The sequence below is a fragment of the Carettochelys insculpta genome, chromosome 16, assembly GCF_033958435.1.
Source record: "Carettochelys insculpta isolate YL-2023 chromosome 16, ASM3395843v1, whole genome shotgun sequence".
In the NCBI taxonomy this organism is placed as follows: Eukaryota; Metazoa; Chordata; order Testudines; family Carettochelyidae; genus Carettochelys; species Carettochelys insculpta.
In genome coordinates, this window is record NC_134152.1 from 28,700,384 (window position 1) to 28,946,919 (window position 246,536).

At 43.5% G+C, this 246,536-nt stretch overlaps 4 protein-coding genes across 15 annotated transcripts; 2 read left to right on the forward strand and 2 right to left on the reverse strand.

The window, feature by feature from the left end:
* Positions 1-13,527: 13,527 nt before the first annotated feature.
* Positions 13,528-56,484, reverse strand: IQCE (IQ motif containing E). The gene is made up of 21 exons (XM_075011038.1): positions 56,263-56,484; positions 52,766-52,813; positions 51,932-51,971; positions 49,211-49,351; positions 48,662-48,796; positions 47,888-47,958; positions 47,009-47,122; positions 46,182-46,229; positions 43,502-43,572; positions 43,204-43,276; positions 42,685-42,734; positions 36,980-37,143; positions 35,590-35,645; positions 34,995-35,203; positions 34,056-34,160; positions 33,063-33,165; positions 29,162-29,185; positions 24,048-24,178; positions 20,855-20,976; positions 19,734-19,841; positions 13,528-16,410 (listed from the first exon to the last, which is right to left on the reverse strand). The coding sequence occupies exons 1-21, from the start codon at positions 56,302-56,304 to the stop codon at positions 16,283-16,285; spliced, it is 1,983 nt and encodes a 660-aa protein (XP_074867139.1). The 5' UTR covers positions 56,305-56,484; the 3' UTR covers positions 13,528-16,282.
* A 3,648-nt stretch (positions 56,485-60,132) lies between these two features.
* Positions 60,133-75,167, forward strand: BRAT1 (BRCA1 associated ATM activator 1). 8 transcript variants are annotated; one of them, XM_075010908.1, is made up of 14 exons: positions 60,133-60,210; positions 61,330-61,474; positions 61,922-62,076; positions 65,602-65,749; positions 67,182-67,554; positions 67,668-67,787; positions 68,624-68,715; positions 69,065-69,186; positions 69,830-70,016; positions 70,442-70,515; positions 71,043-71,145; positions 71,631-71,729; positions 72,300-72,496; positions 72,721-75,167. In XM_075010908.1, the coding sequence occupies exons 2-14, from the start codon at positions 61,348-61,350 to the stop codon at positions 73,456-73,458; spliced, it is 2,535 nt and encodes an 844-aa protein (XP_074867009.1). In that variant the 5' UTR covers positions 60,133-60,210; positions 61,330-61,347; the 3' UTR covers positions 73,459-75,167. The 8 variants fall into 8 exon arrangements, with proteins under 8 accessions (XP_074867009.1, XP_074867010.1, XP_074867017.1 ...); XM_075010909.1 differs by having other exon boundaries at positions 60,138-60,154; XM_075010910.1 differs by lacking the exon at positions 60,133-60,210 and adding an exon at positions 60,465-60,718.
* On the reverse strand, positions 69,058-214,895 carry GNA12 (G protein subunit alpha 12). 5 transcript variants are annotated; one of them, XR_012647775.1, is made up of 11 exons: positions 214,292-214,894; positions 194,829-195,044; positions 133,566-133,616; positions 131,098-131,548; positions 92,881-92,953; positions 92,522-92,585; positions 91,730-91,865; positions 91,365-91,635; positions 90,150-90,738; positions 87,330-87,418; positions 69,058-69,191 (listed from the first exon to the last, which is right to left on the reverse strand). XR_012647775.1 is itself a non-coding variant. In XM_075010918.1 (4 exons), the coding sequence occupies exons 1-4, from the start codon at positions 214,604-214,606 to the stop codon at positions 130,979-130,981; spliced, it is 1,152 nt and encodes a 383-aa protein (XP_074867019.1). In that variant the 5' UTR covers positions 214,607-214,892; the 3' UTR covers positions 123,618-130,978. The 5 variants fall into 5 exon arrangements, 2 of the variants coding, with proteins under 2 accessions (XP_074867019.1, XP_074867020.1); XR_012647773.1 differs by lacking the exon at positions 69,058-69,191 and adding an exon at positions 86,212-86,759; XR_012647774.1 differs by lacking the exon at positions 69,058-69,191 and adding an exon at positions 86,646-86,759 and having other exon boundaries at positions 91,730-91,790.
* Positions 90,131-121,024, forward strand: AMZ1 (archaelysin family metallopeptidase 1). Its single transcript, XM_075010917.1, has 7 exons — positions 90,131-90,215; positions 105,855-106,188; positions 107,275-107,442; positions 109,545-109,673; positions 110,037-110,200; positions 112,493-112,669; positions 118,649-121,024. Exons 2-7 carry the CDS (start codon positions 105,885-105,887, stop codon positions 119,213-119,215), a joined length of 1,509 nt encoding a protein of 502 aa, XP_074867018.1. The 5' UTR covers positions 90,131-90,215; positions 105,855-105,884; the 3' UTR covers positions 119,216-121,024.
* Positions 214,896-246,536: the final 31,641 nt, after the last annotated feature.

The window sequence follows — 246,536 nt, forward strand, 5'->3', positions numbered from 1 at the left end:
TGTGTGGTATTACTGAATATGCTGACATATCTTTGACCTCAAGCGTAGCAATATATATTGGGGGGAAAACAAACTCAAACAAAGAACAATGTAAAACACTACCCAGCAAGTTACTCCAGTGCATAAGTTTCTGCCCAAGGGAAGAGGATGAAAGCAAACAATATGCGACAGATGTATAGTTACATTGCTTAATGCCCTACTGAATGGCACTCTGATAGTACAGTAGTGAGGAAAGCATAAGGAGCCATGTAGAACTTGGGTTGCTATGAATCACCATAAGGCACTATCGTACATTATGGAGAGCAATTGTACCAGTGAGAAACATTAAGCAATTTCCATTTCCAGGATTATGACATACTTTCCACACTTATTCCAGAATTTTACTTTCATCCCTAACCCTTCATCTAAAACAAATAAAATAAAATAAAATAAAGCTATTTCTAAACTCTTGGGATGGTCTACATTACGTAATGTAAAGTTAGATTTTCAGACACATTTATGGACCTAAATGTACCTAGCTGCATCTTTAAAGAGCCCACAAAATGCCTTTCTGCATTTTTAGGCATATAATACCTTTAGTCCCACACATTTCAGCATGGAGGCTGTGATGTAGGACCCAACTTAGTTGACACCGAGTTGTTTGGTAAATGCTAGGTAAATATTGGTATAATAATATCATCTAGTTATAGCTAAATCCCTGGTCAGCATATCATCAGATAATTTGGATTTTTGCAATGATATTTGTACTCAATAACCTTTTACAGGCAAAAAGGCAAATAGGATGTTAGGTATTAAAAAAGCAATAGAAAATAAGACAAGGAGTATCTTACTGCCCCTATATAAATCTATGGTACACCCACCTCTTGAATACTGTGTACAGATGTGGTCTCCTCACCTAAAAAAAGATATCCTGGCACTTGAAAAGGTTCAGAAAAGGGCAACTAGAATGATTAGGGGCTTGAAACAGGTCCCATATGAGGAGAGCCTAAAAAGATTGGGATGTTCAGTTTAGAATAGAGGAGGATGGGGGGACGTGATAGAGATATATAAAATTATGACAGGTGTGGAGAGGGTGAATAAGGAGAAGTTATTTACTTGTGCCCATAATACAAGAACTAGGTGCCACCAAATGCAATTAATGGGTAGCAGGTTTAAAACTAATAAAAGAAAGTCCTTCTTCACTCAGCGCATAGTTAATCTGTGGACCTCCTTGCCAGAGGAGACTGTGAAGCCTAGGGCTATAATAGAATTTAAGAGAGAGACAAATAAATTCATGGAGGTTAGGTCCCTAAAAGGCTATTAGCCAAGGGTAAGAATGGTGTCCCTGGCCTCTGATTGTCAGAGGCTGGAGATGGATGGCAGGAGACAAATCGCTTGATCATTGTCTTTGGTTGCCCCCCCACCCCCATCCCCGGGGCACCTGGCAGTGGCCACTGTCGGCAGACAGGCTACTGGGCTGGATGAACCTTTGGTGTGACCCAGTATGGCCATTCTTATCTTCTTACGTACAGTATGAACAGATCTAAAATCAATTGCTTAAGAGGAAGAGTCAGGGAGGGAAACAACACCATTTCCAGAAATGTGTGGAATAATCCTACAAAGAAGCAGAGGGGAAAAAAAATTAACTCCTTTCTTTTAGAGTGGACATTACAAATCTATCTCTTGGCTAGCAGGTTAATCGGTAGCCAGCTGTCTCAAAATATAAATAATAGCCAGATATATAAAAGCTATTTCTGTGCATCCTTTGTGTCTCTTCCCACCTTTACTCCTACTCCCAATCTCCCTTCAAACCCCATCAAACCCGCAGAGTGCAGTTGATGCCTACATCCACCTCATTTTACATCCATCTGGAGCTGAGCTCTCTGCACAGAGGGAAAATAAAGGACTCCTAGTCAGTTTAATTTTCTGTTCAAGAAGAGCTGTTCTGAAAAATCAACAGGAGCTGAAGTTGAACTGACTGTGCGCCTATCATGTTGTAACAGAAGAAGCAACACCAAAGTGCTCAGTCCTCCCATCTTTCCCGGGCAAGGAACAAAAACACAATCAGAAGTGGATGTATTGATTTCTCACCTGCAGTGTTGGAATTTATAGGTTGGTTTTTTTTTCCGCAAAAATAATCAATTTGAATGCAGGTCAAAATTAGGACAAACCTCTGACAGAGTCTCCAAACAGACCACTTGTATGTCAAATTCTTTGCTGAATGTATGAAGTTATAGATCCTCTGCCTGTCTCCATTTCACTACTCACTAGGAAAACAATATAAGAATAAAGATGGTCCTCAAAACACAGAAAACCTACTTGTGAAATAGCTCAGAAATTGGATTCATGCCCAGTATCTAAATCTATGTTGTTCAAGGAAAATGGGAAAAATGGGTAAATTGTTGATGAAGTTCATTGACAAAACTATTTATTTTAGGAAAAACTAAGGAGACTCATGAGTAACTTCAAATTGATGTAAGTAAAAATGGAATGGAGCAGCACTGTGAAAGAGCCTGGCCATAACTGTAATATAATTAATATTGGGCCAAATAATCTAAATTGGTGTGCTGAGGGATTCTAAATCTGCAGTAGTGCCTAAGGAAAGAGAATTAGGAACACATGAGAAATTCAAAAGTAAAGTAGATAGAATAATTGTGAGCTTTAAGAACAAGCTTACTAAGCTTGTTAGGCTGCGTCTACACGTGCACGCTACTTCGAAGTAGCGGCAGTAACTTCGAAATAGCGCCCGTCACGTCTACACGTGTTGGGCGCTATTTCGAAGTTGAAATCGACGTTAGGCGGCGAGACGTCGAAGTCGCTAACCCCATGAGGGGATGGGAATAGCGCCCTACTTCGACGTTCAACATCGAAGTAGGGACGTGTAGACGATCCGCGTCCCGCAACATCGAAATAGCGGGGTCCTCCATGGCGGCCATCAGCTGGGGGGTTGAGAGATACTCTCTCTCCAGCCCTTGCGGGGCTCTGTGGTCACCGTGGGCAGCAGCCCTTAGCCCAGGGCTTCTGGCTGCTGCTGCTGCAGCTGGGGGTCCATGCTGCATATACAGGGTCTGCAACTAGTTGTTGGCTCTGTGTATCTTGCACTGTTTAATGAAAGTGTGTCTGGGAGGGGCCCTTTAAGGGAGCGACTTGCTGTTGAGTCCGCCCCGTGACCCTGTCTGCAGCTGTGCCTGGCTCCCTTATTTCGATGTGTGCTACTTTGACGTGTAGACGTTCCCTCGCTGTGCCTATTTCGATGTTGGGCTGAGCAACGTCGAAGTTGAACATCGACGTTGCCAGCCCTGGAGGACGTGTAGACGTTATTCATCGAAATAGCCTATTTCGATGTCGCAACATCGAAATAAGCTATTTCGAAGTTGGGTGCACGTGTAGACGTAGCCTTAAAGGGTAACCAAATCTCATGCTTTAGGGCAAACATTAATTGCTTGTGAGGATCAATATAGAATCTCCTCCTCCTTTAAACACACATGTTGTTCAGCATTCCACATTCCTGTTGGTATATCAGCTATTCTAGAGGAGAATGTACTTACTTACTCTCTTCTGAAGCACCGAGACCTTGAATTAGGCAATGAGAGAAGCAGAACATGGACCTTGATGGAGTATATATTCAATATTTATATTTTTTAAATTTAATACTGAGCATTTGGTGAGCAGCAGGTAAAGTCTGTCAAATATAAGACAGACAAATAAGTAAGTCAGCAGTTTTAATTGTTTATTCCAAGTTGAACAAGAAGTTCATAGCTCATGGTGTGCAGAAATGCACTGATATGGAACAATAAAGATAAGAACTCCAAGGGTGCAATCCCAAAGTCCCCATTAACATCAATGTCAAAACACTCTTTGACTTTAATGGTGGTAGGAGAGTCAGATTTACAACCCAATGTTGCCCGCCTCCTGGCTCCCCTCCCCCCAGCTGTCCCCCCTTGGAGCCTGCTCCTGCCCCCCCACTAAGCCCCTTCATTGTCCTGCTATGGACCCCCGCACCTGGGAAGGCAGGGGATTCTGGGGCTGATGGGGCTCACGGCCCACCACTCCAGCCCTGGAATGAGCCCCCCGCCCACCTCCATTTTAGGTGCCCCCCCCCGTTCTCCTCCACACAACATTGCGGGTGTGGTTGAGGTGCTGGTTGAATGCCTTGCAGGTGGATTCAAGCTATCCCATGTATGGCCGCAGAAGACATGGCTGGAAGGGGTAGGCTGCGTCTGCTACCATGCAAAGTGGCATGGTGACGTCCCTGCCCAATGGGATCTCCCGCTGGAAGACGAATGGGCTGGCCCCCATGCGTTGGCAGATCCTGGAGTTCTGGAAGACCTGGGTGTCATGAGTGCAGCCAGCCCAGTCCACATAGATGTCCGTGAACCGGCCCCTAGCGTCCACCAGGATCTGGAGGACCACTGAATGGTAGCTGTTTCTGTTGACATACTGGCTGGAGCTGTGTGCTGGGGCGTGGATGCGGATGTGTGTGCCATGCAATGCGCCAAAGCAGTTCAGGAATCCCAGATCCTTGACGCCTGCAATGGTGGCATCCAGATCCCCCAGCAGATGACCCTGTGCAGCAGTATCGCGTTGATGGCTCTGATGACCTGCATGGGGCGGTAGTGGGATGTGTGCTCCCACGAGGGCATGAGGGGGCTGTCCCACCCACCCCAGCCCACACCATCTTCCCCACTGCTCCTGGCCCCGGCCTGCCCCCTGCCGGCCTGCCCCCTGCCTGCCTAGCCCCTGTATGTGGGGGTCCCCCTCACTCCAGACCCACCACCTGCCCATAGGGGGCATGTGACCCGAGCCTGCCTTACCTCCATCAGTACGGCCCTGATGGTGGCTTTGCCCACCCTGAACTGTTGTCCCATGGAGCAGCAGGAGTCCAGGGTGGCCAGTCTCCAGATGGCAATTGGGACCTGCTTCTCCACGGTGAGAGTGGACTGCATGCAGGTGTCCTGGTGCCAGTGTGGGGGTGAGCCAGTGCCAGATCACATTGAAGGTCTACCTCGACATGCAGCAGTTCTGCAGCCACCTCGCATCATTCCAATCCTCCAGCACCAGGTGCTCCCACCAGTTGGTGCTGCTGGGGTGGATCCAGACGCACCAGGGCACCTGGTGGGGTAACTCAGTGGTATCCTGGGCAGTGGGGCCCACAGACCCAGGGGGACTGGTCAACTACCTAAGTAGATGGGGGGACAGCTACAGCGACTGTGCAGAGCACTGTGAGAATGGTCTCCATAATGACGGTGTCCTCAGCAAGGAGCAGCTGCTGGGACTCCATTCTGGGGCACCAATAAGCTCTGCTGGACTAGCACTCAGTTCATGCAGGGTTGAGGGGGAGTGGCTGGCTGTAGCCCCGGTAGGGCTTGTCAGCCATGGGACCCTGTCCGTGGCATTTCTTGCCTCCCTTCTTTCAGAGGAGGGCTTGGATCCATGTCGATGCTCCCTTTTGAAAGACCACAACAGCCCTTTGAAAGGGTGGATCGACCCGTCGATCCACTATTAGCGTGCAGTCGCTCCCTTTCAACGGCTGCTATTTTGACCTCCACATGTCAATTTTCGCCCTTTTGAAGGAGTGCTCATGTGCAGACCCAGCTTAACAGGACATGCTCTAGATCAAAAAGAATTAGTCTGAGGAAACTCTATGGCCTGTGTTTTACAGCAAGCCACACTAGATGAATACAATGATCTCTTTTAGCCTTGAAATCTATGAATCCAACAAACTTCTGGTATTCTTCCTGATCCAAAGCCCACTGAAGCTAATTAAAAGATTCAAATTAAATGGGATTTGGACTGGAACCTTAATTTGGCTTGGTGGACACTGACTACATAAATCATACCCTTGTATTAAATAAACCCCTAAATATTTAAGTACAAATGAACTCTATCATGCATAGCACAACAAAACGTACTGTATTCTTAACAGAGCTATTCACACATTGTGACTTACCTATGGTCTGCAAACTGATTAAGCTGTAGGTTCCTTTCATATTCTCTAACAAATAAAAATTAAAGTATACTAGTCTTACTTTTTGAAACTGAAAAGTGGAGTGTATCCTCTTAGGAAATGTACTTAAAACTAAATAAATTATCTAACTAGCTTCAAGAACTTGCTGATGATAAATAATAAGCAAACAGTGTGCTCAAGCAGGAAAAATGGAAATCACAACTTCACTGGCCTCATTACAAAGACTGCATTGTTTTCTGTAGAGATTAAAACCTGTAAAAAATGTTTGCTGTTTTTCGTTATAAAGGAATATTCCCATACGTCAGTGAATTCTTACTGCACATGATATATTATTAATGCAGGAGCTCTCAAACTTCTCTACAGCACAGCCCAAAGTTTAATAAAGAGATCATCTCAGGGACCACCTACCTCCCATTTGTAATTTTATGAACCATGCAGTCTCAGCTGTGACTGTAGAACATCTTTGTGGCAACACACACATGAACTGATTGCACAAAAAAGGGAAAGGTATCATGTGTTAAGTATAATTCATTACAATTTAGCAGCTGAAATTAATAAAACCCCCATCACTGAGGCTATGTCTACCCAGCTCCCGAAACTCAAAATAAGATATGCAAATTGTGTATCTTATTTCGAGTTTATTTCGAAATAGGCTATTTCAGCATTTGGTGCTGTCTAAACACTGCCAAATGTTGAAATAATGCACTGTTTTGAAGCATCCCCTACTCCTCCTGGAACGAGTAAAAGGAGGACAAAATTGTGTGCCCATGATTGCAGAAAAATATTTCAACATAACTGGCATGTTTCAAAGACATGGAGTAGCTATTTCCAGATATTGAGGTATCCTGAAATAGCTCTGCCATGTAGACATAGCCGAACTGATCAGCCAGTTTTTCATGCGCCACTGGATCACAGACCGGCAATCAGCGATGTATTTGAATAATTTTAGAATTAGCAGCCATTGTGACAGGTCAAGCTACAAAATCTCTAAATACCTTAGTTTCTCTATTTGAAAACAGGTCTAATACCTGCAACTTTATCTTCTAAATACTAGCACATGAGCATGGACCATGAATGCCTTTATTTTCAGGGAAAGATTTTAGCATGTTATCCAAAGCAATTTAGGATTTTACAGGATCTACACCAACATGGCTTATAGAGAGATATGAGCTGTGTCTACACGTGCACGCTACTTCGAAGTAGCGGCACTAACTTCGAAATAGCGCCCGTCGCGGCTACACGCGTCGGGCGCTCTTTCGAAGTTAACTTCGACGTTAGGCGGCGAGACGTCGAAGTCGCTAACCTCATGAGGGGATCGGAATAGCGCCCTACTTCGACGTTCAACGTCGAAGTAGGGACCGTGTAGACGATCTGCGTCCTGCAACGTCGAAATTGCCGGGTCCTCCATGGCAGCCATCAGCTGGGGGGTTGAGAGATGCTCTCTCTCCAGCCCCTGCGGGGCTCTATGGTCACCGTGGGCAGCAGCCCTTAGCCCAGGGCTTCTGGCTGCTGCTGCGGCAGCTGGGGATCCATGCTGCAGGCACGGGGTCTGCAACCAGTTGTCGGCTCTGTGTATCTTGTGTTGTTTAGTGCAACTGTGTCTGGAAGGGGCCCTTTAAGGGAGCGGCTTGCTGTTGAGTCTGCCCTGTGACCTTGTCTGCAGCTGTGCCTGGCACCCTTATTTCGATGTGTGCTACTTTGGCGTGTAGACGTTCCCTCGCAGCGCCTATTTCGATGTGGTGCCGCGCAACATTGAAGTTGAACATCGACGTTGCCAGCCCTGGAGGACGTGTAGACGTTATTCATCGAAATAGCCTATTTCGATGTTGCTATGTCGAAATAAGCTATTTCGATGTTGGCTTCACGTGTAGATGTAGCCTTGGAAAGCAAAAGACTAAAATGGGCTATTTGAAAAACTGGGATAAATATGAGCTTCTGCAAATGTTTTCAAATAGATAGTTGATTCTAAACGGCTTTTCACTCAGGAGGGGCATTCTGCATAGATAACAGTTTAAAGGAATTCTTATAATAAACAATAAGTACATTTTAAAATTCAAAGGCTTTGGGGCTAGGCATATAGGAATGTTGCTAAAAGGGAGCAACTTTGACATATAAAAGCCCAGATCCTTCAGCCATTGTGTAAGAAAAGCTCCAATTATCCTGCATAAAGATTGCAAGGTTGTGGTAAAAGAGTTCAGGGGTTTGTTTGTTTGTTTGTTTGTTTTGGGGGGTTGTTTCAAGGAGAGGGCAGGTATTAGTTTGCATTCACATGTGTAAGATTTTTCATTTTCAGTTCAACAAGCTGTAATTGACAATCCTAGGATAAAAAGTTGCTCATTTTTGAGAACTGGAAATATCCTCGTGAATGTGATCCGTGATGAGGTGTTAATGTCTCATAATTATAAGCCAAAATGCTCTTGGCTGGAATCCATCTTACAGATGTTCCTGCTGCAACAAGCCCATGGACAGAAAAAGAAATCATGAATGCATGCACTGAGATCTTGGTTTTTCTCTTAGAGATAAGTTGAACATGGAGTGGAGACAGTTGCAGTGAGCCCTCAAAATAACATTGAGACAGTATGACAGCACTGATGTAAATCATACCAAAAGGTTTCAGTTTGTCTGAATTTCAACAAGTTGAATACAAATAAGTAAGAGTACAAATGACAGAATAATAATAGTATCATTTTGGAGCACCCCATGAGGATCAATGCAATCGAAGTCTTTCCTCATCTCAGAGGGCCACAAGATTGTCCTTAACCAAAACAATCTCCAGGGATAAGGTAGTTCTGCTAAATGTGCTTGCATATCTAGAAATTGCAGGGTGTACCAACTGAATTTGTAACAGCACTTTGATTGGATGCAGAGGAAGCAGGTGGCTCTCACAGTCAATGTTATAGGGCATTAACTTTCGTGGGCTTCCCTAATAAATTCGTTTAAGGTGCCACAGGACTCTCTGTTGTTCTTGCTGAAACAGACTAACATGGCTACCTCTTTGAAACTTACAGGATTTCACTAACCAAGCTTCCTCTGCAATTTTCTGTTGAGAGGAAAAACAAACCCACCAACTACCACCCCAGATACTGGCCCCAAACCCCACAGATCACCCTGTCCTTCCATATTAGCTTTGGGTCCCCAGTCCCTACTCCTTTGTATGAAGCCACACTGACAGGGCTTTCCCCCACTGGTGACTACCCTTCTGCCCATCCTCCCTTAAATGGAGTTCCCCAGCATGGAGAAGGGGAGGGCTGAAGTAATACATGGCTATGGAGCTTTCCACACTTAACTGAAGTTACCGTGGTCTTCTCACCTTCTGGCACTGGTTGATTTTCCCTCTTCATACAGTGGCATCTAGGCTCCCCCTATTTTCCAAGGGAATCTCCACCAAGTCTCTCTCTTCAGCAAATAACAGAGGGGCCCACAGCCCAATGCCTTTTCTTTCAGCTCCTAACACATCTTAAACATCTAGGAATGATGGGGATGAAGACGGATTAACCATAAATCTTTGAAATCCTAGCACAAGGGTCAGCAACCCCTGGCACAAATGCCATGGCTGGCACACGAGCTGCTTTTCAGCAGCATGCGGCGGGAACTCAGTCCCACTCCTCCTCTCCTCATGCAGCGGTGGAGCAGAGAGGAACAGGCAAGCCAGCCAGCCAGCGGTGAGGCACACTTCATGCCTCCTCCACATGGAGCAGTCTAGCTCCCGCCTATTCTCTGCACAGCCTGGGAAGCAGCAGCCTGGTAAATCACAGGGCACATGGCGGTGGGAATGAGAGATTAGCAAAGTGGGACCCTGGTGGGGAAGGGGGGACAGCAGAGGCTTGTGTGCTGCTTAAACTACAAACCCAAGATTGGAGAATTCACCAAGGCAAAGCAAGGCCGAGGATCACGTCAACTAGTAAGGCTCTGCACCTTAATTTACTTATTAACAAAGCTGTTGGAAGTAGGACTATTAGCAACTTTAAAAAGTATCACTGGCACTTGGATCACACATAGAGGTCAAAAGGGCAAATTTTGGCACTCTACCTGAGAGTGGTTGCTGACCCATGCCCTAGGATTCTTATTCCTGCCTTTGCTCACCTTGACTATCTTTTTCTGATTTGTCCTCCTTGCTTACTGTTTTTGGTTCTCTGTGTCTTAAATATTGAGTCTGTTCTGGTCTGGCTATGGTCTGAAGAAGTGGGTCTGTCCCACGAAAGCTCACCTAATAAACTATTTTGCTAGTCTTTAAAGTGCTACTTGACTGCTTTTTGTTTTGATAGGGCATAGGCTAGCATGGCTTCCTCTCTGTTACTATTCCTGCCTGCTTTCTAGCAGAATGCAGTCGCCTGAATTTCTGTGCATTTCCATCATTGCCTGGTCTTAAAGCAGAGAGCTCCATGGTTCTGGTGAATTCAGTCCCAGGTTAGTCTTAAATTGACCCATAATGGTAGGAAAGGAGACTTCTCATTCCACTTCTGTCAACATCAAGAAACCATGTAGACTGTACACTTCATCCTTCTCTGCCTCCAGTAAGTGCTTCATGAAGTTGGCATGCAATTTGTTTTGAGTCTTACACTTGAGTTTCATCCCACAATACAAAGAGAACCACAGATGAACTATCTTGTTGGCTACACAAAGCAGGAAAATCTGAGGCAATGGCAACTGTAGTTCTTAAAGTAGATTTTTCAGGATTCTTCTTTTCAAAAGAATACCAGAAACAAATACATGAATTCCATTGTGACTCCATTGTCTCTGGCAATTCCACTTGTGCTTTCATCCTTAATTCCCCTCTTCTCCCTACTTCTTTAGATAAGGACATTAGAAGCAGAGTTAACACAAACTCTACTCAAAATCTTCAATTTTCTACTATTTCATTTCCTCATTTGTTTATTGGAACATAAAAAGAGAGACAAGGCACACATGGTGCAGCAAGACAAGTTGTGGCAAAACGTTGAACAATGACCCAGCTCAAAATATAGTGACCACATCTTTAATGCAGTTTGAGTCAGGGCAGTAGCACAATCAGAGGCAGTTACTGAGGCACTTAAGCATGAATAATTAATTTACAAACATAAACTTTATTTATCAAGTCCAATAGTCAAAGGACAATATAACAATTGCTTTTAAATTGAAAATATCTCAGTATAAATTATGTACAACATCTGCAAAGTTCTAAATAAAATATTAAAAAAGATCATAAAAATACTGGCTTTTCCTAGTGTTCCATGGTTAATACATTTACATTTCATCTACATTAAAATCTGGTTTTTGTCTGGAATTCTTTTTTTTTTCTAAATTCTATGTAGAATTCAATAAACATACCAGGCCTGGTTGCCACATTTAAAACATATTTATGAGCATAGGCACTTCATAACCAAGATGACAATAGAGGAGATGTAATCTCAAGAAAGCTGAATTCACATTAAACACCATGGCTACGTCTGCACTACAGCAACTTTTGAAAAAAGTTCTTCTGGAAGATCTCTTCCAAAAAAACATCCTTTCGAAAAGCGCATCCCCACACAAAAAAGTGGACTAAAAGATTGATTGACTCTTTTGATAGAGAGCACCAACACAGCTCCTGCTTTTTTGAAAGAATCGGCTTAGGATTGAAAAATCTGGCACCATGACAATTCCTCTTTCAAAAGAGGGGCCTACAGAGCATCTACACAAACTTTTTGTCAAAAGAAGCTTGCAAAAGAAGGTGCTCTTCCTGATCTGGGAGTGGAAGATGGCTTCCAGAAGAAGAGCCACCTTCTTTCAATTTTGGATTGAAAGACCGCATTTTGTGTGTGGACACACTGTGAGTTCTTTCAAAAACGAGCTGGATTTCCTGAAAGGACTTGCTAGTGTAGATGCAGCCCATATGCACCCACACACTAATATCCACTTTGTTTTCCAATAGATTTAAAATGGGCATCACTGGCACAGAGAGCACTTCTACAAAAAACAGAATGGAAATTGTGCGAATAGATGAGATAGCTTTTAAAAGAGTTTAATTTTCATTCAAGCCTTTAAGCCCTTATGAGGTTATCAGTGCCTTCTGCAGTGAACATTTATTTCTCAGCAACTGAACAAGTTTGTATAGGAACTGTGTCTTGACAGATCTGAGCTATGCCGATTTTCATTTCCTGAACGCCATGATGGGTTTGGGGGAAGAAAGAAAATGCAGGATTGTGATTTACGTGGAGAGTAGTTCTTCCTTCCAATAAGCCTCTTCTCAGCTTTTTGTTACTGACAGTCAGACACAGACAGGAAGAAAATAAAGCATGCAGTGCGAGTCAGTTTTAGACACTGCTTTCAATGAATTATCTTAATAAATAAAATAAAGCAAGATTAAAAGCTACTAATATTTCAGGTCTTTCCCTTCAGCCCATGTGAGGGCAGAGCTCTGACATGCACAGAGAGCAGTGAGAAGAGGTGAGCAGGAGTGCAGTACTCGAGGGAACGTCAATTTTTTCACAACTCACATTTCAAATTTTAAATTAATTTTCCTCCAGACACATTGGTTACGATTACACTAGAGGGTTTTGTTGATAAAACAGGGTTTTTGTCAACAAAACACGCCGTGGGTTTAGACACAAAGTGCCTTTTGTCAACAGGGTATGGACAAAACCCAGCACTGTACCTGACAGGGTTCTGCCTTTCCCTTACAAGGCATAATGCCTTTGTCCTCAGATTTCTGTTGACAGAACAGCTGTGCAAAGGCACCCAAGGGGCCCTGTTGACAGACAAGGCATCTACAACAGCGGGCAGCCCTGTCTGCTGTGCTTCCAGATGCCTGTTTTGTTGAGAGAGCAACTGGGCAGACTGGCCACTCTGTCAACAGAGCTGAGCGCTCTCCTGATCAGTTGTGTGTGGCTGCACTCTGTCAATAGAAGTTTTGTTGGGAAACTCTCTCGACAGTAACTTCTGTTGACGGAGCGGTGTAGTGTAAGCGTAGCCATTCTGAATTGTTCCACACCATATAAAGTTGTGTCCCCTCTACCCTGAACTCAGCCTGTGCTTCCAAGAGATACTCCTTCCACTCTATCCTGGAATTTGTTTGCTGACTCTATTAATGACTAGAAATCTCTTTTAAAAAGGATTCACTGCTTAGCGAAAAGGAGAGCTTCTCTGCTCTGTATCTGGTTCCTAATGCGTTGTTAATAGCTCTTTATTACTACCTACTATTTTAAGAGAGAATTCTATCCACTATGTTTGCCATCCAAATATCTCCCCACAGGCTATGTCTACACTAGCCCCAAACTTCGAAATGGCCATGCAAATGGCCATTTCGAAGTTTACTAATGAAATGCTGAAATACATATTCAGTGCCTCATTAGCATGCGGGCGGCCGCGGCACTTCAAAATTGACACGGCTCGTCCAGACGGGGCTCCTTTTCGAAAGGACTCCACCAACTTCTAAGTCCCCTTATTCCTATGAGCAGATGGGAATAAGGGGACTTGGAAGTAGGTGGGGTCCTTTCGAAAAGGAGCCCTGTTTGGATGAGCCGCGCGGCAGCGAGCTGCATCAATTTCAAACTGCCGCGGCCACCTGCATGCTAATGAGGCGCTGAATATGTATTTCAGCGCTTCATTAGTAAACTTCGAAATGGTCATTTGCATGGCCATTTTGAAGTTTGGGGCTAGTGTAAACATAGCCACAGAGTCAAGGTCTGGGAAGCCATTTTGCTCCATTCTTGGCCCTAGCGTATGCCATGTACCGCAGACAATCCGTCAGAGCCCTGACCTCTTCTGCAGGAATATCCAGCACAGTTTAAGACCTAAAATTTTAGAAATTAAGAGCTTTTACAGACCTATCACCATTTTAACTAACTGGCAATCTCTCTCCTAGTCTAGTGGACTGTTTCAGAAAAGGAGGACAGCATCGTCCTTCAGTTTCTGCCAAGAGAACTGGTTTTCTCTCCCCTCTCCTCCCTGTATGACAACCACATGACTGCAGTAACAGCAGGAATGCCCTGTCCAAAGGGAGTGTAAATGACATTCTACAGACTGCATTGGGTATGAAGAGCTCCCTACAACTGCCTCTGGAAATAGTGCACACAGCATTTCCACAGATGGAATTAAATGAAATCAGCTGCATTGTGCTGCAGACGTCCAGTTTCCTCTTTGGCTGCAAGTACTGGCATGAACTATGATAAACCTCAGATAATGCCGCCTCAGTCTGCTGATTTCAATGAAGAACTGACTTATTAGTATTCAGTGTAACAATGCTGACTGACTTTTAATTTAAAAAGGGAGGGAGAGAATGTGATAAAAATCTGATACCTAGAAGTGAGGTTTGGGCTTCCAATGGACTCAAATATTCCTTGATTACCTCTTTAGCAAGCAGCTACTACATGCACTGCTAGTCCAATACTCAGGAGAATGGGTGGATTCCCTTAAAACCCTATGAGTTACTGAACATATTTACAGAATAGAAACACGCTATTGCTTTCTAATGTACGCAACATCGCTTTGCGCTCCAGCTCAAACAACACAGAATGATGGAGCATTTAAAAGTACATTTTCATTAGTTACAATCAGCATTAGAATGCAAAATTCCTTTTCATTCCCCACAAATTGCTCTTGTGTTTAAGCAATCGTAACAGCTCACTTGTCTGCCACTCGGAGGTGAAAGTAAGCGGGTGCGTCCTGGTGAGAAGCTCCAGCAAGAGGTGGCTGAGCTGCGGCAAAAGCCAGCAGGGAGCTATTTAAAGAGCTGGCAGGGACCTGGGTTGCAGTAGGACAGTATCTGTAAGAAATTTTAAGTTGCTTTCACCCCTGCTGCCACCATGCAGGAAAGAGGGGATAAGGTTAGCTAGAGGACTGGAAATTAAAAGAGCAACATATTTCCTGTGTGGCCATGGGAAGATCCACTTAACTACTTTACGCTACAGTTTCTCAATAATAATTTTTACCTCCTTCATAGGGGTGCAAAATCATTAGCGTTTATAAATCATATTGTGAACCTCAGATAGAAGATGAAATAGAGGGACAAATTAATATCAGATGTCAAAATACAGAAGTGTTCAGCTTATGATCCATTGGTATAGATCACATTTCAGACATTTAAAAGTTCAGCAAACTAAAACAGAACTCATAAAAGTATATTTCTTCTGTGAAATATTTTCACATGTTAAAGATAACCCAATCTGCTTGTGGTTCTGCTTTGCTCCACTTAAAAAGGAGGGCATCACTCACATGACACTGCCTACCATTATGCATTCTCTCCATGCTTGCTGCTTTAGTAAATGTAATGGAGTACATGGTTACATATTTCACATACAATATTGTACACAATATGCACCATAAAATACATCATTGGGAAATGCAATAACTTAATTCAAATGCAAACACACAGGCACAGAACACTTCTGGCAGAGGTAGCTTTCTAACAGCCTTAAATTGAAGTCTGCACATAATGGATATACTTAGTACAGATTGAACCTCCAGCACCCTCAAGACCTGACTGATACTGAACCAGAGAATTTACCAAACCACAGGAGGTCAATATTGTCTAGCAGCATTACCAACACTTCCACTGCTTACTGGGCTCTCAGAAGACATTTAGGGGTAAATTAGAGAAAATAACAGCACACAACACTGAGAGCTAGGACGAGTGGCTGTAAACAATCTTTATGGGATCGTGGGAAACTTGGCCACACCCATGATAAGTAGACATACAGTACAGTTAACTAAAATCGTGCCAGACCATGGATGTTACCAGACCAGAGCATGTTGGACCAGAGAGGTTCAACCTGTACAAAAATTAAAATTAAGTTCATATTAAATAAATAGAATGGACCTTATTGCATGCTTTTAACTTAGCACACCTACGATAACAGTCACAAGCATGCATTCAAAAATACTGTGTGCACACCCTCTTGTCCAATGTATGCAGTTCCTTCCTATAACCATCTTCATCTCTTGTATCCACCTCCATTCTACACTGAAGCCAATGGGACTACTCACATGAGTAAAAAGTGGACAAATAAAAGTTGCAGGACTGGGCCTCTAGAGAGTAAACTCTTCAGGGAAGAGATCCTTTCTTCTTTCCTGACCCAGAAGTGTTGTGCACCTCAACAGCACTGTAAGGATTCTTCTGATGTACAATTATTAAACATCATAACTCCCCCTCTCAGTATAAGGAGGACAGGAAAGAGATACAGCAATAAGATTAGAGAGGTACAGTCAGTAGATAGATCATATAAAATTGAATGATCTTTCATGGCTGAAATAACAATGTCTTTCACTTGCAGGCATTGCCCCTTTTAGCCCTCTACTTTCTTTATCTTGCCAAAAAAAATGTTTTCATTGGTTTGTGATCCATGACCGCAAGAGGGAATGAGAAGAACCTCCCCGAATCTAAAAATGGGAGTAACTTCTCTTCACCATCAGTGATGGAGAGACTATGCTATCATCTGAATCGTCTGAGTGAGCCTCTTCCAAAGGCAGAGAGAGTGTGGGCTGCAACCGGTCCTGGGAGGACATGACTGAAATAACCACAAAAAAAAGAGGAGGATCAGTAAACATCATTGACAAAACCAGGCTCTTGTGGGAAGCATAATATTCTCTGGGCCTTTGGGTTACCACAATAACCTACTGTTATGAATATTTCTCTCTAATATTTTTATTCTTTTCCTGCATATAGCTAATATCTCTCCCTTTCCTGCAAAAGAATGGGAGCATTAAACTGACACACTGACCATGCTTGATTCGTTTGATTTTCATGAAATCTTCTCAAATGGTTACACATTGCAAAATAAAGCAGTTTGAAATTAAAGTCACCTCATATAATAAAAACAGGTATTTATTAGCAGGCTAATAGAAAAAAGGAAAAAATGACCCAAGCAAGACCACGTTAAATGGAAATGTCATGGCGAGGCCTTCAGAAAGTCACACATAAATAAATGGGACACAGATGGCTGTGGACAGTGATTGCTGACTCTCACAATGCACTATAAAGTACCATATATAATATGTTGGTACCACATGTAAATATTAAAAATAAAAATGTGACCAACTTATGTTTTATCTTTTTTCAAAACTAATTTTTGGATGTATGGAGAAAGGTCCTTCATGGCACTTGCTGGCATTCTTCTATTGATTCCCAGAACGAAAGAAAAGTACAAAGAATGTTGATTGGGGTGGGGCAACGTGTGTGCACACAGAGCCTGTGGAACAAGATACTCTGGCATGGGGAGAAGACACACTGAGGTCCTGCAAGAGGAGGTTGGGGGATCAAACAATTCCTGGAAATAGAGGGGGATAGGAGGATGGCCCACAGGGTCTTTGGAGTGGGTGGGGAACTGGAAGAAAGCAAGGATCCTCTGATGTGTAAAACATGCTCATCCTACAGAAACCAGGAAGTGTACAACTCTCTCCCCACACACTTAAATGTACCTATGTACATTCCATGAGGACTGCTGCTGGGAAGACAAAGGAACATTTTCAGAAAAATTATTTTTGAATGAAGAGGAGTACTGAGGACAGAAACAACAAAGGGAACTCCTAGAAACTGACATAGTAATAAAAAGATGCAACTTCCACAATTAATTGCTTGTTTCTTAAAGGTCTGTCTTTGTCTCTCTAATAAAATATGCCTCTTACTAACTTAATCACTTTGCTCTCTGGGGCAAGAACTCTATGTCTCTGTTTGCACAGAGCTTAGCCTAATAGGGTCCTTATTCTGACTGAGGTTTTTGGGCAGTATTGGATACAAATAGTACTATATATTTTAGAAACATGAACCTGTCTGTCTGTCCGTTCATGAGTCCATTTGGGATGCAGCTTTCTCTTATCATAACTTCAAATAAGGCCAGGGTCTGGTTGTGCCAGGACAATTGGATATGCTTGGAATCTGATTCTCATTAAGCAGAAAGGGGGAGGTCTGACAGCAGGGACAGTTATGATCTGCAATGACCACAGGGGAGCAGCATGTGCAGGGGACAGTCATAACGCATTATGACCACAGGGGTGTGGCACCTGTAAGACAGCAGTCAGCTGGGGCCAGAGCTCTGCATGTTGCAGACCACTGGCCAGGGTTAAGTGGCCCCCGGCACCAAAGTCTCAGCTCAAACCACTCCCCAGCACCAGATGTGGTGGTGGGGAGCCCCACCAACACATCGCTCCCAGGGAGCAGTCACCAGACAGGGCCTGGTAGCCTGAGGAGGAGCCACTGGATGGGGCAGCACTGCCCTCTCTGGGCTGGGAGTAGTTGCTGGGTGGGGCCAGGCAGTGCAGCCCCTGCCACTGTGGCCCTTGTAGGGAGCATTGTCAGCAGTGCAGCACAGTGCCAGGCCCCAGGGAGGAGATACGAGTCAAGGCCCAGCAATGCAGCATCCACTACCACTGCAGCCCACCCCCAGGAGGAGCTGTCACCAGTGCAATGCAGCCCTAGCCCCCTGGGAGGAGGCACTTGTCAGGGCTAGGTAGAGCAGTCCCCACTGAGGCAGCTCCCTGACCAGGAGGAGCCATCGGCCAAGCAGCATTGCCCTGGCCAGTCTTAGGGCTCCCCAATCCTTCCCCCACCCTCCTGCCCTGAGTCACCAGCTCCTGCCTTGTGCCCACCCCAGCTCCCAAAACCCCTGCCCTGAGGCACCCCCCGCCCCCCGCATGCAACCCCCACACACCCTTGGCCAGCCCCAGACCTGGGCAATGCCAAGTAAGTTTTCTAGTAAATAATAATCACCAGTAAGCACCCTGAATTAGCTGAGTGGTGTTCAAACAGTGCATTGCATACTACTGAAGAAGTGTGAAAAGATATCACTGCAGTTAAATCATGCAGTCGGAAATGTAGAGCTCCAACCTGAGATGAAGAAGGAAACTATAAACCACTGAGTTTCACGTATTGTGGTTGTCACCCCATCTGGCCAATTCTATGGGAAGTAACAAATGTGACTGAACAAGCAAGATCTCATTAAACATTCAAAAGTTAGTCTCCAAAGACTCTGCTTATCTTAAGAAGGTTTTGGTCTTGAAATAGTTACAGAACTCACATGAAGTGAAGGCCTTCAACAAAATACCACTTATTTTAGCATTTTCCACATAGTGGAGTTTTACTTTTCTATTTATACCTCAGTCTAGTTTCACAAAGAGAAGGTTAAGCTGTGACTTCATTGAAGTTAATAAACTAAACACTTATACAGGAATAAAATTTTGATAATGGTCTCTTTAGGCTAACAGACAAAGGTAAAACAGGATTCAGTGCTTGGAAGGTAAAGCTAAAAAAATCTATTTCTACAGAGCACTTATAGCTGATCAAAAATCTACATGTCACCAAATGCAACTTTGAGGTTAGAAGGCATGAGGTGAACAACTTATTCAGCTGCAGAAAAATATATAGCTATCAAGTCCTTTCATAGCTGTGAGATGACCAGGGAAGATCATTACTGCACTGTTGGCATATTTCACTAGCAGTTTGTTAGATCAAACATAAGCTAAGAGTTAGGAAAGTTGGACTTCTAGTGAATGGAATGGATCAAATGGTTAACAAATTATAACTAACCGTAGAGTAGTCAGATGGTATTTATTGCACAGCATTCTCCTTCCTTCAGTAGTTAGCTGCATTTGCCTTTTGGGAGGATTTGGTTACGATATCTATAAATGTCCATGCGTAAGAGAAAAGGGTCCAAAGAGATATGCAGTATCAAACCAAAAGACAACACTAGTCAGATTCTTATTCACGTGTTTGCTTGCTCTCTCTGCAGTAGTAAACTAAATATTTTCTAACCAGGAGGGCTTTGAAAAATCTGCCTTTTTTAGGGGTAAATAACAAATTCCTCTTTACCTCCAGCTTCTTTCTTCCAATACTCACCAGAAGAGGGCTTCAAGGAAGAAAGTTTGTGTTCCCTTGCTCTCTCTCTCTCTTCAGCAGCAAGTTCCTCTACGACTTCGTCTCTGGTTAGCACGCTGTCTTCATCATCTGAAATAATTCAGCTGTCAAAAACTTATGATTGCACAGTGATAGTGCTCTCTTATAATCACTAGCAGGGCCCACCCCTCTATAGTGGTTACAAAGCCAGGAGCTCGCTGTCAGCTCCAGCCCTGTGGACTTGGCTAGGGTTGGAGGAACCCTGGCAGCAACACGGCTGGGAGCTGCCTGGGGCATGGAGATCCAGCAGCAGCTCCAGCCCTGGGGACATGGCCAGGACCAGTGGAACCCCAGCAGCCCTGGGGCAGGGAGCCAGCCAGGGTGTGGAGCCCTGCCAGCAGCTCCAGCCAGAGGGACTGAGCAAGGGGGAGTGTGGCAGCTGCAGCCCTGGAGTCCCAACAGGTGGAACCCCAGCAGTCCTAGGGCTGGGAGCAGACAAGGGCGTGGTGCTCTGCTGGAACCTCCAGCCCTGGGGACCTGGCCAGGGTGGGAGAGATGGACAGATGGATGGATGGAGACCTCTCCTTTTATAACACTATAGGTTTGTATTACAATTGTACTAGTTAGCCAGATTTTCTAGAGCTCATTTTTATTTACGAGGTCTCCCTTGAACTTGGAGACAATTAAAAAGATATTAGCACTTTTATTTAGCTGACTGGAGTTACTTCTTTATTAGCAGATAAATATATTTTTTCTACCCAAGAAAAGTGAAATCCTCCCATCTGTTCTATATTTGATGCCTGAAGTGCCATGGAAACTTCCAATGTGCAGCTACATGGTGAGAATGAGCTGGAAGCAGACAGGCTGCACAGAGGAACATCACATCCTCTGGGATACTACCCTTTTACCCCTAGAAATGTCCTCTCTAATTCAAGGCCGTGACAAACAGGCAGGGCAGTATGCAGGGAATTTGCACTCACACTCTCTGGCTACTTATTTTGTGGCTCCAGGATTTCAATCTCCAAGACTACCAGTCTTTCACTAGAACTAAAGCTCTCTGTAAAATTGTGAGCATGCCCGTTCGTAGCCTACATCCTTCTGAACACAGAGGGAAATCAGATTACCAGGAGAGGTTGATGTGAAGGCTGAAGTGAAAGGTTTCCTGAGTGCTGGGGAGATTGGTTTCTTCTTCCTATTGCAAACAGCAGGGCATGTTCTTTCACTTGAAGCACTGGAGATAGAGGGCCTGCAAAAGATGCACTACATTAGTGTGAAGCAGGGATTGCTAATCCACCTGCAAAGATGAAGGCAGGAAAACTGAGACACATACAGTTCAAGAAACGGAAAAAGGAGAAGAAAAGGACTACTACATTTTTCTCCTTCCCCTCAGTCTTTTGTGTACTTGAAAACTATTACTATGTTCCCTCTCTATCTTCTCTTCTATAGACTAAACAGACCCATTTTTTTTCCTTTTCAATTGTTCCTCAGACCTTTTATCATTTTTGTTTCTCTCCTCTGGATTTTGTCCAATTTGTCCACATCTTTCCTGAAATGTGGTGCCCATAAATGGACACAGAAATCCAGTTTAGGCCACATAATTGAGAATGAGAGCAGGAGAAGTACTTCTCGTGTCTTGCTTACAACACTCCTGCTAATATATGCCAGAATGACGTCTGTTCTTTTTCCAAGTGTTACATTGTTGGCTCATATTTAGTGTGACCTCCAGATCCTTTTCTGCAGTATTCCTTCCTAGGCAGTCCTTCAGATTTTAGATATGTACAACTGATTGCTCCTTCCTTAAGTGAAGTACTTTGCATGCTTTGTTATCAAATTTCATTGTTTACTTCACACCACTTCTTCACATCATTTTGAATTTTAGTCCATTTCTCCAAAACACTGGCAACCGCTCCCTGCCTGACACTGTCAGCAAACTTTATAACTGTATTTTCTATGGCATTATCTAAACGATGGATGAAGATCCTGGACAAAAGTGGACCACTTTACATGTGGTCAGAGGTGCTTACTTTGTGATTTCCAGGGATGGTGGACCTGAGTTCTGCTGCAGACCCCACTTCTCCTAAGGCCCTCCCTCCATCCCACCTATTCCTGCCTTTTCCACTCTCTCCCGGAGTTATTTTTTATCCCGTTCCTCCTTTTCCCACTCCCCAGTGCCTCCTGCACACTGCTATCACTGTCAGACAGGAGGCCCTAGATGCAGGGGAAAAATTCCATCTGCAGGGCTGCCAGTGGATGCCGAACACTAATATTTTTGCATGGGCGCTAACGACGCAAAGCACTCATGGGCCTGGCAACTATTCCTGTGGGACCCCACTTGATACGCTTTCCAGCTTGACTGTGAACTCTGGGAATGGTTTTCCAAACACTTATGCACCACCTTATAGAAGCTCATCTACATCTGTCTTTCCCTAGTTTGTTTATGAGATCATATGGGACAGTAAATAAAGCCTTTTTAGGCTCAAGATATAACCACATCTACCACTTCCCCACTATCCACAAGGCTTGTTACTCTGTCAAAAAAAAAGCTATTAGGTTGGTTTGCACAATGCATATAGATTGTTTATTGTTTAAAATACTTGTTCTCTTGCTTTATGCACTATTCCATTAAAAATACACCTGGTGGAATTTATAAAAGGCTGTCTGGTCACACTGCATAGACCATGTTACACCCCCCAGAGGGCAAATGTGGGGTGGCTAAAACTATGCTGGCCCTGCTGAGATATTCAGGGTTAGTACTAGGGATGTAAAATCACATTTAATTAGTTACCAGTTAAACACTAGGTTTAATCAGTTAAACGGGTGGATGTGGTGCGGGGGTGTGGCTAGGGAGGCCATTCTCGGCACAATGGGGACTGAGGCTGCTCCCGCCCATCTGAATTGTCCCTCCCCACAGTGCCATCACAGGGCAGGGGCCTTCTAGCTGAAAAGAAGCAGCCCCTGCCCTAGCTGAAAAGAAGCACCCCCTGCCCATGGCAGTCTGAGGTGGGAGCAGCTGGGATGGTGGGGAGAGGCCTCCCCAGCAGCCTCTTCCCCCTATCCCAGCAATGCCCCTTCCTGTGCAGACACAGGGCTGTTCCAGCCTCTACCAGTTAACTGTAACCAATAAGCCCCATGTGTTTAGGGTGAGGCTTATCAGTCAACTGGTTAAACAGTAACATCCCTAGTTAGTACACAGGGATCTGAGTGAGAGAGTATAACATGACTCTATCCTGAGACTGGCAAAATATTGCGCTTGTTGCCTGAGGGGTGAGCATTGATAGCAGAGTAACCATGACAGTATCTAAAGCTTGGGGGACAATAAGCCAGGGAAAGAGAGAAAATGTTTTTTGATAGTCACTGTAAACCTGAAAAATTAACAAATCAGTGTGCTCCCACCAAGGAAAGCCAGTTGGCTACAAAGGAGATTCCATTCTAGCCTTTTGCCTTTGAGATTAGGGCTTCACTCTCCTCTACACTGGCTTACTACAATAGCACTGATTGTTACATATGTGAAAAGTTATAGTAACCATTTTTTCCCCACCTCTAAAGGACAAAACCAATGAGAATACATGTAGAGATTATAATGGCAACTAGAACCTTTACAGAAACAGAAGGATGGCGAATTTTTGTTACAGGCCCCTCCTATACCTCTTACTTGTGAACTGTTCATATCAAACACATCTATTACTCTAATGGGCTCTTTTTTGCTGCCTTGGAATCATAGACTACTAGAACTGAAAGGGACCTCAAGAGGTCATCAAGTCCAGTCCCCCGCCCTCAGAGCAGGACCAAGCACCATCTATATAATTCCTGTTAGATATTTATCCAACTAGTTCTTAAATATCTTCAAAGACGAAGATTCTACCACCATCCTCAGCAATTTACTCCAGTACTCAACCACCCTGACAGTTAGACAATTTTTCCTAATGTCCAACCTAAACCTCCCTTGCTGGAATGGAAGCCCACTGCTTCTTGTCCTATCATCAGGGGCTAAGGAGAAGAATTTTTCTCCCCCCTCCTTGTAACACTCTTTTAGGTACTAGAAAGCTGCTATTATGTCTCCTCTCAGCCTTCTCTTTTCCAAACTAATCTTCTCTCATATGCCATATTTTCTAGAACTTTAATCATTTTAGTTGCTATTCTCAAGACACTCTCAAATTTCTCTATATCTTTCCTATAATGCTATGCCCAGAACTGGACACAGTACTCCCAATTATGGCCTAATTAGAGCTTAGAACTGCTAATTTATTTTTACATTTATATAACAATGCAAATAAACATAAATAATGTGTCCTGGAGGGATAACCATTTCTCACTTACCTTTCCTCATGCTGCCCCTTACGTGCTAAGTGAGCCCTGAACACTGACTGGATGAAAGTCACAACCTCTTCTTCCTCCTTGAAGTCAGAAGACACGCTCAAAGAGCTGGACCCATCAGACACTTTGAAGCCCTGCAGTATATAAAGACCAAAGGAAAAAAAAAATGGCCTTTTTACTAATTCCTTACCAACATATCAGCACCATTGACATTTTTATTTTTGACCGTGAATGTGCTGTCACCTGGTTATGAGCAAGCATTCACTTCTTCTTGGCTTGCAGCCCTCTGGGGTTTTGCTAGACTTCTATTGATCAAATGATAATCTGTCATCATATGCACTAAAAGGTAGGCAGCTGAAATGAATGTTAAATTATTTCATCCGTATTGTGGGCAGGACTCCCCCTCAGCTTTAGAGAGTTAGGGCAGCCTCCAAAATGGGTCAAACCTCTGTATAAAGAAGAAGTTGCCTGTGCTGCAAAACTGAGCAAAAGCTGTGCTTAAATGGGTAGTGATACAGAATTATAATGTGTAGTGATACAGAAGGCCTGGCTAGAGAATTCTTCATAAATTTAAGACTGCCCTAGATCCAAATGGCTACTCAAGAAACCAGTATATTTACAGCATCTAAAATGAGTAATCAGTAAGTAAGTCCTTTTATATTCAGAGCCTGGCAATCAGGGCCAAGTGTGACATGATTTAAGAAACATACTAGAAATTTTTAGCTGGATCCGCTCCAAGCCAACCATCACTTTCACCTTCTTGTTTCTAAAGCATGATGAGTAATATTTGCCGAGCACTATGACTCCACAAGCGCCTGAGTGAAGGCAGTGTTTGAAAAGACTGTCACTTTTTACTTTTACTTGATGTCAGAACCAGCTACAGAAAGCAAGCAGCTTCAACATAGGTTGCAGTCTACTGCACAGATGTACTACGGCTTTATTTCTGAGGAGGACTGTGAAGTAGATGGTAAAAAGGAAAGTCAACAAATGGGCTTGACCACCTCTTGGAATTTAAATGACAGCATAGGACAAAGTATGAAAAAAGCACACTAGATAAATTACCAAACTAAGCCTGCAGGGCTTGGAAACCCACTACAGTAAAAGCCCAGTTATCTGTCATTCGGATACTCGTCACATTTACTTAAGTGACATACCCAGCTGGGGCCGGCTGCCACAGGCCTTGTGTCCTGCTGCGGTGGGGCCAGCTCCCTGTTGCCTGGCTGGGAGTTGGGGGAAGAGCAGTGCCAGCTGCTGAAACCAGCTCTACTAACCAGCACATTTTATTATCCGGCATCCCTGGTTCCCTGGGGATGCAGGATAATAAAGCTTTTACTGTACTTTGCACTGTAAACTGACTGTAAAAATGAAGAAGCACATTTTGTCTATGCCCCTAACAGCTACCTTATTTCCAAGGCTATGCATAGTGATAGATTTTTGACTGAGTGTGTTACCCAATAACAAGTTCTGCCAAACTAAATGTCCCCTGAAAGCTGTCTGAATCACAACAGCTGCCTAGGAGGGAGAGAGATAAATGGATGTTAACTCCCTTGAAAGATGGCAGCTACAAATTAAAGTTGAGTCCAGAGGGAAAAAGGTATTGCAGGAGAGTGAACTATTTTTTCCTATGCAATGACAACAGTTTGATGTACAGGCATTTCCCCTGTAATCAAGAGGCACCTTTAACCACTTCATATGCACTCGTCTGCAATTCACAAGGTTTCCAGCCTATAAATAATAAAAGAACTGCACAGACACACCAGTGCACCATAAAGTTAACCTGGAAATCTGCATATTGAGGAGCCTGTCAAATGCAATTAAATTTAAGCTGCCAACGTTCGTCCACATTTCGCAGATACAGCAGTGCAATCAAATTTCTATCATAGATCCCAGCTACACAGCAAGGTTTGCTGCTCGATAACATCAGCAGAAACCAAGTGCAGTCTGGCAAATATTCTGGTAATTATATTAAACAAACAAACACTCTTCCTTTCTGCTAAGTGATTTTAATTCTGACCTATGTCCTCAGATAACAGACGGTATCAAAGGTGTAAAACGAAATTTTAAAATCATCATTCTGATCGACATTAAATATAGTTTCACATTATAAGAGAATGGAAAGAGCTTTGGCACTTCTCATCCTTCTCTTTACTGGCCTGATTTTCTAAGGTTAAAGAAGAGAATGCATAGGTTATTATGTTGTGCTAGCCGAGAAACAGTAGTATACAATCGTGCAATAAAGAACTCTGTCATGGTGAGGGGCTGGTCATTAGTTTTGCCAACTGTCTAATCACACAAACCCAAATACTCTTGCCCTTCTCCTGCCTTGTGCCCATGCCTCTGCCTCAGCCCTTTGCTGTGGCCCTGCCCCAACTCATTCCATTTCCCCTCCCCTCTGTGGCTTCCTCTCCCTCAGCCTCACTCACTTTCATCAAGATGCGGCAGACAGTTGGGGGAAGGATGGAGTGCAGACTCTGGGCTGGGGCTGAGGGATTTGGTGCTTGGGTGGGAGGGTTCGGGCTGAGCGTGGGGCACAGGTTATGGTGCAGGAAGGGATCAACGCTCTGGGAGTTTGGGTGCAGCAGAAGATTCAGGGCTGGGCAATGGTGTAGGAGGAAGTGAGAGGTGCAGGCTCTGGAGCTTGGAGTGTGTCTGGAGGGGCTCAGGACTGGGGCAGAGCTGCAGAAGGGGGTGCAAGCTCTAGGAGGGAGTTTGGTGCAGGAGGGAGCTCAGGGCTGGACCAGGGAATTGGGATGCAGGAGGGAGTGTGAGCTGTAGAAGGGAGTTTGGGTGCAAAAGGAGGCCCAGGGTTGGGGAATGGGGTGTAAGAGGGGATTGGGATGTGGGTTCCAGCTGGGCAGTGCTTACCTTGGGCCTGGAGGTGATGCAATGAGGTTACGGCAGGCTCCCTGCCTCCCTTGAACCTGTGCCACTCCCAGAAGTGACCAGAATGTCCCTGCAGTCCTGAGGTGGGAGGAGGGAGGGAGGCAGGTGGCTCCATGCACTGCCTCTGCCTGCAGGCATTGCCCCTGCAGTTGCCACCAATGGGTGTTGTGGGGTCATTGCTTGGCTTGGGGGTCAGTATGTAGAGACCCCTCTCCCCCTTGCTGAGGGGCTGCACAAAGGGACATGCTGGCCACTTCTAGGAGCAGCATGGGGTCGGGGCAGGCAGGGAGCCTGTCTTACCCCTGCTGCTCCACCAGATTTTTAGTGGTTAATCCCCTGGTTTAGCTTCAGAAGATTCCAAGAGAATGAACCCAATTCCAGGATACTCCAAGAGCAAAACTTGGGAGTTTTCAGAGAAGCTTACAAAACCTGCAGTGATCCTCTCTTGTTCTTTCATAATTTACCAAGTTTGCTGGGTCAGATCTTCTGGACAAGCCCATGTATGCTCTTAGTAAACATTTCACTATGCAATTAAAGAGAATCATGTCAGCTCCCCTCACTTGCATGGAGATTCTCTGATTTAACAAGGCTCCATGCAAGTACCAGGCCGCACTCTCACTGGCTATGTCTACACTATAGTGATCTTTCGAAGGAAGTCCTTCCAGAAAGTTCTTTTGAACTTCTTTCAAATGAGTGCATCCACACACAAAAAAGCGGACTGAAAGAGTGATCTGCTCTTTCAAAAGACAGCATCCACACAGCCCCCACTCTTTCGAAAGAATGGGCCAGGGATTGAAAAATCAGGCCCCGTGAGGACTGCTCTTATGGAAAAAAGGGCCTGTGGAATGTCTACACACATTTTCTTTCGAAAGAAGGCACGCGTCCTGAAATGGGAGAGGAAGAGCACTTTCAAAAGGAGTGCCGTGTTCTTTCGATTTAATTTTGAAAGAATGTTTTTTGTGTGTAGACTCACTGCTGGATATTTTGAAAGAGCCCTTTCTTTTGGAAGAACTTGCTAGTGTAGATGCAGCCACTGTGATCCACATGGCATCAGGGCCTAGATTAGCGATGTTTCGAGCATAACCTTTCTTAGGCAGGGTCAACTTTATGAGCTTAATGAAAAACCTTGTAAAAAATGTAACACAGGTACAGGTATCAAAGGGTTATAACTTGAGCAAATTACAGCCATTTCACTGGAACAATCAAAGGCACTTCTTAATGAAAGCTGCGCCCATGTTAAATGTCTACATCCAGGTTTTACGAAGATAGGACTCTTCAGAGAAAGAATGATTTATTCCTAGAAGATTTATCCAGCACTATTCAGGTCCTTAACGCACACAAGTTTTGTTCTTTTTAATTTAAATCACTGTTCTGTGGTGGGACTGGGGGAAGGGTTCGGTATGCAGGCTGCCACAGGGAAAGCACAACTCTCCCACTCTCTGCCCAGCTTGCTGCCAAGTGAGGAGCACCTGTCCATGGCTGTGGCAGCTGCAGCAAGCACAGGCAGGACAGGACTCATGTTCCCTGGTTAGGAGACAGACACATAGACACACACAAACAGACTAGCTCTCTGGAATATATAGTAGATATCTGTTCCTTTCTCCAGCCCTGCTCCTTGATGGACCAATGAGGTTATAGCTGTCTCAGTCCCCATCTCTGGCCCCTTATTGACTCCCTGTGGTCATTCCATGCTAAAACTGTCCCTCCTACCAGATCCTTCCCTCTCCATTTTATGAGAAACAATTGAATTTTAGGCACAGCCCGTGGTACAGGCACAACCACACTCTTACCTTACATTACATTATGGTAAGAGAAAACAGCATACCAAATTTGGTGGGCCTAGCTCCGAATGTTTAGGAGGAGTTCTTGAACAAGCGGACAGACAGACACAGTTTCTACATGGTTTCTAAAATATACAGTAGATTCTGGGTAAACTTTTCTCCATCCCACTTGCAGCTCTGTATACTCAAAAATACCAGAACCATTTTTGCTCCTATTTTTCAGAAAGATGCATCTTTTGGCAGAGCATACATATAAAAATTGTACTCAAAAGGAGAAAGTTTTGTTAAGCCATGAACAACTGAAAACAAAATGTCAACAGGTAAAAGTGCTCCTGCTAGAATACTGACTCATAATAAAAATCTCTTTCAAATTAAATAACCACTAGTTTATACTTTTTTTTTTTTTACAAAGTGAATATGAATTATTATATTATTGGTATGATATACACTCACATGATCCAGAGCCATTTCTTCTTTCTGAAATGGAGAAAATGTCTAAATAAACATCATAAGAATATATGGCTTTTATTTAATGAAGATTACTCCCAAAGGTTCCATATTTTCTTACAACTACTGAAAAGGCACCCCAAAACAACTGAAAAAGTTCACTTTTTCTTCCCTGAGGCAGCTTTCTGGAAATGAAATTTATTTGTTAGCTTGAGAGTGGATTTTTTATGTTCTCCTATCTCTGAAATCACGGACATAGAGAAACATCATTTATTTTGTTTGTTCAGAAAACAAAATTTAATAGAAGCTATTATTTCAATTTGTTCACCTCAGATGAAGCTCTGGCTAAGGAAATTACAGGTTTGCTTTGACGATTCAAGTTATACAGAACCATCCCTCTAAGCCATACCATGGATTTAGCTCCACATATTTCTACAGTACTATCCTACATGAACCTGGATTGGCCACATCATTTACTTGTTCAATTTACGGATCTCAGATACAGTAAATTATGGAATGGATTTCCCCAAAAGTTTTATATTACCTTTCAAAAGAATTTAAAGCCTCTTTATTTCATGCACCTTAATTTATTATTTTTATTACATCATTTGTTTGGTTCTGTCTCACATATTGTAAATGTTAGGTTCTCACATTTGGGCCCTGACTGGTTGTGCTACGGAAAGACTCTCTCAATTCCATTTCTTTCGCTGGCCTCAATATCTGAGCATTGGGTTTCCAATTCTGGCACTTAAATACGAGTTCAAAAATCTGTAATGTCTTGGTTTCTGTTTTACCTCATTTATGGTACTCAGAGTTGGCTGCAAAATAGGCTTTTTTCTCAGAAAGATTTTGATGAAAATGAAAAAAAATTAAAGTTACCCATTGAAAAATTGAAATTTTCAGTGAAAAATCAGCATCTTATATATTTTAATTCTGAAATGCCACCATGGTGCCCCATAGGAGATGTAATTCAGGTTTTAATGTTCACTTTCTCCTCTACAGGTTGGGATCTCTGGTCAGACTACATCTGCCACGAAAAACCTATTGCGAAGAAAGCCACATCCCAGAGAAATCATCTTTCTGTGATTAGTCATGGGAGAAGTCAAGCTGGAGAGCCCAGCCCAGAGGTGGATAGGAACATGAGGTACCTTAACTGCAACTCCCTAGGAATAGTGTAGCAACATTTTAGAATCAAAATAGTATAGTTTTCAGATTTCAAAAAAACAGTTTCTGTATGTTTTTTTTTTTTTGGCAAAACTACCAACATTTTCCACAGAAAGCAAAAACTCAATTTTCATTCAAGTACAGTTTCAATGGAAATTTTTTGAGCAGCTCTAGTACTCAGTACTCCTTTATCATAGTCTTGGCAACTACCATTGCTGTTCCCATTAATTTAGTCAAGTCATGCCTACTCCTAGCAAAATTCATATTCATTGTTAGAATGTCAGCAGAGCTTCCAGCATACACGATGCCAAAAGTGAAAAGAACCATCCTTAGCTAGTGGCCCTGGAAAAACAAAGAGAACTATGCAAGGGATGAAGAAAAATTAGATATTTAGTTATGATTGCATCAGTGCTCTGATTCCTGAGGCTCATCAGCACATTTCTTAATACCCTGAAATGAAGGTAAGGCAACAGGATATTAAAAAATAAATCTCGCTGTCCACATGTAGGAATTTCACCTTGTTTCTGTATGCTCTCCAATGGCTCTGGATAAGTTTGACTGCTTGTTCCTTTCTATGGTCATCTTTGCCCTCACAAAAGCAGGCAGATGAAGACTGTGAAGGCAAAACACTTGAATGTGGTGTACATACTAAATGGGATTCCTGATTGCAGATATGTGATTCCTTCTGCAGCTGTAGACAACTAGGTCTAAGACAACTAGGTCACAGGTGACTGGAAAGAGGGGAGATCAACAGCAGAAGAAATCATTTCCTCCACTTATAGAGGCAAGTTAGAGAAAATCGTCTTTTAAAAGATATCTGCATTTGTTACTATCAGCTCATCATTTGAAAATACACTCCCCACTTTGTATTAACTGTGAACTGGATGTGTTCACATCAAGAATTAGAGTGTTCTTTATTTAAATATCTAAAGGTGTATTACAGTATGTATTTCTTCAGTATCCATTCCTGTAGTGGCAGTTATCTTGTTGAAAAATATATACAAAATAATCAAGAGTCATTGCGCTTGGCTCTCCAGGGACATACATGCAATACGAAACAAAGAAAAAACACCAACATACTTATGTTAGGTTTATTTAGGAAATCTTTGCACATGTGTGCAAACTGCGCAATTATAAAATTTAGCAATAATACAGAAACAAAAGCTGTCAAAACACAAACCTTCTAATGAATACTATTATCAGTATTGGTAATTTGGTTGTTTCCATTCATGTGCCCAAGGATTTTATTTTTAAATTTCTTGAGTATCATTAAAAATGCAGATGAGTGGAAGAGAATCATGACAGGCTCTTCTACATATTTCTCTCTGATGGTGTGAAACTATATCCAATGAAAACTGGATGTACTCCTCTGCATTTTTAACCTAAAAGTATCTGCTAATCCTGCTAAAGAATCCAACACTTCTTTTTTCTTTTTATAAAAATTCTTTCAAACCTGTGAGCTCTTAGAGGACTGCACTGAGCAAACAAGGACCTGATTTATATTATAGGTAGACAATCAACTTGAAACCTAGGGATGAATTTTTGGGTAATTAATCACTGGAACAATTTACAAATGTATTGCATTATCTATCTTTAAATAGGAGATTTAAAATATTCCCTAACCTTTAATCAAAATTTCATGTCTTTCTACAACATACACCCAGAAACTATGGACTTCATGTGTGAAATTCCACAGCCAAGCATTACAACTTATGACTGTATGAAAATTAAACTCAGTAATCACACATCCAGCAAGACACAAACTGATATCCTTACTCCAGCAAAACACAATGGCTGCGTCTATACTACAGCAACCCTTTGAAAGAGGTTCTTCCAGAAGAGATCTTCTGAAAAAACTTCTTTCGAAAGATCACGTACACACACAAAAAAGCAGATCAAAAGATTGATCCTCTCTTTTGATAGAGAGCGTCCACACAGCCCCTGTTCTTTTGAAAGAACAGGCTAAGGATTGAAAAATCTGATGCCATGAGGACTGCTCTTTTGAAAGAAGAGCCCATGGAGCATTTACATATGCTTTTATCAAAAGAATCTTTTGGAAAAAGGTGCTCTTCCTCATTTGGGAGACGAAGAGGGCCACTGGAAAAAGGGCTGTATTCTTTGGATTTCAGATCAAAATAGTGCATTTTGGGTACAGATGCTCCAGGGTTTTTTTCTAAAAAGGCCCAGCTTTTCCAAAAAATAAAAAACTTGCTAGTGTAGATGCAGACAATGAATTCAATGAGAATATTTCCTACATAAGGAGCTGAGACCCAATGGACAAGGGTATTTAAGCACCTAAAAATGCAGATGGATCCCTTAGTGAACAAACAGAAATGTCTAAGTGGGTTAGCTGCCTCACTCAGGCGCTTTTGTAAACTTCAGTAAGTGCCTACCTGCATCTTTAAGTGCTTAAATACCTTTGTCAGTTTGGTCCTCAGTGAATACTGCAGTATTTGGCCCATAAATTAGAACTGTTTTGAACAGGATTAGCCACAAAAGTGACTACCTGCTAATACTCCTCTCTTGACGATACATGTGAAAATAAAAGGCACATTTAGGGAAATTATAAGTTATACATGAAATTGGTTTAAACAAGCAACAAACTTTCTTGGTTACAGTTTAAGTTAGTATATGTAGAGTTCTGAAGAAATCACTGTTGCATTATGGACCTGAATATCTAAAAGATTTCAATTGCCCAAACTGTCAGGGTACCAATGGGATGTAAGGAAACATAAGGTTATACCTTGTTTGGTATTTCCATTGTATCATCCGTAGTTTGTCTCTTGTATTCATGCAGTTCCACCTCCAGATCTCTTACTTTGTGCATAAGGCTTTGGATTTCCTCCCTAAAGTTATAAATGCACAGTTATTTGTAACCAGAATTTTTCTGCTTTACAGCACACAATGCTTGTCTCCATTGTGGCAGATATGGAAAATGAAATCACAGAGAAGTCACAGAACTAAGTTAAAAATAACAGTGATCAAGATCATAGTGATACTTTCAAAGCCATTACTTATGCCTCTGGACCTGATCAGCAGATATGAGATTACGGCAAAATTGTGTGTTTTACTTGGCTTGATGCTAGTTTCTGATTGATGTAACAGGAACACACTTTTAGCATGATTGTCTCTCTTACGATTGCTGCTCAGTCAAAATAACAGCTCTAGTACAGTAAAAGTCCACTTATCCAGCATTCGGATTATTGGCACATTTAGTTAACTGGCAAACCCAGCTGGGGCTTCCGGCCACGGGCCAATGTCCTGTCTGGGGCCAGCTATCACAGGGCCAGTGTCCCACTGATGCAGGGCCAGCTGCCCACTGCCTGGCCAGAGGTGCAGGGTAGAACGGGGCCTGCTGCGGGCCCCAACTTTACCAACCAACATATTTTATTATTCGGCATCCCCGGACAAGGTTAGGTTCATCCAGCCTAACACACCAGGCATGGTATTCTTTAATACTATATTTCAGCAGTTCCACCATACTCCTCAGTCCTCCCTTCCTCCAGGATACAAAGATGTCACGCATACTCTGCTTCAAATCACCTTGTCCCAAAACATATTCCAAGATTACTGTCATTTAGCCAAAACGATCCAACCCAGATACCTCATTTACTCACTGTTCCCCCCTTCACATTTCATATGACAGTCTACTTATTTTGAACCACTTAGTATGAGAACTGTGTCATATTCAACTTTATCATGCCCTTTCAAAATTGGAAAATGTCTATCAAGGTACCTCAGAGACTCCTCTTTTTCACTTTTTTCTTTCTCCATCTCCTGCAACTTTTGCAGCTCCCTCTCCAAGTCAGTGTTCACTTGCTGTAATTGCTTTACCTCTGCACTGTATGAGAATAGAAAATTAAGCTCTAAGGCAGTGTTTATATAATTTGTATTTCAATGAACTAGAGGAATTATTTGTCACTTACACATCTACTATTATTGAATAACATCTTTGTTTAAAACTTGAACAGTAATTTTGTATTTTAAATAAGCACATATTTGTCCTTATAATACCATATACTATGTTATACAAGGTTTAGATGGAAAAGGACTTCTTGCATAGTACTGATACAATGCCTTTGTCCATGTGCACCTTTGCACTGAAGGATCACATTACAATGCAGGCTGCTCTGTGCACACATCTCAGCTTCTGATTAGCTTAAGTTGTCCCTCCAAGCAGCGACAAACACAATTAATGTAAGCAACTGCAAACGAATTGGGCTGCCCAGTTGTAGGGCAAATGCCATAATATAGCAGAAAATGAGAGATGCATTTCACAGGAGAAAATGATGGTTAGGTAACAAGTTATTTGCAAAATTCTTACAGCAAAACTGAAGAAAAGTTTGGAAAATGTTTTAAGGAAGTAACTAAGATTTTAGTGTTCTTCAAACGTCATCTTGCCAAAAATTTCATCAGCCTTTAAATTTCCTTCAGAAACATCCATTTTTGATGGTCTACTGTGTCATTCCTTAATAGCAATCTTTTAAAACACTGATGTGACAAAGTGTGGGTTTTTAAATCTTTTTTGCAAATCCAGCGTATACACCCTTCCAAAAAGTCCTTAAATGTTGCAGTTTTGTTTAAAATGTGAGAAACTTCTCACTTGGCTCCCCTTATGATACACTTCACACGTACGAAAAGACCGTACAACATCCCAGGCTATAGCCAGACTTACCATTTACCAGCCAGTTCATTATGAAGGGCACTCCTAACACCTTTCAGTTTCTTCACCAGCCCTCTGAGATGCTCACATTCCTCAAGGGGGTCACGTTCTTGAGGAGCTGGCTGTTCCAGCTGTACAGAAGCTGAAAGTGGCAGAGCAAGCAATGGTGATGTGTCATTAGTTGATGACTGCTGTCTGCTGTTCTCCATCTCAGGCACTTCCTGGAGGTTCAGAGGGAAAAAAATGAAATTTTTCTCTTTCTGATTCCATAAGATGTGCTGGGGATTGAGGGAGAAAGATCCTTATCTGGCGTGAACAAACTTAAATGGAGCCATGTTGATTTACACCTGCTGAGAATCTGGCCCCAGCTGGGAAAGAAGAAAGGAAAGCAGAATCAAAGAGACATACATTTTAAAACTTTAGTGATAACATGATGAGCATGACACAGCAGAAAAAGGAACAGAATAAATACCTGTTCATATATATATAAAAGAGAAATGAACCAAGCTCATACTACGAAGCGTAAGGCACCAGGAACATAGATCAATGACTTTATGTTTCCTGTTCTACCAGTGATAAGACAGGATATACAATTGCTGTCACTCACTTTTTCCAGTTCTGAGATCCGTCTCACCAGCCTCTGTTTGCTCCACTCATTGTAATCTAAAGAAGGTTAAAAAAAAAAAAGGTACTAAAATGAGAAGCTGGACTAGTGACACACAAATCCCTAGAAAAGGGAAGCTTGTATTCATTCAGAATGCCTATTTCATTGTACAAGACTGCAAATCAACTTTAGAGAGGCTGTGTTGAAAGTTAGACTGGTCTAGGACTGTTTGACATCCTACTCAAATGATTTCAAATTAAATCATTTAAACCAGTTCAAGATACTTCTGAATGAAGGAAAACAGTGCTTTATGAGGAATGTCTTGTGCTCCAGACTCTCTAGATGGATAAAAGCATGGATGTTAAACACATGGCCCCAAGACTCTTCCCTTCAGTCTCAGATTCCCTCTGAATTAACAAAGGGGTCTGACTATAGCTGCCTGCTGTAGCTCAAAGAAACCCTGCTGCAGCTCAGAGAAACTGGAAAGGAGCCAGAACATCAGGAATTGAGGAGGGAACTCATTTCTGTTTGGGTACTTCTCTACCACACATCAGAGCACAGGGTTCTCCTCTTCCCTGACTCCTGCTGCCACATAGCCCACTGCCTTGTCAGAGAACAGCACCAAAAGAGAAATGCCACAATGGGTGGGAAGAGGGAAAAGAGAATGAGGAAGAATCATCAAAGGCAGTGGAGGATGGGGCTGTGAGTAAGCAAGAGAAAGAAAATTGACAAATAGGAGTTGGGGGATATGAACCAGTTGTGGCAGGAATGCACACAAGGATAAATTATGGTAGCCTTAATACTCAGTGAATATTCCACCTATGCCAACAAGAAAGCTTCTCCCACTGGTGTAGGCACTTCACCTCCCAAGAGGAGGTAGCTGTGTCAATGGGAGAAGCTCTTGTGTCAATATAGTGCTGTCTCCACTCGGATTAGCTCACTATAACTGTGTCACTCAGGTGTGGAAAACCCATGTGGATTTTCCATACTCCAAAGCAACAAAGGCATACCAACATAAGTCTGTAGTGTACCCCAAGCCTTAGTGACCAGAATAAGGAGGGTTTCACAAAGGCATTTACTTTTTTCAAAACAGAATGTCTTCCAGTGTGATCTGTAAATTTGCCAGCTACAAAGACAAAACTTGCCCTTACTAGTGACTGCTGGCCCTCAGAGCCTAAGTGAAAAGGCAGTTTGGTCCACTCAGGGAGACAGTTTAATGCCCTTGGAATGATGATTACAGACTGATTGTTGCCCGTTTTCAGATAACACATTTTAAATGCTTCTATGAGCTATACCTATATTGCCATGCAGTTGATGAACAATACCTCTCCCCCCAGCCTCTTTCCTGTGTACTTGAAGCCTAGTTCTCTAACCTTAACTTTTCAACACATACTTTTTGTTTTGCTGGAAGCAGGGGAATTGCTCAGCACTCGGTCTAAATCTGCTTTCAGGCTCTTATTTTCATCCTGCAGCTCCTTAATGTTCTTGGATAATCGCAGGACAGAGGAATTCAGCACCTTCAGACGCTTCCGGGATTCTCTGCTCTCTGAAGGAGATCTGTGCTTGGAAAAGTAGACACGAGTAGGGGTTTAATCACACCACAAAGAGTCAATAATTACAAACCAACAGGAAACCCCTCCAAACTCATCAAACCAACAGACTGGATTTAGGGGAGGGAAAGGTGCATATAGGAAGGAGGAATGAATTACAAGTAATTTCTACGTAAGAAGATATATTTTCAGTCATGTTATAGTGCAGCATTCAGTAATCAAATGCTCTTTCCCCTTTGAAGGAAGTCCCCTACCAAGTTTCTCTCTCCAGTTATAAAGATACACTGGAATCAACATAAGAAACAGACTTTGAGAATTCAGACAACACTAGTGTGGTGGGAACACCAGGGAACAAATAAGACAGAAACTACAAGGTGTCCAAAGCCTGCAGAACTAGATGATGTTGCTGAAGTTTGGCTTTTAAATTATTCTGCTCAAAGTACTGAGGGTAACTCAGCTTCCTTTAGAAGTGGTCGTAAAGTTTGTTCCTGTTAGAGAATTTCTGATGACCTGGAACAACTGCTCTGTACTGCTGTGGAAGAGACAGAGATTATAGAGCAAGCTCCCCCAGCAGACAATGCTGAGAGGCTTAATGAACCGACAAGGTCCTGCTGTGGCCAACTGCTAGTCACAATGGCCAATAGATAAAACAGCTTGTGAAGAAGCCACACATCTCTCTGAAATGGAACACAGTCATAATGGCACCCTACTGGAGAAGGGGAAGATAGTAATGGATACTGCACACCTAGTATGAAAAGCTGAGCTACTACGAGGAAAAACAAAAACAAAAGACACCAAGCAAACAAGAAAGGGTTTTTTCACAGGTTTGGTCCCAGAGAAAAAAATGGGGAGATCACAGAAATGGTATCTACCTCCCTCAATGCCCATTATTTCAGGTAGCTGTCTAGTTAAAAATGTTCAGATAAAATAAACAACCACAGAGTGGCAGATTGCGTGGAATGGCCCATACCGAGGAGCAGAAGGTTTTTTAACTTTGGCAGCAAAAGGATATCACACCTTCTGATGAGGAGGAATTCAGTTATTTCTGGAGTGGAGGGATGACACGATAACTGCCCAGTTCTTTTTAATGCATCCTGCTTGACAGAGAATCAAAATGTCCCTAAAGGTTTATATTGTGTACATGTAGTTCTAAAAGACAAGGGTACTGAGAATTGGGAAAGGAGAGACTAACACACTAACTTGAGCCCAGAATGATCTGGGCATGCACCTTGCATCATAGTTCTGACTTTCAGCACCTTTTGCTATTCCAGTCCTTGGTCCTGAGTAAAGGCTGCCCATCATGCAACTGGCAGAGACTGTCCTGACCATTGTCTTTTTGCAGCTATGTATAAATGAGAACTAGGAGGAAATCTGATGAGTCATTTTCACCTGTAACTTAAATTGAATCTGATAGTCTTAGACACTGAAGGACTAACTTCACTAACTCATTGTATGCCAGAGCTTAAAAAAAATTATTTTTAATAGTGTCAAACTAAATTCCAGTTTTTATCAACCACAAACGACAGAACAGGGGAACAAAAGGAATTTACCATAATACCCATAAATAATTCTAGTGGAATTGCATTGATTTTAACATAGTTATGCCAGGGATTAAAATGGCCTATTGGGTTCCAGACAAGGAAGCACAAGTATGAAATACTGATAGGTCATCTTCCATGCTCAGCAGAACATCATCCTTACTGGTTAGTACTCCACCTTCATGTTTCAGGTAGCTGGATTAACAGTACCTTCTGCAGCTGCAGTTATTTTGTTTTCTGAATTTAATTTTGCTCTTATGTTACTCACATTCGTGATAAAATGCCATTAAAACAATTTTACACTAAATATGTTGAAAGCAACCTTGAGCCCCACAATATTCCCATATTCATCCTATGGGACAGACCTTTATCATTTTCATGGTCGCTTCTACCACTGCTTCATAATTTTTATCGTCGTGTCTATACCCTCCTGAGATATCATCTGGACTGTTTTTAATTTACAGATTAGAACTACTCTATGAATACAGATTTCTCCAGAATATCTCCTTCATTCCTCTCCAATATGCTCATGTTGGGGAAACGCTCCTGTCAGCCAAGAAGGAGTGGACATCACTTTGTAGTGAGATCAGAAGGGTAGGAGGTGTTCACATTCTCCACTTCCAAGCTAATTTGCTTTCTTGATGTTTTTTTCCTTTTAATTTTTAATAATGAGATTAACAGCACTATCTATATTTGGGTAAAGTGGAAGCATTCATTACACAAGCGTCCTCCATACCATTTAACAACTAGCCTCAAGCATGACCTACACCCTCCCCATGCTATGCTAATCCTAATTTCATAACCCAGCTATTATAATCCTGATGATTACATGATTATAATCCAGTTCTGATGATTCTTAGTTTAAAGAACAGTTATATCATACTGGTATTTTTAATAGTAATTAGAGATGTGCCTGAGCTGCACAGTTGGGATTTGGATCTGAATTTTCCACAAATCGTTGGCCCAGAACTTTGGTTCAGGGTCAATGTTTAACTTTAATTATGTAATATTTATCTACTTAGATATGTTAGAGAGTTTGTCTGTTTGATCACAAACTCCTTGTAAACGGTAAGAACTAAGACCAACAAATTCAAGATATAGCTTCCTGTAATCACAACATACAGCAAGGTCAGGGTTTGTTTGTGTCAGGAAAATGGGATGTGCCTGGAATGGGATTGCTTCTCATAAAAACATACAGAAAAACACATAGAATTAACAAACCTAGTATAATTCTCAAAACTGATATAATTGAGCTAATATTGAAAAAGACTGAACCAAGATGAGTCAGAAAAATATGATTGCTTAAAGAAAAGAGATAAAATGGACAAATTTGGAATACTGTCATTTTGGCACAGCTAAGCCCATGCTTAAGATTTGAAAACCAGACGAAATTGTTATTGGGAATCAAATTGACTAAAGCCCTTTTTTGTTAAAGCACCGCAAATGATAAGAATTTATAGGGATGTAGAAAAAAATTAACTTTATGAAGTTTCCATTTGAAAAAATTTACTAAAAAAATTAAAAACAGAAAAAAATTAACACTCATTTTTTTAGAAATAAAAAAAAACCACAATAAAAATAACACTATATTTTTGAAAAATACAATAATGTAAATAAAGCATGTGCATTTGCCTTTTGTTTAAAAAACAAAACAAAATCAAAAACAACAGTACAAATCAAGGATGGCCTGATCAGTACCACAATGTACCGGAAACCCACTGATCGCTATATATACCTCCACCCTTCTAGTTTCCATCCTGCACACATAACTAGATCCATCGTTTACAGTCAAGCACTTAGGTACAATCGCATTTGCTCTGATCCAACTGACAGAGACCAAAAACTACAAGATCTCTACCAAATATTCATAAACGTGAATTACCCACCAGGAGAAATAAAAAAAACAAATCGACAGGGCCAGATGAATACCCAGAGACCAGCTACTCCAAGATAGGCCCAAAAAAGCCAAGAACAGAACACCACTGGTCATCACCTACAGCCCCCAACTCAACCCACTGCAACACATTATGGAAGACCTACAACGTATCCTGAATCAGGATGTCACACTCCAGAAGGCCCTAGGTGACAGGCCTGTTCTCTCCTATAGACAGCCTCCCAACCTTATGAGGATTCTCACCAATAGCCACAGTCTATACCACAGGAATACCAGTCCTGGGACTTTTCCTTGAAACAAAGCCTGCTGCCAGCTTTGTCCACATATCTATTTTGGTGATACCATCACTGGACCTAATCAGGTTATTCACAGAATCACGGGCACATTCTCATGTTCCTCAACTAACATCATATATGCCATCATGTGCCAACGATGCCCAGATGCTTTGTATATTGGACAGACTTCAAACTCTCTCAGACAAAGTTAATGGCACAAAACAGACATGAAAACATTCCTGATCCACAAACCAGTTAGTCTACATTTTAATGGAGTGGGCCATTCTGTTAATGACTTACGAGTTTGCATCTTATTGAAGAAGAATTTTCAGTCTGCTTTGGAAAGAGAAACTGATGAACTCTCTTTCATATTCAAATTTGACACATTAACACGTGGTTTGAACCAGGATGCAAATTTTCTCGGACATTATAGGGGCTCTTTTGCATACTTGGCTTAATCTAATTCTTGAGTTCTCCCTTCCACCCCGCTCCTCTGCCCTCTGATTTGCTCACCTTGATAATTTTTTTCTGATTTGTCAACCTTGATTACTGTTTTTGGTGCTCTGTGCCTTAAACATTGAGTCTGTTCTGGTATAGCTATGGTCTGAAGAAATGGGTCTGTCCCACGAAAGTTCACCTAATAGATTATTTTCTTAGACTTTAAAGTGCTACTTGACTGCTTTTTTGTTGTGATAGTATACAGACTAGCACAGCTCCCTCTTTGTTACAACTCTTCACTTATTTACAGACCCAAGCAATGCAGGGTAAATCTGCTAGTATTTTGTCTTTGTGTGTTTAGACTCACTACAGCATGCCTCTCCTTTTGATCCTTAGTCCAACAGAGACAAGCATTAGCAAACTGGCCTAAGGGTATGTCTGCATGGACTCAGGAGATGGGCCTGTAGATCATGTGGGCATATCTGATCCACCTTTGATCTACATACCTGTCCTAGATCAAAGCTAGTTTGAGTAACAATAATACTGTACCGCAGCAGCAGCAGCAGCTGCACAAACTAGCTCCCAGAGTGCAACCTTGTCCAGGATCCTGGTACATACTTGAGTAGCTAGACCTTGCTCATGCCTAAACTAGCTTGTGCTCATGCTGCTGCTACTTCACAGGTATTATTGCTCAAGCTACCTTGGATCCAGCTAACAAAAAGTGAGCTTGGAGGGGGTCTGCCTATGTGAGCAGCAATCACACAACCAGATATACCTGCAGAGACACCTCCTAACTGCTACCATTATTCAGTCTCATCACGTATTCTAGAGCAGTCTACAAAAGTGACTTAAAGGTGCAATAATGAAATAGCCAACAATTTTTATATATGTGATATTGCTGGGAGAAGCAGTTCAATTTTTTGGGTAAGGAAATGGATTCTCTTTTATGGGGAATACATGCCAGGAATTCTTTTAGGAGCTTTCACTTGCTTTGCTTTAAGATGTTTTGCTTTGTTTTCAAACAGCTGTAATATTTGGTTTCTCTGTAAATTAAAATGTCTTTCTTTGTTCCCTTTGACAATCAGAGTGTTCTTTTAATTTAGTGCCTCTTCAGGTGGATCCTGTTTTGGTGATACAGAATGGAAATTTAAAACTCTAACTGAGGTAGACGCCTTTTGTTTTCCTCATTAAAAGCTCATCATGATCTACCATGGAAGCAACATAGGTGTGACATAAGCTCTGTAAGGCAACAGATGTAGCCTTGAAAAGCAAATCCAACAGTAGTAAAGTTATGAGACCAGCAATGATTTACATGCAATTGCTCTCCACCAGTTAGGACAGTATACACACTATATACCAAAAACATATAAAACATGCACATGCCCCAAAAGAGATAAACATACTTTTTCCCCACAGCCTCAGATTTTGCCAGCAGAGTTTGGAGACGATGAATCTGAAGTATAAAAATAGATTGCATTAATGGGCACACGGAGCTGGCACTGAAAAGATTTAACTGTTGGAGAGCTCAGATGCTAACCTATCTATATAGTGAAAATAAAAATAAGATCCTTGTGGCATTAGCACATGTAACAATGTCATGGCCAAAACAAGAGTATGGTCCTACCGACATTAATATAGATGCTGTGCTCAAAGCTGTGCACTGTATTAATTTCATTACTTGTCTTGTTTAATTAAAATTGGTTTTCCTGCTTTACACCAAGACTTTTACAAGTACATGTAATTGGTGATTTTATATATATAGCTACACACAGACAAAATACATGTATACTGGATAGTCACATACAGACAGATGCAGCTGGGCTCTAAGACACAAGCATAAAATTGTTCAAGGTTTCTACCTAGATTCTATAATTGAACCTCTCCTCCCTGTTTACACCAGCCAGGGGCCTCACCAGATGTACCTCCTCATAGTAGGTCTCCATAGCAATCCTCATCTCCTCCATATTAGTGGTCTTCACATCTATCTGTAATTTGCTGAAAATGGAACAAAACAACAGTAAACTCAGAAGATTTGGAAAGCAAGAAATGACCCTTCATGATTTAAAACATCAGAAAAGAGTGTGGCTAGAGTCACATGTGCTTATGATTTAATTTATCTTTCTCAAGGAGTTGGAGATTCTAGCTCCATATGAAAATGGATGTCCAATCCCCTTCCTGATCTTGTCTAATATATTTCTTTGACCCAAAAAACAGCTATACTTGATAGTGTTGTCTTTCTCTTTGCATTGCTGTTCCAGCTTGAGAATCTTTTGCTTCAGTCCATTGATTACCTACCAAAAGAAAGAACACAACTCATCAGTTCTGGAAAAATCTCTGAATCTCCCATCAGAAGTTCTGTTTCTCAGGAATCTCACTTCATCTTTCTGAACTCATCTAATCAGAAGCATTTAACCATATGTATAACATCACAAAACAAATGGTAAGCATTAATGCTCACCTTCCATGGAGCAAATTAAACCCAATGCCTAATAAACATGTAGGTTAAATATAACCACATTAAGAGCTGTGTACAAACACTACTAAGGCATACACATACACAGAAATGTAGGTCTGGAAAGGACCTCAGGAGGTCACCTAGTCCATCCCCACTGCTGAGGCAGGACCAAGCACACCTAGACCTTCCCTGACAGCTGTTCTTATCTGTTCTTAAAAACCTCCAATGATTGGAATTCCACAACTTCCCTTGGTAACATATACCAGTGCTTAACTATCTTTATAGTTAGGAATTTTTACCTACTATCCAACCTAAATCTCCCTTGCTGCAGATTAAGCACATTAGTTCTTGGAGATTGCATCACAGTGTTGGCACATCTTTAGTTTGTGATCTCTCCTGCAGTACTACAGCATTGTTTGCCAATGGAAGTTGAGAGATTTTGTTGGGATTGGGGAGGGAGGGCAGTGCGTGAAGCCTGGCGTCCAGAGCAGAGAACCACATGGACCTGGCAGCAGCTTTGAGCTATCTGGGGCTACAGCTGGCAGGGAGTCTGCCTCAGGAGCCTGCAGGGCTGCTGGCCCTCAGCCACCTAGGTACGTGCCTGCCAGCCAGAGTCTGACTCTAGCACTTCAGCCTGTCCCTTCTTTCAACTCCCTGATGCAGGTCACCACGCAAGTGTGCTGCACCACCCTCAGGTCACAACGCCCTCCCAGGCCCTATGCTGCCTCAAACACTCCTGCCCCTCAGGCCAGAATCCTCTTCTGTACCCATACCTCCTATTAAACCCAGCCTCCTCAGCTCCTTCCCCAGATCACAATCCTGTCCTTCATCAAAACTGCTTCTCAGACCCTGCACCCTCACCCTCTCCTGCACCCTATATCCCCAACCTGAGCTCCCTTCTGCACCCAGCCCCCATAACCCCTCTATAGAAAAGTGGGGTCCTTGAGCATTTTCCAAAACCTCTGCACGCCCCCTCATCAAAAATTATTGCCCACCCCGATCTTGACAAACTACAGGAATTGTCTAAGGTAAATTGGATAAAATTCAATAAGGACAAATACAAAGTACTTCACTTATGAAAGAACAATCACTTTTACACATACAAAATGGGAAATGACTGCCTTGGAAGGAGTACAGCAGAAAGGGATATAGGTGTTATCGAGCACCACAAGCTAAATGAGAGTCAACCGTGTGACACTGTTGCAAAAAAATCAAATACCATTCTGGGATGCATTGGCAAGAGTGTTGCAAGCAAAACAAGGGAAATAATTTTTCTGTTCTGTTCCACACTGATTAGGTCTCAACTGGAGTACTGTGTCCGGTTCTGAGTGCCACATTTCAGGAAGAATGTGAAAAACTGGAAAGGGTCCAGTGAAGAGCTATAAAAATTATTAAAGGTCTAGAAAACATGAGCTATGAGAGAAGATTGAAAGAACTGGATTTGTTTAGTCTGGAAAAGAGAAGACAGAGGGGATATGGTAATTGTTTTCAAGAACCTAAAATGTTGTTACATGGAGGAGGAGGAAAAAATATTCTCCTTAATCTCTGACGACAGCACAAGAAGCAATGGGCTTATGTTAAAGCAAGGGAGGTTTAGATTGGACATTAGGAAAAACTTCCTGTCAGGGTAGTTAACCGCTGAAATAAATTGCCTAAAGAGCTTGTGCAATCTCCATCATTGGAGATTTTTAAGAGCAGTTTTTAAGAGCAGGGTTGGCCTAGATAGTCCTTGTTCCTGCCATGAGTGCATGAGAATGGACTTGATGAACTTGCAAAGTTCCTTCAAGTCCTATGATCAATAATGAAGATATCACTTATATGACTGTCTAATTAAACTGAATGTTTCTTCCTCTGTCTTGGATATTCAGAAGCATGTCCAGTTCTCGGTTCCACATTTTAGGAAAGACGTGGAGAAACTGGAGAGGGTTCAGAGAAGATCAACTAGAAAGATTAAAGGTCTGTAAAATATGACCTGTGAGAAAAGATTAAGGGAACTGGGTTTGTTTACTTTGGAAAAGGAAAGGCTGAGAGGGGACATGATAGCAGCTTTCAAGTACCTAAAGGAGTATTACAAGGAGGGGGTAGAAAAATTATTCTCCTTAGCCTCTGATGATAGCACAAGAAGCAATGGGTTTAAATTGCAGCAAGGGAGGTTTAGGTTGGACATTACAGAAAAAATACTAACGGTCAGTGTGGTTAAGTACCGAAATAAATTGCCTTAGCTGGATGTAGAATCTCCATAATTGGAAATACTTAAGAACAGGTTGGATAAATATCTAACAGGGAAGATACAGATGGTGCTTAGTCCCCCGTGAGAGCAGGGGACTGGACTGAGGTCCCTTCCAGTTCAAGTATTCTGTGGTTCTATGAATCTATTCTGTCAGTAAGGGCTCAGCTGGAAAGAAGAAAAATCATAATTGAAGGTGTAGGTGAAGAAGCAATTACCCATCTAGTATCATTCTTCTCTATCAAAGCCTGGGGAAAATCAGAGCCCTGAAACAGAAGACAACAAAATCAACTTAGTTGTGTTAAGTTCTTCTTTAGTTTTCTCAGTGCAGATCTGCCTCCCTGCCTCTAGCCCAGGAACATATTCTTGCACTTATTAAAGGATTTTCTATGCCACCCACCAGAATAGTGACTAAATATTTCTCTTCCAGATTCATGGGTCTTCCTTCTGCTCTACAGGTGAGGAGTCTGGACCATACCTGCAACTCGCTGTGCACAGAGGTGAGCTCCCCACCATCAGGTAAATAACTCACTAAATGGGCTTAAATTTATCATTAGAAACGACGATTGTCTTCTCCTGAATAAACCCCATCTATAAAATATAACAAATAAGTTGTTCTTAAATTGAATTTTGTGCTTCTAGTTAATGGACAGGTTGGAATGGCAAACTTGGATACACAGAACAGGAATCATCTGGTATCACTGTATTTCTGTTTCAGGCATGCGTACCATTACAACTGAGATATTCAGAATAGAGAAATGATGGGCCCAGGGACAGGACTGATTTGGTATTACCTCCTGTGCTCCCCATTATCACACTTACCTTGAAAATTCTTAGAAACTATATTTAGTTTGTAGCCATCATGTTACAGATTTTCCATGTCTGAGACAGGGAAAAGAGTGACTAGAACTGAGTTTTGCTTACTTTCTCTGAACAAGCTTTCCTTTCAGCTTGTTACTAAAAATTCAAAACCACCAGTTTCACCAATATTGGAAACTAACATCCTGCTATCAGCTATGCCACTGGGAAAGGTTAAAGGACTCACCCTGGAAGGATCCAACAGCTGCTCAATTTGTCGATCCTTTCGGGTGTTCTCCTCCTCTAGTCGACGGACCTTTGTTTTCATCCGATCCCCCTCGCTTTTCTGAGCCTGTATTGTCTAAAATGGGGAAAAAAATAAAATAATGGGTTCCCCTACAGATTCTCCCCAAGTTCTCCCGGCAGGAGAAGATAAGGGTACATTGTTAGTTTTTACAATTAACTCACTCTTAGACACCAAGAGCAACCCAATTAAAATAGCCAGCACTAATGATGAATGAAAAGCAAGTGGAGGACCATCCTTTTGGATTAGGACTGATGAAGAGTCAACATTATAGATTATAGAGAATCGTGGGGAGTGTGGGGAAGAGACTTCAGTGGCAGGGTAACTTTACTAGAGCCACTGGAACAGCCAAGACAATTGCCTACTGGTATCTCCAGCTCAGCTGCTCCTCCTAAACAAAAGCCTGACTCAGCTTTGCCCAGGAGTCAAACCCAACACCCATATTTACGTACACACAGACCCAGCTGGCTGACTTTTAATCATTATAAGAATAATCAGGAGCTACTACGGAAATTCAAATGGCAAAGGACCCAACCTCAATCACTCTTTCTAAAGTCAAGGTCAGGGCTTGTTCAGACTTTTGGGTATATTTACTTGATGGCCTTCCACATCCAGAAGAACTGACTGTCACATCATCAGCAAAATGCCATCTCTTTAGGTAAGCATGGTTCCAGTTCAGTCCTTACATTATTGAAGTAAAGCAGCTAAGTAGCTCTTCCAGGTATAGGCACCAGACCCTAATGATGTGATCAGGGCCTGGTACCCACAGATGGATGAGACAGCACACAGGAGTTTTCTATTCAAGGAGCAACACAACTGTACCTTCTTCAGTTCAATAATCTCATCATACATATCTTCCTTTTCTTTGTAGTCAGGTGTTCCAGGGATGTAGCCTAAGAAAGAAAGATAAAAACTAAGGAAGAGCCTTGGAAATTTGAAACAGTCTTTTTTTTTCTGAATGACAATTTCATAGATACATAGACCATTTCATAAATAATGCTTGAAGAGCATGAATTTGAAATTAGTCAATTAAGAATAAACTGAAAACAGAAAGAGTATCAGCTGCTGCAGCAGAACCTAAAATCCCTGCCAGATGTGGGTGGAGGGGCAATTTTTTCTTTAAAAAACAAAACAACAACTCTCCTCTCCAGTTGCTGTATGCAATAATCACACAAAAACAAGCATACAACAACTGGAGAGGAGAGCTGTTGAGGGAAAATACTGAAACCAACTACTTACAAATTTATCTCGAAAGTCAAACACTGTGGGGAAAAATATTTTAAAGGGAGAAAAAGTGTGTGTTCCTCTTGATCTCCTCATACAATGCAACTGATTTGTACATAATAACATAATGTACCACAAACACTTTGTAGAGAGAAGTAACAAAGGGAGTGAATGGTTTCCACAGAATTTCAAACAGGAAGATATCTTACGTGATTAAGCAGCAGAGAAAAAGAGCCAGCACTATGTGACCAGCCAGATCACAGAAAAAAACATTTTGAGAGTTTGTTCTACAGGTTGGAATGAGAGAAGCTGCAGCCTTACCAAAAGCAAGGACCTTAAATAAAACACGGTTGCCCTAGTTTCTAAGCTCACCGTTGCTAGAAGAACGACCATGCTTTGGCTTTTTCATGCCTAGAGCTTCCTTTAGATAGTCGGGAGTGCTGCTGAAAAGATTAGTGCGTGCATGCCCCACATCAAAATCTGATTTTAGGGGCTGGCTCGTACGTGCTAATAGTGAGAAAAAGAAAAAACAATAATAATTACACATCCAATGCACTCTGAGTGAACAGAACAGTACAACTCTACTATTACTCACTAGAAACAAGTAATGCAAAAACAGTCAAGAATTAGGTAAATCAAATTCATTCCTAACAAACAAAACAGACACCAGCAAAGTAAATTCCAACTAACAATCAAGGACAAATTTCTGCTTGGAGCCTGTAGGTACTGAAGAGAAGATTATGCAAATGCTGATCAACTAACAAAAACTGTCTTAAACAAACTTAACCAAACCTAACCCTGGAGTAATCAAGATTACTTTATATTGGACTGACTGGAATCTGCACCCACTTAGCACAGGACTGCATTATTCAACTTATGAAATTTCACTTGAAAATCTGATTGGAATTTCTATACTGATACCTTGTCTCAGAGATCCTAGCCACATCTGCCTGGGTGTTTTAGCCATTGGGTTTTCACCGTGTATGGTCCCTGTTCCCTTCAAGGACCTCCAAACTGCAGCCTTTTTAGGGTACACATTTGTGCTAGACAGGTATGGAGATTCTAAGTGAAGAGAAAATATTTCAGTGATACAAAATCCCACTGTAGCATTATTACAGTTGATGTCAAAGAATTGTCTCCTTGAACATAATCCCTAGTACTGTACAGTCTTCCAAATTATCAAAATACAGTTTATAACATCTAAAATGCGTAGCAACTACAAACAACAAAAGAGGTAAGTGGAACATAGTCACATTAAATTAAGAAATGCTATGTCCCAGAAATAGTTGTTACAAAGATGAGTAAATTTAGAAAAAGACTATTATGATTTAATAAATACAAACATATTTGTGCATATACTTTGAACACATCCACGTACCCCTAAGCAATACACACACACCTAAACGATCTATTAAAGAGAGTCTACATATATATACTACCTACACAAAAGATACTGCATGGCCGAATGGAAGAGAGGACTTCTATGTGTGCAAATTTGTCACAGGCTTTATGACATCAACAAAATCATAGTCACAAGTGACAGCAAAAAGTACATGACAGAAATAAGAATAGTAACAGAGAGGGAGCCATACTAGTCTATGTACTATCAAAACAAAAAAGCAGTCAAGTAGCACTTAAAAGACTAACAAAATAATTTATTAGGTGAGCTTTCATGGGACAGCCCCACTTCTTCAGACCATAGCCAGACCAGAACAGACTCAATATTTAAGGCACAGAGAACCAAAAACAGTAATCAAGTTGGACAAATCAGCAAAAAATGATCAAGGTGAGCAAATCAGAGAGTGGGGGTGGGGGGAGGTCAAGAATTAGATTAAGCCAAGTATGCAAACGAGTCCCTACAGTGACTCAGAAAATTCCCATCCTGGTTCAAACCACGTGTTAATGTGCCGAATTTGAATATAAAAGATAATTCGGCTGATTTTGCTCTCTGATTTGCTCACCTTGATCATTTTTTTCTGATTTGTCCACCTTCATTACTGTTTTTGGTTCTCTGTGCCTTAAATATTGAGTCTGTTCTGGTATGGCTATGGTCTGAAGAAGTGGGTCTGTCCCACAAAAGCTCACCTAATAAATTATTTTGTTAGTCTTTAAAGTGCTACTTGACTGCTTTTTTGTTTTGATAGAAACAAGAATGTTATTTTAAAGGCAAATTGATAATATAATCATAGATAGAAAGAGGAGAGGGTGTGGATGTACAAAGAAAGGGATTCACTGAATCAAAAGCTAGTAAGTTATAAACAGTATATAATTTAACAGCGGACTTTTTCTAAAACACAAACATCCAGTATGAAAATACAGCTTTCAGGAAGATAAATTGAGTAGTAGACATTTTATTGTGAATGGACTTAACAATAAAGAGAAGGTCTTATCTGCAATCTACAGACATTTAAGGACTACAAGACAAAAGAAGGCAACTTCCTTAACCACAGAATTATTGTGCTAACTGAAAAACTGAATGCATTAAACCCTTCTGCAGCCTCCATGACTAACGATATGTCTACACAGCAAAGCTATTTCAAAATAGTGGATGGCTTATTTCGAAATAGGTAAACCTCATGGCTATGTCCACATTACAGAGATCTTTCAACAGAAGCTCTTCCGGAAGATCTCTTGCAAAAGAGCTTCTTTCGAAAGAGTGTGTCCACACAGCCCCCACTCTTTTGAAAGAACAGGCCAGGGATCAAAAATCAAGACTGTTGTTTCGAAAGAAGGGCACTGCAGAGCGTCTACACACCTTTTCTTTTGAAAGAAGCTTTTGAAAGGGGCACTCTTTCTGAAACAGGAAAGTAAGAGTGATTTTGAAAGGAGCACCACATTCTTTCAATTTAGTTTGAAAATAATGCTTTTTGTGTGTAGATACTCCATGGGCTCCTTCGAAAGAGCCCCCTTCCTTCGAAAAGTCTCACAAAAGAACTTGCTAGTGTAGATGCAGCCCATTGCATGAGGAATAGTGCCTTTTTCAAAACAGCTAATTCAAAATAGGGGCTATGTAGACAGGGAATAGAGCCTATTTCAAAATAAGCCATAATGCGTTAAATGGCTTTGTTTCAAAATAGGCTTTACTGTGGGCAGACACTGCATTTTGAAATAGCTAAGTGCTATTTTGAAATGCACTGGAAGGTTGGAATAACTCTTCCTGAAAAGCTTATTTTGGAATAATGTTGCTGTGCAGACAAACCCTCAGACACTCTCCCACCCACTAGATCCACTGCATGTTGTCGAAGCAGTGCATCCTACACCTAGACCTCAAAACTTTGGATCTCTTTCCGACCAGGAACAGCAAAGGACATGGTATTTCTCAAAAATAAATACATACATAAATAAAAAAGGCAAACAGTGATTTTTATCTGCAAACTGCTTGCCATCACAAGGTAAGAATATATTACTGCTCAGCTAGTGCCCAGCACAAGAATTTCTGGAAAACTACAAACTCCAACCCAATTTCTTGAAAAATCAAATATCTCTTGTTATAAGCTATGACATTCAAATATGAAAGTTTCACATTCCATAGAGAATCACAAAATATTCTTATTCTGAGCCACTCTTCATGGTAGTATATACCACAGAGATCAATCTCATTCAGGATATTGATGATATAAGAAAACATTTGATAACACTTACTTGGTGACTTTGGGGGTTTATGAGTTTTCTTCTTCAGTTTCTGGAAGAAAAGTTAAATAAAAAACAGCTTTCTGTATTCACACTCTCCAATTCCTAAAACATCTCAGCAAATAAGATGAACAACAGAACCTAAAGCCATTTCTAACGGGGAAACAGAAGAGGTCTAGTAAAACAATATTAACTCTTCTAAGAAATGGGACTCTAATGCCTCACTACGTATAGAACAAAAGGGACTCAATAACACTATGCCAACTGGTCCAGTTTTACCAAAGTTCAAAAGCCAATGGAGCAGATTATAGCAAATGAATGAAATAAGTGTGTGCCAAAACAAAATAACCTGCCACAATTGGTGCTGCCCCACAATGGCGTATGCTACAAAGCCAAAACTAACCTATTCTTGCTCATTTATTGAATAACTTAATAAGGTTTACTTGGACATTTTAAATATGGGAATTAGCAAGTCTTACATGCTACTACTAGGCAGAGCATGGGAGTTACATTTCCTTAAAAGATGGCAGAATTCTTAATTGTTCAATTCAACTCAAGTGTACTAGACAGACAACTTAGGGTCCCTTAAACTTGATAATATTGAGAAATTCACAGAATGTAATTTGCCAAATGTTTCAGACTAAATATGAGAATTTTGAAAGCCCAGTAATGTTTGGAATTATTGGGGCCCCCATATATCAATTTTTTTATTGGCATAGTACAGTCAGATCTCCTTTTTAAAGTATCTATCCGTCATCAGTAGATATAACTCGGATATGTTTTGTGCAAGCAGATTCTGACCTTTTTCAAGTGTTTGCCAAAAAACATATTGCTGATAAAACTCACCATATCTGTGTCAGATTCGAAGGTTTCAGCAGACAAACTGTCATCTCCCTGGGAAGTAGATATATACATTATAACGTTTGCTACACTGTAGATGGTAAGTTAATATATATAAACCAGAACTTCAATAACACCCCACTAAGCAATAACAATTGCAGCAGAACATTCAAGTATGTACTCTGCCATTGTGTTGGGAAGAGACAATATTCAGCAGTTGGGAAAATAGCCTCTGCAAGATCTGATCCTAAAATGTTGAAAACCTGGACTACAACAAAACTGCTTAATCATGTATCTGACACTATCAGTACGTGTACAATGAAAAATCACTACAGCGTGCTAGCTCAGTTTCAGAAAAGGTAGTAACACAAGAATTAAATGTACAGCAAAATTACAAATATACATCGAAACCCTAACATTTTCCTAAGGTTGTAATAAAAAGCTTACTTCTTATTTAATGACATTTCCATTAGTATTTTTAAACTATCACTATCTTTTGACTGCTAGTGACAACACTAGGTAGGAATGGCAGGGAAGTCTGCAGGAAAGTCAGCTTCCCATTTCCTCTTCAGTCCCTTTAGTCAAGATAGTAGTACAACATATCTGAAAGCCTCTCTTGCAAGTAACTTTACATTTCATTGATAACTATTTTACAGGTTTCTTTAATATTCTAGACGCAGTATGACCTGAGATGCTTGTACTTTTCTTAACATTTGCTCACTTACAGACCCTCCAAAAATAGTGGTTGGCTAATTAGTTCTACATTAATACCTTGGTATTTATACATCTAAATGCTTTATATTTTCAGTAGCACCATTAAGGAGCCCTCACAACAGTCCTGAGAAACAAGTATCACCATCCTCATTTTAAAGAAAAGGAACCAGGAATATAGAAAGATTCATTGATTTGACAAGGGTTAAACAGTGAGTCAGCGAAAAAATCAGCATTAGAATTCAAAGGGAAAGGACAGTCCAGTGATTAGGGCACTTATGAGATGTATGTTCAATTCCCTATTCTGTCACAGACTTCCCTTGTGACCTCAGGCAAGTCATTTAGCCTCTGTGCCTGAGTTTCCCAATAGCACTTCCCTACCTTGCTGAAGTGTTCTGATGGTAAACACATTAAATACTGTGAGAAACTAGTGATGAAGCCATAAAAATATATAAAAGAAGTAGATGATTAAGTTTCCCATTTTTATTCCTTTATATTACAGTTCCTGAAAATAGCTATTGGATAAAGAAAATAAAGAAGAACATTAACTCTTCATATTGAGCCAATGGATGATCTTTGCCAACTGGTCAGACAAGAGCATATTTAGGACAGAAGGTGGAAAATTTCCACTTTATATGATTTTTTGTTATGTTGCCCGTGCAGAAAGGCCCATGCAATTCACTTCTGCTTACTGATGGTTTCACTAGTGCAGATGCAGCTCTGTTCCCAAGCAAGATCCAGATCTAGCTCATTGTGAAAAGCAGGAGGGAGATAGAACATTTTAAAGTGCTAGCTGTCAGAAAAGAAGATAGCATTGAAAATATTAAGAACAGGTAAAGCAGTTTTTCAGCCTGGTTGATATTAAGTAGGCTTACATTTCACACAGTACACTATGCCATGAGTTTTAATTTCCTGGGTCATTGTTCCTTGAATCCTACTGACAGGTCATTTTTGTTATTCTTAGAGCATTTTATCACACTGCTGGATACAACACTATGCAACTCCATTGGCTATGTTAGAAATTAGCTAGGGAACAGAAGACACGAAGATGGATAAAGAACAGAGAATGAGAAGCAAAACTAACTAGTGTGTTTATAAATCTTCAATGGATAGAATCACCCACTCCTGAAAATCTGCACCATCTTCTCTCTTTGAAAAAGTTAAAAAGGGAGAGATAGGAAGACTATGACAGACAACAATAGCGCAAGTTTGGCTTTCAATACAGAACTCAAAGGCTGTGTCTACACTCGGGCAAAATTTCAAAAGGGCCATGCTAATGGCCAAATCGGAAAATACTGATGAGGCACTGAAATGAATATTCAGTACCCCATTAGCATGCTGCCGACTGCAGCACATCGAAAGTCCCATGCTTAGATCATGCGTGGCTCGTCTACATGGGGCCCTATTGGAAAGGACCCCACAAACACTGAAATCTCCTTATTCCTGTTCAAGGTTTGCGGGCTCCTTTTGAAAAGAGCCTCGTGTGATCAAAATGAGGCACTTTCAAAGTTCTGTGGCCAGCAGCATGCTAACGAGGCACCAAATATTCATTTCAGCGCCTCGTTAGTATTTTCCGATTTGGCCATTAGCATGGCCCTTTCGAAATTTTCGCCAAGTGTAGACACAGCCAAAGAGTATAGCGTAATGAAGGGGACAGGGAAGTAATTTTACAGATGAGGAAAGGATGGAGAGGTGAAGAGTCCTTCCCCAGGTCAAAAAGCGAGCTGGTGGTGAGGAGAGCATTAGCACCCATGAGCCCTCACACCTAGTCCTAAAAGGATTTTTACCAGGCAGCTGTGCATGCAACACTTCTTACATACCACATTTTGAGGGAACTGCCACAGGTTTCAAAATCTCTTTACACGGTACCTTGACAATGTGGGCAAACCTAAGTACAACGTGAGGAAGCATTGACACTGGACTGCTCAGGAAGATTGCATCCAGAGAAAAAAACAAAACAGCAGTCATGTAGCACTTTAAAAGCTAACAAAAATAATTTATTAGGTGATGAGCTTTCTTGGGACAGACCCACTTCTTCAGATCTATTTGTATCCAGAAAACACAAACCAGTGGGTCTCATAAGTACCTCTGTACGTTGTTATCACATCCATTTTGGAAAAAAAAAAATCTAACCGCCTCTCTTGTCAGCAGGGAGCAAGAAAACAGTATCACTGAAGTCTGCTCAGGAAATGCTCAGAAAATATGATGCTGGGTGCCCATACAGGAACTGAGCTAGACAGCTCTTCATCACACTCTATAAAGCCCCTAGGTGTCACCACGGCACGCACAACCCCAGGCACATTATATTAAGAATGCATAGTGATGTGTCATCACCGCAGAGTCCTTATTGCCCTGTCACATGATGCCCCACTGTACGTACTACGCGAGACAAGGTTTTATTTGCTCGATGAACCCAAGAGTGATGAGCATCCCAGTGCTGCCCTTCAACTCCCACAGCCTGACATCCGCCCCAGTCCCACCGACCCCATCTGCCCCAGTCCCAAAGCCCCCTCTCCATCTGCCCTGATTCCCGTCCCAGTGTCCCCTACCCTGATCGTTTTACCTCCCCACGTCCCCAGCCTCGGTCCTACTGTCTCTCAATCCCCTCTGCCAGGAGACCATCATCCTCTGATCTGGTCCCCCTGCTGCCCCCCCCCCCCCACATCTTCCCCAGTCCCGTAGTTTCCAGTTCCCATCTCCTCCCGTGCCGGTCCCCCCACCCCATCACCATCTCCCCGGCCACGCTTCTAGTCGCACCCGCTCAACTCCCTCGGCCCCCTTCCCGAGCTCACCAGCTCCCTGTCCGTGGCCGCCTCGCTGGTCGCTAGGGACATGGTACGAGCGGAGCTCAGGGAGCTGCTGGATCACAAGGCGCCGCCTCGGGGGCGCGGGCTCGGCAGGCGCACATCCACGCGGGAAGCAGGAGAGGGGGACCATGAAGGGAAGCCCCCGCGTCCCAGCCTGGATCGAGCCCCCTCCCCTCAGAACTTCCGGGTTTCCGAGACCATGGCAACCAGCCGCGGCAGCCGTCCCAGGACCCGGATGAACAGGGTACGGAAAGCCTGGGCCAAGCGTCTCTGTACCCGGCGTTTGGAGAAGAGGCTTCGCTACGAGGCTGGGACAACAAAGTGTATGCTCTGAGTTGGTAGAACACAGCGGAGGAGCAAGGAGCTCAGCTGGCGAGCCCGCAGTAAGGGACTGGGGAAGGTCTACTGATGGGGGTTACCCAGGCGAGGGCCAGGCATCCACTATCGTGGCCAACCCTCCAGGATAATCCTGGTGTCTCCAGGAATTAATCTGTATCTAAAGATTATGGAGTTTGCTGAAACCTCTAGGAATAGAGGCCAGCCAAAATTGGCCCCATAACACTTACCCAAGAGTCCCACATACAGAGTCTGACCTGGCACTTAACATGAGATGACATCTTCTAGAACTGGAAGGGACCTCTGGACTTTATCTAGTCCAGTCCTGGGCCTGCTCAGCAGGGCCAAGCACCATCCCTGCTATCTATTTGCCCCAGTCCTTAAATGGCCTTCTCAAAGATTGAGCTCTCAACCCTGGGTTTAGCAGGCTAATAATGCTCAAGCCATTGAGCTATCCCTCCTGCTTAACTCAGAGTAATCAAGATGGAGACACTTGTAGCTGGTCTGTGGCAAAGACAACCTAGATAGGGGCTGGGAAGTTAATGTTGTGATATTCCTGGTTTTTAAAACAGGTGAGGCTTCTGCCCAGGCCCTACTGAGATTTGAACTCATGACTTGTGGTTTGTAAGGCCAGTACTCTAATCCCTAAACTATGGAGCCAGGTGGTAAATAAATAAGTGAAGATGCACATCTGAAACAGACCTCAGGAGGCCATCTAGTTCAATCCCCACCCCTCTTAGCATGGCCAAACCCCATCCCTGGCATCTATTTGCCTTAATCCCAGATGGCCTTGTAAGGCTTGAGCTTGCAACCCTAGGTTTAGGGGAACAATGCTCAAACCACTGAACTATCCCTCCTCCTGAAGTTGCATGAGGATTTGGGTCCCCAACTGCCTGGGTAAATTATCAGAGAATGGCAGAAGAGGGGCTTGTCTGGGACTGGAACTGAGAACTTCTCCCACCCTAAACAAGGCTCATACCCCCAGACCAACAAGCCAGCCTGATGTCGTTGTGAAGTCTGGCCAGTGGCATAAAGTCTGGTCGTTTTCTTATAGCCCCACATCCATAAGGATAAAATGAAAATCTTAGCCCCACCACCAATCCCCAACCCCCAGTGTGTCCTTGAACAAGTTAAATAGTGACAGAGAGATAGCTGTGTGAGTCTGTATTCTGTCAAATCAAAGCAGCAGTCATGTAGGTCTGTCCCACGAAAGCTCATCACCTAATAAATTATGCTGTTAGTCTTTAAAGTGCTACGACTGCTTTTTTGTTTTGCTTGAACAAGTCAGTCAGTGGTCTCTATACCTCATTTCTCTATCTGTAAAAGGAGTTAATACCCCATTTTTGGCATGTAAAACCTTTCAGTTCGGATTCTCTGGCGGAAGGCACCAGAAGTGTGAAAAGTATTATGTTTCCTAGTTTCTATTATTCACCATTATATGTTTCTTCTTTCAAAGACTGCATCTTGTTGCAGTTGACACACACTGGCTATGACTACACTAGCTCCTTCCTTTCAGAAGGGGCATGGTAATGAGCGAGTTGGGAAGATGCTATTGAGGAATATGCAGCACCTCATAAGTATAATACGGGCACAGGTAATTTGAAAGCCAAATAGGAAGAAGGGGCTTTTGGAGTCCGGGGGGTCCTTTTGAAAGGCCCCTGTCTACACGCACGGCTGCCATTATGCTAATGAGGTGCTGCAGATTCATGACAGCACCTCATTAGCATCTTCCCAACTCGCTCATTACCATGCCCCTTCGGAAAGGAGGGGGCTAGTGCAGACTCAGCCGCTGTGTTTTCGCTTCAGAATTTCCCAATTATTACCTAACACCACTTCTACCATGGTAGTGGTAGTCTGGACTGCACTCCTGCAGTTATCAATGTGTATTTTACTACCTTGTTGGCTAGCTCTACCCAGAGAAATTCCAAATGACCTGTGATTAAAAGAAAAACCAGCACTGTTACTGATTTGTGCAGGTGCATTGATACCAGTGGTAGAACTGAACTAGTAGTATTAACAGTGGGATGTTAATTTGCCAAAGCCCAACCACAGGACCCATTCTAGGACAATGGCAATGATAAGGGATACAAGAAAGCTAGCCTGACTATATTTACAATATTTAAATTACACTTCTATAACTGGTTTCCAGGTTCCACATTTCTGGTGTTGATAATTTACATGTCCACCTTGCATGGGGATAGCATTCTTTCTTATCTCATGAGGGATAGCTGAAAAAATGTGATTCCATGCAATGGCCTCAAGAGGGGGGATGCTATTCCATTTATTAAGGCAAGAATAATAAAATGGAAACCAGCAAAGCCTATCCGCAATAAAAAGAATATTAACACTTACCTGCGGTTACTAAAAATAGTACTGGGATAACAGAAACCAAAGGGGTGCTTTATGTATTTATGTGGAGCAATAGTGCCATCAAGTGTTCCTTCAGCAAGCAGGAATCCCCAGAGGTTGTCCGAATCTTGGTATCAGAAACCGAGGGACTTCCGAATTCAGATCAAGTGGGAACTGTCCCTCTAGGTCACCGCTCACAGAGTAAGCCTAAGCATTTTTAGGTAGGCCTATAGTTTTCCATTCTCCAAATATAAGTGCCTTGTGAGCACCAGGGCCAGCCTGGTGAGCTTAACTAGATGATTCTTTGAGGTGGACCCCAAATTTAACTGATTTCTCCTCCATAAAGCATTGTCTACGATCGTTATGTTCCCCTCTAACTCTGGAGCCTCCTGCTGCATAAGTGGAGTTTGATTGTGAAGATATGTCTATGTATAGCTGTCAACATGGAGGCTGAGGGGCTACACAGTTTTCAACTATTTCACGGAGAAGCGTGATAGTCTAACAATATAGTTAAATGGATACAATCCTAGTGTGTACAGGGTTATATCAGGATCAGATGCCTCAGACTAGTATAGTTTATACCCTTACGAGATATCCTTACAGTCTACTTGGGACTTGTTTTGACTAGGGCCATAAAGGTAAGAACTTGCCACCTTGTCTCCTCTAGGATTTTACTATGTAATAGAAACTGGAAATAGCTGTTGCAGTAGACTCCCCACCCCCCGTCCCAACTTTTATGTAGTGAAGTCAATGTTAAAACGGCAGCATATGGCCAATCTGACACCGACACCTGCCATAGCTTGCTGGTAGTGATGCAAGGGCTACGCTCACTCTCAAAGCAGCAGACACGTGTGCACACAGGGGTCTCTGCCTGCACCGCTTGAGCTAATACCAGCGCACTTTTGCCCATACAAACACTCCCAGCCCAGCCCAGCCCCTGCTCCCCACCCTCCAGGATTGGCCTGGAGTCTCCAAAAATGTATTAAAAAGTGTCTTTAATTAAAGATCATGCCACGTGGTGAAACCTCCAGACTTACACCCAACCACCCCATCGCTCAAACCTTATCCCATCGCCTCACTAATACCCGACCGTCCCGCCCCCCACCCAGAGCCCCGCCCCTCGACACCCGTAGCTCCGCCCCTCGCGCTGGTTTACGGCTGTCGGTTGGCGCGGCTGCCGGCGCTGTCTGCGGTGAGGCGGGTGCCGCGGACTGGCTCTGGAATCCCTTAGCAACGCTTCCCTGCTGGGTGCGCCGGGGAGAGGTTACCCCCTCCCCCCCCGCCCCGTCTCACCTCTCCCTCAGTGCTGCTGGGGGAGAGCGGCTGGAGCGGGCCCGGATTCACATCCCCCCCACCCTCGACCGTTGACGCGCGATTGGCTGCGGGCCTCGGGCTGAGGCAAGGGTGGGGGCGGGGCTGGCCGCCCGCCCCTTAGACGTGAAGGGAGCCTGGGGCGGCGGTTTGCCTCGCTCCGTACTTGGAACGAGGACCCGGCCGCGGGGCGGGTTGTTGGAGCGCGGACAGCTGCGCACGGAGCTTGGGGGCTGGAGCGGGGGCGACGGCTCAGACCGCTCCCTGAGCGCCACTAGGGGCCCGGATCTCGGTGGCTTTGGGGGTTCCTTTGGGGCCGTGTCCGCCCATCCCCCTGGCCCTGAAGTAGCACGTCACGCAGGCAGCTCGGTTTAATGCTTGTGACGTACCCTGTGGTGGAAAGCGGCTGCGTCAGTTCTGCGGGCTCGCAGATTGAGGCTTGTCCGTGCGTCTGGGAGGGTTGAGGCTCCGGGAAGTTGATCTTTCCCCAGACCTGCAGAAGTGGGGACGGTTGGCCCAGTCGTAGTGTTTCAGGCCCTTTTAGGGTGCCATGGCAGCGCTGCTGCAGTTGGCTTTGAGGGAGTAGGGGGTGGTCAGCAGCACAGGCCTGGTGGTGCAGAGGGCTGAATGCCCGAAGCCCTGCCCCCGTCCCTTCTGGGTGCAGAGCCTGGTCCCCTCCTGCCTTGTCCCAGGGTCAGTGGCAGCTGTTGGACTTGCTGTTTTCTGGGGTTCAATTTAGCAGGTCTTGTAAAGACACTTACTCAAATGCTGGGGGAGCCATCAATCGTGGTAGTCCTCACAGTCATGAGGAGCAAGGAAAGTTGACAGATTTGCTGTGGTGCTGCTGCCACAGCAAATGGATATACTGTAGCTCAGCTCTAGTTATGCAATTCATGTCACTGAAGTTGTGTATCTTAGGTCAGTTTTCTCCACTAGTGTAGACCTGGCCTGAGGACCAGGCATTCAGCTGGAAATCACCCTATCTCTGACTTCCAGTGTTTGTCTTGTTATACAGCTGCACATCCACTGAGTTTGTCTCTCATATTCTTTTATCAGAAGACTACCAGACACACTATGGACGAGGAGTGTTCTCAGCTCCTGCCTTCTGTTTGTGTAGTTCTAGCAGATTCAAGGCAACCTGTGGCAGATGACACCTTTCTAGAGAAATTTCTGGACTGGTTTCATACTCTGACTAAAACAGGTAATTTTGCCTCTTGGCTGATGGAGGGATCATCACCAATGTGTATAGGGAGAATTAATACTGCACATACCACTTGGCTGTACCTGTAAGTTTAAAATAAAACATAAGAGGTTGTGTGAGGGTGATAGATGCTTCTCTCAATTTTAAGGGTGCGTTCTCGACACTTACATGCTGTAACTAGAACACAAAGCTTTGCATGGGGAGTTTCATTTCCCTCCCTTGAAGTGGCTGAGATTCTTAATCTAATAAAATATTATGTAACATTTATGAAAGAGCTCTGTTTTAAAGTTTAAATATTTCTGAATAATTATCCAGCTGACAACTAATTGCATACTTTTCGCTCTGGTTGGCTTTTAGGTGAACATGCTATAATTGCAATACAAAATAAAAAGATGTCTTAGAAATTAGTCAATTGTTACTCCATCTTCCATGATGTTTCTTCTCCAGAATCTAGCCTGCTGCTGTTACAGAAGAACCCATGCTTGACAGAGCTCATCACTTGTGTGTTGAAACTGAAAGATCCAAGTTCTAGCACTCTTTCCTTTATTCTGAGATTAACAGGGATGTTTGCAGCTTCTGAAAGCTGCTTCCAGTATTTACAGGTAAGCAGCTAATCACAGACACACTTTCGCTGCCCAGCTTTTGTCAACCTCGTCTAAATAAAATACAATCATAGTTATGTAGCATTATTTTCTAGTAAGAACATTCCAATTCTGAAGTTGTCTGGACATTTATTCCTGTTGCTAGTTTTGTTCTATGGCCTTGTTGGAGCAGAGAGAAGGCTGTAAAGCCGCTACTTATCCTTGCATGCAACAGGGTATGCATGCAGAACATAGTTGCCAAGTGCTTGGGAGAGGGTACAAGACATGACATGTCAGCCCCAAAACTGAATATAGAATGACTGCTTGTATGACTCTTATCACATTTGTTAATCTCTTTTGAGGCATATAACAATATGTAACTGTTTTCCAAGAGTTTTGTGTTCGTGCTTATATGCAGGTACTATTGTCAGTGGGTTTTAATTTTGCGTTTCCTGAATTCTGGTTATACAGCATCATTCAGAATAATCAGTTAATTTACATGGCTTAGTGTCACAACTCTGCTTTACACTGTGCTACCAAAACACATTTATAAAAATTATGCATGTCCTTTTAGCACAAAGTATTGCATTCCATGTGAGCTCACTATTTCAGATCTCAGGGTGATAGATAAAAATGGATCCATCACTCCATGAACGTTAGTGGTTGCAGACAGCGATCGTGGCCTTCTTGCCAGCAGTATAGGCAAACAGAAGACAGCCTTCACCAATAATATATGTATGTGATGCCTCAAAAGAACTAATTTTCCAAAGCACAGAAAAATTGACCAAAAATGACTGGGAGAAGAACTTAGAAGAATGCAAATGAAATTTGGGAACTTTTAAAAAGAGGAGTTTAAGGTGGCTAGAAAGCTATGATTCCTCATATAAGAAAGAGGACAACTTTCACTAAAAGCCTAGGCTGCTTTAGTGGCAAAATAAAGGCAGCAATTAAAAATAAAGCAGCAATACATTAAATAGCAATCAATATAAATTAAAAAGTGGTGAAGTGTAGGAAATTGATAAGAAATGCTAAAGACATCATAGTAAACTTCATGGCTGGCAGGGCTAAGAACAACTAGGCGGAAGTAATATATACATATTAGGAACAAAAGACAAAGCAATTATAATAGGCCTATTGGTAGAAGAAGATGGTAATATTTTTAATGATGAACAAAAGAGAAGTTTCAAAAAACATTTCTGTTCTTACTTGGAAAGAAGCAGCACTACGTTCTGTTGTCATATAAAGGTGAAGTGCATTTTGGTCCAGTACAAAGTGGGGAGGATGTTAGACAACATTTATGATATATATATATATATATATATATATATATATTTTAAATTAGCAAGTCTAGATCCCTTGCATGCAGAGTCCTAAAAGTGGTGGTTGAGCAGATCTATGACTTGCTCTTAGTGATTTTAATGAATCTTGGACTAGTGGGGAAATTCAGAAGAGTGAAAGAGCGCTAGCATTATCCTAATAGTTTAACAAAAAAAGGGGGTGGGAGGCATTAGGATGACCTGTGTAGCAATAGGCTAGTTAGGCTGCCACTAACTTCATGCAAAATGGAAGGGCTAATAATAAAATTCAGTTGATAAAAATAAAAAGGTAGGAATATAACTAAGGTAAATAAACCTGCTTTATGGGAAACAGGTCTTGTTAAATTAACCAGATATTCTGCAATTAAAAATCTGGTTGATAACCGTGTATATGTAACATACTTAGACTAGGGCGTTTCACTTCTGTCACGACATTGTTAAGAAAAATTAGCACTATACGTTATAGAAGGAGCACACTAAGGCTATGTCTACATAAGAAGCATCGGTCTTCAGAAGTGAGTGTCAGAAGGTGTTTCCCAGCAAAACTTTTGTTGACAGACTGCATCTACACATAAAAGCAGCTCAAAAGACAAATCTGCTCTGTCAACAGAGAGCAGCCAGACTGCCCATCCCTCTCTCGATAGAACAGCTGTCTGGTGAACTGGAAGCCCAGTCTGTTGACAAAAGGGCCACGGCGTTTTGTTGACAGAAAACTGTCAAGGTAGGTATTATACCTGAATGTGGAGAGGTATAATGCTGCTGGAGGATGTGCTGAGGTGTGCGGACAGACTATCAGCAAAGCACGTTTTGCATGTAGACACTCCACAGGTTTTTCTGACAAAAGCCCAGTTTTGCCAGAAAAGCCTTCTTGTGTAGATGTAGCCTAAATTAATTTATTGGCTGACAGATCTTAAAATGTGGTTTTCAATGGAGCATGATAGCATCAAAGTCTGGACTAGGTGTGATCCTGTTCAGTGTTTTAAGTGTTCTGGAAGTAAATATAAAAAATTGCTTGTCAAATGTAGATGATCAGGATAGGCGGGGTGATTAAAAAACACTGACTGGCAGCCATTCAGTGTAATCTGGAGTACATAGTAACCTGACCCATTCAAACAAAGTAAAGTCAAAGGCAAAGTTATACAACTGCAGACAAGGAATGCTAGTTGTATTTATTGAACAGACTGCTGAATCTTGGAAAGCAGTGATTCTGAAAAGGATTTAGGACTCAAAGGATGTAGGCAACTGAACATGAGCTCCCAATATGATGATGTAGAAGAGTAGGGAGATGATTTTTACCTCTTTACACAGTCTTAATGAGACCAATATTAGAATACTGCATCTAGTTCTGATGTCCACATTTTAAAAGAGGGGCTTAAAAATTAAAGAGGGCATAGAAGAGAACCGCAAAAATGATTCAAAGGACCGCAGGAAATGCCTTATTGTTAGAATTCAGTTTGTTTAGTTTATCAAAAAGAGGACTAAGATGTGACTTCATTGCAACATTCAAGTACTATCATTGGAAGAAAGCCCTGTGTACTTCAGGGATCTTTAATCTAGCAGAAAAATACATAGAGGAACCCGTGGCTGAAAACTGAAGCTAGACAGATGATACTAGAAATTAGCCACAAATTTAAGAGTGTAATGCCAGAAAGATCTTTAAATTTAGATTGTTCCATTACTGCATAATTATTCCTTTGACTAAATTAAGATGAGGACTTGTCAGTGTCACTGTGCCTCAAATATGAGAGAAACGTGGGTCTGTCCCACGAAAGCTCAGCTAATAAATTATTTTGCTAGTCTTTAAAGTGCTACTTGACTGCTTTTTGTTTTGATAGTATATAGACTAACACGGCTTTCTCTCTGTTACTGCTGACAATGGGCCATTTCCACCCTGACTGGATAGACCTTGTCAGCTCTGGCCCTCCCTTTTACTGGGATTCCACTCTTTAAATACTCCACTGACACCCTGCCCACCACTCATTCATGTGATGAAGCAGGTCTTTGCCCATGAAAGCTTATGCTCCAAAATATCTGTTAGTCTATGAGGTGCCACATGACAACTTCTTCTTGTTGATACAGACTAACATGGCTACCTCTCTTATATGTGACAAGTAGTTTCCCTAGATATGCATAGCACATTTTGTTGTTTTAATTAGGTAGAGTAGCTATTATTGGTTTGATTTCCACAACCAGTTATGTTGTTTACGTGTGTTCTCTTCTCTTGGCTCAGCAGAGGGAGTTGTTGAACAGTCTCTTTGGAGAGGCGGGGCCTCTCAGCAGTGCTCTGTGGGAAGAGGCATCTGTGCGCAGCGGCTGGGTCCAGGGTGTTCACAGCATGGTGCAGCACCAGAGTGCAATACATTTTTTGTGCAACTGTGGTGAGCACTGTGTTTCTTGCCCATGTATTCTTTAACTTCTTATATCCTTAGTGCGCCTTGGCTATTCTAATCAGTCACTTGATTATTAAGAGAATAGTATAGGATGGGATGTTTAAATGTTATTTTACTCTGAAAAAAGCAAAACAAGGAAACAATTGAAAGCTGTCGTTAAAGTTAATTGTATTGCTTTATTTTTGTTAGATGTGCGTGTAAAAAGGGTTGTCGATTTAAAAAAAAAATAGCATCTATGTAGGAGGGAGAAACACACTTACCTGACAGAGCAAAGTGAAAATAGTACATCAGAAAGCCACCAGAATTTTTATTTGCAGTCTGTTAGAAGTAGTTCAGGACTATCCTACTTCAGGGAAATTACCCCAGGTCTCATTCCCATAAACTTTTAATCAGGCTTGTAGATTACTCAATGTGAGCGCAGTCCTATCTGTGTTTTATATTCAATTAGTCCACTAGTCTTAACAATTAATGGCTAGTATTTTAAGTGTTACTAGATACCTAGGTAACATATACAAAGCAGCTTAGGTCAATCTATCAATCTGACTGAAACCAACAGTTTCCTCTGGCTGTCAGCTCCCACCCCCGGAAGATTCTGTTCATTCATTTTAAATCACAGTAATACATCCTGAGCTGTTTGGCTGGCATAAGTAGGTCTGTGCACAGGACTACAGCTGTGTGAGAGCATAAGCGGTGTATTGCAACCCCTCTAACGTTATAGTTGGGAAAATAAAATTTTTACAAGGACATCTGCCAGCCACTGTGCCATTTTTATTTCTGTTTTCTCCTCCTGTGGTTTGAATGATGGATAGACTGACTTTTCTCACTGATCATTCGTAGCATTTTAAGTTGGGATGCTAATGTTTAATTGGTAAGCCTCCCCCTAAATGGATGAAGCTGTTCATGATTAATTGGTTGGGGATGGAGCAGCCCTTCGCCTGCTGTGGGCAAGGGATTACTCCAACCCCACATGGCACACTGTGGGCAGGGGTGCTCCAGTTCACCATGGGCAGGTTTGGCCTGGGCCTGTTGTGGGCACTGTAGTCCAAGTGGAGCAGCCCCGGTCTGTGGCATGCCCTGGGCTGCTGTTTGGGGGGCGGGGGGGGCGGCTCTCCATCCCAACCAGAACAGCCCCCATTTGTATTCTCCTTGGCCATCCCTTTTCTCCTCCTCCCTGCAACCCCCCCCCCCCATTAAATCTTTTAACCATTTAATTTAACCAGGTAACTAACTAAACAGGATTGCACATACCTAATTTTAAGATTTGTGTTTTCATTTTAACTTTACATTTTAAATTTGTGTGAAGTATATCAAGTATACGTCAGAAGTATGGTGGCACATAATTGGATTACATTGAAGCCTTCAGGTTACAACAAAACCTGTTTCTTTCAATGTCATGGGTTTCTTTTTCCCTTTGATGCAGGAGCCATAGATGTGATCTTCACTCTCCAGGGGGACCTCAGCCTGTTTGTGGCTTCGGCTGCCAATCAGCTTTTAGTGCACGTGCTCACTTTCTCTCTACAGTCATTCCAGATTAAACAGATAAATATAAAGGACTGTGACTGGCCAATATGTGCTCAGAAGCTCATAGTACACCTTGAAGAGTCCCTTAAATCCAACTCTATTTCTCGTATCAAGCAGTCCGTGAAGCTGCTAACGAGTGTGTTTGGATGTTGTCATGATCTGTGGACTGAAGTACTTTGGTCTCAGTTATCAGAAACAATTGTATATCTCTTGGAGAAGGAGCCAGTCCACACAGGGCACTCACTAGTGGACCTTTTCCTTAGTATGGCAAGGTAAGGATTTCTTTGGAATTTGGGTTTATGCAGTAGTGTCCAAAATGTTACAAGAAATATGATAGTGTTTTTCCAAGGGGTATACACAATATACTAATGCTTCTGTGTCTTAGGTCTCCTGTATTCAGCTGCCCTGAATGTAGTCTGTGGGCATCAGTGCTACGTGCTTTGGAGCACTTAAACCCAGCTCAAGCTGGTTGTTTGGCAGTGGGAGTACTGAAGCTTCAGGAATGGTATGAATTGTTGGTATCAGACTTTAAAAAGCTTTCTTACATTATTGGACTATTATTCTGCAAATCTAGCTGGTTGAGTTCCTTTCTGATTGTCAGTTCTCTTGCGTATGAGGAGGGAAATTTTGTGGTGCAACTCACTGCTTGTGTAAGGTTGGTAAAGTCACTGCAGATGCTGATGGTTTGACAGCCCAGTTCCAAACACGAGGAATAGGAGTAGGAAATTCCCTGTATAGTCTCTCAAGACTCACCTACAGCTAGCCAACCTCTAGGGTGGGAATGGCAAACTTTTTGATCTCTAGTGCCAAAGTTTATGTTCAGAGTAGGCATTATCCTGAGTGCAAGTCAAACACTCTCCTCTATTTCCTCCTCCTTTGTCTATGGTGTTTAACTGAAGTAGTGTTATTGTGTACCAACAGAAGTCACCACCATTGCTCTACGGTGAGCAGTTGATTTAGTTTCTGGTAAATAAGAAAGAATTACTGGATGCACTTGGTGTAGGTTAAGTTATCCTGCACTCTAATTATATGACATGTTTTGATGGAATCCTGGGTAACCTTTCCATACCTTTATGGTCCACTTCTCTTGGAAACCTTCACACCAAAAACAGTCAGCTCAGCTGTGCTGGTTGTTCAATGACATTGCTTCTCCTTCCTCTTTTGGCTTAGCACAGGAAGCTTGGGACAGAGCTTCAACCCCCCAAAAAGCAACATGTTTCTCTCTCATCAGCCTCAGCTTGATTTATGGAAGAAATATCTATTTTTATGAATTAATCATAATTTGGGGCAGATATTTGGGGAGAATGAAGTGTTTGTTCACAGCTACTTCTTGCTTTGAAGCCCACAGGCAGTAAGGATCCAAGCTCTGAGTGTTCTGCTTCAGCCAATGGACTGTGTTCTGAAAGCAGCCTCCCAGCCCTTGGAATATCCAGGTAAATTAGCAATAAACAGTTGGAAGATAAGTAGTGTGTTCATAAAGGACAAGACTGTATCCTGCGCAGAAACAATGTGGGTCTGAGAGGTATCTTTAATGAATGGGATGGGGACAGTGAACAACTGAAGTAAGAATGGTTTTGTAGAAGTGAGATTAAAGAAGCAGAGTTTGTGAGATAGCTGCAGGAATGTACAGTATCCTGCAGGGGGACAGGCCTACTTTTTCAATGAAGGATGGCACTAAAGTCATTCCTTCCTTCACTGAAGTTGCTGTCTCTGTTTTAAATCCATTGCTTTCTTTTGGGCTTACTCTACTTACCTCAGTTCTCTTCTCCCTTCCTTCTCCAGGTTTGCTGGATAAGTCTGTGAATGATTCTTCCACTGTTGAAGCTCTCCTGTCCTGCAAGTCATCTTGTGCTAGTCTCCTGTGTCAGACATTGGCTCATCTGGAGGAGCTGCTGTACCTGGTAGCAGTCTGGGGAGAGGGATAACAGGGGAAGAAATGATTGAAAGATTTCATTTAAGATAGGCCTTATTGTGAAAGTCTGTAACCAGACAGAATGTGGAGAAGGGCAGACTTCCCATTGGTGTCATGTCTCATTAAAGAATAACTTTAATGCCCTCTTTCCCATCTTGCCTCTACCCATTTGCAGAACAGAGGCGTATTTAAACATTAAAGAAGGCTGCAGTTGGCTTGTGTCACAAACATAACAGTAGATTTGAGGCTTCTGTGCACCATGTCAGTGATGACAGAGAGATGATGGGGGTGGGTGAAGGAGGAAAGATGATCATCTAGCACTGCAGAAATTTCTGTTAAGTTTCTTGGCAGATTCGTTGACGTCTCATCTATTGTTTGTCCTGTTACACAACCTTTATTAGTCCTAACTATAACCCTCCTGCTCCCTCATTTGTGCAGTAGATTTTTGGGGTGGTGGAGAAACCCTGTTCATAACTGTCAAACTTGTGATACCACAGGGATGATACTATATTAAAATGAAATAGGTTTCTGTGTATCCTCTTCCATTTCTCTTGTAATATAAAAATATGTACACTGTGTACAGAAATACATGAATGAGGCATTTGCTAGAAACTTTTATCTGCTTTCTCCCTCAGACCTGCTTGCCAGTGGATTTGCCGTGTATATCTTTGCTAAAGTCTGTAGTGACAATACTGCAATTCTGTATTGGCCGTGCAACTCCAGCATCCTCTCTGGGACACAAGATCAGTAGAAATCTGATTGGTTGTTTCAGAATTCAGATGTCAACACTTGACCTCCTAGGAGCATTCTCTGACAGGAAAAGTGAGTGTTTTCCACTCTTTATATTTCAGTATATTTCCTTATTTCTGGAAGTCATAGCCATTCTGGATTTGCAGGAGTGCAAAGTGACCTTTACCAATTTCTTCTGTCAGCCTCTGGGTCTGGGATCACCATTTTATGTTATAAGAAAAATCCAGTTCCCAAGTTAGTTAAATTTTGAACTTCTCAAACCATATTGTACATCAGTTTAACAATGGTAATGAAGAGGCATTGGTAAAGTTGAAGCTATTAGTGATGAAAGCAGTTTTGAGAGGTAGGCCATTTCTCTTCTCTTCTGCTTTCAGATACAATTATTTTGCCGTTTAATAGAATTACAGTTGGTTTCCCCCTACACATAGTTCTACAATAAATGTATTGGTATTTCAAGAATTACTAAAATGTTGATAATTTTGCATCCTATGTTTCAGATCACAGTTTGTTTATGGGAAGTGTGTCTGACATTCTCCTTGCATACCTGAAGAGTCCAGATACCAGCCCTACCGTAAGTACAGAAAATAGATGCCAGATGCAATACAATGGACTAAAACAGTGATTCTAGTCTCATTAGGATATGGTTTTGAGTAACTGTTTGAAACCATAAACAACTTTTTCTGGAACATCTATGAGGCTTGTGTTTTAGCCCTGAGTGACAGGAAGTACCTTTTAAGAAATGAGATTAAGCGATTATACAACTATGATTGAATTCAGTATCCTTGAAAGGAAAAAGGCAGTATTATACCCAAAAGTAATACTGTCACACTGCTCTGGAAAATCAGCAGGCATTAAGAGTAGACAGTTTCAGGAGCATTCTAGAAAAACAAGCAGACACCATCAGATTCTTGGCCAAGGTAACATTGAGTTTCCTAGTCCTCGATATCAAATGATGCTGGGCTGTTATCTTTAGTAGTCTGACTGCAATTAAGACTAAGCAAATATTATCCAGTGTAAGCATAAAAAAAGTCTTATGAAACAAATATTAGAAGGGCAGCTTCCCTCTGGTTTCTCTAACCCTGATTTGTTGTGTTGTAGGTTCTGAAGAAGTCATTTCAAACTACACTCAACTGGCTAGTGAGTTTGTCAGAAACAGCCAGCTCCAAGGATCACTGGCAGCAGACTCAGCAGTTTTTCCCAGGTGAGGAAACTAGGGGTAAAGTAAAACTAATGACCAAATATTACTGCAATAACTGGCAAATAGTTCCAACAGAGAAGTCTAGAACCACTACTTGCATAGTACTCCCTATCCTTCTGTGCCTGTCTTTCACAACCTCTATATTAGGTGCACGTACACTTGCATACAATGCTTTATTTGTATTTAAAAAAAAAAAAAAAGAGCCAGTACTCAGTCAGCTCTCCACCCTTACCTGCCCGCAGCCAATCCCACAGCTGGGGCTGCTGAGGTGCTGGTACTCAGTACAGGCACAAAAAAAGCACTGCTTACTTAAAGCACAACTGTTTGAACAAAGTCCACTGATATGTGCTAGGCTTCTCTGAAAGTAGTATGCAACAACTGTAAAAGATATCACATATGGTGATTTAAATAAGACTAAAGTTTTATAAATTGCTACTGCTGACTTGTACCCTTCCTGTTGTTCCAAACCTATTGCTTGCCATGTACAGATCTGTTTCTGGTGCTGCAGAAACGTTTGTGCAGTCCTTGTTGGGAAGTACGGGACTCCACCCTGGAGTTTCTCACCTTCCTGGTTAAACACCTGAGAGGTAAGTGCAAAGAAAGAAAACTTTACATTTGAGACATATCATATCAAAGCATTTAATACTAAAAAAAATCTTGGCCTGCAAACTCCTGAGTAACCTAAGCCATGATAAATCATCGAGTAGCTTTATCCTAATTTCCCACTGTGTTTCAAGTGCTGAGTCCTCCTCAAGTTCCAGACAATGGCTGTTTTAAGGAAACTGACTAGGATGCAGTAAGACAGTCCCACAGATACGTTCAGCAGCAGTTCAGACCTGTTTCAGGCAAATAATCTTGTCCCCCTCTTCCACCAATGTCTCAAAGCAGAGTGGATAACATTTCAGAGTGGACAGAAAGGCAGGATTTGTGGAGCTTAACCAAGAACACCCCCTACTCCCCCATCCCAAAGTGCAGATCCCAGCACTGCAGGGGCTTTCTGCCCACTGTATATTCATCATCCATCCACATCAGCAGTTGCCTGCTCTCCATAGCAACTCAACTTATTCTTCAGGCAGTAGGCATCCTAATAAGATGTGAGGGGTTATTTGCACTGGAAACAGTTGGATTGGATAGAAGAATTAAGCCTCTTTCTTTAGATTGCAGCATATTTACAGAGGAGGAGCAGTTCAGACAAGTACTCTTCTCCTCGGAGGTGCCCAAGCTCACAGAGGCTCTTCTTGAGGACCCAGAGAGTTACGTGCGAGCAAGTGCCGTGATGGCTATGGGACAGCTGTCCTTCCTCCCTCATCTCATCTCAAATATGCCTGGCACAGAAAATGGAAATGACAAAGAGGTAAGGGAGGGGAAAGATCATCTAGAAGCACTTCCCACCACTAATTGTTGCCATATAAAAGTGCTCACTCTTTAGACATAACTCACTGGCAGCACGAGCAAATAGATTTTGCAGCCATTAACTATGATGCTAAAGCACTAGAGAGAAACTAGAACATTATGAACTCCTTAACCACCAGTTCCCATTTTTTTAGATGTGTTCCTGCCCTATTTTCTCATTCTTAGAAAAGCATTGTAGCACAACTTCAAGACATCTTAGCAACAGACTCGGAGTGCTTCCCTAGAAGAGCTGTGATCAGTGTTTTCATTGACTGGTTGAGAGACGGCCACCCAGAGGTACTGAAAGACAGTGAGCAGTTTGTCTCCAGTGTGCTCCAAGCTGTGAACTGCGACCTAGACTGGGAAGTCAAAGCTGGTGGTTTGGAACTGGCTGAAGTTTTCTGTGCCCAGACACTTGGATGGCTTAGCCTTGCTGGATGCCCATATGCTTCTGTCTTATCTGCTGCCACCCGCTCTGCTCATCTGAGTAAATCACTGCAGACATTTTACCGGGTGAAACTCTTTGAATTCCTGTTTGGTGCTTTGTGTGACTGTGACAGACCAGTGGCTCAGAAAGCCTGCAATATCCTCATTGCCTTGAGAGCTGAGCTCTGTGATGAGAACAGCATGAAGGAGGGACCAAGGACAGACTTGTCTAGAGAATCCCATGGCATTGCTTGGTTAGAAAAGACTCTGAGGAGATGGATTTCATGTGCTGAACCCTGTCCAAGACGTGGTGCTGATAAGGCTGGCCCTCGAGACCCAAATAATTTGCTGATGATTTTAGGAACAATAGACTTGGAAGGGTTGCATAGATCTTTGAACCGAAGTAGTGACCACATTGAGAAAAGCCCTCAGTCTCTCCTCCAGGACATCCTGGCCACTGTGGGGACCTTTGAAGAGAATGAAGCTGATTGCTATTAAAATCAGTGGCAGTTATGTTGCTCAGAGAGGAAGCCACTCTGCATAGTTATCTGACTGCAGGAGAAGTTATTTGCTACTCGAGTAGAACCAGGCCCCTGTAGTCCCTTGCAGAAGAGGAAATTGTTATACAAAGGCCCAGGAGTCAGACTGTCTTGGACTGGTCTGAACTGTGAGGATGGAAACCTGGCTGGCTGTGAAATGGGTTAGAAATTATCTAGTGATATTGTTGTCCTTGCTAACTGTGACCCAGAATGCAAGGATTGTAAGTGAGCTAGTATTTAAGAGCTACGTCAAGGAACCAGATTAAAATATATTTTAACAAGTGCTTGTTAATACGTGGTTCTTAGAACTTCAGCCTATACTCTACAATCACTGCCCAGTCACTCTTTTTAAAGTTGAAAGAAGCATCTGTTTAATTTTAATATACCCTCACGTAAAGCCATAGGGGAAAATTACAAAAACAAAATCATACTTTTAAAAACAGATTTGAATTTCCCACGTAAACAAGGTAAAGAAATTGATAAACCCTTTTTGATAGCTTACTTGGTTAAACTTGCTCAATGGTGGTTCTCAAATAGATTTCAAAAGGGATCTATCCATTGTTGCTATCTGCACTACCACTGTAAAATCAGCATCCCTTCTATAGCAAAGAGGCTAGAGGCAGAGGAAAACACTTAGGGAAGAGGCATGACCTCAGTGTTTTGAATGCTTCCAGTAACTATGGCTGATGATCAATTAAAAATTATACTGGTAAATTGTTTTCTGACTACTTCTTCCACAAGTTCCTAGGGAGCAGAAAGGCTGGGCATAGCACGTTGGCATTGCAGTTGCTAAGTCTTCAAAGTGCTCAAGTGCCCATTTCAGAAAAAGCTGCAATGACGCCTAGTTCCTAGTGGGAGGAGACTGTTTTGGCAGTTGGGACTGGTAGATGAAATATCAGTATCAGACTTTGGCTTATCTCAGCCAAGTCAACAAACCTCCTTAATTAGAAAACTAGCAGCAGTACCCAAAGTGGCAGAGCTATTTTCTGAGGACAGTTTGACAGCTTTTAGAAAGAAGGTTGGGGGAGACATGTAGTTTACAACTTCAGCAGCCTTAAAATGACGCTACATTAAAATCTTTTCTATATAGAGAAATAGCACAGCTATGGCAACAGTGTCAAACTGTACATGAGTTCTTTGAGCGCTGATGTGATATTTTATTATGACTGGCTGGCAAGGTAAGAACACAGAACTCATTTAAGCCTAATGGAGGGTACTGAGGTTCCCATTCAGCTGTTGTGTCTCGAGAGGAAGGTGTCAATTCAAGTAACATCTCATTCATTCCCTTCTACGGACAGCTGTGCTAACCAGTGAAGAAGCATCCTAAAGTCTGCTGACTGGCAGCAAAGCAGCAGGATGATGCATAGGTTTGAATACTTAACTGCTGAGGTTGGAAGTTTACACCATACCCTTTAATGAATTCAGATAATAAGCTTATCTGCCATGCTGCACACAGGCCTCTACATAACAGCTCTGGCTCTCTAAGGGCAACAGGAAGAAGCATCCTTTGATGTATTACAGCCTAAGGCCAGGCAGATTTGTATGTATCTAACTGAAGAAATAAAAGTATAAAAATAAGACCAAGGTGCCCATACGCTTATGCTACCTGTCAGTTGCAAAAGCTACGAGGGTTAGTGAAGAGGAATCTGGCTCACTTAGGCTGCGTCTACACGTGCACGCTACTTCGAAGTAGCGGCAGTAACTTCGAAATAGCGCCCGTCACGTCTACACGTGTTGGGCTCTATTTCGAAGTTGAAATCGACGTTAGGCGGCGAGACGTCGAAGTCGCTAACCCCATGAGCGGATGGGAATAGCGCCCTACTTCGACGTTCAACATCGAAGTAGGGACGTGTAGACGATCCGCGTCCCGCAACATCGAAATAGCGGGGTCCTCCATGGCGGCCATCAGCTGGGGGGTTGAGAGATACTCTCTCTCCAGCCCTTGCGGGGCTCTGTGGTCACCGTGGGCAGCAGCCCTTAGCCCAGGGCTTCTGGCTGCTGCTGCTGCAGCTGGGGGGTCCGTGCTGCATATACAGGGTCTGCAACTAGTTGTTGGCTCTGTGTATCTTGCACTGTTTAATGAAAGTGTGTCTGGGAGGGGCCCTTTAAGGGAGCGGCTTGCTGTTGAGTCCGCCCCGTGACCCTGTCTGCAGCTGTGCCTGGCTCCCTTATTTCGATGTGTGCTACTTTGCCGTGTAGACGTTCCCTCGCTGTGCCTATTTCGATGTTGGGCTGAGCAACGTCGAAGTTGAACATCGACGTTGCCAGCCCTGGAGGACGTGTAGACGTTATTCATCGAAATAGACTATTTCGATGTCGCAACATCGAAATAAGCTATTTCGAAGTTGGGTGCACGTGTAGACGTAGCCTAAAAGAAGCATAGATTGTTTTACCCAACTGCTGCAGCCATATCTATTAGCTGAAAGCTAGCACCACTCATTTGAAACAGGTTTGAGAATGCTCTGGAAAGGGGAAGAGAGCAGGTTTACTAGATCACAATTAATGACACTTTTAGTAATTCCTTTCATTAAAGGAGTCCAAACAGCTACCCAAAAAAGACAAGTATAATTACCCCCTTTTCCTAATGGTGAAGGCTAAGAACTATTACTAGGGTCTCTTGCCTCGCAGGTCCCTGGACTCTACCCTTGCTTCCTTACCATATCACCTTTAGCTGGAAGTGATAGGTATGCTAACTTCAGGGCCCAAACTGTTTGTAGTTGAAAGCTACTTTATCCATTGTATGGCATATATGCCACCAGAGAAAGACACCTACACTGTTTGATGGGAGGGTGAGGACTACTTCCATTTGTAGGGGGAAAATAGTATTTTGTTTATCCTCCTGAATAAAAAGAGGATTAATTTTGCAACTTTCATAAACAGGTAAAGAGAAGTTCTCATACATCAACAATTAGACTTCCGTTTTCTCTAGCTTTCTGTTTTGCCCTTTGCTATTGTTTCTTTCACTTGTTTGTTCACTGCACTCTGTTCTTCAAGACTTGCATTAGTGCTGGTAAGTGGAGACTGGACTCATGTATCCACCAAGAAGGGAAAGAGCTGAGATGAGAGAACGACAGCAAAAGGATGGGCGGGGAGTGGGGCGGGGAAGAGTGAGAGGAACAAAAAAGCCTGTTTTTTCTGAAGGAGAAAAATTCATCTAGTGCTTAGGGATTTTACAAATCTTGTTTAAAACAACCTGACTTGTTTCCCTAGTCAATAGCGTCCAACCAGTTTTAAAGAGAACTTGCCACATTGTTCTGAAAATATATGTATTGTTCAAACCAACTAGCCATACTCAACTGCCCAAGTAGCCACATGTGGCTAGCATGTTGGCTACCACAGTACTAGGCAGTGTTTCCTGTAAGTTGAGCTCTTGGGTGGTCAGCCAGAAGAGATTCAGGTGGTGCCCAGCTGATTAACAGAGGGCCTAGAGCTGGCAAAGTGTGTTTCTATTAGTGGTGCACATAACAAAATTATTCTGCACTTGGATGGAAAAAGCTAGAGAACACGGATCCTAGAGACAGAGAACCAGCTCAGAGGAAGTGAAACTTGAGTTGTGACCTAACAACTTCAAGCGCTGGGCTTTTTCCTTTCTTTTTCAGGTGTCCGGTTTTTAGAGCTGTACCTTTGAAAAGCCTAGTTTATGCTGTGTCTTGGCCTCCAAAGTGGTGTAACCTAGGTTTGCCCTGGCCTCCTTAAGTGTTCTGCCTTTGCTGGTGGAAAAACACCCTCCTGCCAACCACATTCCAATAGGCATATTTTAAAAGGAGCCTCCCACCTTGGGCAGCTAGTGCTGTTTTATCAAGCAAGAGATCAGTGCCCAAGTCCTGCTCTGCGTGTTGGCAATGTTGCCCTTCCCCTATACAGGGATGTCTTCCCCAGGACACCTTGATCTCTTTGCGGCAGGACTGTAAACCCAAATCCTTCTGGCAAGACCGCCAACTTATAAAGCACATGAAAGTTAAAGAACTATTCTGCAGCAAGAGCATCATTCCAGTGCAGTCTGCCACAGTGTTGAGCATTTAAGCAGCTTGCCTAAGATGCCCTTCTCTCCAGAGCAGTCAGTCACCACAGCACCTCTTGAGGTGGGTTTATCTCAAGGAGGTTGCCTTGCTAGGTGCACAACAGACCCATAAACTCAATGCCAATGCAGAGACCAGGGTTCTGCTCAGATAGAACCTCGAGCAGGGCCTACAGAGCACTGTAATATGTGCACTGAACAAAGCAAAACCTGCAATTTTGTGATGTTATGTGGGACTTCATTTTCTAGGTTGAAGTGGTTTCCATAAACTGTGGCAATTACCATCATTCATGCTGGGCAACAGAGGAAGGGATTGTTGTGGGTATGTGAAAGGAATGTGGTCATCAGTGTTCACAACATACGTTGTGGTGGAGAGAATATGGCAATGACCCCATGACCTCTCTTTAGCAGTCACAGTGCTTTTGTAACTAGCTGCTTCTTGCCTGCAGGAGACACCACGTGAGGGACTTTTCCATGCACACAATGTCAGAGGCCCAGGCAGAATACACTAGACAAACGAATACCACAAATACTGGACCCTGCTGTATCTTATAGTTTAAATATTAAACAAAGCATAAAACTGAAAGGACCTCTTGGGATGATGAATGTTCTGAGTACTCTGACTGTGATAAGAATTACAGTCAAAGGGCCAGGCACCTACATTTTAAAAGCATAGTATTTTGTACTTACATGTGCAGTATTAATTCGAGTAGGGGGGCAGGATCTTAGTGGGAGGTAGGATGCAGGAGTGGGGTGGGGATGAGGTCTGGGAAGGAGGGCCAGTTGTAGGAGTGGGATGGGGTGAGGGGAAGGGGTCTCTGTGGCAGGTGGGATGCAGAAGCAGGCTAGGGCAGATGGTAGAGAGTCTGGGCCGTAAGGAGCATGCAGGAGCGGGATGAGGATGTGGGGTCTGTGAGGAAAAGTGCAGGAGATGGGGGCACCTATCAGTAGCAGGAGAGGGACAGGTGGCTTCACCCCCCCATTCAGGGGCAGGAGCTGTCCCCCTTCGCTCCTATTGGCCAATGAGAATGAGGTGGACCCTGCAAACAGTGCAGGGGGCACAGCTTCCATTGCACTGCCATTTTGGTGCAGAGTCCACAGGTTGACCGTTGAGCTCAGCTTGCTTTGGTCCAGCCTGTGAGGCTCGATACTGCTCCCCCCACCACCAATATGGAGCTGCCACTGGTGTTTTAGTTCTAAAGGAGGGCCAGTGCTGGCTCCCTACTTAATGGTGTGGGGAACCCCAAGCCTCGTGGGCTGGATCAAAGCAAGCCATGGGCTGGACCTTGCCTATGGGCCGTAGGTTGCCCACTCCTGCTCTACACTGTCTTCTTCTGGGGTGGGCTACAGCAGAACTGTGAGGCCTCAGCAGGGGACTTCATGGCTTCGCCAACCCCACAACATTCCCACAATCCTAGTCAGTCTTAATTACTTCCACATTCAGAAGTGAGGCTCCCAGGCTATGCTGAGACCAGAATGAAAGAATTAAGTAAAGAGAGAGGGCAGGTCTATAGTAGGAAAACAGATCACATGATCACAACCAGCTAACACATTTTTAAACAGGACTTACCCTGTCTACACCAGGTGCAAAGTCCCAGCTAAAATATTTTTAGTTAAAATGTGTTATTAGATAACACAACTGATTTTCCTAGTCTAGGCGTGTCTCCCCTTTCAGTGAAGGCGCTGTTCAGTGCTGGAGTTCATCATTGTCTAATACAAACCCTTCCACGAGAGCGAGATACTGATTACAATTCTTGGTATACTCTACTAGAAAGCTGCATTCCAAAACAACCAGCTGTCGTTGCTAAGCAATAGCATTTGTACAAACATATAATATTCACTAAGCTGGGCTCTTAAAACCAAGGAAATGAATACAGTAAACCCTCAATTCACCAGACCCTGATTTAGTGGATATGGGGAACAATGGATGTCCACCAGCTCCCCCTCCTCAAAAGTAAATGCGGTGACTCACCAGAGCCACCACCGCTGTGGCCACCAGAGCAGCAGCAGGAGCTGCTAGAGCAGTGGAAGCCACTGCCATATGCTCTTCCCATCAGGGGTTGGGCGTGTAAGTGGGCAGGTGGCACTTGCGTTTGTGCCCCACACCTAATGAGAGGAGCAAGCGTTGGCTCCAGAAACAGCAGCTCCTGTTGCTGCTCCAGTGAGTTGCTGTCATTTATTTTGCGAGGCAGGGGAGGGGACGACACAACACTATAGTGAATAGTACACCCCTTGTCCTCTTAGTCCATTAAATCGAGGGTTTACTGTAACTACAACCTTCACAAAACCAAACATGGCCCACGTCATCCAACACATTCTTACCAAGCACCAAGAAACGTGTATTTCATCAGAACCCAACATCCTTAACCCCATGTAGAGGTGTCAGTCAAGGGAGTGTGCCCACTCTGGGGTGCCACTGGCCAAAGTACCTCTCCAAAACTAGGCACTGCCTGATCTTGGGCGGAAAGCAGTCTCTTCGGGGTCCAGTCCCCTTTAACGGGGCTGCAGGTGGGTAAGGTGTGCACCCAGGCACTGGGCAAGGCTGGCTGCAATCCAAACAAGCAGTCAGGGTATAAGCCCTGGCCCTAAATCAGGGTGGGGGACGCAATCAGTTAGTCAGGCTCAGCCCCTGCAGCAGGGTGAAGCAGTTCAAACCATCCACAAGCCTTAGCCCTGGGGCAGGGCAAGGCAGCAGTTAAGGAGGCTCAGCGCAAGGTTGCTAGGCTGAGCTCACAAACAATATGCAAGCCCTGGCCCTGGGGCAGCGGGGGGTATGGCTCAGCGCCTTTAGCGGGGCAGAGCAGTCCAACAGTACATCGGTGGTTTGCCCTAACACAGGTCAATGTAACAGCCACACAAGCAAACCAGTGGGAACTTGGAGAGGTGAGGGGCTGCCTCTCTAGGGGGTGGGGAGGGGCACAGGACCACCCACTCCACCGCACCCTGGCCTGGGGCCCAAACAACAGCTCCGACCAGGAACCAGTCAGTGAGGATCCAGACTGCAACACAGCCCCGTGGGTTCTGGTGGAGTGTTCCCCAGACAGCTCCCTACCTCTACCTACATCAGTGACAGTTCCCACTCAGAGTCCTCTGGGTGCTCGGGTAAGGTGCTGTCCTCTGGGTATGTGGCTGCAGGCAGGTCCAGCCAGTTGGGCATCTCCACGTCATTAGGGTGGTGGATGGGAGGCAGGACCATAGGCTCAGGCAGGTCCAAGGGCTCAGCATCACTGGCAGCAGGTAGGCTCCCAGGCTCAGAGCAGTCCTGGTCCTTGCGGTAACTGGCAGTGGGGAAACCTACTGGTACAGGCACGTCTGGGCCCTCAGGGTAGCCGGCAGCAGGTAGGCTCACTGGCTCGGGCTGGCCCTCGACGTATGGGGCTTGACACGGGCCAGAGGGCCCAGGTAGATCTGGGAACTCGGCCAAAGGCAGGCTTGGTTGTGGCTCTATGGTTTGGTCAGGGTGCCTGGATGGTTGGTTTGGTCAGTCTGGCTGGCTGGCAAGGGCCTTTCAGCTCCAGCTCGCTGGGTCCTGGCCAGAAGCCTCCTCTTGGCTTAGCAACCAGCCTGTTAATGAGCTCCAGGCCCCACTTCTAGCAGGTCTGGTCCCAGGCACCACTCGTTGCGGGGCAGAGCAGAGCAGAGCACAGATGTTCTGTGCCTGTCCACCGGGACTTCAGAGTTGGGGAGGCCGCTGCACCTCACTATATGGGGGCTAGTCTTTATGGCTGTTGAGCTGTGAAAGAAAAACACAACCGACACAGGTCCATTACTCCCATTCAAATCAGTAGCTGTAGGTTTGGGCTCCAAGGTCTCTACAGCACAAACCCTTAACATTATTCAATTTCAACCTATATTCTTGTAAAACAGCTGATGCATAAACTTTTAAGATGAGCTGATAACATGGCAAGTCTAGCTGCTACAAGCCATTTCAGAGAGAGAGAGATTTAAAAAAAAATCAACATTTCAATTAGACATCTGCTTGTTTGCCTTTAATTACTTGCAGTTAAACATTCTTGGTGTCTAAGGTCAATCTGTCCATTTCCAGGCCAAGCCAATTCTCCAAGCCATCCAATAAGGGTTCTAAAATAGAGCTTTACAATAGGCGCTGGTTGCAGTCTCACCCTGGTAAGAGATGACCCACAGAGTATATTTCACACTGAAGATTCTTGCAATATTAATGACCTATGATAAATATTCCAATTATCTCCTAGGCTTACAGGAGCTTTGAGAGACTCATGCTGGTTTCCTCCTTTCACCCCAGTTCCCTGAGAGCCTGTTAAGAGGCCCAGTCTCCTCCCAGTCAATGTTGATAAATCGATACATTAAAATACTAAAGATGATTTCTAAGCCAAGGCACGACTGACAGGGCCTGGCCCAGCTGGGAGTCTTTTCATTGATTAATGGGACTTGGATCTGACTCTTAATAAACAAGATCTCGTCATTGGTGTTTTCAAATGCCATCACTGAGCCTCCTAACTCAGATCTGGAAAAGAGGAATGACCTGAGTGAATCCTTACCAATACCAATGACCTGAGTGAATTCCTTACCAATAAGGAAATCAATCCCTTAGTGTTTCTGCAGTCATAACTATGTAATTTCATGCACACACAAATCACTGGCCCTTTATACAAATACTATACACCTTTGAAGCCTGTGTCCAGTGTTGGCAGTAGCATTTTCTTTGATTAAATAACAAATCTCACTGAAGAGAAGGGCAAGTCAATTTCTCTTTCTCAGTAAAGCATCTCAGTATTAGAGCGCATGGTCAGGTAGACAGTGAACTAACCTGGCATTCAGGAGAGCTAATTTCTATTCCTGACTCTGTTACTGACCTGCTTGGGCAAGTCATTTCTCCTCTATGGCTATAACTAGATTGCTGACAATTGTCGGCAACAGATTTGCAAATTGTGCAATGCATTTGCGTATCACCTGCCAACAGTTCTGTCGGGAGAGGCTTTCCTGACATTTGGCCTGTCCACGTGGGACCAAATGTCAGGAAAACCCCCTCTGCCAGCATATCCTGAGGAGGACCAGGATGTTGGCAAAAGGCTCCCGACACGGCAGACTTCTGCTGAGAGACCTCCTGTCTCCCTGCAATCTAGACAGAGATTCAGTGCCTGCTTCATTTCAGACCTTTTGTCTGCCTGGCCTATTTAAATTGCAAGCCTGTAGAAACAAGGATTGTCTCTTACCATGCATTTGTACAGTGGCTGCACAGTGAGAAAGGGGCCTTTAGGCACTATCACAATACAATTAACAACAGGCAGACTGCTGCTGGGTTCTCAAAGGCTATTAGATACTGCAGGCTGTGAAGAACCTATGTGCTTTAGTGAAACTTGGCATTGGCATAAACATGGGAGAGCTGTGTTGCAGTGCAAATTCCCTAATGCGGACAGGTCCTAAGGAGAAAAAAAAAAAACAAGTGGGGTTCTGAGTTTAATGACCTTAAGGCAGAGATGTACAAATGAACATCAACATCATAGTGTACACAAAGCTCACTCATCCCGGGTATTATGTAACTTCACAATGTCACAGAAAAACCTTGCATGGCTGATTCAGTGGCCCTGCTGGAACCAAAGATAGGACAGCTGAATCTGTCCACATCCAATAACCAGTGGGACAGATAGGAAGTTACAAAGGAAGGGCATCACCTAAAAGTCAAGGGAAGTGAGAAACTTACAAACAGACATGCAGAAATATGCATATATGCAGCTTGCAAGCTTGCCACGCATATACACAGATCCAGGCATATACTATCCACACCTGTACTTTAGCGATATCACAGCTAGGCATTCAGGCGGACATGAACATATTCCTCTGTCAACATGCATCTTTGCAAGCAGAATACACTGGCCTAATGCACACGAACATGTTTCCTTCAAGGGGCTGATCCCAGTGATGGTGACAGCCCCCTATTCTCACACCCCTAAATACATTCTGTCCAGAGCCAGGGTTCATTATATATGCCTACAAAGATACAAGCACGACATGACCCACACCCCATGTCAATATGGTAATTGACTTTAATCTTCTTCCCGTATCAGTTCTATCCCACCCAGAAAAGTCGCTCTCCTTGTACATCCCCCATACCCTGTGCATAAATGCAGCACTCCTTGCTATGTTCCCCATTGCCCAAATCACTTCTTGCCAGTCAAGAAAAAAATCAAAATGCCACTTCCACTGAGCTTCGATATATGCCATGTTATCCAAGTTCCATTCCACAGGCTGACTAATGCTTTGGGCACAGCTGTACGTATAGGCGTCTGGCTTGATTTTCCAGCAATAGCAAATGGAACCAGGTCAAAGATATGGCATGTTGTCTGTTTGCCTGCACAAATGCCAGGTGGCTGCCCTCCACTCATACCCTTGTGTAGAGCAGGCAAGAGGGGGTCCTAGGCTAATCGTCACTACAGACATGGCAGCATCACAAAAACAAAGCCTTGGATTCAATTGCTCTGATTCCGAACCACACAAACTCAGGCCTGGCAGGACTTAGCATCTCTCGATTGGGACCATCTTCTCCTTTGTTTATTACTCGATCAAAGACATGTCTCCATGGAAACATTCCCACCGTTTCAGTACAGTAGCGTTAGCTCCTCCTTATTGTTTTCAGCTCTGTTTTTAAACTGGAACCTTGAGATTAGGTATCTCAGCACTCACTTCTCTGCATAAATGATTTTATTAGTAATAATTGATAACGTGAGCAGCATACCTATGAGTGGACATGTAATCAGCATGTATAGTCTGGAGCACAGCCAAATTCCAAGTGGGCATGTGTGCCCATGCAGACATTTGTATACTTGTGGGTCTACCCTCTTCTCTGCGTAGGTATACATAAGACAATGGGAACATGTATATGTGTGATCCTATTTGCTTCCACTGTATCATTGAAAGTAATGGTGGTGACAGATAAAGCTGTAAATATTTAAGTCCAGGATCTAGGAGACAGCTTGTCTTCCTCTGCTTTGTTCCCTCAGCTGAGATCTAGTTGGGCACTCACAGTTCCCAGACTGGTCCTCTGAGGAGATGAGACAGTGGAGGTGCCTCCTGCCCTGTTATTTACACCCTACATGTGGTCTGACAGAGCCCAAGTCATGCAGGCCTTGGAGGAGGCGGGCTGTGAAAAGAGAAGGGCCGGGGGCTGATTGCAGTGCTATTGCTAAATGAGTCCAGAGATAACAGATGCAATAGACAGCAAAACAAAAAATACAGTGCATTAAATTCACACTGCAAGCCCCTGAGCGGCAGGGAGAAGAGACAGCCATCAGATAGGCATGCTTATGAGCCTGGGTACATGCTAAAGCTTGAGACGATAGTAACCTTTCTTGCATCAGAAGCTGCATCCATGAATTCTGCACTGAGGTAGTTCAAGTGCAGGTCAGTGACTTTCTCTTTTTCTTCCCCTTGAAGTAGTGATGGGCAACCTAGGCCGCAAGATTGCCGTAACTCAGAGATTCACCTGGGGTAGGACAGTTTTGCTAATGGCACTTGTGTACCTTGAATTTGCAGGGTCTGCCGACTGAGCCATAACGGTGCTTTGATTGGATGCAGGAGAACATGGCTCTCACAAACAATGCTGTGTGTCATCAGCACACACCTCACTTCACGTGCCCTTGCTCTGTGTGTGTGTGTGTGTCACTTCAGAAATAGTGGTAGGAAAAAAAAAATACATGGACAGAAACTAGTGGAATCTGGCAAACTTTAGCGTGGGCAACAACAAACAAAATGTCTCACAGGACACATAGAAACCCGATGGGTCCGATGCAGCTCACAGGCTACAGGTTGCCCACCACTGCTTTGAAGCCCCAGCTCTGACGACTCGCAGACCTGAACCAGCCCAGGGCTTTCAGTCACACACCCATTAGTTTGACTGTGCTGTGCCTGAAAGGAGTTTAATTTGGTTTAAGTTATTGAGAGGCCTCCAAATAACAAAGACGCAAACTGAAGAAAATCCAATTCAGCATTGAGACCCACATTTTAACATGCATGGCAGGAGATAAGCAAAACAGGCAGGAGAGATCAAATGATTTAACAGGCTGATAAGAATATCCCGCCAAGCCTAATCACTCCAATTCACTACTGAATTGGATAATGCACAGGTATCAGAGGGAGGCTCAGCTCCCAGCACTGCTGAAAGCTGGATCCTTCTCCCATTGATGCCAGAGGAAGATGTACTGTTGCCTTCAGTGGGCAAAGGAACACCCCTCAATTACCAACACAAATACATTTTTATAATCACATTATGAAATTCCAGAGTAAAAACCATGCCATGTCAAATCAGGCTGCCAACATGCAGCCTTATCCCAAGGCACAAGCATCATATGCTAGACACAAATGTATGCCACAAAAGCGGGGCCCTGCTGTGCCTTATAGCTTAATTATAAACCAGAAAGCACCAAAATGAAGGGACCTGTTGAGCTAATCAATGTTCTGAGTATTCTGACTGTGATAACAAGAGTTACAGTCAACAGGCCAGACTCCTACATTATAACAAGCACAATATTTTGTACTCACATGTGCAGTACTTACTCAGTCCTGTTGCATTGATTGGACGTGGCTATAATGCACTATGCCACAAAAAGCATATCAACCTGGTCATTGAGCCAAGTACAAAGAAAGGTGCATACTGATCTTGAGCAAAAATAACAGCCTCACTTACATCAGGTGACAAGTACGGTCAAAACAACTAAGCCATTAACTCAGACTGAAAGAGCCAGGCCAAGGGTCTGATCCTCCACTCTTGCTCCTTCTATGGTCACTTGTATCTGCATTGCATGCACAGCAGATGTCAAATGCGACACCATGCCAGGGACGGGAGGCATTGGCTTCAGTAGTCCCTTATGCCCCTTTGCACAGGTGTAAATATCCACAAATGCGGCAAAGCAGGGGAGAAATCAGGCCTGGGGAGGGAGGGGCCAATAAATTTTGATGGGGGTTGGGCCACTCCAAGAATTTGGGAAGTAGTCAAGGGCTGCACTCTTCCATGATTTTAATGGTGGAGTTACAGGGTCTGGGGTGGAGGTTGGGTGCAGGAGGGAGCTCAGGGTAGGGAACTGGGGTGCAGGTCTGTATGGGATCTGGGAGGGAGTTTGGGTGAAGGTGGAGGTTCGGGTGCAGGCTCTGCTTACCGTAGGCGTCTCCTGGTCAGCAGCCAGAGGGAGACTGGAGCAGGCTCCCTGCCTGTGGTGCCCCCCACATGCCACTCAGAGCAGCTGGCTGTGGGTGCCATATACATTTCTGCACTAATTGGCAAAGGGAAAACGGTCATTTAGCCACAGGTGGGAGATCAGTCCAGGTTCACAAATTCACCTCTGCCTCAGATTGCATAAGTCCTGGGCCCTGTCTGGCAGCACAGACCTGCACACCCACACCACAGGCCACCTGGGTTCTTTACACTTGCCATGTCCATTACAGAAACTGAATCCAGAAGATTAAATGTCCCATAAGAACAGCCATATTGGCTTAGCACAATGGTCCACCAAGCCAAGTACCCTATTTCTGACAGTGGTGAGTGCCAGATGCCTCAGAAGGAACAAAACGGGAACTTCAAGTGATCCATCCCAGAGCTGAGTTACTAACATCTGTGTAGCTCTGCAGGGGACGGGCTGTTCCCAAATCTGTGCCTTTGCTGCGGGGGAGACTAGAGCATCTGTCCCAGAAGGACAGGGTGGTGGGCACTGTGGAGGGCAGGTAACTGAGTTCAATGGTATGATCAGCACATTAGGTGACAGCCTCAAAGGGATCTCTGTGATCCAGCCCATCATACCATACTCGGACTTGGTGCTGCAGGTTTTAAAACAGTGTAAACGTACCCATGCTGAAGTTCCTGAAGGAAAACAGAACGGCACAACTGGCAAATGTAACAGCACTCTTGGCTCCAGAAAAGGTCCATTGGAGTCGGCTTTGGTAGTGGTGGGGGACAGAGGAAACAAACACATTAAGCCAGATCCTTGGAGGGACGTAAGTCAGCGTGGCATGTTGGAGATCAATAGAGCCAGGCTGACTGGCCAGAGTCCCAGCTGATGATGGCCATATCCCAGACTTTGCCTCCCATCTCTCTCAAATACATAGTGTGAAAACAGTCCATGGACTGAGCCTTCTTGTCACTACCACTTCTCCCTTCCACTAGATCTAGGCTTCAGAGCCTCACCCCTGCTGTCCCAATACCTCGGGCTTAACACCCTGCCTTAAGCCACCTCTTCATTGATTTGTTTGCTCTCTTTCATGTCCTCCTTACAACTGAGGGTCTTGCAAGTGTGGCAGGGACAGAGGAGTGGGGGCTGGTTTAATTACTTGGGTCCACTGCAGTTTGTTAACTCTTTGCTGCCCTCACCTAGTTAGCACTTTCTGCATTCAAGGGCAGGCAGGACTGGGCCATGTGGGGCAATAGACAATCACAGTTCTGCCTGTCACCTGAGCCATGTCACCCCTTAGGCCAGGGGTCAGCAACTCCCAACACGGGTGCCAAGAGTGGCACAGAAGCCGATCTTCATTGGCACGGGAGGCAAGAGCTCAGCACTGCCCCTCCTCCCCATGCAGCCAGGAGCTTGCTCAAAGCCAGGCTCTCTGTGGATTAACAAGAGACCAGCTAACGCTACCAACCCCAACCTACGTGGTAAAATGCTGCCTCTTTATTTATTTATCAATGAAGCTGTTGTAAGTAGGACTATTAGTGACTTGAAAAATTATTGCCAGCACTTGGACCATATATAGCGGTCAAAAGGTCAAATTTCAGCAGTCCACCTCAAAAAAGTTGCTGACCCCAGCCTTGGGCTTTACAAAGCTTTGGTTTGGCTGCTCTGATCCAGACAGGGCATTGGACATGGCAGAGACCTTGTCTTGTCTGGCACCACACTGCTTGCACCAAGGTGGGGCACTACTCACCAAGCTCCTGTATTGTGAGTTGCCAGCACTTTGAACTTTGACAGCATTTGGCCCACAAACCACACTTCAGCAACATGTGCTACGATGCAGTGTTCTCCTGGCAACCCTGCCTGCTACTTCTCCCCACCGTAGACAAAAGGACAAGGCCCCATTCAGATGTTTTTCCTTCCCTTTCCTGTGAGCTTGCTAAGACCCAACTGGGGGTCAGCACTCTGAGGAGAGAAGCATCACAAGGAGGGTAAATCAAGCAACAAAGGAAATGAGATCAGTTTCCTCTAAAAATAAGCAACAATTTCTAGAAGAGCTTTTACCAGACTCAGAATTCTTGACGTAAAATCATTCACAGGAACAGACTGAAACTATCCAGTCCACGTGGGACAGAGGGTGGAAAAGGTAGTTTATAGTGCACCCAAATGCAAACACCAGTTTTCACACTCCCGAGCAAGTGATTTTGTGATATGCTGCAGAACCAAGTATCCAGAGCTCCAGTCTCTGGACAGATGCGGCTTTTTTCATTAGTCATTTCAAGCTGGAATTCAAGAGGACTTTAGTAATCCTGGGCGGCATCACAATGTTCTGGCCCAGGCAGAGTTCCCTGCAAGCCGAGTGCTTGCGTGGCCTCTCAGGAGAGATTCAGATGCTGCCCAGATGACTCTAGGCTTGTTTCTGCTGCTGGTGCACAGTCGCACATGCCTCAGTGCACATAACATTTATTCTGCACATGCGTGTTAAAAATCCACACCTGGATGGGAAAGTTTACAGAGGGTGTCAGCAACCTTTCTGAGGCAGGGTACCGAAATTTGACCTTTTGACCTCTCTGTACAGCCGGAGTGCAGGTGATACTGTTTAAAGTCCCCAATAGTCCTACTTACAGCAGCTTCGTTAATAAATAAATAAATGAAAATGGAGCACTTTACTGCGTAGGTGGGGGTTGGTAGCATTAGCTGGTCTTTTGTTAATCCACAGATGGCCTGGCTTTGAGCAAGCTCCAGCTGCATGGAGGAGGTGAGGTGGGGCTGAGCTACTGCCTCGCATGCTGATGAAAGTCAGCTTTTGTGCCACTCTTGGCACCCATTGCCAACCCCTGGGATAGAGAGAACATTGGCTTTTTCAGGAACACCCCTTCCTTGCTCTCCTCCATCCCCCAGCGCTAGACCTACACACAGGACTAGCCACTGGGTCTCGACAGAGCAGGGACTCTGGCCACCCTGCGCACCCTCCATGCCACCCCAGCCTCCACACTGGGGTGACAGAAGATTCTGCCTTCCCCAGGCAGCTGCACCCCACTTCTTCCTCCCGTGATCTGGGCTGACCCCTCCCCAGGCCGAGCACAACCAGGCCCGGGCTCTGCCACTGGGCTCAGGAAGCCCGGGGTGCCCTGGAAGGACTTGGGGGATTTTAACCGCCCCTCAGTTATTGTGTCCTTGCAGGTGATCAGTCCCCGCCCCCCGCCTGATGGAAACGCTCAGCCCAGGCGCCGCTGGCTGCGCCGGAGGAGCCCCACTCCCTCGGCGCCCTTCTACTGGCGCCCGGCCGTCTAAGCGGCCCCCGCGCCCCCTTCCCGCCAGCCGCCCTCGGACCCTGCGGGCTGGGGCGGGACGCGCCGCCGCAGCCACGTGCTCCGGGAGCCCCGCCGCCGAGGAGGGGGAGCCCCGCGGGAGGGGGCGCTTCGTGCCGAGCTAACGCAGCCGGCCCCCTCCCGCCTCTCGCAGCACCACCCTCTCCACGGACACCCCCGCTCCGCTCACCGCGCGCGCGGCTCCTCCAGTCCTCGCCCTCCTCTGCGCACCCGGCGCCGCCCGCGGCTTCTCCCGGTGAGTCCGTCGCGGCAGCGTTTGCAGTCGGGTGCAGCTGCCTGGGGCGGGGCGGGAGGCGCCCTAGCGGCCGGCCCAGGGGAGATGGAGCCACCATTATCCCGGGTGGCGGAGGTGAGCTCCGGGGCGCTGGTGCTGCAGCTCGCCGGCGTGGGACCCGCGGGGCTGGGGCTGCAGGCTGCTCTGCACCCGCCTGGGGCAGGAGAGGCGGGCCCCATCTCCTTGCCGCGCAGGGTCCCGGGCAGCCCCCTGCCGGGCCGGCTGGAACAGCCCCAGGTGCTCGGGTCAGGAGGCTGCTGGGGGATGTTCATGGACCAGTGCAGGAAGTAGTCCAGCTGCAGCCCAGCCTCTCTGGTACCTTAGCCCCAGCCTGGCCAGGAGATGCTCCAAGTGCTGCGGCAGTGGGTGCCCTTCTGCTGCCTGGCCCTGGCCCAGGGGTGCGGTAGCACTAGTGCTTGAAGGGTGCCACTGCTGAGGCCCCCTGCAAGCTTGGCTCTTCATCGCCCCACCAGCTCTGTGCTTGCTGCATCAGTTACAAGGCAAGAGCAATTTTTGGAGGCCCAACACTTCTTCCATTACAAGTTAAGCATGTGGCAGCACTTTCCAGAACAGGGGCAGATGCATGAGGAGCAGGGGACCCTGAACCCCAACGGGAATCAAGGCAAAACACTTTGTAAGCCCCTGATAAGCATGACAGGGCTGAGAGGAAGCCACTCCCTTTGCTCCTAAAGGAAAGGGTTAGGTGCAGCATGCCTGACCCGGGCGATAGAGTAGTGCTGGGGGCTGAGTTTTAGGAAAACAAGAGGCTTTTCCTCGCAACAAGAGGCATGCAAGCATTTTTTAGCCTCAGCTGGTAATGCAGGAGCCAGCAGCCAGCTGCAGCTCTGGGACTGACTCAGTAAGGAGGAGTGGGGGGTGAAAATTGTTCCATTTTCAGTCCAGGTCCAACGGACTGAACCAACCAGGGAGTCAGCCTGGGTCCAGGGGCTGCAGCACCTCAGAACAGGCCGCTGCTTTGACATTTTCAGTTTGTTTAAAATAATCCTCTTTGAAAGGTCCCTGATTAATTATGGTTAAGGAATTTTATGCAAGACTATGGAGCCTAGAGCTCAAAACACAAGGCTAGAAAAGATCAGCAGAGCCTCATACCTCTGTGGCTGTCTGCATCCGTGAGGCAGATCCCTGCTCCTGATTTTTGCAGATACAGATACCAAGTTTTGTGTCTGTCCAGGGTTCTAGAGATCTGGGATTTTATTTCCAGTTGTGCTGCTGGTTCTGCGGCCTTAGGCAAGCCACATCCACTAGGTGTGCCTCAGTCTTCCCAGTTGCAGATATGGTGAAATAATCTTTAAGCTGAGTGCAGAAGCACAGCCTAGTTAACATTTGTAGAATGCTTTGGCCATCAGTGGAATGCATCTCTCTGTAAATGAAATTGAAGTGTAACATAACATCTGTCCAGGGGATGAGTAAGAGCACATGTCTGTTCAAACGTTGTGGTAACACTGCAGTCTTACCGAAACTTTTAAGATGTTTAGGACACTGCCAGGGTCCATTTGCAGAAAGCATTCGGTCTATCTACACACATGAAGAGAAGAACAAGGGATCCTGAGTGGTGGATGATTTTCACTAGGGTGCTTCTCCAGTAAGGTTCTTTTAGTGGAAAAAACATACCATTACTTGATTTCCCTGCTGTGTGCACATTTGGCTAGTCAACACAGGGGCAACACATGGGGTGCAAGAGAGACATATGCACCCCGACGATCACGCCGCAATCTCCAGAAGGTGTGCATTGCTTCTGGAGAAAGAGGTGTGCAGGGGCAGAGCAAGGGTGGGGAGGGGACAGAGGGGGGCAGGTGGCTGGTGTCCCACCCCCAAAGTCCTCTTCACCAGTTGCCACTGATTCAGGTTTCAAGTGCACGTGAAACAGAGGTATAGTTTGCTATGGGACCAGAGGAGCAAGGCAGGACTATAGGTCAGTATGTTCCCTTTGGGTCTTCCAGTCCCCATGGCCTGACTTATCAGGATACAAACACATTTAACACTGACAACTTTGCCCTTTCTGTAGTTCTCCTGAAAGGACACCCTGATAGGAAGTAGCCAGCAACCACACCACTCCTTACAGCATTTGGGTAGCATTTCAAAAGCACATACTGTGTGTGACTTAGGCATTGTTAAAGGTATTACCCATACACATTAAAATGGAAGAAACAGCCTATTAAAAACTGAATAAACTAATCTATTCTATTTGGTCCAATGATATAAAAATACTAGTAGAGACACTAAGTCCCCCATTTCATTCATCCTACCTGATGGAGCGTTATCAGGCTATAATTAATGTCTGTAAAGTATTTCAAGCTCATCAGATGGAAGGTGCTATAGGAAAAGGCAAAGTATTGTTATAATATGATCCATTGCAAAACACAAGATATAAAACCCTTAAGAGAGAAGAATTAAGTTAGAGTAATGGCCCTGCTTAATACATATTAGTACCCAAAGGAGTCTGTGATGGAATTCCACCAAAAACCTTTTCAATAAAAATAAAACAAAAGCAAGTGGCTCTGGTTGAAACCATTCACTAACCCTTACCTGCATCTCTAGGCACCTAAATATCCATTAAAATCTAGCCCTCAATCCCACAAACCTTTACTCATGGGTCACAACTTATCTCTTTGACTTCAGTGGAGCTGGCTGTGTGAGGATGATTCATGTGAGTTGGAGTTTGGAGGATTGCCTTCCCCCTGCAATAATAAAACAGACCAATCACAGCTACAGCATGACAGGTAAATTAACTTATCAGTAATGCATACACAAGCCCTGGAGGTTTCCTCAGTTGTGGGAATGACTCATGCCAGGGAGACTAAATAAAGCATCTGTTTCCAAGTGACAAACATTACAAATAAGTCTGAGCAGAGTCAAGTGATAATTGTGGGGACAGGACTCTGATCTACTCTCATGACATGAGGCAAAATAAGGCTTTGCACCTTCTGTAGCTATTTAGCCAGGTGCAAAGTGGGTACCCACTGATGCATTCCTGACTGGGTGGCACTTGACACTGCTACAGAGCACTGAGGAGTTGGGCTATGGTGTGTTTTATTTTCTCCTTGAGCAGAGGAGCCTGATCTTTCAAGGTGCTGAGCACCATCAGTTTCCTCTGAAGCTAGTGGAAGTAGCCGGTCTTTACCATCCTTGAAGATGAAACCCAGCAACAAGTTTATACTCTTCTGACCTCAGCAGCCATGCCCACTCAGTACAGGATGTACTAGCCCAGACATAGGAGTGCATGTAGGCAAGTACCATTGGGGCCAGAGGAATGTGAACTTTGTTTCCAGGAGGATTAAACACCCTGGCTTCTCTTTGTGCTCTTCCTTCCTCTCATAGCCCTGGACTCTCCTATCCATGAGTTCAGCCTCTCAGTCAAAACCAGTCATTTTCAATCCGTGTCAACAAACAAGTGGAGCACATTGCCTTCAGCTTTGCATCTCTTGTTTATACTGCAAATAAAAGGATCATCTGAAAGTAGCAGTAGGAATTCCTGACTGCAGATATAGGGAAGAGACTACTGAGTGACTGCAGCATTTGCCGATAATTAGCTTATGCTTTTTATATGCTCTGGGCTTTTCATTTAGGTTGACAGGCTATGAATTTTCTGAACCATAATTGCTTATTTACAGGAGAGCACCTAATTTAACCAATTAATCATTTTTAACAGACATCCCTCAGACATCCATAGTGCCCAGTTAAATAAATTATCTCTAACCACTTCACAGAAATTCAGAGGGGAGGAAACAAAATTCAAAAGATTGCTTCTCTGAATCTGATATCCACAGTTTGTGTGAAAATGAGTAGAATGATGTAGCAACGAAACAGTTTATATCATGGTTAGTAAGTCAAAGCCCAGTTCAAGGTGAGACTATGCAAAAGTGCTGAACAAATCCCATGAGGTTCTGGGCATTTTTATTCCCATTAGACCAACACTACCTTTAATATTTTCATCCAAAACCCAATTCTGTCTCCTCCCAGTATTTGTGCTGCATTATTCTACATATGTTCTCAATTATGCTGTTACTGTCACCTCCAAACACCTCTATCATAGGAAGCAATGTCAGTATATTGAGAAAAAAAAGAATAATTCATAAGTAATTGTCAATGGCAGGGAATAATTTACAGATAGGCGATTCACAAAGAGAATAATATATGAGCAACTGTGAACTGCATGTCGAAACATGTCTGGGTAATTGTCAGTGATGGAGGCAATATACTGACTCCACCCAGCTCTGTGAAATGTGAGATGATATTTTTAGCGCACGTTTCTGGGGAAAATATCAACCGTTAGTTTAAAAAAAAATTCAAGTCACAGAACTCAACAGGAAAAGTAGTTGTATTTAGAACATCATGTAAAATCCTTGGCAACAACAAAAGCCATACGTATACCATAAACAGCTACACCTTACAGTATTTCTCCAAATAGGAATGCCTAGGCTGGAGTCTTACTGCTCATCTTACAACTCCTGTAAGGCTTTGTCAGTGCTCAAGGCATTGCTGGTCTAGGGAGTGAGAGGTAGAAAGCCAAAGCTTTTAGCTGCAAGGTTGTGTACCTCTTTGGGAAACCACCAACCCACTGGATTACGTACACATCAGAAGTCCACTCATGTGCGTGAACAATCTGCTTATGGCTGATGAACCCAATTCAAGAGTGATACAGCTTGTTAAAAGTCTCGGGGATCCATGTGTTGAAGCCCAAGATTACAGCATCTGGATCAAAGCCACTTCATGCTGAGCTACGCCTAGTGTCAGACGTTCCCTCCAGATTGGGTGGGATTCTGTGCACTCCTCCCAGTTTTCTGCATTGATATTAAATGACTTCATACCATTTCTGCACAAGTCGCAGTATCACCATATAGGGTGACTCTGCTTTCTAGAGTTTTGAATCTTGCTGTACAAAATATGCTTGGGGATATAGTCTCCTCCCAGTCTTCTGACATGATCGAGACATTGCAACCACCTCTTCTTATTAGTAAGTTTGCAGGTGTCTCAGTTCTGCATTGCTACAGCATCTATGCTTGGTATTTTGTCTTCCCATATTATTTTGCAGGGCCTTATGCAGGCATCTCTTATGGCAGCAGTTCAGTCTACATATGCTAGGTACGTCAGGAGTGCATGTTCGCATTTCTGAATCAGAAAGCAGGGGTAACAGCACACAAGACCCATAGATTCACTTCAACCTAGTCAGTAGTTTGGTGATATTCCACGCATATTTCTATAATAGCCCAAACCTCTTGGAGGCTTTTCCGACTCTGCTAGTCAGTTCAGTCTGAAGGTAAAGATTTCTGCTTATCATAGAAGCCAAGTAGCAAAAGCTGTTGATGGTTCCAAGAGATTTACCCTCTACAGGGGTGTCGGGCATTGATTCTTACACCCCTTGGTACACAGTCCCAGTGGTCTTGAAATTTACTATCAGGCCAAAACTCTTGCATGATGCAAAAAATCTGCCCAAGATTTTCAAGAGAACTTTCACTGAGGAACTCTCTCAAAAACAGCTCTTTCACTTTGGTTTCCACTCTGTCGATCTATTTTATTTTTAGATCTCTGGCATTAGTGTATTTTAATCAAGCAAAGACCACGAGCCAATGACTGGAAATTGGAATTAGCAAATTTCCAACTGAAATTAAGAGGTGACAAAACAAAATCCTTCCCAAACCTCTGGCACAGTCTACTTAAAAGAAAACCACTAGAGAAGAGTAGATTGATCTCAGCAAGAAAGGTGTTGACTAGCACAATTTCAACCTGGATCACTACAAAGTCTTTCATAGTGTCCAATCATGAAAGGTGCTGAGCACCTTAATTTCCTTTCGACTTCCTTATGGGTGGTGGGCACTCAGTAATCTCGTGGGATTAGTCCCTTCATGAGTTCAATATAGCTAGTACAGGCTGAATCTCTTTGGTCCAGCAACATCTATGATCTGCCATGATTTTAGTTAGCTGGATGTCCACTTATGGGTGTGGCCAAGTTGCCTGTGGTCCCATAAAGTTTGTTTACAGCCACCAGTTCTAGCTCTGAGTGTTCTGTTATTTCGCAATAATTTACTGCTAAATGTCTAAGAGCCCACTAAGCAGGGATAATGTTGGTAATGCTGCACTAGACAATATTGACTTCCTGTGGTTTGGCAGATTCTCTGGTTTGGCACCGGTCAGTTCCCAAGGGTACAGGACTGGAGAGGTTCAACCTGTAGTAGTTTCTATGCAGAAGTTGTGTTTGTGAATAGAAATGTTTGGATTCCAGCAGCGTGTGGTTCTAAGCTTACTGCATGGGTGAAATCATGGCCCCATTATGGTCAGTGACAATGAAGTCATTGACTTCAGTAAAGCCAGAATTTCACCTTCTAACCCAGCCAAGTATGAGGAGAAGTTGAACTGGCAGAGTTCTTGATCCTCCAGTTCCAAGATTGGACCAGGTTATGGAACAGCGCTCGCTACATCCAGTACCCCACAAGCGTTTTGCTTTGCTGTTGCAGGGCATTTGATGTGTCATAGAATTATAGAATACTAGGACTGGAAGGGACCTCGAGAGGCCATCGAGTCCAGCCCCCTGCCCCAACGGCAGGGCCAAGTACTGTCTAAACCATCCCTGATAGACATCTATCCAACCTGTTCTTAAATATCTCCAGCAGTGGAGATTCCACAACCTCCCTTGGCAACTTACTCCACTGTTTGACCACCCTGGCAGTTAGGAACTTTTTCCTAATGTCCAACCTAAACCTCCCTTGATGCAGTTTAAGTCCATTGTCCCTTGTTCTATCCTCAGAGGCCAAAAAGAACAAGTTTTCTCCCTCCTCCTTATGACACCCTTTTAGATACCTGAAAACCGCTATCATGTCTCCCCCTCAATCTTCTCTTTTCCAAACTAAACAAGGCCAATTCTTTCAGCCTTTCTTCATAGGTCACATTCTCTAGACCTTTAATCATTCTTGTTGCTCTTCTCTGGACCCTCTCTAATTTCTCCACATCTTTCTTGAACTGCGGTGCCCAGAACTGGACACAGTACTCCATCTGAGGCCTAACCAGGGCAGCGTAGAGCAGAAGAATGACTTCTCATGCCTTGTTCACAACACACCTGTTAATGCATCCCAGAATCATGTTTGCTTTTTTTTTGCAACAGCATCACACTGTTGACTCCTATTTAGCTTGTGGTCCACTAGAACCCCTAGATACCTTTCTGCTGTACTCATTCCTAGACGGTCTCTCCCCATTCTGTATGTGTGAAACTGATTGTTCCTTCCCAAGTGGAGCACTTTGCATTTGTCCTTATTAAGCTTCATCATGTTTACCTCAGACCATTTCTCCAATTTATCCAGATCATTTTGAATTATGACCCTATCCTCCAAAGCAGTTGCAACCCCTCCCAGCTTGATATCATCTGCAAACTTAATAAGCGTACTTTCTATGCCAATATCTAAATTGTTCATGAAGATATTGAACAGAACCGGTCCTAACACAGACCCCTGCGGAACCCCACTTGTTATACTCTTCCAGGAGGATTGAGAACCATTAAGAACTACTCTCTGGGTACGGTTATCCAGCCAGTTATGCACCCACCTTATAGTAGCCTCATCTAAATTGTATTTGCCTAGTTTTTGATAAGAATATCATGACAGACCGCATCAAATGCTTTACTAAAGTCTAGGTATACCACATCTGCTGCTTCTCCCCTATCCACAAGGCTCGTTATCCTGTCAAAGAAAGTGTCTGTGGGCGGTAGCAGCAAACAGCCTGGAGAAGGCCTCTCCACACATTCTGACTGCCACATCTACGAAAACAGCCCCAACAGTAGCAGCAAGGGGGCTGTTTTTTAAAGAAAGATCTACTCTAGGAATTATTTGAGGGAAATTCTATGCTTTGTACTATACGGGAAGTCAGATTCAAGGGTCAGAATGTTCCCTTCTGACCAGAGAATCTATGGATACATCCCTTGGCAGATGCAGAAGACTGGGCACAAGCAGTATTGTGGGTTGTTTCTGAACATGAGGCTTTGATTGGAATAGGCCCCACTGCCTCCCTCAGTTATTACTGTGCCCTCTGCAATCCAAAGCACTGGGTCGGCTGGAATCCCAGGCTTGCAGTCTGAAAGGGGCACTGCTCATTCATTGGCCTCTGTGAAGCTCTCCTTTTCACCCTCAGGAAGGCCTCACAATACTTAATGCTGGTTTACAAACACCAGTCTGCCCAAAGATTAGTTGGTGAGTTGTAAAGCATCTAGATTTCTGTGCAGAAAAGTTCATGGTCCACAGCTTTCTCTCACTTAGACAAATCAACAGCTTGGTCTTGTGTAACAGAAGAAAATTTAATCCATGGAATCAATTAATAAATTGTTACCGTTCCTCTAGAGAGAGTCTCATTTTGCAGAAATACAGCTGCAGGTGCCATCCAGCTGTACACGTGGAGGTGACATTGCATTTGCAAGGGTCGGTTTCCTGGTGCAGCATCCTTGGCTGGGAGGCAGTATTCCCATCGCAGCAGGCACCAAACAGCCTCTCCTTCATTTACCATCCGGCTGGGAGGTTCATCACAGGCTTGTCTGCTGCATTTCAGAAGTGCTAGGCTCTTGAAAGCTGATCTGCAAGCAAATTCTGCCCCTTTTCACATCATAAGAACATAAGAACATAAGAATGGCCATACTGGGTCAGACCAAAGGTCCATCAAGCCCAGCATCCCATCTGCCGACGGTGGCCAATGCCAGGCGCCCCAGAGAAGGAGAACAGAAGACAAGTGATTTATCTCCTGCCATCCATCTCCTGCCCTTGTTATGAAGGCTAGGGCACCATACTTTATCCCTGGCTAATAGCCATTTATGGACCTGACCTGCAAAAATTTATCAAGCTCTTTTTTAAACCCTAATAGAGTCCTGGCCTTCACAGCCGCCTCGGGCAAGGAGTTCCACAGGTTGACTGTGCGCTGTGTGAAGAAAAATTTCCTTTTATTAGTTTTGAACCCACTACCCATCAATTTCATTTGGTGTCCCCTAGTTCTTGTATTATGGGAAAAGGTAAATAATTTTTCTATATTCACTTTCTCCACACCATTCATGATTTTATATACCTCTATCATATCGCCCCTCAATCGCCTCTTTTCCAAACTGAAAAGTCCCAGTCTCTCTAGCCTCTCCCCATATGGGACCCTTTCCAAGCCCCTAATCATCTTAGTCGCCCTTTTCTGAACCTTTTCTAATGCCAATATATCTTTTTTGAGGTGAGGAGACCACATCTGCACGCAGTACTCGAGATGTGGGCGTACCATAGTTTTATATAGGGGAAGTATGATATCTTTTGTCTTATTATCGATCCCTTTTTTAATAATTCCTAACATCCTATTTGCCTTACTAACTGCCGCTGCACACTGCGTGGATGTCTTCAGAGAACTATCCACTATAACTCCAAGATCCCTTTCCTGATCTGTCGTAGCTAAATTTGACCCCATCATGTAGTACGTGTAATTTGGGTTATTTTTTCCAACATGCATTACCTTACACTTACCCACATTAAATTTCATTTGCCATTTTGCTGCCCAATCACTCAGTTTGCTGAGATCTTTTTGTAGTTCTTCACAATCCCTTTTGGTTTTGACTGTCCTGAACAACTTGGTGTCATCTGCAAACTTTGCCACCTCACTGCTTACCTCATTTTCCAGATCATTGATGAACAAGTTGAACAGGATCGGTCCCAGGACTGAGCCCTGGGGAACACCACTAGTTACCCCCCTCCATTGTGAAAATTTACCATTTATTCCCACCCTTTGTTTTCTGTCTTTTAACCAATTCCCGATCCATGAAAGGACCTTTCCTCCTATCCCATGACCACCTAATTTACATAAAAGCCTTTGGTGTGGGACCGTGTCAAAGGCTTTCTGGAAATCTAGGTATATTATGTCCACTGGGTGCCCCTTGTCCGCATGTTTATTAACCCCTTCAAAGAATTCTAATAGATTAGACAGACACGACTTCCCTCTGCAGAAACCATGCTGACTTTTGCCCAACAATTCGTGCTCTTCTATGTGCCTTGCAATTTTACTCTTTACTAGTGTTTCTACTAATTTGCCTGGTACTGATGTTAAACTTATCGGTCTATAATTGCCAGGATCTCCTCTAGAGCCTTTTTTAAATATTGGTGTTATATTGGCCGTCTTCCAGTCATTTGGTACCAAAGTGGATTTAAAGGATAGGTTACAAACCACTGTTAATAACTCCGCAATTTCACATTTGAGTTCTTTCAGAACCCTTGGGTGAATGCCATCTGGTCCTGGGGACTTGTTACTATTCAGCTTATCAATTAATTCCAAAACCTCCTCTAATGTCACTTCAATCTGAGTGAGTTCCTCAGATTTGTCGCCTAAAAAGGCTGGCTCAGATTTAGGAACCTCTGTAACATCTTCAGCCGTGAAGACTGAAGCAAAGAAATCATTTAATCGCTCCGCAATGGCACTGTCTTCCTTGATCGCTCCTTTTATATCTTTATCATCCAAGGGCCCCACTGCTTTTTTAGCAGGCTTCCTGCTTCTAATGTATTTAAAAAACATTTTACTATTGTTTTTTGAATTTTTGGCTAGCTGTTCCTCAAACTCTTTTTTGGCTTTTCTTACTACATTATGACAGTTAATTTGGGAGTGTTTATGTTCCTTTCTATTTTCCTCACTAGGATTTGACTTCCACTTTTTAAAAGCTGCCCTTTTCTCTCTCACTGCCTTTTTAACATGGCTGTTTAGCCATGGTGGTTCTTTGTTAGGTCTCTTACTGTGTTTTTTTATTTGGGGTATACATTTAAGTTGGGCCTCTAGTATGGTGTCTTTAAACAGTTTCCATGCAGCTTCCAGGGATTTTAGTTTAATTACTCTACCTTTTAGTTTCTGTTTAACTAGCTTCCTCATTTTAGTGTAATTCCCCTTTTTGAAATTAAATGCCAGAGTGTTTGACCGCTGCGGTGTTCTTCCCAACACAGGAATATTAAAAGTTATTATATTGTGGTCACTATTTCCAAGCGGTCCAGTAACAGTTACCTCTTGGACCAGATCCTGCGTTCCAGTCAAGACTAGATCGAGAATCGACTCTCCCCTTGTGGGTTCCTGTACTAGCTGCTCCAAGAAGCAGTCATTTAAGGCATCAAGAAATTTAATCTCTGAATCCCGTCCTGAGGTGACATGCACCCAATCAATATGGGGATAATTGAAATCTCCTATTATTACTGTGTTTTTTATTTTGATAGCCTCTCTAATCTCCCTCATCATTTCAGCATCACTATCACTGTCCTGGTTAGGTGGTCGGTAATATATTCCTAATGCCATATTCATATTAGAGGAATGAATTGTTATCCATAATGATTCTATGGAACATTTTGATTCCTTTAGGATTTTTACTTCATTTGATTCTATATTATCCTTCACATATAGTACCACTCCGCCACCCGCACGACCTGTTCTGTCTTTCCGATATAATTTATATCCCGGTATGATAGTGTCCCACTGATTGTCCTCATTCCACCATGTTTCTGAGATGCCTATTATGTCAACTTCCTCCTTTGATATGAGGTACTCCAGTTCACCCATCTTATTAGACAGACTCCTAGCATTTGTGTAAAAGCATGTTAGAAAACTACCACTATTTATATGTCCGCCTTTCACAGACGTGGTGGATTTTTTTATGCACGATTGTTTCACATCTGATCTTGCCCATATATTATTTCCCACGTTCCCTATCTGACTAACTTCTAGGGAATCCCTGTCTATGGAGCCTCGTGTAAGAGAAGTCTCCGTCCGATCCAGGTGCTCCCCCGCACCAATCGGCTTTCCCCCACCTCTTAGTTTAAAAACTGCTCTATGTCCTTTTTAATGTTTAATGCCAGCAGTCTGGATCCACCTTGATTTAGGTGGAGCCCATCCTTCCTGTATAGGCTCCCCCTACCCCAAAAGTGTCCCCAGTTCCTAATAAATCTAAACCCCTCTTCCCTACACCATCGTCTCATCCACGCATTGAGACTCTGAAGTTCTGCCTGTCTATCTGGCCCTGCGCGTGGAACTGGAAGCATTTCAGAGAATGCCACCAAAGATGTTCTGGATTTCAGTCTCCTTCCTAGTAACCTAAATTTGGCCTCCAGAACATCTCTTCTACCCTTCCCTATGTCATTGGTACCAACATGTACCACGACGACCGGCTCCTCCCCAGCACTGCCCATAAGTCTGTCTAGATGCCTCGAGAGATCCGCAACCTTCGCACCAGGCAGGCAAGTCACCATACGGTTCTCCCGGTCATCACAAACCCAACTATCTATATTTCTAATGATGGAATCCCCCACTACTAAAACCTGCTTCTTCCTAACAGCTGGCGCTCCCTCCCCCGGAGAAGTATCCTCGGCACGAGAGGATACAACATCACCCTCTGGAAGGAGGGTCCCAACTACGGGATGGTTTCCCTCTGCTCCCCTTGACTGCTCTCCTTCCCTGAGCCTTTCATCCTCCGTAACAGCCTCAGGACTGTCAGATTGGAGGTGGGACAGCCCTACTATGTCCCGGAAAGTCTCATCCACAAACACCTCTGCCTTCCTTAGCTCCTCCAGTTCAGCCACCCTGGCCTCCAAAGCACGCACTCGGTCTCTGAGGGCCAGGAGCTCCTTGCATCGAGCGCACACATACGCCACCCGCCCACAGGGTAGGTAGTCATACATACTGCACTCGACACAATAAACAGGATAGCCCCCACTCTGCTGCTGGGCTTCTGCCTCCATTTCCTACTCTAGTTATATACGAGGGTTAATTAAATGTTTCAGATAGAGGTTGTTATAAAGGATTTAGTTTAAGGGCAACAGAAGTAAGTCACTGGCTCCCTCCAAGCTCCCCCTCTAAACTCCCCTCTCCAAACTCCCTCCTGTTAGCACGCACCCTGTTTGCCAGCACCCGGTCGCAAAGCTCCCTGGTCGCTTACTAGCAGGGTTTAAGTGCTCAGCCTCCCTGATAGCTCCTCCCTCTGCCTACAGCTCAGCCAATCAGCACACGGTGTTTCAATTCAAACCTAATCAGCTTCCAACTGCCTGCCTGCCTGCCTGCCTGCCTGCCTGCCTGAGCACACGGCCTTTCAAACAAACAAACACACTCAGCTCAGCACTCCAAACAAACAAACTCCAAACTCCAAACAAACACACAAGCCCAAAACCTCCAAATATAAGCAGCCACTTACCCCAAGGTGCTTTAGTTTGCTCCTTCCTTCCTTCTCCTCCTCCAGGAGAGCCTCTCCAAACTCCCTCCTGTTAGCACGCACCCTGTTTGCCAGCACCCGGTCGCAAAGCCATCACTGACAGGCTGTTGGCATCTGTCCCCAGCATTCCTCAGTTTTCTTGACATTGTTTCCCAGCTGTCCAGGAAACACTTCTCTGTGCTGTTTGAACATTTTCATTTCATTGTGTCCAGGCACAGCTCATTAAACCAAGGACTCGGGGAGGACTCCCAGCTGTGAACGATGTTAGCCAGGCAGTGCAAACATGGTCATTTCCACAACATTGACTTAGCGGCCCAAAGAACCATCCCCCACATGGCCTGGGCTCAGGGTACATCTGGGATGGATAGTCTCAGACAGCACTCTTGTGGGGGCAGGGAGGTGGCTACTGGACTGAGATCTAGTCCTAGGATGAGGCTAAACTGCAATGGAAGTTAGATTCCTAATTCTTATGGCCCCGCTGAAAAATCACAACATTAGGACTTGTCTACGTTACCTTTACCATTGGTCTCCTTCAGCTATGCAAATTGCATAGCTGAAGTTGAAATACCAACTGCGGCATCTTCCACGCAGCAAGGTTGGATAGGGCTGCTCTCCCATCGACCTTGGCTGCTCTTCTTGTATTGCTAGAGTACCTGCATCATCAAAGGGAGCACATTTAGAGATAGAATCAGAGGGTTGGAAGAAACCTCAGGAGGTCATCTTGTCCAACCACCTGCCCAAAGCAGGATCAATCCCAACTAAATCAGCCCAGCCAGGGATTTATAAACTCAGGACTTAAAAACCTTTAGGGATGGAGAGTCCACCACCTTTCTAGGTAACCTATTCCAGAGCTTCACCACCCTCATGGTGAAATACTTTTTCCTAATATCCAACCTACACCTCTCCATCTGTAACTTTAGACCATTGCTCCTCATTCTGCCATCTGTCACCACTGAAAACAGCCTGTCTCCATCCTCTTTGTAATTCTCCTTCAGGATAGTTGAAGGCTGCTATCAAATCCCCCCCTTATTTTAGTCTCTTCTGTGGACTAAATAAGCCTTAAATCCCTCAACCTCTCTCCCCATAAGTTATGTGCTCCAGCCCCCCAGTTGTTTTTGTTGCCCTCCACTGGATCCTCTCCAATACATTCACATTGTTTTTGTACTGGGGACCCCAGAACCGGACACAATATTCCAGATGCCTCACCAGTGTCACATAAAGGAGAATGATCATTCCCACAGATCTGCTGGCAGTGCTCTTTCCAATGCATCTCAATATGTTGATAGCCTTCTTGGCTAAAAGAGCACATTGTTGACTCATGTCCAGCTTCTCATCCACTGTAATTCCCAGGCTCTTTTATGCAGAACTATTACTTAGCCAGTCAGTCCCCAGCCTGTAGCAATGTTTGTTTCTTATATCCTAAGTGCAGGACTCTGCTTGTTTAATCTCATCAGATTTCTCTTGGCCCAATCCTCCAATTTGCCTAGGTCACTCAGGACCCTATCCCTACCCTCCAGCATATCTACCTCTCCCCATAGCTTACTGATAGATTTATAGTGTCTTCAGTGACATGATAAATCAATGCTCCATGGATCTGTCCCTGCTGGATCAATCCCTGGCATAGGGATGATGTGCCCTCAGTGAGAAACCTGGAAACAGCATGTAGTGTCTGGAGAATAACATGCCTTTCAGTTGCGCGCTTCGATTTTTGGGGTGTTTACCTCCTGGTATGTCTGCTGCACTGCATGCAGGTGCTCAGACGTCACAGAGAGGGGGCCACATAAGTAACTAGCTAGCTGGATAGGGACAAAACAAATGAAGGTTTGTCCACCACTTCCACTTGCTGATCCCAGCTGGCGACCTGCCCCCAGTCTGAGCCCTGCTCAAGCAGACAGTCTAGGCCAATACTGTTAATAGCGTAAACAGCTGCTAGAGGAAGCTATTGGCAGCGGGTTCTTGGAACCCAGGAATTGTGCTATATGTTCTTGTGAGCCACTGGCTGGTTCATTCACTATTTACACAGACACAGAATAGCCCTGTAACCAATATCACCACAATGGGAAACTACTCCAAGCCAGCAGCACCACGGAACTCTGAGCACCCAGTGATGCCTCACAGCTGAAATTGCTCAGCAGATTTATAGAGCCCAGCAAATCCACAGATATCTGCAGGTATCCACAGCCGTAGATGTGGATACAGCTATCCCTGGCTCATTTTTGGGGCTGCAGGCACAAATTTTGTAGCTAGAACCATGCACATTTGCAGATTTCCATGGTTTCTTTTCGCAGATGCAGATACCAGTTTAGTTTTTGCACGAGGCTATAAAGATTTACCTAAGTGTAAAGTGTTGGGAGGCTCCTAGATACCTGCTATGGCTAAATGGCGATGATTTAATTTACTTTCCACAGGCCGTGCCACTGTCTCAGGGCCTGTCAGCAATGCTGCAGTGCAGACATGCTGAGGAATTCAGCTTTGGGCCCCGAGCTCTGAAGGACGCCCTCATCTCTACCAACCCTGCCCTCCAGGAGCTCTATGCCAAAGCCTTCTCCAGCGCAGAGAAGCTTTTCCTCTCTGAAGCCTACAATCCCCAGAGAACGCTCTTCTGCACTCTGTTGATCAGGACAGCCTTCGACTGGCTCGTCAGCCACCCGGAGGCCCCTGAGGATTTTGAGACCTTTTATCACTCAGTGAGGAGGAGGAAGCAGAGTGCCTGTCAGAAGCACATATACCTGCAGCCTATTGGTAACACAGGCCAAGAGCCACATCCCCTTTAACGAGACAGTATGTTTCTTAGCTTTGCCAGCCGGTGGTCATTACCTCAGCCTCCTCTGTCCTGAGGCCGAGCCGGTGAACGGCCCATGCCACAGCAAGGCCTGTAGGGACAACCTTTACCTTGTGTAAGCTGTGATCGCTCAGACGTTGGGGTGCCAAGGGCTGCCTTTGGGCCACAGCTGACAGCCGAGACTGGTTCCCAGCCCAGGGGCAATATGTGCCTTGGGAAGCGTTTCCCCATGAGTGACCTGAGAGAAGTACATACAGAATTGTCAACTAAGTAGTCCCAGACAGGGCCATCCTGAGGTGGGGCCTGGGGCAACCCCCTCTGGTGCCCCAGGCTCTACCCGTCCCCTGCTCCCCCCACCCCCTGCAATGGAGCCAGAGGATTACCTGGGGCGAGGGTTTGTGCATCGTGGCAGTAGCAGATGGCCTCTCCTGCCTCGTAGGCGCAGCGAGCTAAGAGTGGTCCCAGGCAGCATGAACAGTCCCCAGAGGTCACTCTTCTGCACTCCCTTGACCAAGACAGCCGTTGACTGGCTCCTCAGGCACTCTGATGCCCGAGGCATTGTTAGTGCAGGAAGGAAGACAACCCTGTGCTGCTGCTACCACGGCTGCACACAACCCCCAGCCCTAGGTAATTCTCACCCCTCCCATCCGTAGGACAGCTGGGCAGCTGCTGTGGGGCCCCCAAGAGAGCAGGGCCTGGGACGGCCACTCCACTTCATCCTCCCCACCCCACGGCCATGGCTGACCCCTCTGCATGTTCTGCCTACGCCCCCCTGCCCCGCAGTGGCCTCCCAGAGGCACATTGCATACAGCTGATTCCTTTCAAGGGCCTGTCCTTCAAACGACTAGACAAAGATACATCCCATAGATTCTAATGCCCTGAACAGCCTGTCCCAGAGAAACATGCCCCCAGTCTGAATGACTGGCTCCAGGTCTGCAAGAGCCTTGCAGAACTGCCCCCTTACTATACCTTTAAATAGCCCCGGAAAAATCCCTTATGACCTGCCCTTGCACACAAGTAACTGACACTGATGCTTCTACTCTTAGAACTAATTGAAGAGCCTGCTGGGATCGCGCTGCTGGATTCCCTCAGAAGCTGCCTAGAGTCTTTCTTCCTGGGCCTTCACGTCAAGTGCCTTCCCTCCGTTCCCATCTCCTCCATCCGCTGCAGCTATCGACAGAGCCAGGATTCAGACAGAGCGCAGCTGCATGCAGGTAAGGCGGGAGAAGAAGGGAGTGGGCAGAGAAGTCCATCTGGCACATGGGCGCCCGATGGCCTCTCGGCCAACATCCGCTCCCCTAGGAAATGCTGGTGATTTCACCTCTCTACGCACACAGGCGGAAGGGAGTGAAGAGGGAGAAATCCTGTTTCCATGGAAAACCCAGCCCTTTGGGGCTGGCAAACTACAATAACTGACCCAGAGGGCTGTTTGCATCATACTTTTTCCTCTATATTTTTATTTTTCCTGAGTTTTTAAATCACTTCTGCAAGGTAAAAAGCTGCTGCTCACCTTCTTTCAGCAAGCGAAATAAACTCTTTCATATCTGGCAGCCCCGGGACTGGGAGGTTGCTGGATATTCAAATATTCTGGAGAACAGAGAGGTATACCTCGCAATGCACAACGCTACAGAAAAACAACATTAGGTATTAAGAAACCAGCAAAAATGTATGGAGAGTACTTTATTTGCCAGTAACAGTAGCATTGTACACTGTAAACTTGTACTATATTGGCTGTATTTATTTGTATTTAGTATCACTACACTGTTCTTATGGAAGACATAACTAAAATTTACTTATGGTTAAAATGCAGGTTATTTGAGAGTTCCGGAGAACAGAATGCCAGATATGAGTGCACGGTATCACCCTTCCCTCATCTGTAGCCTAAGGCCGTATTACATGAATGCTTGGGTGGATTCTTCACATTCAGAAATTCAGATTCAAATAGTATTCCTCTGCACTGCCAAAGTGCCGTACTGTTAGGCACAGCTGTCATCATGTGCTCAGGAAAGGCCCAGTGCTGGTAAGGCTGTGGCACCCATTGGAAACTGTGCACTAAGCCAGCGTTTCTTAAACTTTTTGAGACCACAGAACACCAAAACAATGTGTAATTTTTTTTTTTTAAATGCAGAACCTATGAAAATCCCTCCCCACCCCCCAAAAAAACCAGCAAAATACAGCAAATACAAAGTGAAATAATTTAATCACTACCTCAGCAATGAGGTAGTAACACTGTCTGGTTTTAACAACAGAAGATACAGTCCTATGTAAAACGCTGAATTATTTTCCAGACGCTTGTGGCACTCCTGCGAGCTGCTCACAGAACACCAGTGTTCCATGGAATGTAGTTTAAGAAACTCTGCTCTGAGCCATCCCTTCCTTCCACCTAGCCGAGCACAGGCAGCTCTGCTGACTGGGGATGGGAGAGCAAACGGAGTAGTTGCCTGGGGCCCAGCCAGTGGGGCTGACAGCAAGAGCACACCCAGGGAGAGGCGGGGATGGCAGCTCCATGCCCCTGGAAGTGGGTTGGGCCACGGCCAGAAGAGGCGTGGCCAAAGGCATTCAGCCCTCTGTGCTGCTCGGACCACGGTGCTGCCTCCACCCCCAGAACCCTGCAGTGTGGTGCTCCAGTATCAACTCCAAGGGGGCTGGAGCCCTGGCTGCCGCTACTGGCACAGTAGCAGCCGCTGGAGGTTTTGGGTCCCTTTGAAATTCTGGGCCTCTCTTTAGCCATCTGTGGGCCTGGCCCCAGCAATTCAGAAGGGCTCAGGGCTCCTGGGTGTTGCTGCTGCTACCACAGAAGCAACAGCAGCTGCAGCCACAGGCCCTTTCTATTGCCGCTGGAGCACCACAGAGCACACTCCGAGGGCGGGCTGCAAGGCTGTAGCATGGTGTATACCAGACAGCGCAGAGGGCTGGCTATCCACAGTCCTGCCCAAGGCATTGCCCCTTCCAGGAGCACAGAGCTACCCACCCCTTTCCCAGAGGCTCAACACGTGTCAGCCCCCGCCCCGGGCGCAGGATTCACTCACTGGGCTACCAAGCCTGCATCTTTGTCCTTAGAATTCTCCGTTGGCTTTACTCCATGTGCCAGCGGCATCTCCTGGGAAGCCAGATCTAATAGTGCCCATAGTAAAGGCAGTAAGTGATAGAAAGAGAGGAAGGAGAAGGGGATCCCCTCCCTCAGGTATGGAGTTCAGGATTTCTGCCAGCTTGTGGCCTGCTGTCCAAGTTCCATCCCAGTGGCAGTAGAAACAATGGCTCTTGTGTTGCCTTCAGGGCAGACTGGAATTTTACCTTCTCTCTTCTGTTTATCCAGATGGGATCCTGACCTTCCTGAAGAACAACAAGCCTCTGGATGCCCTGTGCGTCCTTGGACTCACTCTCTTAGACCTGTACCCTTGCGAGACCTGGAGCTTCACGTTTGGCAAATTCCTGCCAGGACAAGGTGCACGTCACATCCTGTATTCTTCAGCATGAGCAAGAAAGTGCTTTATCTTAAACCACATCAGGGGAGGCAGAGTAGCGCAGTCCTTCCCCACACCTTTACTTAGCACTGCGGGGGTAGGAAACCAAATTTCCCAGTGCAAAACCTGGGAGCTCAGGGCTGAAAGCCACCAAGAGGCTGTGGGTCCAGGCAGGGAAGGCTAGGGGAGCATATGCTCCCGCATTCAGCGTGTGGAAGGTTGGAGGGATAGGTTGGATGAAGCAAAGAGTGTCCCTTCCATGGGGCCTAAGACTAGCGACAGATGCCAGAGGCTGATGTTAGGCTAAGAGGACATGTCTCACTTTTATTTGCTTCTCTTTGTAGAAGTGGGTGTCTGCAGCTTTGCCAGGTTTTCTGGCACTTTCCCCCCGCCAGGCTGCACCACCTTAAATCCAACTCCAGGGCGAGAGCAGCTGCGGGAGGTCACCGAGAAGGCCCGAGACCGGCCGGTGCCGTTCAGTGTGCTGGAGGTGGTGCAGTGTTGCAAGGTGCGGTTAGCCAGACACACAAGTCAGTGTCCTGCAATGTGGGGGTCGCCGTGCTGGCAGCCTGTCCTTCCATGGACAGTTCCCTGAAAGAGGCGTGAGACTGACCTAGCAAAAGCCAGTGATGGTTCCAGCAGTGGTGCCTGTCCCATACCTCTCCTGGCAGGGAAGCAATGTCCCCTCTTGTTTCTCCTATCCATGTGCAGAATAAATTGTTATGCACACCAGGGCATGGCTGGATGTGCACCACTAATAGAAATGCAGGCTGCCAGGTGTGGCTAGCCATGGACACTGTGCTAATAGGCTAAGTAGCACCTGACTCATGAGGGTGGTCACCCAAGCACTCAGCTTACAGAGAACATGGGAGGGAAGACTAATAGAGCAGCACCTGGCAGCCAGGACTCTTGTATTCGAGCCTTGGCTTTGGGAGACAATCGGGATATCTCAGCTCCATTTTATATCGGGAAACTGGCATGGAGTGGTCAAGCCTCCTGCCTTACATCGCACTGCAAGTGTGGGGCAGAGCTGGGGTTAGGAACCGAGAGGTCTTTAGCTCCTAGTCTCATGCTCAGGACACTAGACTGTCAGGCAGTGGGTGGATGAATGGCTAATACCATCTCTGTCCGCGGCTCATCATTCGCAGCCTGCTAGTCTCTTGCCAGGCAGCCTAGCAGAGTTGTGGCTAGGAGACTGGTGCGGGAGGCAAGGGTTTTGTGATTCCATCTCTGTCCATTGGCTGGTGCCCATATGGAGGAGAACCTGGTATTAATCCCTGCCAGACCTAGTTCATCACAAAGAACCTGAGAAAAGTCTGTGCATGTATTTATATGCAAATGTGCTTATCCCTATAGACACTTCCACTTCAGTGTTCCCTCTGAGGCAGCCCCTAGTCTTGACCCATTTGCGCCTTCTGGCCTGCAGTATGGCCTCACGAGGCTGGCCTCTTCTGAGGAATTGCATCGGCTGCAGGGCTTCCCCCATTTCCCTCTCTCTCGGCTTCCCCAGCTGGCACTTGGCATTTCTTGCTCTCAGCTCCCTCTGTAGCTGATCGGGAGAGGGAGGCAACCTGACTGGCTGGCAGGGGAAGGAGAGGGAGTCAATCACCAACATCTTTCATGCTGGTCAACTGCCAAGGAAGTCGAAGGTGACAGAGGGCATCCAGAAGCAGGACTGATGGGAATTAGGTGGATGTGGTACCAGCTCAGGGTAACTAATTCAAATGACAATAGCCTGAGCTGTGGTACTGAAGAACCCAGGTTCTGTGTTGGGTAATAACTTGGGATGGGCAGTGTTACAGGTGAGGGACTCCCTCTCCTTCCCCGTTGCCCTGAGTGAAACAGTAGATGTCCCGCAGAGAGCAGGGGCACAAGTTACACCTCCCCTTGAAGGAGATGGTGAGAAAAGTGGCTGCTTAGCATTCCTAGGGGCCTACCAAATTCATGGTCTGTTTTGGTCAATTCCACTGGCATGGGATTTTAAAAGTCATAATTTTCATGATTTCAGCTAATTTCAATTGGAAATTTCACAAAAACTCACTTTATAAATTAAGAGAATGGGAAGGGACCTTGGAAGGTCATCAAATCCAGTCTCCTGCAGGGGGGCTGATGCAAAAAAGAGCTGAGGCATGCAGGGGATAACTGCAAGGTTACCATGGAGGGCACGGTAACCTGGAATCTGGGTTGCTGTTGATGGCACACTGCCTTCAGAGGAGGGCCACTCAATAGTATTTGCTGGGCAAGAGCCCCAGTCTGAAGGCAGAGCAGAAGTAAGGGGTGGCAATACCACCTCCCTCCTAAAATAACTTTGCCACCTCCCTTGCAACTCCTTTTTGGGCCAGGACCCCCAGGTCAAAAAACACTTGTCACCCCCCTCTGCAATCTGGAGAAGAGCACAGGTGAGACAAGGTGTCAGTTCATTTCAGGATTTTCATGACCTTGAGCGTGGTTAAGATCCTACCCAAGACAACGTACCATCTCAAGGGGGTGTTCTGCGTTCCTAAGCACCACCCAACCTCACCCTTCTCAGCCCATGCCTGGGTACAGCCTCTAGGGTAGTCTGGGATCCAGGGGACTGAGTTCCTTTCTCACCCAAGAAAAGGGTTCTCTCTGGGTTGGGGCTGGAGTGCATTACTAGAGAAGTCTGGAGAGGGTCCCTGGTTGAACAGGCAAGGAGCTGGGATGCCTCTTTCAGCTCCCTGAGCAAGAGGTTGGACGAGACGAGGTTGTGGTAATGGTGAGTTTGTTTTGGTTTGTTTTTTTTTTTTTTAAAACCAACTGACTTTTGCTTTCCCGAAAGGTTACGTGTCATGAGATCTGTCACCTGATTGGCTTGGGGAACTGCCGATGGCTACAGTGCATCATGCAGGGCGCACTGAGTCTGGACGAAGCATTGCTGCGGCCCCTGGAGCCCTGCCCCGTGTGCCTCAGGAAGCTGCAATACGCGGTGGGCTTCAAACTCATCGAGCGCTACAGGGTGAGAGAGAGACTACGGCCTGCTCTGGGGACAAAGGGGTAAAGTAAGATAGTCCCTAGCCAGGTAGTCCATCTGTGAATCACAGACGCTGGGCCCCCTGCTAAAGGAAGGGCCAGACTTAATACACAGTGCTGTCTCCTGGAGTTTAGCATGAGTTACCCAGACCCTGAACACAAACCAAAAGCAGGGGCGAGGGGGGGACTTATCCCATACACATTCCTTGGCTATAAAATACTAAGAATTCGTCACAATCTCCAACGCGCTCGCCCTCAGTACAAAAATGGGGTGTTATTTGCAAAGGGAAAGTGCCCCAGGCTCTGTCAGAACCACGGTTAGTGGGTGGAAGATCCCGGGTCCCAGCCTGCTCAGACAGCACTGTGCGACTGCAGGAGTTCCTGTCCCAGCAAGCAAACGCTAGCAGCACAACGAGCTTTTGACACCATCCCAAACCCTTAATGCTGGAAGGCACTTCTTATATCGAGAGAGCTGGACTCTAGCCTGAGGACAGGTGTATTAATGCATCATAAGCAACAAGCCTGCCATTAATACTTGCCCGTTTTAAACTTCTGTGCATTGTATTGTCACCTTGTGTAGAGTTAGCTGTGCTCTTCCTGGAGTCTCTTTCCTCCCCTCTGATTCTTGCTTATTGAGCTTGGAAATGAGACACTTTCACACAAACCTCAACATACTGGGGTTGGGAAGAACACACCACCTGGTTGTGCTGCCAGTCACTAAGTGGAAGAGAGCTCTTGTTCTAGTCTCACCAGCTAAAAGATCCTGGGTCCTCTGGTCTACATCCAAATCTAGAAAGTCCTCAGACCCAGCCTCTCCAGGCTGCTGGTTGCACAAGCCAGAGCAAGAAAAATGGCCTCTGCAAGCAACATTCCCTCTAATCTTTTCCATCTGTGTGTGGAATAAATTTTATATGCACCAAGGCACGTGCAAACTCACATCCACAGGAACACAGTCTAGCTGTGAGTGGTCTGCTGGGTGGCATTAGAATTTCTCCTGAGTGGGTACACAAGCCTGCAGCTGACAGGGAGCATGGTCTATGGGGTAGCTCTCTCTTCCCAACCAGAGCGCTACCTTGTAGACACCTCATTGCTGTGAGTGATTTCCATCCACACTTGTTTCAGTGCAACAAATACTGTCATTAGCTCAGCTTCCCAACAGCCACAGTGAATGAAAACCTGAGGAAGAGGAGCCAACTTACTCTGCCCCCACAAATATCATGACTGCTTTCAGGACAATAAAGAAGGAACTTGAGTAGAGTCTATACAGGGGTGTGTGGTGGGGTTGTGATAACATCTCTAAGGGGCTAATCCAGCCTGCCTCACAGTGTTTAAGTGTCTAGAAAGACAAGTAAAGTAGCTAACTTGACAGCAGAGGCTACAGAGCACATGGAGGCAAAAATCACATCAGAATACAAAGCCACTAGTAAAAGCACATTCTGAAAAGCCAGAGCTCTCCCAGGCCACATACTCGGAATCAGCTTCACCTTTCACTATTACACCTATCTTCCGGTAGAGCACAATGGCCCAGCATGTAAGCAACAAATATGGCTAATGCCTGGCACAAAACAGTGCCCCCCCCCATCGCAGATAATGCTGCCAGGGCTAGAAACTGTGGCACAGGTTAGGGGCAGATGGGGCAGCCAGCAGAAGTAGGTAACCGTTCTGGAAGAGGAGGAGCTCTCTGCAATGGGTTGGTGTTTGCACTCAAATGTGCTCTGTTTTGACATCAGCCAGGGTTTGTTTTATCTTGACAAATTTAGTGCAAAGAATCCAGGCTGCTCTTATGTTACAGTTTCCATCTGTTACCCTGTCAGTGTCACTGGCTGTTGTGCACCACAAGCTCTCCACTGAGGCTAGGTCTACACTACAAAAACACTCTGGGCCAAGAGTCTCAGGGTGCCAGGCTACAGCTTCGAGCCCAAAGCTGCAGTGCAAGGACACTAAAAATAGCCGTGTGTATTTTCCCACTCATGGCGGAGCCTGGCCCTGATACTCAGTACGGGGTCGGTTTCAGAGCCTGAGCAGAAATACCTGTGCTTCTATTTTTAGTACTGCAGCACAAACCCACATCTGTAGCCCTGGCCTCAGAGACCCACTGGTGCAGGTGTTGGTTTTGCTGTGCAGCCAGACCCTAGGGCTTGCCTTCCTCGCAGCATAAGCTGAGCACACTGCTCTCAAGTCAGGCTAGGCAGAGTGAGCAGTTGTGCGGCAAACCAGCACTCTGCAGTCTCTCTCTCTCTCTCTCTCACAGAAGCATGCACACCTCCCCCCCAGGAAGATAGTTCAAGTTTAAAGCACCATCTCAAGCTCGAGATGTGCATGCAAACCAGAGCTGGGCCAGGGAAATACTCGAGTTAGGGTATTAGCTTACTAATACCCTAGCTCGAGCTAGCTTACTAAACAGCCAGCTTCAGATATTGGTAAGAGAACTGGTTAGTAAGGCCCTGGCCCTCTCTCAGGTGAGGAGAGTGACAGAACTAATGATGCTCAGATTGCAGTGCAGGGTTTGGCTTGAGGCAAGGGCTGTAGAGTTCATCCTCTAACTTGCAGCTGTGAATCAGGCCTGCTAGGGAAGATTTCTCTCTGGGTCATTGAAAGATTTCCCCCTCCCCCACCCTTTTCCCTTCAGAATGGAGCAAGTGGCAGATAACTGCAAATGATTACACCCTAGCAGTCTCTTCCGGGCTTCATTCTGTGTCTTCTGCAAATTGCTGCAGTCCAGTTTACACATCTATAAACCTCACCAGCAGCATTCCTTCTAATTTTTTTCCATTCAGGGCAGAATAAAATTTTATGTCCACCAAGGTATGTGCAAATGTGCACCACCAGCAGAAACACATGATGCCCACTGTGGGCACTCTGCTAATGAGCTCCTGGTTGGGCATCAAAGCACTGAGCTTTCAAGAAACACAACTCACCAGGCCCAACTGACCCTGCCTAGCCTGCACTGATGGAGCCACAAAGGGTGACTCAACACCAGAAATCTGAGTCATCCTCTTCCCTTACAGTGTCAAAAAGTGGACTTCAAGCAGTGCTCAAGTGCATGCTGAGCAGGCTCTGGCCTGGCTCCCTCCCCACGCCCACCCATTTCACAGGCTCCTGCAAGTAAGAAAATGCATGCAGACTGCCCCAACTGGTAAAGCAGCAGAACAGAAAAATGAATGCAAATAACCACAGGAACCCTTAAATAGTTTGTGTAAAAAGTGCCAGGCAGAGTCTGAAAAGGATATTTTTCCCCCCCATTACAGGGATTTTGGGGACCGCTCTCTCCTGTTCTTCACTTGAAATAAATGAGCCTTAGAGCTGATTGGATTTTTCTATTAAAAATGCAGATTTGGCACAGGTATGTTAACAGTTAACCTGTACAGGCTGGAGTAGCTCTCAGGCAGGGGTTCACTCAAGCCATGAGGGCCCACTGCAGGTAGGAGGTGCTCCAGCATGGCTAGAGCAGCCTCTGTCTGTGGCAGCCCGGGGGGTGAGTCCTACCAATGGGGGACCAGGGCTGCTTCAGTCTGGCTGGTGCATCCCTGCTCTCAGCACATACTGGGCACCAAGAACAGAGCTGCTCCAGCCCAGCTAGCCTTTAACCAGTTAACTCATTAAACGGGCTTTTACGTCCCTTATTTGGCAACACCAGTCCTTTCGTAATTTCATTTGTTCCACTTAAGTGTAGAAGTAAAAACTAAACAAAAAATTAGAAGAAAAATCAAAATGTGTTTCACTGACATTGAAACATGTTTATTTTTGGTCTCAAGTGACCGTTTTGAAATTCTTTCAATTTGATATAAAAATCAAAAAAGGTTTTAAAGTGATTGATCAGAAGTAAAATGTTTTGATTTTTTCCAAAATAAAATGTCAATGTGAAATTAATTATCCCCCTTTTTGGTTTGCCCCAATATTTAGGTTTCAGATTGCTCCAAAACACCTTTTTCCCTGCCTCACTCCCCAGAATTACCAGGGAATGGGGAGGGGGAGAAATCGGTCATTCACACAAGTCTACCAGCCATCTCTGCATGGATGTGCTGGCTGCAGCTCTCTTCCCTTTGATACACTGACCCCGCCCCCGGAAGGTGGCTTTGGACCAAGTAGGAATTCTGATTACTTTGGAGTTCCATTGATGTCTTCAGAATTTAAAGAGCTAGGATACAGTCTAGGGAGTAGCTGGGGCTTTCAAAAAGCATCACTGCTGTTCCCTCCACTTAGTCCCCTGGGGGGGCTCCGATGAGCACTCTGTGGACCAGGCACATGGGTGGTCAGAGCAGGAGCACATGCACAGATGAGTAACTAATACATGACCAGGCAGAAGGAGAGTCTTCTCTTTGCATTTTTTCTTGGGTGTAGGGGGATCTCAACTATTCAGCTGTACCCCTGTACAACAACTCTCAGCCATGGCTTCCCTCAGATGCTGAATTGGGGAACACAGCTGTTTCCCACCTACTCAGCTTGGTCTCTGCACTGTTTCTATCACTGGCCTGGGAAAAGAAGGCAATAATAGAATGGGGAAGGGAGGAGTGGAAAGCTCTGGGAAAAAAGGACCTCTGCAAATCACCATTAAGGCCTGGAGTGCAGCACTGATGCCCTCTGCTGGACCAAGCGCAGTACTGTCTTCATTAGGGACGGAAAGCACAGTACGCCCATGCAGTTAATACACTAACTAGCAGCCCCATGCTAGTATTTTCAAACTGCAACCACTGTAGTTGCTTAAGGAAGCGCACAGCTTTGCAAAGATACCAGCTGGGGAGTAACAAAACAAAGATAAGATAGGTCAGCCTGTGAGAAGATAGGGAGTGGGGTGTGAATGCCAAGGAACAAAAGGAATCAACGTGTATACCAACTAAATAGACAAGGAGACCACAGTTTATCAATTGGCAACTGTCAAGTGTTATGATTAATTCACAAAAGCCTAAGGAATGAAAGCAAGCTGCTGTCTGATGTATTAGCACATGAAAAGTTTCAGGAGATTTTCTTTTAGAATTCAAATTAAGTAATATTTTTTCTTAGAGCCCAGCTTTTCCTTGTATGTACTTCAACTAAAGAGATGAAGAGCTGCTCTTGAGACTGAAAATGCATGCTAAATGGGAAGGAGTATGATAGAGAAACAAGACTCCTCAGCTTTGCCTCAGAAGTGTTTAGATACATATAACCTAGCTGCCTCTAGAGCAGTGGCTTCCAAGCTGGGGTCCTCAGACCCTGAGGGTTTGCAAGGATTGTGCTGGGGGTCCATGGGGGTGGAATTATCATAGAAAATAAGTTTTAAATAAATTGCAAAGTTACAATTATATTTAAATTAAATATCTTCCAGTCATGTTAATTGTTGGCTGAAAAACTTCCATTTAGTGAAGTGCACATAGGGGCTAGAATTGGCTTTGACAGGGGCCTGCAAACGGTGTGAGGGGTGATTGGGGTCTGCACTAATGAAAAGGTGGGAAGCACAACTTTAGAGAGACAGCACTGGTTGGTTTGTTGCTTTTACATAAGTCACATGGCGCACAGATCCCTGGGTGGGGGTTAACACCAGGGAGTACACAACTACTCCACGACCACTGGTCAGGAGCAGTTCAGTCCCAATCTTTTCTAGAAGTAATCACCGCAAGGAATGGCACAAACACAGCCTGGGAAAGCACTTCTAAGTATTCCAGACCCATTCTCGCCCAAAAGGGAGTCATCCCTGAAGGATATTTGGAGTGCTGGCAGCATTGGTGTATTCTTGTTACTGGATGGTTAAGATTTTCCAAAGTGCCTAGTGATTTGGAATACGACTTCTGGGGCACCCGACTTGAAATGCTTTAGAAGGGACCTAGTGGTCATTGTGAGTTCTTAGCCCTTCAGAGGCCTTTAAAAGATCTTATATCAAACCCCAAAAATTGAGGGACCCGAAATTACTTGGCCAATTTGAAAATCTTGGCCAATTTACATTTGTTGGACTAAGTCAATTTAACAGGAGAACCTTTTCCACCCACCACAGAAACTCTATACTTGGACGCAAACTGTACTGTCTACTTGGTCTGGTCATGAATCAGACCTCTCGACGGCAGAAGACATCCTGCCATTCAGCACAGACTCTGGGATGTGTTGTGAGAATGACTCTGAGCCTTTAACTTCCATGTCAGAGCCACTGACCCCAGACACTTGCAGCCAAGTCTTCTCCATTGGGCCGGAGCTGGAGCACGACCAGCAGTTTTCTTCTACAGCTGAGACACACAACCAGCAACAGCTAGGCAATACCACCAAATCCACAGATATCATTAAAGATTATGAACTGTGGCTGGAAATGTGCATTGCTGCCCTGGAGAAGAATGTCTCTGAAGAGGAGCTGGCTCAAGTGGACAAGACTGTGGATGCCCTGGCTAAGTGGGAAATGTTTACAGGGCAGCTCCCCACCATGCGGAAGGATCTGCCCTTAATCAGAGACAATGTAGGGCTAAGGAAAGTCCTTGGAGACAAGTTCTCCTCCTTGCGGAGAAAACTAAGTTCTAGAAAACTGTCAAAAGCAGAATCTTCTCCTCATCGCTGGAGGTGGGAGGAAAATTAGCCCTTTGGTCTAACTTCCCCTTCTCCAGTCCGCTCTCTTTTTTGGACTGGAAAAAGCAAGCTTAGCTCATGACTTTGACTGAAGTTTTGTTATGCTTGAGAGGCATTTGGTTGTTCTCATCAGAAGCTGCTGTCTGGTGGGCTGAGAAGCAAACAAACTCCCCGATTGCAATGAAAGAGGTTTCTTTTTCCGAGGTTTCCAACATGGACTTTGTTTCAGTCATTCAAGTTAAGAACTTACATACATTATAAAAAGTTGCACTGGTTTAACCAACAACGTGAATCCAAACATGCACCAAACCCTATGTAGACACTCATGTTCTGGTATACAAGCGACATATTTCACTTTGGCTCATGTTGTCTGAGAACAGGTTCATGCTAAATCAAAACAAGAATGCCCACATAGGAGTATGCACCAGCTTAACTAAAATTAGTTTAAAAACATATGCAGGTTAAACCAATGCAAGCTTTCCACTGTAGACATGGCCTCACACTGAACATCTGATCTCCAAGCATGGAATCATTCCTTCATTTTGTTTTATGCCAAATGTCAATTTCCAGCCATGTCTCTTAACCGCAGGTTGCAGCAAGCACACACACAGAACTGAGGCTTTCTAAACATAGCTCTACAGAGTTCAGGTGAAGAGCAGACACAGGCTGGGGAGACAGTGAAACAGGCAGAGGGGTATCCTGTTTATCCAGTTTAATCAATCTGGTTAGCTTTAAGGGACCCTAAAAGGATCCTCTCCCTTTTTAGCTCCAGCAGCTGAAAAATTAACATCACTTCCCTTTCCCAAGATCCTTAAGCTACTGCTGCACAGGCCTGAATGTTTCTACAGAGAAAGCTGCAGCAGACCCTGCCTTTCAGTTGCTAGGACATGCAGTAACTTTTTAGTTATTTATAGCTTGGAGCTGGAGAGGCTGACAGTTTTTCAAGCCGGGTAATAGTGAGACGTGTGTGCTGGCAGAGACTGACTCACTCCATCACAGTCTCACTTAGAATTCCAACACTGATAATATACTCATCAACTTGCAGCTTAATGGCCTGAGTTCAGATTGTTCTGATCTAAAAATACCTTTAATTCCCAACTGTCCAAAGCTGAAAAAAAATGTAAAACTGAGGCAGTTTCATTGAGAGAGAGAGAGGGTGTTTCCTGTATGGCTGGAATTTTGGGCTTTGCTGATGCTAAGCATTTCCCTTGTCCACCCAACTACAATCTGAGAAGGCCACAGTGACTTGTGAATTATATGCATGTGGTGGGAGAAGGAATGAAGGAGGCAGTTAGGGGAAGGCACCTGAGGAAAACTAGGGGCCTGATAACACAGGTGACTGTAGGAGAAAAATCTGTGATGACCGAGGTTAAGCTCACTAAGAAAAATGTACAGAAAAATTAAAACCAGCATGATTTATACAAAGAACAATGGGGGCTCTGACTTCTAAAAGACTAATGATGTCAATTACTGGAAAGGCATTTTTTCCAGTCTGCACATCTGGAATCCATGTTATGTGAACACTGCTGCTGCCGCCACCTGCTGGCTGTCTAAATATTAAGGACATTAAAAAAAAAAAAAAAACACACACCATTTTAAGATTTTTTTCAGACAAGCAGAAATGGTCAAGCAAACCCTATTTGAACTATAAATCTTCCCACCATCTCAAATCTTGGTCTAGTGTTTCTTAAATATATTGGTTATTTATAAACAAGCTTTTTCTTGCCTCTTTGCTCTTGCTTGATCCTGCAGTCAAGTTACAAGGTTGAACTTAAGACAATTTCCAGAGAGGCATCACTGATGCATGATGGGGATATTGCCAGAGAATTGGGGGTGGGGTGGGGTGGAGGCAGGGCTCAGCTCTGACATGATTATGAAAGGAATACAGAAGAGGAGTGGCTAAGTGCTGAGATACTGAAGTTGAACTTGTGGAGGACAAACCCGAGGGAACGTGGCTGTTCCACCTCACTAGAGGCCAAAAACAGGGAGGAGCAAGAAACCTTTGGGGGCGGGGGGAAGTGACAAGGAGAGTCTGTTTGGCCATGGAATGAGTAGCAGCAGCAACTCTGGCATTGTGACCAAGAGCTAAACATCTGCAATTGAATTCTTCCTCTCGACTATCCCTATTCAAGCTCTGAAACTGAACCCAATTTTCAGAAACATTAAAACGCTCAAATCCCACCAGGTTAAAAGGAGCTGAAGACATTCAGCAGAATCTGTCGGGAAAAATAATTGAAGCCAATTCCTATATCTGGACAGTGATCCCTAGCCTGGGGCACACAACATTTACAGTTAACAAGAGAGCCAAAGACTCCCACTAAAGTGAGTCAAATGGTGCTTGCACTGCCCTGTTCTAGTGAGACTCACAATGCAGTATTAATCTACCATTCAGAACTGCAATGAACATTTAAGTTAAACAAAACCCTCTATGAGCATTGCTATTACTTTCCATATAGTGTGGATGGCCAAAAATACAAGAGAGGAAGGGGTTGTGAAGAGCAGGATATCAAGGCCTAGTAGGATCAGCTGGTGCTAAAATTGCCATACTGTAAGAGGCCAAAGAGGTAGGTTACTGAAGTTACCCTATGGTCAGGAGTTCTACACGAGTGATAAAAAGCAAGTGAGGCTGATAAAGGAGTAAGTAGCACCATGAAAGGGCCACACATGTAGGTCATATGGCTATTATTGGATACTATGCAGCTGTAGAGAATTTACTTCTAACAGGTGGTGTCAACTGAACCAGTTTAAAAGTCTTCCATGTCTGACCTCGGAATACATAAACAAGTGGTTCTCGCTGTACCTGATCAACTTTAATATTTACACCAACTGAAATTCTACAGGATGCATCTGAATTTTAACAGAGTTTTAAATAAAGTGACATTTCATTAGAATTTCCTTAATATGCCAGATTAATGGTGCAACAATTCAAGAGACTCAGGAATGGCAATTTGAAGTAGAATCAAGGGATGTTCATATGAAGTAGGCCCATGTTATGGGGCAAGTGCTCTTCCATTCTAGTTTGTGTGTGATAGCCCTTGTCTCATTTTTATTAATTTCATATAGAATCATAGAAATGTGGGGCTGAAGGAACCAACAGCATATCCAGACACCAAGTCCAGACCCTTGTGCTGATGCAGGACCAAGTGTACCTACACCATACATGGCAGGTGCTTGTCCCACCTATTATTCTTAAAACTCTCCTATGAAGACTCCACAACCTCTTTTGGAGGCGCATTCCAGAGCTTAGCTTCCCTTCTAGTCAGAAAGCGGTTTCTAATATCTAACCTAATCTCCATGTGGCAGATTAAGCCTGTTTTTTGTTCTATCTTCAGCAGGCATGGAGGAGAGGAAAACGATGAATGTTCTTCCGGGGGGGGGGGGGGGGGGGGGCGCGGGACGGGATGAAACAGGTCTAGCTTTTTAACCCTTTTTAATCCTTTCCTCATAGGTCAGGTTTTTCTAAACGTTTAATCATTTTAGTTGAGCTCTCTGGACTCTTTCCAATTTGTCCACATTCCCTAAAGAAATGAATGCAGTACTTCCTCTGTGGCTTCACCACAACCAAGTGGAACAATTTCCTCCTGCATCTTAACATATGATACTCCTGTTAATGCACCAAAGAACTGTAGGTTCTTTTTCTCTAGCACTATAATCTACCCATTTATGTCCCTATTTTGTACTTGGGGATTTGATTTTTCTTTCACAAGTGAAGTATTTTACACTTTCCTTCATTGATTTTAAACTCACTGAATTCAGTCCAATTTTCCAATTGGTCAAGGTTATTTTGAATTCTAATCTGTCCTCTAAAGTGCTTGCAACACCTCCCAGATTGGTGTCTGCAAATTTTATAAGCGCACCTCTCCGCTCCATTATCCAAATTAATGAAAACATTGACTGGTATCATATGCAGGACCCCACTATTTACACCCTCCCAATATGACACAACCATTGAAAACTACCCTTTGAGAATGGCCTTTCAAACCATTGTGCACTCACATTAGCGTAAAGGCTTACTCAAATCAAGGTATCACATCTACTACCTCCCCCTCATTCACTAGGCCAGTAAGCTGTCAAAGAAAAGTTAGACTGCAGTGATTTGTTCTGCACAAATCCATGCCGGCCATTTCTTCTAAACCCATTATCCTCCAGGTGCCTACAAAAACTCATAATAATTTTCCCCAGTAGACTTTCATGTATAAAAGTTCAGTCAGCACCAAATCTGTGTTCTTTTAAAAGACCAGTATGTTTGCCCCTCCCCAGTCTAGAATTTCATCCATCCACCATGAGTTCTTGAAGATAGGCATTAATGGTTCCCAAGACTGCCTCAGCTGTATCATCACAGTAAGCAAGTGAACAAGGTTAAAAATATTACCACAATTCAAGTCCTGTACTGAAAGATCCAACACTCCATAAACAGGATAACAAGTCAAGTTTTAATAGATTTATAAAATTCATATATACAAAACAGTAAACTAATTCACCAAAACTATAAAATACACTTTTTACACCTCACAATATAAATGTATCTAGTACACAGTTTTTATAAGTGGAGACTATCACAGCAAATAGGCCACTTCTCTGTGGATGCTGTTTTAATTCTACATAGTTAAATGAGCAATGCCTTTTTCACTTCAACTCAGTTTGTCACTTAAAAAAGATTTGTGAATTGTTAGAAAGTAAGGCTCAGATCAGGCCTTTCCTGCCCAATGCAGCAAACAAGTTTAAAAATTGTTGTGTGATATGCATAGTATGTGTGCTACAGTTCATAGGCTCCACAAGGTGTTACAGCAGAGAAGGTAATATTTTAAAATGATTTCCAAGGTACAGGATTGTGTCATAAAATTAGCTAGTGTGTTATTTCTCAGGCTGATTTTGGCACAATTTTTAAAGTCAAGTCACAGGATATGGGTGATAAACAATAAATCATACTGAAAATGAATCCCAAGCAGGACTGAAGTCAAAGAATTCTCAGAGCTGTGTTCAAAAGTCAGAGCCTGTGACTTGTGTGACTCACTCATAGCCTTAATCATTTTATTTGTATGCAATTCAAACCAGATTAAAAAACCCCACCAGACAGCTTGCTTACAAGAGTAAGAACCCATTCGGCCAATTTTTAAGCACAGGCTTTAGCAAACACTCTGTGTAGTCAGTAAGATTAACAGTTGTAGTCTATTGGGCAAATTCAAACAGAACAGCCTCAGCCAGAAAAAACGCATTTTATCCAACAGCCAAATGTCTATGAACTGAAGTCAAGTTTCAATACAAAACAAGTTCCAAAGCAGAATTTACCTAGGGGCCTTTAAATCCTGTGGATTGTTGAAGGATCACTTACTCACCATCGTGCCAAGCCTGCGAGCTGAATGCATGTCTGTGCGAAACAGTAAGGTAAGAGCAGCAGCTCATTTTGAACCAAATGCCCTCGTGTCTCAAAAGTAACCTGAAGCAATCTGTCCTTTTTAAAACAGCTGCCTCTGCAAACTCCTCCCAATTTAATACCTTATAGCAAGATTAACTAGCTTTTAAATGGCTCTAAGGCATGCTAGGTGACAAGAGACTGCATGTCACAAGCTACAAGGGATTGAGTTTATAGGACCCAGTTACAAACAGTTGGGAAAAAAGATTTGCAATGGAAGTGCAAGGAGCTAGATCTGTGCCAATGCACTGGTATAATAATACACAGCCAAATAGCTTTCCTGGAGTCAGTTATCAAAGAATACTAGATCCCTATAGAGGGCATTTTGTTTAAATAGAGAGAGTAGGAGCCATTTAGAAGTTAGATCACCACTCTGCCTCAACATTTCCCTCTGGCTGTTCATCAGAAAGTCCATCTCAGAGGACATCAGTGGAGCTTGTTCCTTCAGACTGTGATTATTCCTAAGCCAACCAAATGAAGCATGGGCATGTGCCAAGAGCTGGACTAGAGTAGTTTTTACAGTACAGCAAAGCAGCCACAGAACCGCTGTCACTGTAGCCAACCCATGTCTCCCCCCCCCCGCCCCTGAAAGACAGGCATGTCAACACACACACACTGAAAACTAAATACTGCTTTTAAAGATGCCATTAAAAAAGACAGACTCAAGAGCCAAGCAATTCAGAGTCAAAATTAAACTGATTCATGCCACTGTGCAGAAAGAGGTGCCACATGATTAGTTAGTACAGAGCCAGCCTGTCCTGCATCACCATCTGTGTAAAACAATTTAGTGTCAACTGTTTAAAAAAAAAAAAGAGACAATTCTGGTTTGCATCACTAAGTGGAATATCACTCCAGGTAGACACAGAACACTCAACACTTGCAGCAGCAGTACAACCCTGGGGATAAGTGCTGCACTGTCCTGTTAACAAACCTCAATCTTAAACTGGAACATCCAAAAGTAAGAGTGGAGATGACTCGATGCTTATTCAGCTTAAGGCTAGCTCTGACTAAGCCAATCTTAAAGATCTGTCCTGGGAACAAAATGTCTTCCAAGAACAAGCCAGTGGGGAAATCTTAGACAATTCACTCTAGAGTGCAACTGCTTTACAGGAGCTGATGAAATATCTTGCTATCCACCAACTTTTACTGTGTTGCAGCGTAAAGGTGAAGGAATACACTGATGTAAACAGTCTGGCTTATAATGGAAGTGTTATCTGACTGCTGCCCAAGGCTAGTTTAATGTGGGGAATTGATAAGGTCAGAGGTCTACACCCTCACTACACCACTTTGTTTAATACAACTGGACAATTTATATGGGGGAAGATTAACACTTACAAAAATAGGTATTGCCTTCATCCTCAGAAGGTCAGTATTTGATTTACATCAAGTTGCAATTAAAAATAGCCTTTAGTTCGTGTAGTTTTATTGCCCCAGGATAGCACAGAGCCAGTAGCTTGACCGCACCAATAGCTGTTTTGATGTGAACATCTGTTGATAGCCATCAAACATCACAGAAGTCTCCAGGCTCAATCTGTTTGAAAGCTGGACTCCTGGTAGGGGCATAAAGGCCACTCTAAACATCTGATGCATGCAATTCCAGTCAAAGATATTAAGAACAACAGCCTCACCACGTAGCATCATTGCTAAAAGACAACATAGAGAATGCAAAATAAACATTTTGTTACTGCAATAAAACACAGGTGGGCAGTGCCCTCTAGGCTGCTAAGTAAGTAAGTACAGACTTTCAAGAGATTTTCATCCTCAGACACAAGGGCATATCAAGTGAGAAGCGTTTACATTTTACCTGTTGTCAAAGCAACCAGCTCTATAGGATTGACCACACTATTGTGGGTGTAGTCTGGAGCTACAGAAAGGCCATATCATCATCTTTATCAAGCAGAGTCAAAGTACTGTTCCCTTGCAAGTTTATCTCCTAAGGATGGGCAAAAACGTCACAAAAGGGTTGCTAACCCATTCAATGGGTCAGTCTCTATGCTGCAGATTCCTTGAGCGTGAAAATTCTTTGGAGAGACAAATGCTTCTGCCCATTCACCTCAATTACTCACTGCTAAGTGACTTATAAATGGGAAAGCAGTGTTGCATAACATTAGCTTAGGGTATGTCTACACTTACCAGAAGATTGACTCCTTCAGGGTCGATCTTCCTAGCTTTGATTTAACACACCTAGTGGGGACATGTTATATTGAACCATCAAGGCTCTACAGTTGGCCCCAGCACTGCTCCTTTTTGCAAGGAGTAAGTGGGAGGGGGTCAGTGGCAGAGTTTCTCCTGTTGACATCCCTCTGTGTGGATGGCCAGAAAAAAAAATATTGATCTAGGATATGCTGATTCCAACTACACAATTGTTGTAGCTGGAACTGCATATCTTAGATTGACTTTTCAGTCTAGTGTAGACCTGGCCTTAGCAACTACTTTGTAGTATTTGTTTTCTGAGAGGTCAAGCTCTAACGTATGGTTGTATTTTGAGGACACTAGGGCAATTAATCAAATGCATCACTTCTTGTTAGTCAGATAACTAAGTAGTCTCAGCCTAGAAGTACAACAAATCAGCCAAGATATTTCAAAGGAAGAAAATAAGAGTGGTTCCTCCAAAATAAGCCTGCAGAGATTCACAACATGCTCTGGAAACAACAAATCTTTAAAGAGCTCTAGAGTCAGTACTGATTTGAAAGACTCCATCCCAGAGTGGGAGATGGGAAGACACCCACACACAAGACAGAAGGAAGCTGGACAGACCAATTAAATTCTCGTAATTCTAGATATCCCTCAGAACTCATAACATCCCTACAAGTCTTGTCACACTATCAGGGCTGGGGTAGGCAGGGGGGCCGGGGGGGAGTGCTGTGGATGGACTGATGAGATGCCTTTCACACCATCCGAGACTCTACTTCAGCTGTTCTCACAGCTTCAGTATAGAGAAATTTTAATCTTTGGTCCGGTGAGCTCCTCCCACACAGTTTGAACTATAGCTCCTTCCATACCAAAATCTCTGAGCTGCACAAATGCTCTCCACTCTGTTTGAACTTCAGCCAGCAAACTTAACTCTTTAGTTCGCTTAGAAAAGCCTGTAAAAATGCTAGTCGTTGGAAGCGCCTTCAGACACATTAGCAGCACTGTTCTAGGTCTGGCAGCACAATTTTAACAAAAAAAAAGTGTAATTTACTATAAAGTTGGCAAGCTCAAATTGGCTACTCTTCTGTAAGACATTAAATGAGATTCAGATGTATAGAGACAATGGAAACTAGAAATATTCTAAGCAGCTGTCATTTAAAATACAGCAGCTGTTAATCATAACTCCATTAAATCATCACAATACCTTGGTTTTCCCCCTATATCTCATTTTTCAGTGGGTTGTTAAACATGGCAGTTACCTGTTGAATCTGTAGTTTATCAACAATTGTGATGTAAAATGTTAATGATAAATATTATTTAAATCCAGTTCACTTGGAAATTCTAGAGCCATTACCGTCTTGTAGGTAGACAATTCAAAGAGCAGCTTATTGGTTAGCTACTGTGAGGAAAAGGCACTTACCAGTAACCTGAAAGAGTCTTGTGCCAAAGCCACAGTTCTGAAGGCACCACAAGATATCAACATGGTTTTCACCACAGGCTTCCATCTGCCACTTTTAAAAACTGATAGTGGATCACATTAAAGGGCTCTACTGCTTAAATATGCTGCAAACATTTCCTCTATTTATCCATACTACAGACAATGTGACCCACCTTCCCCCGGAGGACCTAACAGGCCAACTTCATGATACAAAGTAGCCACAGCATGCTAGAATAACTGGGTATTTTATTACTATCATAAAAAATTAGACTTAAGAGTTGTCAACATTAAACATGTAAGCAAGTGATACTAATTTTCAGGGTGTAACTCTAAACAGTGAGAGTTGCCTTGAAAACACCACATTTACAAGCTGAGTATTCTTTAAAAAAATTCAATAAAGTGACCAAGAATACAAGTTCTTAAATGTGCATTAAAAGAACTATTTCATACTAAAGTCTCAGTTAAAACTGAGGCAGCTTTTAAAAGGGAACATTTTCTCAAGAGTTAAACAGGAAGAACATTATTTCAAATACACAAAGTAAAATAATGAAGTACACAATATCAGCTAGAAAGTTATGCAGTTGGAGTTGACCTGCTATAACTCTAAAATCTTGTGTTGAGTAGAATCTATTGCAAAATCTAAATACAGTATTTGACTGCTTTAATAATGAAAAGTAAAACAGCCTTATATCTCATTTCACCAAATAAAGACACTACTATTTACCTTTCAAAATGAAATGCAACTACCATAACAATCCCCATCTGAAACACTGCGGAACACTGAAAAACAAGAACTTGATATTTAAAAAAAAAAAAAAAAAAAAAAATCACGAAATGTTAAAAAAGTAAAATTGGTCCCTGGCAAGTAAGACTCTTCTAATTAACCACCATTTACTTTTGAGAAGTAATGAAAGTGTAGTTTTAAAATAAAGATGTTTCTGTCTGCAGCTCCTTACTGGTTTATGTCACCAAACATTTTATATTCATTATATAAAACTAGAAACAACCACATCCTTTTCACTCCTGAAGCCAGCACAAAGAAAGCTACAAGGGCAGCAAATTTCTGCATTAGGAAGCACCCCCCACTCCCCAACTTCTGCGAGCAACAAAAGGAAGGATTTTAGATTTTATCCAAGTAAACCATGTGGAAACTCTAGAGCAGGGTTCTTTTTAGACCAGCACTTCTCATGGGATTGAAAGCTGAAGAGATCTTTTTCCCCCCCCGACGTCATTACAGTTTTAATGGGAGCAAGAAATACAGTGTCTGCTGACTTGTTCTAGTTAGAGAAAGCACTTGTGATTTTTTGTTTAAATTAGACTTACACTACAGTACCAATTTCATATTAAACATTTGTGTTTCAAAGCTCCCTAGGAAGAAGAAGAAAAAAAAAAAAGACCACAGCATTGAAATAAAAGGCAGATCTTAAATTTTGTTTATGTACCTCACTGTAGTAGACAAGGTTGGAATTATCTGTACACAAAGAAAGGCACCCAATAAACTACATAAGTGTTGAGAGCTAGAAAGTCAACAGTTCACATCAAAACATTCACAGCCTCTTGCAATTTCACATGTGTATACCATCACCTGAAATGGGCAACTCTAAATTTGACTGTTTACGCATATTATATACAAAGTAATATATGCTAAAGATCCCATTAAGAAGCAGATTAAAATGGGCTAGTTTACAGGGTCCAGAAGTCCAAATGTTATCAGTACAGCTGTAAAACTGGAATCACAAGAGTGTTCACTCTTATAGTAAGGTCAGCTGTTAAGAACTAATCAAGCAGCTGGTCTACCATAAAAATTTTGCTAAGAAGAAGTTGAATCTGCTTCCACACATTTGGAGATATAAGAGCCCTGTTACAGGAGAGAGTGGATCTTTAAAAATACTGGCAACTGGAAGTATGAGATTAATGCTGAATTTACATAAACACCTTACTAGAGCACCCACTGTGCGCAGATGTGGTCAGATGTTCTAGTACATGCCTCAAGTTTTATTACTATGGAAGTCAGTCAATTTTCCATGATGTACGACACTGCATAGGTAGTGCAAAACAAAATCTCGTCCATACAAGCCAAGCCTTAAATTCTCTCCTCCATTTTACTCCAGAGTGGCAGAAGAGGACTTATATAGCCTGGTGGATTTCATTTGTAGTTCTACTGCACTTCATGTATAGTCTTAGACTTGCGTGTCTCAAGAGACTGATGCAAAATCATGAGACGAGCTGTGCATCTACATTGGTAAGTGGACTCCAGATCCTTGGCAAACACTGCATGTGCAAGCAAGATCTGGTTGCATATTTAAAGATTACTTGTGGAATTGTGATTAATATAGTGCCATTTATTTTCTAGTACAGCTACAAACCTCATTATGATTTACATGAGTTTCACTGGTTAATTCAGCACCTCCAAGCTACAGAGAAAGGCAGTCTGGACAGTCACTGTCCTTGAAAAAATAAGTTCTCATGAAAAAAATCTTCCTTACACATTTTATCAAAGTTAGATTTTTTTTTCCTAAGACAGGAAGGTGATTGTGTTATTCAACATTCCAAACTAGGTGTCAAACCCTACAATGGCCACTTTTTTCAGTAGTGTTACTTGTCCAAATGATTCAGTAGCTAACATCAAGGTTTGACTCCTCCTGACTCCATGACTGGCTAGTTTCAGCATTCCTGAGCCAAGGGAATAGCATGGGTCCTAAAACCACATGCAAGAGCCATAAGGATAAAATAAAAGCTTTGACTTATAACCTCTACGTAGGTTTCAACATGACAAGGGATGGTCTCCTTCACTGCAACATAATATCCTTCAGGTTTTCCTGAAGGATTGTGTCCTTCACTGCATGAAACACAAAGCGGATATTTTCAGTGTCTATGGCTGTTGTGAAATGATGGAAGAGTGGCTTACTGCGGTTCCGCCTCTTTCTGTCAAAACACTGCACCAAATAACGCTGAACATCATCTAGCCTGTGAGGGTCACCCTTGAAGTCTGAGAAATACTTCTTAATGCTGACTGTCTTTACCTTCTCTACAAGGAGATCCATTTTGTTTAGGAATAGGATGATAGAAACATTAAAGAAGAGCTTGTTATTGACTATTGTCTCAAAAATGTTCATAGACTCCACCAGTCTGTTTGTGCGTCTGTCTTCCATGAGAACCTGGTCATATTCACTGGAGGAAACCATAAACAAAATAGAAGTTATCCCATCAAAACACTGGAACCACTTCTGACGCTGAGATCTCTGTCCACCCACATCCACCATCTTGAAAGGGATTTTTTTAATGATGAAGTCATGCTCTACAATTCCCTTGGTGGCTTTTCTGGCCAGCAAAATATCTTGTTTGCTTGGCAAATAATTCTGCAAGAGAAAGAACAGTGTCAAATTGCCTCAGGCTGTCCTAATACATGCAACATTAATGGCATTTTAAAAACAAATTTTATCGTATCACAATGTGACAAGTTGTGTGGAGCTATAACACACCTGTTCTAGGATCTGTAGATGATAGCTGACATTCAATGACGAAGTAAAGGACTTATTCTACATGGTCAAAATTATTGCATTTGTCCACCAATGGACCACACACTGAAAAGCTTGTGTTCGGAAGATGATGAACGTGATGGAGCATGCGAAAGTTTATTCATAGGTCCAGTACTTTTCTTTAAAGTTTTATGCCTTTTACCTATTTCAGTTCAATTCTTCTATTCCCAGATTGGATACTCCTTTACGCTTAGGATATTCTTGATCATGACACTATTAGTGTTAATGAATGTAAGTATCTGTGATGGCAGTGAAATTATCTTTTACCCTCATGATTTTTTAAAAAGCTCGATACATTTATAGTAACAACATCCTTCCACAACAGGCAAGGTGACTATCTGTCCGATATTGGATGGGACGGTCCCATATTTGGGACTCCAAAAAGGCACTCCAACTTATTTATTTATTTATTTATTTTTTAAAAGGAACTCACTGTCCCATATTTGACCCCCCACCCTCCCGCCGCTTTTCCACCGGCAGCCTCCGGGAATCAGGGGGGCGGGGGCACCTGTGGCTGCCGCCTCCTTCCCAGCTCCCCGAGGCTTGGAGGAGCTGACCCTCCCCTCCCCTCCATATCTCCCCGTCCCATATTTAGGACAGGGATATATGGTCACCCTAACAAGAGGTATCTGCTGACCACTACCACAAGTTTAAGTACTGGCTAGTCTTCTTGCTACATGAGAGTTCTGAACAACTATGAAATGGATGAAATTCTTCTACCTTTTCTATGCTCAGGGAGAGGAGCAGCAGTAGTACATCCCCTTCATCCCCCTCAGCCCTTTTACAAGAACCTGACCTGCTTCCCAATTACTGTGGCCCTTACAGGTGGTAATTCAGGGCTGGGTAATAACTTTTGCTAAGGGGTCACTAAGATTTCGGCAAGCAGTTAAGGGCTGCACTTTTCTATATAGGAAGCGTGGGATCTGGGACAGAAGTTGGGTGCAGAAGGAAGCTTGGGGTAGAATACTTGGGTGCAGGAGATGGTGCGGGGTCTGAGAGGGAGTTTGGCTGAAGGAGGGGACTGTGACTGAGGGCAGATAATTGGTATAAACGAGGGGATGGGATACCAGATGAAAGCTGTGGCTAGGAGGCACTTAGCTAGACTGCTCCCAGCCAGCAGCCCAATGAGACCTTCAGGCAGGCTTTCTGGCTGCTCAAAGTGGCCAATTGCTCAGGCTGTGTATTTCTTGGTGCCATGTACCTCTTGGGGCGGGAGGAGAGGGGGATGCAGGGGAAGAGGCTTTGCACTCTGCTCCTACCCCAAGCACAATCCTTGCAGCTCCCACTGCACAAAGTCTCTCCCCCACTACATCCCCCCAGAAGGGGCATGCTAGCTAGTTGCTTCAAGCAGCCTTGGGCTTTGGGAGGCAGAGAGCCTACCGGAAAGTCCCAGCAGGACGCGAACCAAATCGAAACATGTGGCAAGCTGGATTTGGCAAGGTGGCCCTATTTTACCCAGCCCTGTGGTAACAGCTCAATGGGCACCTCTTATAAAATTCACACTACTGTTCAAGGCAGTGGGTAACACTAGATCTAAACAGGAAGCATACGTGGACCAAAAGATGCTGAGCCCGGAGACAGAAGAGGAAGGTTTCTGTGCATGTAGTTTTTTCCACTGTATTCCTGATTACTTGTCCATACAAAAGGTGTAGGGAATTGTTCAGACATATAAAAGTTGCTTAGGCCAAAGTTTAATACACTTCACAGGGACATTTTTCTAAATTAAAGAATTTGGATCCTATGCTCACAAGTTTTAAACCAGGGATATTAAACCAACTGCAAGAATGGACTTCCTAATTTTAATCCTTGTGGAGAAGCATAAATAGTTTCATCTCACCAGCTGGCCAATCCGATCCAGATTATCCAGGAAGTATTTCACCGATTCACCCTGTTGAAAAGGAAAGAGATGCTTCTTAAATCATATTACTAGGCTAGCAAAGCAATCAGTTTCTTAAACAAACCCCCCTTTTTTGGGCACATTTGCTCTTCTACACACCATGAAGTTTAAACACACACACACACAAGCTAGAAAAGTGAGATATAGACTGGAGCCTGGCATGTTTAGGGTCTGTAATGAGAACAGCACTGTGCAGTTTACTTTAAAACAAAAGTAGTGCTAAGACAATCACCCCAGCTTTAATAAAGCCCTAAGGCACTGCAGCTCTTCCACTGGAATGCCCTGTTGAGTAGTTGAGGAGAACAGACTAATGCATATTACTTAGAGCAATGAAGAAAGTTTATTGCAAAAGGTTTTTACGGTAAGAGCTCAAAATTCATACTGCAAGTATGAGTTGCTCCTAAAGCCAGCTTTATGCTTTGCCTTAATGCAGTGGGTCCACTTTTGCATGGAGAGTACAGTTTAAAAAAAAAATCACTGAGTAACAGCACAGAAGACTACATTTACTGGAAGCCACTATTTGTTTTAAAACACATGGCTGAGAAGAGATGCACATCCTACACATCAACTGGCAGCTTTGGAAGTAGCAAAAGGTTTAAGCAACCTGTGATTTCTTTGACTTCAATCTTCACTAAGGAGACAAGCTTGGCAAAAAAGGATGAAATTTTCCTTCAGAATATGATCTTTGAAGGATACAGTTATTTTAAAAAAAATCTAACAGGGATGTTTTAAAAACTTAAGTGGATATTTGTAAAAATGTATCAGACTATTGTTGAATTGGGCATGTATTATAATCCTCAAGGGTTATTTATATGTATGATTTTAAAAATGCACCTCTTTGCAAGACCTCCAATACATCACACTTAAATCAGTCAAATCAAATGTCATTTCACATGCAGTAATACTTCACAGGCCTTTCAGTGGAATTATTTTTACATTTAGAAGGAAGGTTCACTTCCCCCCCAAAGGGAAAGTTGACTTCTGTTAAAAAAAAAAAAAATCATCATCTTCCTCAAACCCATCCATCTTGGAATGCTTCACATCCTACATTGAGAAACTAAATTACCACCCATTCCTCTCTCGTCATTGCTAGTCATTCTTGGTAGTCACATAAAGGCACCTGAAATCTCTTTTCAAAGCTCCAAGACCAGGCATTTGCAATCTGTGGCTCCAGAGCCATATGTGGATCTTTAAGGATTTCTCTGTGGCTCTCAATGCTACGATTGCAAAGTTTAATCACCAAAAAAAAAAAAAAAAAGCGCCCAACTTCCTCATTTTTGATAAACAATGAATGTCTAAAAGCCCAAAGATGAATAACTCATATCTAAATAGCAAACAATATGTGATCTCAAAATTTTGAATAACTTCCCCTACTGTCCTCCAGAGAGAGAGAGGGGGAAGGTTTGGGAGGAAAAGTCAGGAAGACAGCGATACAAACACAAACAAAGAAAGTGTGAGGAAATAGAATATGTAAAATGTTTGTGAACGTTCTGCAGGAAATATGTATCACATTACAAATTGTGTGCGGTATTCTTAAAACAGAGGCAACAAAAAGTATGTTTTGACGTTATTTATTAACAACCGTCTCATATTCACATACACTGAGGCTCTTGAGTTTTTTCCCCAAATTGAAAAAGAATAGCTCTTCTTGCTATTTTGGTTGCTGACCCCTGACCTAAATGGAGCTACTGTAAGATGAGTGCATAATGGGTTGCAAAACCATTCCTAGGGATTAGTTATCAGAAGTTCAGTCAAGCTGGAAGAGCGTATCAAGTGGATACTGCAAGGCTTAGTCCTGGATTCAGTTCTGTTCACAATCTTCATCAATGGTTTAGATAACCGCATTCACAGTATACTTATTAAGTCTGTGAATGATACTAAGCTGGGAGGGGTTGCAAGTGCTTAGAAGGATAGGATTAAAATTCAAAATGATCTAAAAAATTGGAGAAATTATCAGCAGGAAAATAGATTAAATCCAGTAAAGACAAATGTGAAGTACTCAATTTAGGAGGGAACAATCAATTATCCATATAAAAAATGGAAAAGGATTACCTAGGAAGGAGTATTGCAGAAAGGGAGGAGGGGATTCTTAGGTGGATCACAAACTAAATATTTCAGTTTAACACTCGCAAAAGAGCTATCATTCTGAAATGTATTAGCATATATGCTGCAAGCATGATGAGAAGAAATTCTTTTCCACTATACTTCATGTCAATATGGCTTCAACTGCACGTGTGCATTCAGTTCAGTGTGCCAGATTTCAGGGAAGATGTGGATAAACTGGGAAAAGTCCAGAGGAGAGCAACAAAAATGATTAAAGCTCTAGAAAACATGACCTAAGAGGAAAGATTGAAAAAACTGAGTTTGTTTAGTCATGAGAAGACTGAATGGGAATATGATAACAGATTTCAAATACCTAAAAGGTTGTCACAGGGAGGAGGGAGAAAAATTCTTAACACGAGGACAGGAAAAGCAGCAATGAATTTAAACTGCAGTAAGGGAGATTTAGGTTGGGCATTAGGAAAAAAATTGTTAAGCATGGGGTAAATTGCCAAGTGAGATTAGGAATCTACAGTGACAGATTCCACAAAGTTAGGAAATCACTTGTGAGGGATGGTCTAATAATATTGTTTCTGCCTTGAGTGCTGGGTATTGCACTAGAAGGTGCCTTCCAGCCCTATGATTCCCTTGTCTACTCAACTATCACTAGCGCGAGTTACAGAATCTTAAGACATTTTAAAAAGCTGTACATTTAACATCTTTGTACTCTTTTCAACAAGAATAAAAAAGATTGGAAAAACAGAAAATGCTCTGGGACTGATGTACAAATTAATCCAATCTGGGAAAGACACTGGCTTTTTCCATGAGCAATTCTTGGATGTTGTCTTAAAATTACTACAATTATATTACTGGCTTTGGAAAGTATCTGTCAAAGTGAGATGGATCTATACAGCAAGGATGGTGGACTACTTTTAATACCAAATTTAAAGGATACAATTACCATTCTCTTCCTTGTAAGTTCTACCACTGAAACAACTTGGGTTATTAAACAATGCTATACACATTTCTGCTACAAAACAGTAGTAGATCTTTGTCCAGCAACAGAAGCTAACCTTGGATCAGAGATATATCAATGGAAAGTGTATTTGAAGAAGCAGACTGAATCGTTAAGTGAAGCTGATAAAAAGTGTTTGCTGTGCCAACTGAAGGAGGCCACACTTTCTTCTTACAAATGTACAATAGTGACTTCTGGATTCTACTTGAACTCTATGTAGCGGTTACAGATGCTTGTCTTATAAAAACAGAAGGTTAACTGGAGTGTGGCACTACTGGAAATGGGGCTAGAGATTTTGCACAGAATGGAAAGTCATACGATGAATGAACAAAGATTTGACTCCACGTTTTTGTTTTAAATTACCATTAGTGCCTCGATCCACTCTTTGTGCTGTTTCCTGGGATGAATTAATCTCTTGCTATTCCTAGTTATGCCTGTTCCAGCTGAGCATTCTTCTTCGTCACCGAATAGAATTGTGTGTTCTGAAAGAAGTCACCTTCTTCCTGATCTTGTGAATGAACTAATGAGCTTCAATTGAAGGACTAGAAGTAATGGACACATGAGAAGCCACCAAAAATTAACACACCACACTTCAGTTCATTAATAGAGTTGTGCAAATTATAAGAATTCGAGAAGATATAGATGTAGTCCTTTATAAGGAGGCTTGAATGGCCAACTTTAACTTGTGTGATGACTTTAAAACAGGCTTTAAATCTAATAAAATTGCCATGAAACATCTTTCGGTTTTTAATATGATGCCATGCACTCCACCTTCGCCCTCACACACTTCAAACATACCTCCTTTCCTCAGTTTCAATGCTTGGGAAAAATACTGACTGCAAGGGAACATACTGGCAGAAGAATTTACCAGAATTTGTTGGCAAGGCAGACAGGCAGATGTGTCAGGAAGCTTACACACAGGTTAGTGAGAGAGACAGCTTTGCTTCTATTAAGAGAGAGGGGCAAAACCGTGGCTCAAAGTTCTGGATGTTGTGAGCATGATGTTGCATTAATGAATGGAGAGATGGATCTCCGACTCATTTTTTATCTTCAAGTAAAATAGGAAAAGTTGGTTTATCAAGGGATCTAGCACCTACACTCTAAAGTGTGAACAGTCACTAGTTATAACTGATTCTGAAAGATTTACAAATGGCCAGTAGGAAGAAATTACATTTTTCCCCAGGAAAACATTCCCCCCCCCCCCCCAAAAAAAAAATCACTAAAATAAGAGCTTCTTCCTTGCAGTCATGAATTTTCAGAAGGTGAGTGTAATATCCTGCATTTTCTGGCACTCTCTTATAAAGACTGCCTTGTCAAGGCAGCATGGGTTTGGGCAGAAGAAATCACAGATTCCAAGAATAAAACTTCCTGTACTGCATTAGTCATATGGTGTGGTTGGAGGGGAACCCAAGAAGGAAAGGTCAGTGCACTAAAAGTGTACCTTTCTCCATATTCCTCGTCCTTAACAATGCTTCTAGATGTAGCACTAACTGAAAGTGGGCTATGTCTGAAAACTTGTTCTTTTCCTCACTTACTTCGTACACACATCCTCCCACACTCAGAACAGGAAACAGCTGTGTGCAAGTAAATTGCTGGAATACACAAGTAAGTTTACCTGATTTATTGCTTGTGCCTCCCATATTCCCTGCCCTATACTGATCACTTTGTTACATATATACATACTACAATTTTAAAGTCAACACAAGTCTGAAGAATAGAGCAGCATATTTAACAAAGTGATCAGTGATTTAGTGGAAGCAGAATAATCTATAGCATTTTTAAAAAAAACAAAACAAAAACCAAACAGCTTTTCAAAAGCCCTATAATTATGGAAAACAATGAACTGTTCTTTAAAGGTTAGTCCAAGCAGTGATTTTAAGCAAAACATTCTCCAATATAAAGCCCCATAAAGAGGGTGACTACACCAGATGGCTGGAGCAGATACATGCACCATAGAAAGAAATTGACAGATCTAAAGTTTTCTGAATGTTCTCTCCCAAAATAAAATAGAAACTAAGGCTACATCTACACTACAGCAATCTTTCGAAAGAAGTCCTTCCAGAAGATCTCTTCTGAAAGAATTTTTCGAAAGAATGTGACCACACAGCTCCAGCTCTTTCAAAACAATGGACAAATCCAGTGCTATGACGACAGCTCTTTCAAAAAAAGGGCCCATGGAGCACCTATACACATTCTTTCGAAAAGCAGCTTTTGAAAAAAAGGCACTTTTCCTGAAACAGGAGTGGAAGAGCACTTTTGAAAGGAACGCCTTTTTTTGTTTAATTTCTAAAGAATGCTTTGTGTGTGTAGATGCTCTGCTGGATATTCCAAAAGAGCCCCTTCTGTCGAAAAATATTTCAAAAGAACTTGCTACTGTAGACACAGCCTAAGTGCTTAACGTGAGTGAAGATCTAAAGTCAAGATAACCATTTCTCATCCAAAAATTCTGACCTGCAAATGGTTTCAAGGCAAGAAGAATAACTCATTGAATTTAAAATGCCCTCAAAAAAGCTGAGGGAGGAGACAGTTTGTATCACAAGAACTAGTCTCATAAGTTTGCCAGCAAAACAAATTTTTAAAGTCTTTTCTGCATAATATGTAACAGGGCCCAGAATAAGAATCTGAACTAACTCCCATCAGATTAACACATTGGCAAAGTTACTGCAGCATAAAAATGGCAAGGAAAAATGGCTCAGTGGTTAATGCAATAAGCTGGCCCTCAGGAATCCTGGGTACAATTTTCTTTGTGATGGGGCATGCCTCAGTTCACCATCTGTAACATGGACACAATAGCATTTCCCTACAACCCAGAAGTGATGTTAGAATAACTATATTAACATTCTCTACTGTGGTAACTGAGGCCATACCGCAGATAGAAAACTTAAAGCTATACATAACAGGTGCCAAAGTTACAAAGTATCTTCTAAGTCTAAAATGATATCTATTGTACCAAGCTAACTTCTCTCCCTACAGCTATTGGCAGCAGTGATACTTAAATTATAGACAGGAAGACTACTTGCAAATCATTCCATCATGTATGTCAACAGTCCTAACTAGTGATGTAAAAGCTCATTTAGTTAACCAGTTAAAATGTTAAGTTTAACGATAAATCAATTAAATGGGAGGGAGATGCAGAAACCTCTCCAGCCCAGCTGGGCCAGGCCCTCTGTGGATGGGTACTGTTCCAGCCAGAGGCTCCTCTGGCCAGACTGGAGCATCCCCCACTCTCAGCAGGGCTGGAGCAACCTTCTGCCTACACCTAGAGAGGAGCTGTTCCATCCCCCACCAGTTAACTGTAACCAGTAAGCCTCATCCTGGTAGGGTGAGGCTTACTGGTTAACTGGTTGAATGTTAACATCCCTATCAGGAAGAGCTAGACACTTCAGGAAAGAAATCTCCTCCAACAGCAGCTCAATCCCAAGTGTTCTCTCTCGATACCAATACAACAGAATGTTCAGATACTAAAGGAGGCAAGCAAGAGCTCTGAAGCAAGGAGCACTTCCACATATTCTTGACACCACATACAGTTTAAGAAGCTGACACTGGATCTTCAGCTCTTAACAGCAGTAAGGCCACGCCAGTTGACAACTCTAAACTATTGATGTACCCATTCTCTCCAATTCCATTTCACGGAGTGACAATATACAACTTTCACAAGAGGGTGCACATTAGAGCCTGACTGAGTAATTGCTCTGAAAAAAGCTGGAGTTGATGAATAGTCAAAGGAGCGAAGAGTGAGGAAAGTGTTGTAATAAAGAACGTGATCTGTACAGTTTTCTTGCCTCCAAGAAAAATCCCACAAACTACTTAGAGCAGTTCCCAAATTTCAGCGACTTGAGGACCTCCATTTTGAGTTACATTTTTCATATACTCCCAAGCTTTCCTTCTCAGCCCCTAAGCCCCACCCCTGCCCACCCTGCTCCACTTCTTTCCCAGGGTCCTGCCTCTTCTTAGCCCTGGCACCCTACTATGCTGCTGAGTGGACTGCTAATGGCCAAGCTGGTGGGGAAGGAGTCACCAGGGTCCATTTTCCACTTCTGTTCCCTGGTGTGCAGGAGGCCCTATGAGTGGGGGAGGAGTTGGTCAGCAAAGGTTGTGGCTCCACAAAGTACCTAAGGCTGACCCCAGTTTGAGAAATGCTGTTTCACAGGAGTCTCAAACAATCAGAATAAAGAGTAAGCCCATACCAAAAGGGGGAAAATAAAAACCCCACACACATACAAAAGGCTGCAGACTTCAGAGGCTATTTAAGTAATTTTCTACATTCTGGAAAGACTAAGAGCCATTGTTTGACACTACTGAACTCCTGTCAGGGACTGTCTAATGTGTCTTGCATACCCCAAAGTTTCACCTCACTTAACTACTCACTTAGACAATAACAAATAAAAATGCAGAAGTGACAGATCACTGTGATTAAAAAATTACTACCTCATTAAAATCAACTGGAATATAAATATTTCTTACATTTCAGTGTACAGTACATCAAATAGAATAAACAATGCATCTCTGTATGAAATTTCAGTTTGCACTGATATTGCTAGTGCTCATGTACCCCATTGAAAAACAGGGCAAATAACTAGAAGAGCCCAAAGACCTCTGGTTGAAAACCACTGCTTTAGAGTTCCCAGTGTTTGGACTCATGAAACATTCTTAAAACAACTGCAACAGGAGACACTGAAATCATTAGCTTATATTCCATTCAAGTTTATATGAAACAGTTACAGGGGTCTGCAACCGAAACAGTGAGAAGAGCCATTTATCCAGAATCTATGGCAAAAAAAAAAAAATATCAATACTTCAAGACCTGCAATCCGTATGAATACAAAACAGCCCTCCCCCCATATCACCACCTCCTCCACCCCCATGAAGCAACCCCAGGCTCACACCCACAACTGCCTTCCATGCTATTGCACCCCTTCTCCCCCTACCCAGCAGCCCTCCAGCACTGAATGCTCTGCCTGCAGTCTCCCTTCCCCCATGAGCCATGTGCCACCAAGAGGTCATAACCTGACCACCTCTCCCCACCATGCACTAGTTCCTCTCCCTATCTGAGGGTTGTGGGTGGAGTGAGGGATCATGGTGAGGCTACTGAGGGAGAAGAGAGAAAGTCAGGCAGTTCCCCCCCCATTCCTTCCCCCCAGCCCTGACTGTTGGTTTTTCCCTCCACCCACTCTCCTTTGGTTTCCCACCCAGCTCTGACTCAGAGCCTTTACACTAACTGAGCCCAGAGCCAATGTGCACAGCCCCTTGATCCTTCCTTTGTCTTCTCCTTCTCCTACCCTCCTTCAGTCTGGGCAGGGAAGGGGACTGGCCATGCCTGGCACTCTGCAGCATGCACAGCTTTTGAGGCAAAGCATCTTCTGCCACTTGTCACATTACTGCATCCAGAACCAAAGAGGAGTCAGCATCAGGAGCCACAAATGACTCCTTAAAGCCATATGCGGCTCCGGAGGCGCAGGTTGACAACCTCTGACCTAGCAGATACCATGGCATCAAAACGCCAACAACTAATCTCGAGGTGGGGAAAAAAAACCCCACAAACAAAAAACACTTTCTTTTTGAGAATGATTGCTAGTTAGTGGACTGGGATAGTTTTTCCCCAGAAAACAGATGTGGTCATACATGTAGGTGTTACTGTATAATGCAGGAAATCATCAATTTTTTTACGGGGCTAGGGCAGGATCTTATACGTCTAACTCTCTTGTTAAAACAAGTAAAACATCTTCAATGAGTTTTTAGCTCCTGAAATATTCCATTACTGATTTAGAATTAAGATCTTTAAACACTTAACTCTCTTGTTCCACTTTAGTTAGCATTATGGTAATAGCAGCCAGTAGTTTCAGTGAACTAAAATGCAACTCTAATGAGAATACAGTTTTATAACAAAGCCTATGCTTCTTTATTCCTTAACAGTTTAGCAATAATCTATGTTCAAACAGATCAAAAAAAACTTTCACCAATGGAAGCTGCTCCAATAAAAGATATTACCTCCCCCACCTTCCCATGGGCCTACACCTGCTACACACTGATTAGACATTTACCTTGAAGCAATTGTTAATGCTCACGCACCTCAAGATTTATTATAATGCTGCTACAATATAAATAACTTTTGTTTTACAAGATTAAGTCAAACTGTCCAAGTCCTCCCCAACTCCATTTTATTTATTCAAAAAAATCAACTCTGTTTTTGCTTATTTGTATCACTAAACTCTTGGTTAATGCTGAAGTGTTGCAGATAATGGCTTTTTAGATAAAGTCTTCCTCAACTCCTACTGTACCACAAGAATTATCACAGACACTTGGATGACTCATTCCAGCTCTGCAAATTTCTCCTCCATTTGCAATGCATATCCTTTAACAACTTTGCCAACTGGAACCAAGTGAAGGAATAGGAGATGCTGTTCCTATTGTTAAGCAATATGAGTCACTGAACATCTGGGAAATGCAGAAATGCAAAGAGAAGGCCTGAAATGAGCCACAAGTCCCACAATGCAGCAACATTTCAGGTTTTACGTTTTGTGCTGCAGAGATTTCATGAAGTACAAGTTTGCAGACACAGCTTGAAGGATGACCCGAAGAAGAAAAGGAAGTTGGGCCCAAGAGATCTTACCTTTCTACTCCTTTAACATGTGTCAAGGAGTCTGAAAATGTCCATCTCCATCCCCCATAAGTTTTTATTTTAAAATGAAAAGTTACAGAACAGACAAGACCTGAAGACTATATGATAACTGGAGAAGTGAAATTACATCACAAAAGAATGAAAGCTGTAGAATTCAGAAGGAAGTTTTAAAAAAGCCAATTTCAGTTCTCCTATTTTGTAAACACCTATTTAAAACTGATGCCAAATGATCAAAAGTTGCCCCCAATTAAGATGCAAATGCCAAAGGCTTCTCCCTACGAAATAGTCCAGAAAAACCATAACAGTAGACTTGACATCACTGACCATTCCACAATAGGAGGTATGCAGGCAGAAAAGAAAAGAAAACAAAAAAACCCCAAATCTGGCAAGACATCCCACAAACTTCTCAGGCCTTCTATATATAACAAAACGTACCATGCATTTTTAAAGGATCCTTTGGAGGTCACCTTCAAACAGTCTCATAAAAGCTTCATACTGAAAAGATTTACTAGAGGAGAAAGAAAAGAATTAACTTGCCACTTGATGCCTTGGCCAGAAATTCAAAGGAACATTGGGTTGCTTAGAGCAATTATAATGAAATATCAGAACTGTCTATATGATCTAAAAATACAGACTCATTTCAACAGCTACCTCTAAGAAACAAAGTTTTACTGAACTGTACTCTGAACCAAGAGGACTCAAAATGGAACCCTCTGTTCTGTATCTTCTGTTTTCCTTTACTTGTCCCAAGGTCCCTGTGACACAAGACTAATTTAGCCCTTCCTGATCATTTTGTCTCTATGAAGCCTAGCTGCTAAATTTAGATGAGCCAATTTAAAATAAATATCAGTCTCTGCTTAACCCAGAAACAAAAATTAAACCGTAGACATACTTTAAGGAAGATAACAACAGGCAGACTCCCTCAAATCACAGAAAAATATGCTTTTTATCATTAAGTCTTCCCTGAGACAGGTTGGATATTAGGAAGAGAGACATTACCAGACTTTAACCAACATTTAAAAGCTCAAATGGAACAGCAGTACAGCAATCAGAATGCAACAGTGATACTTATACCTTCCATTCAGAAGGATCCTAGTGTTTCCCAAGCTATTTTGGGGAGAGGAAGGCCACATTCAGCTATCATAACCAGCACAGATGATTAAAATGAATAAATGCAAGTCTGAGATTCAGCCTCCAAAGAGACGTTTTCACAGCTATACTTCCTATTTGCCTAACATGACAGCAAAAAGAAGCTACTTTAAGACTTGTATAGGTTTAGCCTTCCTGGGAGAACTTATTATACACAGCACAGTACGCAAGGGCCCAACTTTGGGGAAATGTGCCATTTTATTATTTTTTTTTTTAAACACTTGTTTAAAGACAAATTTACTGAGAGAAAAAAGGCATCTGTAAAAGAATAGGTAACAGAAATATTAGTATTTCATGAGATAGAAATATAGAGAAACCCATTTCTCCATAATTCCCAACAGTCTATCTGCAGAAGATACAACTTTGGATGATGTAAGTGAGATGGGGTGTAGAAGCAGGTATCCAAACTGGCCAGGGGGCTCACAGTATAGCATATTAGAAACATAGGCTAGTAAACAACCAGGGCAATGTAAGCCTAAGGTTAGCAAGATTCAAGTCAGCGGACCCATGCCAGGGAACCATGGGCTTGAGCATCTACCCTTTATTTTAACCCTAGGTTAATGGTTTATTCTCCCATGGCCACAGAGCACTGAACAGATCCTCAAAGTAACCCTATTCCACAGTACCTGGCACATATCTGAAATTAACTCTCTTCCCTAGTGTAGATCTAACCTTAGTCCCCACTCCGCTCTCTAGATCTGCATCCTTCTCCCCAGCAGAGCCACTGGTGCAGGAAAGCCCAGGCAGCATGCACCAAAGTCTGGATGTGCTTGTGACCAGGAAGGAGCTCTCGGGGCAAAAACTTCTAACCCGTTACGACCGAAAATTCTATAGGCTGACAGTGTGCTTGCAAACCGATGTCCAGATGACAATGGATTAATGCTGAATTTAACTGGTGCAATTTTCAAAAGGAAGGTCCGTGGCTTCCATTTGTAACAGACTGCATCTAAGGAAGTTGCACCAAGGAACTCTGGGATACATCCTGAAGATTTCCAGGTCCCAAGTTAAGCTAGAAGTCTATGCACACATAAAGCAACAGGGCTTAGATCATGGGTCTCAGCTTTAAACAGGTTTGGATCCTCCAGCGTCTTGGGACCCTAAGTTAACATATCTCTTGTATGGATGCAAAGGGGTTAGGCTTGAGCCCAGGCTCAATCCTGGGTTTACACTCCTGGGTAGACATCCCAACAGACTAGTGTCTACAAACTAGAAGAGATTGCTCAAGTGGGTGGATCCCTGTCATCAGGATTTGGGATTGACAGCACAATACTGTTATTCCTGCCTTCACAGTTCAGTGACCTAAAATAAAAAGCCTACAAAACACTGTCTGTAACAACAGCCCAGCTTACCTTCTGATTGCTAAATGCAGCTATGTCTTCAGTCCATCCTCTTGTACCTCTACCAACTCAGAGCATAAAAATAACTCTCTCAGCATCCTAACGGATGTCAGCTAAAACTTCACTTGAGCAGCAATTTTAAAGACGTTTTCAACTGCATTCATCATATGAACAGCACCAATCAAAGCAGAATATTTATCACGGTATAGCCTGATTGGTTCCCAAGCTTATTGCCATCAACTTTATCATGCCACATTTCATGTACAGCACTACTCTAAATATGGCTTGTTTGGAATGAAAATGCATGGAATCTACATTAGCTTTCTTTCAAGGGAAGCAGTACAGTGAAGATGTTTATGTATGTTAACAGTTGATCCCAAAAAGATGGGAAAGTAAGTATGAACCTAAAATGTTTAAGGCCATTCTGTATTTCTCTGCTTCAGTGCATTCCAACTCCTGTCTGTGCACTGCACTGGGATTTACTGGCAAGGGTAACCATGCTGCTTTTCAAATCAACAAGTAATTAGGAGGAGGAAATTAACCATTTCTCCTCATTTAAGACATACAGCATTTTAGCTGTATCCGATCTTCTCCAATGCCATTTAGATTTCCTCCTTAACTGCTGACTGAGTTATTGGCTACTAGCCACGTCTCCAGTGCTTATCCAAGTTGCTGCTATCAGCACCCTGCAAACATCAATTACAAAAAAAAAAAACCCTCCACACACACAAAAATCACTCCTAGTTACCAAATTCTTAAAAAAAAAAAAAAACCACGAAAACCTCACATACCACATGCCTTTTCTACCACCAAAGGACAGTAGAGGCATCAAACTTCACCTGAAAAATCTTAGAATACTTTTATTTGCCAGCTTGGTACAGGCTATGCAAAATCCTGTCCAGGCTAGATAAGCACAAGGACACTCCGCAGAATCACCAGGGCTGCAACTTAGCAGACCCATCTAAGAATCTTATGATATGCTTCAATGTCAGTTACTTAAGTTTTGCAGTGTAAAGATTAACTATCAGGGACCTGATGTTTGAGAGCTTGGCAACAGTGAAAAGCTGCAGATAAGACAAGAGAGAGTATACCCACTGTACTGGGGCAGGGAACAGTGAGTCATACTATGCACCATAAATTAAAGTCTAGACTAGAAGTCAACTATGTTTGGTGGGACACGTGGCTTTTTCACACCTTTAAATCTCTCCCTTGATCTCTAGCTGGGGAGTGGGGTCAGGAGCTGAAGAAAGTTTAGCCATCCTGCTGTCCCTGACTCAAGTGCCAGCTGTGCAGCTCCCATTCATAGGATTATTTTCTTGACAGACTGACATAGATAAGCCAAATTTCCTTTTCTCTCAGTTTAGGCATCTCTGAAATGGGGGATAAAGCCCAACTGCTACAAATGGCAGCAGCATTACAGAGACTGTACCAACCCCCCTGGAGCTCTGTAAGGCATATGAAATCATCTGAGAGGAGAATAAATAAATATGTTGGGCGAATGTATTCTGAGGGCTGCTTATGGCTCTTGGGCCAAAATGTTCGCCTGTCCCAGTCTTGTCTCGAGAGTCATATCTTGTTATAGAAATTGTACAGAGGGCCATGAATGCTTTTAAAAATTGGGGGCATGGGTGGCACCAGAAATGGAAGAGTCCAAAGTGCAGGAAGCTGTCCCGGCCTGGAATAGAGAGGTTTGGTGAGTGGGAGACTAATGAGGGCTCAAGAGGTCATAGCTGCATGTGCAAACAGATGCTCTGGACTCGGATTGAAGGTTTGGAGAGTGGGAGGAGGATCAGCACTGATGCAGAGGGCTGGAGTTCAGGGGTGGCTTGGGCATGCAGGATCCCAGTGTCATTTACCCGAATCTATTCCCGGAAGCAGCAGCAGCAGCCCTTACCATCTCCTGCTCCCACACAAAAGTGGAGCCACCATCTGCAGGCTCTGCCCTCAGAGCTCCCATTGGCTGAAAGTGGGCTTTACCCCCATTTCATAAATGGGTAAACTGGAACAAAAGGAAATTAGCTTACCTAGGTCAAGGTCTGAGAGTCAAGAAAAGAATCTGAAGTCTCATTCCTTAGTACCTTGCTTTAACAGCTAAACCACAATTTCTAGTTTATATGAATCAACCCTCCAAGTCCAAGAAGGCCAATTTACTTGCACTGGATCACTTCCTATTAGAACAGCCCGTTCCTCAGAAGTAAGACTAGATAGATGTACTAGTTTTGTGTACTGATGTCTTGATTAAGTCAGTTTTACATGGAGGCAAAAGCTATTAATCCAAGCACAATACCCAGCTGTGAACAGATCAACTACTTTTGCAAGCAAAAATGCAAAAGCAACTTCTCACCAAAACAGAGGCTGGAAAGTTGGCACTGCTGCAGGAACAGAATTAAGATGTTTTAGATGTCTTAACTATGCATTTACAGATTCACACTGAGTTTCAAATATAAATCCTCTCTGTTTCCTGGGTTTTAATGGTAGTTTGATGGTTAAAAAACTGTCACTATTTTACTACGTTGACTCTCTCTCATTTGGCACTCTTAGGACCTGACCAGGGCCAGACAATAGAATTTGCCAGACCACGAGAGATCAATACTGTCCAGCACATTACCAACACCTCCACTGCTCACTGGGCTTTTAGAAGACATTTAGGGTAAATTATAGCTGAACAGCACAGAACACTAAGAACCAGGACTTGTGGCTGTAAAACTTTATAGGACTGCAGGAAACTTAACCACATCCATTGTAAGTGGCCCTCTGGCTAACTAAAATCACGCTGCATTATGGATGTTGCTGCATGACTGTTCCGGATGAGAGAGATTCAACCTGTATCAAGTTACTGATATGTTCTCAACCCCTGCTGTATCTTGAAATAATGTCTGGAAAATTGAGTTTAATTTTCAGTTTTAGTGTTCTATGGTATGAGAAATTAAACGTTTGACTGTTCCAGATCATTGCTAGAGACATGGTGCGAAGTAATCGGTTTGGTTTGGTTCTCTCAGATGCCTAACAGAAATCTAGACTTCCCATTGCTTATACAGCAGTGTTGGTAAGTACATGTTATGGAAACAGTAACAGATGCTCATGGATAAGTATTTACATGTAGGTTTTTGGACCTACAGCCAAAGTTTTTCTCCAACAAAATGCCACTTCTACCTGAAAGGTGTGAAAAATCCACTAAAATAGATCCTCTTGCAGGATCCTCAAGACTATCTAAAGAAAGCACCTTCTGATCAATTAAATATCTCATAGTGCTTCTCAAAACACTTTCAATGAAGAACACACACTTCAAGAGGTCCTAATTGCTCTGATCCTAGATCTTCCAGGAACCTGAGCGCCCCTTAAATTCAGCATATCTTCCTACACTAAGTAACCTTAAAACCCCTAAATGAATGTTTAGGGCAGGAAGGCTATTAGTTTACAGGAGGAAACTTCATACCCAGATCAACAATCTTAATATCCTGTACCCTGTAGGTGTGTGAACCCAAGGAATGGTGGAATCCCAATATTTCCTTAATACACCTTCCTCATGCAGGCAAAAGTAAGATATCAGGTTTCGACTCAATAGCTACATCTACACTTGTATGCTACATCGAAATAGCTTATTTCGATGTAGCGAAATCGAAATAAGCTATTTCGATGAATAGCGTCTACATGTCCTCCAGGGCTGGTGCCGTCGACGTTGGGCAGCACCACATCGAAGTAGGTACTGCAGGGGAGTGTCTACACGCCAAAGCGGCCCACATCGAAATAAGGGTGCCAGGAACAGCTGCAGACAGGGTCACAGGGCAGACTAGCACCTCCCGGGCAACAGCTAGCTGCTCCCTTAAAGGGCCCCTCCTAGACACACTTGCACTGAACAGCACAAGATCCAAAGAGCCGACAACTGGTTGCAGACCCTGTGCATGCAGCATGGATCCCCAGCTGCAGCAGCAGCAGCCACCAGAAGCCCTGGGCTAAGGGCTGCTGCACACGGTGACCATAGAGTCCCGCAGGGGCTGGAGAGAGCGTCTCAACCCCTCAGCTGATGGCCGCCATGGTGGACCCTGCTATTTCGATGTTGCGGGACGCGGATCGTCTACACGTGCCCTACTTTCACGTTCAATGTCGAAGTAGAGCGCTATTCCCATCTCCTGACGGGGATAGCGACTTCGACGTCTCGCCGCCTTACATCAATTTCAACTTTGAAATAGCGCTCGCCACATGTAGACGTGGCGGGCGCTATTTCAAAGTTGGCACGGCTACTTCGAAGTAGCCAGCACGTGTAGACGTGGCTAATGATATAAAAAAATTGAATCACATGGAGCTACAAATGAATGTAGTACAATGTTAGAATATTGTGCTGCTGGAAAGGGATCCTAACCTTCTGTCCGGTGGTACTCCAGTGTGATGGGGTTCTGGGGTCCCCCAAGCTCTGCACCCTGTCCACAGGAAGGAGAGTCTCTCACTTAGCAGGAAAACAGCAGGTTTATTAGCCGACAGGACACAGCATCGTACAGAGGAGTCAGTTCAGCAGGCAGAGACAGCCAGTCCCATCCATGCTGGGGAGAGGAGGCCCCAAGGGGCCCCCAGAGCTGGGGCCTTGCCCCCTCCTTTGTCTCTCTCTCCCTCAGCCCAGACAAAGGATTCACTTCCCCAGAAGCAGAAGCACTTTTCTTGCACCAAGGACCAGTGTCCTTAGCAGGGATACCACTGCCCCATCCCGGAGCCATTCCCTCTGCTCCAGCCCCCATGGCTGGATTCAGAGTCACACCTGGAATGCTTTTTCCTGGTGGTTTCTTCTCCAGCCACCCCAGGCTGGGGAAGTCTTCCTCAGACAATGGGCTAGTTTCCTCATTGGCACCTTTTCCAAACGCAGGCTCTGCTCTTTCCCCAGGCTGCTGCTGCTGCTGTTCAACACAGACAGACAATGGGAGACACTCTCTCCTTTGTCCCAGCCCCCCGGCTGGTCTCCACACACACACAGAAGGTGAAGCAGCTTCTCTCACAGACAACTTGCCATTCCCAGTGGACCAGCTGCTTTCCTGCACAGACACACAGGCACCTTCCTCGGCCCAGGCCTGGAAAACTCTCCGCAGGTCTGTCTTGGCCACTAGTAGATGATGGGTTGGTATCGCTCCTTCCCTCCTTGAGCTGCGGCAGGCCACTCGGTTCAGAACTCCATGCAGTCCAGGGTTCCCTGCCCCGATCCGGGCTCACCTCTGCAGGATTTTCCTTAACCCTCACCTCTGCCACTGCACATCCACGCTGCCTTGTCCAGCTTCTTTAATCTCGATTCGGTTTCCAGGTGCTGCCACTTCACAGTGGAGTTGCTCAGCGTGGTTGCAGGCTCTCAGGCTGATGCCCTCTGCACCCCACGATTCCTGGAAGAATCCCTTCAGTGTGCCAGGCTTCTTGCGGGTCACAAGCTGCCCGGGGTTAGGCTGTAGGCCCCTCTGCCCTCTGGGACCGACTCCAACAGACTCCCAGCGGAACCCCTTCTTCAGTGTGACACCCGCTCTCAGGGACCATGAGCACCCTGTCTTGGGAAGGACTCATTCAGCGTCAGCCTCCTCAGGGGTCACTTGTTCCTGGGGGTTGGGCTCTCGGCCCCTCCACCTTCTGGGACCGACTCCAACAGATTCCCAGGAGTAACCCCTCCTCGGGTGTGACACCCCCTCTTGAGGACCACAACTGCAGTTGCCTGGGTTCGGCCGCAGGCCCCTCCGCCTTGGGGAACTGCACCTCACTGCCCTTCAGCACACCTGGGTCTCGCAGGCCCCACTTCTTCCAGGGCCCCAGTCACTTACTGCTGGATGCTCCATCCTCGGGGTGCAGAACGTACAAAGAAAAATCCCCAGATGAAGAGCATTTGTTAGAACTATTCATTAGTCATGAACCTGTGTACACACAAGCTATAGTAAATTTAAGTAAACCATTAACTGGCACAAGATTAAACAGATATCTTATCTGTATAGAATTAATTATGTGTCCCTACAAGAACTGCATATATTTAACTAAACTGGTATAACATCATCTTTCACCAGTTATACTGGCAAAACTGTTTAGAGTGGGCCTTATTTAGTCCACAAGACTGGTCTTTGAAAGGTCAGCTTGAATGTTTGTAAATCACAATTCTAGGATTCTAAAATGTACTACTTCTGACCGAGTCCGAAATGAACTGTGCATCTTCATGCATTTTCTTCAATTCCCTTTTAGAAACAGAAGGTTTCCAGCTCCATTATACATTTAGAAAGATCTTTATGCAATCCTGACAACTTGCCACCACCATGTGGCCTACCCCTTCTCTGTGCATACTCCTTGGAATATTAGTACTGCTGTTACTGGTTAACACTGTTCGTTACATTGGAAGAAAGGTGTGTACCAACAACAACAGAGTACAGCTGACTATACACAAAAGGCTATCAGATTCTGCAAGCCCATATTGGAGAGAAAAATTATTTGTCTTTATTAATTGTAGAGCTTACTTTAAAGAGAAGTGCAATTTTCAAGTTAAAATGTATTCCCTCTTCCCTTCCTTGCTCACAATTAAAAGGAAAAAAAAAGGTGACAGACATCTCAAGTATGACAGACCACACATGAATTCAGAAAAGTGTTAATTATGCCAAAGCTGAAATGTTATTTCTTTACTGTGAAATCTCATCCTGCAACATTCCGCATACCACCAGATTTACCCCATTGTAATTAGATTTTTTTTTTTAACTCAAGATGGTAGGCAGTTAGTTTATCTGGCTGCTTATATGCCTGCATTGCCAAGGCTTCTGCTGACTGGTAGTTATCAAGGATTGAAAAGAACAGGATTATTTTAACAGACAGGTGGGAGGGGGATTACATAACCCAGTGTGTATTGGGGAGAGCCGAAAGAATTTTGGACACACTGAAGCTTCATTACTGTATCCAACATCAGCAGCATACCTAGCTCATCCACTCACCCTGGCATAGCCTAGAGGCCTAATCATGAGTATCCCATGAAAAGATTCCTTCCTGTTGCCCTGCCAACTGTCTGAGTGAATACACTGTCTACAATTGATGTAAGAACTCTTTTTATGTGAAGCACTGGGGTTTTCTGAAGATTTGAGCCACACATGCCAACCCAACTTTGATTCTAAATGACACTGACAAACAGCCAACTAAGTTCAGAGTGGGAGAAACAAAGCAGCAACTCTGCTGCAGCTAAAATAGAAGCACTCCAGACTTAACTCAGGCAGCGTACCCTAGGCTCAGGTTAATGATTGTCTAGTAAGTCTGAATTATTTTAAAATGGACAACTACCATGTAAAAATGGACAACTCCACCTATTGCTTCAGAAATTTGTGAAGGCAATTAATTGATTTTATACAGAATTGAGGACCACACCTAAGGTTATGAAAGGAAATCTGATCCCGTAGCTAAGGTTCCAGTTTTTAGCAACTACACAGTCAACACATTTGTGCTTTCCGTGAAGACAGATTAATGGAAGATTGAAAAGACTGTCTTATGAATATAGACTGTTCCATCAACTTGGAGATCTAACATGAATCACAACAACAAAGTTTACTAAAATTGTTTCCCTTTCAAATCATGTCAGGCAAAAAGATGTGAAATAGAAATACGGGGTCAAGTCTCTTTTACACCGACTGAGGAACATTTAACACCAATCATGAGAGAAATTTGAGCTTGGACCTTCCCATGGTAAAAGGCCAGCTGACAAGTTAATGTTTTCAAATTACTTGCAACCTACATGGCCATGAGCATTTCACAGAATCTTACCTAGAGTCTACGTCAGTGCAGTTCTCTTCCCCCAGTATTTTCTTATATGCAGTGTTACCCAATTTTAAAAGAATACCACCAATTTAAAAGAAACAGAGCTGAAAGTTTAATTGAATTTATCATCTGTACCTATGATTACCATAACAAAAACTAGAAAGAATCTCACACTTTGTAGATTTAATGGCATTTTTTAAAAAAGCTGTTTCACTGCTTTCCTTGCAGATTCCATTTCTCTTCTTAACAAGAAAAAATATAATAAAAAAGGGATGATCTGATTATGTAACCACAGGAACTAGTTTCACACCTGTATCTAAGGGTTTTGCTATCAGAAGCCAATTAGATTTTGAGTTGGGCATTCCACTTACAGTTTCCTGTTAACTGCACACACTGTTCTATTTTTGTTCAGCTGTACTAGCCTAAAGAATTCATCTCCTGGCATCAATATACCCCAAACATTCTTGAATTTAGTTTGAGCACGGGGGTTATTTATCAGTTGTGTCTTTTTTTAAATACACAGGACCTGCACACAAATGCATCTCCACTCCACCACTTTTCTTCACATAAAGATGTTTCATACATATACTTTTTGAAAGCTGGAATTTCTACTTTGGTCCAATAACTTTTACAAAACATTTTAAAAATTTAGCTTCTTTAGCTTATTTCTCCCTCCGCTTCATTATCCCTCATAACTACAAGTGAAACAGTAAAGCTACTGGAGTGGAGTGCAGGAAGGAACTGCTGGTGCCCATCTTTTGAGGGAGAACGAACAAGTGGGAGACAACTTTTTACCACCACAGTCCAGCCTCAAGCCCCGGCCACAACCTTCAAGCCTATACTCTTCTTCCTGCTGCCCCACCCATTAATCCCTACCTTTGGGCAAAAGCTATCCTCAAGCACCCTGATATTATGCACCCCCACTTTCACCCCACAGTTGCAACCTCCCTCTCTTCTACTCTCTCCATTCACAGAACCAACCCCCACCTTAACCCAGACTCCTCCCTCACTCCCAACCCCCATCTTCACACCATGCTTCTCCTACCCATCTTGAGTCACTGATAGTTCACCCACTGTGCTCAGGATTTGCCACACAGCTGCCCTTTCCCCCCAAACCATACTCTGTCTTCCCTGGCCCAAAGTAAAGGGCATAGGAGGATAGAGTTTCTGGGTATTCCTACCAGCAGGGGAAGTGTCAGCCAGCCCTACTGTCACCACCCTCCTCTGTGCTTTAGGGCCACAGACAACCAACCGCCCCTTCGCTAGCCCTCCAACAGCAGCCAAGGGGACAGACCATCCAATTGACCCAGCACAAAGCTGCAAGGTGTCTAGAAGCCCATGGCCAGACAACATGAGTGAAAAGGAGCTGCACACCAGAAGCTGCAGAACTGCTACCACCACAGATGAGTAGGGCTGACTCAAGAGGGAGGGCTGGGGGGGCCCAGCTACCAGCCCCTGCCCTGTGCCCCATGGAGGTCCTGCTTGATTTCTGCCCACTTCAAATGGGTCAGCTCACAGTACGGTGTGGGGCATTCTGGGACTAGTAGTGTAGCTGGTGGGTTAGATCCAAGGGCCCCAGAGAAAGGTAGTGGCACGTGAACTACAACTTCCAGTAGCAGACTGTGGCTATCACCAGGGCTTGATTAATCCAGGGGGAAATGAATGGTGATCATCATAATCGAATGTTGCACAACTTTAAATGAACATGTTCTCTACTAGAGCAGCAAGGTAGCATCAGAAGGTTAGCCAGAATGGTTAAGTGAGGAGTTACTATAACATTTTACAGTTGTAGAAAGGAACACCATCTCCTTTTGCATCTATAACCCAACACATCAGTTTTAAATTACACTACTTGACTTATTTTGAAAACTGCTAATCATGCTTGCTTCTCCATTGACTCAAGTCACCAATTTTCATCAAGTTGGCTAGTTATAGTATTTAGTGTAGATGTACATCATGCAGACCTGATTTTCATTTTTTCCTATTTATGATTTGACTAGTATTAAGTCTCAATTCTGGTGGGCTTTATATTTTTCCCTGAAAAACCTCGATGATTTGACCTGTTTGGTTCCCAGCCCACTATCCATAGTTTCCTTCTTACTGTGATAGTTACTGCAGTCCCTTGGATACAATGCTGTAAGCAACACAGCCCTCAACCCTAAAAATTAGTGGGGGCATTTAACTGTCGGTGACTCACCAGAGCCACACTGAGCCCTGTGGCTCCAGGCCAGAACCTCAGGAGAAGCTGCCACCATGTGTGGTAGGGCATGTGCATGGAATTGGCAGACGGCGCTCAATGTATGTAGTTCTAAAGAGCCTAATTTTACCACACTGCAGTGTCCAGTTCGGCCCATGTGGCGAACAACAAGCATATTGGACACCATGGGTACAAGAAGTTAAACTGATCATGGTATTGGCTAGTCATTCATCTTCCATTGCAAACCATGTTCAATTTTGTTATTTTTAAAACAGTGTTCCCAACACGTGCTTTTCTGAAACTTAAAACTACTGATGGTTTCCTCAGCAGGCAGAATTCAGAGTAATTTGATCAAGCTTTCTTGTTTTAGTTTCAGAATTATATCTGCCTCATGAAAGTTTCTGGACTGCTCTTCTACATTTCCTCACTCCCCTGCTCCACCACTCTACAAAATTCATGCACTCAAAATCCAGAAGGGAATCTCTGTACTTTCTTTTCTATCAGAAAATTTAAAATTGTTTTAGTTTCAGATCACTGGAGACTAGAACAATTGCTGCAGTAGCACCTTTACATTCAGATAGTAAATTAATTCAAGCAGTAAATTCTAGAACACTGAGGGCCTGTGAGGCCATTTCAGTTCCTAGTGGATGGACTAGTCATTCAAACATAGTATCCTGAAGTGCTATTAATTTAAAAAATTAATAGAAAAATTAGCAAAATTTACAAATGACATCCAACCCAAAAGCTCCTGCTTTTTAAATTTTAAGACCCATTTGTTTGGCACATTGACTACTTAAAGACTTAAAACAAGATCAGAGAAAGGAACTTTGAGGATAGATGAAATATGAATACAAAGTTCTGCTATAAATCTGACTAAGCAAAAGCACAATCCTTTTCTTAGAATTCAGACAACCCACAGCTCAGCCTGATAAGTTCAACAGCCACTAGGAAAGCTAACTTATTAAAATAAATCCTCACTAAGGCCTCAACTAGTCTACAGTGTTGTACTATAGCCCCATCTATACCCATGTCAACTGGTTGAAGTCTTAGCAGCTCACTATTTTAAGCTAGAAATATTACAGGGAAAAATCCTATTAAAAACTCAAGATGAGATTTTATTGAATTATTTTCCGAACAGAATTGAATAAAAAGTGAGTTAAATGAGGTGGCTTTGGGGGTGGAGTCAGGGGAGCAGACCACCTTATGACAAACACCAATGGTTTGTTCGGGAGTGAAGCCAAGTGAAGTACAAGTCCACCACAGTCTGGACTGCAGGAATCTGTGTTGTACACAGAGGAGACATTTGAAAGGTGTCAATAAATTACTTCTCAAAGCAACATGTTTTCCGCCTTCTCAAACAGAAAATCTTGCATGATGTTTCCAAGAGCTTTTTTTTTTAAAATGCTAAGTAAACAGACTGAATTAAGTTTGCTTCACATAGCTTCTTTTCTTTAAGCACAGCTTCAAACTCATAGGATGCAGAGAAGAGATTTTTGTCTCATGTCTGCCTTTATACTAACAAGAATATTCACCAACACAGCTGACATTCAAAAAAAAGGAGGTGAAGTAATAGGAGTATGTATGGATATGCTGGCTAGCTAAGAGAACGACGACATCTTAGCAGTTCTGCCCTGCACTGGATTTAATCATCATCTGGAACACAAGTTGAACCTCTGTCATCTGGCGCCCTTGGGACCTGACCAGTGCTGAACAAGAGAATTTGACAAACCATGGGAGGTCAATATTGTCTAACAGCATTACCAACTCTTCCACTGCTTATTAGTCTCTTAGAAGACATTTAGGGGCAAATTACAGTTAAACAACAACACTGACAGCCAGGACTGGTGACTGTAAACAAACTTTATGGGACAACAGGGAACTTGGCCATACCCATATAAAATGGTCATCCAGCTAACTAAAATGATGAGGATTATGGATGTTGCCTGATGATTGAGTTCCCAACTAGAGAGGTTCAAGCTGTATTTGTGACAGTGTAGAGACATCTCAGAAAATATTTTCTGCAGGAAAGTTTGAGTTGAGATTTGTGCCTACATTACCAAGTCTCTCTTGAAGACCCTACCTCAGCATTTTAAGAGCTATAAAACAAATACGCATCCTCTTTACCATTTTAAAAGAGAAAACCCTCAAGTTGAATAAATGTGACGACAAGCCACGTCAGGTTTCCTGTGTCCAGGATGAGTTAGAGAACTTTTCTGGGACAGCTAGAATCCAAAACCACCTTTCTCCCCAAACTGAGTATCATATGTGGCAAAGTCCAGAACCACAAGCTCCCACGTCTGTATTCCAGAGGCTTGTTTCTCTAAGAGGCAGACTAAAGTGACAGCAGTAACGCCTTCACAACTGAGAACATCCTCACAGCACTGATACACATACTACATGAATAAGGCTAAATTACAACTTAACTGACAAAGACTTGTGGGATAAGTTCCATCACTGGAATATTAATACAGAGTGGTATCACTTGCTGAAGGACGACAAATGGAATAAAAAGGTCGGATGTGTTATATCAGGAACATACTTCTGGAGGTCCAGGAGGTTGTGAGGGGCAGACCAGCTGGACATCTTTTGGAAAAATAATGCAAAAAACTAAAGAGTCCTTGAAAATATGAGAGATATTTTGTTTTAGCAAGTGGGGAAAGTAATTGGGAGGACAGCCATTTTAGAATTCATAGTGATCAACAGGGAGGAGTGATAGTGATCCTGAAAGTGGAAGGCAATTTGGGTAAAGTGATAGATTTCATGATTCTAAGAAAGGAAAGAGAGCAGCAGGGATGCTAACCGGTAAGCATCATCCTAAATGGGTGAGGCTTAGTTAACCAGTAGAGGCTGGAGCAACCACATCTGTGGTGGTGGGCAGGGTATAGGGAACTTTATTGGAGGTTTAACTGGTTAACTAATTAAATGGGATTTTACATCCCCAGAGAGCAGCAGGACAGGGACAACGGACTTCAAAAAAGACAGACTTTAAACAGACAGAGCTGGCAGATAAGATCCCGTGGGAAGAAAATCTAAGGGGAAAAAGTTGCTCAGCCAGGACAGCTGGAAGTTTCTCAAGGAGACCATATAAAAGGCACAACTGTAAACTATATCCATGTGAAGGAAAATTAACAACTACCACCAGAGACAGATACAGCTTTGCCAAGAGCTCTTTAGTGACCTGAAAGTCTGAAGGAAATCTTTATATAAAGTGGTAATATGAACAAATTGCTAAGGTGTAGAGAAAAGAATAGCACAACAAAAAGGACAAAAATCAGAAAAGCCAAAGGCTCAAAATGAGCTACCCAACAAGGGCCATAGAAGTGGTTAAGAAGAGGTTCTCTAAATACATTAGGACAAGAGAAAGATGAAGGAAATTGTTCCCTGTTTAGCAGGGAAGAGCTTATAGCTGCCGACAAAGGTTTTTGTATGCCTATTTTACTTCATTATAATTTTAAAAAATGAATGGCAACCAGATAACAAAAAACACAATTAACAAGGAAGGCAAGCAAAATAGTGAAATAAGAGATTACAGAATATGTAGATAAGTGATATGTATTCAAGACACAAGGAAATTCATCTTTGGGTACTAAAAAGCCAACCTGGCTGATACTACCATGGAACCACTAGCAATTATCTCTGAGAATTCATGGAGAGTGGGTGAAGTTCTGAAAGACTGGAAAAGAGCAACAATATTCATATCTTTAACAAAAGATGGCAGCTCAACTTTGATACTGGAAAAGATACTGAAACAAATTCTTAAACAATTTGTTTATAGGCATCTGGAGATAACAGGGTGAAAGAATGGCCAAGCATGGATTTCTCAAGAGCAAAACCATGCCAGCCTAAATTTTCTTTTTACAGACTTACTGGTGTAGCAGGTGTGTGCATGTAGGAGGTGAGAAACCTTTGAGAAAGGTTTTGGAACAGTTCCTCATGATTTTCTTACAGCCAAATGAGGGAAATGCAGTATAGATGAATTTACTATATGGCAGGTACACAACTGTTTGAAAAGCCATATTCAAACAGCACTTACCAATGGTTCAGGGTCAAGCTGGGACTGTCTAACTACTAACGTCCTCCAAAGGGCAGTTGTACATTTGGTACTAATCTATAACTACAACAATGATTTTGACAAGGGAGCAAAGGGTATGCTTATAAAAATTTGGAAATAACTCCCAGTAGCAAGGGCTGCAAACACCTGGGAGAACAGAATTACAATTCAAAACAATCTTGACAAGTTGGAGAGTTGATTAATTCAGTCAGATGACACTCAATGAAGACAAATGCAAAAGCACCTCATTTAAAAAGGGGGAAACAAAAAAAAAAAAAAAAAAAAAAAGGATGCAAAACTGAAAAATGGGAAAGGAGCTGCGTAAGTGGCAGCACTGCCAGACAACATCTGAAGATAAGGGACTGCAAACTGTATATGAGTCAACAATGTTACACAGCTGAAAAAGAGAAACAGCAGCAAGTTACATTAATGAGAGTAGTAACAGAGAGGAAGCCGTGCTAGTCTATACACTATCAAAACAAAAAGCAGTCAAGTAGCACTTTAAAGACTAGCAAAATAATTTATTGGGTGAGCTGTCGTGGGACAGACCCACTTCTTCAGACCATAGCCAGACCAGAACAGACTCAATATTTAAGACACAGAGAACCAAAAACAGTAAGCAAGGAGGACAAATCAGAAAAAGATAATCAAGGTGAGCAAATCAGAGTGCGGGGTGGGGGGGGGTGTCAAGAATTAGTTGACCTAAAAGGTATGTGTGTTACTGAAAGAATTTTCGCACCAATTCTTCAAAAGGAAACCGCCGAGCTGACTATAAAAGATTATCTTTTTCTGATTTGTCCTCCTTGCTTACTGTTTTTGGTTCTCTGTGTCTTCAATATTGAGTCTGTTCTGGTCTGGCTATGGTCTGAAGAAGTGGGTCTGTCCCACGACAGCTCACCCAATAAATTATTTTGCTAGTCTTTAAAGTGCTACTTGACTGCTTTTTGTTTTGATTAATGAGAGTGTTATTTTAAAGACACAAAAGGAACTGCCTTAGTCTACTTCATGATGGCAGTGCAGCTACTGGAATACTGTCCACATCCGGGAGCTATGCTTTTTGAAATGTGAACAAATTATTCAGACAAGCACCGTAAGTGACCAAAAAAGTTCAGAAAACCTGACCTATGAGGAAAAGTTTTTTAAAAATCTGGCCATGTTTAGTCTTGAGGGAAAAACATGGGAGAGCTGATGAATCTTCAAATATGTTTAGGTCTGTTAGGGAACAGTGAAACTGTTTTCCCGTGTCCACTGAAGATAGGACAAGTAGTAGCACAGCAAGAAGATTTAGGTTAGATATTAACAAAGATGCTTTTAGTGATAAAAGTAGTTAATAGGCTTCCAAAGGAGGTTATGGATTTCCTATCATGAGAAGTTTTAGAAAACAGGTTGGGCAAACATCTGACAAAGATGTTCTAGGCTGACTTGGTTCTGCAGGAGACTGGATATGATGATTTCCTGAGATCCTTCCTAGTCTTACACTTCTATCACTCTATTAAGCCACTTATTTTGGCACTGAAATAGTGGTGGGGGCGAAGAGGGAAGGAAGAGAAAAGGAGGAAGGTAAGAAAAAGGATTTGTGGATGGGCAAAGACTGTGACTGCCTTGAGGGAGACATGGTAGGATATTAGACATGAGGCTGAGCTGGAGAGGGACTTATTTCTATCATGCTGCAGAAAATTGCAATGACGTATGACAAAAGGGGATTGGTTACTGAGAATGATATCAGTAGCAAAAATTGTACAGAAAGATCAGCATTTGACAGCTGGCAGGAATACAACAGATGAAACTGGGAAAATGATGAATGTTTCAATCCCACTTGCATGCTGTCTGCAGATTACGAACTCTGGAGGGCAGGGACTGTCTTGTGTCCAAAGCACGTACCACACTTTCAGAGCAGCCAGTCAGCACTGATGTTGCCATGACCCTTTCAAGTGTTTCAGAATCTGTTCTCATTAGAAAACAAGCATTTACAAACAGATATGCTAGTCGGTAATAAAAACTTAAGTATTTGTATGACAAATCCTTGTTGTTTACGAGTTCGTTTACATCTAATCCTTATTTTCAATTTCTGGCTTCTAGCCTTCATCAGGCTAGCTTTTTCCAAGGAGCCCAATGTAGTTTGGTACCCAAAACCCAGTAAAATTCTTAAGGAGTTAGATGTTAAAATCCCACTGAATACTCTCAGCCTTAACTCCATCAAAATTATAGCAGAATGCTATCTCCACTCTAGTTAAGGTTTATGTTTAAAGGCTGACTCTTACATGCTCTGAAGTTCAAGTGGTGATTCTGATCACACAGAAACTTGTCCCTCATGGAGAAGATAAGGCTAGTGGTCAAAATAACCCCAAATTTTGATCAACAGGGTTCCCAAGATGCAGTTTTTCCTAAAAGGCTGGAAATTCTGGAAATTTTTTTGTACAGATGTAGAGGTCAAACCATGGGTCTGATCCTGGCCAAAATTATCTTAAATTGCTACTGCCTTTACAGCAGGGTTCAGCAACCCCCAGCACAGGTGCCAAGAGTGGCATTCAAGACTATTTTCATTGGCATGTCAGGGGCTCCTCCCCATTCCCCCCTCTGAGTGCAGAAAGTGAGGCCCTGCAGAGCTTAAAAAAACACCTTGCCTATTCAGAGGCTTTACTTCAAAACTTCCCAAGGTCACAGATTTCTTGGACTCTGGAAGGTAGACTGCCACTAACGAGTGAGAAAAGACCTCCTCCTACCCCAAAAAGACACACTCGATGTATTCCTGTGAGGTTGCCTCAAGCTCTTAATCCCCCTTCAGGAGAGTGCTTAAACACAAAAACCTGTAATTCAGTAGCTGACCATTTGCTCTGCGGCACAGACTCTTCTTAGGACATAGAAATCAGATCAGTTGCTTACAACAGTGATTTATTCACAAAACAAGAGAAAAGTAAGTCACACAGAGAAAAATATTTCCCTGGGATTCATCCTAAAAGTTACAGGGGGAAAATCTGAAGTCAAACACAAGAGAAAAAACAGAGCAGCCAACAGTCCATCCAAATTTCAAATAACCAGAAACCTGAATGTATCTAATGATACATTTCCCTTGTACTTACATCTTTATGATTGATTTTGTGACAATTAGGATATTTTTGACTTTTATTCCAATTGTTTGGGAGACCTCTCCCCCTGGAGCCTTTTCCCCTGCAATCTGCAGAGACAAAAAGTCGCAGTAACTGCAATTGTTCTCAGTTTAAACAGAATTACTTCACTCCTATTGGCTCACCTGGAATTCAGGTTACTACAGGAAGATTAACCCTTTTCCTACATTTATTCATGACAGCCTGTGAGATGGGAGCTCAGCCCACCCCTTCTTCTCCCACGCAGCCCAGGAGCTTGCTTAAAGCCAGGCCACCTGTGGATTAACAAAAGTCTAGCTAATGCTACCAACCACCACCTAACCAGTAAAGTGCCGCATCTTAATTTACTAATAAATGAAGCTGCTGTAAATAGGACTATTAATGACTTTAAAAAGTATCACCAGAACTTGGACTGTACATATACATCAAAAGGTCAAGTTTTGGCACTATACCTCAGAACGCTTGCTGTCCCCTGCTTTAGGAGGGCCAAAATTCAAACAATATACTGCAATTTGTAGCCCCACAGTGCGAAGCCTTGCAAGCCCGAGTCAGCTGACCCAAACTCAGAACTGCAGGTAGTTTATCAGAGAGTAGATGTGCCCTAAGAGTCTCAGGACTCCTATAGCTTTGAGAGAATGCCGTGGCCATCAAAATTAAGCACCATATGGGGATGACAAGTTTAAATTGAACTTGGCAGAGAAATGTGAATTTTAAAAAAAGCAGACAACCTTCTACAATGTGAATTTCACACTGAGTGAGATGGGGCAAATAAGATTGATCATAGTAGAAGATTCAGAACACATTCAAACAATTTGAGAAGAAAAAAATACAAATGCAAATGTTTTCATGGAATTAGGAAGCAGAGGGCGTGTGACAGTAAACAGGAGGTGAGGGGTTTGGGACTGCAGCATGGAGGTGTATTGGCTAAATGTGAATGGGTGACAATGGCTTGAGGGTTCAGAGCAAAGTGCCAGGGCATATGGACAGAATTGGGCTGGGGGCACTTATCAGTCCCACAATCTCCTCTCATGTGTATACAAGGATCACAGTAGGAGGGAGCAACTAACCCCCACCTCCCTATCCCTCGTGAGAGCTGGAAGTCCAGTCTCCCAAGGGTATAAGCACCTCTTGCTGTCACCCCTCAGTTAAGCCAGGAATTGGGATGGCAAACCCTTAATGGATGTTAACCTCCCAGCCCCTTCTCATGGGATGGGAGGGGCTTACCCCTTTAAAAAGGGTGTCAGAGCCCCCGCTTCTGCCTGCCTGCCTTGTGAGCTAGCATCTGGGGAACCCTGACTATTTGGGTTGGTCACTGAGGAAAAGATATGCTGGGAGCACACACCAAGAACATACTGAGACTGGAAAGAAGAACTGAGAATGGACGTGCTTGCTGCCTATTATAGGTTCTCAGATGATGAAAACACCAGTGGACATGAATGGAGCTCAGAGTGATTGTTTCAGGCTATACTCATCTCCAGAGAAGTGTACGCATTCAGCTGGGGCATTAAAATGAATGGATGCCTTCACACCTTTAAGTCATCTATACTGCAGATGGACACACACATCTGCTTTTCTATAAAACATTTCTATCCTCCCTACCAAAAAAAAATTCCCAGCACATTATAAACCTGAAACAGGCTGCATCATTGGGCTCCCTGAATTATGGGCACAGGAAGCTTATCCTACAACAGGGTTCTGCAACCAAAACAGCAACAAGAGCCATTTTTTCCAAACTCCATTACAAAAATCAATATTTCAAGAGCCGCAACACATTGAGTAAGAGACAGTCATTAATAAATAATGACAAACCATATTTGTCACCCCTATTTTAGGAGCAGCGCACACGCGATTTGTATCAGTAAGTTAAGTTACCCCCCATCTCCAGGTTTTATGTTCCTCAGTCCCCAAATCCACCTCCCCCCATCCCCAAGCTTTACCCCCCATCCTGCAAACCTGTACCCCATCCTTAAGTTTAACCCCTCTCAGCCTCAAACCCACCACCCCCATCCCCAAGATTAACCTGCCTCAGCTGATCTATGCATGCCAATTTCCCCCCACCCCCACCTCCTCCTCAGCACAGCTCCAGGAGGGGCAGGCTCGGCCACCCCTCCCCTCAGCTCACCTGCAGGTTTAGACTTCCCCCACATGTAGCGTGGACGGCTCCCTGTCCTGCTGCGGCTTTCTTCTCCAGAGCTCCCTGCCGCAGCTGACTGCTCAGTGGCTCCATAGGCTGCTGCTGCTTAAACAAAAAACTAAATTCAGTTGGTTTAATGGCGGGCAACTGTATTTAGTTTTTTGGTTTAAGTGGCAGAGGCCTCTGAAGGCACAAGAGGAGTCAGAGGTGGCAGTGCTCAGAAGCATGTGCAGCTCAGGAGCCACAGGTTGCTGACCCCTGCCCTACAATTTCCAGGGAAAGGGACTGGACAGCCAGGGCTGTTGGCATTTATGGGGCCCTAAACAGTACTATTAAGTTGGTGCCGCAATGACTGATGGCGGGGCGTGGGGGAGAGAGAAGAGCAGGGGCAGGTAGGGCAAGTGACAATTTTTTTTTTTTAGGAGATGAGACTTTATAATCTTCAGCAACATAATAAATATTTTTAAAGCTAACTGTAAACTCAGGTCCTTTTGATGAACATAGTAAATTCAAAAACTGATAGCATATACCTGGGGTTGGCAAAGACCTGTCAAATGGCTCAACTACTTCCTGAATGGCTCTTTCACAAGTTCAGTGTTCTGCTAGTACGTGGCAGGCTTTTTTCAGTTTTTAAGTTAACCAGATGCTCTCCAGAGAAAGCAGAGCCACAGAACAGGGATAGGAAGAGAAGGATGGATATTAAGACCAATAAGTGCCTCAAAGGTTTTGGTGCCTCATGCAGCTGCTTATTCTGTGTAGGGGAAAGGATGGCCCAGCTGATCATCCCCAAAGCCCCCACTCCATCAACGAATTTAGCAACTCAAGAAAGGACAGTAGGTTCCCTGCCACAGAACTGTGGCTCTGGAGCACCTTCAGTTTTCACTCAAAGTTTAGTGGAAGCTGCTACAATAAATTGGCATTTTTCCAGGGAAACTAAGTTTTAAGAACACTTCCCCACCAACAACCAATTAAGAACTCCTCTCTGTTTAAAAGTCAACTAAGTGCTCTATCATCTGCAAGGTTACTCAAAACAAAAAGACATGGTGTGTACGGTTACTGAGCCAAACAAAGTACATTGGAAAAGGTGCTTCCAAGATATGCCCCCACCACAACACTTTAAGAAGTTCAGACTCTGCCAAGTTGTGGGAGGAACAGCTGGTTTCTAAAATTATAATGGCTTAAAAAGGAGAGAAAGAGGAAGGTGAGCTTAAAGTGATGGTGCAGGAGAGAGTGGAGAAGAGATGACACATACTTGAGTTTATTGTCATGACCATGTAATAAAACGGTTAAATTTTTGGACACTGACCACTTCTGAATTCTGTCACTAATCCAGTTCACAACTACAGACAGAAAATTATGCCCATTCCATGATAAAGTTTGTTTGGGGACTATGAGGCACTTAAGAAATGCATAGCAACACGCTTTCATTGCGGAGAGGAACAGTAGACTGTCAGAGAAAACCGGGACCCTGTTTTTCACTCTGAAGGCCATCAGAGCAAAGTCTCTTCACCTCCCTATGCTTCACCTTCCCATCTGTACAACAGTGATAATGATATTTTTCTCCTTGGTCAGTCATTCATACCTACAGATGAAGAATGCTACAGAAGAGCTAAGTAACGCTCTCATTATCTGGCTTGTATTGCATCTCAAATGCAATTCTACAAAAACTACATCATGCCTACCAAAAATAAAACAAAAACCTCAAAAAAAAACCAAAACAAAAAAAACTTAAGAAATTAACTGACAAAAGCCTTCATTAACACAGAATTAAGGCTGTCCAATGGTATTTCATAACTTTTCAGAACAATAAGTTCAGCACACTTTAGGGGGTGGAAACACACACACACACACACACACACGAAAAGCAGGGAATATATAGTGCATGCACACCACATAACACCCCCCCCCACACTTGCCTTTGCACTGTCCCAAGCAGGAGTTACCAGTATCTGTTCTACACACAGCTACAAAGATAATAGCACTGCTTCTATATTTTACAACCCACACACTGTATTTTCATTCACCCTTCACTAAAACTTCAGACTTACTCAGCATCTACGTAACTACTGACAATCCCCATTGCAGAGGTTCTTCCGACAATTTTTTCTGAGGGGCGGGGTGGGGGGGAGGGTGAGTGGTGGGGCTTAGAATGCAGCCACCAAGTCCTGTTGGTGGCCACACTTGCACTTTTTCCTAAAGTTAATACATATATACATCCAAATCACTAATGCACTTATGTAAGGTTTTGGGTTGTTTTTTTTTTGCGCCAGACTCAAATAATGCACAGTTATCTCTATTCTTTAGTGGACCTACCAGAATAGAAATACAAATTTAGTGATTTGTAAGTTCATGTCTTTTTTAAAATGATTGTTTTTAGTGTTTGTTTTTACAACAATCCTAAAATAAACTCAAAAATCCTTTGATATAATAGACGTTCATAAAATAGTGGGGGGAAAAACCCAAAACACACTTGCAAGATGTTCCAGATTTTATATTTTAGGAACAGACCAAAATGTCAATCCAATCCAGTGATGATAACATTAGCTTGATTTTTCTTTTTTTTTATGCCCATGCAGGTTGTGGGATGGCTGAGGAAGCAGTACATACTATTCAGCTTCCTGGGTTCCTCAATAATCTGCCTAAGCGACCAGGGAGCTTTGTGACCGGGTGCTGGCAAACAGGGTGCGTGCTAACAGGAGGGAGTTTGGAGAGGGGAGTTTAGAGGGGGAGCTTGGAGGGAGCCAGTGACTTCTGTTGCCTTAAACTAAATCCTTTATAACAACCTCTATCTGAAACATTTAATTAACCCTCATATATAACTAGAGTAGGAAATGGAGGCAGAAGCCCAGCAGCAGAGTGGGGGCTATCCTGTTTATTGTGTCGAGTGCAGTATGTATGACTACCTACCCTGTGGGCGGGTGGCGTATGTGTGCGCTCGATGCAAGGAGCTCCTGGCCCTCAGAGACCGAGTGCGTGCTTTGGAGGCCAGGGTGGCTGAACTGGAGGAGCTAAGGAAGGCAGAGGTGTTTGTGGATGAGACTTTCCGGGACATAGTAGGGCTGTCCCACCTCCAGTCTGACAGTCCTGAGGCTGTTACGGAGGATGAAAGGCTCAGGGAAGGAGAGCAGTCAAGGGGAGCAGAGGGAAACCATCCCGTAGTTGGGACCCTCCTTCCAGAGGGTGATGTATCCTCTCGTGCCGAGGATACTTCTCCGGGGGAGGGAGCGCCGGCTGTTAGGAAGAAGCAGGTTTTAGTAGTGGGGGATTCGATCATTAGAAATATAGATAGTTGGGTTTGTGATGACCGGGAGAACCGTATGGTGACTTGCCTGCCTGGTGCGAAGGTTGCGGATCTCTCGAGGCATCTAGACAGACTTATGGGCAGTGCTGGGGAGGAGCCGGTCGTCGTGGTACATGTTGGTACCAATGACATAGGGAAGGGTAGAAGAGATGTTCTGGAGGCCAAATTTAGGTTACTAGGAAAGAGACTGAAATCCAGAACATCTTTGGTGGCATTCTCTGAAATGCTTCCAGTTCCACGCACAGGGCCAGATAGACAGGCAGAACTTCAGAGTCTCAATGCGTGGATGAGACGATGGTGTAGGGAAGAGGGGTTTAGATTTATTAGGAACTGGGGACACTTTTGGGGTAGGGGGAGCCTATACAGGAATGATGGGCTCCACCTAAATCAAGGTGGATCCAGACTGCTGGCATTAAACATTAAAAAGGTCATAGAGCAGTTTTTAAACTAAGAGGTGGGGGAAAGCCGATTGGTGCGGGGGAGCACCTGGATCGGACGGAGACTTCTCTTACACGAGGCTCCATAGACAGGGATTCCCTAGAAGTTAGTCAGATAGGGAATGTGGGAAATAATATATGGGCAAGATCAGATGTGAAACAATCGTGCATAAAAAAATCCACCACGTCTGTGAAAGGCGGACATATAAATAGTGGTAGTTTTCTAACATGCTTTTACACTAATGCTAGGAGTCTGTCTAATAAGATGGGTGAACTGGAGTACCTCATATCAAAGGAGGAAGTTGACATAATAGGCATCTCAGAAACATGGTGGAATGAGGACAATCAGTGGGACACTATCATACCGGGATATAAATTATATCGGAAAGACAGAACAGGTCGTGCGGGTGGCGGAGTGGTACTATATGTGAAGGATAATATAGAATCAAATGAAGTAAAAATCCTAAAGGAATCAAAATGTTCCATAGAATCATTATGGATAACAATTCATTCCTCTAATATGAATATGGCATTAGGACTATATTACCGACCACCTAACCAGGACAGTGATAGTGATGCTGAAATGATGAGGGAGATTAGAGAGGCTATCAAAATAAAAAACACAGTAATAATAGGAGATTTCAATTATCCCCATATTGATTGGGTGCATGTCACCTCAGGACGGGATTCAGAGATTAAATTTCTTGATGCCTTAAATGACTGCTTCTTGGAGCAGCTAGTACAGGAACCCACAAGGGGAGAGTCGATTCTCGATCTAGTCTTGACTGGAACGCAGGATCTGGTCCAAGAGGTAACTGTTACTGGACTGCTTGGAAATAGTGACCACAACATAATAACTTTTAATATTCCTGTGTTGGGAAGAACATCGCAGCGGTCAAACACTCTGGCATTTAATTTCAAAAAGGGGAATTACACTAAAATGAGGAAGCTAGTTAAACAGAAACTAAAAGGTAGAGTAATTAAACTAAAATCCCTGGAAGCTGCATGGAAACTGTTTAAAGACACCATACTAGAGGCCCAACTTAAATGTATACCCCAAATAAAAAAAACACAGTAAGAGACCTAACAAAGAACCACCATGGCTAAACAGCCATGTTAAAAAGGCAGTGAGAGAGAAAAGGGCAGCTTTTAAAAAGTGGAAGTCAAATCCTAGTGAGGAAAATAGAAAGGAACATAAACACTCCCAAATTAACTGTCATAATGTAGTAAGAAAAGCCAAAAAAGAGTTTGAGGAACAGCTAGCCAAAAATTCAAAAAACAATAGTAAAATGTTTTTTAAATACATTAGAAGCAGGAAGCCTGCTAAAAAAGCAGTGGGGCCCTTGGATGATAAAGATATAAAAGGAGCGATCAAGGAAGACAGTGCCATTGCGGAGCGATTAAATGATTTCTTTGCTTCAGTCTTCACGGCTGAAGATGTTACAGAGGTTCCTAAATCTGAGCCAGCCTTTTTAGGCGACAAATCTGAGGAACTCAGATTGAAGTGACATTAGAGGAGGTTTTGGAATTAATTGATAAGCTGAATAGTAACAAGTCTCCAGGACCAGATGGCATTCACCCAAGGGTTCTGAAAGAACTCAAATGTGAAATTGCGGAGTTATTAACAGTGGTTTGTAACCTATCCTTTAAATCCACTTTGGTACCAAATGACTGGAAGACGGCCAATATAACACCAATATTTAAAAAAGGCTCTAGAGGAGATCCTGGCAATTATAGACCGATAAGTTTAACATCAATACCAGGTAAATTAGTAGAAACACTAGTAAAGAGTAAAATTGCAAGGCACATAGAAGAGCACGAATTGTTGGGCAAAAGTCAGCATGGTTTCTGCAGAGGGAAGTCGTGTCTGTCTAATCTATTAGAATTCTTTGAAGGGGTTAATAAACATGCGGACAAGGGGCACCCAGTGGACATAATATACCTAGATTTCCAGAAAGCCTTTGACACGGTCCCACACCAAAGGCTTTTATGTAAATTAGGTGGTCATGGGATAGGAGAAAAGGTCCTTTCATGGATCGGGAATTGGTTAAAAGACAGAAAACAAAGGGTTGGAATAAATGGTAAATTTTCACAATGGAGGGGGGTAACTAGTGGTGTTCCCCAGGGCTCAGTCCTGGGACCGATCCTGTTCAACTTGTTCATCAATGATCTAGAAAATGAGGTAAGCAGTGAGGTGGCAAAGTTTGCAGATGACACCAAGTTGTTCAGGACAGTCAAAAGCAAAAGGGATTGTGAAGAACTACAAAAAGATCTCAGCAAACTGAGTGATTGGGCAGCAAAATGGCAAATGAAATTTAATGTGGGTAAGTGTAAGGTAATGCATGTTGGAAAAAATAACCCAAATTACACGTACTACATGATGGGGTCAAATTTAGCTACGACAGATCAGGAAAGGGATCTTGGAGTTATAGTGGATAGTTCTCTGAAGACATCCACGCAGTGTGCAGCGGCAGTTAGTAAGGCAAATAGGATGTTAGGAATTATTAAAAAAGGGATCGATAATAAGACAAAAGATATCATACTTCCCCTATATAAAACTATGGTACGCCCACATCTCGAGTACTGCGTGCAGATGTGGTCTCCTCACCTCAAAAAAGATATATTGGCATTAGAAAAGGTTCAGAAAAGGGCGACTAAGATGATTAGGGGCTTGGAAAGGGTCCCATATGGGGAGAGGCTAGAGAGACTGGGACTTTTCAGTTTGGAAAAAAGGCGATTGAGGGGCGATATGATAGAGGTATATAAAATCGTGAATGGTGTGGAGAAAGTGAATATAGAAAAATTATTTACCTTTTCCCATAATACAAGAACTAGGGGACACCAAATGAAATTGATGGGTAGTAGGTTCAAAACTAATAAAAGGAAATTTTTCTTCACACAGCGCACAGTCAACCTGTGGAACTCCTTGCCCGAGGAGGCTGTGAAGGCCAGGACTCTATTAGGCTTTAAAAAAGAGCTTGATAAATTTTTGCAGGTCAGGTCCATAAATGGCTATTAGCCAGGGATAAAGTATGGTGCCCTAGCCTTCATAACAAGGGCAGGAGATGGATGGCAGGAGATAAATCACTTGTCTTCTGTTCTCCTTCTCTGGGGCACCTGGCATTGGCCACCGTCGGCAGATGGGATGCTGGGCTTGATGGACCTTTGGTCTGACCCAGTATGGCCATTCTTATGTTCTTATGTTCTAACTCCAGGGAGTTTGAGGAACCCAGTAAGCTCAGTAAGTACTGCCACCTCAAAACCAGCCTGGGGCATAGCAAAAGCATCTTCAAAAGAAGACTTTTTCCCAGGGCAGTTTAGGTCTGCTGAGAAGAGTGGCTGCAGCTGGTTCTGAACACTTCCAGGCAGGTGGATGAGGGAGCCAGGGCTTTGGCAGGCTCCAGGCTTTGACCAGCCCTGGTACCCTCTGACCAAAGTGTATGGAGGAGGGGTGCTTGGGGCTTCTCTGGGCTGGGGCTCTGGCCACCAGGGGCGTGTGGGGACATGAGGGATGGAATAGGGGACTAGCCTCCTCAAAAGCAGGCTAGCCATTTGCCATCCATGCACCCACCACTCACTCACCTCCTCTAAAGTCCCATGCCTCCTCACTCCTCTGCTAGACACCCCCCATTTGCCCACAATGTGAACCTTCACTCACTGCTGGCTCAGCATCCACTTCTTCACTCCCCCACTTGCAGTCAGACTCCCCAACCAAGACATGTTTCATCACTTCCCCCTCTACTCATCTCCACAACTTGCTCCATCAATTGCTGTGCATCCCATCTGTGTATCCAGAGAGGTGGCACATGTTAGAGCGGAGAGGAAGGAGAAGGCTCATGCTCTTCCCACCACCATGGAAGCTCTCGTGTTTGCAGGGAAACCCCCAAGTGACTGCATTTGGGCAACAATGCCCTATGGTAAGACAACTCTTTTGCCCATTACAGTCATAACATGGCACTGGACAGAAGTATACTCTTAAGGCAGGCAGGCACACACCCACACCCTTTTCCTTTGATTACACAGAGCAGATAGGGAGAGCGGCTCTTGCTCTCACACCCACCCACACAGATGAGCATGGTCCTCCTAGATCATCTCATCCCAGTTACAAGTCTGGGAGACTGCATTAACTAATGCCTGTTCCTCCCCACCACCATTCAATACAAGTACACCTAACTGCGAATGCAGCTGGAGTACTTGTCAGTAATTCCCAGAAGCTACTGCCTGCTTGAGGGGGTAGTCAGTGTTCAATGGCTGTGTACCTTTACGCTGAATTCCATGCTTTTCCAAAAAGTTTAAGGCTTGCCAAACTTGATTTTCTAGAAGGGTATGAGATGCCATTGATAAATTCATTTAACAGAATTCAGGTTATCAGGGAATATATGGTTTACTTCAAAAAGAAGCTTTCAGTAATTTACACTTACAGCACCTTCGCACTCTCAGAAGGAGATTTCTTGTGAAGGCACTAAAAACTTCAGAAACTAAATAAGGATTTTTTTAAATAAAAAAGGAAGCACAAGGCTTACTTTCCAAGCCTTTGTAGCCCCCTCCAACAATTCAGTCTGAAGAACAGTAAGCTACCACTCAACTCACTTTCTTGCCATTGCCAGCAACTAACATACAGAGCTTGTGTCTTGCCAGTGTCAATCAGCTTCCCACTGTCAGGGCTAGACCTTAACTCCCCATCCATGACAGCAAGTGACTGTTTATCAGAGAATACCGATTTACCATGTTAAGCCTATGAAATCTGTGTCAAGACGACAAGCCCTTACCTCACAAGCTTGAAACTTTTGGGAATGCAGCCGTTATGCTAGATATGCACAAGAGCTATCTTTTTTGCTTTCTTTGACTGCAACTCTAGCCATCACTCAATTCTGTTCCTAAGGTTATGGTAAGTGCCTGCAAAAGAGTAAGTCTAGAGTTGTGTTCATACACTGATATCACACAGTTCATTCTGCATATCTGATGTGCAGTCAGTCTTTGAAATCTGCCCTAGATTATACGCAATCATCCTTCAGTAGCCAGAAGTGTTTTTCAGGAAAACATGGTATTAAATTCTTTGAATCCATTGCATGGCAAAATGCCGTTCAACTAGGAACAAGATTTGGACTATAAACACTACCAAAGAACTAAAACATTTTTGAAGCAAAGATACTTTGTGCCATTTTATGTGCATAAAGCAAGATTAATTCAAACAGCAAGAATTTACTGAAACAAAAACCTGATACCAGAAAATTATGCATCCAGTTAAAAAATTAATCAGATTGTATAGGCCCTTTGAAAGGTAACCAGCAACACAATTTCATGAATGAAATATGAGCACGTTAAATAAACTTCACCATGAAGCCTCCAGGGATCCCATGCCAGTCCCAAGCCTGGATGAAGGAGGAGGGTTGGTCAGATGAGTGATGATATGTTAACCGTAAAACAACGATACAAATGAAGTATGATGCCAGTACAACTAAAATGATAAAAGATGCTGGCTCGGAGGTCGCCTGGATAAACAAGGTCCGCAACACCAATCGAGCGATTGGGGTTGGGTTGATAAGTTATGTACTGAAAGAAAATTACAAATTAACATATACACTATCAATTGGAACATAGAATGTGCAAACACTGTGGGCAACTGGAAAATTAGAGCTGCTTCAGAAGGAGATGGAGAAATACTGATGTGATATACCTGGACTGGCAGAGATGCATTGGACTGCATCCAGAGAGATGTGCACTTGTGAAGTTATTTGGTCAGGGAACGAAATGAAGCATGGAAGCAGGAGTTGCATTCCTTCTTGTCAAAAGAGCTAGAGGAGCATTACTGGGATACAAACTGTTGACTGCAAGAATGATGGTAGCAAGATTCAAAGCGAAACTGTTCAACATCTCGGTCATTCGGGTATATGCACTCACATCGAACAATACAGAGGAAGAGATTGAGCTATTCTTGACAAAGATGCTGGAGGAGATACCAAAGAGACATGCTGATTATCAGAGGAGATTGGAATGCAAAGGTTGGGAGGATCATGGGAAGGTTGGATGTAGAGAAATAAATGAACCAGGTAAGAAACTACTAGAGTTTGCTACGGAGCACGAGGTAGTGATCTGTAACACAAGATTCAAAACAAAAGAACTGTAGGATGTGGATATGGTGATCAAATGACATGAAGTCCAAGCAAACGATAATATGATTTTGATAAGAAGAAGATGGTTAACATCAGTACAGCAGTGTCAAACTTTCCAAGGAGCAGATATAGAGCTGGACTAAAATCTAGTGATAGCAAACATCAAGATAAACTGCATCTTACGCTTTCTCTCAAGTTTTAAGAAAAAAAAAAAAGATGTGGTGAGGCTAGGCCAGGAAGAAATAGGGAATATGTACAGGGCAGCACTAATATTTAGGAATGTGGCCACAGAGAAAGACCTAGATAAGAGTTGAAGGGATAGCCACAGCAATAGAAGAGGCAACTGAGCAGACTGTTCCAGAAGACAAGAAGATCAATAAGAAATGGATTACACAGGAGACAGAGCATTGAAGATCAGAATGGATGCTTCCAAGAGGGTGGAACATCAATATAGGATGAAATGCAATCAGGTAAGGAAAGCAGCCAGGAAGGATAAGGCAAAATGGTTAGAGGAGCAGTGTGAAGATAGAGAGGTATTACAGCAAAATTAAGACCAGGGAGGTGTATAAAATGATTAGGAATATTAAATATGACGTGACAGCTGAAGCAGATGGCGATCAAAGAGGCGCTCATGAACAAGGAGAAGATTGGTGCACTATCTATACAAAGCACAGGAGGAAGTAGAAAGAGCAGTGAAACAACTTCACCACCACCAAGAGCCTGCAAATGCTAAGATCACAGGAGAAGTGATCAAATATGGTGGAGAAAGTATGAGTCAGGAAATACACTGACTCATACAGCATGGAAAGATGGGAAGGCACCTAAGGAATGGACAAGATCTGTGCTAGTGACAATACACAATAAAGGAAGTACACTGAGTGTAAAAACTACAGAACGATTGCCCTAACGAGTCATCTAGGCAATGTGCTGATGGATACTGATGGACAGACTGAGATCACAGACAGAACATCTAGCGGACAAGCAAGCGGGGTTCAGGAAAGAGAAGTACTATACAGGAGATATTGGCACTAAGATTGATAGCATAGAAAGCTCAACGAAAGAAAAAGGACACCTACACTATGATTTAGACTAAGAAGGAAATGGCAACTAGAATAGTGAAAGCAAGAGCAAATTTGAAGGTGATAGATAAGATCTGGAAATGCAAAGCGATTAGCTTAGGAATGAAGCTGAGCATCTTGAAAACTGGTGTATTCAGCAACATGTTATACAGATGTGAGATGTGGGTGAAAATGAAAGATTCGAAGAGAAGAATATTGGGGTTCGAGAGGAGTTGTTAAAGAAAGATCCCGAGAACAGGACGGATGCAGGTCACCAACAAGGAATTATATAGGAAGATGCAGACAAAAAAGAGCTCCTACTGCAGAAAGTTATACAATGGAAGTTACAGCTATTCGGGCATATTTGCAGAATGAACAAAAAAAAAAAAATCAAGACCCTGGTATTTGGCATAATGGATGGTTTGAATCAGAGAGAGGCAGACCCCATAGAGAATGGGTAGATGATACAGAAGACTGGTGCGGAGCTAGTCTACAGAAACTATGCCACTCTGCACCGGACAGGGAAAGATGGAAGAAAATAGTGAGAGAGAGAGAGAGAGAGGCAGACACCAATGGGTGTTGAGCCCATGGTGGTTGTTGATGACGCCAACGACATTAAATAGGAAAATGCTTTTAATAAATTGGAGTATTAGTTTTATTTGTTTAATAATCTGAAAGAGGAATAACAATACTTAAATAAAGGAACTGTGAAGGAGGATTGCTTTAAGGCCCTTTTCTGGGTTGGAGTCCACTGACTCTCAGGGGAAAAAAAAAAATCAGTGAGAGACACAGGCAAGTGAGAATCAAATGGGGCACCTACCTGGCACAGCTAGTGTGAGAAGGAAAGCACTGGTGGTTTTGTGCTGCCCTGCACTTGCAAGCACCACCATCCCCGCCACTCCCATTGGCTGTGATTCCTGGCCAGTGGGAGCAATGTGGGTTGAGCCTGTGAGTGCAGGTACAGAGTATCCCCACACTTGTTTCCCATTCCAAGACAGCACACAGAGCTGCTTCCTTCCTGCTGCCAGGCAGACACTTGGGTGGAGGGTTCTCTGCAGCTGCAGTTCCCAGCACACCCAGAAGGAAGGAGGTATTGTCACACGGGAACCTGTGCCAGCCCAGGATCCAAAAATCAGACTGCTTCTCCCTCTGAATCATTGGGCACTGAGGGTCAGAGGGTATGAGTATCCCAGCCAGGGGCCCTGCAGCTGGCCAAGATGGGAAGGAGATAAGGATGAAAGTCTGGGCTAGGAAGAGCATAGAAAGACTCCCACAACAATCCAGTTCCTAACTCTCTATTCCTGGTGGAATTTGTGTGTATCTGCTGTTACAGATAAACTCACTGACAAGTATTTTGAAATAAATTACTAAATAATTACTCCAGCTTTAATTATTTTGGCATTATTTTCATAAAATTTGCAGAATTTGAAAATATTGTGCACATAATATAATTTTTGGTGCAGATTTCCTACAGGAGTATATTAAGCTTCTGCTAGTACCTCATGTTATCAAATATGGAAAAATGCACAAGACAGATTGAGGCAAACAGAAAAAGCAATACCAAACTAATTTCCAACACACCTATCTGCATTAATTAAAAATTTAGTCAGGAGCAGATTTTTAATGCAACCTTGTCATATTCTTCTGATCCATTTCTGAGCAGTAACAGTTTAGGAAGATACTAACTTAAAAAAACACTGTAGTTTCTACAGTAAAGAAAACTCTTGAAATAATTTAAAATAGAAGATACATAAACTCTGGAAACATTGTCTATGCTTGCCACTGAACAATGACATTGATGTTCTGTATGGTGTTTTGTGTGGTCACTGATTTGGTTTGCCACAACCATTTTAGCAGCATTTCTGTGATTATCACCACTTTATATAAGAATGAAATAAGAATGGTCACAGTAACACTTCCATAGCCCAAGTAATTCATCTTTTTCAGGACATCTCAAAGTAGACCTGTTGGCATCTGATGAGCAGGCTTCTCTTTATGGGGAAAAATCATATTATTTAAGCCTCTGGCAAGTCCAGTTAATCCCTAAGGTTGGAACCAAGTGGGAGATTTCCCCCCTTCTCCCCACACACACAGTACCTCGAGATTTAGGCACCAGCTTGCACTGAAGTTCAATGGGAATTGTGCATCTACCTCCCTAAAGCACATAAATCCCATCTCAAAATTCAAGATACAGGCTGACCCTCTATTCCGGAACTCTCTGGTCTGACAACATGCATGGTCTGGCATGACTTTAGTTAGCCAGATGGCCACTTATCACGGGCTTGGCCAAGTTTCCTGTGGTCCAATAAAGTTGGTTTACAGCCACCAGTCCTTGCTCTCAGTATTTTGTACTGAGATTTAGCTCTAATTTATCCTTATCTTCTCAGAGACCAGTAATTAATGCAAGTGTTGGTAATGCTGCTAGACAATATTGACCTCCTGTGGTTCAGTAAATTCACTGTCTTGGCAACAGTCAGGTCCAAGGGTGCCAGACTAGAGAGGTTCAACCTGTACTTTGACCTCCAGTGCAGAATACATTCCTGAAACTGGTGTGTCTCTAAAAACTATTTCAACAATTCAAGAGAATTGAAAGTTACGATCTGTTTTTGTTACTTCCTAAACGAGAACATCCAACAGCTTAATCAAGGGTCAACTGTGTTGTATTTAGATCTGAGTTTTCTTGAACACTGGAGAGAGCAGATTACACTAATGGATTTTAGACACAGTTGGATACTGGCTCAATGAGAGGCTGAGCTGGAGTTTCCTCCCTTGTTTCTCAACACACATGCCAGCATTTCTTGGGAACAAAAACATTAATTACAGCAGAATTTATGCTGAACAAATCCCTACACCCATAAAATCCTGAAAGATTTAGAATAGCCCTAATTGGCATTTTCGTCCTAAATACTTCAATAGTTATTGTAACTGGTTTTATGTATAACAAAATTAGAGAGTCCTTTGCTAGGCACAGAAAATGCAGTCTCAGGAATTAAGATCCCAAGGTAATTCATCATTTAAAGAAGTTTATGCTTCAGCTGAAGCACTATTGAGGAATACACTCTGGGCAACACGAAACACAACAGATACATGACAAAGAAAGAGCAAGGATTGTTTCAGCATGTAAGCTAGAACTCTTCATAAGGGAAGTCAGACGTCACTAGAAATGAGCTACAAAGGCAAACAAATGTATTCTGGATATAGAATTAATAATGTATATATGAGTAAGAAGGCTCTGATGACAGGAAGTATTTTCAGAGGAAAGTATGGCCATCATTATGCAAGATGCAAATTATGGTCACCAACTGTGATCACTGGACTCAGGACCAAATTATTTTTCATCCTGAATCACAAACTCAAAATGAAGACTCACTTGCATTTGAAGAACCAGATACTCCTACAAATTTTTTTTAGTGCTGTAAGTGACGCTTTTTATTTCCTATAAGACCCTACAATATAACAGAACCCAGACAAGATCTGAACCTTAATCATCTGGAAGTTGCAAGCAGCAGGCATTAATAAAAAGCTTAGAACATACCACCTGTTTTACAGACCCCTGCCCTGAAGAGAGTTTACCATCTAGCTAGATAGAACACAGATGAAAGATTGTGGCAAGGAGGGGCAAATACACACATTCAAGTTGCACAAATATCAGGTTAATGTGACTGAGTGGCAGGGAGCTGGCACCTGGCTGCCCACCACTCAGGGTAGCTGGGAAACTGACCCGTGCAGCAGAGCTGGTCAGTTTCCCTAACTCCTGTGACAAGTGAGCAGCCAGGAGCCAGGTACCAGCTCCTGGTCACTCACAGGAACAGGGAAACTGATCAGCTGCTGCACTGGTCAGTGTCCCTGCCCCTGTCAGTGGCGACAGCCCAGAGCTAGCAGGTGAGAAAAAACAAGCTTCACACATGAAGGATAATACTGTACCAGTGTTTCATAATCTGCATGAGAGAGGTAGCCATGTTAGTCTGGATCTTCAAAAGCAACAAAGAGTCCTGTGGCACCTCATAGACTAACAGATATTTTGGAGCACAAGCTTTCACGGACAAAGACCCACTTCATTGATGCATGAGTGATTTATGCATCTGATGAAGAGGGTCTTTGCCAACAAAAGCTTATGCTCCAAAATATCTGTTAGCCTATAAGGTGCCACAGGACTTCTTGTTATAATCTGCATATACTTCCAACTGACTGCCAGTGACAAGTTATTTTTGAATATTGCAAGGGTTTGAATCCTACCTATCTTAGAAGCAGGATCCCTCCTCATGAGGATGTAGAATATTTAGTGGTCCAGTAAAATGCTCGAGAGTTCCTTTGTTTAAATGGCAAGGGGATACACTAAACAGAAATTTCTTAAAAGCGGCAAGGGGGTCCTCATCTCTGGAGCTCACTCCCTCTCAAACCTGAACCTGTATTTGGGCGACCGTCAAGACGTGTTGCAAGGCCAATTTGAGACAGTTTTGGGGGCAGTGTGGTATGCTGGCATGTCTTTGGAGTAGGCTTCTTGGAGGAAGTTTCTGTCAAAACTGAGAGTTTGTTAATCTCATTTAATGAATTTTAAATCTTGTGAAAGTGCACAGCATTGCACGCCATAGATGTATAATGCTAAAACCACACAAAGCTGGTTCATGTTCAGTAATTTGCACAAAATTTAGCGGTTTTGAATGGTATCAGCCCTCAAGTTTTCAAAGATATTGAAAGTACATTAGGCGACAGAACACCCAAAACCATGATTTTAAGTCTTGCTTATGTTATTTAACTGCTGCATGGCGTTTAACATCTCTCTTCAGGATCAAGCTAAGAGAAGTACTCTATAACTTATCTGAAGGTCCATCAATAACTCAAGATCCAGCTACCTGTGATGACAAAGCAAGATGTAGTTTAGCTTGTTTAGATCTTACGTGTAGGAACTAGAATATTTTGATCAACAGTTAAGTTATAAGGCACTCACATTTAACCTCAGCATTATTGACCCTTTAACTGCAGAAGGGCAGTTCACATTATTCAAAAGCATTGCCTGAGCTGTCTGCATACACTACTGTCTCTACTGTATCCTACTGCAGCAAGTGCAGCCTTCACATTCTCACAGCCATGTGAGCTAGAGACAAACATAACTGGAAAAAGCTTAGGTTCTGAAGCACAAGTTGCCACCATCAGCACATAGGGGCTGCATCTAAACTAGCAAGTTTTCAAAAGGTCCCATGGAGCGTGTGTACACACACACACACACACACCTTCTTTCAAAAGTAAATTGAAAGAATGTGGCACTCCATTTGAAATCAGTCTTCCTTTCCCGTTGCACCTTTCGAAAGCTTCTTTCAAAAGAAAACATGCGTAGATGCTCTGCATGGCCCTTCTTCCAAAAAAGCAGGGTCTGTGTGGATGCTCTCTTTCAAAAGAGAGAAAAAAAAACCAAACACTCTTTTGATCTGCTTTACTGTGTGTAGACACACACTTTCAAACGAAGCTCTTTCGGAAAAGATCTTCCAGAAGGGCTTCTTTTGAAAGATCTCTGTAGTGTAGCTGTAGCCAGGGCTGCTAAGAGACATATTAACACAGAACTGTAAGTAACTTGCAAGTAACTGCAAAATATGAAGGCCAGTGAACAGAGACAACCCATGCCCTGTAGGGAACGGTGGCAGGAGAGGAGGATGCAGAGTGAGGGCATCCAGGTCAAGCAATTAAAATCTAGAGATGCATGTGACCCTTTGTGTCCCACAGCATTATCTATGCCAGTGAGTGACAAGAATGTTTCTGGTTGTTAGCCCTGTGCTCAGGCACTAGCTTATGCTGCTTGTAAGGACACCACAGAATCAAATTGTGGCACTGAATACAAGCATAAGTGACACTGTGTAAAGCTGCTCCATGATGCTACTGTGACATTATGCCCTATATTCCTCAAAATATTACGTGTACAACAAAACTGAGGTTTTATGCAAGATGGGTCATGTGAGGTAGCATTGGAAAGGGTGTGATTTACTCAACGCGACTATCCTATTTTTATATATGTACTACTTCTATATCTGAAGTCAGCAATATGGAATATATCATTACAAAAGCACGTGAACCTGGAGAACACCCACCAGCCAGTAAAGCAATCACTCTGGATGGACGAACAGGAATGACAATACGACCTTCAAGATGCTAGTCTTCCTGACAAGGCTTCTTTGACACACCTAGATCAGGAGATCATGTCACCTGGTACAGGGTACCATCCTGATCTGCTGGTATTTTTCCCCTTGAAAGTGGGTGGGGATCAAACTAGGAAACAAAAGATTCTCACTACATGCAAAATCTTATTTAAGGCTGGGGAGTGAGTTAATTTGGTTTTTCCTCCATTGCTTCCTACCCAATAAGGAAGACTACTAAAAACACCTAAACAAAGGCACTAAGGAGGGGATGGGCAAGGTTTGCACCCAGGCGCGAGAGGTCTAGCCTGAGAAAACTATACCTGGAAATTTAAGTTGCTAGCACCATACCTTACTTGCAAGAAATCCTGCATCCTGCTTAAAACATTTAGGATGAGAAATTACTTGTAGTCAGTATTCTTCAGTGTATTAGGATTAGTTTGTGTGGATTTATTTGCTCAGTAATCTGCTTTATTTGCTAACCCCTGTAATCACTTACTCTTTTTTGTTCACTCTAAAACCCAATTCTTAACTTGAAAGGGGGCTGGGAGGGTGCACAAAAAGCTGTGCATCTCTTCCTCCATTTTGAGAGAGACAGCATGTTTAATGATCTTATGCTGTATAGATCTTTATATAGCACAGGACAACATAATTTTGGGTTTATGCTCCAGAGGGTGTGTGCACTTAAGTGTTGGGCAATCCCCAAGTGAAAGTCTTCCCACACAGCACTGATTGCAGATTGTGATTACACAGCTGGGTCAGGCTCTATCTGTGGGTGTGTAGCAGGAAAGGATAAGGGAGCCAAGGCTGGTAGAGGGGATAGCCTCAACGGGACCCCAAAACATCAGGCAGCACCCCAGAAGAGATCAAATTTTTCAAGTTTGCAAAAGTTGGAAGCTTTTAAAATAGTTTTGCAATAAACACTATGTGAAAAGAAAGTTCTTTCTGTAGAAGGCACCTTGTCTAAATTATGAAGAGCTTTGTTATTTCTTTTGTACATCTTTATCAGAATTCATCAAGCCTCCATGGACACAATTCATGGAAAATGTATGAAGTCTGAAAAGAAGTCTAAGTTACAGAATAAGCAAGATTTGTAGCTGCTTATGTTACATTTTTGACTGAGCAGTGGTTTGGAGAATAACAACCTACCTGTAATATTAGCTTTATGAATGATTGTACAACAGAGCTAATTTGGTACCTCAATTTCCTGAGGAGCTAATCCATAATACGCATATAGTGCCGATATTAGATACAAACATCCTTTCCTTCATGATTGGTTACACAGAGCATGTCTACACAGCAATAAAACACCCTTGGCAGGCCTGTGGTAGCTGATGCAGACTTACTGGGCTCAGACTAAGGAGCTGAAAAACTGCAGACGTAGGGCTTGGGCCAGAGCATGAGGTCTGTGGGTCCATGGGCAGCCAGAGCCTGAACATCTACCCTGCAGTTTTATAGCTCTGCAGCTTAAATCAACTGACATGAGCCAGTTAGGCAGCATTCCCTTAAATTTTTAATGCAACCTTAAAATTTGTTAGGCACACCAACATGGAGGTGATGTGAAACACACAGCCTCCATATTGATGCACATAAAACTCATTCAGTAGAAGTGAGGCCTAGAGATTCTGAACGTGAGAGGGAGTTTAGGCCTGGGACAGAGGATTGGGGTTCAGAAGTGTGACTGCTCTGGCTGGGGAGAAGGGGGTGGGGTTCAGGACTGGGACAAAGGATTAAGAAACAATTGTTCTTGGCTCTGGGCTGCCCATGGATCCACAACTGGGAGAGGTGGAGGGTGTGAAGCAGGCTGGGTGGAAAGCATGTGGTCCCAGGTTGCCTGGGCCACAGTGGTCTTTGGGCTGGGAGAGGGCATGTGATTGAAGCAGTCTTTTGTCCGGCCACCAGACTGGAGACTAGATTTAGGGCGGGCTGGCATTCCTTGAGCACCTGCATGGTGCTAACAAGGCAGCTGTGCAGCTTAGATCATGGGAGTTTTACTTTAGTGTGTACAAACTCATACAGGGTATTGATAAAACCATGCATGCTACCAAGAGAGTTTGCAGATACTAAAAAAGCACCATAGAACTCCATTAGCTCTCTTGTGAAGCCCAATACAGTCCATGTATCTTTCCAGCAAGTACATGAAGAGAGCCCTTAGGACACACAACATTCTAAAAAACAGTGCCCCATACAAAGACAGGGAATGTCAGAAGAACCTATTGAAAAAAATTCTGAAGTCCTTCTTGAGCTTTCCCCGCAAACTGCCCTCCGTCAAAGGGTTCAGGCAGGGGTTTTAGCTTAGGGATGGGCAAAATTGTGGGTGTGCTGAACAAGTAGCCTTCCTTTACTTCAGTGGCCTACATCTACCTGCAGCCCCCAGCACCCCATCCCTCCCCCTGCACTTCTTGCACAATGGAGCCCCACATTTACCTGCTCCTTCCCCTCCCTCTCAGCACTTTCAGAGGGTACAAACTGCTTGAGTCATCCCTGCTCCCCAAGTGCTGAAACACTAGAAACAGCTATTTTGTGGTGTTCCAGCTCTGGGAGAAAAGGGAAGCAGCAGGGATAGGGCACAAATCAGACAATTCACACCTCTGTGCAAAGTGCTAGTGCTCAGAGGAATGGGGGGAAACATAAGAAGCGGGGTGTGCAAGAGGTGCAGGTATGGTGGGGGGCACCCAGTGGGTCCAGATCACATATTGCCTATCACTGTTGTAGAACGGTGTTCTTCAGCCAGGGGTACATATACTGTTGTGGGTACACCGAAGTCTTCCTGAGGTACATCAACTCATCTAAATATTTGACTAGATTTACACACAGGCCACATTTTAAAAAAATGAAAAACAAAACTAGTAGTACAATCTAAAGGCTCATTCAGACAAGGACTTGTTTCTACTGCTTCATATGCCTTACACAGAAATATAAAGTACAATATTTCTATTTTCATTTATTTGACATGAAGATAGTAGTAAGTCAGCAAGTTCACAGATGTAGTCTTCTGTGATATTTTTGCATGCTTCTGTAAATAGTTTAAGTGAGATATAACAAAAAGATCTCAGCAAACTGAGTGATTGGGCAGCAAAATGGCAAATGAAATTTAATGTGGGTAAGTGTAAGGTAATGCATGTTGGAAAAAATAACCCAAATTACATGTACTACATGATGGGGTCAAATTTAGCTACGACAGATCAGGAAAGGGATCTTGGAGTTATAGTGGATAGTTCTCTGAAGACATCCACGCAGTGTGCAGCGGCAGTTAGTAAGGCAAATAGGATGTTAGGAATTATTAAAAAAGGGATCGATAATAAGACAAAAGATATCATACTTCCCCTATATAAAACTATGGTACGCCCACATCTTGAGTACTGCGTGCAGATGTGGTCTCCTCACCTCAAAAAAGATATATTGGCATTAGAAAAGGTTCAGAAAAGGGCGACTAAGATGATTAGGGGCTTGGAAAGGGTCCCATATGGGGAGAGGCTAGAGAGACTGGGACTTTTCAGTTTGGAAAAGAGGCGATTGAGGGGCGATATGATAGAGGTATATAAAATCATGAATGGTGTGGAGAAAGTGAATATAGAAAAATTATTTACCTTTTCCCATAATACAAGAACTAGGGGACACCAAATGAAATTGATGGGTAGTAGGTTCAAAACTAATAAAAGGAAATTTTTCTTCACACAGCGCACAGTCAACCTGTGGAACTCCTTGCCCGAGGAGGCTGTGAAGGCCAGGACTCTATTAGGCTTTAAAAAAGAGCTTGATAAATTTTTGCAGGTTAGGTCCATAAATGGCTATTAGCCAGGGATAAAGTATGGTGCCCTAGCCTTCATAACAAGGGCAGGAGATGGATGGCAGGAGATAAATCACTTGATCATTGTCTTCTGTTCTCCTTCTCTGGGGCACCTGGCATTGGCCACCGTCGGCAGATGGGATGCTGGGCTCGATGGACCTTTGGTCTGACCCAGTATGGCCATTCTTATGTTCTTATGTTCTAACTTGGTGGTATGCAAAACAAATCCGACTCCTGTGAAAGGTACATTAATCTGGAAAGGCAGAATGGCACTTGTTTCACGACCTCACATTGCCCCATAAGGTACCACTGGTTGAGAAACATGGTCCTATGGTAAACGAGATTGGTCCGGGGTACTTAATTTTTATTTTTTTTTAAATAAAATAAAGAATAATGTTGAGAAACACTGTTTAGACCCTTGTGTAGAGATCCATAAGTGTATTGCATTGAACAGTCCCTTTAGTAGTTATTTAACATGAGCACAGAAGAAAGTTTTCTCCTAGTTCTGCAACCTCCACAACCCCTCTACAGGTATGTCTGATTGCTGCTTCATATAAAAGCTAATATTCAGTACTCTCTCTCTTAGGTCCAAGGTCAGAACAGACATTATAATCATCTAGTCTGCATTCCTTTATAATGGAGCACGAACTCCCACAAAATTCCTAGAGCATCTTTTAGGAAAAAGCATCTAATCCCAATTTAAAAATTCCCAACAGAAAAATTCACTGTCGTAATTAGTAAGTTATTCCACTGGATAATTAACTTCATTGTCAAATATGTACATCTCCTTTCCAGTATGAATTAGTCTAGCTTAAACTTCAGCCATGTTATATGTTTCCATATTCTTTTGGCTAAAGAGCCAACTACTAAATACTGGTTCTCTATGAAAGTAACTTACAGACCACAATCAAGTCAACTTTTAATCCTTGTTTGTTACAATAAATAGACCTAGCGCCTTGAAGTGATCAAGGAAGATTTTTCTAATCTTTACAGAGCTGGGGTGCTGGGATAGAAGTCACCTTTTTAGAGCCCTGCATGGATACAAAATTTCTGTGTCTGGGAAGAAATCATTATCCATTCATCAGCAGAGGATTACTCCCGAGAACTGCATCAGCCAAATGAGAAGAACATGGTGCCACCCTCCCAGGAGACAGCATCTCATGCTGTCAGCTCCTCCTGGTCAACTGTAATGTCCCTAGCATGGGGCTACACAAAGCCAGATAGGAAATGTGACTGGGGAGGGGGGTGCTATACAACCACACATCCAGGAACAACTGCCATCTCAGGGTGGTAGTGCCATACTCTTTTCATGTGGTCATTGTGGTTCTTGAGTACCACCAGTGATTTCTATCCATAGATATCTACACCCATGAATGGTATCTATATCCACACAGGTCTCTACTCATTTGAGCTGACCAAAATAGATGCTGCTTTTTTTCTTCTTAGGCGCTGAAAAAGTCCTATTAGGCCTGCATGTGTTAAAGACTATCTACCAAGACAGCCAATTAAGCTGAGCCATGCACAGATGCCAATTTTTAGGTGCACCAATTTTGTGTAAGAAGTCCCCTCCCCAACATACTAAAGTAAATAAGTCTGTGCAGAGAAAATAGCTTTTGCAAGTTTTTTTTGCAAGATTCTGCAGTATTACAAGGTCCAATTGTACATCTTACACACAAGACACTATTATACCTGAACTTGACCGCCGCATTTTATGGTGCACAGGAAGGAGCTATTCACAAGAGCAGAAACTTTGATCTGTTGGAACTCCAGCTTATCTACACAAGATCACTTGAAATTGGGCCCAAACATCAGATTCTTCATTTCCAGTGAGAGCCTAGGGAGCTCTACATGTAAAGAGACAAGCAACCAAGAATTTTGAAATAAGAGGCTCACTAGTATTAGCCACACCAATATTCCATCTCCATCTGCTGGCAAGGAGGAATGTATTCCAAGTATCTGAGGTAACATAGAAGACCTCAGAGAGAATTGTAACAGGATATCTATAGTGAAGTGATAAAATGTATTCCTTTCAAAAATACAGGACAGAAAATGTGGGCAGTGGAGAGAGTCACATACTGACCACAAAAGAATTCTTATTCTTGTAGCTAAAAAATGAGGACAGAGACCTGACAACGTAACCAAACACATAATGAACCTTTTGTACCAGCACTACTTGCTCACATACAAGGAACAGAGGAACTGGGGAGAGGGGGAGGAGAGGAGGCGGGACGTGAAGAGAGTAAAACTGGTTAGCTTGCTTTAGGAGGAGAGACACACTGAAGCAAAGAAAATACTGCCATTGTAGAATCCAGCCACTCCAGTCCTAAAAGGCTCACATACCCAGACAGGGATTTGCAGCAGCACTTTAATGCATTGTGTATGAAGCGCTAATCAATGGCTAGAGGCAGCTCCTCTGGTCCTAGTGAAGAAACTAATATAACTATATTAGTTAATATATAGCTAATATAACATAACTAATATAATCTGAAAACAGCCATTTTCTCCAATGTGTATGAAGCGCTAATCAATGGCTAGAGGCAGCTCCTCTGGTCCTAGTGAAGAAACTAATATAACATATTAGTTAATATATAGCTAATATAACATAACTAATATAATCTGAAAACAGCCATTTTCTCCAACAAGCTTTCCATTGCTAAACTCATTGGTAAGTTTAGCATTATAAAGAGAGGCACCGGTAAATTAGATTTTTTTAGCTATGGGTAATCAATCCATGGATCACATTTTTACTTTACAAAATATATACTAGTTACTAAAAAGTACAGACAGCTCAAAGCAGACCAACCTCGCTGTGTGGTTTAGTGGACAGCTACATTGCATAATGGCTGAGCAAAATGTTACTACACAGAGCTTGAATTTAAAACAGTTTAATGCTAAATTCACTGCAAGATCACCTTGAACATGCTCTACAGTGTTAAGCAAGATCTTCACTACAAGCATCCTTAAGGCTTTCGTACACAGATGTACCAGTGTAACTAAAGGTGTTAAATATTAAGTTAAACTGTGTAAGAGACTGCATAGGCACTTGTTTCAGTTAAGATTGAAAAAAAAAAAAAACAAAGTCTTTTTTCAGTTTGAGTAATTTATTTAAACTAAAAAGAACTGAAGAGCAAACTTGTATGTGGGTACGTCTACTTAACCAAGTTAGTGTAAAAACTCAGACCTTTTGTTAAGCCAATTCAGTTTCTCTCATATACAAGATCTATAAACCAACAGGCATGATAAATTTGGTTTATATCTATTTAGACCAATTTAAGTGCTCCCATAAGAATTTAATCGAACCAGTGTACATCTGTGGAAAAAGATCTAAGCCAATATCTACAATATGAGGTTATAAATAAGCCTTCCACTTCAACATCCACAATTTTTCAACAAGCAAACGCCATCAACGCAAACGCCAGACTACAAACTATTCCCAATCTTCATGACCTCAGCAATCCTCCTTCTGCTACATCTTAATCAGATTAGGCATTGCATGAATAGTTCTGAGAGCCACAAAAGGTGATGCAGAGCCATTCAATTTGTTAAGAAGCAAGATTATTTGACACATCACTAGTCAAGTCCTTTCAATATGAAAAGTGGCACCTGTGCTTTCAAGAACATTTTAATTCTATGCATCACATACAAAAAAGCAAAAGTTACAAACTGTATTCCCTTATTGTTGGTAACCGAAATAAATGTATCTCTGAACAAAAATTTGATTGCTCTTTCAAAAATTCACAACTAAACACCAACTTTGTACAGCAGCTTTGAATGATACTACGCAGAAGAAAAATGCCTACTACTCACCATCTTAATTTAAAAGAAAACAGCACACAGTTTCCTTATGTCAAGATTCTTTTAAAGTACAGTGGGGTCACAACATTCGTGAGGACTCAGTGTTGAGAACCCTTGCAAATGCTGAGTTTCACAAAATATCACTTTGCAAATCTCATTTTATCCCACTTTACCCTGGCTGAGGTAGAGAAACTTGGTGGACTCTCTTTGGAAGCTCTGGGCAACAGTAGTGGAAGGTGGAGTGTGGGCTGAGGTTGGCGGCCACTGCTGTGGTGTGGGACATGTCAGCACCGCCGGAGCTGCCGCAGCTGCTGGATTAGGGCCCCCTTCCCGCCTGACTTCCAACGCGGTACTGCACCCCACACTCTGGCCTCACCCATGCACTGCACTGCTTCGTCCACAGCCCAAGGAGGATGTGTGGAGTCTCTGGGTCAGTGTGCACGTGTGGGGATCAGGGCACCCATACCTCCCTGTCCCATATGGGGGGGTGGGGAAGGGTCCACTCCTCCCCAGCTCCACAAGCCCTGGGGAGCCAGCACTCCCCCTCTGGAGCCCCAGGGAAGTGCCCTCCCTCCCAGAATTCCAGGAAAGCAGCAGCTGCCAGTGTCCCCCCCACTGAGCCCTGGCTACAGAGCAACAGCTCTCCTTTGCTCTTTGTCCTCCTGCTGCCTTGCTCAGTGCCCCAACTAAAGCCACTTTTCTTGTGGCTGTTGCTCTGCCAGGTGCGCCACTCACAAATAACTGAATTAATGAATGTTAAACTCATGAATGTTGCGACCTTGCTGTATATTAGATTTAACACAGTATTGTATTCTATTTTTCCCCGCCTCATATCTGCTGCTGCCTGATGGTATACTTTCAGTGCCAAATTAGATGTGTTGTTGACCTGTGAGATCATAATTCTAGTGCTCATAATACTAAGATCCTACTGTACACTTTTGACAGTTTAAAGCAGTGAACTATGTTTCACATATTTAAGGCAACATTCCTATTATATCTACGTGCCATCCCATGCATTATAGCGACATATTTAATATAGAAAACAGGAATTCAAAATTAAGTTATTCACAGCAGGCTGTTATAAGTAGTATTTGGTACGGCTGTAGGTTAGATTTATGCCTTGGTATATAAAATATCCTCAAGTAATAGTTCTGGGACCTATAGTGGTTTTGTTTCCCTTAGTATCCATACAATCTATTTCTACATAACCAATTTAAGTCATGAAACAAAGAAAGCAGTCCTGTAGCACCTTAAAGACAAACAAGATTACTTATTAGGTGATGAGCTTTTGTGGCAAAGACCCACTTCTTCAGATCCGACAGCCATGGTTACATTATCCCAGAGATTCCCGATGTGTGGTGTGCTTGGTTGAGTTTACTGAAGGAGAAAGACCTGACAGGTCAGCCCTAAAGGGCTGGAACCTAAAGGGAGCTCTGTCTGAGCAGTCTTAGCTGACAGAACAATGCTGAGTCACGGACAGTCTCACTCCTGTTGTGGCAACTATCTACCAGCAGTTACCCTCCTCTGCTGGGTAGGCCGGGGTGACTCAACTTCAAGCTGAAGACCGCACTACGGGAGTAATGATACTCATGCAAGTCACAGCCCTCTGTTGACCCCAGCCCTTCAGAACAGCCCTGTTATTTTTCCCTGCATAGAGGGGCAGGGAGCAAGGACATGCAGACAACTGGACCCAAGAGCTGAGATTACCTGACCACCATAGGAAGAGAATACTTCCTCAACTGCCAATAGCGAGTACCCCCACATACCCTTTTATGAGTGCTAGGTCCCCCTCCCCCATGCCTGGAACATGACTGAAAGGAAGAGCTCAGGAAACATAAGTGTGGGAATCTCTGCATTAGATGTTACAAACAGTACTGACTTCAACATAAAGGTGGCGTTCTCACATCTTTAGCATGCATCTCTGCCTGCCCTCTGTCTGTTTAAAGCTTGTACCTGAAGTTCAAAAGAATGCACAAGCAGCCTTAATTTATAGTCTTGGAAAGCTTGTACCAAGGAACTAGTCTTCCCAATATGATATAATTTCATTGAAATTCACTTATGTGGAGGGAGACTCTGTTTTATGTAACAGTTCTCCAAGCCACAGCCTGTGCCACACCCCATATGCTTAGTTACCTTGCAATATTCAAGGATTGATTTTCCTGTAATCAACTTCAACCACTTACAAGTGATGACAAGTATCAGAGGGGTAGCCATGTAGGTCTGCATCCACAAAACACCAAAAAGTCCTGTGGCACCTTATAGACCAACAGATTTTTTGAAGCATAAGCTTTTGTGGGCACAGACGAAGTGGGTGGCATCAGATGAACTGAGTCTTAGACTAACATTTTTTGGAGCATAGGCTTTTGAGGGCAAAGACCCAGTTCATCAGATGCCACACACATCATCTTTGCCCATAAAAGCTTATGCTCCAAAGAAATCTGTTAGTCTATAAAGGTGCCACAAGACTTCTCTCTCTTTTAATAATAATTAAAAAAAAAAAAAAACCACACACAAAAAAGCCACGCACACCACACATACATGGTTAGCTTCCAATCCCACTATCACTAGAACTGCTCACGTGACCTTAAAGTGCTTAGGTCCAACTGTCTGAATTATTTAGGGTTAGATGATATAACTCAAAGCATTTTAAGAAGATAGTAATGTACAGAGTAAGTTGGCAAGCTAGATGCCTGCATGAAAAATTTCAGTCTGCAAATTAAAGGATGCTTAGGTATGCTGAAAAAGCAGATTAATTCATAAATTGTCAATACCTAGGAAAATTATCCTAAATAAATTTCAAAGGATTATTAGCAATGTTGTTGAAGTATACTGGCAAGGGTTTTGTTTTGTGCCATTACCACACATAGTGAAACAGAACACAGCTTATTCTTTGAGGAATGCAAAAAACTTACTAAACTGAAAAATTCTCTAGCTATTTTAAGAGTGCTACTCCTGATCTCACAATTTTAAATCATGTTTCAGCAAGAGCACAATTTTACAATCAAAGTTGCAGACTTCTAGAAAAAGGATATAACCGAGGTACTGATAATCTAAACACCAATGGCACAAAAAAACAGAGCGCTGACAATTTGGCATGGCTTAGTACTAAAAGACAACTAAACAGAAATGTTTGTTTTAATCTTATTATAAGATATTCCATTAATTCCAGTTATTCCTTTTAGGGCCAAAAAAGGAAGACAAAGCAATGCTGTAATTCCTGCCCTTAAACTTCAACCACATTCCATTTCAAGAACTTCAGTGTTTACTTATGCAATTAGTTTTCAGAATTGCTTTTCCAGAGTCAGGCAACAATGGGAATATAAAGAATAGCATATTATATTTTATAAAGTTATTGAAATGAAACCAAAAACTTGACTCTTAAAGCAGTGTTAGAGAGCCACAATGCTTTGTAGTAAGAAAGAACCAAGAAAACCACTGCAGACTTGTGTATCTGTGAGCACAACAGCAGGGTACAATGGAAGATAAAGAAAAAAATTCTGATATAGGCAAAAAATGTTTTAGTGCTATGCCTCCTCTAGGTAAATTAGTGTTGTTACATTACTGTCAGTTTCATTACATTACAATATCCGTTCCTTTTACATGACAATGCCGAGGAATGTAAAACGACTCAAATTATTTTGGACTGCCTATTTCCTCTAAGTATGAGCTGACAGTGTGGGGGTGGAAGTCTGCACAAGTAACAGTATCCCATGCCAGACCTTAAAAGAACACAACTAATCGCAAATCTGAAGAACTGCAGTCCCATCTGGATGGAAGAGACAAAAGATTCTTAGATCTCATGTTTTAAGATGTCTCAGACCACAGCAACATCCTAAAAGGAGTCTTTAGATTAAAACAAATATAACATTGGAAATGAACAAGTACTCTAAAGCTCTTCATTTGACATTGAGGCTGAAAGGGCAAGGAGAGAAGCAAACACTAAGGTTGCAGGGTGGGTGAGGGGGCAGAAGGAAAAGCACTTCCCCTCCTTTTTGAGGAGAGTGATGATACAGACAGTGTAAAGTAGTGAGGGGAGTCCCCAACTTGGAATTCACTGCTATTGGGCTCACCCTTGCACCTGGCACTTCTCACATACCCCATCAACACAATTAAATTTCTGTCTTTGAACACATTGCTGCTATAAAATAAAACAAAAAGCAAAAAACAAAAACAGCAACACCCCACTATTTAGCATAGAAGTTTCTAATATCCAATGTTAGGAAGTCACAACATCTCTTTTCAATGGAAAAAGAAAAAGTGTTGTATGTGAAGTCAGAGTGAGAAACGTGGAACATTGAACAATACGTAAGTACAGAAGCTAAACCACTTAACCACTCAAGTGACTGGTTGGATTTTAGTCATACCACCGTTTGAACCCAAATAAAAGTAGTCACATCTTAAGGTTAGCAAAAATCAAAAATCCATAATCAACTGAAAAGGCTGCACCCCCTTAGCCACCTCATATTTAGTGTGAAAAGGAGAAAGGAGAAATGTATGTGAGTAAAAAGAAAGCGAAGAATAAATCAAGTGCAATCATCAATGGCTCCAACAAGCCTAATATATGTTCATTCATGTAAAAAACAAACGTTCCAAATCAGAACTTCTTATATCTGCACTTTATATTATGCAGTGAATCTCATGTTGAACTCTAAAAGTCTGTTTTCCTTGTTTAACGGGAAAAACAGTTTTCATATTTAGGCGGACATCCAAATGCTGCCTCAAGTGCAACTTGCTGATATGAAGAAATAAAAGGAAAAAAAAAATTCTAAGAACAACAGCTTGAAAAGAGATCAAACTATCTTCAAAGAGTTGATCTGCAAATAGTAATAGCCTGCCAGCATCAATATAATGCAGGATGACAAAACTGAGCAGGTAAAGTGTACATTAAATCAGTGACCTACTACGCTCAGTCCAACTGAACATCTCAGGTTCTGTTGAATCATTGCCTGTCTTTTTAGGTTCCTCTTATTCTTCCAGTCTACCCAGCCTTGTCCACTTACTCCACGCTTTCATACTGCCTCAGTTTGGCTCCAATTACTGTTCATTCCTGCTGCTATAGCATGCTCAGATTTACAGCACTGCTATAAGCTTGCTTATACTGTTGCCACACACCAGGTTTAGCAAGCTGTTCTTAGACTGAATTCAGACTGAGAAAACCATGTCCATAATTCTTTCACCACACTGTTGGATGTACTTACCAGCTGATACTCACTCCGCCGGCTAAAAGCTTCCTTGATCCCAGAATCCCTCCACAGCGCATTCAATGCGGGTACGTACAACTGGAACGTGGCTGGCTCTATAGGCATTCCAGGTTTGTTTTCAAAAGCCATCAAAAACATTCCATGCTTCTCATTCTCCGTGTATTGCCAAGGAATCCCTAGTTTGTCCCGTGCATCAACGAGAACCCTGCAACCCTATAGAATGATTCAGATAAAATAGAGTCAATGATTTAAATAAAAAAAGAGAAAAAAAAAAACAAAAAAGGTAAAGGAACTCAAGAACTTGAAAAGTACATGAAGTTCACTGTGACACAAGTCAGTACTCCTATGGGAAGATAACTCATAAGGGAATCCAAAATACACTCCATTGACAGGAGCAACATGACAGAACAAAAATTTTGCTTAAGCAACACAACTGCTACGTATCTGGGGGTGGGCAATAAAAACACTTCTACAATACCGCATGAAAACAAAAGGATAAAAATAAAGACATACCCAAGACATGATTGACTATTTTCTGTCTAGCTACTTAAAACAACTCTCACCCCATCATTGTATTATCCAAAGGCCTATCAAAGCAGCCACAGCCTGAAAGAATGTTAAGTGCTAACATCTCTTTCCACCTGTCCTTAGCAGCTGGATACTGACATCAGCTCAGTCACATCCAACTCCTGAGAAAAAGTTAGTGGAACACATTCCAACAAAAGGCAGTTTTAATGAAGATTATTTATCAGATCTAACAGGATTGAAATGCTGAAATGATATTGGTTGTACCTACCCAAAAGACCTCCATTTCAACAGGGTACATCTATCCCTCAACCCAATTGTTTTTCTTCCTCTAAAGCACTGGAATAGCCCTGGAAGTTTCTGGACTTATGAGCCATCACCTGAAAAACTAATTTGAAGAATTACCAGAACTACTGGAAGATGAAACTGGCTTAAAAAGGAGGAGGTTGAAGCACTGTGGCTATTATTTAAATATGTGGTGTAAAAAGAAACAGGAACTTCCCAAAAACATCTCTTTGTTGGCTATGTCACATACATGGAGAGCGAGCCACACATCCTTTCAAGCCTTAGGTATTCAGCATGGAAGCCAAAAATTGTTTTTGAAGAGACATATAGCATATCGTATTGAAGTAAACCAGACTGATTTACAGGTCATTGTCTATGTCCAAGAAGATCTACAACAAATTTAAAAAAATTTGAAGACTCACTGGACCTTTGTGTGTTTAATCACATAGCCTTAAAGTACTAGTGTCATTTTTTCAGTTGTGCAGTTGAAGTTCACATGAAATTTAATTACTTTCAAATTTAAATTACCAGTGACACTTGTAAATGAACTCCTAGAGCTGCTCAAGTTGCTATGAAACACAATTTTCACATTGGAATGCAAGTTAAATAGCTCAAAACCTATTCTAAGTTTGTACTTTTTTTTGAGACACTGTTTTCACCAAGATAGCTGTCACCAGCTAGTTCAGAGGTCAGCAACCAAAAGAGCAAGAGCAGCTTTTCCCCCCACATTTGGTAAAAAAACTCTAGAGCCACAATGCATGAGAATATGAGATGGTCCTAAATAATGTCAAACCATACTTTTTGTAACCCCTATTTTAAGAACACTGCACACACAATGATTTTTAATATGATACATGTTTACTGCAGGATGCTCAAAAACTTTATAGATATTCTATTTCCTCATACTTTACATGTTTGTATCACTGCCTTCTTGACTTCACTCCTGAACCCACTTTAATTATGTCAATGTTACATCATGTTTAATTTCAGTTTTTTCTTAAAATGCATGTTGCACTTCATAGCCAAAATACAAGCTTCCTTTTCCTTTTTAAAAAAAGGACTTAGCAACACGATCAAAATATAGTATTATAACCCACAATGCACTGCACATATTAAAGGGGAAGTTATCCAACATTTCGAGATCACACTGTTTGTTCTTTAGACCCGAGTTATTCATTGTTGGGCTTTTTGACATTCATCATTTATCAATACTAATCAGTTTTGGGTTTTTTAAAAACAAAACAAAAAACACTTTGCAGTTATAGAGTTGGGAGCTGCAAAGAACTCACTAAAGAGCCGCATGCGGCTCTGGAGCCGCAAATTGCAGACTGGGCAAAAATAGGCACATTTTATTCTCTATTAGCAAGTTTCCTTTTAACTTGCCACATGCACAAAAAGACCTTTTTGGTGGGTAAACTGCCTCCTTCTGATTTCATTTTTCTAACAATCAGATTCTGTGTGTGGTGGGCAGGGAGATCTAGCTCCCTAACTTAAGCAGTTCTTGACAATACAAAATTAACTGAGTCAGGTTTCAACGTCTGAAGTTTTAAACAAGGCCTTTAGTTCATATGAATGAAAAAAAAATCTTTGAAATTTAAGGCTTAACTTCCATTTAAATACACTTGTGTTCAGTAGTGCTATGTAGAGGACAACTAGTTCTTAAAAAGCAATATCCATTTAAATGATGGATACATTAGAGTTTTGTTTTATAAGTAAACAGCTCACTGGTCCACATCTGGCATCTGTTTTAAACGAATTTAAAAATCAAGCTGGTTTGCTCAGCAGTGAAAGGTTCTGGGGACACTTTGGTTTCTTTCAATACACACAGGACTGAAGTCTTGTTTCAGCAGCTTCACCCCAAGCTTACTAGACCAAGGGCCTGAACCATCTTGTTTGGGACATCTGACAAAACTTTTTTTTAATGTGCACATGCAAACTTGGATTACCTAAACACAATAAACTCAGTCAGTAGAGCATAAGCTTTTTTCTGGAGAGCCCAGGGCTGAAGTCCCTGGTCAGGCAAGAGCTCCTTTCCCCCTCTGCCCCATGGCCTCAGGCTGTCTGCAATATCTACCCTCTCCTGGCCACATTACTTTGAGAGTGGGGAGACAGCTCAGTGGCTGGAGCATTGGCCTTTTAAACCCAGGGCTGTGACTTTAATACTTGAGGGTTCCTTTCAAGGTTCCAGAGGAGGTTAGATTAAAAAAAAAAAAGTGAGGGACGGCGATAGGTCCTGGTGTGAGTGCAAGGGACTGGACTCAACAACCTCTCCAGGTCCCTTCCAGTTCTTCAGTTAACAATATTAGAGTACAGACCTCATCCACTCTAGCCCTTTAAAAACACATAGGAAGGATGTCTTTAAAAAGATACTAGATGGAGACCATTAAGATACCTTAAACAGTTTTGAGTGGCATAGAACATGAGTTTATAATCAAAGTACCTCAGAAACCATTATACAGGAATATTCTAGTGTGGTTTCCCAAACACACACACACACACACACACTCTCTCTCTCTCTTCCACTGTTCAAAGAATACGTTCTCATGACATCAAACAGAACAATTCACTATTTAAATCCTCAAAATGAGGTACTGAAGATACAAATTTAGGATTTTGACTACTGGACTGACCAAAAGGTGAAAAGCCTGTTCACATGTCCAGATTGCTCACCCTCCCGTTGACAAAAAGTCTTAATCTGTTATCACACGTGAAACTCTCACCATAAGCATAAGCAACACAATAGAATGTACAAGGCTGTCTTTCAGAATTGCTCAAACTACACATTCGCCAAATCTAATCACTTATACAATGTGCTACTCTGAGAAGAGCTCAAAGTCATTCTACTGGTTTCCAGAACCAGTTTCATCCTGACCAGTGAACAGCTGGTATCTTGAGACTTAATGCCAAACTTGTGGAGTGTTTTTGCCTTTATCAATATGCACAGGAATGTTGTGGTTTGTTTTTTAAAACAAGAGAAATTGTTATTTGTGCAGTTCTCCAGGGAAGCTATTCAAAATGCAATCGCATCAATTGTTGCCATTTCCCACATCCCTTAAATTTGATGGGAAATATCAATATAGTTCCAGTCCATACGAGCTAGCGCTGACCTTTCACCTACTTAGGCTCCTGCTGTCCAGAAATCTCCCCTTCAGCCTTTTACTATAGCTTTTCTCTCTTACAACTTTAAGATGTTTTCATCCTTTACCTTTTAAAGGCTCTCCTCAATGAGTGGCTAACTGTTCTAACAAGTTCTTACCAAAATAACAACTTCCATCAACATCACAACACTAATGTTTTTAAATACTGATATACATTTATTTCCACGCAGCGGTCAGCTCTGACGTCTCATTTCCACAAATACAAGATACGAAGAGAGCAGAGATTATGCTAGTTAAGTTTCTCCATCTGGAAAACTACCTGGCCCCTGATGGAGATGTTTTGCAACTATCAGTTTCAGGATGGATTTAACATGATTTAATGCAGTCCCCCCCGCCCAAAAAAAAAAAAAAAAAGATTTAAATCAAGTTCCCAAAAAGCCAAGAATGACAGTGCTTAGAGTACACTCAATTTTGGAGCGCCTTGAATGCCCTGGCACTTCTGCTTTTTGAGAAAACAAGTACAGAACTGAGTTCCCTTGGAAAAACTGAATTATGTTAAAGTAAAATAGGGAATAGACTTACAGTATCACCATTATGGTCTGCAGCCATGTCGTTCCAAAATAAGGGGTGTATTATTTATTATGTAATATAAAATAAGAAAATGACTCAGTGTCAATGGGCAACTCTAGATTTCTCTTACTGCAGCTTTCTGTATTGTATACTTGAGTGACAGATTCTAAACTAGGGATGTAAAATTCTGTTTACTTGGTTAACTGGTTAAACAGGTGTGGGGATTGGCTGGGAGGGTTTAGAGTATGCAATGGTTTCTCCTACTCAGGGAAGGGTCTAGATCACCAAGAAGGAACACAGGCTGTCATAAGTAAAAAACCCTAATTTTTGTGAAGCAGAAATACTGTCACAAGTCTGAGAGACAGTTTCTTTGGACAAAACTTCATATAAGGATCCCACGAGAATAAAAGATCCCAAAATTGAACTGCTCTAAATATTCTGATGGTGAATTGGAAAGTTACTTTAATAAGAAACCATCCTATAGTTTGTCAGGCCACCTCTGACCCATCCATTAAAAACAAAAATCAAGCCTTTCTTTCCAGATTCTTAATAAAGCCTCTCCAGGGACACAGCTTCAAAAAAATAAAAAAATGCCAGGATGCAGCAAAAGAAAAAGCAAACAGGACTAGTGAAGAAAAAGGCTGCAAAGCATTAACTGGTACAGATTGGACTAGGGACACCAGGTAATTTACCAGACCAGAGAAAGTCAATGCTGGCCCCTCTGCTCCACTGGCTACTGAACTCTGCTCCAGCAGCAGCACAGGGCTCAGTATCGATTGAGGGGGCACAGGGAGAAAGGTGCTAGGGAGAAGAGGCAGGACATTTGCAGAGCCCCACAGCCCCTGGGTTCCACTCCTGGCCCACTTCTGCAGGCACTCTGCCTCTTCCACCTCGTATACCACCCACGCCCATTCCTCTGCATCCTCCTCAGAGTCTGAATACCACCAATGAGCTATTTGTGGTGTTCCAAAAGCACTGGAAGGGCAGAGGGAAGAGTCGCTTTTCCCCGTGAATGCTCCAGCCTGGGAATATGCACAGGGATCCCAGATCACAGATGTTGCTGGATTAGGGAAGTCCAATCTATAGGAGGTCCAATATATACCCCCAAGAAGCTAGATATTTGACCCAATGTGTACCCATCTAGACCAAACTCCAGTATGCCTCCTGGATGTGAGAGAACTGGAATCCTATATACTCCACCCAGATCTTTTTCAAAATGTCTGAATCACCAACACAAACCTTGCACGCCTTAGACTTGGGAACCTCCTTATGTTTCATAAAAAGGTATTTTTCCATCTAGTTTATGGCTTAATATATTATGCCAAACATTTAACAGAAGTGTCTGCATTACACAAACTGCACAGACTTTTTGATAGGAGAAACAAGTCACTGTCTTGAAGATGTTACAATCTAAAGAACAACAACATTTCTACTGGACACAGTAAAAGTTATAGGAAAGAGATCAGACTAGTTGTGTTATTATTTTCATACAAATACTTGGGAAAGGAGCTACCGGTAGTCATTCTTAAGGACATAAAAACACCATCCAATTTGTCTCCACCAGCATTGGCGAGAAAATGGTAATTGGCATCCCTCTGGTTACATAAACAACTTGCTGGGGCTTGTACTGGTATACTGTATGCCAGGGCATTATGGAACAAAGAAAGATGTTTTCTAGTATGAACACAGTGGTTTAGCGTTACTGCAGAAAGTCACAGTTCTCTACTTTAAAGCTGGGAAGCAAGTGATGGGGTCACAAAGTTTATCTTCCCACATGTAAGGAGAGGATTCATTTGTACATTTTTTGTTTATCTGACTGCTACCTCTGAGAGAAAGCAGATTCCCTGTATTCCAAAATATGTACAAAAAGTGATTGTTTACCAGTTTAAACACTGTCAAGAAGATTTTATAACTTAAGAACTTTGTAAAAGTTGCATATGACCCATGACTCAAAATTCAAGATAAGGAACACAAGTAAAAATGGAGATGTCCTCAGTGTTCTGAAATGCATCAAAGGATCATAGAACATTACTGTTCTTTACCAAGGCAATACAAAATAACCACTTGTCTGTCTCCCACAGGTCTTCACTGGCTGAGCTTTAAAGAGCCCCTTTCCTATATACCCTCAGCAATAATATACCATCTGTTTTTTGCATTGGAAAGTTTAGTTTGAGTTCTTGTCATTGTGCTAGCCCTTAAGGCAGTGGTTCTCAGACAGCAACACATATACCTCTGGGGGTATGCAGAGGTCTTAGAGGCTACATCTACACAGCAGCGTTATTCCAAAATAACGCATGGCGGCATAGCTATTCCAAAATAAGATACTACAAAATAACACAGGTACACACATTTGCATTTCAAAACAGCACCCAACTAGTTTAAATTAGAATGTCCAGACACACCATGTCTATTACAAAATAGTACCATTGGACACCATTATGGTTTATTTTGAAACGGTGCTATTCTGTGTGTATTAACGGTGCCTATTTCGAATTAGGCGTTATTCCTCCTGCAATGAGGAATATGAAATTCAAAATAACATGCCTACTATTTCACATATATATTATATATATTTCAAAATAGCGTGTGCTTAGTCTAGATGCTTGCAAAGTCATTTCAAAATAACTGCCGTTCTCTTGAACTAACTTTTCTGTGTGGCTGTAAACCCTATCTGCCTAGTTTTACAACAGGCTACCTGAAAAGCACTGTACTGACTTAAACAAAACTAAAATTTCATACAATGACTTTATACTGTTCTATATAGTATAACAGTGTTTCTCAACCTGGGCTTGCAATTCATTTTGTAATTAAATAGTAAAGATAGGGGGAAAAATTTCAGTAATCATGTGCTGTGACACTTTTGCATTTATGTGAGATTTTGCAAGCTAATAGTTTTAAGGGAGGTGAAACGTGGGGTACCCAAGATTAATCAGCCTTCTGAACGTGATACAGTAGTGTGGAAGAGTTGAGAATCACAGCCTAGAAGGAGCCAATAAGCACTAACTCTAAATATATCAAGTCTAAAAAGAATATTTATTGAATGAACAGAGACTTTCTGGTCATCTGAACTCTAGTAAACCAGTTTTAGTGCAGCTAGTGTGAGAAAGTATTACCTTATTAATGTAATTACTCAAAGAACCAGTAGTTTCATGTAATCTGAAATGAGTCTCCAGTTTCAAATATGGAAGATAAGTGTAAATGAACTTCCTAGGACATCATGGGTCACCAAAGACAGTTAATCTTTTGCATTGTTTCTCTGTATATATCATTCAATAAAAGTCTCAATGTAATTACAAAGAACAAAGGCAAAAACAATTCATTTCGTGAGTTAAAGCAGGCTATTTAATAGTATATTTAGGATTTGACCTTTAAATATCAACTACAGACATAAAAATTTCACGTGGTAGACAAAAATATGAAGATCTATAGCAATTTACTGCAAGTTCTGATCGAGGCTGGTTTGTCAATCGACTTCTCTGGTCATTTTAAGCATCTCTTTACAATCCCTCCCACATTTGGATTTGCACATTTATTTAGTGATCAATTAAGAGTTATTAAAAATAAGGATTGTGGTGGTTATACTGCTTGTACAGCTACTCAACATAACAGGAGTTTGGGGGAAAAACATTCACTTGCTTAAAACAAAGAAAAAAAGAGCACCACCTCTGAAGCATTCAGAGGGTTCTCACGCCAAATCTTAGAGGCAGGAACCAATGATACATGCTATTTTCACACCGTAGCTCACTTCAGGGACCCAGAAACTCTCAACTATCTGTAGATCAGATAATATGGAATGCAGTGAAAGATTCTTATTTTCAAGTCATTTCACTCACTGCTCTTCTACACATGACACACTACAGCAGCAATCCTCTGCCACTATAGTGCTCCAGGCTAGATACTATCTGCATCCAATGGACAAGTTCTCCTGTTAGCACAGGAAATTTTCCTCCCTGAAAGGCTAAATCAAGCTAGATCAAGAAAGGAATTCTATCTACTTAGTCGTTGTCTACACAGTAGGTTAGTGCAACTTAAATGCATTGTTCAGGAATTCTTCATACTCCTGACCAATAGAGCTCAGCTGACCTAACTTTTTAGGTTAGGCTAAGCCTAGGAAGAAATTTAGTTTTTTTGTCACATCCTTACAGCATTTTCCCCCTGCCCTCCAAACAGGAACAGCAGATACCGTAACAGCAAAAAAACTTCTTTGTAAGAAATTGTCTTCTGACCAGTTCACTTGACCTAACAGTTGATTTTCTGCTAAGACCAGAAGTTTTTAAAAAAAAAAAAAAAAAAAGCACAAACCTAAATACTGCAACATATTAGATAAGGAAATCTCCACAGATTAGAACACAACATGCAAACTTTCAGTGCCCTGGAGGCAAACTGTTTGCCACTACCTGTGGCCTTTATTCAGGGGAAAAAAACCTTTTCTGGTCATTTGAAAAGTGTAACATAGGACTAATACTAGCTAACAGTAGCATCTAATTGGATTTCCCAAACTACAGTATTTAAAAAAAAAAAAAAAAAAAAAAAGATTGTTTTGTAATATTTCAACAACATTCTTCCCAGCAAAAGTGTTGTTAGTATTTGTATTATACTAACAAACAGGTGACCAAAGTCCGGACTATAAGCTTACCAGATCACCTACAAAAATGCAAAGCCACGTGAGATGTTGACTGGCCGTATTGGTAGAGCATTGAAAAGCAGTTTCATTTCATTCTAACAATTAGCAGGAGGGAAGAAATATTTCCATTTGCAAGACAAGTTCTCTCTCTCTCTCAGAAAAGATGAGGCTCCCCCCCCATAAGTGTTACTAACCACATTTCTTTAGAAAACAAAGCAAAGCACTTTTTTAAATTAGGTTAAAAAAAAGATTGTAACAATGTTTTGAGGTACTAAAATACTGAATTGTTTTAGTTAAAGTTAGATGGGAGGGTATCTGTCAACTCTTTGCTCAGAGAGAAAAATCCTTAGCATTTAAGACAGTTGTGTAGTCCACTGAGTGTTTTTGATTAGCCCAAGAGACCACATACCTTTCTCAAGATAGACTGATATTTAAAAAAAAAAGTGCAGGAACCATTGGTGACTACCACAAAGGAAAAATAAGGCATATATGGCAAAATCATCATCTCAGGTCACTAAAGTCAGCATGGACATGAGAAGAACCAAACTCCTCAAGTATCACCAACCTGAGCACCTAACATGAAAAATGTAGATTTACACAACTAAACATTGCCAAAGAATGTTCCTTTGATCTAGGAACTGTCTGAAAGAGCCATTTCAAATTCATTGTAGTTCCTTGTTATTAGCATAATTCTCTTCCCCCACTTTACAGAGGATATAAGCAAGCTACATGTGAAGCAGTGCAGCTAAGACCTTTCCCAGGCTTTTAGGCATTTAAAAAATTGGCAGGCCTCATACCAAAACCTGTAAGTAAAATGGTGTAGTACAGACTATTGGTTAAGATAGTATATTCTGGCCGCGTCTACACTGACAAAAAACTTCGAAATGGCCATGCAAATGTCCATTTCGAAGATACCAACAAGGCGCTGAAATGCTTATTCAGTGCCTCGTTAGCATGTTGCCGGCTGCGGCTCTTTGAAATTGCTGCATTTGGCTCCCACACTGCTCCTCCAGATGGGGGTCCTTCTCAAAAGGATCCTGCCAACTTCAAAATCCCCTTATTCCTATGAGCTCAATCCCCTTTTCTATCTGGAGGAGCTGCATGGGAGCAAAACATGGAAATTTCAAAGTGCTGTGGCCAACGGCATGCTAATGAGGTGCTGAATATGAATTTCAGCGCCTCATTAGTAATCTTCAAAATGGCCATTTGCATGGCCATTTTGAAGTTTTCTGTCAGTCTAGACGTGGCCTCTATGTTTAGGAACTAAGGCGATGGGCGAATGTAGTTCTGTCAAATGTGATTTCATCATGGATTCTAGCAATTTGGGGGGGGTTGTATTTTAAAAAACGTGTTTCATGAAAACATGGTGAAAGGCTATCAACTTGCGAGTTTTTCCTCATTCAGAATAGCCTGTTAATATCAGCATGGCTGAAGATCACAAGATGGCTGCCATTTCATTATTGTCAATCTGCATGTGACAATGGACCAGCTACCTCCTACTGTTTTCAATGAGATTGAAGTCATGCCCTTCTGCAAAATGGTTGCAACTTTAAAGTTTGATAGCCTAGACAGGTCACAGGGATTGTGAGAAGAACACTGTACAATAAGCATGGGGAACCTTTTTCAGGTAGGGAGCCAATGACCTGTAGATTGGGTGACTATATCTCCCTGTCCCAAATATCGGACAAGGACAGGGAGATATGGGGGGAGGGGCAGCAGCCACCAGCACTCCCCCTGACCCCAGAGCCCTGGGGAAGCAGCAGCTGCCAACAGCGCACCCCACTGCCTCGGAGCCCCGGGCAAGTGGCATGGACACAAAAGCTGAGTGCACTCTGGCCAGTAGCTGCTGGTGGAAAAGGTGAGCGAGTGTGTGGGGAGGGAGGGGCAAATAGTTCCTTTTAAAAAATAAATAGCAACACCTTTTTGGCATACTAAATACAGGACAGATGGTCACCCTACCTGTAGGCAAATTAGCTGAGGGCCACACAAGTGAGAAGCAAAAAACCACCCACCCACTTCTTCACTGACGGGGTACCTGACTGTTGAGAGGGAAGGTGAAGGATGGGGATGGATGATCTGGCAGGAAACAGGTGTGGACAAGGTCTAGAAGCATGTATCTAGGTGGGAGGAAGGGTGCTAGAGGGTTTGGGGTGCAGGGTCTGGAATGAAGGGGTCACAGTGGGGGTGAGGGTCTGGGTGAGATGGAGCGCAGGAGCAGTCAAGGGATAAGAGGTCTGGATGATGGGGGCACAGGAGTGGTTGAGAGGTGTGGGGTCTTGATGACAGGGAGGCAAGCTTGCCTGTTTGCCCCCAAACACACATGGCTCTGCTTCCCCTCTCTCCATGACCAGGCACTGGCTTCAACTGTACTGATTGGCCGGAATTGCAGCCAGTCAGAGCAGCATTAAGAAGCCTCCAACCAGCGCTGCTGACGCTGCTGCTGCTCCACCTTCCCTTCTCCCAGGCTGGGGGGAATGGCAACAAGTGGCAGCAGTGTTACACCAAGCCACCTCCTTCTCTCCTACCCCTGGCAGAGCCTGAGGTCTGGATCCCACCCTGACTTGCCTGATCTGCCCCACAAGGCTTTGCGCCCCAACCCCACTGCAGGCTAGATGGTATGGAGGGGAGCCCTGAACCTCGGGGCCCAGATCCCAACAAGCTTTGGTATGCATCCAGATTACAGGCCATGGGTTCCTCACCCCAGCTGTACAGTATAGAAAGGGAGAATGAGGAAGAACAGGAGGCAAAGAGTTGTGGAGGCAAGGAGTTCATTCCTTCAGAGGTGGTGGACGGGGGGGGAGTTGCTACCTTATCACCAACAGAGGAGCAGAAAGTAGAAATGGAAAAAGGCCTAAACCAATTCCACAGTCGGTACCAGAATATCACATGAGACTAACTTGTCTATATTTATCTGTAATTCATCAACCCTAAAGCGAATAAGTTCTATGCACAATTGTGAATAATGTACGCAGCCAGTAGTTCACCTATTTACCATCTAGCCTCTCTTTTATCAAACGAATCAACTGGAATGGGGAGAGTAAAGAAAGTTAACAGGACATGGATGGCAATTTTCCTATCTTGGGGAGTGAGGGTAAGTGGAGTCTCCATCTTAGTAGGTTGGGCCAGGTGAGGAGTACATTTTAGGAATTATTCTTCAAGCAAACACTATCACAAAATGCACTGGTTGAGGAGTAGAGAGAAGTCAAGATACTTAAAAAACCTTTACCATAACCAAATATTTTTGTTCCTTAATATTGGTAGTACTGTACCGTAAGTCAGCAAAAATCAGGATTGTATACAGCATTGCTATAGCCATGTTAGTCCCAGGTTATTAGACAAAATATGGGTGAACTAATATCTTTTACTGGATTAACTTCTGTTGAAAGGAGAGAAGCAGCTTTCAGATTTACCAGAGCTGTACTCTTCCGGACTAAGAAGAGGAGCTTTGTGCAAACTCAAAAGCTTGTCTCTCTCACCAACAGAAGATGGTCCCATAAAAGATACTACCTCACCCACCTTATCTCAGCAATATCAATCACTCAAAATACTGGAATTAACCATGAAAAACTGCTGTAGTTTTCAGACCAAACTCATTTTCTCCAAGCTGTATTATAGTGAAAACTAATCAAGTGTTTGATAAACAGTATTTTGTAACATTAAGAACTTTTGATAATATAACATGCTGAAGCAGTCCCTTGAATTTCTGCATTCACTCAAGTAAAATTCACAAGCTTTTCTCACAGAACACACTAATGGTGTGTTTAATATACAGCCATTTCATTTAATGGAAAGTTTGAATCAGAAAGGAACAGACAACACCATTAAATTCAATTTTTACACATATAAAATTTACCCAAATAGATGCTTTACTCTCAGTTGCTATAGGAAAAAAATAATTTGAAGATAAATATATTATATTTCCATTTTCTAGAAGACTAACTCAGTAGAAGAGAGATATACCCTAAAATATCAGAAAGATCTTTTAGAATTTGAGTCTTAACTCATCTTCAGCATGAAAATTCCATCAAGTACTTCACATGAATGGTGGAATGATACAGGTAAATACATAATCCAGTGCCACCCAGGTGAGAGCATGGTAAACAGTAAAGATGACTGCTCTCCCAGACCGCAAGCTCAAATAAAATATATGAACAAAGGAAAGTACCGTTTACTTAGTCCACAGGAACACAAACATTAAGAAACATTTGGATTAGCTAAGGAATCTCTATTTGTAGCAGAAGTGACATCTGTTTATCTGCAAACTGTGAAAAGGCTTCTTGTCTCCACATAAATCCAATGAGATGGAGAGATGCAGTAAAAGAAAAACATCTTGCTGCAAATGAAGCTTGCAACTAGAGTTCAAGGTAGAGTGACTGCTAAGCCTGGAGGTGCAGATTGGCACAAACACTTGGAGACCTTTCAGAATTTTGTTAGTAGCTTTTTCATTCAATTTGGATCTTAAAGATTAGTGTTATGAACTTATGGCTGACCTCTAGCTCAGAATTGGTTTATATATTGAGTGTTGCTGAATCAGTTTCTAGCGTTCTGACCTATGAAGTGGACTGGGACCATATTGCTCCTCATAATACAGTGGAGCCCCGACACACACACACACACACACACACACACACACACCCCTCAGTTTAACATGACTCAAGGTGGTGAGGCACTGGCACCAGGGTTCTCCATGTAACACAAAAATCGACATACGTGGGGTTGTGCAAGAACGCAAAACCACGTAAGTTGGGGTCTACTGCCAATGTTGCAGTCAGGAGACTTCACACTGTTGCTAACTCTTGATTTTGTCATAAGTCTGAGAATTACTGTTTCCCTTAAACCCCCAGGTCCTGCGGCCAAGTGGAATATGCAATGATTCGAGTCTTCATTCTCAAAGAAAGTAGTTTCTAGCTCTCATGGATGCAAAAATGTTTCAAAGTGCCATGCTAGTACAGGGGAAGGGAAATGGCCTGTACAGGTACCCACTCCGCTATCTGCAGAAATGCAGAATTCCACCTGACTCAGCATGGATGCCTGTAGATTTGAAGGAGGGGGCGGGGGGCAGCACTGCTGATGGCGCTCCCAAGTTTCCAGAACAAAGTTCCTCCTTCCCCCATTCCAAGATAGCCCAGGTCTGTTGACCTTTAGATGCTAGGTGTTTCTATTTGCATAGAATGATGCAAACACGGGTATTTGAGAGGAAACAGATTTGCTGATAGAAACAGAACTGTTGTCTGCTAGCTCTAATTTTGTTTCTGTAATTTTCAGAAAAGGGTGTTTCACTCCTTAGAGCCTTGTGTTTAAATTTACAAGCCTGCTTCCCCAGATCCAAAAAACAAATAAATCATCATATGCACAGGAGGTCCCTCGGTCTCAAGCTCATGCCCAGTATGTTAATGGCACCAACTCCAGCCATCACTCAAACATGTTTCAATAACTAGAGAATTTGTTTGAACTGTAACTTCATCTACAGGTGATCTCTCCATCTTCTGTATTCTCAAGTGGGTTAAAAAATTATAGTGTAAGGCTTAGTCTTGAAAATGCCAAGATTTGTTTCTTTACTCTCCAATGACCAATCATTTTCTGAGAGTCTAAGGATAAAAAAGGATGAATAATAAATAACTGATAAATATTCACTCTTTATCCAAAAAGATTATTCAAAGAAATAAACATCAAGAGTAACTGTTAACGGTATTCATTATCCTGGCAGCCAAGATGTAGTCAGTTATATTGACCACTTTTCTCCTGACACTAACAATAACGCATCCAGATCTAAAAATATCACTTATTTGAGGTTGATGGAATGTACTATGGTAAGTTTACACTGTGAAATTTAGTGAGATTTATTGATTCTATTTTAATTGCAATGTAAAGAGCACCAATAAATACATTTCAATAACAATTTCCAGGTAAGTCAGAATCAAGGTGTCAATGACACCAGTCATTTTATTACAGTACTGAGAGTGGACTGAAGGTAATACTAGTTAAGGACCAGTTCAATCATACATTGTAAGGTCCGATTACTTACAAAGCCAGGCGCACACTTCCAAAACTATAGTTCTATTACACCACTTACACACTGAATTTTCTTTAATTAGAAAAGGCATCTTTAAAAAGTAAGATAATTCAATAGTTAACAGTGGCAGCCCTTTGAGGTGCACAGCTTTAATGATGGCTAAGAAAGTGATATTGTCCTGCAACAGACAAAAAAAAAAAAGACAGCTACTACAAATCCAAGAACTACTAATCAAGACTCACTACTCAGAGTATGTTTTACCTTTACAGTGAAAGACTACTGAAGGTCAAGCATTACTAACACCTCAAATTACTGAATTCATCCATATGCAAACCCAAAACAGTGTGGCTCAAAACGAATTTATACACCAGCTTGTGTAATTCCCAGTAATGAGAAGACATTTACCCCCAGTTTCTCAATACTAATATAAGGGATATGGGTTTCTTGCATGCATTACAAAGGGACATGTGTCCAAGGAGAATAATCAGCTTGCTCTCAAACACAATTTACAACTGAATGCAATAGTACTGTTCAACTCCACCCTTTCTATTGCCCCATAAAACTGGCGTCTGTATTTCAGACAGCCCTACAGTCAAGCACAAATGCAGCCATAATGAGACTGCACTTCTCTACAGCCTTCTGGAATTTTTCCACTTGAAGTCCACAACTTAAGTTATGGATTGGAGTTTCTAGCAACAGTTTCTCTGGACTCCCTTCTTACTCAATACTCATTTCTCAATAATTTAGTCATTTACAAGAAATTCAGGTTGTAGACTCCCTGTCTCCATCCCCCAATCCACTCAGTGGTCCTGAGAGCTGTAAGTATTTTTGTCCAGCTCAATATGGAAATTGATTTGGAAAAGCTCCACAGATTACACTGTTTCCTAAAGTGAAATTTAATGGTCTAATTCTTTTTGAAGTAATCAGAGGCTGACACAGTTAGTGTGTCAGTATTTGTGGGTTATTTTAATTGTTCTCCTGCATGATGCCTGCCTCATTTCCATTTTTGTGGTGCTCTATTTCAATAGTAAAAAAACAAATAGAAAACATATAAAAGAGACATCAGAGTTATGACTCACCAAGTCACAATACAGCTAAAAGTCCCTAAACCTTCATTAATCACAGTGAGAGGGAGCAAGAATGGGTGCAGGTTTTTTAATGTATGCAGAGTAGCAATTAATTTGTTCTTTGACTCTCAGATGGGTACTCAAACACACATTTTTACAGGATAGTGGCAACCATTCACCAGATCTGAAGCTTGTAATATGCAAAGATTACATTTGAAATTCTTTAAAAAAAAAACAAAAAACAAAAAAACCACACACATCACAGCAGTTAATCCTGTACTATCCACTTTCCACTTCCAGGTGGGTGTGCTGAAGTAATGCAGTCTGTGTACTCAAAGCAGACCATTAACACTACTGCTTTTCACTTCAGTCATGAAATGTTTCAAAGTTACTTTGAAACTTAGCCTTGATTAACAAGCAAAACCCTAGTTAACCAGTGATTATTTACTTTAAACCAAAGCAAAACTAATGTATTTGAAGATTGCCCCACAATGCCAGAAAAAGCTAGCCGTGTTCTGAACCATCACCTGTACTAAATGGAAAAGTAAATTTTGGATCACAGGTTTACTTTTTTCAGCTTTTTTTTTTAAACTGATCTCCCAAAAGAAGTCTAGGAACCATACATTCATGCTTAATTTGAAATAAGATACAGGAAAAAGAGGCTGTGAAGTCAGAAAGGAAGAAGTGAAGTTTTAGTAATGAAGGAAAACAAACCAGCTGACATCAATGTGACAAAAACACATCTGCACCAATTCACACCATTTTCTGTAATCCATACAGAATGCCTGAGTATTGTTGCAATAGAAACTTTAGAAAGAATGCCATGAAAACCGTGGAGTGAGGGATAGTCTTCTTTCTTTGAAATTTAGTCATATTGGAGAATAAAATGACCATTTAATCCAAGATATTGACTAACAGACATCCCAAAACTGCAGAAGCTTTAACAGACCTGCTTTTTGACTAATGCTGAAGAATAATGTGCAAAGAGGACCTAAAATGCAGTTCAACTTTCAGCAATAGGGTCAAGCAGTATTAACTTTTTATAACATTGAAGTGCTTAAATTCTGGAGCATAAAATGAGTCACTTAAATTTATTCAATATGTTTAAAGATTTCATGCTTGTAATACTGTTTAGGTAATCTAGGTATTTCTATGTAAAGTTCCTGAATGGTTATATTAACCAACTAATAACTAGTGTCTTGTTCCATGATGCTATATTTAGACTCCACCTATTAAACCCAAACTGAAATTGCAGACAGCTCCCCCAGCATCCATGGTGGAAGAGTAATCTATTGTGAAAGGTGACTTTTTTTGTCAACTGCCAACATGAATAACTCAGACAGAGGCTGTCCACTTGTGCAGGACTGTGGTAAGGTAACGTTATAACCTGGGTTTCCCACACTGCCCTTTAAAAAAAAAAAGGCAGTTCTGTCCCACTTTTCTTATACACATGAATCAGTGTCCCTTACCATCATTTAAAGTCAGTTTAAGATTGCACCAAAATTAACAGATTAAGCAAAGATTCAGACTTCTCACTTTTGGGTCTAGTTTAAACCTAGTGATGCTTTTCTCTTCCCTTCCTCCTCCCCCATTCTGGAATACTAAAGGGAGAGAGAGAGAGCGAGAGAGAGGTAACAAAATCCATAGCTTTACAACTTGCTTGAGACCTCCTTGCATATTATATATGCCCACTTCTTCAGGCTGCCTGCAATGTAAAGCCAAACCATGGCACTTGATATCACAGGGAACCCTTTTTTCTCGTCCCTTCTCTTCCTACCACCCATTTTCAGTGACTTGCCTCAGGTTAGACACTACAAAAAGCCCAGGTAGCAGAATTAAAGCTATGAACCATATTCCCATTCAGTGTGAATGGAAAGGGAAGCTTCTGAAGGAGTTCTTGACTGCAAGAGTCAATTGTTCAACTTGTGCTTAAAGAAACCATTGTTATAAAAAGTTTATTCTTGGAAGCACATCTTATGATGTGAAAGCAATTTTCCTTATTTTAGATGGTGCACAGGCCTTCCCCGCCCCCCCCCTTTTTTTTTGTTTTTTTTTTTTATTATTAAATAGAAAATCCCAGAGCACTTACAAGGTTCCTCACAAGTGCAGGTCCATACAGAAGTGAGGAAAGCCCTATATAGATATCTTCAAAGGACCAAATCTGTTTTTCATTAATATAGGCAGGGATCCTTCCTCAGTAGGGAACAAGCCCTCCTGGTAGTGCTGTAAAGAAACATATGGAGAATATGCGAAATAGCCCCTATGCACACTATGTATCCATTTTTCTGTGGAGAACGGCTCCTTGGAGTCCCTTGGTGATCTGCCTGTGCCCACCAGCTTTTGTACAGCTGCAAGACTGTTTTAACTAAAACATGACTATCACCTGGTTATTACAAAGAGCACCTAAGGTCCTCAGGCACATTTGGCCCTTGCAGTCAACTTCCCTAAGCTCTCTGAACCTTGAGGATGTTCTTGTACAGAATGGCTCTGAAATGCAGGAACCTTACTATCCTCTCACCAGGAAGTCACCATAACCTCTGCCCCAGTCAAGGGCAGACTGAAGTCGCCTCTCCCACAACACTCAAACCAGGCTGTTCTGAATTTTGAAGCCATCACTCATAGCGTCCTGAACAGGCCCCAGGCACACTCTCCCAAACATATCTGCACAGCTCTTTGATGTTAAGATCCCTGTCTTCTCTTCAAAATGTCCCCCAATTATAGCTTACAGGCATTAAAAGTTATAAACACCATATTGGGGACCTGCCCAGAGTCAACCTCTAGGAAATGATGTCCAACACCCATTCTTCAGGGTGGAGAACCTCATGCCCCTCTGACTTGCTGTCTTCCAAATACGAGAGTCCCTAACTACTCTGAGAATGCTCACTCACATCAGGGGTTTCCAGAGCAAAAGCCACACCTATACCCCACCCTTGTACTCTATGTCTTAAAAGTCTCTCCAGAACCCTCCCTTGAATAGTGGGCCCTTTGAGACCAACCTGTTGGACTACAGGGCCTACCAGCTTTCTGGTTTCATCCAATTCACCCTTAGGCTACCCTCACACATGGCACAGAGCCCCTGAACCCCGAGACGCCCCAAAAGGCTGGGTTTGCCCCAGGTGGCGGCCCAAAACCCCATCAACCCTTCAAGTCTTTGTACTGCACGGGATTCCCCCTCCAACTTTCGCCCCACACTCTAGGGGAGTGCCGAGATTAACTGCTGCCCTCCACCCCGTTTCTCTAGGGCAGGGCCAAGCCCCGGCGCCCCTTCCCCACCGCACCTTGACGATGTTCTCGTAGATGACGGCCCGGAACTCCAGCAGCGCCTTCTGGTCAAACTCGCGGCCGTGGATGATCCGCATCTGTTTGAGGAAGGTGGACTTGCCGCTCTCGCCGGCGCCCAGTAGCAGGATCTTGACCAGGCGGCGCACGGCGCGCCGCTCCCGGGCCAGCATCGCATCGATCTCCCGGCTCCGCCGCCGCGCCTCCCGCTCCGAGTCTCGGCTCTGCTCCTTGCTGTCCCGCCGCGGCTCCCCGCGGCTGGTGGCTTCGGCCGGCAGCAGGCAGCGGCTCAGGGTCCGCACCACCCCGGACATGGCTGCTAGGGAAGGGGACGGGATCGGCACTCGCTGCCCCGCGGACCCCACCAGCGCCCCCAGCACCGGGCGGAGGCCAGCCAGACGCGCTAGAAGCCAGCAGGGGGAGGAGCAGCCGCAGCCGGTGGCTAAGGGCCAGGACCGCCCATTCCTCCGCTCCGCGGGGCGGGGAGACGCTGTGAAAGGGAGGGGTCTGGCCCAAGGAGCTGGCGGGGCGCGGCCAGAGACCCTGAGCCGGACAAGGGGCAGGGCCACAGAGAGGCCGCACACCGCGGCGCAAGACTGGCTGGCTGGCTGGCCGGCCGGCGAGACACGTCAGGGCTGGAAGGGAGCCTGGCACCCCCTAGGTCACTCAAGCAACCGCCGCGCCCGGCTGGCACCCAGAGCTCAGCCCCTGAGGGGAGGAGTGGGGCGGGACTTCACCCCACTGCCCTGCGCGTCTCATTGGGCAAAGGGTTGTCCATCAATCTAACCAGAGAGGTGATTGGACACGCCGTGCTGAGGGCGGATGCGCGGGGGGAGGGGCAGAAGGGAGGAGATTCGGGCGGGGAGGAGAAAGGGAGGAGCTATGAGTTGGGAGGCGGGTAAAGGGCAGAATCTCCAATAAGAGAAGAGAGATGGAGCCAAAGGGGCGGAGTAAACAGGAGGCGGGATAAAGAGGAGGGGTGGTAGAGAAAAGCTGGGGTAAGCTGGCCGGCTGGTTGCGGCTGCCTCTCCGTGTCTGGGTTTCATGCTCTGTTAGAGGCGAGATGCTGGACTATTTTAGAGTACAGGTTGAGCCTCTTTCGTTTGGCTGATCCTGAACCACAGGAGGTCAATATTATCTAGCTGCTTTGTCAACGCTTCCACTGTTTACTGGGCTTTTAGAAAACATTTAGGGTAAATTAGAGCTAAACAACAACACAGAACGCTAAGTGTGAGGTCTGCTGACTGTAAACAAACTTCATGGGACTACAGGAAACTTGGCCCTAGTCATAAGTGGTCACCTGGCTAACTGAAACCATAACAGAACATGGATACTGATTACCCAGAGAATACAGGACTAGACAGGTTGCTCTTGTACTTACTAACTAACTGCATTTGGAATAAAATCTAGTCAGACATACTGTTAAGGCTGCTGAAGGTGTGAATGACAACATGCTTATTAGTACCATAGTTTTTTCAACATTAGCTGGGACTCCCCTTGGTTTGCAAAGATAACTAAGGAAATAACATCAGGTTTGGTGTTTTGAAAGGTACTGATGAGCTTCTAAATATTAGAACTACAAAAGAGTTTGTTGTTATGCAGCAGGTAGGGTGGGTATTGCTAACATTTGCACTTACAAGTAACATTTGTGTGGTATTAAACAATGAGCCACATGGAATTGGATGCTGTATGAGATTCTGATTTATCAGCCCTGGAAGTCAGTGAGTGAACAAATTCCTGTGTACTTTAATAGATGCAGGATTAATCTATTAATGAAAAAAGGAGTGCATCCCTGCCAGGTCAAAAGTTATTTGTGCAGCCAAAATGCTGTAATCAGTTATGACGACAGATCTTCAGAGCCAGTTTTAGTACATCCATGTAAAACTGGCCCCCCCCCAAATCAAAGGAGGGTTCCTAAAACTGCAAACTTGACAACAGGGACCTTCACATCAAGAAAAGATAATGATGTGGAATGTATGTCCAAATGTCTGATGACAAAATATTCTGGATCTAGGATAGCAGAGACATGCATGTACTTTAAATGATTTCTTAGGTTAGTTCTCGGGCTCTAATAAAAGAAGAAATTCAGATTGAAGCAGCAAGACTGTGACTTTTTAATTACAATACTAGTTATATTTTTCAAGGCAAAGACTCTAAAACAGAATTAAGATTAGGCGTAACAGCGTTTAAACAACAAATGAGAGAGATAGTTATCTCCAAATCAAGCATCACCAACCCAAGAAATGCAGAGTTATTACATTTAAAAGAAATCCAAACTTGTTAATATACAGAAATGCACAGGGCAAACATCTAGTAAATCTCAAGGGCCATGTATTGACACCAAGCAATAATTAGGACTAAGACATTTTAGTGTTTGTCACACCAGATTAGAGGAGTTTTTTGTTTTTTGTTTTGTTTTTTGGGTTTTTTTCCTCTTCACAGTGTTACTACAGAATTAGGTTAAGGTTATTTGTTTGCTTTAACTACATGCTTTCATACCCAAGTTAAAACAAAAAAATGTAACCAGCAGTTAAGACCTCAGGAATCTCCAACAACTCTCAGTGCCCAAAAATCTCCCCTCTCTCGGAACTGTCAGCTTCTCTCATGCTCTAGCCTCCATCCAAAACAAGAGAAAAAAAATAGAAGTGCCAGGATGATTGACATGCTATTTTGGACCCAGGGGCCGTGTCTACACTACAAAAATAACTTCAAAGTGGCTTACTTTGAAGTGCAACTTCGAAGTAAGCAACTTCAAAGATGAGCATCTACACACACCCTACTTTGAAGTTAAACTTCGAAGTAGGGCACTACTCCATTCCTGGGAACGGATAAGGACTTCGAAGTTGGACTCCTGACTTTGAAGTTAACTTTGAAGTAAGGGGGGTATTTAAAGAATGGGGGTCCCAGAAAAAGGGAGGGCCAGAGGTGACTAGGTCTATTCAGCAAGGTGGAAATGGCCCATTATCAATAGTAGGTTTCAAAAGCAGAAAAAAACAAGCCAGATCAGACAGGGGTATATGAGCCATTGTCAGAGTCCAATGGGGGAGATCATAACACCCAAGGCAGAAAAGCTGCCTTTGTAAGCTGTGAGCCACTCCTAGTCTCTGTTTGATCCTTGGTTAATGGAGTCAAATTTGCAAATAAATTGCAGCTCAGAGATTTCTCTCTCCATTTGATTTTTGAAATTTCTTTGTTTCAGGACTGCCACCTGTAAATCTGCTATTGAGTGTCCAGGAGATTGAAGTGTTCCCCCACAGGCTTCTGTACATTACCGTTCCTGATGTCTGATTTATGTCCATTTATTCATACATTCATTTATTCATTTTTATTTATTCCTGATGTCTGATTTATGTCCATTTTTTCGTGGGTCTTTGCTTATGCTCCAAAATAGCTGTTAGTCTATAAGGTGCCACAAGACTTCTTGTTGTTCTCGAAGCTACAGGCTAACACGGCTACTTCTCCAATATTCAAAGTAAGGGGAAATGTGTGTCGACTCTCTGCTGGCTACTTCGATGTAGTGCCTAACTTCCAAGTTAGTTCCAAGTGCAGACACACCCTGGGAGTAGTAAATTCCAAAACAAAGAGTCTGTCTGAAAAATGCTCCACCATTCACTCTTGCAAATTGAGGGGTTCCAGCTCAAACATTTCCTTCAATAGCACCTGTGACAGTATAAAGAGACACTGTCTCCCAAGAAGGTAGATCCCAACCTATTTATACTTTTATAGGTCAAGATAAGTGTTCCCTCTACTCTGATCACTTGTGCAGCTGTCCAGGAGAGATACAAATGCCACACAGCAGATTAACAGAATGCTCACAGTACCCAAAGCCAGCAGCATGTGTTTATAATGGTGGTGCACATCCACATGTCTTGGTGCACATAACAAAATTTATTCTGCACCCAGATGTAAAAATGAGAGTGAACACAGTTCAAGACCAAGAACATAAATTCATGTGGAGAACCATAATCAGCAAATAAAGATCATGGCACTGGTGTAATATTCTCCCATCAACACGCAGTCTCCAGTTTAAATTTTCAGATTGACTTCATAGGTACAATACATTGCACTAATCCAGTGCTGAGGCTACAAGGGCTACATCTGAACAAAACTGTCACAGTCTCCTGGCCAAACACTGGTGAAAAAAAACACTCCTGGAACTACTGCATGTGATTGCCTAACAGCAGGCAGGGATTCAGTACTCTCTGGCTGCAAACTTAAGCAATAAACACCACATATCCTAAATTCTAGATATAGGCTACGTCTACACGTGAAGCCTACATCGAAGTAGCCTATTTCGATGTGGCGACATCGAAATAGGCTATTTCGATGAATAACGTCTACACGTCCTCCAGGGCTGGCAACGTCGATGTTCAACATCGACGTTGCGCAGCACCACATCGAAATAGGCGCAGCGAGGGAACGTCTACACGCCACAGTAGCACACATCGAAATAAGGGTGCCAGGCACAGCTGCAGACAGGGTCACACGGCGGACTCAACAGCCAGCTGCTCCCTTAAAGGGCCCCTCCCAGACACACTTGCACTAAACACCACAAGATCCACAGAGCCGACAACGAGTTGCAGACCCTGTGCATGCAGCATGAATCCCCTGCTGCAGCAGCAGCAGCCAGAAGCCCTGGGCTAAGGGCTGCTGCACACGGTGACCATAGAGCCCCGCACGGGCTGGAGAGACAGCGTCTCTCAACCCCCCAGCTGATGGCTGCCATGGAGGACCCCACAATTTCGACGTTGCGGGACGCGGATCGTCTACACGGTCCCTACTTCGACGTTGAACGTCGAAGTAGGGCGCTATTCCGATCCCCTCATGAGGTTAGCGACTTCGACGTCTCGCCGCCTAACGTCAAAGTTAACTTCGAAATAGCGCCCGACGCGTGTAGCCACGACGGGCGCTATTTCGAAGTTAGTGCCGCTACTTCGAAGTAGCATGCACGTGTAGACACAGCTATAGTGAGGTGTCTCCATACCTGGTTGCTTGTCCCCCTCACTTTCAACCCCCTCTCGCTTACCGTCACTATCATCTTATGTGCGATGAACACGATCCATCTAGCTTTCCTCCATGTCCTGGTCTCCTCCAAACATTGGGCCAAAAGTGTAACAGCACCCACAATGGGCACATTAGATACAGCGAGAGATGAGTGAGGCAGCTAAAACAATTGGACTTTTAGAGAAAAGTTACTAAGAAGGAGGGCCCAAAATTTGTTAATGAATGCACAGACATACAGGGAAAAATGAAAAACAAGCTCATCCTTTCTGGAAGTGTACAAAAGTAATATTGACCACACAAGATGCTGTTGTCAGCCCTCCAAAATAAATCCTTTGAGTCTTAATAAGAGCAGTGACTTCGGTAAGGGGAGACTCACGAGCAACAGAGCATAGCAATTTGTCACAAATTGTTCACTACTCACTATTGCAGGACCTAATTTTGGGGTTTTGTCTCCTAGTACCTTTCTTCTTGATAGGACTTGAACTGCACCATTAGACTCTGCAACGCCAGAAGCCTCATATTCAGGACAGTTTCAACATTCGCGAAGGTTCTGGGTTCAGAAACCTTGCTAATGTTGATTTTTACAAATGTGGGTGAGGGGAAGGGCTCAGAGCCCTGGGAAGCGGCAGCTGCTGGTGCTCTCTCCCTGGGACTCCGCCGAAGCACCGGCTGCTGGCACTCCTGCCCCAAGGAAGTGCTGGCTGCAGATGCTCTGGCCCCAGAGCCCCAGAGAAGCCATGGCAGCTGCTGGTCCTCCTGCCCGGGGCCCCAGGGAAGCCACAGCAGCCACTGGCATTCCTGGCCCCAGAGCCCTGGGGAAGCAAGGCCACTTGCGAATAATTGAATTTGAGAATGTGGCATTCACGAATGGCGAGACCCTATTGTATATTACATGTAACTCACACATTCAGCCACTAGATGCCATCACTGTCTCACAAAGAAACAAATCAGACTCAGGGCAGGTCTATCAAAACCAAACAGCAGTCATGTAGCACTTTAAAGACTAACAAACTAATTTATTAGGTGATGAGCATTAGTGGGATAGACCCACTTCTTCAGATCATAGTCTTACCAGAATAGACCCAATATATAAAGCACAGAGGTCCAAAAATTGTTATCAAGGTTGACAAATCAGAAGCACAGAGGGATGGCAGGGGAGTGTGGGGTGGGAAAGTTAAGAGTTAGATAAAACATCAAATTATGTAAAAAAGTCCTTATAATAGGGTCACGTAATTGCTGTCCCTGTTCAAACCACATGTTTATGTGTCAAATTTAAATATGAATGTTAGTTCTGAGCATTCCCTCTGTAGACAGGTGTTAAAGTCCCTTTTCAGTAGAACACAAACTGTCAGGTCTTTATCAGAATGGCCCACTCTGTTAAAATGCTGGCTGACAGGCTTGTGTATTTGGATTTTTTTGATGTTTGTTCTATGTCCAGTTATTCTTTGTTGAAGTGTGTTTGCAGTCTGTCCTATATACATTGTGTGTGGGCATTGTTGGCACATGATGGCATATATGAAGTTAGTTGAGGAACAGGCGAATGTGTCTAGGAGTCTGTAATTAACGTGGTTAGGTCCAGTGATGGTATCTCCTATTTTGTTTCAGGAAGAAGGAGTTCAAGTACCTTGGCAGTGTGATAGCCAATGATGGCTCCCTTGACAAAGAAATCAATGCCAGAATCTGCCAGGCCAGCCGGGCACTAGGACATTTGAGAGCACAAGTGCTGAATCAGCACAATATCCGACAGTCCACTAAACTGAAAGTGTACAAGGCTGTAGTCCTGACCAGTCTCCTGTATGGCTGTGAAACCTGGACCTTGTACAGAAAACACATAAAACTGCTGGAGCGCTTCCACACACAGCCTGAGGTCAATACTGCACATTTGGTGGCAGGACAGAGTTACGAACCTGGAAGTCCTGGACAGAGCAGGAACCACGAGCATCGAAGCCATGATTCTGAAAGCCCAGCTTTGCTGGACAGGGCACGTCATATGAATGGAGGAGTCAAGAATCCCTAAGCAACTCCTCTATGGTGAACTCTCCCAGGGCAAAAGGAATCAAGGTAGGCCTTGCAAGAGGTATAAAGACTGCGTGAAGGCCAACATTGCTCATGCTGGTTTAAAACCAGATCAGCTAGAGCAGCATGCAAAAGACTGAACAGGCTGGTGGGCTCTCGTACCACACGCGTATGACAACTTTGAAGAGCAGCAACGCATGCGCCTCACTGGTGCTCATGACAGGAAGAAAGCAACAGCAGCAACCGCACCAACAGAACCAGGGCAATTCCCTTGCCCCCAGTACTCAGTCACATGCGGGTCCCAACCGATAAGCCTGTGCAAGCTCAAGACGTCATCATTGGACACGAAGGACTACCGACTACTGGTATCTCCTATTTTGTTTCAGGAAGAAGGATTCTTTCGAAGATAGGGTTTATTTTCAAAAGAGTCCCACCTATACTGTTTTTCTTCTTTCGAAAGACTCTCTTCTGAAAATAGATTATGCCAATGAAGCACAAGATATGTAAATGAGTGCCTCTTTTGCATTCTTTTTTCGAAAAAGGAATGCAAGTGTAGATTTAGCCTAAAGGTCTTTTTGGGATTGATTGATTGATGTGTTAAATTGAGTTGGTTTTTCCTGTATATGGTATTGGGTATGTGATAGGAGAGCAAGATCACCTGCGAAGTCCAGGTCTTCAAGGGATGTGGAGGCTGTCCGTTTAATGCCTCTTGGCATGTCATTTGTTTTATGCTGCATTACCCAGTCTATGGCAATGTTGAAGAGGACCGCTGACATGACACAGTCCTGGCTGACTTCAAAATTCAGCTCACTGTAATCAACCCTGCATATAAAGTTAAAATAGATGCTTTTGAGTAAAAGAGTAAGGGGAAAAAATCCTCTGGCTCTTCAGAGCAGCTGAACACCCAGGACTCCAGAAGACATCAGTGAGAAGTGCAGGTGTCCAGTGCTTGTGAAAATCAGATCCTTTATGGCTATGAAGTGACCAGACTGGTACTTTCTTATTAGTTCTAGAGCCCATCTTTAGTACAACTGACCACCAACACCACTTCCTCTCTGCAGTCCAGGCTGCTTCAGGGTGCTGAGGGATTTTTAGAGTACAGAAAGGTACCAAGCTTAATTCACTTGGAAGCTTTGGTCCCAGATGAATTGCTCATCAAACAAAGCAGCAGCCAGCGATGCTCAGCTTCCATTACTGGATCCACTTTAACAATGCTCACTTGTGGCTTGAAGTGGCTTACCCATTCATCCTGCCATCCAGCAGAAGGAAAAGATCCTTCCCCCCTCAATGCTGTGTTTGTTCATCCAATCACTCCCCCACCCCAAGCTATGGTCACTGCCATGTAGAATGATGTTTGATCACTGTTGCGAAGTTGCTACAATGCTGCTTCTGTTTTATTGCTGAGAGAATGGGAAATAACCTCATAGGCTGGGCAGTGCTGGTGTGGCATCTCCTGCATTTTTGTGTCCCCCAAGAACCACTGGCATTATCAAAGGTGTCACTCAGAGATGCCATGGAAGACAGGTTGAATGGACCAGCAAAACAAGTGACAGCCAGTGTCTTAAACTTCTGAGCCAGGGGCCCACCATGTGGTGTTATTGAGCTGGGAATGCTGAAAGGAAGGAATGACAAAATGTGTAGTAATGGCATCCTTGTGGATAAACCACCTGAGCTGTTTCATCTGACCATTAGGTTAAACAATCAAACTGAGTCTTTATTATTATTACTGCAAAGCAAAAGCCATCCTGGCATGGGTAGTAGGTGAGGGCCCAGCTGGGGAAGGCAAGCTCCAGCCCCACCCCCACCCCTTCCACAACTTGCATCCCACAGAGCCAACCCCCAGAGCTGCGCGTCCCCAGGTGTCCCCCTGCCAGTGGGTGGCATGGCCTCACCCTTCCTGATGGGCCAGAGAATCTGTCAGCCACACAACTGACTGTAATTTAGGATCTGGAATTTCCCAAGATGCAATTGGCTCCAGGTTCATAATTAAGGGCTTCCTTGAGTTATTGTGGGACAGGGAAGAGACCGGAACAAGGCTGGACAAAAAGAACGGGGAACAATCCCTTATTGACCATGACGGAAAGTGGTCAGATGGCCTAATAGCGCATCCCATCTCTGTGTGGTTTCAGGACATTTCTCTGTTTAGTAATTCTTTCTTTTCCTTTTCTTTTGTCAATTTCATGAGCACAGAGTCAGTTCTTGCTCTGTGTAGCTTTTCCCAGCATGCGCTATCCTGCAGATGGCACACCCACCACTAAACAGTGTGGGAGCTTGAGACAGGCCTGGAGGGACAAAGCAAGTCTGTCTCTTTTATAACATTTGCAACAGAGAGAATTTTTGTGTGCGTGTTCTTTGTAACACTCATTTTCTGTCCCTTAGGGGATGAAGTAGGAAAAATTATATGAGAGTTGTGGCTCTTTACTTGGTTAATCTTCATTCGCAGCCTACTTGGCAGCAGCCTGTTCTTTTCCTGAAGCACCAGACACTGCCACTTAATGAACTAGTTAATTTTCAAACCACTATACCTCATATTAAGCTCCCCATTAGTAGTAGTTGAAATAAGCTGATATTTTTAAATCTAACTTGTGGCTTCCACATAAAATTTCTGTAGCAAGGTACATATGGTGTACAGCATTCCCTCTAATTTTTCCCATCCGTGGGCAGAATAAATTTTGTTATGTGAACGAAGGCATGTGTGGATGTGCACCACCAATAGAAATACATGCTACCTGCTGTGTGTGGCTGTGGGTGTGCTGCTAATTAGCTGAGCGGCACCTAAATCTCCCCTGAGTGACCCACCCAAGCGCTCAGCTTACAGCAAACACTGACTGTGTGCCCTAGCAAGTATCCTGATGAATGTAAAGACATGCTTCAAATGCTCACAAGGCCTAGATTCTGAGTATATGGACATCTTGAGAACATTCAGATACTGTGACCAGAGCCAGTTGGGGGTGGGGGGGGAGCAGGAGAGCCATTTGACCTTAGCCTCAGACTCAAAGGGGGCCTCAAATTTAGATATTTGTTAATTTTTTTGGCTTTTGATAAGTTTCACAATTTATGAGCATTCCTAACAGACCGAAATGTGACACATTCTCCCAGCTTAGAGCTGCAAAAGCTAGAGAAACATTTGTTAACCAAAAATATTCAAATTGTGCCTCTCTCTGTGTGTGTTTTTATCTTATTTTGGTCTCATGTGTCATCATTTTTTATTTTATTATGGTGGGGTGGCCTCAAAAGCTGGAAGTGGCCTGGGCCTCTCAGATGACCTGACTGGGACTAGTGAGTCTAAGTGCAGGACAGTTATCTTGAGAGTACAGGGACTGGACTGCAACATTATATCTGGATGATGCATTATCATCAAAGAAGAGAGGCCTTTGGGGTCGAAGTAGGGTGACCACATTGCCCTATGGCAAATACAGGACACCAGCCTCAGGAGATGGGGGCGTGGCTGCTGTCCCATGTCAGGACTCCTTGGTGATGGGGGCTGCTGCTCCAGGGTAAGGCACTAGGGATGAGGGCTCTTCAGCCTCCAATGGGGAGGCACCAGGGATAAAGGGTAGTGGAGGATGAGGGCTCCAGAACCCTCAGTGGTGGTGGGGATGTTCCAAAGCTTCCCAGTGTGTGGGGCGGGAGTAGGGCAGGGAATGAAGCAGAACCTTCCTCCCTAAGGCGTGGGAGGCTGGGGAACAAGGCAGCTGATCCACGGAGGGTCTCCCTGGCAGCAGGAGCTGCCTCTCCTAAGTGTAGGACACCAGGGAACGAAGCAACTGCCCCATTGTGGAGTTCACCAGCAGCAGGGGCTGCCACCATGGGGTGCTGGGGAATGGAGCAGCCGCCCCACAGAGGAGCTCCCCTATAGCAGGAGCTGCTGCCACAAGGTGCAGAGCTCCAGGGAACAGGACAACCATTCAGTGGAGGAGCCTGCTGGCAGGAGAGGCAGCCACTCCAAGACACAATACTGGACAGTTTGCCTATTTTCCTAAAAAAGCTGAGACCTGTAAAACAGCTTAAATTAGGGACTATTCCAGTAAAAACAGGACGGATGGTCACCTTAGGTCTAACCATTGGGTCTCTTAGTTCTGAATATGTGGATATGGCCTGAGAAAACTAGGGATTGGCTCTTATGCTCTGCCTGGGAAAACAGATCTTGAAAGCGCATGGACTGGAATCCAAGAACAGGCATATATGTCCTGGGAGAGCACACCCAGCAGTGGCTTGTGGCTTCTGAGTGTGGGAGGTGCAGCACTAAGGAGTCCTGTTGGTTCACACTTGCCCTTGGGACTTCTGCATTATAAGACCAATCACCCAGTAATAACAAGAGAAACAGGGAGAAAAATAACATGGCAAAAATGACTAATGCAAACCAAGGAAAATGGAGCTCCTTGAGACTATAACTCATCTCAATCACTGAAAAACTATGCCCAGTTGTTTTTTTCTGTAGTGTTTTTTGAAATGACTTAGTAAGGCAGAGCCAAATCTCTCTCTGGGTAATACAGAACTCCCCAACCAGTATGAAATTAGCAAGACTTAATGCAATTACATGTGTGTCCTGCTAGTGAATAGGTAGGGAAAACAGATGTTCTCTTTGGTTATTCCCTGAGATTCAAGCAAGGCCTCTATTAGTTACTTAACAAAGAAGATTGGTGCTAATTGTAAAAAGGCTACAATGATGCCATTTTTATTAATCTATTGTAGAACCGTCCAGTGACCTTTATCTCTGAGGTGACACTCACAAAAGCAGGGTCAGCCACTTGCCTGCCACCTGCTTCTTAATACCTATACTTTAGGGTAAATGAAACAGCGTCCCCAGTGTTTGCAGAAGTCCAGCCTTGGTGCAGGTAATCAGTATTCAGCTCACTCTGCCTGGGTTAGTTTAAAGACCTGGCAGAGCAAAGGGAGCAGGAATCTGCCCACATAATTTTGCACTGAAAACTGCAGGTGGAGAACTGTCTCTTTCCACTTTAACAAAAATATTGTAAGGGTTTAAAAATGGTGGTACTTACAGTAAGTATTTGCACTTGAAAGATTATACCACTGCCAGACTATATGCTCAAGTCCATGCATGGGGCTAACCCTCATTTTTCACTTGAGAGCTGTGCATCTAATACAGATTTAAAATAACAGAGAGGTAGCTGTGTTAGTCTGTATTCTAACAAAACAAAACAGCAGTCATGTAGCACTTTGAAGACTAACAAAATGATTTATTAAATGATGAGCTTTCATGGGACCAACTCACATTTTCAGAGCCAAAGTGCAGATTTAAAGTGTTAGCCCCACCACTTGACAGACTCTTTGCTCCCATTAAATGTCTATTCACTCCCCCGCCCCCGCCCCGATGATGTGATGACCAGCTTCCTCTGTCTTCTGAAGAGGTTCCTGTGGAAAGGGAACACTTATTAACAGAAAAACATATTTCCAGAACAAATGGGAGAGTGCAATATTTAGCTATCCCTCCAAGTACTGACCTGGCACAATGTGGCTCAGCTGGTGAACACTTAAGAGATCACAGATAATGGGGAAAGACGACCACATGCACACAGACCAGGGACTACCAGGTAATCTAGGAGTGAATGGTCCCTGCTGATGTGGAAGAGTAGACTGTGTCATTTAAAGACATGGTAGCAAATGCTGCAGCATGCGACTAGCAGGGGAGATTAACTTTTCTGGAGCCCAAAGCTATTTGATTTTTGTGGGGGGCCCTAGGTTCTGGGGAGCAGCAAAATGGGGTTCAGAGTTTGGAAGAGGGCTGTAGGTTGAGACAGGGAGTTGGGTACAGAAGTGGGTGAAGGTCCTTCTGTGGGGGGGTGGGCTCTGAGTCGGAGCTGGGAGTGAGACTCTTGGGGTGCAGGATGGGAATCCAGGCTGCACCAAGCAGTTTGGAGTATAGGAAGGGGCTCAGGGCAGGAGGTGCAGATCAGAGTCTGGGCAGAAGTACAGGTGTGGGGGACAGCTTAGAGCAGGAGGTGGGGGTGTGGGGTCTGGACAGGAGTTAGAGTGCAGGAGGGGGCTTACCTGAAGCAGCTCCCCTTTGGTGGTGCAGGCTGCAGGAAGGGAAGGGGGGCAGGTGACTCAACAGGCTGCCCTGCACTCTCCTGCAGATACTGCCTCTGCAGCTCCCATTGTTCATGATTCCTGGCCAATGGGCACTGCAGGGGCTGAGCCTGCAGGCAAAAGAAGTGTGCAGATGGACTTTCCTGGCTCATGCAGCTCCAGCCCAGTGCAGGGGAACAGTAGCATGTGGAGCCGCATTCTGACACCCCACTCCTGCCAGGCAGGGCCAGAACACAGGCACTTCAGTGGCTCCAACCCATGGCCCTGGGCTAAAGGTGCCCCATAAAAAGATCTGTGCTTTTGGCAGCCCAAAGATAATTTTGCAGGTACTCCCTTAGTCTAGGGCCCTGGACTGGAGCCCCTAAAGCCCCTTTCTTAATCCAGCCCTGCTGGCCAACCGGAAGGCAGAAGAGAGCTGGCAGACAGCTAAACGCAGAAAGCAGAGGTGTGAGATGATATGTGTGAGCCCACACAGAGGAGATTAGGTATCCCGTCCCCTTAATGCAGAAAGGGAGAAATAAATCAGGCTTTACTGCAAGCAGGGTGGCAGGCAGTTAATTAATAATGGAAAAACATATTTCAGTTCTCAAAGGAAGAGAAATGGGTGAGAAAGTAAGCGGGAATAAACAGAAAACAGTTTGAAAAGCACCTGGGGAACAGAGAGAGGGAGTCTGGCAAGCAGCCTTAAGCGCCTGTACAGCACACATCTGCAGCCCCTGGTGATTTGCAGACCAGGTGCTGTGTGATCTAGGCAGCTGAGTTAAGAATGGCAGCACAGTAGCCAAGTGGTATGGTTGGCGTTGTCCCATGGAAGACTAAGCCTTTTATGTCCTGTCCCAGCCCCCGCTCTCACCAGCCACTCATCAGGTGGAAAATGGCTGGGCTGTACAGACAACTCCAAGTTCTGGTGTAAGCGAAAAAGACTTTAAAAATCAAAAGCTGCAAATGGAGATTACATTTAACCTGGGGGACAAACTCGCTCAGCTAAATCCTGTCACGTCTGAGCACAAGGCTCTGGCTTCAACGGCTACAGCACACAGAAGCTGATCTCTGGGTTTTACCCAAATGGCTGAATGTCGCTGGTTTTGCTACCACAACAGAGTGAATAAGACAGGGACTGACAACTCTGTGTGCACCACTTAACAGCAGTGTTAGAGGGGCAGCCCAGTGGCACAGGAGTACACTGCAGGGGTAAATAATCTTCCTGACGAAATCAGACATGACTAGCCAAGTGCCTATGGTTATATCACCTAGTGGCTGGCCTACAAGGAGACTATAGGCCAGTGGTCCCCAACTGTTTTATGCCCAAGACCAGTTTTTGAATGTAAGGGCAACCCAGGATCTACCCTGTTCCTTCCCTGAGCCCACACCCCTCCCCACACCTCTTCCCCCACAGCTACATCCCATCCACTCTAACCCCCCTCCTTCCCTCTGACACTCAGTCGCTCTTCCCCATTCTCACTTTCCCTGGGCAGGGGGATGGGGTTCGGGGGGGGGCAGGCTCTGGGCTGGGGCTGAGGGGTTCACAGTGTGAGAGGGGAGGCTCCAGGAGTGGCTGAGGGGTACTAGTATAACCCATACACCCAGGTGTGGTTAACTGTTCCATGTGGTGGTACCTAGACCACTTCACAGAGTTAAAAATAAGTGCCCTCTACAGCCCAAACTCAGAGCTGGCTGGCCTTTAGTTCAAGCTGTAGAGGTACCTGCTGTAAGCTCCACAGGTCCCAGGTTTGAACCTGCCCATGGGCAGTTACACAAGCTCTGTGAGGGAGCTGGGCTGCAAGAGAGGGTGCAGGGTTGCTGGCTCTAGAGGGGTCAGGGCTAGGGGTGAAGAAGGGGGTTTGGGAGGAGGTTCAGGGCTGGGATACAGAGTGCAAGAAAGGGATACGCAGTGCTGGCTCCAGAGGCGGGGTTGGCATGTGGCCTCTTGCCGGGTGATACTTACGGTCAGGCAGCTTCTGGTTGGCAGTGCAGTGAGGCTAATGCAGACTGCCTGCCTGGCCCCACACTGCTCCTGGAAGGAGCTAATGCACTCCTGTGGCCCCTGGGGATGGTGGGGTGGGTGATGACACATGGCTTTGCCTGCTCCTCCTCTCTGCTGGGATTGCTCTCCCAGCTGCCATTGGTCACAATTCCTCATTCTTAGCCAATTATAGCTGCGGGGGTGGTGCTTAGGAACAGCGTTCTGAGACTCCTGCCTTCCCAGGGCCACACTGGCCACTTCTGGTAATGGGGTTGGGTGGGTGCGCTGTCAAAAGAGGGAAGTGAAAATGCCGCCTGGCAGCTGGTAACCTGTGACTATTTAGAGCTCTTATTTATGGCCCATATCACTTTGCTTGTAACACTGTGCTGCCGACTCCTTGATTCCAGCGGCATTTCAGCCTCTCACCCTGAAGCAGAACAATGCACAGTTCCTGGTAAACAGGGCTCCCTTCTTCTATTATTAGAATGCAGGGATTAGATGCAGAATAAGACAGTCCCGGCTCAAACTTCCAGCTTTAACTCAGCCTCTGGCCATTATTCCAGCATCCCTGAGTCACAATCTGTATCGTGGGGGTGCTGAGATCCACTGAACCAAACTTTAAGCCATGTATTTGATGGAAGCAACTTCAGGCCTGAAGGTGCAACAGGCAGCCCCTCTGGACCCCTAGTTCCAGCACCTCCTTTGCTACTGCTATAATTTTGTGAGGAAACTGCAGGTCAAGCAGTTTGAGAACAAACACTGGTGAGGCCAACTGAATTTCAGCTCCAGGAGGCAGCTGGGATGCCCCTGCTCAGTCCTATGGTGAGTTTAGCCAGGGAAGATTACTTAAGACTTTAATGAAACATATAATTTATAACCTAGGCTGGAAGAGGAACAGGTGACACCAGGGAGAGCCCTGTGGTTGGCAGGACAGCACATAACAAGGATCCCAAAACAAAGTACTTCCTACAGGAGGGAGCAAGATGACAACCTTGGTACGTTGTAGCAAAAGGCTACAGTGCAGTGAGGATCCAAGGAAATAATTCCATGCAAGGTTAGATGACAGACGTACCCCATTGACTTACATTCAGTGTAATCTGCCATGTTGAAATTTTCTGGGTTGTTGCGACAGAGACCTAGGACCCTTCAGGGACTTGCAAGGTAGGGCTGCAACTTATCACTATGAAAAACACTTGAGAAATATGATGGTGCTCAGAAGAAGCAGAAGGGTTCAAAGGTCTCTCAAACCACCATAGTCCATCATTCTGGAATCCAATCAGCAGGATGTCATGAACAGATACAATTGAAATTCTCATCAGCTGTGCCTGGTCATCTTGTTTTATGAGTGTCCAGTTTTGGCTTTAAATGGATAGACGGATTAAACTGTCAGGAAAAAAAAAACAGACAATGCTAAATATCAGTGGAAACAGGGTGAAGCATCATTTTGTGGTGTCCCTAGTCTTGGAAAACTTCTCGATTAGTTCAATAGTCTTTGTAATACCACTCTAGAGATTATAGTTGGGCTCACAGCGAGGCCCAGGGTGAACAGGGACAATGAGATGTGGCATTCACATCAGGGACATGAGCTGAAATGATCTAGAGAGCAGTAAAGCAGTAATAGCCAGGAACGCATGATCAGTGGTCTCTCTAACTTTTCCGTCCATGGGCAGAATAAATTTTATGTGCACCAAGGTATGTGTGGATGTGCTCCACTAGTAGAAACATATGCTGATAGCAGTGGGTGACTGTGGGCACTCTGCTAATCAGCTGTGCAGCACCTGACTCTCACCTAGGCAACCAACAAAGCACTCAGCTTACAGGGAACATTACACATGATGGATAAAAAGTAACAGAGAGGAAGCCGTGCTAGTCTATACACTATCAGACCTCCGGTCTGAAGAAGTGGGTCTGTCCCACAAAAGCTCACCTAATAAACTATTTTGCTAGTCTTTAAAGTGCTACTTGACTGCTTTTTGTTTTGATGATGGATAAAGTAAGAAGAAGTTAAAGAGGGGTTTACAGCAGAGAAAGCCAGACTTGAGGCGCACAGCCAGATGCCTTCAGCTCAGGGATGGTTAGTGTGATATGGGACACACAGCAGAGGAGAGGAGATTTGAGACTGGCAGGAAAGGGCACAGGAATCAGAGTGCAGAAGAGGTGGTGAAAAGTGCCTGGCTTCTCAGCTTTATGTACACTTTTACTGAAAGTAAATCAATATTGCCTTGCTTCAGTGCACTTCTATCAGACGGCTGTTACAAGGCGGTCAGGGCTGGAGCATGTCTCGGCTGAACTGAAAACAACTTAACCCAAAGAGATTTTTTCTTCTGTAATATGTTCTATTACCTCAATTACCCGATCACCTCATGGCATGACCCAGTATGTTATCCTAGGTGCAGGAGTTAGGAGTGAGAAAAATCATGTCATGTGACTAAAGCCAGAATTCTCTGTCATTCAGGGCACTCTAAACAGTTGTTATTGCAAAGGGGTTTTAATATACAACAGCTGGGAATCAAAGGCAAAGGAGGTTTGTCTGAGACAGAGCATTTTAAAAGAAAATACCTAACAGTGGTGCTTTATCCTCTTTGATTGCTCATCATTCCTTCACATACAGATGCTCTCCTTTGCACACCTGTCTGCATGCCCATTGTTTCTGGGAATGGACGTTAACCTCTTTTGCCACTAGAGGGAGGTAGAATTCTTTAAAAAAAAATCAGTAACACGGCAAAAATGCACCAAAGAAAGAAAAGAGGGAAAATATTGAAAACCATTGCATCTGATTCTGATCCAAGCTATCTGCAGTAAACCCTGGGCCCTAATAACAATAAAATGTGAATGAACCAGTGCATGATCTACTAAGGTATTTAATGCTTTGACCAATACAGCTTAGCTGAATCTTACTCAGACTTCTGGACTTGGTCCTGGTTAAATCCATCACTGATGTTTATGTATACGCCTTCGATCTTGCCTTTTCCCATTACTCACAAGACTGGGCTTGTAAAATACATTAAGTCCTCAAAAGCTCGCTCCTAACCCTATATGTGCAACTTTACTTGTGACCAACTATTGGCTTAATAGGTGGGATCATCTAAGTTTTCACAATGGGGCCTGATGTCCCATTATGCAATTGCTCAATGACCCCTCCTGCTGCGCCAGAAAACCCATGAGAAAACAATTATTTGGCATATCTCAAGGATGTCAGCCACAAGAGGAGAAAGGCCTATCATAAAACACAGTCATCCCACTCAGAGGTAGTACTGGGATTTAGCTAGTACAACTCAGCTGCACAATATAAAGGCTTCTGCCAGTGAAGCCAAAGAAGCTATGTGCTAGCTGAACAATGTGAGGAAGAAGGGTTATCTCTGATCAACTCTGCCACACTCTTTCAGAAGGTAGCAGTGACTCACTCCTTCCCCTCTCCCATCGGTTAAAAAAAAAAAAACAGCAGCTGAACAAGATAAAGCACGTGATAAGAAAGAAATTCCTGTCTGAAGGAGACTCACATTTCCAGTAAGAGAGAAGCAGCACTCATGGAAACTTTCAACGCAGCTGAAGAGCTGTGGTTTCTGTTGTGAACTTTATTAAAGTAACAGGGCTAAGGGCTTTTGTCACCTGGCTGCTGCCCCCTCACTCTGATCTGGGCTAATTATAAAATACAAGTAGAAAAACAACTGTAACAGAGAGGGAGCTGTGCTAGTCTATATACTATCAAAACAAAAAAGCAGTCAAATAGCACTTTAAAGACTAACCAAATAATTTATTAGGTGAGCTTTCGTGGGACAGACCCACTTCTTCACACCACAGCCATACCAGAACAGACTGAATACCAGAACAGACTCAATATTTAAGGCACAGAGAACCAAAAACAGTAATCAAAGAGGACAAATCAGAAAAAAATGATCAAGGTGAGCAAATCAGAGAGTAGAGGGGTAGAAGTGAGGGGAAGGTCAAGAATTAGATGGTCAAGTATGCAAACAAGCCCCAATAGTGACTCAGAAAATTCACATCCTGGTTCAAACCATGTGTTAATGTGTCAAATTTGAATATAAAAGACAGCTTGGCTATCTCCCTTTCAATAGTGGTGCAAACATTTTTCTTCAGTAACAGGCAAACTCTTATGTCATTAACAGAATGGCCCACTCCATTAAAATGTTGACTAACCGGTTTGTGGATCTGGAGTGTTTTTATGTCTGTTTTGTGCCCATTTTGGAAACCCACTGATCGCTATACTTACCTACACCCTTCTACCTTCTATCCTGCACACATAACTAGATCCATTGTTTACAGTCAAACCCCTAGGTACAATCGCATTTGCTCTGATCCAACTGACAGAGACCAAAAACTACAAGATCTTTACCAAATATTCATAAATCTCAATTACCCACCAGGAGAAATAAAAAAACAAATTGACAGGGCCAGATGAATATCCGGAGATGAGCTACTCCAAGATAGGCCCAAAAAAGGCAAGAATAGAACACCACTGGTCATCACCTACAGCCCCCAACTCAAACCACTGCAACATATTATTAAAGACCTACAACTTATCCTTAATTAGGATGCCACATTCCAGAAGGCCCTAGGTGACAGGCCTGTTCTCTCCTACAGACAACCTCTCAACCTGATGAGGATTCTCACCAACAGCCACAGTCTATACCCCAGGAATACCAGTCCTGGAACCTTTCCTTGCAACAAAGCCCACTGCCAGCTTTGTCCACATATATTTTCTGGAAATACCATCACTGGACCTAACCAGGTTATTCACAGAATCACTGGCACATTCTCATGGTCCTCAACTAACATATATGCTATCATGTGCCAACAATGCCCAGATGCTTTGTACATTGGACAGACTTCTAACTCCCTTAGATGACGAGTTAATGGGCACAAAACAGACATAAAAACACTCCAAATCCACAAACCAGTTAGTCAACATTTTAATGGAGTGGGCCATTCTGTTAATGACTTAAGAGTTTGCGTGTTACTGAAGAAAAATTTTCACATCGCTATTGAAAGGGAGACAGCTGAGCTGTCTTTTATATTCAAATTCGCCATATTAACATATGGTTTGAACTGGGACGGGAATTTTCTGAGTCACTGTAGGGGCTCGTTTGCATACTTGGCTTAATCTAATTCTTGACCTCCCCTGCCCTTCTACCCCTCTACTCTCTGATTTGCTAACCTTGATAATTTTTTTTCTGATTTGTCCACCTTGATTACTGTTTTTGGTTCTCTGTGCCTTGAATATTGAGTCTGTTCTGTTATGGCTATGGTCTGAAGAAGTGGGTCTGTCCCACGAAAGCTCACCTAATAAATTATTTTGTTAGTCTTTAAAGTGCTAGTTGACTGCTTTTTTGTTTTAAAATCAACTGCATTTCTCTCTCATCTATTTTCATTACCTCTCCCCCCTCACCCCATCAATGTTGCTCATACCCATGGCTGCAATCAACCTTGAGCTTCCTGTTGTATTCCTTGAATAAGGCCACTTCAGAAGAAGTGTAACCAGAGGCTCAGTTTGTTGAAAATCCTTTGTGTGAAATCCTGGTCTCCAGGAAGACCAAAGGGAACGTTACCATTGACTTCAGTATGGCCTGGATTTTGTCCTGAGTTTCTGGAGACCTGAGGTTCCCCCCTACTTTATTTGGAAGGATGGGAATGAGGTGTTTATTGAGGGCCATTTGTGAGTCTTGCTGCAGCCTCCATTCACCCTTTATTGATGCAAATGTCAGCTTTCCCGAGAACCTTTTGCTTATCACTTCATACTACCACCTGCTCCAAACTTTGAGATCTGGCCTACTCTATAGTCTGGATAACAGGGAGGAAATCTGGAATATGGGCTCAAGCCTGGTCTGAAGATTAAATTCAGATGGCCATAAATGGTAGGAAGGGAGGGGACAGACCACGTGTATTTCATTACCGCATGGTCTCCACTCTTTCCACTTGCAAGACAAAAGCCTCACCATTCAGCCCCCAAATCATGTTTGCTCTGAGCCAAAACTAACTATGCAAGTCCTAGATATCTCCTCAGGTTATCCCCCTCACCTACTGCAACCCTGCCCAGTAGAGAGGATCTGTAAAATGTGACATCTTGGGCTCTGGTTTTCAGAACATGCATGAACTTCACCGAGTTCACCTGTGGAGACTCAACAGCTCTGATAATCAGGAATTCCATATGTCACTACTCTGTCTGTCCCATAAGGCTTGTCTATACTATGCGGAAGATTGGTCAGGGTCAATAGTCTGGTGTTCGATTTCATGCACCTGGTAGAGATGCGTGAAATATCTAGGGTCGCAAGTCGACCTCTGAACTCCCTTTTCGTGAGGAGTAAGGGAGGTCGACCAGAGAGTTTCTCCTGTCAACCTCCATCTGTGACAACATCCAGGTAAGTCAATTGCAGATAAGTCAATGCTAGATACACAACTGCCATAGCTAGAACTGCATATCTGCTGAGAAGATGTTGATCCCTGTCCATTGGAGAACTAGCAGCTCTTACTGCCATAGCAGGAGTCAGAGGTGCTAAAAAGAAGAATTAGAATAGGTACCCACCACACATTACAGTCCAATCTCTTTTGAGGCAGGCAAAGTAAATAATAGCAATAAACTATGGTGGGAAAATCAATCAGTACAAACAAAGCAGTGTCCACACTATTCCTGCCTTCACTGGCTCCCTGTTAGGGCTCTGATTAATGAACAGCAATGTGATAATGAGGCGAGTAGCTCAGCACCAGGGTGGAGAGAAGAGCTGTGCTACAATGCCAGAGTTCAGACAAATCAGCATGAGGCTGGCTTTAAAAAAGGCTCATTTATTCCAGGCTTCCAGAGAGAAAAAGGCCATTCACACAGAGGGACAGGCACATTCTGGGGCAGAACTCACCAACAGCATTGCCCGAGAGAACATCTTCGTTTGCAGTTACGGGTCATACCCAGTGATCCCTTTAATTTTTTTTTCCATCCATGGCTGGAATAAATTTTGTTATGTGCATCAAGGCCTGTGCAGATGTATAACACGAATAGAAACACATGCCACCAGTTGTGAGTAGCTGCGAGCCCTCTGCTGATCCGCTGTTTGGCACCTGACTACCTCCTATGCAGCTGCTCAAGCGTTCACCTTACGGGGAACATGGGCCATACCTGAGTATTTAGAGCAGGGGTCAGCAATTCCTGGCATGTGTGCCAAGAGTGGCCCACCAGGTGGGAGCTCTGCCTTGCTCCTCGTCCCCCACGCAGCCGTGAGCTTGTTTAAAGCCAGGCCACCTGTGGATTAACAAAAGACCAGCTAATGCTGCCAACCACCACCTAAATGGTAAAGCTCTGCCTCTTCATTTATTTATTAATGAAACTCTTGAAAGTAGTACTATTAGTCCTATCAGTCTTGGACTGTACCAGAGGTCAAAAGTTCAAATTTCAGCATTCTGCCTGAAAAAGGTTGCTGACCCCTGATTTAGAGGCATGTTTTGATCCCCTTTTTTCCCCCTAAATGGGTCTGTGCTCCACTTGCAGCCCCATGCAGCACATGAGTCAGAATCGTGGCTAATCTACTGTATTTGATCAGAAATTTCCATTGGTGCGAAGAACCCAAGCTAAGTCAGAGAAGGGACATGGTGTAGTTGTTGTTGGCTCATATTTAAAACCAGCTCAAATGACATGCAAATCAAAGGCGTTATGTCCACTTACATCAGGAATCAATCAGGCTGCTTTCTTCTCTCCCTTTGTTCCTATTTTGCTTAACCGAATTATTCTGCACTTTTTACAGCTCAGCTTCATTTTCTCTCTTCCTATACTTTCTGGTCCTCTTCATACACAAGGCTGATCCTCAGTCCTTGCACATTCTGGCCTTCTCCGTGCAGGGTGCCTGGACATGGCCCTTGTACATTTTGGCCATCTTTGAGGTGTCACACCAGGAACTAGCTCCCTGCATGCATTGGCGTTTTCTGCATCCTGCACTACTATTCCTGTGAATGCTGGCCCTCCTTGAACTCTGATGGGACTGATGGGCACTTCTATTTGCATCGCCTCCCTGTTTTGCCAGAGCTGTAATAAATGAAATTGCTACAGGCTGCGCTGGCAGTTCTGTTTTGTTTCTCCAGACCTCTTTGTTGGTGAAATGAACAGCCTTGTAGAACACTTCTCTTCTGAGAGCCAAGGGAGCCATGAGCGTCAGTGAGGTACTTGTCAGAGGAGAATTTATGGTGACTTGAGCTCAGAGAGGAAGGGACATTCTCGAGGGGATCAGAAGTACCTGTTCTTTCCCACCAAGAAATGCTCCCTGAGTCTTTTCATCAGCCCTGAAGCTTATGACAAGAGCAGCTGATGGGAGTGAGCTCAAGACAGACACCATCCTTGTCCTGGATTTCAAGCTGAATTCTTCCCCTCTCTTGTTCTGAGTTTTCCTTTTTCTCCCTGCCTTCCCCTGAAGCTGCTTATCTCTGTGCAGACTGAAATAGCAACTTCTTGTGATGCCCCTGACCAAAGCTGACAGGTTCTGGAACACAACAGGGGAAACAAACTCTTTTGCTCTTTAGTCTGGGGCCCTGCTCCTGCAACCAGCTCTGTTGACTGAACTAACCCACACATCCTTCCTGATAACCCCCGTCCTGGTGTCTGCTATTTACATACTGGCTGATGCTGCAGTTACTTTGCTAGCAGGCTTGTCCTGGCTTGTTATCCCTCCAAGGCCTGATCTGCAGCCTGGGATTTTCTATGTGAAAGCACCATGGCTCTATTGCTCATCTTGTCTGCAGTTTGGAATAAAATCAATACTGCTGTTTGTTGCTAATTTGACAAACGGCTTTTGATGCTAATATTTGATGAAACAGCCGGGCTGGTATAGATATTTACACTCAAACAGTTTTTCTATCACCCACCATCTGTTTTTAAAGGGACTTTTTTTTTTTTTTATTCCCACAGTGACTAATGGCACATTTAACCCCATAGAATCTACTTGTGATGTGAACATCAGAGGGTTGCTGCAGCAGAGGAACAGAAAGAGGGGGTGGGGGAGGGAGGGTGATCGCGTGAAACAGGACTCTTGTAGGAGCTTCCTGTTCTTCTAAACTTGGCTTACGAGTAAGGTTTTTCAAGTCAAACTAGAAACCTCACCTGCCAGGGTAGCTACTACTCAAATGCTATATCAGAGTACCAGAACTGCCCTGCACCTTCAGCCATGTTCCCTCTAATTTTTTCCATCTGGGGCAGAATAAACTTTGTTCTGTGCATCAAGGCATGTATGGATGTGCACCACCAGTAGAAACACATGCTGCCGGCTGTGGGCACTCTGTTAATCAGCTGGTCAGCAACTGAATGTCTCCTGCACTCAGCTTAGGGGAAACACTGGCCTTCCCTCAGAGCCTTGATCCTATTTCAATGGCTGACTCTATATAGCTATGTGACTCACCACAGTCCTCTGGCTAGATCATGAGTCTAGGAGTCACGAGAGCTGGGCTCTGTTCTTGGCTCTGCCACTGTCTTGTTATTTGACCTTGGGCAAGTCCCATCACGGCTCTGTACCTGTGTTTTCCCCATCTGTACGATGTGGATAGCAATGCCTTCTGTTACAGAGCATTTGGAATTCAATGGATGGAAATCTAAGAGCTAAGTGCTGCTGGCCCTCTTGGACACATAGCAGGAGCAAGAAGAGATTTCCCTAGAAAGACTGAGGAGACGCTCTTAAAGCAGAGGAAAGTCTCATGTGGAAGATCAAGGATGATCCCCAAAGGATAATAGTATCTCTGCAGACTGAGCACTATCTCCAGAAGTATAAGAAAATTCTATCAAAACAAAAAAGCAGTAAAGAAGCACTTTAAAGACAAACAAAAACATTTATTAGGTGAGCTTTCGTGGGACAGATCCACTTCTTCAGACCATAGCCACACCAGAACAGACTCAATATTTAAGGCACAGAGAAACAAAAATAGTAATCAAGGTTGACAAATCAGAAAAAAAAATTATCAAGGTGAGCAAATCAGAGAGTAGAGGGGCAGAGGGTTGTGGGGGGGAGCCAAGAATTAGATTAAGCCAAGTATGCAAAAGAGCCCCTATAATGACCCAGAAAATTCACATCCCAGTTCAAACCATGTGTTAATGTGTCAAATTTGACTATAAAAGAGAGTTCAGCAGCCTCTCTTTCAAGACTGTTGTGAAAATTCCTCTTCAGTAAGATGCAGACTTTGAAGTCATTAACAGAATGGCCCACTCCGTTAAAATGTTGGCTGACCGGTTTGTGGATCAGGAGTGTTTTTATGTCTGTCTTGTGCCCATTAACTCTTTGTCTAAGAGACTTTGAAGTCTGTCCACTATACAAAGCTTCTGGGCATTGTTGGCACATGATGGCATATATGATGTTAGTTGAGGAACATGAGACTGTGCCTGTGATTCTGTGAATACCCTGGTTAGGTCCAGTGATGGTATTTCCCAAATAGATATGTGGACAAAGCTGGCAGTGGGCTTTGTTGCAAGGAAAAGTTCCAGGACTGGTGTTCCTGTGGTGTAGACTGTGGCTGTTGGTGAGGATCCTCATCAGGTTGGGAGATTGTTTGTAGGAGGGAACAGGCCTGTCACCGAGGGCCTTCTGGAGTGTGGCATCCTGATTAAGGATAGGTTGCAGGTCTTTAATAATTTGTTGCAGTGGTTTGAGTTGGGGGCTGTAGGTGATGACCAGTGGTGTTCTATTCTTAGCTTTTTTGGGTCTCTTTTGGAGTAGCTGGTCTCTGGGTATTCATCTGGCCCTGTCAATTTGTTTTTTATTTCTCCTGGTGGGTAATTGAAGTTTATGAATATTTGGTAAAGATCTTGCAGTTTTTGGTCTCTGTCAGTAGGATCAGAGCAAATGCGATTGTACCTCAGGGCTTGACTGTAAACAATGGATCTAGTTATATGTGCAGGATGGAAGCTAGAAGCATGTAGGTAAGTATCAGAGAGGGAGCCGTGTGAGTCTGTAGCTTCGAGAAGAACAAGGAGTCTTGTGGCACCTTATAGACGAACAGATATTTTGGAACAGAAGCTTTCATGGGCAAAGACCCGCTTCATCAGATGCATGAGTGGGGGGTGCTGGTTTTAGAGCAGTGTTTTAAAGAGTGGGGTCCCAGTAAGAGGGAGGGCCAGAGCTGACAAGGTCTATTCAGCAAGGTGGAAATGGCCCAGTATCAACAGCACTTAACAAAAGAGGAAAAAACAAGTCAGATCAGACAGGGGGATGTGAGCCTGATGTCTGAGTCTGATGGGGAGATATTAGCACCCAGAGCAGAGATACTGCTTTTGTAAGCTGCGAGCCACTCCCAGTCTCTGTTTAATCCATGGTTAATGGAGTCAAATTTGCAAATAAATTGCAGCTCAGAGATTTCTCTCTCCATTTGATTTTTAACATTTTTTTGTTTCAGAACTGTCACCCTTAAATCTGTCACTCTCACAGACCTTAGGAGGCAGGCCTGCCCTCACCTATGGACAGCCTGCCAACCTTAAACATATCTTTACCAGCCACTACAAATCACAAACCAGTGAATCTGGGCCAGGAACCAGCCCCTGCAATGGTCCTCACTGCCAATTGTGCTCACATATTTATACCAGTGACATCATCACAGGACCTAACACCAACTGTGCCATCAGGGGCTCCTTTACCTGCACATCTACTAATATAATATATGCCATCATGTGCCAGCAATGCCCCACTGCAATTTACATTGGCCAAACTGGACAATCTCTCTGTAAAAGACAAAATGGACATAAATCAGACAGCAGGAACGGTAATGTACAGAAGCCTGTGGGGGACCACTTCAATCTCTCTGGACACTCAGGCTACGTCTACACGTGAAGCCAACTTCGATGTAGTCTACACGTCCTCCAGGGCTGGCAACGTCGATGTTCAACTTCGACGTTGCGTGGCACCACATCGAAATAGGCGCTGCGAGGGTACGTCTACATGCCAAAGTAGCACACATCGAAATAAGGGTGCCAGGCACAGCTGCAGACAGGGTCACAGGGCGGACTCAACAGCAAGCCGCTCCCTTAAAGGGCCCCTCCCAGACACAGTTGCACTAAACAACACAAGATCCACAGAGCCGACAACTGGTTGCAGACCCTGTGCATGCAGCATGGATCCCCAGCTGCGGCAGCAGCAGCCAGAAGCCCTGGGCTAAGGGCTGCTGCCCACGGTGACCATAGAGCCCCGCAGGGGCTGGAGAGAGAGCATCTCTCAACCCCCCAGCTGATGGCCGCCATGGAGGACCCGGCAATTTCGATGTTGCGGGACACGGATCATCTACACAGTCCCTACTTCGACGTTGAACGTCGAAGTAGGGCGCTTTTCCGATCCCCTCATGAGGTTAGCGACTTCGACGTCTCACCGCCTAACGTCAAAGTTAATTTCGAAATAGCGCCCGACGCATGTAGCCGCGACGGGCGCTATTTCGAAGTTAGTGCCGCTACTTCGAAGTAGCGTGCACGTGTAGACACAGCTTCAGTGGCAGATTTAAGGGTGACAATTCTGAAACAAAAAAATTTCAAAAATCAAATGGAGAGAGAAATCTCTGAGCTGGTTTGATTATAATGTCTGGGTTATTTTTGAGACTCTGGACAGCATAGCGTTCAGCATAGTTGAGAGTGTGTCTCATTTGGCATTGTTTGTGTAAAATGTCAGTCTGAGCACGGTTGCGGAAGCATTGTACGTAGCAATCCAGACTTTCACTACGACTGTCGGGGGGAGTCCACAAAGAGTTCTTCTTCTTTTGGTGCTAGTGTGGGGGGGCGGGTCAAGAGAGTCAGACCATTGTTCATAGTTGTGTGGGAAGAACTCCTTTAGAGGGGGGCGGTGAAAGAAGGCTTCAAGGTCACCACAGAATTGTATTAAGTTCATGGAGGAAGTAGGGCAGAAGGAAAGACCCCAGGATAAGAGAGACTCTTCTGCTGGGCTGAGTTGGTAGTTGGAAAGGTTAACAATATTGTTAGTTGAGCTGTCGTTATTGTAGTTGTAGTATCCTGAGGCATGAAGTAATTTAGAAAATTTATTCTCTTTCCTTTTTTGTAGGAAGTGGAAGTGTGTTTTATAAATTTCTTGTCTAGTACAAGTAAAGCTTCGTTCTGTGGGGTCTTGCATGGATGCCTGATTGTTGATGAGAGTTTCAAGTTCAGAGAGTTCATTTCTAATCACCTTTTGTTTATTGTAAAGAATTTTGATCAAGTGGTTCCTCAGTTTCTTAGACAGCATGTTGCATAGATGCTCGCTGTAGTCAGTGTAGTATGTTGATTGTAATGGGTTTGTCACTGTCAGTCCCTTGAGTACAATGTCCATTTTCTTGCATTTGGAGAGAAAGATGATGTCTGTCTGGATCTGGGTGAGTTGTTTCATGTAGTTGATGGATCTCCATTCTAAACGGCTAAATGTAGTGCCTTGCATGTTGAATACTAACAGAGAGAAAGCCGTGCTAGTCTATATACTATCAAAACATTTTAATGGAGTGGGCCATTCTGTTAATGACTTAAAAGTCTGCCTCTTACTGAAGAGGAATTTTCAGAACAGTCTTGAAAGAGCGGCTATTGAAACTTTATTTTATATTCAAATTTGACACATTAACATGTGGTTTGAACCAGGATGCAAATTTTCTGAGTCATTATAGGGGCTCTTTTGAATACTTGGCTTAATCTAATTCTTGACTCGCCCCCCAACCCCCTCTACTCTCTGATTTGCTCACATTGATAATTTTTTTTCTGATTTGTCAACCTTGATTACTATTTTTGGTTCTCTGTGCCTTAAATATTGAGGCTGTTCTGTTATGGCTATGGTCTGAAGAAGTGCGTCTGTTCCACAAAAGTTCACCTAATAATTTTTTTGTTAGTCTTTAAAGTGCTACTTTACTGCTTTTTTGTTTTGATAGTATATAGACTAGCACGGCTTTCTGTCTGTTACTATTAGAAAATTCTGGGGGCCATGCCAGACTCTAAAAGCAGCATCATCACAAGGCTGAATTAGATTATCTGTTCAGGAAAGGGTCAGACGCTGGTTCCACTAGGTACTGTGTGGAAGCTACAGAGCTTATCCAGTACAGCAACTAGTATTCTAGACTGATGCACCTAACCAGAAACTTTGTTAACATGTGGCTAAACTCCCATTTTGCAGCTAAGGCAAAATAACCAGATTTATTTAATTTGTTGCAAAAAATCACATTTGGGATTAAGGTCTCCCAACTGAAAGACTGTTGCATTGGTCTACAGTAGACTTCCCCACCCACCTTTCTGTCTTTCCTTGTGTGGATAAGTCTAATAACTAACCTGAAATCTCATCTCTTAACACATGCTAAGGCCAAAAACAACCAACGAAAGCAAGAAGAGAGCTCTTGAACTCTCAAAACATCTTACAGGAGTATGGGAATAAATACACCTCCACTTTGTATATTGTTTCTAGGAAAGAATGTTAAAAATTTCCTTGTGTGGTTTAGTCTAATAATGCCAGTTCTCTTCTGGAATTATTATTCAGCACGCTCTCCCATTTTAATCATTTGGTTGGGCTGACAGCCACACAGGACAACTCTATAACAAAGGACGCTATGACAACAGAAGTACATTGCAAGCCATGAATAGATGCATTTATGAATGGACTGGTCCACAAGAACTTGGACAATCGGACAAGGCAGGTGTAGTAGAGGACACAGAAGAACTCGTAAGTGTAGAAATATCCTCTTCTGAGGTGATTTATATGTCCCTGTCCATGAGCTGTGGTGTCTGTATGGTTGCCCTGCATCCTGACCAAATAGCTCTTAAGCTAAGCATTTAAAACTTATAACCTGCTTTACCAGCAGTGGTGACATATTTCCCTCACAAACCACATCAAAATTAGATAAATAGAAAAACCATATTCACTGTTAAAATGGAGTTTTAAAAACACAAAATGGCCGCCGGAAAATGACAGTTAGAAATGACAGTTGCAATTAATATTCGGCGGGCTATGAATATGTATGAAGTTATGGTTTGAAAGGTTTCAAACTGATTGGTTACTTTAGAATCCTCATACATATGTAATAGTCAAATGCCCCTTTGATACATTGTGGCACTGAGGAGGACCTAGCAGGCAGAAGTTGTCAAACAGGTCCACCCAGGCTGCATATATTCAGGAGAGCAGCCCTGCTTGGGGCATTCCGGACCAGACCTCGGAGGAGGGCTGACAAAGAAGAAGGAAGAAGACTACAGAAAGACTGAGCTAAGAGCTGGACTCAGCCTGTAGCCGAACATCGCTGGCGGAAGAGCCGAAGCTGACCTGCGTGTCAGTCATCGCTCTCTAGCCGCCGTGGGCCGTCGAAGAACAGAAGAGCTCCAGCCTGAAGACCAAAAGAGCTCCAGTCTCCATAGAGCTAAATCACTAGTAAGGCTCCGGTTCTTTTATCCGGAGGGTTTGCCTGGCAGACCGCACCGCTTAAACAACGGTGCCCTGCACGGGGAAACCGCAGCAGCGACCCTGCCCTTCCAGTCACCGACTCTAGCTCAGGCCGGTGTCTGAAATATCACGGTCGTTCCTAAAAACACAGGAGGTTTTTGTTAACCAAGCCAGTTTTTCCTCCTGGCTCTCTTTTTCTCCCTCCTTTACTATCTGACCTGATGCGGCTGCCGTACAAGCGCGCCGTGAGGGTCATAACTTCCTAGCTCGAAGAGAACTACAGGCCCAGCGCCTGGATCACAGAGCAGGAATAAGGAGGTATTTATGGTCTGGGTTTAGGGTTAAATAATTAGGTGAGCAGTTAATGTTTTTATATAGCTTTGTAATAGAGGGTGGATTGGGACTTCCCCAAGTCCATGATCTGCGCCTTATATTTTGTATTCCTTGTCTTTCTGTAAAGGCACAGGAGGCCAATGCTATTGGTCTAGCTTAAAACCATTGCATGCACACAGGAGGGTAGTTAGGTAAACTGCTTTGTTATTATAATCCAGAGCTATAAGCTCCCCCCTATTTAGGAGGGTAGAGCGGTCAGGGATAACCCTATAAAGGGAAAACCCTGGTGTTCTTAGCAACCCTTTAAGGGTAATAAAGGTCTGCAATAAAGGGCTACCATAACAAGGTGGTCGAAATAGGCAGCACCATTTTTTGAGGGGATAACCTTTAACGAGGAAAACCCCTCCACTTAACTAAGGGGAAAACCTCTCAGAAGAAAACCCTGCATATACTGGGCTCTCCCCTGCTTGGCCAGCAGGGCAACCCACTTAACTAGAGAATTGACCTAGCTTAGCGCAGGCAAATTCTTTTTCTAAGTAAGATCTGCTCCCCGCGGTAGTCGGCCAAGGGTTGAGCGACCTGGTGAACCTCAGGAAGATCCAGGAATAAATAAATAAATACAGTACAGCTCTGAAGTTAATCTTTCCATTTTACAGCACGCATCGAAGGCTGCACGGTCCGTCCCGGAAGCACAGTAAGTAGCTGAGGGATTAGAGAGCAGTGCTGTTACAGCAGTTACCTATTGTTTAAGGCTATAAGCCATAGTATTCAAATCCTGTGCCTATTCCACAAAAACAAGGGCTTACATATTTTGTGCAACTTAGCTTACCAAAGTTCATACTTTTGAGTTTTAAAAAATAAATTCTGTCTCCCTGTTTGAACCTGACATCTTGTTTGTATTTTCTTCCTTGGGTAAACACACCGCAGCAGCGCAGTTCACACACCCTGAAACCCCGTTGTGATTAGACCCACCGTAGACGGCGAGCAGGGTCGCGGGGTAAAATCCTGGGAGCATTGGTAAGGACTCAGTTTTAGTCCAGTCCATTGCTCTGGTGTGATTGACTTGGCCTAATCAATATTCAAATTTATTCATACGTCACTCACATCCTCGATAGTAAGAAAAAACCCAAGCATTTAGGGTCTGGCAGTTTTCTTGTACATTTTAATGTTATCCAGTGGGTAGAACAATAGAAACAATGCTTCTTTAAAGCAGAAATTGCAGTTCTGTTCCTTGTCTTACAGTCCCTGTAACAAGACTGTTCTGGTGTGCACACACATGTAAGTCACCTTCTATTTTACAAGGGAGCTAGATATACAGAGCAGACCCAACTGAATAGAAATTGCAAGTGATATGGGTTCCAAGAGTCCTAGTTCTCAGAGCTACAAGTCTCTTAGCACAATTAAATAGGGGGAATAATAATTGAACCAGCCATAAATGCATTCAGTAGGTCCAAATTCTACTTGTGCCAGCTCATTCAGCATTAAACACAGATGCAAAATCCTAAATTGCCATTGTCGCAGAAG

What these genes read in the sequence shown, in the direction of transcription:
- IQCE (XM_075011038.1), bottom strand. Translation starts at nt 56,304, where the DNA reads ATGTCCCTAGCGACCAGCGAGGCGGCCACGGACAGGGAGCTG. An exon ending in AGATTATTGAACTGAAGAAG is followed by an intron (nt 47,123 to 47,887) that starts GTACAGTTGTGT and finishes TCCCCATTTTAG; the next exon opens with ACAATACAGGCTCAGAAAAG. An exon ending in CTTCACATCAACCTCTCCTG is followed by an intron (nt 19,842 to 20,854) that starts GTAATCTGATTT and finishes GAATTATTTCAG; the next exon opens with ATGATGAAGACAGCGTGCTA.
- BRAT1 (XM_075010908.1), top strand. Translation starts at nt 61,348, where the DNA reads ATGGACGAGGAGTGTTCTCAGCTCCTGCCTTCTGTTTGTGTAGTTCTA. An exon ending in GTACTGAAGCTTCAGGAATG is followed by an intron (nt 67,788 to 68,623) that starts GTATGAATTGTT and finishes CTTGCTTTGAAG; the next exon opens with CCCACAGGCAGTAAGGATCC. An exon ending in CCAGCCCTTGGAATATCCAG is followed by an intron (nt 68,716 to 69,064) that starts GTAAATTAGCAA and finishes TTCCTTCTCCAG; the next exon opens with GTTTGCTGGATAAGTCTGTG.
- AMZ1 (XM_075010917.1), top strand. Translation starts at nt 105,885, where the DNA reads ATGCTGCAGTGCAGACATGCTGAGGAATTCAGCTTTGGGCCCCGAGCT. An exon ending in CAGAGCGCAGCTGCATGCAG is followed by an intron (nt 107,443 to 109,544) that starts GTAAGGCGGGAG and finishes CTGTTTATCCAG; the next exon opens with ATGGGATCCTGACCTTCCTG. An exon ending in CAAATTCCTGCCAGGACAAG is followed by an intron (nt 109,674 to 110,036) that starts GTGCACGTCACA and finishes TTCTCTTTGTAG; the next exon opens with AAGTGGGTGTCTGCAGCTTT.
- GNA12 (XM_075010918.1), bottom strand. Translation starts at nt 214,606, where the DNA reads ATGTCCGGGGTGGTGCGGACCCTGAGCCGCTGCCTGCTGCCGGCCGAA. An exon ending in GGCGGAGTGAGTATCAGCTG is followed by an intron (nt 133,617 to 194,828) that starts GTAAGTACATCC and finishes CCTTTTCAACAG; the next exon opens with GGTGAATCGGTGAAATACTT. An exon ending in TGGATCGGATTGGCCAGCTG is followed by an intron (nt 131,549 to 133,565) that starts GTGAGATGAAAC and finishes TTTCTCTTGCAG; the next exon opens with AATTATTTGCCAAGCAAACA.